Source organism: Arthrobotrys flagrans, assembly GCF_004000055.1.
Source record: "Arthrobotrys flagrans strain CBS H-5679 chromosome Unknown unitig_15, whole genome shotgun sequence".
Classification (NCBI taxonomy): domain Eukaryota; kingdom Fungi; phylum Ascomycota; class Orbiliomycetes; order Orbiliales; family Orbiliaceae; genus Arthrobotrys; species Arthrobotrys flagrans.
Genome location: NW_027137545.1, coordinates 115,156 through 369,593, shown reverse-complemented (window position 1 = coordinate 369,593; position 254,438 = coordinate 115,156). Strand labels below are relative to the sequence as shown.

The 254,438-nt window shown below is 45.7% G+C and overlaps 66 protein-coding genes and 1 further gene across 69 annotated transcripts in view; 26 read left to right on the top strand and 41 right to left on the bottom strand.

Annotated features, from left to right (window-relative positions):
- Positions 1 to 16,470: 16,470 nt before the first annotated feature.
- DFL_000092 (uncharacterized protein) lies at positions 16,471 to 18,023 on the top strand (the record flags this gene model as incomplete). The annotated part of the gene is made up of 4 exons (XM_067639050.1): positions 16,471 to 16,650; positions 16,732 to 17,221; positions 17,318 to 17,564; positions 17,639 to 18,023. The coding sequence occupies 4 exons, from the start codon at positions 16,471 to 16,473 to the stop codon at positions 18,021 to 18,023; spliced, it is 1,302 nt and encodes a 433-aa protein (XP_067494614.1).
- Positions 18,024 to 20,266: 2,243 nt separating this feature from the next.
- On the top strand, positions 20,267 to 21,290 carry DFL_000091 (uncharacterized protein; the record flags this gene model as incomplete). Its single annotated transcript, XM_067638930.1, has 2 exons — positions 20,267 to 20,485; positions 20,556 to 21,290. The coding sequence occupies 2 exons, from the start codon at positions 20,267 to 20,269 to the stop codon at positions 21,288 to 21,290; spliced, it is 954 nt and encodes a 317-aa protein (XP_067494613.1).
- A 1,068-nt stretch (positions 21,291 to 22,358) lies between these two features.
- On the bottom strand, positions 22,359 to 23,123 carry DFL_000090 (uncharacterized protein; the record flags this gene model as incomplete). Its single annotated transcript, XM_067638816.1, has 1 exon — positions 22,359 to 23,123. One exon carries the CDS (start codon positions 23,121 to 23,123, stop codon positions 22,359 to 22,361), a length of 765 nt encoding a protein of 254 aa, XP_067494612.1.
- A 4,479-nt stretch (positions 23,124 to 27,602) lies between these two features.
- DFL_000089 (uncharacterized protein) lies at positions 27,603 to 27,972 on the bottom strand (the record flags this gene model as incomplete). The annotated part of the gene is made up of 2 exons (XM_067638702.1): positions 27,603 to 27,690; positions 27,761 to 27,972. The coding sequence occupies 2 exons, from the start codon at positions 27,970 to 27,972 to the stop codon at positions 27,603 to 27,605; spliced, it is 300 nt and encodes a 99-aa protein (XP_067494611.1).
- A 919-nt stretch (positions 27,973 to 28,891) lies between these two features.
- DFL_000088 (uncharacterized protein) lies at positions 28,892 to 29,454 on the bottom strand (the record flags this gene model as incomplete). The annotated part of the gene is made up of 2 exons (XM_067638585.1): positions 28,892 to 28,987; positions 29,059 to 29,454. The coding sequence occupies 2 exons, from the start codon at positions 29,452 to 29,454 to the stop codon at positions 28,892 to 28,894; spliced, it is 492 nt and encodes a 163-aa protein (XP_067494610.1).
- Positions 29,455 to 31,500: 2,046 nt separating this feature from the next.
- Positions 31,501 to 32,910, bottom strand: DFL_000087 (uncharacterized protein; the record flags this gene model as incomplete). Its single annotated transcript, XM_067638467.1, has 3 exons — positions 31,501 to 32,453; positions 32,521 to 32,539; positions 32,893 to 32,910. 3 exons carry the CDS (start codon positions 32,908 to 32,910, stop codon positions 31,501 to 31,503), a joined length of 990 nt encoding a protein of 329 aa, XP_067494609.1.
- A 795-nt stretch (positions 32,911 to 33,705) lies between these two features.
- On the bottom strand, positions 33,706 to 34,287 carry DFL_000086 (uncharacterized protein; the record flags this gene model as incomplete). The annotated part of the gene is made up of 3 exons (XM_067638353.1): positions 33,706 to 33,838; positions 33,902 to 33,972; positions 34,042 to 34,287. The coding sequence occupies 3 exons, from the start codon at positions 34,285 to 34,287 to the stop codon at positions 33,706 to 33,708; spliced, it is 450 nt and encodes a 149-aa protein (XP_067494608.1).
- Positions 34,288 to 36,554: 2,267 nt separating this feature from the next.
- DFL_000085 (uncharacterized protein) lies at positions 36,555 to 37,541 on the top strand (the record flags this gene model as incomplete). Its single annotated transcript, XM_067638242.1, has 1 exon — positions 36,555 to 37,541. One exon carries the CDS (start codon positions 36,555 to 36,557, stop codon positions 37,539 to 37,541), a length of 987 nt encoding a protein of 328 aa, XP_067494607.1.
- Positions 37,542 to 37,600: 59 nt separating this feature from the next.
- DFL_000084 (uncharacterized protein) lies at positions 37,601 to 38,588 on the bottom strand (the record flags this gene model as incomplete). Of its 2 annotated transcripts, none has more annotated exons than XM_067638126.1 (2): positions 37,601 to 38,052; positions 38,234 to 38,588. In XM_067638126.1, the coding sequence occupies 2 exons, from the start codon at positions 38,586 to 38,588 to the stop codon at positions 37,601 to 37,603; spliced, it is 807 nt and encodes a 268-aa protein (XP_067494606.1). The 2 variants fall into 2 exon arrangements, with proteins under 2 accessions (XP_067494606.1, XP_067494605.1); XM_067638125.1 differs by lacking the exon at positions 37,601 to 38,052 and adding an exon at positions 38,136 to 38,158.
- Positions 38,589 to 39,048: 460 nt separating this feature from the next.
- Positions 39,049 to 41,159, top strand: DFL_000083 (uncharacterized protein; the record flags this gene model as incomplete). The annotated part of the gene is made up of 7 exons (XM_067638014.1): positions 39,049 to 39,385; positions 39,447 to 39,487; positions 39,544 to 40,045; positions 40,106 to 40,150; positions 40,208 to 40,317; positions 40,370 to 40,516; positions 40,578 to 41,159. The coding sequence occupies 7 exons, from the start codon at positions 39,049 to 39,051 to the stop codon at positions 41,157 to 41,159; spliced, it is 1,764 nt and encodes a 587-aa protein (XP_067494604.1).
- A 2,070-nt stretch (positions 41,160 to 43,229) lies between these two features.
- Positions 43,230 to 44,664, bottom strand: DFL_000082 (uncharacterized protein; the record flags this gene model as incomplete). Its single annotated transcript, XM_067637899.1, has 3 exons — positions 43,230 to 44,114; positions 44,191 to 44,402; positions 44,637 to 44,664. The coding sequence occupies 3 exons, from the start codon at positions 44,662 to 44,664 to the stop codon at positions 43,230 to 43,232; spliced, it is 1,125 nt and encodes a 374-aa protein (XP_067494603.1).
- Positions 44,665 to 45,905: 1,241 nt separating this feature from the next.
- Positions 45,906 to 46,772, bottom strand: DFL_000081.
- Positions 46,773 to 46,991: 219 nt separating this feature from the next.
- On the bottom strand, positions 46,992 to 47,345 carry DFL_000080 (uncharacterized protein; the record flags this gene model as incomplete). Its single annotated transcript, XM_067637669.1, has 1 exon — positions 46,992 to 47,345. The coding sequence occupies one exon, from the start codon at positions 47,343 to 47,345 to the stop codon at positions 46,992 to 46,994; it is 354 nt and encodes a 117-aa protein (XP_067494602.1).
- A 1,070-nt stretch (positions 47,346 to 48,415) lies between these two features.
- DFL_000079 (uncharacterized protein) lies at positions 48,416 to 51,222 on the top strand (the record flags this gene model as incomplete). Its single annotated transcript, XM_067637551.1, has 20 exons — positions 48,416 to 48,460; positions 48,526 to 48,673; positions 48,731 to 48,763; positions 48,821 to 48,860; positions 48,915 to 49,072; positions 49,148 to 49,261; positions 49,322 to 49,485; positions 49,540 to 49,636; positions 49,703 to 49,858; positions 49,909 to 49,939; positions 50,004 to 50,074; positions 50,133 to 50,183; positions 50,241 to 50,284; positions 50,337 to 50,374; positions 50,427 to 50,619; positions 50,671 to 50,707; positions 50,802 to 50,993; positions 51,055 to 51,070; positions 51,130 to 51,148; positions 51,214 to 51,222. The coding sequence occupies 20 exons, from the start codon at positions 48,416 to 48,418 to the stop codon at positions 51,220 to 51,222; spliced, it is 1,656 nt and encodes a 551-aa protein (XP_067494601.1).
- Positions 51,223 to 55,469: 4,247 nt separating this feature from the next.
- On the top strand, positions 55,470 to 55,955 carry DFL_000078 (uncharacterized protein; the record flags this gene model as incomplete). Its single annotated transcript, XM_067637439.1, has 1 exon — positions 55,470 to 55,955. The coding sequence occupies one exon, from the start codon at positions 55,470 to 55,472 to the stop codon at positions 55,953 to 55,955; it is 486 nt and encodes a 161-aa protein (XP_067494600.1).
- Positions 55,956 to 58,966: 3,011 nt separating this feature from the next.
- DFL_000077 (uncharacterized protein) lies at positions 58,967 to 66,271 on the top strand (the record flags this gene model as incomplete). Of its 2 annotated transcripts, XM_067637321.1 has the most annotated exons (6): positions 58,967 to 59,085; positions 59,199 to 59,730; positions 59,804 to 60,347; positions 60,436 to 63,521; positions 63,612 to 65,102; positions 65,165 to 66,271. In XM_067637321.1, 6 exons carry the CDS (start codon positions 58,967 to 58,969, stop codon positions 66,269 to 66,271), a joined length of 6,879 nt encoding a protein of 2,292 aa, XP_067494599.1. The 2 variants fall into 2 exon arrangements, with proteins under 2 accessions (XP_067494599.1, XP_067494598.1); XM_067637320.1 differs by lacking the exons at positions 58,967 to 59,085; positions 59,199 to 59,730; positions 59,804 to 60,347; positions 60,436 to 63,521 and having other exon boundaries at positions 64,575 to 65,102.
- A 2,721-nt stretch (positions 66,272 to 68,992) lies between these two features.
- On the top strand, positions 68,993 to 70,192 carry DFL_000076 (uncharacterized protein; the record flags this gene model as incomplete). The annotated part of the gene is made up of 1 exon (XM_067637207.1): positions 68,993 to 70,192. The coding sequence occupies one exon, from the start codon at positions 68,993 to 68,995 to the stop codon at positions 70,190 to 70,192; it is 1,200 nt and encodes a 399-aa protein (XP_067494597.1).
- A 241-nt stretch (positions 70,193 to 70,433) lies between these two features.
- DFL_000075 (uncharacterized protein) lies at positions 70,434 to 71,327 on the top strand (the record flags this gene model as incomplete). The annotated part of the gene is made up of 1 exon (XM_067637091.1): positions 70,434 to 71,327. One exon carries the CDS (start codon positions 70,434 to 70,436, stop codon positions 71,325 to 71,327), a length of 894 nt encoding a protein of 297 aa, XP_067494596.1.
- Positions 71,328 to 71,352: 25 nt separating this feature from the next.
- DFL_000074 (uncharacterized protein) lies at positions 71,353 to 72,515 on the bottom strand (the record flags this gene model as incomplete). The annotated part of the gene is made up of 3 exons (XM_067636976.1): positions 71,353 to 71,823; positions 71,881 to 72,276; positions 72,351 to 72,515. The coding sequence occupies 3 exons, from the start codon at positions 72,513 to 72,515 to the stop codon at positions 71,353 to 71,355; spliced, it is 1,032 nt and encodes a 343-aa protein (XP_067494595.1).
- Positions 72,516 to 73,668: 1,153 nt separating this feature from the next.
- DFL_000073 (uncharacterized protein) lies at positions 73,669 to 75,192 on the bottom strand (the record flags this gene model as incomplete). Its single annotated transcript, XM_067636860.1, has 1 exon — positions 73,669 to 75,192. One exon carries the CDS (start codon positions 75,190 to 75,192, stop codon positions 73,669 to 73,671), a length of 1,524 nt encoding a protein of 507 aa, XP_067494594.1.
- Positions 75,193 to 78,799: 3,607 nt separating this feature from the next.
- On the top strand, positions 78,800 to 79,352 carry DFL_000072 (uncharacterized protein; the record flags this gene model as incomplete). The annotated part of the gene is made up of 2 exons (XM_067636745.1): positions 78,800 to 78,964; positions 79,026 to 79,352. The coding sequence occupies 2 exons, from the start codon at positions 78,800 to 78,802 to the stop codon at positions 79,350 to 79,352; spliced, it is 492 nt and encodes a 163-aa protein (XP_067494593.1).
- Positions 79,353 to 81,372: 2,020 nt separating this feature from the next.
- On the bottom strand, positions 81,373 to 83,109 carry DFL_000071 (uncharacterized protein; the record flags this gene model as incomplete). Its single annotated transcript, XM_067636628.1, has 3 exons — positions 81,373 to 82,486; positions 82,553 to 82,688; positions 82,746 to 83,109. The coding sequence occupies 3 exons, from the start codon at positions 83,107 to 83,109 to the stop codon at positions 81,373 to 81,375; spliced, it is 1,614 nt and encodes a 537-aa protein (XP_067494592.1).
- A 605-nt stretch (positions 83,110 to 83,714) lies between these two features.
- DFL_000070 (uncharacterized protein) lies at positions 83,715 to 85,097 on the bottom strand (the record flags this gene model as incomplete). The annotated part of the gene is made up of 1 exon (XM_067636513.1): positions 83,715 to 85,097. One exon carries the CDS (start codon positions 85,095 to 85,097, stop codon positions 83,715 to 83,717), a length of 1,383 nt encoding a protein of 460 aa, XP_067494591.1.
- Positions 85,098 to 88,004: 2,907 nt separating this feature from the next.
- On the bottom strand, positions 88,005 to 91,715 carry DFL_000069 (uncharacterized protein; the record flags this gene model as incomplete). The annotated part of the gene is made up of 1 exon (XM_067636395.1): positions 88,005 to 91,715. The coding sequence occupies one exon, from the start codon at positions 91,713 to 91,715 to the stop codon at positions 88,005 to 88,007; it is 3,711 nt and encodes a 1,236-aa protein (XP_067494590.1).
- Positions 91,716 to 93,164: 1,449 nt separating this feature from the next.
- Positions 93,165 to 94,570, top strand: DFL_000068 (uncharacterized protein; the record flags this gene model as incomplete). The annotated part of the gene is made up of 2 exons (XM_067636284.1): positions 93,165 to 93,975; positions 94,047 to 94,570. 2 exons carry the CDS (start codon positions 93,165 to 93,167, stop codon positions 94,568 to 94,570), a joined length of 1,335 nt encoding a protein of 444 aa, XP_067494589.1.
- Positions 94,571 to 96,301: 1,731 nt separating this feature from the next.
- DFL_000067 (uncharacterized protein) lies at positions 96,302 to 98,328 on the bottom strand (the record flags this gene model as incomplete). Its single annotated transcript, XM_067636167.1, has 5 exons — positions 96,302 to 96,323; positions 96,387 to 96,733; positions 96,801 to 97,644; positions 97,709 to 98,052; positions 98,122 to 98,328. The coding sequence occupies 5 exons, from the start codon at positions 98,326 to 98,328 to the stop codon at positions 96,302 to 96,304; spliced, it is 1,764 nt and encodes a 587-aa protein (XP_067494588.1).
- Positions 98,329 to 103,856: 5,528 nt separating this feature from the next.
- DFL_000066 (uncharacterized protein) lies at positions 103,857 to 106,005 on the bottom strand (the record flags this gene model as incomplete). Its single annotated transcript, XM_067636053.1, has 6 exons — positions 103,857 to 104,246; positions 104,315 to 104,834; positions 104,901 to 105,031; positions 105,092 to 105,399; positions 105,465 to 105,795; positions 105,853 to 106,005. The coding sequence occupies 6 exons, from the start codon at positions 106,003 to 106,005 to the stop codon at positions 103,857 to 103,859; spliced, it is 1,833 nt and encodes a 610-aa protein (XP_067494587.1).
- A 3,004-nt stretch (positions 106,006 to 109,009) lies between these two features.
- Positions 109,010 to 109,759, bottom strand: DFL_000065 (uncharacterized protein; the record flags this gene model as incomplete). Its single annotated transcript, XM_067635939.1, has 1 exon — positions 109,010 to 109,759. One exon carries the CDS (start codon positions 109,757 to 109,759, stop codon positions 109,010 to 109,012), a length of 750 nt encoding a protein of 249 aa, XP_067494586.1.
- Positions 109,760 to 113,574: 3,815 nt separating this feature from the next.
- Positions 113,575 to 114,983, top strand: DFL_000064 (uncharacterized protein; the record flags this gene model as incomplete). Its single annotated transcript, XM_067635817.1, has 5 exons — positions 113,575 to 113,658; positions 113,721 to 114,074; positions 114,139 to 114,504; positions 114,568 to 114,816; positions 114,882 to 114,983. The coding sequence occupies 5 exons, from the start codon at positions 113,575 to 113,577 to the stop codon at positions 114,981 to 114,983; spliced, it is 1,155 nt and encodes a 384-aa protein (XP_067494585.1).
- A 4,265-nt stretch (positions 114,984 to 119,248) lies between these two features.
- Positions 119,249 to 119,702, top strand: DFL_000063 (uncharacterized protein; the record flags this gene model as incomplete). Its single annotated transcript, XM_067635695.1, has 2 exons — positions 119,249 to 119,407; positions 119,616 to 119,702. The coding sequence occupies 2 exons, from the start codon at positions 119,249 to 119,251 to the stop codon at positions 119,700 to 119,702; spliced, it is 246 nt and encodes an 81-aa protein (XP_067494584.1).
- A 2,195-nt stretch (positions 119,703 to 121,897) lies between these two features.
- DFL_000062 (uncharacterized protein) lies at positions 121,898 to 122,508 on the top strand (the record flags this gene model as incomplete). Its single annotated transcript, XM_067635580.1, has 2 exons — positions 121,898 to 122,391; positions 122,448 to 122,508. 2 exons carry the CDS (start codon positions 121,898 to 121,900, stop codon positions 122,506 to 122,508), a joined length of 555 nt encoding a protein of 184 aa, XP_067494583.1.
- A 1,994-nt stretch (positions 122,509 to 124,502) lies between these two features.
- DFL_000061 (uncharacterized protein) lies at positions 124,503 to 125,204 on the bottom strand (the record flags this gene model as incomplete). The annotated part of the gene is made up of 2 exons (XM_067635464.1): positions 124,503 to 124,758; positions 124,861 to 125,204. The coding sequence occupies 2 exons, from the start codon at positions 125,202 to 125,204 to the stop codon at positions 124,503 to 124,505; spliced, it is 600 nt and encodes a 199-aa protein (XP_067494582.1).
- Positions 125,205 to 126,203: 999 nt separating this feature from the next.
- On the bottom strand, positions 126,204 to 127,169 carry DFL_000060 (uncharacterized protein; the record flags this gene model as incomplete). Its single annotated transcript, XM_067635343.1, has 1 exon — positions 126,204 to 127,169. The coding sequence occupies one exon, from the start codon at positions 127,167 to 127,169 to the stop codon at positions 126,204 to 126,206; it is 966 nt and encodes a 321-aa protein (XP_067494581.1).
- A 2,070-nt stretch (positions 127,170 to 129,239) lies between these two features.
- DFL_000059 (uncharacterized protein) lies at positions 129,240 to 130,442 on the bottom strand (the record flags this gene model as incomplete). The annotated part of the gene is made up of 1 exon (XM_067635227.1): positions 129,240 to 130,442. One exon carries the CDS (start codon positions 130,440 to 130,442, stop codon positions 129,240 to 129,242), a length of 1,203 nt encoding a protein of 400 aa, XP_067494580.1.
- Positions 130,443 to 133,402: 2,960 nt separating this feature from the next.
- DFL_000058 (uncharacterized protein) lies at positions 133,403 to 135,402 on the top strand (the record flags this gene model as incomplete). Of its 2 annotated transcripts, XM_067635113.1 has the most annotated exons (4): positions 133,403 to 133,468; positions 133,529 to 134,052; positions 134,308 to 134,761; positions 134,815 to 135,402. In XM_067635113.1, the coding sequence occupies 4 exons, from the start codon at positions 133,403 to 133,405 to the stop codon at positions 135,400 to 135,402; spliced, it is 1,632 nt and encodes a 543-aa protein (XP_067494579.1). The 2 variants fall into 2 exon arrangements, with proteins under 2 accessions (XP_067494579.1, XP_067494578.1); XM_067635112.1 differs by lacking the exons at positions 133,403 to 133,468; positions 133,529 to 134,052 and having other exon boundaries at positions 134,752 to 134,761; positions 134,825 to 135,402.
- Positions 135,403 to 136,099: 697 nt separating this feature from the next.
- On the top strand, positions 136,100 to 137,176 carry DFL_000057 (uncharacterized protein; the record flags this gene model as incomplete). The annotated part of the gene is made up of 2 exons (XM_067634996.1): positions 136,100 to 136,546; positions 136,610 to 137,176. The coding sequence occupies 2 exons, from the start codon at positions 136,100 to 136,102 to the stop codon at positions 137,174 to 137,176; spliced, it is 1,014 nt and encodes a 337-aa protein (XP_067494577.1).
- A 475-nt stretch (positions 137,177 to 137,651) lies between these two features.
- Positions 137,652 to 139,073, top strand: DFL_000056 (uncharacterized protein; the record flags this gene model as incomplete). Its single annotated transcript, XM_067634883.1, has 4 exons — positions 137,652 to 137,949; positions 138,013 to 138,481; positions 138,554 to 138,838; positions 138,911 to 139,073. 4 exons carry the CDS (start codon positions 137,652 to 137,654, stop codon positions 139,071 to 139,073), a joined length of 1,215 nt encoding a protein of 404 aa, XP_067494576.1.
- Positions 139,074 to 139,121: 48 nt separating this feature from the next.
- Positions 139,122 to 140,609, bottom strand: DFL_000055 (uncharacterized protein; the record flags this gene model as incomplete). Its single annotated transcript, XM_067634767.1, has 4 exons — positions 139,122 to 139,904; positions 139,982 to 140,098; positions 140,154 to 140,202; positions 140,278 to 140,609. The coding sequence occupies 4 exons, from the start codon at positions 140,607 to 140,609 to the stop codon at positions 139,122 to 139,124; spliced, it is 1,281 nt and encodes a 426-aa protein (XP_067494575.1).
- A 277-nt stretch (positions 140,610 to 140,886) lies between these two features.
- DFL_000054 (uncharacterized protein) lies at positions 140,887 to 141,954 on the top strand (the record flags this gene model as incomplete). Its single annotated transcript, XM_067634653.1, has 1 exon — positions 140,887 to 141,954. One exon carries the CDS (start codon positions 140,887 to 140,889, stop codon positions 141,952 to 141,954), a length of 1,068 nt encoding a protein of 355 aa, XP_067494574.1.
- A 1,340-nt stretch (positions 141,955 to 143,294) lies between these two features.
- On the bottom strand, positions 143,295 to 144,623 carry DFL_000053 (uncharacterized protein; the record flags this gene model as incomplete). The annotated part of the gene is made up of 3 exons (XM_067634536.1): positions 143,295 to 143,690; positions 143,747 to 144,508; positions 144,561 to 144,623. The coding sequence occupies 3 exons, from the start codon at positions 144,621 to 144,623 to the stop codon at positions 143,295 to 143,297; spliced, it is 1,221 nt and encodes a 406-aa protein (XP_067494573.1).
- Positions 144,624 to 146,477: 1,854 nt separating this feature from the next.
- DFL_000052 (uncharacterized protein) lies at positions 146,478 to 146,794 on the bottom strand (the record flags this gene model as incomplete). Its single annotated transcript, XM_067634424.1, has 2 exons — positions 146,478 to 146,615; positions 146,678 to 146,794. 2 exons carry the CDS (start codon positions 146,792 to 146,794, stop codon positions 146,478 to 146,480), a joined length of 255 nt encoding a protein of 84 aa, XP_067494572.1.
- A 1,047-nt stretch (positions 146,795 to 147,841) lies between these two features.
- DFL_000051 (uncharacterized protein) lies at positions 147,842 to 148,746 on the bottom strand (the record flags this gene model as incomplete). Its single annotated transcript, XM_067634307.1, has 4 exons — positions 147,842 to 148,155; positions 148,262 to 148,397; positions 148,460 to 148,630; positions 148,714 to 148,746. The coding sequence occupies 4 exons, from the start codon at positions 148,744 to 148,746 to the stop codon at positions 147,842 to 147,844; spliced, it is 654 nt and encodes a 217-aa protein (XP_067494571.1).
- Positions 148,747 to 156,313: 7,567 nt separating this feature from the next.
- On the bottom strand, positions 156,314 to 165,287 carry DFL_000050 (uncharacterized protein; the record flags this gene model as incomplete). Its single annotated transcript, XM_067634190.1, has 8 exons — positions 156,314 to 156,318; positions 156,384 to 158,349; positions 158,401 to 158,803; positions 158,872 to 163,213; positions 163,275 to 163,615; positions 163,680 to 164,951; positions 165,006 to 165,042; positions 165,224 to 165,287. 8 exons carry the CDS (start codon positions 165,285 to 165,287, stop codon positions 156,314 to 156,316), a joined length of 8,430 nt encoding a protein of 2,809 aa, XP_067494570.1.
- A 5,447-nt stretch (positions 165,288 to 170,734) lies between these two features.
- Positions 170,735 to 171,570, bottom strand: DFL_000049 (uncharacterized protein; the record flags this gene model as incomplete). Its single annotated transcript, XM_067634072.1, has 2 exons — positions 170,735 to 171,226; positions 171,316 to 171,570. The coding sequence occupies 2 exons, from the start codon at positions 171,568 to 171,570 to the stop codon at positions 170,735 to 170,737; spliced, it is 747 nt and encodes a 248-aa protein (XP_067494569.1).
- Positions 171,571 to 174,235: 2,665 nt separating this feature from the next.
- Positions 174,236 to 175,219, bottom strand: DFL_000048 (uncharacterized protein; the record flags this gene model as incomplete). The annotated part of the gene is made up of 1 exon (XM_067633954.1): positions 174,236 to 175,219. The coding sequence occupies one exon, from the start codon at positions 175,217 to 175,219 to the stop codon at positions 174,236 to 174,238; it is 984 nt and encodes a 327-aa protein (XP_067494568.1).
- A 713-nt stretch (positions 175,220 to 175,932) lies between these two features.
- DFL_000047 (uncharacterized protein) lies at positions 175,933 to 176,928 on the bottom strand (the record flags this gene model as incomplete). The annotated part of the gene is made up of 1 exon (XM_067633838.1): positions 175,933 to 176,928. One exon carries the CDS (start codon positions 176,926 to 176,928, stop codon positions 175,933 to 175,935), a length of 996 nt encoding a protein of 331 aa, XP_067494567.1.
- A 5,316-nt stretch (positions 176,929 to 182,244) lies between these two features.
- On the bottom strand, positions 182,245 to 184,956 carry DFL_000046 (uncharacterized protein; the record flags this gene model as incomplete). The annotated part of the gene is made up of 3 exons (XM_067633720.1): positions 182,245 to 183,684; positions 183,739 to 184,297; positions 184,367 to 184,956. The coding sequence occupies 3 exons, from the start codon at positions 184,954 to 184,956 to the stop codon at positions 182,245 to 182,247; spliced, it is 2,589 nt and encodes an 862-aa protein (XP_067494566.1).
- Positions 184,957 to 186,621: 1,665 nt separating this feature from the next.
- DFL_000045 (uncharacterized protein) lies at positions 186,622 to 187,208 on the bottom strand (the record flags this gene model as incomplete). The annotated part of the gene is made up of 2 exons (XM_067633603.1): positions 186,622 to 186,684; positions 186,738 to 187,208. 2 exons carry the CDS (start codon positions 187,206 to 187,208, stop codon positions 186,622 to 186,624), a joined length of 534 nt encoding a protein of 177 aa, XP_067494565.1.
- A 1,365-nt stretch (positions 187,209 to 188,573) lies between these two features.
- On the bottom strand, positions 188,574 to 188,906 carry DFL_000044 (uncharacterized protein; the record flags this gene model as incomplete). Its single annotated transcript, XM_067633486.1, has 1 exon — positions 188,574 to 188,906. The coding sequence occupies one exon, from the start codon at positions 188,904 to 188,906 to the stop codon at positions 188,574 to 188,576; it is 333 nt and encodes a 110-aa protein (XP_067494564.1).
- Positions 188,907 to 190,136: 1,230 nt separating this feature from the next.
- On the bottom strand, positions 190,137 to 190,867 carry DFL_000043 (uncharacterized protein; the record flags this gene model as incomplete). The annotated part of the gene is made up of 3 exons (XM_067633371.1): positions 190,137 to 190,297; positions 190,358 to 190,624; positions 190,681 to 190,867. 3 exons carry the CDS (start codon positions 190,865 to 190,867, stop codon positions 190,137 to 190,139), a joined length of 615 nt encoding a protein of 204 aa, XP_067494563.1.
- A 2,878-nt stretch (positions 190,868 to 193,745) lies between these two features.
- On the bottom strand, positions 193,746 to 194,957 carry DFL_000042 (uncharacterized protein; the record flags this gene model as incomplete). Its single annotated transcript, XM_067633254.1, has 1 exon — positions 193,746 to 194,957. One exon carries the CDS (start codon positions 194,955 to 194,957, stop codon positions 193,746 to 193,748), a length of 1,212 nt encoding a protein of 403 aa, XP_067494562.1.
- Positions 194,958 to 196,038: 1,081 nt separating this feature from the next.
- On the bottom strand, positions 196,039 to 199,483 carry DFL_000041 (uncharacterized protein; the record flags this gene model as incomplete). Its single annotated transcript, XM_067633137.1, has 3 exons — positions 196,039 to 197,310; positions 197,400 to 198,353; positions 198,425 to 199,483. 3 exons carry the CDS (start codon positions 199,481 to 199,483, stop codon positions 196,039 to 196,041), a joined length of 3,285 nt encoding a protein of 1,094 aa, XP_067494561.1.
- A 3,156-nt stretch (positions 199,484 to 202,639) lies between these two features.
- On the top strand, positions 202,640 to 203,161 carry DFL_000040 (uncharacterized protein; the record flags this gene model as incomplete). Its single annotated transcript, XM_067633022.1, has 1 exon — positions 202,640 to 203,161. The coding sequence occupies one exon, from the start codon at positions 202,640 to 202,642 to the stop codon at positions 203,159 to 203,161; it is 522 nt and encodes a 173-aa protein (XP_067494560.1).
- A 1,761-nt stretch (positions 203,162 to 204,922) lies between these two features.
- Positions 204,923 to 205,675, top strand: DFL_000039 (uncharacterized protein; the record flags this gene model as incomplete). Its single annotated transcript, XM_067632903.1, has 1 exon — positions 204,923 to 205,675. One exon carries the CDS (start codon positions 204,923 to 204,925, stop codon positions 205,673 to 205,675), a length of 753 nt encoding a protein of 250 aa, XP_067494559.1.
- Positions 205,676 to 206,819: 1,144 nt separating this feature from the next.
- Positions 206,820 to 208,739, bottom strand: DFL_000038 (uncharacterized protein; the record flags this gene model as incomplete). Its single annotated transcript, XM_067632788.1, has 1 exon — positions 206,820 to 208,739. One exon carries the CDS (start codon positions 208,737 to 208,739, stop codon positions 206,820 to 206,822), a length of 1,920 nt encoding a protein of 639 aa, XP_067494558.1.
- A 5,433-nt stretch (positions 208,740 to 214,172) lies between these two features.
- DFL_000037 (uncharacterized protein) lies at positions 214,173 to 214,984 on the top strand (the record flags this gene model as incomplete). The annotated part of the gene is made up of 2 exons (XM_067632673.1): positions 214,173 to 214,587; positions 214,653 to 214,984. The coding sequence occupies 2 exons, from the start codon at positions 214,173 to 214,175 to the stop codon at positions 214,982 to 214,984; spliced, it is 747 nt and encodes a 248-aa protein (XP_067494557.1).
- Positions 214,985 to 215,821: 837 nt separating this feature from the next.
- On the top strand, positions 215,822 to 216,334 carry DFL_000036 (uncharacterized protein; the record flags this gene model as incomplete). Its single annotated transcript, XM_067632560.1, has 2 exons — positions 215,822 to 215,957; positions 216,018 to 216,334. 2 exons carry the CDS (start codon positions 215,822 to 215,824, stop codon positions 216,332 to 216,334), a joined length of 453 nt encoding a protein of 150 aa, XP_067494556.1.
- A 342-nt stretch (positions 216,335 to 216,676) lies between these two features.
- On the bottom strand, positions 216,677 to 218,665 carry DFL_000035 (uncharacterized protein; the record flags this gene model as incomplete). The annotated part of the gene is made up of 6 exons (XM_067632444.1): positions 216,677 to 216,869; positions 216,975 to 217,695; positions 217,777 to 217,930; positions 217,990 to 218,274; positions 218,344 to 218,480; positions 218,566 to 218,665. The coding sequence occupies 6 exons, from the start codon at positions 218,663 to 218,665 to the stop codon at positions 216,677 to 216,679; spliced, it is 1,590 nt and encodes a 529-aa protein (XP_067494555.1).
- Positions 218,666 to 221,768: 3,103 nt separating this feature from the next.
- Positions 221,769 to 225,312, top strand: DFL_000034 (uncharacterized protein; the record flags this gene model as incomplete). The annotated part of the gene is made up of 7 exons (XM_067632333.1): positions 221,769 to 221,840; positions 221,902 to 223,078; positions 223,140 to 223,220; positions 223,272 to 223,408; positions 223,460 to 223,877; positions 223,930 to 225,057; positions 225,125 to 225,312. 7 exons carry the CDS (start codon positions 221,769 to 221,771, stop codon positions 225,310 to 225,312), a joined length of 3,201 nt encoding a protein of 1,066 aa, XP_067494554.1.
- Positions 225,313 to 225,498: 186 nt separating this feature from the next.
- DFL_000033 (uncharacterized protein) lies at positions 225,499 to 227,311 on the bottom strand (the record flags this gene model as incomplete). The annotated part of the gene is made up of 2 exons (XM_067632217.1): positions 225,499 to 227,029; positions 227,097 to 227,311. 2 exons carry the CDS (start codon positions 227,309 to 227,311, stop codon positions 225,499 to 225,501), a joined length of 1,746 nt encoding a protein of 581 aa, XP_067494553.1.
- A 1,415-nt stretch (positions 227,312 to 228,726) lies between these two features.
- On the bottom strand, positions 228,727 to 230,244 carry DFL_000032 (uncharacterized protein; the record flags this gene model as incomplete). The annotated part of the gene is made up of 5 exons (XM_067632104.1): positions 228,727 to 228,821; positions 228,919 to 228,972; positions 229,071 to 229,552; positions 229,617 to 230,095; positions 230,152 to 230,244. 5 exons carry the CDS (start codon positions 230,242 to 230,244, stop codon positions 228,727 to 228,729), a joined length of 1,203 nt encoding a protein of 400 aa, XP_067494552.1.
- Positions 230,245 to 233,298: 3,054 nt separating this feature from the next.
- DFL_000031 (uncharacterized protein) lies at positions 233,299 to 233,538 on the bottom strand (the record flags this gene model as incomplete). The annotated part of the gene is made up of 1 exon (XM_067631988.1): positions 233,299 to 233,538. One exon carries the CDS (start codon positions 233,536 to 233,538, stop codon positions 233,299 to 233,301), a length of 240 nt encoding a protein of 79 aa, XP_067494551.1.
- Positions 233,539 to 235,411: 1,873 nt separating this feature from the next.
- Positions 235,412 to 237,497, bottom strand: DFL_000030 (uncharacterized protein; the record flags this gene model as incomplete). Its single annotated transcript, XM_067631868.1, has 7 exons — positions 235,412 to 235,586; positions 235,647 to 236,179; positions 236,243 to 236,571; positions 236,627 to 236,856; positions 236,912 to 237,049; positions 237,110 to 237,117; positions 237,285 to 237,497. The coding sequence occupies 7 exons, from the start codon at positions 237,495 to 237,497 to the stop codon at positions 235,412 to 235,414; spliced, it is 1,626 nt and encodes a 541-aa protein (XP_067494550.1).
- A 4,452-nt stretch (positions 237,498 to 241,949) lies between these two features.
- On the top strand, positions 241,950 to 243,852 carry DFL_000029 (uncharacterized protein; the record flags this gene model as incomplete). Its single annotated transcript, XM_067631753.1, has 3 exons — positions 241,950 to 242,055; positions 242,119 to 242,203; positions 242,253 to 243,852. 3 exons carry the CDS (start codon positions 241,950 to 241,952, stop codon positions 243,850 to 243,852), a joined length of 1,791 nt encoding a protein of 596 aa, XP_067494549.1.
- A 3,282-nt stretch (positions 243,853 to 247,134) lies between these two features.
- On the top strand, positions 247,135 to 249,600 carry DFL_000028 (uncharacterized protein; the record flags this gene model as incomplete). The annotated part of the gene is made up of 5 exons (XM_067631639.1): positions 247,135 to 247,561; positions 247,654 to 247,688; positions 247,746 to 248,743; positions 248,803 to 249,286; positions 249,352 to 249,600. 5 exons carry the CDS (start codon positions 247,135 to 247,137, stop codon positions 249,598 to 249,600), a joined length of 2,193 nt encoding a protein of 730 aa, XP_067494548.1.
- A 407-nt stretch (positions 249,601 to 250,007) lies between these two features.
- On the top strand, positions 250,008 to 250,296 carry DFL_000027 (uncharacterized protein; the record flags this gene model as incomplete). Its single annotated transcript, XM_067631524.1, has 2 exons — positions 250,008 to 250,166; positions 250,240 to 250,296. The coding sequence occupies 2 exons, from the start codon at positions 250,008 to 250,010 to the stop codon at positions 250,294 to 250,296; spliced, it is 216 nt and encodes a 71-aa protein (XP_067494547.1).
- Positions 250,297 to 253,062: 2,766 nt separating this feature from the next.
- The window catches only part of DFL_000026 (uncharacterized protein), a gene marked incomplete at both ends in the record, with an annotated part of 1,522 nt that continues 146 nt past the window's right edge, over positions 253,063 to 254,438 (bottom strand). Inside the window, 2 exons of the mRNA XM_067631409.1 lie at positions 253,063 to 254,182; positions 254,302 to 254,438. The exon at positions 254,302 to 254,438 is cut by the window's right edge and continues 33 nt beyond it. Of these exons, the coding sequence (XP_067494546.1) occupies positions 253,063 to 254,182; positions 254,302 to 254,438 (1,257 nt within the window). The remainder of the gene's footprint in view (positions 254,183 to 254,301) is intronic.

Genomic DNA, 254,438 nt, shown 5'->3' with positions numbered 1-254,438 from the left:
ACATATATCCCACCAAACTCATGTGCTACGAGCTTATCTAGAGGCTCGAATCCAGCTGACTTCCCCTTCTTTCCTTCTCTTCTAGGGTCACAAGGTACTATTTCTGGAATGGTGTCGTTGCTGCAAGTGCCTGTCATAGTTCCCGCCTCTCTAAGCGCTCTCTATGGGATTCGGCAAGCTGAACGAGGGGAAACACCAGCTTTGGCAGCCATCCGTTGGTCAACGAATAACTTATTTTTCCGGTTCAGGCCAACGACCAATGCAGTAATTTTCAAATATGGGGAAAGGGTTGTCCCAAACTTGTCCCTAAAGCGACGGGGCCCCCGCGCTTACGGGAGAGAATTCAAATAGTAGTGATGCATCGATATTGATGTGATGTGATGCGATGCGATGGTCTTCGGGATGATGATTAGGAAAGGGTCCTCATTATTTAAAGAAAGATTCTTTTATTGTTCTTTAATATTGTGAATTTAAAAATGGTACAGAAAAGGAGCAACATTATATTGATCTTTTAAAACCAGAGTAATAGCACAGATTAGAACCGTTAGAATGCATCAATCGATCCATAGACCGAATCCAACCCGCAACCGTACAGGACTAAATCGGACTATTGTTTCACACAAGAGACGAGGTTTGCAGTCTCGCTTACTCGCCCCAGAACACGCTATCTATTTAGGCCTGGGGCTACCGGTATATCTACTGCAGTATACTAGTATCGAGGAAACTATTTAGAATCCACTTACCAAACCCCAGCCTTTTAACGTATGTATACTGATTTAACTCCAATTTCATGATCACGCAATAGGTCATTTTAAAACGTCTTAGACACCAAACCTCAAGGGAAGAGTTTCTGCCCGACCTCTCCCGAGCGCGAGCCTGCCATACACTTTACTTCGATTTGGAGCTGGCTTCAAGATTTAAGGTCTTCCCAATTGAATTGCAGTCAGGTAATCCAGCGTCTTGTATCTCAAAATTTACTATAAGTCTTCTCTTCTTTTTAAAACAAGCTATAGTATTTGTTGAGGTTTTAAATTTGCGCTAGGTCCCATGGGTGGCGCGATCGCGAGGGACCTAACATCATAATTTTTAAACCTCTTTCTTAAGATCTTGTATGTAGGTATACATTTATAGACTTTGGTTTCTCTCGGATGCTCCCTTCTCTTGATAGTTTATCGAGCCTTCTTAATTAAGAGCCGACTCCTTGCCGTATATCCTATCTCGAAGCTTGCATTTTTTAGGGACTACCACGGGTATGTGCATCCATTAATACGAAGAACGGCAACTAACTTATCTCCAGAGCAGGATAGGCTCCCGAGTTGAGTTAGAGATTGATCTGGTTTCGAACGATGGATATCGATCAGGAAAACGCAAATATACGATGCCCTACTTGCTTCACGTTCCTGACGACGAGACCATGCTGCGCCAAGTATCTCTTTCAAGCTTGCGGCCTGGGATCCGTACCACCTACTCCAATTCCAGACAGCCGGGAAGCGAGGGTCGTTGGACAGGGGTGGAGAGCCATGGTACCACATCCTGTGGAACAACCTCCCAAAAGACACAAACTACCGGTTCAAAAGCACTTGAATTCCCACGTTAGTCTCAACAATAATGCACTCGATGCCGCGGCAGGGTCTCTGCAGCTGCAGCATTCGTATATCGCCTCAGGGCAGAGTAAACTCGGTGGATACTAGAATATATGTAAGTAGCCGTAGCTATCCTAGATGCGATACTTTTTACATTAAAACGAAATGCAGACCCCAGTACACGGCTTATTCGGGGAATATCGACTGAATAGGCAGCCACTGTTTGGATGGGATATCGATAGCAACCCATACATTGACCGCCGATCACGCCCTAGCGAGGGAAATCGTATCTCTCCCCACGACTAGTACGCAATGCCACATGGCTCACCTGCAATTGATCCTCGGCTAGTGCAGAGCGAGTATCCTTTGTTTGAAAATTGGATGAGCGGAGTCACATACAAAACAATGATATGGCAGTCCCCAGACGGATTCTCCAACTTTGTTTCACCCTATGAACGGGAACGAATCGCCGTATATATTGTGGTAGGGGGTTAGAAAAATGGCGGGGGAATACTCGCCAGACCCACCTAGAAACCCATACCAGCCGTCCTCAAAAGACAAAAGTGTCGATTCGCACGCACATTGTATGCATTCCCTGACCAATTACATCCGTGCTGCCCTCGGGCCCGACGAGCGATAACTAACATCCGAACGTCCATGACAGCTTCAGAGGTTGACAGCATGCCCAGCTATGACACCTCAGAATATACGAATCCGAAACCACCAGGAGATAGACCCCTCCGAAATTACCCTAGCGCCCGCAAACGCGGAGACAACAATGCTGGAGGGGAAGGATTAAGATGTGGTATTGAGGGTTGTAACGCACATTTCAGCAATCGAGCTACCCTCCGCCGACATAAACACGATAGACACGACTCCCAATACATATTCTTTACAACTTGTCTCTTTGATGGATGCAAAAGCGTATACAGCTCTGGGACAGAAGCAACAGCGCAAAGCAATGTCATCATTCAGAAGAAAAAAGCACCCTAATGCTTTCAATATGGGCTCCAGTGTGGGACCTATAGGATTACCAGCATGCCAAAGGCATCATCTGATTCAGTTTAGCTAACTTCAAACTAACTAATATCTCTTAATTGCAAAACAGCACCGTACATGCATTCCACTACCCACGATCTCAGAAAGAAGGAAAAAAGGACCACTCTTAAATATAGAAAGGCCTAAATATTTAGGAGCGTCATATGTGTACCTAATTCATGCTGTTATGGAGTGAAGGTTTAATGTTCAGCTTGAAAGTCTTTGTATTCGAATTTGAGGAAGGCTAGAAGTGACCTAAAAACTTAAAAAAGTGGGGTTGCGGTCGCGAATATGACTCCCAGGCGGCGATGGATTCGGACAGGATTTTGGGGCGAAAATAGTTAAATGGCAAGCTTAAATAACTTTTAGGTATAGAGAGATATGTAGATTCCTCACCTGTCTATCTTCATCAAGGATATGAACGAGATGCTCCTAGTCTCGAATGTGTTGCCAACGTGTTATTCTCCAATCCTTTCGGCCATCATGCAGCTGAATCGGAATTTAATCCAGTATGATAGCTAATCAGCTAGATATAATCTCATATGACGTCAGCTCGCAATAGCTAGATATTTCGCAGTGAAAACTCGCCGTCCGGCCCGGCCCGAAGTACTAGCCCATCATGGTGCTGCTCTCGAGGCCGCGAGGCTATGTAGCCTTGTTTCACTTACCTAAATAACAATTGCAAGGTGTGCGAGGTTTTTGTAAATTTCGTAACTGCAAGGCTGTTACAGTGGAGCTTCAGTGCAGTGTACCAAATTCAAAACCGAATCCGTTTCTAGAACTGGTATAAACGTCGTTCGCGTTCCTATTCGCTTTGGGACATAAACGGTTCCTCGTGATCAGTATTGCCACCGTGAAAGGAAATAATCTACTGATAAGATATTAAATTTGGGAGTAGCACTTTTGCAAACGCATAGTAAACTGCCAACCGCTGCCCCTGCGAGCTTAATATATATTAAGCCATATGGCTGATGACTGGAAGATGGTTTTGATCCCAGCTGGCCGGGAAGTCCATTCTGCTTTTGCACGCAACATGCTACAGTTATATTGGATCTAAAGCTAGGGTGGCCTCGCGAGGCTGGGACTTGTGTTATGTAGACCGAGTAACTAGGCAATTGGGCCTTGGTCCTGATTTCAGGATGTACCAGGAACAATAATTTTACGAGACATACGATCGGGTTCCCGATATAGAAAAGACCCATTCCGATAATCCCTGAGATTCCATTTGCTCCGTATAGCACATCCGAGTCCTAGACAAAAGCCGGAGCATATTCTGCGACTCGCGGCATAGCAAAAGGCGCATACCATTTGGGCCCCTCGGCTTGTGCTTATATAGCTTAATCCGATGTATGATCGTGTATTTTATGTCGGTTGAAAAGCCTTTTGTTTTAATTTGAAGTTAACTCCGAGTGAATGGAGGCCTGATCCATATGGCTCCAAGCCACTCGAGGTTTGGTAATGATATAACGCTAGGAACGTCAACAGTGAAACAGACGTCCCATTAATGATATCATCGGTAATCCTTTTCTGGGGCTTGGCCTCGACATCGGCTGTGGGAGCCTATATCCCAAGAATCACCGCATTAAAGCACTCAGCCTTGTCGAACCTACCACGAAACCTGCGGAGTGAGAATACTAACATATCCGGCTGCTAGTTGAGATGTGATTCGCGGGACTGTCGCCCATACTAGGCCTAAAAGTATCCAGCCCGAGATATGTATGTGAGTGCCTATGTGTTCTTGGCAGGCATGAACAAAGCAAACACGCTTTTGAGGAGTTCTTTAATGCTGAGGCATATTCCCCGGATTAATCAATTCAGAGTTATATTGTGCAATACGTCTAAGCTAGCGTCTGAGCTGGTGAGGAAGCTCTCAAGAGACTCTCGAATTTAGGCATTTAGCCTTGTCGACCCTGACGTAGAGCCGCGATAACAACATGTATTCTTACGATGACTCAGGAGATAACCCGCTTAGAGTTGTCCAATAGAACACATTTGAAGTTTAAAATGGCCTAAATTTCTGGCGATGCTAATTGTGGGTCATGGTTTCATACACCTGAGCCTAGCTCTAAAATTCCGTAGGTGTCATTAGGACCAACCGGCCTAAGCATACATGTACACTTATGTGCAGAGGAGTAGTGCAATCGCATAATATAATTTCCCTTGGAATTTGGATCTTTGCCCCGCTGATGGACTTGTTTTCGTTTAACGTAAGGAGTGTCGCACAGCCCAACGGATTACCTAGTAGGTCTTATGGGATGTGTGCTCAGCCAATGCACAACCTGCGTGCCTACGTAATGAGGGCTCATCTATCTGGCGCGATATGCTTTGTTACCATCCACTTTGCATGGCCAACAGACTGATTACTAGCCTCGACTGATTCTCGGGAGGAAATGTATGATTGCAGGCACTGGCGTAGACCTGCTAGCAGCTGCGCCGACTCTGGCATTTAGGTAATTATTAGGAAGCACCAGCCAGGTCCATTTTGTATTAGGAAAGGCTCTAGGGTGGCGTGATTAAGTCTTCGAGATTCTGCCCTTGAATAAATATGTGCAGATAATTCGGACGCGATGTCTTTGGGTATATAACTTCTATCGTGGGGCCTCCACATGCACATTGCCACAAACAACACAAGAAGAGCGACCGAAACAGGATCACCCGCTGGCAGCACAAAATCTCTTTTATCAAATAACCCGAGCAATCAAAATCTCAAACTCGGCAGCCTCAGACCAAGTAAGCTGGCAGGGTTTCAAATTAACGTTCTACCGAGTCTTTCGTCTCCTGCGTCATATGATATGACCGGTGACAAAGCGAATGTTCATATGTTTCCTTTGTGGAAAAGTCGGCGAGTGACGTTCTCCTTGTAGCTTGATATATGTGAGCGGACTTGAGAACAATTTTCGTATGAGACATTGGACTTAATAAGCATAGTCTGGAGCTTAAACGCTATTGCACTGTGTCTATCTTCATAAAATGACATGCACGCGCGCATGTGTGTTCGTTGTTCACACCTAGTGGCACGATTGTGTTAGGATTGATGTAAACTGCTGTTACACAAGGCTGCACTAGTCCCGACATCGGCTGTGAATAGCTAGGCTAGGTCAAGGGCTGAAGCGAAACTGGATTAAATCTCGGGCCATATGCCATGCACCCCGGGAATTAATTTGGTTGCTAAGTATTGTTTATGCTAGATCCACATGAAATGCCTGACCCTGAAGCCATTGCTAACGTCAAATAACATCAGTTGCATTTGTGGAGCTCTAGGAACGTTTAGCAGAATGAATTCCACCGACGGTCCGTCAACACCAAAATTCCCTACATCCTCTCCAACGACATATCCTCTACAGGCCTTTGCGCCTGGGCACCTCGGCACATACTCGGAGAATTTGGGTGCAGAGGCGTTTACACCCAATCAGAAAGCTCTCGTGCAATCATTACCTACCGAAGTTTTGTTGACGTTATCCCAACCTCGATCGTCAATGAACTCGGTTCCCGCGCGTTGGACTTTTCCGCCCACGGAAACAGTTTTGAAACATTTTGTGCAACCAACTACCAATGACAGGGCACACGTGTTGGGTACTGGTACTAATATAGATGCAAGTAGACTGAGACTTAACAATACAAGGTTTAAATTCCTGATCGCTAACAAAGCGGTAACTTCATAGAGCAATTCCGACAACTATCAATTGAACGAGAAGCAACCACCTCAGTGGGATGATGAACCTTGGGTTCGCACTCCGCCCTCTAATAAATGCTGCTCTTCATTTCCTAGCTGGTATACCCTCGACCCTAATGGTTTCAGTCAAATTGCAGTTGGTCCTGAAGTCCTGGGCATCCCGCACAGACAGCTCCCACTCAGTGACTGGCCCCAACTCGCCGGCCCAGATGGCCCTATCTCCCCTAATCTCAATGTGGACCTGCTCAGTAAAGTTGTAGAGTCATTTCGGGAACCTCGAGAATTTGACTCGGATCTAGACTTCCCAATCACTTGCACCAACCCACAGGAGCCAAATGGGACAGACACCCGACAACCTGATTGTACCCTAAATACACAATTGGGATGGCCAACCACGACAGGATTCTCGATCACCGAAATTTTACGCAACAGACGTCCCCGAAAATACCCCAAATGCCGCAAATCTCGAGTTCGTAGTATGGGGGGAGAATATTTCGCGTGTGATACTCCGGGATGCACTTCAGGGCCGTATAAAAAACGAGATAGCCTTCGCAGACATCAGCACAGCAGTCATATTTCCCCTTATGAATACTTGGCCGTCTGTTGTTTCCCTGGGTGCCGTAGCATACTTAAATCTGGCACGGAGAAAATTGCTCTGAGTAATTTAACTACTCACCAAAGAGCAAAGCATCCGAAAGAGTTTAATGACAAAAGCCAAGATGAGAAATGTCAAGTTGTTGCGATTTTGAAAGTGCTCTCGATTTAGTTAAGCCGATTTTATCTGATCTTTTTTGTATCTGTGCTTCGCAATATGTTTCTTGTCCTACCGTTGTTTCGAGCATGATGTAATGTATGTACTTCAATTCCATATCTTTGCTAGCCTCGAGTCCTATCTTCATTTCCTATATTCAATTGCAAATTCATACAGCATATACAGCATAGTACAAATATGTGATCCTAGCCATTTCCCGTGCCGATAATAACAATTTCGTATTTCACACAAACAGTTAAACATATTCTGTGCGAGTGAGTGGTACAATACAATCGATAGACACTTAAGCTTTGCAGCTTTGTGTAACCCTGTTTTATAAATTTTATGAAGTAGCGACTTTGTAAAGTTAACTAGGGCTAATCTAAAATACGGATATCGTCGGACGAAGGTTAGGTAGCTTTTTTGTTTGAGAAGACGGCGCCAGTGAAACTCGAATCTCCGTTGGGACTTAACTTTGAACTCTCCAGACTCCCTTCGACAATTCCCCAGACAGCTTGTCCATGAAAAATCTGGGACACAAAGTTCTCGCGTTTGCCCAATTAGGTAATTTACATCTTCAAACTAATCCAGAAGTGATTTAAATACTGATGAACTTGACAAATAACTTCCTGATTCGTATGTAAGAGACCGCAAGAACACACTTTCGATCTGGTCAGTTTCCAACCTGACAACATAATATATATTGCTCCAAATGCTAGTTACACCGGTGCTTCGCAGGAGGCATTCGGTTTCTGAGATAAGTTGGAACCTCACCTTGTCTAGCCTGACGTGCCGTGAGGCCAATTTTACGGTGGTTGGACATTCCATATTTGAGATGTCGTTGAAAAGTCGAGCTTGAGTGTTGAACTTACAATTAGGCGCAGTCTAGATTAGGCCTGTAGGGATTGGTAATAGGCCCAAGACTGGAGCCGGCAGCCAGCCTAAGAACTCTATTCCATCTAATATAAAAAACACATAAACTAGGCTTTATGGAGAGACTAGAGGCCAGGGCTTAATATGCAAGATGGGCACCGAACAGTATCAATCTTTAAAATCTTAGACATGCGTTGTGGGAATGAGCATACATGTGATCAAGCCTCGTATTGCTTGGACTGTATATCCACCCTTCAGCTATTTAGGCGCCTTATATTGTGAGGAAGTGAACATGTAGGCTCTGGGAGCCAAGCAGCAATCTAGCTGCCCCGTCAGCTATACGTAGGAAGTATGCAGAGAATAGTATGATTTGGGCGATAGAAACTGGTTGCATTGTGAATAATATAGACGATAGGATAGCATATGTAAAGTAGCATGAACAAGATAAAAAGAACTGAATGCCTAAGTGCCAGACTCCTTGCTTATATACAAGAGAGAGACCTCTAAAAGAATGACTACGGTGAGAACGATTTATAGAAACCAGAACGCCAAGAAGTGTTGAGAACAAAAATACAACAGGTCACGTGTAACCATACTCCAACCTATACTTCCACCTGGGCTTCCATTCGCTGAACCACCTATATCCACCACAATATTACATCGGTTGCCCAAAGTGAGGCACATACTCCTATTTCGGAATATGTTGTAATGCAAAAGACGAGCAGTGATCCGATTTCCCCCGCTCATTTAAGACGTTGGGTGCGTGGTATCTAGTTCTGGATAGTAGTGGTCTGGGGCTAGGGCCGCGGCATAATCCTACAAAAGAGGGTACTGGAGGCTAGCATCGGAAGAAGGTTTTTCCGCGCTTTTGATTGTTCTCTGCGTCTGCTCCAGACCTCTATATACTGCGTCTGGCGGCGTTTACGAGATAAGGAATTTCCGGCTGGCCGATGAACGCACCATAATTCTACCTAGATTTGTCGATTTGCAATGCCTTCAAAATAGAATCCTAGCCCCCAGAAGCTTTTCCGGATCAAAAGAGACCTAAAGACATACTGATAGACCTCGCAACACCATTAATGACCTAAACGATACTTCGGCTGATTTTTTTACCGTCATTGGATTGGCCTCATCGAGCTTGCGCGGTAATAATTTTGGCTTTAGGTGCATGGTCACTGGATACTGTGGAAACCGGATCTCTGAAACTTGCATATCTGTATACGTTGTGGTGTCATAAAATCAAAAAGAAAGAAGCAACAAATTAGGTCGCGCTATTGGATTAGGAACCATGAGGTATGACCACAACAATCGTATAAAGCATTCACAAACAGTCCTAGAATTCCCTCCTCGGCATCTGCAAAGCTTAATTAAGGGAGCCTAGAATCCGTGCAAGCCTAACAGCTGAAACGCCGTTAGCGACATGCATGCAAGGTGGAGACCAGGTTAGGTAACATGCATATATACCTTTTAGGACGTGTGGATATGCGAAAATTCAACGGACCTAGGAGATTTCGGCTCTCATCCTGGTTACCAAAACTTCTTTGTACATAGTGGGAATGTACCGTCTAGATCTGAGAGCACTTTGTTATAGTCTGAAATAGTAGAAAATCATACTAGCTAATGTACAATTGTAGAAAATCACATGAATGAACATCTACGAGGATTATCACTGCGTATCGATATCTACATATGTCCAATTCTCTCTTTCATATAGCCAACTTCATACCTTCAGTCGATTCCCGTGAATACTAATAGCCTTGTTATTGACACCTGTTCCAAAGCTTTTCAGCTGCGTCAACATGGAAAACTATGTCTATACACATACATACCGCATCTATTAGGATAATTTTAGGCCTATAGAGCAATATACCGACGTGAAGTATGACTTTATGTTAAAACACGAATGGTATAAAGAGCCAGGGGAGGACTCCTTTGTTTGCCTCCACCCTTCTCATAGGCAACATGCAGGATGCAGTTAATGGGAAGCCGGTTTGTGAGTGTAGATAGGATCCCGATATTGATTTGACAGTTGGTTCTAACCATTATGTATAAAAGGCAGGGGCCACCGATATAGATATGGATTCTCAAAGTAATCCTCGCAGGTCAAGCAGCCGACCGGATGGTATTGAACTATCCAGCTTCACACACACACACCACGAGCGCAACCTGGCTGATCCGTTGCAGCCATTTGCGCCAGAACGCTCTATTGACACACACAGGGATGGCTACGCAAGTATCCAGAGCCCTAGCCAGCCGCCTTTGTACTCTGATTATAATCAGCATGGGGGCTTCATGTCCTCTCCAGGCGGCTATTGGGAATTTCTTCTCAGCGGTGACCCTGTGGGCTCAACGCTATCAACCCAGCCACATTACCAGACCTATAACGAGGAAAATAGCCACAATGCAACGATGAACGAACCCCCATATCCTTCTCCGGTGTCAATGGGGGCTCATCACATGGATAACATATCAACTCCATGGGTTAGCAACTACCTTCCCAGAACTAACATCCCGAAGTTTTTAAATGAAGCGATTAAATATACTACTTAATAGCTGACTAGAAAAATGCTGTTACAGCAGTCGACCCGAGCCCTAGATGCAAATGCACACCTAAGACAAAAAGTGGGTACTCGGCAGGAACCAAGCCGCAAAGTAGGCGGTCGGCGATACAAGCAAAACCGCCAACGGGTCGAGCTAGCAGATGGGCGTCAGCGGATTGAGTGTGGCATTGACGGTTGCCAGCAGATGTACGCTGATATCAATACCAGACGCCGCCACCGACAAAATAAACATTGGTCAAAATGCAGATATTGCGCCTGTTGCTTATATCCAGGCTGTGAGAGTGAGTCCTGGGCTGGTACGGAGAAACAGGCTTTGAGTAATATCAAAACACATCAGACTGAAGCCTGCAAAAAGGGAAAGCATGAGCGCTGGATTCTCGAAATGAATGAAGAGCATAGATGTGGAATCACCACACACTTTAGTCAGCCATGCTCATAGAAGGTCAATACTATACCCCCAAAAATAAAAAAGATCTGGGTCTACATTCTACTGTCATATTTCTCTTTACAGTCCAGCTAGCTAATTTTTTTATATGTAACTACCTGCTTGCAATTGACGGTTTGTTAGTGTACGGGGTAACCCGTCTGTGATTCTGTAATCTATATAACTAATTATAATTGCTCTTTGTCATATATTTTTTTCATTATCGAACGAAGTACACTTTCCTATATAAAAACATACAGTCTCCTAATTTGAATAGCCTGTACAGTTATAATTAATTACGGAATCTTGCTCTGGACTTGGCGCGATGGCGTAAATAGGGGCTGTATACTAGTACTGTATTCGATTAGTATGCGCATAATTTGTGTGGCTACGTGCATAGTTATAATCGTACTTTTCTTATCCTATATATCATCGTTTTATTTTTCATTGCGAACTCCAGAATACGGCGATGGCTAGGGCCAACCCAAAATCTGGAATAGCATTCGTCTGGTCATTATATCAGAACTCTGTGGTCTGGTGCGCAAGAGGAGGTTAGGCTTGAATCCTGGCGCTCTAGGCGGAGAGGAAGTACATACTGTTAGGATGGTAGCATAGTCTGTAGTCTGTTGCTTGGCGGATAGCGTTGTCCTGCAATTATTATTAGATGGTCTGAGCCAATAGTTATAGTTTAGCTTCATCAATCAACAATATCATCAACATTAGCTATCTCTTGCTTACACATACCGGTATGTAGTTGAGAGTTCTAGAGTTGACAATGCACCATAGGTTCTCGAACCGAATGGGTTTTAAGTTTGGTCAACCGAAGGAAATGCTCAAACATCGATATCGTTTATAGAGGCACGAATTGGGTTGATAATTAGGACGTTTCTGTAAAGAGAAAGTTCGTCGTGGGTGCTTTATTGGCTTGGCATCCTCATGTTGTTCCAATCATGAAAATTGGAGGACTAGCCCGTTTGTCGCGATTCGTTCTCGGAGATCTTATAGCCAGCTATGCATGTCGATAGTGTTGCTTTAGGTTGTGCTAAAAGTGCAAAAATAATGAAAGCTTCCTAATCCTCCAAGATTTGACAGAACTGGCAAAACTTGGTGAGACCAGAGAATGGAATAAAGGTAAGGATAACTGGGATAGAATAAGACCTAAAAGCTGCAACGCTGTGGGGGCACAGTTCTTTTATGAATCCGATTTCTTAATAATGTTGGGCCGAGGCTGATCCTATTAGGGCCTCTTGGCTCTATATTAGGACTGTTTTTAGGTCTGGACACAATCTAAATCTTCAAAAAGATTAAGCCGGCCCTTATTACTTACCTCCGGTATCCTAATTTAAATTTAAAATTTGTTTGGGACGCCTAATTCGACGAGGCAGTGACGTCACAGATCCCTAATTCTAAATGCAATGCACGGCAATAGGATTTTTTTCGGTTCACGTTTTCTCTTGAGCTCGAGGAGGGTCTTGTTGCCCCACTTGCAAGCTAAAATTTTCTTTGCACGGTTGCGTTCAGCCGCCAGCCCTTAGGCAACATACGAGGCAAACAAAAGGCGAGCACAAGGCAAATATAAAGTTGACGTGCGAATGTGGCACCGTGGCCAACTGGCATCGGAAAGTTAACGTGTGAAACTGAATTTTTACTATTCGAAATTCGAACGCAAAGATTTTGTGAGATCTAAGTACCCGGTGAAACAGAGATAGTAATCTGATCATGGTGCGATACTATAGTGATATCCATGGATCGACTGCTTCATTCCCACCATCTTATATATAACCATAGTGTTCACTTACCCGACCGTTCAAATTTCCCGTACCTACCAACGAGACATCAAAACCACTTGTTTTTGCTTGCTCAGACGCAGGATACCTTCATTTTCAAAACCTAGAGAAAGAATTAACTTCAATCAGATCTATAGTAATATACGATATTTTGTTCCTACTTGCACGACCAATACTAGATCTCGGGCTCTCGGGTATCCTATTTATTCTATAAACGATCCATATCTTGCTTCAGATGCATTTGGATGCTGGGCTTGGGTATCCGTTTCATGCGGATGACTATTGCTATTCTAATGGAGAACTGTCAGAAATCACGGAAATATTGTCAGCAGCGAGTTTACTAGCTCCGACAATTACTCGTTGCCAATTTAGCTCCGGTCCTGAAGGATTCTGGACGGAGGAGTTATCATTGAATAATGAAACCCCCGTGGAGCCCATCGTCAACAAGAATTCATTTTTCTCGATATCTCAGGTATATCATGTTTGTTCCGAAGATTTATTTGCCGATATTTAACAAAGAATCCAATAATAATAATGCTAATTTCAAATTTAGACGGACGGATTGTTAGGGGTAGGGCCGACAAGGCTAGAAGATTCTAGTTTTTCCACACTTGGTTTCGGCTCATCGAGTGTACAGAGCGAATCTAGCCTCTCAATGCCTATTGGGGAACTCGCATTGAGTGCTACAACAGAATTGCCATTATCTTACGATACCCGTTTTACGGGGCAAATCACTGAACAAGACTTGTGGTATCGACCCCGAGCTAATGAAACCATATTTGGAAACGGAATGCATGTACAAGAGTTCAATCTCTATGAAAATATTAAACAGATTGCCGATTGCCAATTGGTTCTTTCTATGAGCGGCTTCGAGGACGAAAAAACGCACCTACAGGGGTTTAATATGACGGAGCGGGCACAGGGTTATTCAACTAATCAGTGTGAATTCCACGTTGTCTCCTTGCAACCGCGCGGGCAGACACCCACGCGGGATGTAACCACAAAGTTTTTGAGCCCTAATTCACACCATAGATCCTTACGGGCCTCTCTTGGAGCACATGGGTGGAAGTCAAGCCCTTCATTAACAAAAGGGAGAAATTACCGGACTCCCTATATAAACGACGGACATCGATATAAAACAGTACGAAACGGAATACAGGATGTCGATAGATCACGGTCACGGAATTGACAATCGGCTGTGCGTAATATTGCTTGTGCTTTGCATTCTTATTGAAAGCTGTTCTCTTGAATGTCAAATTTTGTCGATGGGCGAATTTATAAATTGAGGGGAGCGGGAATATTGACAGGCAAATTGGATATACTCGACGGAAGGCCAAGTCTTAATTAGCTAGAGATATATATCCACAAGCGCATGCAGTAAGATTGGCTATTCTCAAATTATGTATTGCTTCTCATCGACAATTTTTCAAGAATCTGTATAGTCACAACCGGCTAATATAATGGAGGGAGCACCCATCATGTAGCTAAAAGTAATTAAAATTGAGTTTTACGTCATTTGTTTCTAGAATTCTACGCAACCAACAACTTCTAGCTAATTTGCGGTGGGTTCACCCTGTCCCTTCGATAACAGCTCCAGTGTTAATACTTCGAGAACATAATACTAGAAAAGCACCATGGTACCAAAGGATCGTCAGACTCAGTCCCTGTTAGCATTTTCAAAGATTAGTCCAAGAGGCCAACCCCGAGCCACTTTGTATTAAATGGGTATAGATACGTGTAGGACTGTATTTGGCGTTAGGTATAATATTATAAGAATCTGTTGGCTTCTAGGTCACGTACGTTCATTGTGATTCACCTAGACAGCAAATGGTCAGTCGCAAGGCTGCACCGAAAATGATTTCCCTCCTGCAATTAATTGCCAAGTATATAGTCATTATATCCATCTCCTTGCCGGAAAGATTTCTGAAGTACTGATAAAACTTTGCCTAGTATGGGTATTGGCGCCTGCTTTATGAGATCTCTGTAGCTAGTCCCGCAAGTCAGGGCTTTAGATTCATATTCTCTGTTTCGGATCCTTTAGCAAATCCAGGTCCTGTTCACGAGGCAAGCTACGAAGCTAAGCAAACTTAAGACGCCTTGACGAAATTACGAAAACGTGGCGGAAAAGCAGCAAACTGACTAAGTACATGGGAAATAACCGCCGAAGTCAAATCCTGTCGGCTGTAAAGTAGTTAGGCGTTCTGAGTTCACTGAAGCGGCTCTACAAACTCCAATTTCGGAAAATCATTCCCAAAAATGTCCATGCATATGCGTATTTGCGACACTTGTTCAACGCCGAATCTTCCATATGCATCTCGTTTTCCATCTTTCGCATAACAAATGAATATACTATAGCGGTAACCAAATTCGGGTATCGGAACTAAATTTTACCCTGTGCGCAGGTCCTTTCGCCGAAACCAGACATTTATTCAGATGAATTCTAATGGAATATATATACGTGACACGTCGAGAAACAATATCATGTCAACCAACATAATATATCATGATATCAAGAGGCCAAGAATCCCATCGATTGGCGACTTAGTGATATCTGGGAGCTAAATGCAACGGCTCTGCGCCCACATATGTAGGCACCTACGGTGGAAGGTAGGATATTGGATCAAAGTTTTCATATGATCGATGTATACCGGATGATCAATGATTAGATTGACACTAACGCGGCGTCTGGGTACGAAACTAATATCACTCATTTCGGCGATTTCACTGATGCTCTTGTGAAAGTTTGTGAGGGATATGTTTTCATTGACGATCCCGTACTATCATAGGCCCAAAGCAGGTGCACCATTCTTCTCTGGAGAGTTACGCCTGAACAGGCTCTTCTTCGGAGCACGTGTTCCCAGCTACGGCTAGAATTTGGCTATAGCTAGTTTTCTAGCTCCGAGATGACAAGTGGACTTGTGATAGATAAAGATGTTTTCGAAAAAGCAGAGAAATGGGGTGGCTAATAGGTCATATATCTCAAATGTACGGCGCTTGACGATGCGAGCTTTACCAACCGCGCAGCTAGCACCATGCTTTGTTATTCTTTTACTTAATCCCATTCAGTATATGTCAACTAGCAACGAGACCTTATTGTCTCAACCTAGTTACCAGGTATCCTAACAGCTTTAGTAACCTTGAGAAATTCTGTTATTTTCGTGGATGCGTGATTATTCAAGTCTTTGATTAGTCGAATTTCAAATATGGTTATAAAAGAGTTACTAGTACTTCTGAGATGCTAACGGTAAAACGAAACAAAAGGCAGGATAAGTAGGAGGAGGGTAACACCACCGATGAAATATCGGAGATTAAGGAGAATTACAAAATTGCTCCCCGTTATAGAGTGTTACCACGAATGCTTATTTATATATCGGGCCGGCAAAGGCACGACAATGCTTAACTATCTACCGTATGAGCGCAACCATTTCCACAGCTAGTTACGCGATTTGATCTAATATTGATATTAAGTCTTGGATGAGCTCGATGATGAGGCCTAGTTAACGAAGTAGTGAGGAGACTAGCCACGCGAAGTTTGATCGTCCTGGCATCAACTGTCAATAATATATTCCTGTCACGTTGCGCGTTGATCAAATATGACTGTATTTTTCATGTTGAGTTTAAATCACCCACTTCCCACTTCCCACCAACAATCAACCACTTCTCCTGCATTATCACTTCGCAATCTACCAACCCATAGGTTTTACCGGAAATCGCTCGAGGAATTGCCCTCATACCTTTTCGTCGCTCTCTTGCACGATAAGAGCGCCAGTTTTGTCTATAATGAAGCTGTCCGCGTTCTTCGAAGCAGTCGCTGCTCCAGAGCTCAGACAGTATGACCAAGTTACGACCAAGAAAACGACGAACCCAGCCTACCCCCGGGAATATCTTGCAGATCTTACGGAATGGCCTGAGATCAGAAAGGATATTAAAAGCCTACTAGATCCCTATCTGGATATCGACGTATGTCATACTACTCTAGCTTGTCTCTCTTGTGTCGAACCCCCTCCAGAATGTCTGAACTAGCCAAGAGCCGAAATTTAGTCAGAAAGGTTCGACCGCTTTTCAGGCCAATTCAACGAGGATATAGAAGCATGGTCATGGTGCGGAGATGAGAACAATGTCGTTCGACTCGGAGGTCTTGCGTATGAGGGCCCAGTTAAGATGATCTTGCGTTCCTGCTTTCAAATAAGAGGAGACTTTGACAGCCATCGGGCCGCTTTTAATATCGGCGATCCTGACCGTGTCTTTTTCACCCTTGATAAATCAGGCCAGCGCGACCCATTGAAATTCCTCGTAGAGTGGAAAACCCCGTGGGCCCTCCCAACACCGACAAATCTGATTAAACAGTTCAATGAAACTAGAGATAATCCGAAAAGCAAGATTGCAAAAGCCATTAGTCAAGTATACGGTTATATGACTTTTAACGATTTGATGTTTGGGGCTTTGTGCAACTACGAGGCTCTGTATTTGCTTCGTCGGGCGGGGGATTTAGGATTACAGGTGTCGCCACCGTTCCGATTCTCAGATAGGGGTACTGAAAGTCCTATCGCTGCTTTAGTCTACATTTGTCACCATGTAGTCACAAAGGAATCGTTTCACTACTCGCCTGTTAACTAAGGACCACTAGGAACTCACACTTTTACGATAGAGAAGTTCGATGTCAAAGGCACCTGGGATGACGACATTGAGGTCCCTTGGAGCAAAATGAATCTACACCTGCGCGGGTCTGGGAGAAAAAATATTGCTTCCGTGGTGTCAGGAGATATTACCCCTAAGCGAGGAGTGAAGTTTTCGTGCAATGTTGAGGCTGTGTTCAAAGTTTATGATATAACTACTTCTGAAGGGTTGGAAGCTGCTGATTCTGAAATTGAAGCGTAAGCGTCTTCCACATCCCTACAGACCTCTTTACCCTTGATCCTCAGCTCTCACACTGACTTTTCAATATCAGTTATAAGTACCTCGAACCCCTTTACGGAAAATACATACCGAGACTGTACGCAGCAGGGACGGCACGAAAATTACTTAAGATTCTTGTTCTTGAAGATTGTGGGAAAGCGGCATGTCAGGATAACATTGACAAATATTTCTGGACAAAGGCGAAGCGGTGTATTCAGGCTATTCATAAGTCTGGCGCTATCCACGGGGATATTAAACTCGATAACTTCGCAATTTCGCAGTCTGGTGTACGAGTTATTGATTTAGGCCGCTGTCGTGAGGGAAATTCCGTAGAACGCGCAAGCGAATTTGCAGAGCTTGAAAGCTTGGAAGAAGAGTGGGATACGGCCCAGCTAGTTGCTGAAGACGAGGAAGACCATGGTGAGCTCAAAGATTGATGGTGTGATTGGTTGTGGAAAAAATAATATGTGTGCTTTCTAGAAGTTTTCTGAGCCAGGCAATAGAAATGAATTGGTTTCTTGGGCAGAAGCACTGAACTAACTTACAGCTGGGAACTAAATTGCCGACATGCCTATGTATTTAGTCCAGGAACTAATAGCTTGCATGTATGGATAGGGAATGTTAGACTTGGGGAGGGTTCCTGTTCATTTGAGGCAGAAATATACTGTAACGCCCAATGAAAATATTTGAAAGGTAGTTTAGAGGGCGCATAGCATCTCGAATCGAGTTAGGGTCAATCCAAATCCCTGAAATTTCATGAAAAACAGACCAGCAGTACATTAAGTATTCTGACCGCCGTCCCATCTTGGCAAAAGCAAGTAATACATACCATTACTTCTTTCTATTTAGGTACTTTGGATCCTGGCGATAAGGCAGCATAGCAGCTTTAGGTGCACCTCTATTTAAAACGCAATATTGGTCGCGCTTTGCCAGGCTCAACACTACACGGCGTATTCTCTATAATTACATACATCTCCGGTTCCGCTATTTTCTGTCAATTTAAATCATCTATATAACAGCAATATCCTACAAATGACGGCTGTACCTGAAATACGGATTCGCACTCGCCTATAAACACAAGCGGCATATCGCCCGCCACAAACTAGTTAATGATCCGTATATTTCCCTCGGAAAGGCATCAGGATAGATGGATTAGTACCATAACAAAGGACAAACTTACGAACTAAGATTAAATGAACGCCAGCCAGCCTGTATAGCTACTAAAATAGGTGCATATACTAGTCGCAACTAGCGGAAAGACTGTGGTATTAAAAGGCTACAATGCTAACACTCCTTCCCCTTCCGAAGCCTCTATACGTAAAAGTCCCGACCTCGAAATAGATTATTTATTCTGTTTTTCGACGGGAGGTTAATTGGAATTGCATTGGGGGACGGGCACAGTTGAGAAGGCTGGCGACGAGACGAGAGAATGGGCTACAATGTGTCGGCGGTATACATACGTGGGTAGGTAGAAGTTTAAAATAAGCCTAACTACCCACAATAATTAAGGCATGCCTAACTGAGTGCGCTCATGATCATATGAGAAAGAGCACACCCCTCGACTTTTCATACCCCAACAAAAGAATAGCGCGGCCGGGTGCATGGAGATTGGTCTATTGGAGTATCTATAAGTGTTAAGCTCCCCTTACAGTGGGGTTAGCTGCTTGTGCTATTATCTTGGAAACCCTTATTCTAAATGTCTTATAGCTAACCAAACTGTGTTGCAGGCTAGTGGTAAATGAAAATCGGCCCTGACAGCAAGCCGCTAAGTACTTAGTCGGGAGAGGTATTTGTATCAGCAGCAGCGGCACAGGTGCTAACTACGGGCAATAAATCAACTAGAATACTTTCTCATGATCATGCGCCATGATGGCTACGAACTGTCCGATTAAATTAACGACCGGTCGACTATCAACTGGTAACCTCCCAAAGAATACTAACCAGGCCAGAACGAGGCCTAAAACAGGATTGTGTGGCAATTAAATTAAGTTAACCCAGGCCTGCCAACCTAATATTTAGCCCTCCGCCATGTGCCACATGATCATGCAGATACGACAATTGTGCAAATACAGATATTAGGATGTGGTAAGAGGCGATTTTAGGCCCCTGATAGGCTAAAGCCATTTCGACACCGCTTTTTTCCCCAGAAATCCTAATCTAGCGACCCTGTCATACGCCATGGCGCATCCTTAGACTCCATCCTGAGATCAAATGAGCGCCGATAGATGCCGGGTGCGTTGTTGGTATTACGAGATATTGCGACCGGCATAAATTAACTAGACACCTCGCAAGAACAGCCACAAAGACTAGGCGTCCCGTCATGTTTCCATGCAACATTGGCGAGTATAGCTCCAACCTAAACCGAAGTGTCTGAAATTATTTGAATTCTTCAGGTGCCATTGCGATATTTTCTCCGGCTTGTACTCGGGTTTTACCACATTGCATTGTGACACCACTACATAGAGGCTGGTATACGAGGCCAAATTCTACTAAGCCAGTTCGAAAAATTCTCCTTTCTTCTTTCTCTTAAGTATATAATAGAGCGGAGGAATTCAGCATTCACAGTAACTTTATGCTGCCAAGCTGCATAGAAAAGGCCAACCATATCCTTAAATCTATCCCAAATCTCTGTTCTCTAAAAGTCATTTAATAACTACCTCGAAATTCTATCCTTGATTATATGAGCTCGCCGAATCAATATTACCAGTGGGAATCTTTTAATCCCGAAGGAATTACACTCTTTATGGATATCAACGACTGCCATAATGAGAGCGTACCGACATTCCGACAGAGTGCACATACACTGTGCAGCTCTGATTCCCAAGATCCTTGGGTACTCAACGAATTATCGGACAATAATGAACCTTTCATCTATGAAACTAGTACACCAAATTCACGAGTATGTCGAGCCAGCCTAGGGATTTAACATCCCGCTATACGGCGACAAACCGCTAACTCTATTCTCCTAGGCCACCCAATTCTTGGTTGATACGATACCAGAATTAGATAACAGCCGCTATTCCGGCTTTAATTGTGGCATGGAGAGTTCATATGGCAGACCCGGGGACTCAGCGCTAGTTGGTCGTTTTACACCAGGCAGTGCAACAGACACTACTCTACCCACCAAAGATCTAAATGTTTTCGGAACGCTGCCTGAAACCCAAGGCCAAGACTGCTATTCCGCAGATGCCAGTATACATATTATGGCCGACCGGACCCAGGAAGTCAGGCCGTGCCAACTGATGGAACATGCTGAATATTGCCAACCTAATCTGGACGCAGGCGATAATTCTGAGGGCGTTTCGATCTATCCGCTAGGCTACTCTTCGGCAGAATCTATGCAGAATCTCTCAAATGGGATATCTACGCTACATGATGGATTTTCAGGAATGGATGGGGAGACCTTTGATAGATATGATGATTTCGCAGACCAATTGAGCGAGCCAACCTTGGGAAGAGCGCAGCAGGGATTGGTGCGAATGGTGCCAAGTAGTAGTAATTATCAAAAATATCATAGCAGTATGGCATCCTTAGCACCAGACAGAGGTGCCGTGCGCCAAGTTAAAACAACAAGAGAAGAGGTTTGGGACTTCAGTGAGGGCTTGGTAGAAAAGACTACTTTGACATTCTTCTCTATCTATGCTCCAACTATTCTGTGGCCTGCAGCCCACCCTACAATTCACAACTACTCAGCACCGCATTAACCAGAGAGCTCAAAACGTTCCTATAAATAGTGGCCAAGTACTTTTCTCGAAAGATTAATGGGTTTTAGTTTCAGAGCTAGGATATTCTACGATGATTATTGCTTTTGACCATTGTTTTTTGATGGGATATTTTCCCTTCAGGACAGGAGATAACGGCCACCCACTTAGTAATGTGCTAGCATTTACTAGCTAGGAAATAATTGTGTCTCAAAATGTACACTCAAGTACTTCGGTTCCGTTCTAAATTTCGTTTCGGTCGGATTTCGCTAGTTCAGTCTTCCAATTTTGCTGCTCCAATCCCTCTCAATCGCAACAAAGTAATGTCAAAAAATAGTATCTAGTGCATATCGGAATAAATTAAATTCTAGGAAATCGATAACTTTTAACCTGCATAGCTGGTCTACAGAGTATTTGTTAAAATTTTGAGGACAGTTCATAGCCCTCCAAATTATGTGCCTGACTCTAAATTAAAATGTATAAACTTCTAAGGATACGTTCTACAATCAGGATAGACAATTATGAGAATAAAGAAATAAGCAGGGTTTTCAATTAATTGACAAGTTAATTCATGGAATCAAGAAAGCACCTCCCAGAGGCAAAATAAAGAGGCCGCAGTAAGATATGTCATTTTATTGGCACTAGAGCTTCGAGATTGAGTAACAAAAACGAGAGGAAGGGAGCAACCCCATTAAAAGCTCTTGGTATTGATAAAGGCGCTAGGTCCTGCAAACGAAACCGCTCGGACTTAAGGTAGCGGGTCCTTTCGCACCCTGACTGCGTGGTACCTCTCATTATCCGGGGTTTCGTGCCACCATTCGGGATGCCTGTTTTTTTGGTGGCACTTGATGCGAGATCGGGCTTGTGCCTCTTGCGAAGACGTCCCCACATCCAGGGGACTCGCATTGGAATGATCCTTCTCTGGTGTCATCGCTGTCTCATTTCTTCGTAATAGTGTACCTGTCATCTTCATATGTTTTCTCGAACCATTCGATGTGATTGCCTTTTTGATGTGACTTCATATGGCTCCGCGCGATCGACTCTACTATACTCTTGCATCTTGTTAGGGAACTAAGACGCTATATAAACATGCTGTTCATCAGTAATTGGTATACGGCCTTCGTTTCTGCTCTCGTTTCCGCTCTGCCGTTTCCACAACCTAGTGTCGAGGCTCCCAGGGCTCGGATTCTGGCGTACAAAAACAGTGCATCTCTGCTCCACCGTTAGACCTTCAACCCAGGCAGCATGTTTAACCTTCTGGTGCTTTTCGAAAATATTGCTTTTCGCCTTCCTTTCGCCCTCTTCGTAATACACTAGACACCCTTCGTAGTTGCATCTTACTCGTACACGTTCCTGGTGAACCGTATTCATGTGACTGCGAAGGCTCCTTGGGTTGGCTAACGTCATCGGACACTCATTGCAGGGTATCCTGGCGTCGGCGCTCGGAATATTGGCGGAGTCTGGGAGTCCATTGCTGTTAGAAGGTGGTTTGCGGTTAGGAGGGTAATTCTTCCGGCGACTTTGGGCACTGACTGAGGTAGCAGCAGTTGTATGAGAGGTAGTAATTGTATGGGCTCGCAACGAGAAAGGAGTTCCACTCGACGAGGAAACAGAATCGTAAGGTTTGACTTCATTGAGGCGGTGGAGAACTTGTTTGTGAACGCCGACATCTCCCAGTAATTCTCCAAATGGGGCGTTTCGCACCCCGCCGGCAGCCTCCGGTACACGAGATAACTCAGCAATCTTGCGGGGGTATTTGCTGGCCGAAGATCTTCCTACACTATGTTCATGTAGTTCATGAGCATTGATAGTATCCTGGTCGTTATCACGCCCCATCCTAGAAGCCTCTCTTATCCGACTAGTTTGATCTATCGTCCATTCGTTATCTCGGAATGAAGTATACTGCGTTGGGGGGTTTTCTTGCTGGCTAGACGAGAAAGGGTTCGAGAAATATCGCTATCGAGGCTTGAATAACCCTGGATAATAGCATTCTGTGCCCGAGGACGAGAGGGTACAGTCCAGGTATCCATTTGCTCATCTAACGATTGAGGGTCGAATATAGTATCGTCTCGTATCCATGGCTCGTCCCGCGCACTCAGACGCGCTGCTACTACGCCCGGAGTGTATAAAAGCAAAATATTGATATAGCCAGCCCAAATACATTCCGGACACGGATGGGGGGCGTCCATATGCCATAGTGAGCACCCTGGACAGACGAAGTGCATCGAAATTCGAAATGTCGCTAGCGCTCGTATGTGAGGTGTTGGAATTTGTGCGTTGCGCAACCGGGTCGGATTGGCCTCGTTTAGTCGGAGATCATGGAGGAAAGTGCCCACAGAGCACCGCTCTACGGAAATAAACCCCTTGACTTCGGCAGGGGAGGGAAATAGGGAAGCAGAGTCGGCGTTGTAAAGCGGTTTCGACGTCTCGACGGTGAAGAATACACTAGGACATCACTTAATAGTTTGTGAAGGAGAATTGCAGTGACGTTTCGAGTAAATACTTTGGTATTCATCGACAGTTTAAATCAGTATTTCGGTATTTCACCTTGCCCAACAATTAATTGCTGATGAAGGCCCAAGTTTACAAGGGGTTCCCTGAAGGTGACCTAAATAATCCCTGTTGGAAATCGTCATACAAAACATTGGCGACATCGCTCGTCGATATTTTGAACTCAGCGCAGGCATTAGTCGACACGTATACAGGCATCAGTAACTTAAGCTAACTCGTGCCCACCTGATTTCTTTTAGCAGAACAGAATGAAAGATGCAATGCGCATTTGTCTGCGAGTAGGTAAGCGATTACTCCCAGAAATTTATTGACTGCAAATCTTGAGATCCCAAGAAATCAACACTTTGGCTGCAGCGCAGCTCTCTAGACTACTCAATCATCCCGACCTGGCTCCCGGTTCTTAGTCTCTGACAAACAGTCGGGTCAATGTGTGGTGCGGGGCACGTTGACACCGTGCCTCGTATACCCTTATCAAACCGGCGCCAGCACTTATGGGTTCCCACCTCTTGCGACAGCCCAAAATGTGATCTGGGATCTGAAATGGGTAGAGGTACAAGAAATCAGCCCCGAGGATGTTCGGCCTGAGAGTGACTTGGGTGCGTACCACAGCACTGGTACAAATTTAAGAAATCGCGAACGAGTCTAAGACGAAACCTGTGGTTGTGACCTATTCGCCGGGATGGGTTTAATTGGTTCGCTATTATCGCGCCATACTGTGGCGGAAACTGAAGGCTTTGTGGGAGGAAGCCTGGGTTTAAGGCAGCTTTGAAAGCGATTAATACGCCCTCGACGGGTTTATAAGATGACACGCGCCTTGTACAGAGTTAATTCGATCGGAAATAGGTCCCAGAACCCCTTCGGAATCATGTACGGAAACGGTCGGCGGACGCACTGAGCACTCGAGTATTTCATGGCGCGGCGGGTGCAAATCAACTGAATCGTCAAACAAACGACAATGTCGGCGGGTCTCATTTTGAGAAACGTACGGAATGGTATTGTGCGCACATACCAATTAAACTAGGACGTGCGGATAGCCCTAAATCAGGAGAGGGTTCGGATTTTATGCTAGATATAGCATCGAGTCTAATTATCGGACATATCACCACGATTAACGATACGGAATAGAAAATGGGAAAATTTAGAAAATGCATATCAGAATCAAGACAAGGAAGAAGATATCGAAGGATAGAGGTTATGATTTACCTGTTTCACCTCTGGGATAACGTGACAGGGACGAAGAAAAGCAAATGAGTAATACTGAATCACTCGAAGGATAAAGAACAGCCTGGGGATGAAGGAAAGCGAAATATTGAAGGTTTGTGAAGCTCGCGCACGAGGGTGAGCTCGTATTGTGTTGTAGGTGCGTTACAAAATAACTAGCTAGATGTTCGTACAAGCACTATTGTAGGAGTTCTGAAGCCGGATCTAAAAGGATTGGAAAATTCGAAGATGCGGTGCCCTCTAAATATGGCCCGGATAGCTGGCAACGTTTACTTTTCGATCTACTCTTATCTTTCGCCCATCCAGGATGAAATTTTCTTTGATGGTGCTGGTAGAGGTTGTCTTGAGCCTTTTTCGGGTCCTTGCTCCACATGACGTTTGTGCATCCAGAGCACAGGCAATGTGCACAATATAACCGCGAATTGCTTAGCATCTGGCAGCGGGTTCCCGGCTGGTCCCATACCAAAGCCCGCTAGCCGAGTGCGGTTAAGAGTGTTTCTTCTACGCGACCGTCGTCTGATAGGTGACAAAGGCAGCGCCACTAAGCTCTCGGGTGCATGGTGCCCTGGTTCTTGTTCCTGGCCTTGATTTGGACCATCTGAGGCGACACCGATCGCTCCAGAATACCCTGACCCAATAGCGGCCTGCGTCGGCGAAGCCCCAAACTCAGGACTTGCAAAATTATGGGAATTTTCTGGACTAGCTCCTTGGGTAGGAAGAAAGCTATGAGGGTATCGGTATGTATCGGGCGATTGCACTTCGACACTTTGGCTGAAGGCATCAAAGGCTGGGTAAGAGAGCTGGGATGGAGAAGGGAATGTATCCAAGTTTGTTGGGGCGATATCTCCACTGCTCGTAGGGTGCGGCGCCCACCGCGGATTCCTGGCTGAAAGTACGTCGAGAGTAAACAGATAATCAGCAGTGTGTGTGCTATCTGATCTGGTAGACTGGGATGCTACCACCCAGTCGCCGCCGATGTCAAACTTCTCCCAGTAGGGCTGTTCTGAGTATATAGATCTCGGAGCAGAGAAGGCTTCCGAAACCGTGCTAGAGTGGCTGGCTGACTCTTGGAACGGCGAAAGAGTCCCGTCACGGCCATCTATGAAATTTTTGATGCGTCGGCCTTGGTGCTCGGATTGCCATGTGGGTTCCCACCCCAGCAACAACAGGCGGCTTTGTCCATTGGTTTGCAACACAAGACAATTAACTAATCGAATTGGCGCGGTTTCGTACCAGAATTGGCAATGGCTCTTTGTACAGTGCAATGTCAGGCAAAATAAAGAACAAGAATAGCTACGAATTGAATAATGAAATAGCCGTTGTGATGAGGCCGGGGATGGGACAAAACTGATGACAACCTAGAGTTAACTCAACAACGAGACCATGAAAATCTTCTTCAGAAACATGTCGAGAAGAAGATGTTACCTGCTTTATATCCACCATTGCTCGTAGTATGGCACCAAGTCGCACCGGTGAAAGTTTATCTCCCCGAACAATTCGCCTTTTTTTAGGATATCCTCGAACCGCAATCTGATTGATTATCAAATCTATATACCGTCCCGAGCAATCGACGCTAAACCAAAGGAAGTAATAATTTCCCATTTGGCGGGCCCCAAGCATGCGGCATTCTAGAAAATCTCATAAATCTCATAAAGTCCTACACCTCACACGTCGACAATTCAACAGCCCGTATCTCAACCACTACTTATCCAAACGTCCTGAAACCTTCAAATATACCTCGAAGCCACGTCTACTAACCCTCAGTCACTTTCAATTCAACAGCCCGTCGATTAGTATCGTCTTGGCGCAAAATCAATTCTCTCATACAAACAAGTCAGCCAGGTTTACTATGGTGGCGGAGGGCGCTTGTCGCAGCACGCTTCGCATAATATGTGCGATCGGAGTGCATAATTTGTCTGTGACGCTGGTAGTTATTGTCTGTCCTAAAGATCCGTTGGCAAACGTTGCGGTTTTTCGGCAACTTCAAAGAACTACACACCGGCGCTCGTTTGATAAAACCCAGAGTCGGGCTGGTGTGGTTATAGACTCGTAGCAAGGCTTTAGGCTCAGGGTCTGCGGTAGCTTTCGACGGAGAGGGCGTACGTGACAACACTGGCCTGCGAGTCACACCAGGCATTCGAGCCATTTTCTCCCATACAAAACGTAGGCAAGTTATAACATAGAAAACCACCAGTTTCCTATAAAGAAAATTGAAAAAAAATTAATTCTTATTATTTACTCTATTGTAAATCAAATAAAAGAACTAATATCAAATTTTATTAAATTTTAATAAAATTGATTTTTTTTTTTTTTTTTTTTTTTTTTTTGGTCAGTTATATGTATTCTGGCTAAGGAATTTATGATGAAAACTGGAATTAAATTTTTAAATTTTATTTAACAAATAAATTGCAATACGATATCATTCATTATAAATATATATGATTTAAAAACTATTTTCAAACTTTTAAATCATTTTAATTAATATTGGTTGAGTTATTCATAAATCAATTACACAGAATTGACTGTCAGAAAACCACGGAATCAACTTGAAAGGGTCCCCTCTTTGAATGTGTGTGGTGTTTGTCAATTTCGGGTGGCTCGAATGCCTAGTGTGGCTCGCAGGCTAGTGTTGTCACGTAGCTGAGACATCATCGGGATGTTGGTCCTGATTCTTCGGAAAGATACAATGCAGGTTAGCTACCTGCCATAGAGCACAAGCTATCGCGTCCACGACGTCATACCCAAGCATCTGACTAGCATCAACAATGCTGACGCCATCTGACAAAGTGTTCATATCTGCAACTTCTGCCAACTCGCCTGGTCGCGGATTTTGTAGATTTCCATCCTGGACTGTCTCTTCATTCTTCGAGCAGAACAGAGAGTGCATATCGGTGCATTTTTTGCAGAGATGGATACCGGCCGTAAGGGAGCAGTCGGAGCAAAGGAACGACATTGTTGGATATAATTTTATCTGCAATTCTCTGCTCTTTTAGGCCATTCGATGTCAGTAGGATTGTTGGCTGGTAGGGAAAGTTGCCATTGCAGGTTTCAGCTGACTGAGGCTCGGGGTATCTCAGGGCAGAACGCCCTGCTCTGGTGGTAACTTTCGAGCGGTTCTAAATGCGGGGCAAGGTAACTTTTTGTAGAGATGAGGATGGTGATGATTGTGAAATGATGGTAAGTTAACGGATAAGGTCGTGGGGAACTGGCGTGTAGACTAGGCTCGCTCTAACAAGAAACAGAAAAAGAAAAAAAAAAGAAAATTTCAAAAGGAACCCATAGCGTAGATTTCGAGCATTGACCACCAGTACAGTCTCGCAGCCAGATACAAACTCTAGTCCACTGCCACCTGGACGTGAGCCTAGGACAAGGCCACATATTTCGACTGATTCTATCGCAAGAGGGATTCGGCTAAACTATGATTCTATGGCGAGGTAATTGTCTCGTACCCAAAGCGAGGTAAGGAGATCTCAAGTAATGACATTGAACCAAGGCATCGTCACGTCTAACTGACGACTTGAATATCTACAATAGCAAGAAACTAAAGCCATTAATACAAAAACTAGTTCTAAACTTATACTTCAATTAAACCCTACATGTACTTCCCTAGCCTTGATACATCCCAAGCAAATGTTTCCTGGTTTGAGGTTACAACACAACACACATGTTGCATTTTCATCTTAAGGTTTCACAAAGTAAATGAACTAAGGCCTGGCGACCGCGGCAGCCGTTTCATGCGCATACCCGCTTCCCAAACTAACTAGGCCTCATTGTCGCTAGTAACGTCTTCTTCGGACTCTTGGCTTTTATGGTTAACCTTAGAGCCTCCTCCCCAGTTCTTCAATTGCATTGCCATAAACGTTTGTGTAAATTTAATAACACCCTCCTTCTTCTTTGACATAAATATCGAGGACTGCCGCCGCGTTGTTGTTCTCAACGGTGTGGATTGCACGTTTGAGTATTTCTTCCTAAATTCAGAATATGGGACAAGATATGTTGGTTAAGTCCAGTCATTGGAGGATGGATTCCCAAGACTTACCTCCTTCGGCGATAGCACTAGAGAATCCTGCTTCAATTTTTCCCAACGTAATTTTAGACTGTTAGGACTTTTCCCAAGGACTAAATTCCGTTTCGAATTCCTCATAAATGCCCTTAATTGCAGTAGTTCGTTGACAAAGCTACCTGAGATATGCATCTTGTCCTCGTTGTTTTCGCCGCTGTTGGATTTACTCGGCCGACATCGTTTTCTCACTGGTTTGTTAGGCTCTGTGCTAGCTTCTTCTACTCCATCATCCTCAACAGTTGGTTCCTGTTTCATAAGAATATCTTGAGCATCACCAGTAGGGTTTAGTTCTTCGCCTTTTGGGTTCTCATCATCGGGAATGGAAGGGATAGCTGCCGCCGCCAGCTCCCCGGTTTGTGGCTGATCAGTCATATTGATACTAGTGTAATTCACGCTACGCGGGCGGATAGTTTGGTTTGGGAGCTAGTATCGAGATAATCGAGGCGGTTTTCCACAAAAATTAACATAAATATCTAAATTCGAAACCAAATGCATCTACAAAATAAAAATACAAAAATAAATTTGAGCTACAGGGGAATTGTTATTCCAGATGGATAAAATCTGAAAAGTATCTACAGGTAGTTGATAGGTATTGATAGCGCCATCTAGAAATGTAAGTATATGTGCGTATTTATATGCGGCTGACGTCTAGAAAGCCCTATTAGTTAACGGTGTTCTAGCCTCTTCCGCCAATAATGGAATAAGCGATTTAAAGCACATCTAAATGAATATCGTCGGTTTTTGTGTTCTAAATAAATCTTCCGTTTGATCAATTCCAAGCAGGATCTGCACCCGCATGTTTAAATGCCTTGATTCGTGTTGTGAGTGAACTAATTTGAAGCTTCGAAGACATCTATTCTTTGAGAATTGAACACTATGGCGGTTGAAATAAATTCTATATATTTTTTGTGATTGATTTGATTGTGCAAAGCTACAGAGCCCTGATTTGCTAAGCCTAGCATCCTAATAGATAGATCGTTCCAAAAAACCCCGCACAGAATAACCCTAACCGAAGAATGATCGACGTTGCTATCGATGTCAATTTTGTGTCCAAACTCGAGCTCAACGTTACCACAACCGGATATTCGGGGATCCAAGTCATTTGAAGCTACGCATAGAGCCCTCGCGATCAACGAGATATTGGTGCCTATTCTTTCTTTCGTCAATCCGGTACATACTGTAACGGAAGCGGAAGAAACACATCGCTGCGAGGACTCAGATGGGTTTCGGGATCTGATGGGATCCTGTCGACGAGTAAATCAACGTTGGAGAGAGTTAATTGATAATTCCTAGATTCTACAAAAGCAGATGTGGCAACACAAGCACTATAAAATTCACAAAGCGGATGATGCATTGGAAGCCTTAGCATTGGACTCTAGAAGACTTGTTAAAAGCCTCACGTTAGAGGAAAAGAGACCGAAAATAACACTCCGCTATCCCTTTTTCTCACGATTAGCTCGGAGTATACGAGACATGAAAAAAATCGAAGGAGAAAGGCCTGTCCATGAGATTCCGTATGATTGGACAACCGACTCCACAAAGATTATATTGGATTCCAGCAAAGTAAAGGAACGCTTTGTCAACGAAAACTTCCCAGATGTCTTCTTTTCCGATCCTCCAGTCCCCGAAGCTAGAATTCACTTCACGGCAAACAATTCCGTCGGGTGGTTCACACCGGGCCCTGAGTTCGAGCGCAACTCACTGCTGCTTGGGGATACCGACAATACTTTGGGTGTTCCCCTCCGCAAGGTGCACTGCACACGAAGATCCCAAACAGACGGGAGTACTAGCGGTTAGAACGGAGTTCTCATTCCGAACAAAAATGGCGTGACCCTGGCAGACAGCATATACGCGTTTGACGAGTATATCAGGCCATGGCAGCCACAAATTGCTCAGTGTTGGAGCTGTGATTATGCACCCGAAGAGCAAGGAATCGACGACGATCGGCAGTTGTGAGGTCTATGGAGATTTAAACGTGGATGAAATTAAAGCTTATGAGTGGGAGCGGTTTAAAATTGTCGATAAAACCGTGGTCAAGAGTTCGGACGAGACTGATTCCAACAATGCTACATAACCCATCGATAATATTCTATATTTGTTATTTGAAATAGGTTATACGGATTGAAATAGTTCAGAATTTGCTACGAGTTTGCGGAGTTTGAAGCATGTAACCGCGGTTAATTGTGAGAATGAGTACGGCCATAGGGTAGCGCCCGTCTTGATCCTAAACTTACATGTAGGTAAAAGGAGAGATCTCCGTGTAGGGTTAAAATGGCTTAGGCCGTTAATCATCGTTTAAACGCGTCTAGTGCCCGATTTGATTGCATTCTAGCCTCGTACCCAATTGCATTCCAAATCCACCGGTACTTCACTATTCGAGATGCCTACACTACAGCCTCTTAATGAATAATCTCACCATCAGCTTCGCTTCATCTCTGCAAAAAGTTTGAATTGATTCGAAATCTCATATGTCCGTAGTCCTTCAACCAGCTCCGACGTCACAAACGAACCACACCGGGTTAGTGACGACCAACGGTTCACTCCATTCTTGCATTCTTGTTCTGTCCGCTTGAAAATTCCGACTTTTAATTCGGAGAATGTGTTACTCGGGTGAAACGGACTGGTATCATCGAAAAATTCTCCTCTTCGGTGATCCATCAACGCACATATAGCTTGGATAATATCTTCTACCGTCACGCCCTGTTCGTTCTTGATAGTAAATGCCTGGGATGGATGCTCATAATGGCCTATGCGATTGATGTATATGGCAGAAATATGCGGTGCCGACTCGCACTTGTCGGTAACAATGCCGAATTTCAATTTTGCGAAGTGGATCAGGATCTTAGTAGCTGGAGGTTTTGAAAAATAGGATGGCGGAAAATTGTCCTTCGTGTATTGATCGTGCAGGTCTCGTATATCATACGTGCTGCCATCACGAAAGCATCGGGGAACACGCCAAGCGAGCCAAGAAATGAATGGGTAGTTGATTGTCGGATATAGCTCGCCATCACGGGTAAAAGTTGGAACCCGGCAACCGAACGGACTTTGGTGGTAGTTAATTGGAGCTATCGATTGCTTTCCATCAACTTTCCAAAGATTTCTGGAGATGGACGGCGAGGTATCGATGATACTCTTCCAGAACTTGCAAACAAGGCTGCAGTGGTACAAGTCGATGAGGCTATCAGTATTCTTGATAGATCTGATATTTTTCAATTTGAAGAACGGCCAATCGGTGACATGGCAGAGAACCAGCTCTAGGAGTTCTGGAATGTTTAAAACTGCGGAGGCGTTTCTGGCGACTTCAATGGTTTCTTTCGTATGAGAGGTCATCATCTCTCCCATGGCGCGCTCTGGTGCCATCCAAAACTTTCCTATGCACGCTTGCGGTTAACTATCGGCTATCCAGTCGTTCTCAGGCGTCATAGGTGAGGTGCATACCTACATAGTAGTCGAGATACTAACGGGATATGTTGGTAATAGAAGTATCGTTAGCTACTTAGAGCTAGAGCGCAGATGGTTCTGCACGTTTGGTACTGTGTATTCTGCACTAACACAGCTTGGTTGCGAGACTGCTGTGTATTCGTTAGATTGGGAGATTGAATTAGGGGAACACGCGACAACCCTCAACACAGTTGAAGAATCTAAGGCTGTCCATCGGATAGGATCTCGGTTACATTATAACACATCAACGCATCTTGATCATTGCTCCTCAAGCGGCCTGCCTTGGTGAAACAACTAGTTACTACAATCTCGTGGCGTTATATACCCACCGGCAAGCATATGCATAGCTTAACCTCGGGTGAAACTTACTTTCTTGCCGTGATTCATCTAGTGGATGAGGAAGACGGGTCGGAACTGCGTCTTGCCATAATCAGCCCGGTTACTGTGCCCTGCAATATATCGATTATGATTTGCGCGGAGTTTCTGCCTCCGTTCTGACTAATTGGCGAATACTAATATTGCAATAACACGTTTAATATGATCTAAAGATCGATTATTTACGAACGTATATATAGGTAGTCTAGAGGCAACATGTATAGGCTACATTATACAGTATGGAGGAATTGCTTTCTGGGTCGCCCTATTCTGAAGATCAATATCTTCGATTTTCCCGCCGCTATAAGGCGAGACACACTAAATGCGGGAAGATGTTACATTATAAATATATTACACTGGCCTCAACTTGAGGCTGAATTACCCTGAGGTAGTCGCTCTGGCTCAGGCTTTGTTGAATGTTGTAGATTCCGAATAGGCTTGGTGGGTTCTTTTTCGATTGGCTCTAAATGCCAAGGCTAGTGATCATCTAACTAGAAACAGAAGTTTATATCATCGTGACGATGCATGTGAAGGAAGCTATGGTCGCTAGGAGTTTTATAGTTTTGGTTCTTGCCTGCGTAGGAGGATTTAGTTAACGAGGTGACTTCTTACGGCCCTTTCATTAATTTCGTTACAGCAAGTGAATTGCTTCAGCCTTCTCCCACAGCCAAGGCAGTGGAGAGTGCAACCTGAGATCCAGTATATATACAATTTCCGTCGCGAGCACTGCGTACTAGCCTATCCAAAAAAAAAAAAAAAAAAAGAGAACAAAAAGAAAAGACAAGAGAGAAGCATTGTAAAGAGCTTTTAAGCATTCAAAGCAACGGTAGATCGCCACAAGAGGTTGGAAATAGCGGCGATGCCGACACTCCATACCAGCGACCTCAGGGCGGAGAGCTTGAGAGTCGAGATATTGATGTACAAGATACTATATAGCACTCTGTCATTTGGGCGCATGTCAGTTGAGAATCCAAACAATGGAGCACGAAGATAAGGAATGTACCTCGATCCAAGGAATACTAGAGCATGGTCATTGAGCGACTTGGTAGGTAGCTGGGCCAAGTTCCCCGCGAGCTATTCCTCAAATTCAACGATAAGACATTTGCGCAATCTAGCGGATTGGGTGAAACAGAAAACACTAACCACGGCAAGTCCCCAAAATCCCAAAATCTCTAACCCATTCGCTGAAGCGGCTTGTGCCCTCTGAGAGCGAGCAAATAGATCAGGCGGTAACCGAGCCCTTAGACCCTCCCATTGGTTTCTGGGATTCGCATTGTCAAAGGCAACATTTTTTCCAGAGGTATTGACAGCCGCGACAGCATACATGTGGGACCCCATGGCGATACCCCACGTGCCAAGGATGGAGAGAAGAGAGTAGTTGTAAGGCATTTTATGCACAACCGGAATTAATAGATGTAACTATTGAATTGTGGAGAGGTTATGAGGTGATTGAATGTGATGATATGTATCTTGAGAATTGCGTCAGTGAGGAGGTACCTTCCTTAAAAACTATCCACTTGAGGACGCTGTTGGAGGTGGTTGTGTTGAGTGAAGTTAAATCGGCCAGATTGTTGCACCGCCAGCCGTGGCAACGATATCTTCTTCGCCTAGCATTGGCGGCTAGGCATTCTACAAACAGAATTGACGGACAGTCTCTTTCATGAAGTTCCAGTGGTAGAGCCGCGGTTAGGTATATTGATGACAAGTTTCGAAATATTAACGTTATGTATCGGGGTTTCAAGTTTCAAATGTATATGTTAGGCTGAGATTCGAGCTGACGTATCCATGCATTTTCGAGGCTACCAACGACTCAAGTCGCACGGCGTACAGCATATTAAAGCTTGAAAGAAAATTGCTTTCAGTCATCATCGTCGCGAACTCGATGGCCGCCTTGTGGAAAGGTTCCAAAGCCGCTTGTGTATGATAAACCAAATATCCCCTAAGATTCCCTTGTCAAAAATTTGTTATGCATCATCATGCGAGATCGATCTTGGTCGCATGTTCGGAATCTGACTATTGACATAGCGAAAGCTTGGCCAGCGATCGACGGTTGTGGGGAATTGTTTCGCAGGGTGGAAGTTTTTCTTTTGTTTCGTTAGCCTTTCAAGCCTTTCAAGCCGCCAAACTTGCAAACTGATCTCAGTAACCGTCTTTAATTGGAATACACTATCGCCTGGAATTACTACCACGAACAAACCATCACGACACCATGATATCACCCGATTCTAAGTATTTTGGTCACAAAATCTATGGAAAAGGCAGTCCCAACCATGCAGGTTTATGCAGTTCAACTCGAGCCCAATTTCCGAAGCCGCTTGACTGGATCGGTCTTAGCGTGCCGAAATGTGATGTTGAAGCCGACGAAACCAAAAGTCAGGTCTGGATGGTAACGACAACTGGACAAACCACTACTATCAATAGCTCAACTATGATAAAAATGCTTCTTAGGTAGATGGCCAATAGCTGTATGCCTTGTAAACTACATGACCATAGAAACCGGCGATTTCCGGGAGGCGATATGGGCTGTGCTTCTCCATCCTCTCATTGCATCCACCAGCACCCTCGAAACAAACCGAGAATTTCAGCGACGGTCCCAACGCAAGCTCGACAACATGCGATTATTCAAGTATCCTCAAAAAACTTCTAAAAAAGGTCTAACGCGCAGGAGTCTTGAAAGACTAGCTCTCTCGGTATGCGATACTAACTCGAGATATCTTGAGGAAGCCGTATATCCGTTGTTGCCAGGTTTCTTATACCGCTCAGTCTTTTGCTTATTTATACCGTGAACGAGGAACGAGGAGCGCGGTTTCCTTTTATTTGGATGAGCTAGACCACTACAAGCTACCGAAGAAGAAAAATGACGAGGAAACTAGCTAGTCCGAAGCTAGAGCATGGCAGCCACCGCGAGGAGAAGTTTCTTGAAATTGGGAACTAGAAAGTTGAGTATCTGTATGCGCGTGTGCGTGGCTGCTAACGGCTACAAGCACCTTGTCGGCAGACATATCAAAAGCGGAATAGCCGATCCTAACGACGTCGATTTGAAAAGCATTAAAAATCACTAATTTCCTAGTTTTATATCTCCATTGCGATTTTGAAATCTGAAACCAGTTCTGGGTCAGCGGCTACATCTCCAACTGGAAAAGCCAAGCCTGTCTTTGACGAGGATGCGTTGGTTGGTGTCGTTGAAGCCATTTTATACCCCGAAGAGGAAATATCCTAAAGAGGCGATGCAAAGCTCCATTCGTCGCAACTCTCATGCCATCCCACCTTGCATGGCCCCTCCCAATCAAAAACTAGCTAATCGCTACCCAGCACTAGTATCCACATCCTATACGACCATAGATTCCAGTTATCACATCCGAACTAACAGCGCGCTCCGTCAGAAAACGGCGTAGTTCATACTATGCGAGTTAAAGGTACTGTACATTGGCAATAAAAGATGTGTAGCTCCCCTCCGGATCCCCAGAGGGAATCCCCTCTTCCTTTCTAGCTAGGTTTCTTCTCTCACTGTATTTGCTCTGTGGCAGTCGCTCCTTCGCCATTCAGCCATCCAGAGGAGCCCAAATTCTCTACTCACACTCGTTTGAACAAATTTATCGGCCTGATGCGTACCTAACCAATCCGACTAGTATTCACTCCCAAAAAATATTACAGTAATGGCCCGCCGTAAGAACCGGGGCTGTTGCTTCGGTCTCTTCGACTGCTTTTCATTTCTATTTCGCAAACCTCCTGTCGGTGGAGAGAAGCTATTGGATCACCCCGAGATTATTGCAGGCATCCTCTCCCATCTTCCACCGAAGGACTTGTTGATGAATATCCGCTTGGTCCATCCGGTCTTCTATGATATTGCGACAACTTCATCTCATCCGATCGTACAATGGAAAACCTGGATGTACGCCCACCCCGATATCCCTCGCGGCCTGGATTACTCGCGAATGTATTCTCCCAACATTGGGCATGAGTTTGCTTACAACCCACCCCGACCATCCCGTGAGATTTCCATCCTCTTATTACCTATAATCAACAAACTCTGGCTTCGTATTATCGAGGACGTCAAACGTGCGCACGACGAGTTGGGATTTAAGCCTGGGAAGGAAAAGGATTATACCCCATTGTTGGATAACGGCAACTATTCTGGTTTGGACGACTTGGTTGGCGACCCCCCTCACGACGTGGACTGGTATATCGAAAAACAGTTGTTGGTGGATATGCCGCACACAATCAGCCAAATGCAAGTTACTCGACCGGCATTAACCGAAGCGGTCAACATTAGCATGAGATGTTTTAGGTGTTGTAGCCGGACGTGCACTTATACAGTCTCGTTTGCGTCGCCGACAGATGGGTTGAGGATTAAAGATTTTGTGACGATGTTGGTGCATGGATTGTTCGATTGGGATCATGGGGCTTGCTCGCAGTGTCTTTGGAATCATAACAGCGTACATTGCGCAGTTGCTATGGAGGTTTCTGGAGTCGCGGACGAAATCGGCGAAGGAAGAGTGTGGTACGACTATGTTGGTGGAAGACAAGTTGGAGAGGAGGGTAGGGGGATGTTTAATATTTTAGGCTTGAGCCTTTTGGCGGATGGCGGGGGGAAGACTTGGGGGAGAGGCGGGGAGTTTCAGAACAAACAACAAATAGTATAAGGAGGATGACAAGGAGTGCGCCTGGTGGTATCGGGAAGAAGATAAGAAAAAACCAGGAATTATTGGGAATGAAGAGAAGGGGGTTCAAATATCATAAAACTGCCGACACCGAATTGACAACCTTCCTCGCGGCAGTGCATGCCTTCTTGCCAAGGCCTTTCCGGAGTCGGATGCAGCCCATCACAGGTCTGGATTTCTTCGAAACCGCATTTGGTGTATACTCTTTTTCCAGCCCGGGAAGCTTCGAGGGCGCATGGAAGGCCTTCCTTCGTCGACTTGTTAACGCCCCACCGTACCAACGCTTCACCGATACCCCGATGCTGGTATGCAGGATCAACGACCAATATATTAAGATGCAAGTGATTTTCAAACCGTGGCATTTGCTTGACAAGGTTTTCGGTTTCTTCGAAGACTTTAGCCATAAGGTCTATGGCTGGCTTATACGCCGACGGGTTCGGGAAAAGAAAGTTATTCAAACGTTCGTGAAGAGCGAAAAGGTTGCGTTCGGATTCTGTATATATCATTTTGGGAGTTTTTATTTTCTTAGTCATCATTTTGTCTAGCGTTTCCCCCCCTTTTCGAATACTGATGGCTTTATAGTATGATTATGATAGATGCTTGATGATGATATGAATATGAACACATAAATCACAGCTTCTATTACTATGTAGGAATATTCAAATGATACTTACTCTGCAGCCAACTATCTCGCCCTTTGACAGCTTCAGGTGTTTCAGGGCCCCTCCTCTGCCATGTCGAGTATCCCACAGGAACTTCCACACCATTTTCTGTCAAATATGCAACAACAACCCACACTGTCGGATCCAGCAGCTCATTCCCGAGATACCGCCAAAACATATGTCGGTGATGTGTTGGGTATTCATGACGAGTCGGATATCGCCAACCAAAAGTCTGGTCGTCCCAGAATGCAGCTGTTGCGACCTCCAACAGCCGGTTGGTGAGCTTCGGATTTGCGTTGCGTTGGGTAATTATTTTTAGAGCGATGTCGCTCTTGCCGGATACCAGCGTTGATGTCGACGATGCCATCTGGATGTTGTAAATAAGTATAGTATATGACTTGAGTCAATCGGAGAATTCGAGCTACAAGAAACTTTGTGCGTCCAGCCAAGAGTTCTTATATCCCCAGCCCGAGCTCCCTGACTCACGACCTCCCCTGCACCTCAGGCCAGGCACCCGCAAAGTTTTACTCGATCTGTACTACGCATGCAACGTCACAGAAACCCGAATTTGAAATAGTCGCTTATCGGCGGTTCCAAAACTTTCGCAGTTCTTGAGAAACTAAAGTTCCATTTCGTTAGCCCCAGGAAACTTCCGGCTTTTCAAACCAAACCGCCCCACGCACGAACGAAAAGAGCAGCTGACGGACGACCTTCTAGAAGGTTACCAGATTCGGTCAGTTACCAGATCCAGCTCAACTACTGGGACAGGGATCCTGTGTCACCATCAGCGCCCCACCTTTTTAGCCTATACTTTCGACGACGCGACAATGTTGGGCATTCGCAACCACATTCTACCCGCTGTTTTTGCGGCTACGGTCTACGGCGCTTTCAAGACGGTTAATAGTTATGATGACTACTTCGGATCTTTATCTTCGTCCAAGGGGCCCAGTGGGCCCGGGCTGTATTGTACTGAACCAAACAGGGTTTATACGGGGTTTGAAGATGCGATTTGGACTTTCCCGGAGATGGCGATGTGCTTTGAAGTGCTTGCAGACGGATCGTTCGGTGAGATTTGGGAAAATCGGGATGAAATCTCTTGGTGGCGGAAGTGGTGGATTCGTGACGTTGAAGGATGGGTGTTTCCGGGATTTTGGGACGGGCATGGTATGTATTCTCTACCAGTATGCTCAAATTCACTTACTATTTAAGCTAATCTTTTGGGAAGCGCATCTTACGCAATATGGCATGATGGAAGTTGGAGTGAAGGTGTTTATCATCCCGTCATCAGTTGGAAAACTGAGCCGACGCTAATAACAGAATAGGCATACAATCAAACAGTCCCACAGATCATATCTTCAATCCTCGCCTACCTCGAAAAGAACCCAACCCATGGTACCCGCTCAAAATGGGTTCTTGGAACCGGATGGGACCAAGCGTATTTTGGTGGTAACATGCCAACAACTGAAGATCTCGTTTCAAATCCACTGTTAACCGATCTATACATCGGCTTATACCGCGTTGACGTCCATTGCATGTGGGTCTCACCCGCTGTGTTGCGATTACTTCCGGATCCGTTACCGCCTACCCCGCTGGGAGGGTCGGTTCCTTCTAGTGGCGTATTCTGCGACAATGCAATGGACGAATGGATTATCCCATTGATACCTGAGATTACGGAGGAAGATATCGAAAATTTTATCACAACAGCTGTGTCCTCTCTTCATTCCGTTGGACTTGTTGGAATAATCGATGCCGCGACGGCGATGAAGGAAGTACCGGTCTATAAGCGCCTTGCAAAATCAGGTAGCCTGGACTTCAGAATCTATGGTATGCTTGAATGTAAAAAGCGGAACACATTTTGTAATGTGGATAAATATCATTTCGCAGACAAGTCTGGGCAGTTCACGCTGACTTCGGCTAAGATATTTGCCGGTAAGCTTTATCTCCTTGCTACTTGATATATCGAGAGTGTTGCTAATGGCACTGTAGATGGAGCTTTGGGATCCTGGGGCGCTGCGCTTCTTGAACCCTATAGCGACAAACCGACTCGAGGGTCAATGTTGATTAATGAGACGGAGTTAGTGAAAGTTGTTTCCCAGGTACTTCCTCTGTATCCCATTTGTTCAGTGGAAAACTCTAACTGTAAGATAGTGGTACGCCGCGGACTGGCAAGTGGGCGTCCATGCTATCGGTGACGCAGCTAATCGAGCGGCTCTGAATGCTTTTGAAGTTGCAATGAAACTTCATCCGGAGATCGATAACGGAAAGAAATTCAAGATCGAGCACGCACAGATTATTGTCCGATACCTTTTCTCTATCCATGCTAGATCCAAGGGCTGACAAGAATATTTATATGCAGCACCCCGATGACCAGATTCGACGCATTGACATCTGCAACAACGCAGGCGTCGAACTAGAAGGCTGCATAGTACCCTCGATCCAACCGACCCACGCAACCTCGGACATGGCATACGCCCTCTCCCGTCTCGGTCCACAGCGTCTACAAGACTCAGCATATAGAATGCAGTCCCTCTTCCCCAAAGTGGAAGTTGGGGTTCCTTTCCCGCCGCACCCAGTCCTTGGCTCCGATTTCCCAGTTGAACCGGCCTCGCCGATTGAGGGGATGTATGCTGCAGTTACAAGGTGCAGTCCAAAGCTTGCAACATGCGAACGTGATGCCGTATGGGATGGAGAAAGGCTTAACAGGCTACAAGCAGTCCAGGGGTTTTCGAGAAATGTAGGGTGGACCGGAATGTTGGAGGGCTGGCGGCAGGTGGGGCAAATGGGCGGCTGGGCTGACTGGGTCGTTCTTGATGGGAATTTGTTCGATGAAACGGTTGATCTGAGGAAGGTGAAGGTTAAAGAGACGTGGGTTGGAGGAAAGAGAGTTTTCAAGAGAGAGGAAGAGCCGGTATTGGAGGGAATTAAGGTGCAGGAGTAGCATAGACAATATTTCCCCGTGAAATCGATGATCGAACCTGCGAGAATACATAGATTAAAATACAGAGATACGTTAGCTGAGTCCCCAAACATATAAAGAACATTATTAAGTTTCATCGAGAATATGACCATGTAGAATATCCCGAGCCAATATCATCGAATTCGAAAGTACTTTCTTTTAGCAGGATCAATGTCATTTTAGTATATATCTTCTTATTTGTTCGAATACAAAACCCCTCCAATAAATACGGGGCCTAGCCTATAGGTTTACTGGAAATACCGGTCGAGGAAGGAAGTTTTATGTAAAGTTTCTATAAGTAAGACAATCAATGCTCGCCTTGAACCTGGATGAATCGATGCCACATAATTTCAATGTTTCAGGTACAATACAACCCCAAGTTTCGCTGGAGAGGGAATTTACTCGGCCCTTCCACCACAACGACAAGAATTTATATCATAGGGCGTCGGTAAGGATATAACTATTTATTGTGCCCCTCCTATTTCAAATATACCACAAGGTCCAGAGATACAACTTATGCCGCCAAATATTCCAGAGATTTCGGGCATACAGCTCGAGCCCATGTCGCCAAATAGTTATGAACCCGAGAGCTCTGAAATGCCAAGCTCTAATGATACCAAGGCTCCGAATATTGCTACGGATAGTCCAACTCCACATGTTCAGGTTTTTATTTCTGCCCTAACAGTGGTCCAGAATAACCAACATGAACAAGGTTTCCCTCTTCTTCGTGACTTCGATGCTGGATATATAGTGCTCACAAACTATGAAATACTTGTAAATGTGCTAAAATATGCGGCGCCACAAGAACTACATAAGCTGCGAGGTGTCAGCACGGCATTCAATGAATTGATCACAACGTCTAAGAGTGACTAGATATATCACATTCAGAGAGGAGGAAACTCCTCGTAGCTCGCAAGAAGAACCAGGATTCCTCAAATTTCATATGCCATCTCGAGGCTCCAAGGTACAGTTACACCCATTTATGGACCGACTCCTGCGAAAGCTGTGGGAGTTCGCATTAGCATCGGACCCCGGGGGCCGCTTAGCTCATTGGTACCCTCAGATACCAAATGATATTTATGTAACAAGGCCATCGGTAAAGAGCATGAGTTCGATGTCCAATCATCCAAATAACATCTGCCACATAATTATCATTTCACAAGCAGCTAGTGTAACTTTAAGGGAGTTCTTTCAAACCTTGGGCCGTCCCCTTATCAAATGCTACGGGGACTTGATCGCCTTCTACCAGAGAGAGAGGTTTCCATTCCGTGATATTTGCGTATCGTCAGGTTTAAATATCTAGTGTCGGGTGCGAGAAACTTTGATAACCAACAAAAGGATGAAAACTTCAGCATCCAACAATATCGCCAGGACTATGGGGTCTATTTTGTCACGAGAAATCAAACCACGAGATGGCTCTAGCAGGTCGGTGCCGGGGTGGCTATTTCGGGTATTGGGGAGCTCCGAACGGCGGTTTGGAACTTACCTCCGCATGAGAGGAGAAGGGAAGATATCACCTGTATATGGAATCCAGTGCTTAAATTGAGCTTCTGGAGACGGGACCCGACGAACAAGAAATGTACGGTCTTTGCTGAGCATAGAAGCGCGGTTCATTTGACAAGAGGGTGGGATGTTAGATGGGACAGCTGACGGAGGAGATTCGCAGCCGCATGAATAATTTAAGGCAGGGTGTTAGGGGCTTTAAAAGCTTCCGTTTGAACATTGGGATATGGGTATTAATCTTGGTGGATTGCTTCATACACTTCTGTTTCTTTCGAACGGATTGTATTTTTCTCTTTAATATTATAACATCGTGCAGGGCGCGATTTCTCTTGCGTTAAATAACTACTTAGGCTGTATATTTGCAAAATTTCCACGCTTTCGCTCATAATCTTGATTTCTGAATTTCCTCACTTGCATTAGAATAGGATTAGAGTTTAGTATTAATGGAAAGCTCTATTCCCAATGAGTTCATATGTTACGACTATTCACAACGGTTCTCCATATATCTTCTCTGATATATACAACTGCTCTGGCTTCTGAAGCTCGCTTCTAACAAGAAATGCCTGCTGGAACATTTATACACTTTGTACTCTTCTTTCCTCCCGTAACACTAACATTCGTCCACTTGAAACCAGTACAAGTAGTCGTCCCGCATTGGATCTGAATATTGACCGCATCACTAGGCACGGTTCCGTAAACATTCTCCAACACGAAGTTCGTGATATTAACACCGTTTGTAGGTGAATTCTTGGTTCCACCGTAAGACTGGTCGACAATAATACCATAGTCAACGACGTCGATGAGGTTTCCTCCGTTGATTTTAATATTTCGGTACGTGATGTCTGAGACTGAAGCGACAGCGCCAGATACGGTCTTTATCCGAATGGCTTGTTGCGATTTCTCGACAACGATGTTTTCGAATGTGACGTTCGAGACGACAGCGCCGTCTGCCACGGAGCCAATTGAGAGACCGTGGCTACCGGAACAGAAACTGTTCGTCATTAGAATATTTTTCCCGGTATTGACGTTCATACAATCGTCTTGATTGTAGACTCTGACATTAGTGATGAACACCCCATCAGCATTGTTAATGTTGAAACCGTCGGTGTTATGCCCACCGAGGGTATCACCATCTCGGTCATCAATCAAGACGTTCTTGACGACGAGGTTGTTAACACGATTTAGACTGAAAGAGTTCTTGGGTGCGTTGAGAATGGTGATTCCGTCGATAACAGAGTCGTTCAGGTTGTTCGCCTTGAAAAACTTTGGCTTAATCTTTCCGCCACCGCCGCCGAGGCCATCCCACCAAAGAGCGCCTTGGCCATCAAGAACACTTCCTGGATCTCCTTTGATTGTGATCTTGTTTCCGCTAATGGAAACCAATGATCCTTCCCATTCGGAATATCCGAATGTTGTGCGACCCCTGAAAATGACCTGTTATAACATCGTATAATCAGCTTAGTTACTTCCAAAGATCTCAATCCAATGAGGAATCTCGTAAAGCACTTACACTGGTTCCTTCCTTCAGCTTTTCTAAATTCAGTGTGACACCAGAAGGCACCGCAAGATCTGAAATGACGATAGTCGAACAAGATGTCTTTGATGCGCTTGCGGAGAGATGGCCATCCGTCCCGCTGAAAGTACATGTGGTTGCCCTTTTGGCGACCGCATTCTCTAGACTTGGGCCAGCCGTCGGTTCTGGAGCCGGGGCCGCTAGTGCGCCTGCGCAAACCAACAGAGCCGTTAGAAATCTAGATAAAATAGCCATTGTTCCGAATTTTTCACAAGGCCACAGGAGCACAGTTCTCCGCTAAGAAACAAAGTGATTTCTTGTCGCGCTAAGCTTTTGCCAATGTATGCCATGAAGTTCACAAGACTTGAGTAGCCAAGCACCTATTTATACAAAATAGTGTGGCATATTCCAACCACGGGACCATCCGACCATTGTTAACGTACCGAACCGTGGGTCGATGGCGGCGGGCATGTCTTAATTTTTGCGCCAAACCTTGTCGCTGCTTACGTCGCTTAGGGGGTTCCATAGATTACCCCGGATTTTTCCACGAATAGGGGTGTGGCTTTTAGCCGGCCCGGAAAATTATATGTCCCGCGCAAAATACACTCTTTGGAGATCTCAACTGTTCCAGCTTAGTGAATGTTTTAAATATAGTCAAATGGTCTCAGGCCACGCGGGCCGCTGATACCACGTTGGTGTAGGATCTTCTCCGTCCGATGTTTTCGTTGTCGCAAAGGGAATGGCACTTGCGATGAAATCCATAGCTCCAGTGCTTATATTCATTACTTTGTACTCAGACCGGGTGATGCTCTCGCAATCGATATCATTATGTAATTATATGATTCTAGAACTCGACTAGAGTACATGTATATACAAATTATTTTATAATTTCGCTATTCCATATCCCTATGCGAATATATCCCGTTGCATGGCTCCCATTGTCATACAATGCCCTGTTTTCTAGGTGAAGTATGGATCAGAGCTAGCCGGTCCAGACCTGGTTACAAACCGGCAGGTAGACAAAGCACATGAGCGCGAAAAGCGCCACCGTCGGTATTTGTAGAGTTATGTCGCAATCGAGCTCCCCAACCTTTTCAACAGGCCCTTGAGATTACGAACATCTAACTCGATATCCCTGTGTTTGGTTGCCCTCATGAGTGAGTCCTCCCCCCACTCCTCTCCCCGAACACAAAATCATCAATACTTCTCACCGATCTATACTTCATATTGATAGCCGAAATCCTACAGAAAAACGCATGGGTTGCTAACAATTCAGGAGAAGGACAATTGCTATTTTGTAGGATTCTTATTTCATTTCCAGGTGTCACTAGATATTCGAGTTGATTTGCGGCATGATCGTTCAGGACTTCAACGGTGTAGACGTCATAGCGACGGAAGTATGTGAATTCAAACGATAACCGTGCATATTTATAGCTCAACCAAAGCTCGCGGGACTGGAAGTGCCCGGCTGCTATAAGGTCTACAGTCAGCAAGCTCTAGGGAGAGTGCCACAGTTGGTGTGAAGATGGACCTCTCAAGGCCGCTAAGAGTGCGGGGAAGTGCTTGTTCACAATTCGTACAATATTGTCCTAACCGGAGGTTATCTCGTTAGCGTTATTCCGAATTGACGCCGGAGAGGATGGTGTTCCGTTTGTTAACTCCCAGGTCAAACTAGCGTCTTCGATTTTCTTCTTATCGTCTTCGGTCCATTGCTAGTATTTTGCCAAAGTCTTCCATCGATCCACGTCTCTACGATGCCAATGAACTGAAATTTTGGATATTATTTCTCCAAGCGCATTGTCGGCGAGAATGGAGCGTATTGGCTTCCAGGCAGTTTGGCTTGGAGAGTCGACGTAAAACCGGATATTCAAGTTCGTGGCCAGTTTGCCGACAGTTTTTAAGTGCTTGCGCACGCACTCAGCCCGCGCTAGGTCCTTGAGAGGCAGATTATCGAGGATTTTGAGGAGGATCTCGCTAGGAAGGGCGATGAGGAGAGACATGGTGCTGGTCCTGGAGCCGAGGTTAGATAGAACCGAAAACCCCAAACATGCAATACTCGTGCACGAAGATTGAAAACGACAGGTTACTCTCCTATTAGAAGTACCTACTTTTTTTTTAATATAGTGGCGTATGTAAGGAAGACTGCCTCGTATCTATAAACACTTTCAAAATATAGCCGACGTTAATGCACTATGACTGTGATAATGCCTGAATCAACCCCGTATCGCTAGCGCGATGCTACCGACCAACCAATTCCTGTCTATGATTGCAGATATGAGGTATATTACCGACCATATAGACTTTAACCCGTGAACGATGCATTGCAACCAAACCCAAACGAAGTGACTCCTATTTTTGTGGCGGCTGTAGTGAGTACAGACCAGACCCGGATCCTCCCCTTTCGCGAATGCTTCCTGCCACATCAACTCGTAGTGGCGAATCTTCCTAACGACGGTGGCATTGACCAATTTGCCATCTGTTGCACAGTGGGGCTTGTGAATTGATGGGAGCAAGACACCCTTCAGAGATTTCTCACGAGACAGCCCATCTCTTTCCACCTCTTGCAGCCATGCTCGCATGGCACTGGGCCTGGGATAGTAGTCGGGAATAGGCGCTGTCTATTGTCGATGGCGTCATCCTCAGAGTACTGGTACGAGTTGGGCACCTCAAAACCAGACTTATCGCGTTCGAGCGCGGCGAATGTGCGCCCGGGGATGGCTGGATTTCGTATTTCGTAGGGAATGCCAAGTTCGCGCTGAATAGCACGAACCTAGAGCGAGAGGACGTTTGTTTCTGCTTCAGCAAGTCGAGTCTCTTGGACCGGCGCCTAGATCGGTGGCGGCAAGAGAAAGCTCCGGACACTGTCGAGGGCCATGAGGCCGCAAACCCAAGCCGCTGTCCTCCACAGCAATAGCAATCTCCCAATGGTTGACAAAGTGGAATGGTATCACTGTCATAGGAGAAGTGAGCAGTTCGGTGTTGGTTTCCCATTGGGACGGGCCAAACATGGTGCTTAACGGGGTCGTGACGATGTGCACATCGTTATGCTGTCCAATGGCCAGATTCAACTCAGCCACAAGCGCCATTTCGTCCAAATGTTCTTCTTTTCGGACGAAGCCGCCGAGCCCGGCGAGGTACTGGCCGACAGCCATTCCCCCAACGTTGGAGGGTTCCGAAACCTTGACATGTGGGAACCATCTGGCGTGGACCACTTCCCAATTCCCTCTTTGTAGAGGGAATATACGCTGGCCGACCGTTCCGGATGCTGAGGTATTCCTCGGTCTTGGGGTGCTCGCGAGAGAACCAGTAATCGAAGTCGCATATTTCTCGTGATAGCTGTCACGCAAGAGGAAGGTCTGGTTGTACTGATTCTCGCTGCCGTTGTGATTTCGAGGAATTTTCTCGGAGCTTGGTCGAGAGCCCGTGATTATCAATTGCCAAGTCCACCCGCCATCGATGCAACTCCAAAAAGCGCGCGCTTCATGTGCGGCTAGTGATTGTATTACCGCGGCGTCCACTCTCGCCACAAATGAGCAATACTGTGTCTTTCAAGGTCGGTCCGTCAGCAAAAAGAAGCTCCTTCCGTTCTCTTAATGCTAAATCCATTCTCCTTTGCGAAACCTTGAAGGAATTTGAGGAGTCCGTCGATGTTTGTCACCGCTTGGAAGTCACCGCTGGGGAGAGGGATGCCCCTGCAGCATCTACCAGCCATTCCGGTTGGAAGAAAGTACTGTGATCGGTCTGATTGGTGGACGGGCCGCGTGGGTAGTCTGTTGGCGGTAGGATGTTGACATGAGTCCAAGATGAGCGGAGTTTAAAGAAAGAAGCGCAGACGAGGCCAACTTCAAACTAGCTTGGTAGGCTGTAGGACAATGCCTTTATACTTAGAATGCCTAAAGGGATCCACGTGTTAACAAAATGAGTATAATACCGTATTAATACCTTTGGTATGGTATTCATTATAATTGTATTGTCAACAAAACAACCGTAGTAATCTACCCCGATGTTCCGGCACAGTAGCTAAATTACTAGCCTCGACAGATGTTTTTAATTCGGACCCTTCTTGTGTTGGTGTGGCGCGAATAAAAAGGGCTGGTGCCCCGATTCGCAACTCAAAAAAATCTATTTCCTGGAGGTCATCGGTCATTTGCGCCCAACTTGCCTGCGCCTGCTTACCTTTAGACCTTCTCGCGAAACCCTCTGATGAAATAGTTCTTTTACGATGAGCGACATCACGGAAGCGGCTGCGCCGCATAGCACCTTTGACGTATGTACGCTGAAGTCCTCATGGTTCGCCTTTCAATCGGGTTGTCACTGACGTACAATGCCTAGACTATCTTGGTGCTCGATTTCGGATCTCAGACCAGTCATCTCATCCTCCGTCGTCTGAGGTCGCTCAAAGTGTATGCGGAAATGCTCAGTTGCACCACCAAACTTGCGGATCTTACCTGGAAGCCTGTTGGCATCATTCTTAGCGGAGGTATGTGCTCTTTCTGTCTAAGGTACGATGCAAGCCCAGCCTTCTAACACCTATTAGGTCCATCCTCTGTTTACGATGAAGGAGCTCCCCGTGAGTGGTTTGCATTATTACGGTCCAGTCGATTGTTTAATAGCTAATGGCGACCAGATGTCGACCCTGCAGTCTTCGATCTCGGGGTGCCCATCCTGTAAGTTGCCATATGGGCCACTGATACGGATGTAACATCCGCTGATAAGCCAAGGGGTATCTGCTATGGCTGCCAGGAACTCGCCTGGCGTATTGACGAACGGAATGTCGCTCGCGGTACTACGCGGGAGTATGGCGAGACGGACCTTGTCATCCACAAGGTTAACCACCACGCCGACCGGCTGTTCGAGGGCCTTGGGGTCTCCCTACGTGGTTCGTCTACCTCTGCATGAAAACGACTCTCTTCTGTCTAGGGCTTATGTGTATCTGACATTTACTACTCGCTAGTTTTCATGAGCCATTTCGACAAGCTTGTTCGTCTTCCTGAGGGCTTCGTGACCATCGCTAGCACGAAGAATGCTGAGTTCGCTGGCATCGCCCATCAGTCGAAGCCCATCTTTGGTTTGTACTTCCCGCCCGTGTCAGAACGGTTAAGAACGAGCTGATAAGTATCGGTGACAGGGATCCAGCTCCACCCCGAGATCTCCCACACGGTGCGAGGGACCGACATCCTCGGTAATTTCGCTCTCGGGGTTTGTGGCGCTCGTGCGGATTGGGAGATGGGGAACTTTACCGAGAAGGAGATCATTCGGATCCGGAAGCTTGTCGGAGACACCGCCCAAATTGTATGCGTTTCTTCCTACTCCTGCCTGTGAGGTGACTTACTCACTAGCCTACAGATCGGGGCCGTCTCCGGCGGTGTCGATAGTACGGTAGCCGCTAAACTGATGCAAGAAGCCATCGGCGACAGATTCCACGCTATTCTTGTGGACACCGGTAAGCGACAGGATCAATAGGACATACTCACAAGCATAAGACTAGTTCTCTAATTCTCCCCTATAGGTCTGATGCGTCTGAACGAATGCGCGCAAGTTAAGGAAACTCTGGAGCAGCATCTCGGTATCAACCTTACCATTGTGGATGGGTCCGAGCTCTTTCTTAGCCGTCTCGCCGGAGTTCTGGAACCTGAGGCCAAGCGGAAGATTATCGGCGCGACTTGTGAGTTATCGTCAGGAAAGCCTGCTGGCTTGTCATACTGACTCGGATAGTCATCGACCTCTTCGAGATTGAGGCACTCCGGTAAGCTCGCACTCTATCGAACTCGGCTAGAGAGGCGCGGGGGATTAAGAAAAAACACTTCTAGGATTGAAAAAGAAGCAGAGAACACACCTCTTGCCGGTAAGGTTGAATGGTTTCTCCAGGGCACTCTCTACGGTTAGTTATCGAATCTATCTGCTCGCTTATAGGGTCAGGGTAGCTAATCTTCGCGCAGCCGATCTCATAGAGAGCCTCAGCTTCAAGGGGCCTTCGGCTACGATCAAGTGTATGTCCAACCGCTTATCCCGTGCGCCCTAGAGAATCATGACTAACACCCTTATAGCCCACCATAACGCCGGGGGTCTCCCGGCGCGAATGCAGAACGGCGTAAGTCGGACTACGTGAGGCTCGTGGAGATGGAAGCTAACGTGAAAAACAGGAGGCGCAACTTAAGCTGCTCGAGCCCCTTCGGGAGCTGTAGGTCTATCGCCGAAGCCCCTTGTCGCGGTTGCTAACATTTGTTTCAAAGGTTCAAGGACGAGGTGAGGAGTTTTGGTCGCCAGTTGGGAATCCACGAGGATCTCATAATGAGGCATCCGTTCCCGGGTCCGGGCCTCGGAGTGCGGATCATAGGGGAGATTACACCCGAAAGAGTCGAGATCGTAAGGAAGGCCGATTTCATCTTCATCTCGATGATCAAAGAGGCTGGTATTTACGATGAGGTTCGTGTAAACACCCCGCCGTTCCCGAGATGAGTTGCTAATAGAAGACAGATCACCCAAGCCTACGCTGCGCTTGATACGAACAGAGGTGTGTCTTTCATCTCGCCCTTAAACTTGAGCACGGCTGCCATATCAAGCACATCTGTACGTGGGACGTTTGCCGACTGACGTTTGTGCCGTAGCCGTGGGTGTGCAGGGTGATTCCAGGGTTTACGGGTATATTTGCGTTCTGAGAGCTGTGACCAGCTTGGACATGATGAGCGCTGAGCCGTACGAATTTTCGTGGGATCTCCTCAAGGCTATCAGTCGGCGGATTATCAACGAAGTTGACGGCGTTGCGAGGGTTGTTTACGATACGACATCGAAGCCCCCCGGTAAGATGGCCCTCTTTTCCTCCTAAATGTCCCCGCGCGCATGTAATACTGACAACCGTAGGCACGATCGAACTGGAGTGATGGGTTACTCTTATCGTTTGGATAGACTGATTTCTCAGCTGCGGTGGGTGTGCAGCAAGCGCAGATCTGTTGCAGTACGTAAGGTCCGGCTCCTCCACAGCTGCCTGGCCATCTAGAGCGCGGTATTTAACCTTCGCAGGCATGTTAATCGTCGTAGCCTTTCTTCGAGCTCCGAAATCAGTCTAAGGCAACAGAAATTTGATTGAATGCATTTTTGTAATCCAACACCACAACATATTTGTTCAGGTTCGATTTGGGGCTGATTCGTTCCATGGTGATCCCGACCACCGATGGGCTTTGCGTGGTCCAATTTTGTGCTTTCCAACGTGTTTGCCTTCGGCGCTAATCAAATAGAGGTCACCCAAAGGGCTTATAATACAATTGCTATATTCCTGTGCTCCAAATCAGTAGGGTATTACGTCACGCACTTCCCGCATGGAACAAAATATTGAGAGTTCAATGTCGAAATCATTCGCATGATCACGAAATAGAGACATCAGTTATCAATGCATTGGAATATGAAACCGGTGCGGCTAATCCACGCTGAGCTCATAGGGCAACCAGGTAGACTCCCTGGATTCGACGCGAGGCGATATATCAAGCAACTGCACGGCCATACCTTCCGAAGTCTACGAATCGACAGCCTCAAGGTCGCGAGCTTCTAGTTTAATTGTACCATGATAATAAATATGCAACGCCGGTAGCTTGTCCCGTCGCCGGACGCCTTATTCGTGGCCGGCAGTTGTAGCTATGAAGCGCGAGCCATATAGAAAGTTCCACTGTTCTGCGCGCATATATACCAGAGTCCTCATTTTGAGTCTTTTTTAGGCGTCCACTTTTTTGGCTTATGGACAAACAAATTTGTCACACAACGGAACATTTTTATTGTAACTTGACAAACAGGTAATAAACGGTTCTGTGTTGCACCTGTGTTACGTGTTACGAGCTTGTTGGATGTCACGGACCGAGCGACCGTGGTCTGGGCTGAAACCGATATGGCGGAATGAAACCTAATATGTTATCCGTTTCTATACCATCTGGCTTATAGCGAGGAATTTGTACCGCACTCCGCCAGTGCACATATTACCTATACGCCTCCCATACATCACAGCCACGGGAGGAAATGCCGCAACAATAGTAAGGCAAATAGTGGACCCGAGCGCCGGGCTGCAAAACGAACTTGATGGCAGGCATCGTATTATGGCTGCGCATGTTAATAGCAGGGCAATCCATCGATCTTGGCGCCAAGCCTAATGTCGAAGCGGCAATAGATCGGAAAGAGAACAAAAAAAAAAGGAATTAATGAAAAGTAGACGCTTATTCAGTATCGCATCGATGCATCTCAACAGGACTTTAAACCTGTTGCCTTTCCGTGTATGACAATATTTTCTGTCTCGACCATTGGGAAAAGCTATATCATTGAGAAATATAACCCTCTTGGCCTCAGAAAGATCCTAATATAATCCCCATTGTCGACGCACTGGATCGGAAGGTTTAAAGAATAGCGGCAGCAACGTTACATTGTTCGCTGTTTGTTCACCTAAATACTGCGCACGGACGTCATTAAAGCGCAAGATTTTGTTATTTTGAGGCTTAGAACTACAAGACTACACCGTGCCGAAGCTTATATTTTAGTTACAAATTAAAATAACTAATTTTGGTAGGTTGGTTGGTATTGTGGTGGTAGTCGCAGTCTGATGAGCAAGTTCACAGGCAGGTTCTACGGGGTCATAGGGACACCTTCGTTCCACTCGAAAACTCAAAAATCAAAAAATCTAATATTGCAACAGCTTTAATATAAAAAAGGGAATTCCCAGAGTGAGAAGAATTATATTATTTATTTATATATAAATAGATTATATTTCATAATTAAGGCCATATAATCGTAGTAAAAAGTAGACTAACAAATTGACTTGTGTGCAGACTGTCTATATTGTAAATTTTATTAAAATGGCGAACGATACTAGGTTGAGGAAAAGGAAGTATGGGGAACTATAGGGGCTTTGTGCTACCTGAAAACGAAATTTTTAATTATAATAATCTTAATAAGACTGCTGTAGCTAACTTAGAATCTACGCTGTAGTTATGATTTGACTCCAGGATTGGATATATTATTTTGAGAAGCTAGATCTTAGTGTATATAAGCATATATTTAGAATTGTCAGGAGACGCTCTCCTAGATGTTCGCCCTGGACCTACGGAGTGTGGTGTTAGGAGACTATCGCCCTAGACCTACAGAGTATAGTATCAGGAGACTATCATCCTAAACCTACGGAGTATGATATCAGGAAACCGTAACTATGATATAATATCCAAAATACCACACAACAACACACAACAACACACAGCTACCTTCAACAAGCCTCAAGCCAGGTGGATAAGATCACTGTGGAGTGATCACAGAAAGACCTCCTTCAAAAGTCCATCCTCATGTATATAGAATATGTATATATAGCCACCCTTTAGTGGCGACTTAAATTGGCACTAAATAATCTAAGTCTAAGTTTGAGTACCAAGTTAACCTTACCATCTGAGATACATCGCATCACGCTTCGAGCACCCTCGACAAGTTTCGATACACGTCGTAGCTTTACAAGAATTTAAATTTTGGTAGAGTTATAAGGCTGGTCGGCCGACCGGCTGGTAGACGGTGAACAACACAATTTTGTTCCAGGCAGGCTGTTGATCGTGTTGTGCACACCCAAATTACAACACCTAAATCACACAGTCTGCTCACCGACCTGCAACCTCGCCATTCTCATGAAATTTATAATATAAATAGTTTGTATATAAGTTAATCTGTTAGTCCACCTCCTGCTACGATTACGTAGTTTTAATTATGAAATGTAATTTATTTGTATACGAATAAATAATATAATTCTTCTCACTTTGAGAATTCCCTTTTTTGTGTTGAAGCTGTTGCAACATTAGATTTTTCGATTTTTGAGTTTTTCAAGTGGAACAAAGGTATGTCCCTATGACCCCTCGTAGCTTTGAACAGCACCAGGGCATTTGCTTTGTTTGCTATATGAACTTAAGGGATGTCGTGAGGTTATGAGCTGAAGACCCGTTGGTGCATGCATCTATATTACAGGTAGAGCAACCAATACAGACTTAGGACCCGAGCTAGCTTCGGAAATATGCTGTTTTTTCTTTTTGAATGAGATTGAATCTTTGTTATACGAGGCTCAATACTTCAATCAAGCAGCAATGGCCTGTGCATCCCGGAGAGCACGCCAAATCGTCTTCAAGGCCTCTCGCAAAGTTTCAGGGGATCCTGTACAGGCACAGCGCGGCCTTCATGATGAACATAAACATGCTGTAGGTGAGGGGACAAAGTTGTTCTAAGACCCCACTTATTAATCGCGCCAGCTCGTCATTGAGCGCTCAAATATGGGCTGTCGGGATACGTATTTGCGAGAGGTTTTAATCTCGATCAAGCCAGACTGTCCGGTTCTTGTGCAGAGCATCCCAGCTCAAAGGTCCACCCCCCGCTGAGAAAAATCAGTTCGCCAAACTTAGTATTGATAGGCCTCTGATGTGGCCTGCAGGGTAGTGATGCAGTCCATATACCCTGTTCCTCGTGTCCAAAATCACAAGAAAAATATTGTTTACAGAATTTAACTGTGATTTAATTGTATTGTTTGATTAGGCAAGGAATCTGATATGACAGGGCCTCGCTGCATAACCAGCACAGACTTTTGCCGTAGCTTACAAACTTGGTGCCAGCGGCTGGTTAGCGTTCCGGTATAGGCCGTTGTTTTCACACCAACGTATACTAAAGAGAGGTGTCAGATTGTGGTTCGTCACTAGATCAAGAGGAAACTTACTCCACCGTCAACAACAAGCTTTGTTTCAGTTGTAAAAGTTGAAGGGTCACTCGCAAGATAGAGATAAGCCGTTTTAAACTCATCAATCGTTTCTTTACGTCTATAATTCCACAGTTAGCCTTTCGTTCCTTTGAAACTGCAATTAGGGCGGTCAAACATACTCTATAGGTGTTTTCTTGCTCCAGGGCACCCTGGCTGAGTCTGGCACCAGATCCAGCATTGAAGCGGAAACATAACCAGGGCGGAGTTAACGCGAGCAAATTCTATCCACCCAATCGCCAGCCCTTTAGCGAAGTGAGTCAATGCCAATTTTGCCCTGCAATACAGTGTAGAGGTCTATGGTAATAACTGGATGACGTCCGCCATGCTCGAAGTTATAATAAACGAGTCACCGTAATAATCCTCAAATATTTCTCTGGTCTCTGCTTCCTTCTTGTTAGCCGCCAAACTCACATTAAACAACAAGATATTAGGAATAATCTTCTTAAGAATTTGGAAATAATGTTAGATCGATACCCCCCAATTGCGCCTGAGGATCTCACGCCCAATCAAAAGATGATTCATGATGAAGCAAATCGGATCATTGAGAAATATTTTGGAAATCGGTATGCTCAAGAGCCATGGTGCTCTTCTCGCTGACCTCGCTGGCACTAAGGAGTTCTCTCCAAGGTGCCGAGAGATAGCCACCCTAGCCGTTGGAGAATATTACGGAGCCCCATATGAGTTGTACAGTCATGTTCGCCTTGCAAAGGCGGCCGGATTATCGGATCTTCAAATTGAGGATATCTTGGAAGGACGCGCACCCTCTGGGGGAACTGAGCACGATCTTACCTCATGGGAAGTAGCGCGTGCCTTAGTCGGTGCTGGCAATCTTACTAAAAAGGGTCTTCTTTCAGAAGCTTTGTGGAAGAGGGCAGAGGACGCCTTTGGGAAAAGTGGAGCTGGTGCTCTTATTCACTTTACAGGTTATTATGCCTACATATGTATGATATTAAATGCTGGAGCGGTGACTATTCCTGAGGGGGAGGCTATTTGGCCTATATCAGGATAATAGTTTGATCGATCGATCGATCGATCGAGAAAGGATCAGAAGTGACGGAAGTCGAAGGACAAGCTTTGTAGTAATAGTACCTTGTCATGATACTGAACTTTAGTTCATGGTATAGTCTCCACCCTGCGTATGATAGCAGTGCAAAAATGAGTGGTGTATCGATAGACTTGTGGGATGAAATTTTTAGAATGTCTAACCGAATAACGTCGGTGCATTTTGTCCGGATACCATAGAGCTTTGACATTATTGCCACTTACCAACGATATAGGGGTTGGTCTTAATCGTGCAAGAGGTTGATATAACTGCCGATAAAGGTTGTTCGGTCCACTTCTATATATTGCCAAGCGCATTTTCCGGATATCGGGATGCACATATTATCAGGCCCTATTCTGTAGAACTTTTACTAAGAGTTAGACTCCGATAAATACGGATCCAAGCGCTAATGCATTGCCTATAAGCTATATTTACCGCGAAAGACGGATATTGAATTTAAGTCATATTAGTTTTGAACAACGGACGTATATTTTATTTCATGGCTGTCTCGAAATAAATCTATGTCTGCCCGATCAAAAGCACTATATTGCTTTGTGCGGCTCTTGGCCCATGAGCGGGCAGGTGGGAGAGGGACAAGGCATGGTATGTATACCCGATATACGGCTAGACGATATGGATAATAGTCAAACACTATGCCCCCACTTCAGAAGATCTTCTGAATGCAGGTGCCCGTCTAAATTTTTTAGTAGACTTTCCCTAGTTCCTCTGTCTTCCGTCGCAATTATCCTAACACGGCTTAAAGTTCTCTAGCTCCAGCCTGTCAGCTTACAACGAACCCTTCCCAATATTCTTGGAAATAGGCACACGCATACTTAGACTAGCTCCACGGAACCTACTGCTAGTATGTGAAAGGGTCCAAGATACTAAGCACCAGCTGAACAATTATGCCATTCTTGATGTAGGCCGTTGGCGAAACAGGAACTAAGGGTGCGGCGGGAGTTATGCACGTTGGCATTACTCAATAGGCAAGCTATTAGTAGGATCGAATCGGCACTTTGCTAGTTCCGGTGTCTGACTAGAAGAGGTCGGGAAGACTTCATTACGCGGGAACTGTTTTCTAGGCACTTAAATTAAACGATAGATACGAAGCTACGGAAGTACAAAAAGTAAAATAGGGAGTCAGAACCGAGCCTGTAAAGGCCACATCCCCACAGCCATGCAAGAAGCCTAAATACACTCCAGCCAAGATTCTTCAACTAAATGCGACAATTCTAACTAACTTTTATAGATGGCAAAGTGAACTACAGCCCATTACTTCACAAGCTATCATCAAATGAGTAGATCCGACATCACCAGTACGGACCAATCATAGTGTATTATTTGAAATGAAACAGTTCCATACGTGTCAACCCCGATCTATCTTAAGAATTCTGATTCAGGCTCTTGTTGCCAAAACAAAACAAAATAACATAGATTTGTCGCAATATTTAGGCGCTTACGCATCTAATATATAATCTAAGGTCTAACAAGTGCTGTTTCTTTCTTTCTTTCTTTTCTTTCTTTTTTTTTTCTTTCTTTCTTTTCTTCCTTTTTTTCTTTCGTTCTTCCTTTTTTCTTTTCATTTCTTTTTCTTTTTCTTCCTTTTTTCTTTTTCTCTTTTTCCTTTTTTTTATTTTTTCGTTTTTTCTAAAACGTAATAATAATAATAATAAACTAAAGACCGACACTTCAGGACATTCTAGCCATATGGTCTAGTTTTTTGGCGGTCTTCGACTTTATGAAGCTACCTTGATCTATCAACCTGAATATAAAAGTTAAAACAATGGCGGGGTAATTTGACAGGTAGAAGTTAAAAAAGTGGGTCACAGACCCGCAGTTCGGCACCTCTCTTCTGAATTCGCCTGGCATCGGATTCGCTCCGTAGTACAGACCATCACATCTCTTACTCCAACTAGTGAAAACGGTCTAACCACATTTGTTGCGTAATGCTGCTAATTCGCGAGGTTGTAGTTTAAAGCTTCCACATATCTTATCGTGATACCGTTGATGCATGGGCATACCCAGCAAGGTAACCGCGCATGCTGAACCCCAAAGTTGCAATTGTCGGCTCTCATTTCCTAGGTCCTACACCCATACAAGAACTCCTCTATTATATCGTATAATATATATCAAAAAATTCGAGATATAAAAGGCACGAACGACTACCACAGGACTTTTCGATGTAATAGCAATACCCACCAAGCTTGATAATTTTATCAAGAAATCGAATCTTTCCTCTGAAAAATGTCGACTTCTAAGCCAAGGACTATGCCCATCGCCATCATTGGCATGGCATGCCGCTTTCCTGAAGATGCCCAAGACTTGGACAATTTTTGGAATATATGCGCATCTGCTCGTAATACTTGGTCCAAGTGGCCAAAGGATAGGTTAAATGAGTCTGCGTTTTATCATCCTCGACCGGAACATCTGGGGACTGTGAGCCTATTCAATTTTTGCATGGATTATGTCTTCAAGTGGTTTTCTAAGTAAAATTTCCCGTCTTTAAGGTGCATACTCCGGGAGCCCATTTTCTTAATGAAAATCCTGCTTTCTGTGATACATCATTCTTTAACTTTACTTCTGATCTAGCCAAGGTTTGTTCAACTACGACGATATATCTAGGCTATTCTAACCGAAATTTTCCATTAGTCGATGGATCCGCAGCTGCGTATGCTACTTGAAACGACCTTTGAGGCCTTTGATACTGGTACGTTAGAAGATTTTATTCCACTGAAGGTGTTAGATTATACTGACGACTCCTAGCTGGTCTCTCTTTGGAGGCTATGGCCGGAAGTTCTACCTCAGTTTTTACGGGAACTATGTTTCACGATTATGAAGATATGCTCTTATCAGATATAGAGAACCTGCCTCGAAATTCTGTAACAGGAACCGGACAATGCATGATTGCGAACCGGATTTCTCATTTCTTCGATCTTCGCGGACCAAGTGTTTCTGTTGATACGGCATGCTCCTCAGCCATGACCGCGTTGCACTTAGCTTGTCAAAGTATTCGAACAGGAGACGCAGAAATGGCAGTCGTTGGTGGTGCTAATTTGATTCTTTACCCAACGTCTAGTATTGCCCTTTCAAGTCTTGGGTAGGTGAAAGCCCTTAAAACCGGTTTAAGAAACATTTATCTTTACACTTTGCGCATGTGCCTTTCCCGCAAAGCAGAATAACTAATTCTTTCCTTCTTCTTCATACTCTTAGACTTACTGGAAAAACGGGGAAATCTTGTGGTTTTGATGACCGCGCCGGAGGATATGGTAGAGGTGAAGGGATAGCAAGTATTATTTTAAAACCTTTGGGCGCAGCCCTTCGTGACAATGATCCTATTCGTGCTGTGATCCGAGAGACTGGGGTGAACCAGGATGGGAAAACATCCACCATCACTTCTCCATCTCGAAAAGCTCAAGAGGATTTAATAAGGGCTGTCTACGAGAAGGCAGGACTCGAATTGCAGGACACCACGTATGTCGAGTGTCATGGTACAGGGACTCTCGTAGGCGACAAAATCGAGACTAGTGCCATGGGCAATACCCTTGGCCATGGGTCGGGCCGCTTGCCTACGGAGCCTTTGTTTGTTGGGTCTGTTAAGGCAAACTTCGGGCATACCGGAGCAACAAGTGGTCTTGCAGCTGTCATTAAAACGGTCCTGATGCTGGAGAAGGGTATGATCCCTCCTCAGGCATTGTTTGCAAGACCTAATCCCGAGATAGATTTTGCAGGTTTGAATATAAAGGTACTTCACACAACTTTATCTCCATTGAAGAGACATGTCTCCTTCTATAATCCAAGTTTTTAATATTCAATAGGTCCCGACTGAGTTGATGCCATGGCCGAAAAATAGGCTTCGAAGAGCATCTTTGAACAATTTTGGAGCTGGAGGTGCAAACAGCCATGCCATTATCGAAGCCGCTGACTATCATTTGCCCTCGGAAAAGAGTCCTGCTTCCCAAAGCCAAGATGGAGTCTTCCTCGTGGCTATTAGCGCCAAAGAGGAAAAAAGCATTCGAGCGTTCACACGGCAGACAGCAGAGTACTTGAAGACTGTTGGTGCTTCTGAACAGATTTCAAATCTTGCGTATACTTTGAACGAGAGGAGATCGAGAATGCCATGGAGAACTACTGTTTCGGCTCGTTCTGTTGAAGAACTTTGCCAGAAACTTGAAGATCCTGCACTTCTTCCGATACAGACATTGGCTAAAGTACCTCGTCTTGGCTTTGTATTTACAGGCCAAGGAGCACAGTGGTATGCTATGGGTCGAGAACTTATTTCCGCCTATCCGGTTTTCCATAATACATTGGAGCGGGCAGGCAAGCATTTGGCTTCATTAGGAGCTAGCTGGAGCGTCTTTGGTAAGCGACCCCTTAAAACGGGTTCAGTTTTAAAAACCCAGTGAATGTTCGCTATGGAAGCTAATGGCTATTATCTATGGTTGTTAAGAGGAACTACTTCGAGACGAGAAATCCAGCCTTGTCAATCGACCATTATTGAGCTTCCCACTTAGTGTTATACTCCAGATATCACTAGTTCAGCTTTTGCGATCGTGGGGTATAACTCCAACAGCTGCTACTGGCCATTCTAGTGGTGAAATATCCGCGGCATACGCAGCTGGGATCATTAATTTCGAAGACGCAGTTACAATCGCATACGTGCGTGGAGAAATTACCTCTAAATATGTTGAAGCTAGCGATGGGGAACAACAGAGTCTTGGAGCTATGAGCGCTTTGGGAGTGGGGAAAGAAGCAGCAAACGATTATATTGCAAATGCCAAAGTTGGCACTGCTGTCATTGCATGTGTCAATAGTCCTACAAGCGTTACGATCGCCGGAGAGATCACCGCTTTGAAAGAGATCGAAGCCCGAGCAGATTCCGAAGGTGTATTTTGTCGCCGATTGAAGGTTCCGGCGGCTTACCATTCTCCGTATATGAAGCCTCTAGCTCCAGAGTATCATAACCGAATCAAAGATACTTGCTTCCAGCGTGAGGTAGACGCTCTGGATTCTGGAGTTATCTTCGCATCCCCAGTCAGTGGCAAACGAACCATAGACGCCCAAGAGCTTCGTCGGCCTGAACACTGGGTTAAGAATATGGCCCAATGTGTCGAATTTGAAGATGCCGTGAAGTCAATGTTGCTCACCGAGACTTCGGAGGATGCAATGGCGTCCTCATTCTCTGTTGATGCGATCGTTGAACTCGGGCCTCATGGAGCTCTACAAGGCCCTATTCGCCAAATACTTTCACATCCAGCACTCAAAGGCAATAAAATAACAATCGACACTTGCCTGAAGAGAAACGAAAACGCAGTTGTTACTCTGCAAGACCTTGCGGGTAGACTTTTTAGTCAAGGCTATCCTATTCTGTTCCACCCTATCAACTTCCCACATGCGATTGATAATTCTTTATCACGAGTGATTACAAATTTGCCACGATATCAATGGAATCATTCCGCGCGATATTGGCCGGAGTCTATCACTACATTTCAGTTCATGCAACGTCAGCACCCGCGCCATGATCTATTGGGAGTTAAAATTGAGGGATTGAATCCCGAACAACATATCTGGCGGAATACTATTCGCTTGAGTGATGTGCCATGGTTACAAGATCATTCATTGCAGGGGGAAACCATCTTCCCTGGAGCAGGGTGGACTGCAATTGTGATTGAAGCTACGGGCCAAATTTATCCGCCCAATGCCGATGTCACCTTTGTCTATGCGGTGACTGATATCGAATTGTACAGTGCCTGTGTCATTCCGGATGATGATAGAGGAATTGAACTACAATTGATACTTCGAGACCAGAGCTCTAAGATACTCGACCGGTCCAACCGTAAGGACTTCCATATCTATTCCAGAGGAAAGGATGGCAATTGGATAGGTCACTGCAGAGGCCTAGTAGGCCAGATCCCCGCAATGCCTGAAGTTCAGCTAGGCGTTGTAGATGAATCTGAGCTTCAACCTATCAAAATAGAAGATTTCTACGTCCAAATTCAAAGTGGAGGCCCAACATTTGGACCTAGTTTCCAGAACATCACGGAGCTTGCATGCAAGCCTGGTCTTGCAGTAGCAACGGTCACAATTCCAAATACTCTATCCATTATGCCCTATCCTCATGAATCGCCTGAATTTATTCACCCAGCAACACTAGATGCTTGCTTCCAGCTCGCATGGGCTACAATGGCGAAAGAAGCTCTGGATGCTCTCGGTCTATGTCTTCCAACAAACGCTGAAGGCTTCTATATTAGGCCAAATATCAAGCTGAGACCGGGATCGAGATTGAAGGCAATTGCGAGACTTGTTGAAGCCGACAAGCAAGGCTTTGTGGTCTCTCTAGCCGTTTACAGTTTCGATGATGCAACCCAAAGGTTGCTCGTAACGACGAACAACCTTCGTGTCAAATCCCTCACCTTGAAGCAAGCCCCTAAGCATACTGTTGACAATACTCAAATTCTGGAAACTATTTGGAAGCCAGACTTGTCTATGCTGGTTACTGAAGAGGTTCAACGCGAAATCAAAGCTGATCCGCCAATCTCGGAGGCTAATGTTTCCTCCGAGACATTGGAGAAGGTAGTGGTCAACATTATAGATGAGGCGTTAAGTCAACTCGACGCGCAGGGAGAGCATAACTTAGCATGGTATTATATCAAGCTCATCGCTTGGATGAAGGATTGCCACAACACTCTATCTCAAAAGACTACATTCCTAGACGCTCAAGAAAAAGATTTGTCATACCGAGATATCCTAGATACACCCATCGGTGATATGCTCGATTACATATCAAAAAATTTCCTGAAGATTCTTCGAGGCGAAGTGGATCCGATGGAACCACTATTTCAGGATAAACTTCGTCGTTTCGAAAATGCCTTGCCCCAATATACCCCTTCTTCGAAACAATTGGAGAATTATATGGCTCTGTATGGACACAAATATCCCAGAGCAAATATTTTGGAGATTGGCGCCGGGAACGGTGCTGCCTCCTCCGCCATTTTCAAGGCCTTGTGTCAAGGGGTGAATAAAGATCGTTTGTCAGTACAAACTTATGACTATACGAATAACTCAACAGACCCCTTTTTGGATGCCCGACGAAAATTTAGCCAATTCTCTGACCAAGTACGATTTCAGAAACTTGATATCCAAAAGAATCCATCTGAGCAAGGGTTCGTGGCCAGTAGCTACGATTTGATCATTACAAGCAATATACTCCATACTGTTGACTCCTTTCAAAGCATCCAGAACATCAGGCAACTTCTGAAGCCTGGTGGGAAAGTCTTGCTTGTCGAAACAACGACACTGTTTTTAGCCCAGTTTTTCATATATGGACTGCTTCCCGAAACCTGGCTTGCAGAGAATCGTCAGGATGCACTATTCCTGAATGCCAAATCTTGGGAATCACTTCTGACAGACAGTGGATTTGGAAATCTAGATGTCCTAGTCCGTGATACCAATGATATCAATCAATCCAGATACTCGTTGATGGTAGCAACAGCTGTGGCTGATCAAAAACTTCAATATCTCGAATTCCCCGATCAAGTTGCTATAATTGAACTTCCAAACTCTCATCCAAGCACGAAATCGAGACTGAATGTGCTCACTCGATCAATTCTTTAAATGACTGCCAAGTCCGTTGTGGTCAGTGAACTCGGACACTCGTCTTTGAAAGGCAAGACCTGCATGATCTATGAAACAGTTCATGAAAATTTCCTAGCCTCAATGAGCGAGAGAAGCTTCCAAGACTTCAAGAAGGCCATATTGGATGCTGAAAATGTGGTGTGGATCTCAGAAGTCACTTCAACAAACAAGGAAGATAACCTTGGGGCTACAATGCATCTTGGTCTTCTAAGAACGCTTAGGATGGAAGAGCCGTCTAAAAAGTTTGTTTCACTACTCCTAGAACGAACAGAAGGGGATGGGGATGTTCCAGTAATCCGTTCCATCTGTGAAGTGTTCCGTCACTCAATTGGCTATCGAGGGAGCTATGATTATGAGTTCTCTAGCAAATCTGGCCGAATATACATTCCACGACATGTTGGCAATGCCAATATCAATCGCCAACTGGAGAATATTCGTGGTAATCAGATTCCAGAAGAAAAGCAGTTCTCGTTCGAGAGTCCGTATACCCGGGCAGAAGTGACAGCCCCTGGGTTCTTGGATAGTCTAGTGTTCCGAGAGGACGATAACGTCTGGAATTCATTGGAGTGGTCGGAAAATATGATCGAAATCGCGCCACATTCTTTCGGTCTTAACTTCAGAGATGTTCTCGTCGCAATGGGAATGCTCAATGAGAAGTGGATGGCATACGAATGCGCTGGATATGTTACTAGGGTTGGGTCGAAAGTCCCTGGCGATAAATTGAGAGTTGGAGATAGAATCTGCACCATATTGCATGCCGGCCACTGGGCAAATAAGGTCCGCGTCCCATGGACTAGTGCTATTGCTATTCCAGATAACATGTCCTTCGAAAAGGCGGCTTCGATTCCAGTCATTTTTTCTACGGCCCACCATGGTCTGCATCTAGCACAAATTTCAGACCAAGATACAGTGTTGATACATGCTGCGGCCGGCGGGGTCGGACAACCAGCCATTATGATTGCTAAAGACGTCGGAGCAAAGATATTTGCCACTGTCAGTTCAGAGGAGAAGAGAAACTTTTTGATCACCACGTACGGTATTCCTCCGGAACAGATCTTCTCGAGCCGAGACACATCTTTCTACGACGGTGTTATGAAAACTACACAAGGAAAAGGTGTGGATATTGTTCTCAACTCCTTGGCTGGACCTCTCTTGCAAGCTGGCTTAGACTGTCTTGCTCCATTCGGACGTTTTATCGAACTTGGAAAGCGAGACTCACAGCTCGGACATACGTTGAATATGAGCCAATTTACAAACGTTGCGTCGTATATCTCGATTGATATCGTTCAATTGGCGATCAAAAAGAGTAGAGTTTTCCAGGATTCGCTCTGTGAAGTGATGAAGTTACTCAACCGTATTCAATACGATATCCCAATCTTATCATTTGGAATCAGCGAGCTTTCCAAAGCATTCCGCAAGCTACAAGGTGGTACGCATATTGGAAAAATCGTTGTAAATGCAAAAGAGGGTGATAATATAAAGGTATACTCAAAATCCTGGTCCTGATACTTATCCAGAACCTATTTATACTGACTTATTTCAAGGCAATCACTGCATTAAAGCCGATTCGGCTCACCGCAAATGGAGCTTATCTCATTGTAGGCGGATTGAAAGGCATCGGGCTTGAAATGGCTCGTTGGATGGCTCGCCAAGGCGCCAAAACCCTGATTCTGATATCCCGGAGTGCAGAAACAGATGAAAACCACGAATCAATCATTGCGGAATTTGCCGGGTATGGCGTCCAAGCAATTCTACGTAGTTGCGACGTGACAGACAAATCAAATCTTGAGAACATAGTTCAAGATTACGCTGCAAATACTCCAATTCGAGGCGTTATTCAATCAGCCGTGGTCCTCCAGGATTCCATATTTGAGAATATGTCTCTAGAACAATGGAACAAAGTGATAGGGCCAAAAGTGAAAGGTACCAAGAATTTACATGAGATTTTCCAAAACAATTTGGACTTTTTCATAATCCTTTCCTCTGCTACGGCAGTTCTCGGGAACTCGGGTCAGACAAACTATACTACAGCTGGTGTATACCAAGATGCCCTTGCCCGTTACAGAGTTCAAAATGGACTACCTGCGGTGTCCATGAATCTCGGTGTAGTTTCGGGTGTTGGTATAGCAGCTCGATCCACTGCCGACATTGAGGGTCGTTTGAACTCAATCGGTTATCGTATCCAAGATCCATCTGAGCTCTTCAAAATGCTCGAGACCGCCATTCGAAATCCGTACCTAGGACAGTTAATAACTGGGGTGAAGCCTTGGGCCGAGCCTGGCGATATCAGCTGGCGTCGAGAGCCTCGGTTTGCTAGTCTATGGCAAGCAGGGGGTTCGGATGAGGACGTGAAAAAGGCTTCCAAGCAGCTATCATTTAAAGCTCAATTGCTCGAAAGTACGAAAGAAGAGGGCCACGAATTACTGGTAGAGGCTTTGGTGATGTGGATGGCCAACATTTTTGGACTATCATCCTCAGAAATCAACAAAGAGCTTCCACTTACCGCCTTTGGAGTGGATTCTTTGGTAGCAGGGGAACTACGGAATTGGTTGGTGAAGAATGTTACTACCGGAATCACGATATTTGACATAGTTCAAAGTCAATCAACCGGTGAATTGGCAACTAGAATACAGGAAAAGTTTGCCAAGTAGACGGGATTTAAATCCCACAGGATGATACGGAGCAATCTGAATAGTCGCCTAACTATTATTCCCAACTCTAACAAAAAGTTTAGCGAGTTTACGACGACGAGATGAACTACCCGGCAGCTATTGGCCTGCTATTATTATGTTGTATAGTACTATATATTGCAACAGCCTGCACACCAGCCTGCGACTACCACCACAATACCAACCAGTCTACCAAAGTTAGTTATTTTAATCTGTAGCTAAAATATAAGTTTCAGTACTGTAGTCTTGCTTGTAGTTCCAGGCCTCAAAATAATAAAATCTTGCGCTTTAATGACGTCCGTGCGCAGAATTTAGGTGAAAAATCTTAAACGGTTTGTGGCACAAATCTCGTTCGTTGTACCACCTGCGCCCACAATGACCTAGCTACATATACTACTTACTTTTCCTTGTTCCCGACCTTCCTCTTCATTTTTACGATCCAAGGATTCAACAGTCTTGAGTTTTCTAAGTTAGGACGGCATGGAGCTGGGTATTGATAGCTTACATATAGAGGCAAGCTGAAATCATCTCAGAAAATATGCGGTTCAGCTGTCGAGCTCGGTCAGCACCACTGCCAATTCTAGACTAGTCGATGGAAATTACCGGATGGACATGAAGCGATGGTAGTTTAGCCTTTGTATTTGCGAATTGAAAAATTGATGAACTCGCATCATAGGGATCTTGATCACAAAGGGATTGCCGACTAAATAATTTTCGATGATATCTATACTTACATGTACAAGTCCTGTTGCATTGGAGTCGGTCCTAGACCATAACAAGGCGGAAGATGTCCAACACATTGAATTGTTTAACAAATCATTCGTCCTGTTGTCATTAAAGCCTGGAATTGATATCTAGCATAAGCTGCCAATCCCGCGAACGAGCCGCTGGTGATGAAGCTTTGGAATGGGATAATACACCCTAGAAGTCCGAAGTTATGGATTATCAACGTCGTGGGAGGATTATCTCCACGAAACATCTCCGTGCTGGCCTAGCTTAGCTGTTAGATACTCCCTTCTTGTTATTTCTCTACTTTCTCTTTTGCAAAATTTACCCTGGAGATCTTTTGTGATTAATCGATTTGCGGTTTGTTAGCTCGGTCGGGTTTGAAGTTAATCTCAATATTGAGTATGCATATCTTGAATTCAAGAATTCGCTGATTACCAGTCTGATCAGTACAGTGGGACTGGTGGGCCATAAGGCTCGGGCGGGTCCTCAACGAAACAAGAACATGGGTCTCCATAGATAATGAAGACATCGATGCCGAAGAAGCAAAAGTATCCACAGCCTGCAGCCTATCCATCACCCTATACCAACACTCGCACATCCGTCTTGGCACTAATTATTGATCGCGTTGTCGCAAATGTCAGATAGACGGCTGACTCTGGCAAAGCGCAGCGAGCTCGATCGAGCACAGGGCAGAAGAAATAGACTAGTTAAATCAGGACCGAACGATCCCGCTCCATCAGCTCAATGCCACGTCGCTTTACTGCGATCCGATCGATCGCTGGCATTGAGGCGTGATTATGGTAATATTGATGGGTTGTGGATGCATTAATTTGCAATTGAGCGGTCGGAGATCCACTTGCAGTACTTGTCATCCAGGTTGAACCCCTACGCAAGGTTGTTTATTCACCATGTCAGTTCGACCAGAAAACGCAATGCAGTTCTCCAGATAGTTCCCCATATCAAGAAATCTGTTTATGTCGCCATAGATGTCTTGTGCAGATAATAAGACCGTCTTTCTTTGGTTTTTGAGGCAAAACGAACGGGATCGAGCTGCCAATCCCGTACTTGGCATGCCAGTCGCAATAATTAATCTTCGGATCATGTCACCCGACCACAAAAGCATGAACCACTTCATTCAGCCTGTGAGAGATCCATCCCAGATCTCAACCTCGCACCAATCACCACGCCTCATAGCCTCTGATGCCCTTGTACAATCTCCTGCAGGGGCCTTCGAAGCAATGCAAAAAAATAAAAATTATTGATGCCAAAGAATTAGGCTCATGTAATGTGTCTAATAGGAAGAATGCATATTCGTCTAATCGGATAGGCGAGCTGCTTCGAGCCAAGGGGCAGCACACAAGCGAAAAACCTGTTCGTTCGGTACCACTCGGATCGAGCTGCCAGGCCCGGAAACCAGCATACATATGTACACAGCGGGCATGTATGCATGAAATTTTAAGTTTTCCCTCTGCATCTTGCTACACTTCAAAGCTGTGGATCAGATCATGAGGTATGTATGGTATGTATGGGCAAGGGGAAGCTTTAAGAGCTAAGGGTTTGAAACATGGGCTCCTCCATTTTTTTTTCCCTCTGCAGCTCTGACCTCGAATTTTCGATATGATTTGAGCGAGAGGAGGATAGGCTTGTGCTTTCCGATTAGAGAGGTATGGATATTGTTCAGTTTGATATCGGAGGGTTTTGGCTATACTTAGGATCATACCTTACTTTTCAATCTTGGAAGATGACCTGGCATTGCAGGATATAATATCTCCCGTATGTCCAAACTGTTTTAATCAGGGAATTAAAAGGTCTCTCCTTTGCCTCTCGCGAGCTTGTTTCCTTCTTTTTGAGCTAATAAAATCGATCCCACCTGCCATTCTTTTTATTCATCGCATCGTCTCATCCTTTTCTCCGCACTGACCCCCTCCTGCCAGTCATTACGCTGCATCGGTAGACGTACATTAAACTGCAGCAATGGCTCGATACACCGTAGCCCCATTCGCGCCCCCAAATCCCACAGTAAAACTTCCATCAAAGACCAAAAGACTGGAAGAAAAAGCCCTCAGCGCCGTTCGGAGAATCAAACGAATCCGCGTCATCCCTTCTCCATCGTCACCTCAAACCGCCAATGTCGCCAAGAAGACAACTCTTCAAAATCCCACACTCTCAACAACAAAACCAAAACCACCACTAAACCTCAAAACCCTCGTTCACCGTTGTCGAAAGTCTTCTGCTTCTACAAATCTTATTAAGAATAATACAGCGGCGCATAAAGTCCTCTTCGTACCCGAACTGCTAGAAGTAATCTTAACATACGTCCCATCCCTCCAGGTCCTAACCAGCATCCGCCAAGTCCATCCATTCTTCAAAGACCTCGTCCACACCTCCCCGGTCCTAGCATGGCAAACCTGGACTTCCAAATCCCCGGTCCCTCCCCGTCGAATCTTAAATACCGCATCTACATCCACCACCGGTCTAGGACTCTACACAATCTCCAACTCCGTCGAAAAACCCCCAACCTCTCCTCGTAACCCAATTCCCCGTCCCGGCGGCAGTAATCCCAGCGATTTGGAGATCTGCGCCCTCCTCCACCCCATCCTCTCAAAATGGTGGAAAACGATAGCACGAAATACAACAAACTACCGATTCTTCCAAGTTGATTCATGCGTTTATAACCGTTTCTTCCCACCGGATTTATTAAGTACCATCAATTTCACCAGGCCGGCGATACATATCGATGATTTAATCCTCTCGTTCACGAGTACCTACGCCTTCCTCTCCTACGGCTGTACCCACAATATAACACTAGAAGATCAATCCCAAAATCGAGATCGCGATCATCCCTCCTCCCCCTCGTCACCGGATCTAGACGACGACGATATTCCCCCTTCCTGCGCCCAAAACTGTTCAAATGCGGAATTGATACTACAACATCAACGAGATATGTCCGTCACCATCGAGAAACTGTTAAGAATGATGTGGATTCCACTATCAGAGACTTTGAGAAGGAGTAGGGATGAGAAATTCTTGAAATTGAGTGGGTTGAAGTATACGAGGACTATGACGGTGACGGTTAAAGCTAGAGATGGGGTGAAAGGGGAGGAGAGAGGGGTTATGGAGTTGAATTTGGAGTGTATGGAGCCTTACGATGTTAGCATCGAACGACTATTTTGATTTGTTTGACCTGCATGCGATTTTGGGGAGGATGCTTACGAAGTTACGAATATTTGATTTTTGAGTATTTGTTTAGCTGGTTGCATAGCATGATATAGAGATTATAGAGAGCGATTCTGGGATTATAGTAGTTTATACATGTATATTATTTAGTGAAATGGTAATACTTACTTCTCTTCATTCCTCCCTCCCCCATAACTACCCACTATTAACAAGAAACCAAAGGTGTTGTCCCAGCGGCATGCTTAGTCAGCACTCCTCTCCTTCCGACGTCGTTGACGACATCCCGGTAACCACTCCCCTCCTCAATACCATGTCCTCCTCACCAGCCCTCCGCTCCACCCCCTCAACCACCACCAAAAAGAGAAACGATATCTCCAATCCCCTCCTAATCCCCGAACTTTTGGAGCTGGTCTTGATCTTCCTACCGCCTTTGGAAGTGCTCACGAGCTGTCGAAGGGTGTGTGGACTCTGGAGGGAGTTGATTGATACTTCTCCGATTGTTGAGTATTCGACATGGAGGGCCGAATCGATACCCGGTCGGAACGGTGGAAGGATTACACCGAGGACGTATAGGAGGAATCCGTTGGTTTTGGAGATTCTATCGAACTTTTGGGTTAGGTTGAATAACATTACCTCCAACCCGGAGCTACCAGGCGAAGGCTCACCAACACCCAAGAAAAAACCCAAAAAGCCCAAAACCCCACCCCCCATCGATATCCCCACCTTCCTCCTCCCCTACCACCCCATCTGCTCCGCCCTGATCTTCTCCAACTCCCCGCCCATAGATATAACAATCCGCATAACCCTCCAAAAACACACAACAAAACACATAATCGCCCGTTCCTACCGTTCCATATCAACAGACATCGGCACCGGCTGGATAACGGACCTAGCCGTGCTGCTAAACCTCATGGAAGAGATAATAAAACTAAGGAATGAGGGAATTTATGTGGAGGGCAAGAGGAATAGTTTGCAGGCCGAGATGGGGTGTTGTGTTTTTTTATATGCTGATGGGGAGGGGGAAGGGGGGAAGAGGAGGGAGTGTGAAGTTGTCGAGAAGGTTGATTTCATGTGCGTGGAGCCGTGGGGAGTGGCGATTTTGGAGGGGAGGGTTAGGGAGGTATCATCATAATATATATTCCATTCTATAATACAATCTATGAATTCCAAAACACCTTATATATACGGACAATGAAACGGTCTTCATACCCTCCCCCCCTTCCCCTTCCCCTCCCACAAACGCCCCAACTCTCATACCCCCACCCCTCCGTCCACTCCGTCATCCTCTCCAGCACCTCAGGCGCATTATCCCTGTTCGCCTTCACAAACATACTTTCATACATATGCATCGTAATCCCATAATACAACCCATCATACAACAAATCTCCATGTTCGCATTCCTTTTCATACCCCTTATACGACGAAAACGCTGTCATCAACGCGAATACGCTATACCCGGCCTTGTGGATCGAGGAGGTGATCGAGAGTTCGCCGGTTACAGCGGAAGGAAGGGTTTGGAAACAGTGGGATATGACGGGGAGGAAGGTTGCCAGGCCGGTGCGGTCGGTGGCGAGGAGCATGGATTGGATGTGCCGGGTGGGGAGGCAGTTGTAGGATATGCCTACTAACTATAATATAATCAGCCCGGGCGTTCGGTTTCACAGAGGGGGGTATGGATAAGTTACCTTGTTGGTATCGGTAACCTTCGCAAGCAGCACATCACTCCAACACTCTCCGCTCCACGTCGGTAAAAACGGTCCTCTGATCGACGCATTAAGTAGTATAAATTTCTTATACTTCTTCACCAACTCTCCACCATTATTATTTAATATTTCGGCGTGGGCGCCTAGGTCGAAACAAGTGTTATTCCTCTGGATAACTTTTATATTTGGGTGGTGAGAAGGGATCGAGGAGGATAGGTTTGTTTCGCCGTTTAAGATAAATATAAAGTCGGCGGAGGAGTGGAGGGCGTGGTTTATGAAGAATAGGGCGTTTTGACGGGCATTATCTGTTTCGTGATAGGCGTAGAGGATTAGCGGACGGTCTTCCTCCTCCTCCCCTGTAGCCGTGATACCTTGCTGCTATAGATACAATGTTAGAATATATACAATAACCTCACGAATCTATATTTAAAAGGGGGTGGTAGATATCGTACCGATTGATCATGAGCTTTTGAGATCTTTGTAATTGAGCGGAAGAGGTTTAAACCACCCTCCGGCCTCGATAAGACGCAAAATATCGAAATGAATGCGGCGAGCGAACAGATTGTCGCGCAGGCCCATACTGCCAGCGGTATTCTTCGTATTGTGTTCGTTTTCATTTTTGGAAAGAGTGGAGGGTATGTAGTTAGAGAATGGGGACAATATAATCCGCACGGGTATAGGGGGGTCGTATGGGTTTTTATATCATTCCGTGCATCTACCGGGTATGTGAGGACTCGACTAAGCGGTAGGTATTTCTAGGAAATGATAGTCGAGTTGTGTAATCCGCAGAAGATCTTCAGAGTCTGTGCAACTGCGCCTGGTCAGAAATTCTTGAAAGTTAAAGAAATTCTTGAAACCCAGGTTTTAAATCCTCTGCGTAGATTAAAGCTGTGCGCTGCGCAATGGCCGTGCAAGTGATCTTGCATTTGGCAATTGTAATACAGAGCCAGGCACCGATGCATCTTATCCGCGACCGGGCGAGTGAAGCTATCATGTAGCGGGTCGAGCAGCTGTGCATGCTCATGCTCTCGAGTTACTACGCCTACTGGTTATACACTCCAAACTATGCTGCAACGGTATATCCCCCAATCCCGACCTCGAAACCCTTCAAAACGAGGTATAATCCAGAGCCCGCAAACCCTATATTTGGCGTTCGAACCATGTTCCTTCCACCTTCGATCGGCGGTGGTGTCGTAATCCCTGCAACTCTATCGAAATCCGAACATGAATCCCGTTCGTTCGTTCGGCGGCGTATCCCAAAACGACTAAGCAAAAAAAATACAACAGTTCCTTGCATTGCGTGTATGCACAGGACACTGGCACCCGCATCCACTACCCACGATTCACGTTCCGGAAGTGACATGGAAATAATTAGAGCCAGGGAAAAACGCTTCCAAGTGGAGAAACCTTGTAGTGCGTTCGTCACCGGCTTACGTCAATTCCAGAAGCCAAGGGATTCGAACTACAGCACGCGCGAAGCGAATATTAAACTTTTTTCTTTTTAACATGCTGTCCCACAGCTTTGGGACCATCTGAAACTTGGGGAACTTATTCAACCCCATACTGAACCTGCAATCGGGGACAAGTTTTAAAAGGTAAATGTTGCTTATGCTATTGGAAAAAGGGTAGCCAAGCCGGTTGGTTATCATCCGATACGGGTGTGTTTGACGGAATATCTATGGAACGTTGGTGATAATTGCCCTATTTTTTTCCATTAATACCTTCTTCGTGAGGTTAAAATATAGTTCCATCATAGGAATGTTATTACTATCAATCTACCCAAAGGTAAGTAGTAACGACAGCAGCGTGATCCGACGTCCACTCGTTATCCCTATGACTCCCATACGCCTTTGGTTCCCCCACAACCACCGCCTTAGAATCAAGGACTTGTAGTTTCCCCGTGTGGTAAACAAAATCAATCCTATCCTGCGGCTCCAACTTCGCACTCCCCTCCTCATGGTAAGGATAAATTGGCGACCACGTAACTCCCGGCACTTTGACCGGATCCGGATTCGCAACTCTAAAACTATCGATCAATCCTGCTTCTAGGGGTTTTATAGATGTTGGCCAGGGAATATTTGCGTATCCGCAGTTTTTTGAGCGAAGTTTTTCGGTCCAGTCGAGGTGCGACGGGGCGTTTGTGTCGCCGACCAGAAGGACAGGGGTAGACCAGGAGGATTCTATGTGTGGCGTCATGGCTTTTAGGGTATCGATTATCTGGGGGGTGCGGCCCGATTGTGCCTCTCTTTGTAAAACTTTTTCGGTGGACATTTTGTCGAAGCAGAAGTCATAGGGGCCGTAGGGTGTATATCCCAGATGCATATTCCAGAAATTAATTTGTGAAGCCGTTCCATCCAATGAAATCCTAACGCCGCCGGAGGCGTTGATGATGCCGTAGTCTTCTACTATTGGGTAGCGGGAAATGATCCCCAGATCCCCAGACTCCGACTGCCAAAAGTACCATCCCAATGCGTCGGCAAGACGCTGTACATGCCCACCGCGTGCTTCTTGTAAACCGATGATATCGACGTTTGAGGAGACGATGAAGCGGATTTGTTTGGAGTGGTAGCTGTTGACGTAGGTGCCGCCCCACCAGAGGTTGAAGGTCATTACTTTGAGTTCGGGGACGAGACTTGAGCCGGATCTTTTTACCGGGATAGAAGCTTTTAGAACGCTACTTTGTCCTGTGGGGATGGTGGCGCGGATTGTAACAACCGCATCTCTGGCTCTATCCGGAACGCCGGAGATAATTCCATCGGCGGCGACAGAAACCCATCCATCGCCTGATAGTTTTTCAAAAGTGGGTTTGTAGCCTGCGGTAACCAATCCACTTATCCTGGCTTCATATCCATCCCCCTGCCGTCCATTCTGCAACGTCACCTTGTCAACTAAAAACTCAAATGCCGCAGACTCTTTCCCTTCGATAGATACATAAACCGGCTTAGCCAGCCATTTATACCCATCTTTCGCCAGGAAGAAGGCAACATATTCCCCCGCTGCTAGACTGCTAACATCAACCTTTACAGTACCCGTAGAGTCGGGAACGTACTTCCACGCTGGTGAATACGAAACATATTTTTCTTCAACAGGACCACCGCCGGACGCGAGGTATATTCCTATCCAATTGTTTTTGGCGGGATCGGGCGTGAAGTAGGAGAATGTAAGTTCTTCACTACCGACAACAGCAAGAGTTCCTTCGACCGCTGCGGGAGGAGCCATGGGAACGGCGGAGATGAGGGAGGGGGTAAGGAGGAGGATCGGCAGGGCCGTAGAGAGGACGGAGGAGAATAGCATCAAAACGGTTGGTTAAGAAGTTATATTCCCGAGGTTGAATAGCTTGGTTCGTTAAGGAATGAAACGAAACGGAGAAGGGAATGGGATATTTATATTGATCATCGGGATGGTTAATGCGCATATCGACCCCTCACGAAGAATATACACAACATCGAAGCATCGTTACAAATCTGGAAGGTGAGGTTAACACCCACCTCATGCGGTAATGGTGGTATTGAACCATCCCAAGTTTACACTCCCAACAATGGAAGCTTCATAGCCACCCGTTTGATATACCTGACCGTCTACTTATGCGTGCATATATCTCTTTTGCATCGTCATTTGCGTAACAATGCAGTGGTTGAGTGTAACCTGATCATGGTTAAATGGATATGCGAGCTGGGGTGCCGAACGGTTGGCTTGCCCGATTTGGAGGTTGGAAGCAGGGGTTGGGATGTTGGTCGATTATTGTTATCGGCAGGAGGATTTTGATGATGGAAAAGAGATATCAGTGATACTTAGCGTGTTTTTTTTTTTTTTGTGTAGTGGACCTTTAAGCTTTCTATTGTTGGACCACGTGGGGTGTCTATAACTCGTCGTTGTATTGATATTGTGTTGCGAATGCGTGATCCTAGTTGCAGCCGTTTGGTAGATCAGTACTAACATCTATAAGAGCACCGGCTGGCATAGCCTTACGATCGGAGAATATTTGCTAAGTACTTGCTATCACAAAGGCAGTGTAATTTCCTAAAATCCAGGCCTTTAACAATGTCGTTCTACGACTCGTCCGGAATAGTCGCATATTTGGAGATTTTGTAACGCTTGGGATTGGTTGTGTTGCCTGCACTTTTATTATGGGTTAATGAGAATGTGGGATCGGGATTCAGAAGATAGTATTGGGATTGTGGATATTAAGTGTGAGATGGGGGGTGGTATTTTGGAGTTTTGTTTGGTTTGGAGTCGGTGGTGGTGTGGCGAGGTGTAGACGAGACGACACATGCCTCTGCGGCTCCGTAAGCTCGATGTTTCGTTCGGATTGACAATTATATAAAAGGGCTTTCTAGAAGTTAAGAGAACTATAATGAAATTGATTTGAGAACGGTCGGGCCTCTGAAAGGTTTCAGTGCTGAATTTTGTGATTTTGTGATAATGACTAAGGTCTGGACCGGATAACATATATGTAGACTCCTCAGTGTTCGTTCAAAAAGTTTGACTAACCCAAATCTTCCCTTTTTGAATTTCGATTCCCGCGCCTCTATCCACTTCGTCTAAACCTCTCAATCCTCCTACCAATCCATTCCCATGCGGTCCTCGGAATAGACATAACCCCATGATCCCTCCGATCTGCATCACCCCCCGCACTTACTATCGGTTTAGGCCCTCTTATCTCTCGCATTAACGCTAACACCGGTTCTTTGACGCTAGCCTCGGATATTGCTGATGCTTCAAAGAATCGACATCCTAGAGAGTCTGCTAACTCACGTCCTTCTTTATATTCATATAAAAAAGGTTGACATGGAGAGCTCAAATCAGTGATAGCAAGGCGTTAAAATGGATGGAATTTCTAACCTTGACTCGACACTGCCCTCTCCCAAACCCGATCACTCTTCCCCTCCACTAAAACCACCGGCAAAAAATCCCCCAACCTTTCTAACAAACCCCTCCAAAATAGGTATCTGTTCAAAATATTCCCTATCCGTTATAAAATACAAAAATAGAATACCCTGTATTGAATTGATCGTCTGTGTCGCGAGGGTGGTACCTTCGTATGCATTAGGTGATTGGAATGATGATCCGCAGTCGAAGATATCGATACACGATGCTTCGTTGTCGAGGAGGAGTTGTTTATGGTAGGAGTCTAAAGAATAGAAGAGTGGTTCGAGATGATGGTTGGGGTAGTATGGGGAGGTGGTGGCTGACCTTCTGTTTGACAGACCTCTTCGGTATCTAGGAGACATGAGCAGTAGTTTATTAGGGTTGCTACAAAGCTAGATTTCCCGCAGCCTTTGTGGCCGAGGATTAGGAGCTTGTATATTCGGAACGGGGGATTTTGGACCTAAAACGCCGGACTGATTATTATTACGAAAGGGGTTTCTTATACAACCACCATGTTCTCTATGAAGATTGTAGAAGGGTAAATTATATTTAGGTTCGCGATAGCGCGGAAAGTTGATTGTAGGTTTTGAAGTATTGAATTATAGGGTCTTCATCATAACGTTAACTCGCGAATTTATAGTACCCACATCTTTCTTCAACAGTCCTCAATTTGTTGGATTTCTCAAGACGGATCCTGTCGCCATAGACAAAGATGTTTGTTGCTTCAGTTCCAATTCAGGAAGTTCCTAGCGAGCGAATATAGTATTTTAGTACCTTTGACCAATTGAGGCCACGGCTTTTCATCAGAGGCAGACCGGAGGGTGAACTTATACGGCAGATTCACAAAGTGGTGCATAACGTAATTATAATGTAAAAATCACGAGAGCATATTCGCTCAGTTCAGCGATAGTTTTGACAACCATGATAGTGACTACTATTGCTCTTAAAGTCCAACCATAAAAATTCCACCAGTTTAAGTGGTATGGTATAATAATCATGATCTCGTCTGCACGTGTTAGTAAAGGAAGCCTATGAAACCCAGCATCCCAACCACGCATCAACATACCACATCAAGACCACGCGGCAACCCGATTATATTCAGCTCTCTCAGTCGCCGCTAATGAGGAAATAGAAGGAGGTTAAAATTAATATCGGCATGTCCCTTGTCTTTTGTACAATTGTCTTAGTTAATGAGTCGTGTGTAACCTTAGAAATGGATATTTTTTCATTCCAGCACATAAGTGCACATCCGCATGCACATTCAGAGCCAAAAAATTTTTGAATTTTGCTGCCCTGTTCTCTTATAGGTACTAGATGTGTTCCTGCAGAAATCTGGAAAATTCAGGTACAAATTGAGAGAATGTATACGATTAATTGAAGAATCGAGTAGGTGGGTATCGGTAGGTACCGGGCGCGCGGTGTCAAACATACCGGTATTTCGACTCTTAAAATTTCTAGAGCTTTAGAGCCTAGATCTGAATAACTACTAGCATATAGAATGAACACAACCGTATCAACCAGCAAGATTTGCTTGACACATACTAAATATATAGTCCAAAATACACAACGTTAACCGTCAGTTCTGGATTTCACGATAGCATCTCGTCACTCCGGAATTACGGTCTAATTTTCCTAATGCAATCTTGATTAAAGAGCTTGTACTCACCCAAGAGCATCCACTCTCTAGACCTTACCCCAGGAACTTCAAAATGTTAGGCCCCTGTCCCTACCTGTCTCACCACAAAAATCCAACAATACCGACCTCCTTCCTCGCTAGTCATTATATCCCATACCCGCCTGCCTTGATTTTCAGCTCTACACCCCGGGTTTATCACCCTAGAACTTCAGCTAAAGTTCCATACCATCGTATTATCAAGATCTTGCTAGACAAGCATCTCAAGATAATAGAATATAAAACGACCGATCCCTTCCATTCTGAAATCTCATAATCCATAGCTTCAAACCCCAAGCTTCCTTAAAATCGCGGCCACGGAACTACTCTCTATCTAATTATTTTTTTTTTTTTACAAAAATGCAACTGCAATACCTCACCTTCACCCTCTTCACCGCCCTCGCAGCAGCAGGCGTAATCCCCCCACCGCAGCAAACTACACGACCCACAATCCCTTCTACCCCTACAACCCGTACCACCATAAAATGGACACCAACGACCAGATGGACTCAAATTACTAAACCCGTATGTCTTACGTAACCCCACAATCCCCCTAACTATTAAAAACCAAAAGCTAACCCCCCAGTCAACCCCCCGCACCACCCCCAAAACCTCCAAAAAACCCTGCACAATCTCCCTCTGCTATGACGGCGTCAATGAATGCGGCATGATGTACGGCGGCTGCTTCCCCGCCTGTCCCGACTCTCCAACGCCCACATTCTCCCCCCCACCTTGTCCGAAGCCGACTACGACACAATGCGATATCCATTTATGCGTCGATAGTGTAAACGAATGTGGAATGATGTACGGTGGTTGTTTCCCGGCTTGTCCTGGTATGAGTACGCCGACGTTTACACCGCCGCCGTGCCCGACAGGATTGGGTGGGCCGCCGGTTGTTACGAGGGTGAGTTAGGGGCAGTGGGAATTTGTTAGTGTGCGTTAAGCAAAGCCTGTATTATGAATCTATTCTGTGGTAATAGTGTAATAGACTGTCCAACCTATAAAAGACATTAAAGATTGAACTACCTAATTAATCCGGACAGAATTTGAAAAGGTAATGTAGTATTCAAATACCAATCCAGTATTCCTGATTCCACCTGATAAACAGAATTTGTGAGGAAAACCCGTATAGCGAACGCCAAATGTAGCAATACCGCACCCGGGCTCTGGTATGAGACAAGCAATACTATAAGTACATAAATTTATGAATAGTTCAACATAGAATAGAAAAGGAAGAGGTACTCATGACGAAACAGAATCCAAGTCAGTACTCAAGGTCAAAGCTGGCCTCGCGTGTCAGGCTCCACAAAGTCATCACGCCTCAGCCAATCCTTCTTATCCCACGGCACAGCCTGCAGCTCCAATTCCTCCAACCGCTTCATAATCACTCAACACAACCTTTCACTGCTAACACTAACCTCCACCTTATGAACGTCAAATGGCGGAAACATCTTAAGATTAATGTCGGCTGTGGTGTCTGCCTATACTTCGTAAATTTCCTGGGCGAAATAAAAATGAGGAAATACCTTCTTCGCCTTCCGAAATTCTGAAGCGTCCACTCTGGACAACGTTTTTGATGGGCAGATATGACGGCATGCACAAGGCAAGCCATGATTCCCTGCATACAAGTGCTTGAACCATCGTGGACGGAGAATAGTCCAAACCCCGGTAGATCTTGAGGTGTATTCCGTGTCACGGCACCAAAAGTCGACGAACCGGTGTCTTCGGGTGCGCTGTAAATGTAGATATCATCGGGGTGGGTTAAACGAGGTCGTAATATATCCCTAGAGGGCCTGTATAAACTTGCAGGGTCATCGACAAGTACCTGTCGAAGACGCCGAAGCCTTAAATATATACCGTATGGTAGTCCGTGCGCGTGTATCTGTCGATCGATTTTATCATCTGGTGAACGGCCTACAGGTATACGGTCGCTCGGCATGATATCGTTCTAACATCGTTGATATCGTTGGTTCAGGCGTATCAGGAGGGGTCTAAGTTTGTCCGAGTTTTGTGTAACTTTACGCATTCCTTCCATAACATCTCGATGCAATTGAGTGCGATAGGGTTGATTTCAAGCTCCGCACTAGGTTGGGAAGAGGAGGAGTGGGGGAGTGGGTTGGGCTAGTATCAGGAGAATCTGTGAGAAAAGTCGAACTTCGGTTTTCGGAACTGGTAAGACTTTTTTGGTTCCATGTCTTCCATTTGAATTCTAGTGTAGTTTCTATGACTTCTTCCCATTGAGGCGAGACGCCTCGGAGGATAAGAGGTTCGATGGAGAGAAATGAAGGAATATTATGGTTAAAATATCTGGAAGTTCGAGATGTCCGGTGGGGATATCTGGTAGTTTTGAAGCCGTGTTGTGTGTTTCTGATTGTTCCATGGTGTCGAGTAGTGATAAACTTTTGGCCGCCTATACCGTTTCCATGCGCGATGTGTGGGTAAGGGTTGCCACGGAGATTTAAGTTGGGATTTATGATTATAGTCGTCGTAACCCCTAGTTTGTATAGGTTTGGTGTTCTATATGTTCGGGGTATCTTGATATTCCCTCACTTGATTGATTCGTTATATCAACCCTCTCACTACGTATACACTACACTATACGATATACTGCACCGAAGGCGAATAATGCTTGCTTGATTTCTGGTGCCATGGATATTTAATCATAGTCATTCCAATTAAGTACAGGCAGGCGGGTACAGCTCTAAATCCGGAGTTGGGACGTGGGATCCTTGCTATAACAATATTGTTCCACGCCCTCGGTATCGGAAGGTCAAGCTTCAAGGGTTCTTCGTACAATGTCATGGGGCATAAAGAGTACTGTAGTACTAGTATGTTTGTAGACGATCAATTGATGCATCCTATCATATTTTATTCAGTATCATTACTCATATACCCCATATGCACCCCCTATACGCCTTAAAACTATATACTATTCATTGACACCCCCAACTCTCCTTTGCATTTGGATCGCCTCCCAAATACACATTCTTCTTCGGCCACTTGCAATGTTCTTTAATACTACTCTGAACCCCAGTCTGAGCATTTATATTCCTGCCCACAATCCTCTCTGGCGCAATCCCCTGCTCAACCCATTTCACCATACTCATCAACACCCCTTCTTCAGTTGGAATATTCGTCGCTCCCAAGACTCTTCCAACCTGTGAAGTCGCACCGATGTACCAATTCCCCGTTCCACTGTGGCAGTGAGATGCACCGGGAATTGGGAAGAATCTATAGAATGAATCGAGCTCTGTAGAAGTTAACGCCATACTTCTGGAAACGTATTCGTAGTATCTATACGAATTCTCGGAGTTGATGACTCCATCTTGAAGACCATGGTATGTGAGTAGCTTATGACCCGATTGTTTCAATTTCGTCAAATCCTTCCAAGTGGAGGCACCAAAAGGATCAAGAGCCTGCACGTCCATCACCATCTGAAGATTAAACTGTGTGTGAAAATCCCAATTTGGATCATTGAAAATAGCGTACTTCCACCATTGCGTTCCATAACGAGGTGGTTGTCCGCCGTAGACATCGCTGCTTACGTCTGCGCCTGGGTCGAACCGTGGCATTAGGAGATTCCCATCCGTACCGTAGAATGGTTCGAAGAATTTCCGAGCAGTACCGACTTGGGTTGCCGTTAAACAACCGTGAGAAGCCCACGTTTGACCGGCGGCACACATTAATGCTTCAAACCGCGGGTTACAACCCCTAGGCTCTTCAATAACACCGTCGACAACACCATCAAGGGCGTCACATTGTGACAAGGTCATGTCACGCATTGCAATCCACTGTGCTTGGCTCAAATAGCTTGCATCCCCTGGATTACCATTAATCTTATAATAGTGTCCCGAAACAGACATGAGGTTGTTCAAGTGATTAGCCGGAGCGCCAGCGATGATTCCGTCGAATTCCTCGGGGAAGTCCTGTGCGGCTTTTAAACCTTGACGGCCACCGCTGGAACAGCCCATGTAGTAGGATTTCTTGAGGGACGAGTTGTAGAAGTGCTTGACGGCCTTTTTTCCAGTTTTAGTGGCGGTTTTGATGCTATGTTTGAAGAGGAAGCATTAATTTTTGAGCGAAAGGAGGGGTTTAATTGGGTTTTGGACGTACGCTCTATAGGCAAAATCTTCGACGACGCCGGGGTTATTTAAGAATGGTTCACCGGTATCACCGAGATGGCCGTTATTATGGGCGATAGTGGCGAACCCTAGCCATGTAGTGAATCCCATATCCGGGTATGCGATGCCTAAACTTGCAATCAGTATAAAACCTTAAGTTTCTGCTAATATGAAATAAAACTTACATCCACCAAGTCCACCATTTCCAAGCACCAAATACCTCTTCTTCTTCCAATCCAACGGCATCCAAGCCTCCATCTCCAACTCAGAGGTACTACTAGTCTTCACCTTAAGCCTCAGGCGACACATATCCGCCAAAGTAATAGTATATGGTTTAGTTTGACATGTCGGATGATTATCCGGGTTTGTGAAGTTTGTTCCTGCGGGAACGAACTGGGAGACTAGGACTTGGGTGTTGGCGTCTGGATGGAAAGTTTGGGCGAGACGAGAACATCGTTGTTGGAATTTGAAGTGGGGATTGTGGCCGGGTGAGGCGGCGGCGAGGGAGATGAGGAGGGAGGAGGTGAAAGTTAGGATTGTGGACTTCATTGTTACGATTAGATTAGATTATCTATATTATAAATATGAAAAAGCCTGACCGCAGTGGTAACGGGATATCTCGTAAACCAAATGCCTATTGCGAAGGTAATGGGTGCGCACGAGGTGATCACACGAGCAATCTCTCTTTTGATCTGGGGGATTTGGCAGCGAATTTTATAGCCTAGCACAGGTAGAAAAGATCTCTACCATTATGTCTTGTTCTTTCAATGTAATTGAGAAAATAGGATAGCGCTCTGGACTAATGTATCTCGATGAAGCTAAATGATATCAGATGGTGATATGAAACACCCGATGTTATTGTTCGGTTAGGAAGCTGGGCGTGCGACGCTAGTAGCTATACGGACGGTGGACCCACCTTTCCGTGTGAGCCCGGGACGAAGAATTTTCCCCAAAGATCACGCATAAAACCCAAGACTGCGGTTGGGAAAGGAACCCTAAATTTCAATTTTCTAATTAATTTCCTAAAAAGAATCCTTCGCTCCATTCCTTCTCGTTTTATCGAATAACAATTAGTGATGGCCTTCTAAATCTCTCCATTTCAAGATGGGACGAATCACTAGGCTAAGCAGAGTTCCGTATATGCATGATCCGCCTCAAGTCCCCACTCCAAGTGGCAACAGCATATTCTCTGTTCTCTGCTCCTGATAATAATCGTAGACGGTAGAGTAATCCGGAAGTTGTTCGCCTTTCTTTGGTCGTTTATCTCTTGCCCAGACCCTCCACGGCGTTTTTCGAGGAATGAATGGCTTATTCCAAGACCTTGGCTCCAAAGTGGAGGAATATCGAGGTATAGACCTAGATTTAACAGCTGCCGTGCTTTCCGCCATTTTCCTAGTTTCGATGTTGATGATGTCGTATGGTTCGTAAAGAGCCAATGTGATCTCGACTTCTGTGTCCTGCATACCGCCGTAAGCGTTCGATCCCTTATCTTCTTTGCCTTCTATTTGTATGATAGCGCTGTAATGATCTGGGAAATACGAGTCACGACTCTTTGTCAGTTCTCTTCTCTTTCTAACCTCATTTAGGTCTACATCGCCAAATAACGAGCGATGCATAACATTATACACTAAATCCTTAACCGAGAGCATTCTCCTCCTACTCGTCCTCGAACTCTGGCAAAATGGCGCCGTAGTAGTAGTCCCATTATCATACAACTTCGTCTCAATCAAACTCTCGTACTGAACGCCACAATATAAACTAACAATCGACGAAAGGTTTTCAGGGCGGATAAGTCTGTTAGAAGTATTCAACCGAATCCCCGAGGGTGGTTCGACTAGTACTGCAGTTTCGAATTCCTTAAGTTTTGGTTTTATGAGGGCGACGAGCTCGTCCATTAATGCGTCTCGTGAATCAGTTGCCGTGATCTCTTGGGCTTTGGATAGTGGGAGTCGCATGAATCGACGCCAGAAAAGTTGGAGGAAGTGGATTGCTACTGGGTGGACTTCGAAGAGGTCGGTGTAGGTGTGTGTCGTACATGTTGTCGGTGATGAGGGTGAACTGCTGCATTTACAGGCCGCGTTCGTGTATTGTGATCTGATGCTTGGTGGTGGTAATGAGATTCCGTCGAGGACTCTTAATCGCTTCGGTATTGTAGGCGTTTGTTGTTGGTGTTGGTGTTGGTGTTGGTGTGGCTCCTCGGAGTTAACCACACTGTCCGGCTTTGAGACGATCTCGGAGTTATCGTCACTGCTGCTTCTGCCCTCAGACTTTGTACTCTCGGCCGGCGTAGGGGTACTCGGAACGCTCTTCGGCCGACTAGGAACCCAACATCGCCAACGAAGGATAGGATCTGTTTCAATCTCATCTTTCCACGCTTTACACACCAAACGTGCACCTGTAATAAGTTGTACCGGCGGGACGTGAGAGAGGATATGTGCTAGGATCTCGGGTATTCGGAAGATATCGCTTGTTGTCGTCGGAAAGGTGTTACAAGTCGAATATTCGTGTTCGGCTTCGGGTTCTTTTGGTTCGGCCATGGTTACGTCTGTCGGTGAAATGGTTGATATGAGATAGGATGAGGGGGGTTTGGAGGGGTTTGAGAGGTTTTAGATTGATTGATTGTGATAGTGAGGTGGGAGGTATCATCATGACTATGGAGCTTTGGAGCCTCAAGCTTGCCAGCTGTTGTGCAGGAGAACTAAACAGGAAATACAACAGTCACAACACGGTATACATGACGAGCTATTCCCATCATTTAGCCCTATCGAGCATGATGATGGAGTAGAAATTCTGGCTACATCGTTGATTGCAGAGTTAACGACGCGTTTTTAGTCAGTAGTTTCAACAGACTGGGAGTTGTATCAGCTAAACTGGCGACATCTGTGATTCTACGTTCCTTTCCTACTCGGGAAGCCACATATATGCACATACCCGCTGTACCCCCTACCATCACCTAGCCTACAGCAGTTGAAGAGTCTGGCGACGAGACAAGCCTATATGCCGCAACATTAGCTAAATTTGGCTCTACCCTCTAGACTTTTCACCTATTAACTTCTCTTTCATTAACAATATATTTATCCGCCTAGGATCGAGTTTATCAAATCCACCTATTACCACAACGCATTGCACACATGTAGAAGTTCACAAGGCCAATAAATGCACCATAGCGTCCAACTATTTTTCAAAAACACCATGATATCATTATCCCCCGGAGAGCAATACGCCGGAAAGGCCAGCGTCCAATTCGCAACCAACCCATGCCCTTCAAGCATCACACCATTCATATCCGATATCGTACTCAAAAGAGGCTGAACTTGACGCTTAGGTAGTTCAATACCAGTTCAGGCTCAGATCGGGCTCTCCTTGTGAAAAAAAATTAAATTTTGGCGGGAACTAACCTCCGTTGTCTGGTTGCTGAGACCAGGATTAACATCTATTAAAGAGTTTTGCAGATACGCGGCTTCTCAATCTCGAGGGTTTGGCACTGAGCTTCGGTTATATAGTTCATGGGCATAAAATAACTATGAACGTGTAGACGAGTGGAGGATTCGTATCGAAAGAATTTAATCTTCTTGTTGGGTTCCGTATACGGATACGTGATAATCTATATATAAACTGGTAGCCTCCCTAGTGGTGATTTAATTCGCGAGGCCTTTGAATCGAGAGGATAGTGCGGAGTGGGTAGCTTGCGATTCTTGCATGCATACCATGCATGAGTGCATCTTAGCTTATCTGAAAACATATGCTTCGTGGACTCTGAAATAGTTAGTGTTTGAGCAGAGTAACCAGATAAGAAATTCATATTTATGATAGTATATTCGTCGAGTGGGATGACTCAAATCCATTGCTTTTCTCACGTGGGCCACGCGTGGGGTGTGCGACGTTATCAATCGATCGATGCATACGCTTGCGAAATATATCCGGAGTTTGGGATTAGTGATTAGCTTCTAATATACTACAAGGTTGTGACAAAAACTTAGAGTCAGAAAATTTAACCGAGATTGCTTACTCAATTTCACTACTGGTATACACATTGATAACGATATTTTGAAGGAATATAATAGACAACACACAAAATACCACACGTCCCCAAATCGGAGTAGTAGCGGAGTAGACCCCTCAAATAGCACTATGCTACTACTTGGCACAGAGACCCAACATCCACGAGATATGACAACGTTATTCTGATACTAGTGCATCTGGCTAGCGAGTGGTCAGTTCGACTGGGAAAGGCGAGTTCACACGCCCGCCGGAGCATCAAGGTCGTCGAAGAATCCATCATCCGGCCTAAGGAATTCTAGTACCATCCTAAGTCCTCTTCGCTATCATCTGGGTCCTGGTCCATCTCTTCCTCCTTGAATTTTTCTTCGTAAAGATTTCTTACTACACCGCTAAGACGTGGATCTCTCGCTTTTTCTTCTTCGTAACTTTCGAGATTTCGTGCCCGTCTTCCGTTTCCCCAAATTCTGGCCCCGATACCTTGGATACCGCCTCCGGCTAACCGGTCAGCATACATAGCTGGAACACCAAAGCCTGGATCTGAAATTATCGTGTAGAATTCATCGTCATCTTCTAAGATTTCGCCAATCTCGGGTGGTGTGCTAAATAGATTCAAGTCAGTTTCTACTACTTGTGCGATAGCTTCAGCTTATTTTTCTTCTTTGGTCGCAGTTTCTAGGATTGTCTTGGTGCCACCGAGGCCGTAGACACCATTTTCTTTGATAAGTTTTAGAGCTGTCGAAATATCTAAAAGCATGCACATTACTGAAGCCACGTTAGCAGGGTTACCACTCAAAATCAACCACGTGTGCTCGATTTCGTGATTCAATTTCACTTTGTGGGAAATCCTCCGTAAGATTTCTGACAAAGTGAAAGTATTTCACAGCTTTGACTACCAGACCAAAATGGAGGTATTTCATCACCCCCATCAGTTGCTATTGCTACCTCTAACTCCTCGGTTTAGTTGATTAACTGTTGAATGTAGCTATCCGTAAGATCGGATCGGATCTTTTGTGTCTGGATATCCGTGCGTAGGGTGTAAAGATCATCCAAGAAATTTGTGAAGTTGTCGAACAGTAGAAAGAGAAGACTGGCGGGATGGCAACTGTAAGGAATGGAAAGGATAGCCCTAAAAGGGTTCAAAGGTGCATTTTGACTGCCTGATTTGCTACGTTACGCCGACGCATCCCGAGAGACGCATGTAGCAATCCCGTACCTTGTCGACTTATTATCAAAGGTATCGCGATATCGTTCTCGCTGAAAATTGCAACTTCATGAACTAGGGCTGGTGTAATTACATACTCTAAGCGAGACGTTAGAAACACAAGCAGGATGATAAAAACCTTGTATTAGTATAACTAACGGATCTACTGATTTGAAAGCTCCAAATATTTATGTCAGCGGTCTAGCAGGTTTATGTTAGGATTCTTTATATCGCGCCCATTCTATGGTCCCCCCTTATCTAAATCTTGACGGTCTCGTCCAGGAAGTCTGCGCTCCATCATTACGATTAGTTTGAAACCACCACGTTTCCGAATTATCCCAATATTATCTATCGTGTTAGACAACGTTGTTAGCGGATAATCTTCCATCATTTTCGAGACAATGCAAATTTCTTTTAATCTAGACAATCTAACTATGGCTTCACGGCCTTTCGCTACACTTATAGGCCCAACGCCATCTTGCAGTATGTGAACGTTTAATCCTCCAATGTAGGCGAATAAATTATCTGGTAATGTGTTCGAAGGCCCCGACCATTCAGAAAGCATGCCTAGTATCTGCTCTTCCGATTCAGGATATAATTTTAGAAAGGTAACTACACGTAACATGCTGCGCTGTTCATATATTTTGATCGTTGTCGACTTATATTGCAGTCTCTGCATTGATGCCACAGAGAGAGGTGGACGTTTCAGCATCCAGACTTTAGCGGATAATTGCCCTAGCCGTTCACAGAGTTCCGGCAGGTCTAGCCCTGCTTCAGGAAGCTGCCCTGGAATTATTAAGTGACGATCTTGCGATGATACAATGAAGTTGTATGTGATACTTTCGGTTCGGCTAGCGACCGCGTATTCGAAATATGATTCCTTCTTTGGCCCTTGCATCTTAAGAATCAGACGCGGCACATTCTTCACGTGTAAAAATTTAGCCCGGAAGTCCTCTATAGCTTGGTAGGCACGCATAGAGGCTTTGCCAGTGATGGGACCTTCCTGGAAAGAATACTCGACATTCGTAATATCGGGCTCATTCTCCGCTTGCCCAATATAGAGCATATGTCTTTGCATATACAAATTTTTACACGCCATAACGGTTGTCACTTGTACCTCTGTTGACGGGTCGGTCAAGAATTTTCTGAGGAACCCTATTTCGTGCTCTGCTGTCGATCTGACTGCTGCAGATATATCCCGCCCGATGATCAAAATCTCTGGATTCTCTTCACTAGCTCTCCCACTCCATCTTAGACAAATTTCATCTATGCCAAGGCCACTGCTCGATTGATAACGATATTTATCAAAGATTCTCGCTGCGCTTCTGACTTCCGGTGTTCCGAGTAAGATCAACCAGGAGAGCCTCAGCATATACGGGCCTCGGCCGGTGTGCAGTTGTTTCCTAAGCTCTCTTCTAAAATCTTTTCGGGCCGAGGTCTCCCCGTGCAGATATTCAAAGACGCCATTATATATACAGAGAGGAGAGGAGATTTTAGTACCCAACCGCAGAAATATCGACATTATCGTGTGCCGAGTTTTCTGGGAAACTTTGAGGAACGAGATAAACCTAATTGGCGATCCGTTTCGCCTAGATGTACTCATATGCTGAGGTTGTGGGCGACGATCGGCTAAGTGATTTCCATAAACTGCCACCCAGGCTGCGAACAGAATATCTTCAAGCGGGGGGTGGTTTTCCTCAATTTCTTCCTTTGGAAGTTTGAGGACAGCAATGTGCATATGAGACCAGTAAACCGCCACTGTATAACCATTTGTTCTATCTGTTCGTCCTTTCGGGCCAATTACGACGCCATAATATGTTTTGTCCTTAAAGATAATTGGGTCGGGTACGACTAATTGTCTATTCTGTGTGTACCAGAGTACAGCTGGGAAAACACTGGGAAATGAGGCCGAAAAGGCTATTAAGTGTTCCTCAGCTGGGCTATTAAATTTTAGCTCTTCCCTTTGGTTTGATGTCTTGTACCTATTGGCCTCAAAATGTTTTAGCAGGGTTTGAGGATTAGGATATTTAACCGGCTTCTCGTTCGCGATAACCGTCAGCCCCTGGCGCCGGTTTTGAGTCAAGTAGTTCGTATATTCAAGGGTCGACTGCAGACTATGAGCGGCTTGGTCTATTCCAAGTTTGAGCAAGCGTTTCTCAGTTGCAAACTTAGAAGCGCCATCGAGTCGAACGGCAAGACTAGAGCCTGACCCCAATGTAACGTAAATGAAGAATCCCTCTTGTTCAGCGTACTTCCCATACTGTATTGAGCGAAGGTTGAGGTTCCCCATACCTCCCCCGTACTTCTTGATAAATACTCTGACAGCCTTCCCTTCTCTTATCTGGAAAAATTTCTGTGCTATTTTAGAAAATTCGCCGTCAAAATGATTGGTGGTGCGAATATCATTAATACTCTCGATTTTAGATTCTTGAAAGGCTCTATCGAGAACTTCCTCACTCTTTGGGGGTAGATTACTGAATGCAATACCGTTTATGCGTGCTTCCGGTCTGGTTTCATGAAACCAGGCCGCGAAAAGTATATCTGCAAGCACAATATTCGCCTGTGCGTAATTGGCGCCCGTGTCATAGTCTCCATTTCCGAAGCCGAGAAAAGCCAATTCGCCTTCCTGCGGGGAGCATGCCACAAGATAAAGATTTGTTTCGCTACCAGTAGCACTATATTTACTCTGGATGATTTTGAATGTTGGTCTCTGAGAAGTTTGGTATGTTGTTCGGTCGATATCGGGTAGGAGGGGGTGCACTACCGGCCCTGATCCCGCAAAGTATCCCTCAGGTTCTATTATCAACACATTCCGGTCGGGGACCAGGATTTCTGGCGCTTGGGGATTTTCTTCCCTTATGCTACCTCTATCTGACTCTTCCTCCTCCATCATCCAGTCAAGCGTATTCCTACTTACTGTTGTATCTATTGGCCATTCGAACTCGAGAAATACGTCGACGGAAATGGGTTCATGAAGCTTGTCAAATCGAAGGTAAATTGTAGAAAGTTTCACTGCATGAAACCGATTTGGGTACTTATGAATCATTTTGATAATCGCATTGATTTCGGTTGTACCGCGAAGAGCCGACCAAACATTCCTGCTATCCTGGTCTTCAAGGGGTATTGAATCACTCTCGACTTTGAAACCCTGGGTGATGCTGCCTCTTTCGCCTGATTGGAACCATTTCTTCCTTGCTATTACCATTTGACTGATGGTTGTTGGGTCGCTAATCTTCTCGATCGATACGTAATCCAATTTAGCTGCGCGTGCATAGGCTTCCTCTTCTTCTTCTTCTTGAGCACGAGCCCAACAACCGGCCAGAAAGTCCCAACTGGGTGCGCCGTACATCATGCTTTGATGGTCTTTGGTGATTATCATATGATTGTCCTCAAGCGAGACCATTGTCGTAACGAAGGTGTCCTTATCAGTTTTGTCGTAGGCCTGGATAGCGGTATAAGAATTCCGGTTTATGATATGGATGCGCTTGATAATTTCCCAAAATCTTTCCAATCCTACTTCTTCAAAAAGCTCAAACTCTCCTTTATTCAATTTGAAATCCATCCGACCTAGTTCATCAATTTCGGGGTCCTGAAAAGGTCTGTTTACTGGATCCGTGTTATCTAGTTCCATATCTTGATTAATTTCTCCTTCCTGGATTGCCCGTGTATACCAAGGATCTTCGCCGTCGAGAAATTCTTCGCCGTCGTAGTCATACATTTTCTCGTCGTCATCAACGCCGCCCATTTCCACGTCATTGTCGTCGCCGGAGCCTGAGCCTGCTCTTTTGATGTGTGCGTATCTATTCTCACTCGAGGGGTTTTCCTGAGAGGGTGCATAATTCGATACCGTTGTATAGGTAGTAGATTCGGGTGTTCCATTATTACTAGAGCATGATTTTCCAATGCATGGCTCTCTCGGTGATTGGCCTTGTGACCTAGTCCCGGGGTGCATTTTACAATTGACACCCCATAATGGTGTCTGTCCCCAATGCCCTAGCAAGAGGAGGAATAATAGTACAAAATCCAATGTTGGCATTTATTACTTTTCTTTGTTCCCAATGATAGTACTTCGTAGCATCGTCAGTTTAAGACAGACCCTGCGCTATAACTGTAACTAATTAAATACGATGCCAGGAACTTACAGAATCGACTCTGTGAGTTAGAAGACGACGATAGTGAGCTAATACCAATGAAGCAACTTCAAAATGCTAAAAAGTATATTTCTTTGATAGCGTATGGTGAATGATTTCTGCACCTGATGGCTTCCAAGGTTTTGGCCGAATATATGTATACGAAAGAGAAATGCAGATGCTAAGGATATCAAAACTCCGCGGGAAGGAGACGGAAACTTTGGGGGCCTATATACCTGACTATTTTCCGAACTACACGCATGTTTAGAGCGGTCACATAATTAAGGCGACGAAAACCCGCTTTTGGGGAATGTTGTTTGGCGTCGAGACTAGATACGACGGGGGGATTTAGATATAATTTCTGTTGATTTCCTGGATCGTTATCTCCATTCACTTTTTCTCTTGATATAACGTTGGACCTTAGGCAGTGCGTTTTAAGTTTCATTTGGCTCGTTTTATTGCATGTTGGCTGTCTCGCGCACAGACCTGGATCTGCGCCTGATCTCAAGGTTAGGGCATGCTAGTGATGTTCTAATGGTGCATTGGCTACCAATCGTACTTATTTAAGTCGTGAACACTACATTGGGCAGGAAAGAAGCAGTTTATTGATACGGAATTACGGAGTAATAAAGGCTTCTTGTGATTATGACCGTTATTGCAGCCTTCAATGCATATGAGGACGTTAAGGTGATCGGAGGTGGAGTTTTTCTTGCATAGTCTATAATTCGGATTGTGTCCTTATGGATCTATGTTGTCTCGCACCCAGAACTAGTCGGGATCCATGGAACGATCGTCTTCAAATCGAAAAAATAACTCCCTGTCACAGAAGTAATATTCCTATAAGACTTCGAGGCTACAGGCTTGGTGCCCGGTAAAGCTACCTAGCATAGCTATTGATAAGCCCGCTGTAGTTTAGACACAAGATAGGTTAGACCCGGCCAAAACATAGGCTGTTCAACAGCATGCTGTTTTCTCTTGCACAGTCCACCTAGTTGTGTAGCCTCGAGACCAGGCTACTAGTTGTGTTGTTATACATAATACCACAGGGATGCTGAATCTCGTGCGTGATCGCATCGTGCACACCGCGTGCCGCGAGGTTAGGTCTCCAATTAGAGTCCGTGGTTCGCCCCCCATTAATTAAATCCATCGCAGAGGTTCCATCGCAGTCCCAGAGTTGGATCGAGACACAGATATATCGAGGTCTTTGAGACGGTACCGCATCTTACCGCGCAGCAGATCTCGGTGCCGGCCGCTGTGCCAACCCAAACCCCATGGCCAACACGACGCCACATCACGATCTATCGTCCAAACTCGAAAACTTACCATACGACATAAAATACCTTATTTTAGAGAGTATTTCTGATTATGATACCCTCGTCAGATTCTCGAAACTCTCGCGGGCGTTCTACAACATCTTCCGAGAACACCGCCGCGCTCTATTCCAACATTTCATGTTCGATGAGGCGTCCGAATATATGGAAGAGAGCTATTTGCTCGCCTGCCTAGGCGGCCGGCTGACTAGCGGTACCATGACTGTTGCAGAGTTGGATAATTTGTATCAATGCTATGCAGACAGCCTATCGCTAACAGCGTTTGAGCGTCCCTGGTACTACACGGAAGTTCTACGCGGCGGTGCAAAGATGAGGGCGAAAATCTCTGAAAGTCACAAGGGGATTAAAGAGCACTGCGAGCAATTCCTGCGGAAGGAGTTGAAACCGAAGATGAAGCTCCGCCCGATAAAAGAGGATGGAACAGATTACGATGAGCTACCACCAACAGACTCTGAGAGGCGCAGAGTGATGCAAGGACTTTACAAAATATGGCTGTTGCTTAAGTTTCACCATGTTAGGGTGGCTGACCCAACTGAGTTTGCCCCTGCGAATCGGAATGTTGGAACACCGAGTTATCCATTGAGGGCAGATGTTGCGCGATACTTGAAACTGTGGGACTACTGGGATCTAAAGGTCGTGCAAGTATTATTGCCCATATTTTGGAATGATATGAAAGCCAAATATGACAAACGAGGGGAAAATCTTATTCGAGAAGCTCTCTGCAATCACGAAGGGGACCGCCAAGACGATTGTAGGTCGAGTCCATTCTTAATTTCCGTGGGTGTTCAGCTTTATCTTCGAGCGCTTACACTTTAGGTGCAGATACATATTTCACCTTGTTTTTGAATACCACTCTTCATCTATACTTCCCGCATACTGGGCTCAGATGGATCAACACCTCGTCGAATGAAATAGAAATCCAACAACATATCCGGAGTATATCCGAGTACCTCTCTGATAAGAAAAACAGGGCGCACTTCGAATCGCTCGGGGACTTCACGGGAATAGCATACATATACTTCCAACAAGTTCACGGTTCTCCCTTTGACGAGAACGGATTTCCCGGACCAGAGGCGTTTGACGATGTTCCACTGAAGCGACTTTGTCGACCTGGACGCGCTATGGATGAGTACCGCAGCCAAGGATTAGAAGGCAAACGGCGTTTTCTAAAATCTCTAAACCATGCAAGTCTAGCGCAGGCGGATCTTCAAAGTTGTATGTGGGATGATTGGAGATTAGAGTCTTGGGGGTACCTGATCCCGAACTTCACATCTTCATTGACTGGAGACCCTACTGGTCCATCAACGGCAGCGATTGAATACCAGCTTGAGTCATTTGAGTTGTAGATAACGGATTCGCAGGGCTTATGATCTTAATCATATCCTGGGAATGTGGGTCATTGCTATCACTAAAGAACGTCAAACCACCACCTTCTTATGTCGCCTGTATTATATCAAGCGGTTATGCCAAGCAGTTAGAAGCTGTGTCTTCTTGACCACCTCCAAGACAACCACTTTCCTCCCTAGATACCTAAGCAAAAATGCCAACAACATCCCTCCCAATCGATATCTTACACCTCCTTTTATTAGAAATATCAGATCTTGACTCCCTCTATTCCCTGATCTTGACCTATAAGTGCTTCTACTTTGTTTTCATTCACACCAAAAGCGCAATTCTCTCCGTGGTGCTGGAGAATGAAATCCTGCAACACAGGCACGACGCCTACTTTTTGGCTCGATACCACGACGATTTACTATATTCGGCGATTCCTTCCGAAGCCAACTTTTATGAAATTATTGGGAAATATGTAAGCCTTCGAGGTGGCAATGAAAACACACCTGATTTGGTATTACCCTCAGTGGATGATCACGGTTTACGGGACAAGGCAAGAATTCATCATGGGTGTATTCGATCCACATGTTGACTTTTATTAGACAAAGAACTTGAGGCTCGTCAAAGGAGTGAAAGTGGGAGTTCGCCGCAGGATAGCCAACACATCGCTGCGACACCATCCGAAAAGCAAAGAGCAATATCCGCACTGTATAACCTCTGAGTTCTAATTTTAATCATGGGAGAGCGAGCGAGCATGCTATAGGGATACAAAAGGTTCCAACCAGACAGAAAAAGCATAGCTGCGATCTTTGATCAATGCGATTCTGGGACTTTATGGCTGTTAAGACCTTCAAGAATCTTTATTGGAACATTTGGCGCTGTACGCGGAGGCTTGGGAAAACGCATGTGGCATACCATCTTACATTTATTCCGCGCGCGATTTTAATCAAAAACGTAAAGGTTGGTTAAAAATTCATCTTTTCAGAGTTAAATTAGGAGGCTGATCTTCATAGCGGGGATAAAAATGTATCTATGTCAATTCTCCTGCACCATGCAAGATTATCCCGATGAGATAAATCAGTGGATAGAACAGCGATTAAACCCAGAAAAACTCTTGAACCGGTCAAGGAAAATTCTTACAAGATCCAGGCCCGTTAACGGAAAATACCGGGCGAGGCCAATTTGGAATTGGGCAGCGATATTTGGGGAATACTTGAATGGAAAACTTTGGGGTGTGGATGTTAGTACGCGGGATGCGTTTAAGGACCCGAGATATGGGGGGCTTTGGCCAAGGGCACCGCCTAAAAGACTGTGCCGAGTTGGTCATGTACCATTTGGATTTGATAAAAGAGATGGGATTAAAAGTTGGGTGAGGCCGTTTAGTTGGCGCGATAGGATTGACTTTGGACTGTGCTCGTGGGACGATTGGGGGTTGGAAAGGTAGGGTTATGTATTACCAGAATTTAAGTCTGAGCCTGAGCCGGGGACGCAGGACACAGATATTTTCATCAATTAGAGGTAGAGTGGGTGTTTGAGTTAGTAGGGGATGTTTGGGGCGTGTAATAGTTGTATCAATTGATCAATGGAGAACCAGGAAGTCATAACTTGGCGCTAGGAGACGCTAGGTTATTGCGGCACAGACATTCAACAACTGTAGAAGAGAAATGCACCCGAAGACATAGTCCCCGAATGTATAGTAGCGTCTCCGTAATAAATTTCCTGGATTATTTTATCCTCACAATTCCTCAATACCAGAATGACCCGTGCCTATGAAAATCTGAAGTTAGAATCAAGGTTGCGGAGAATTATGATTGTGGGCTCAAGTAATACTTATCCGACCACGGCCTATCCGTTCTCTCAAACCATAAAATATGACTATCTGGGACCCTTTTCATTGCCTCATCAATCGACAGTAGCTTCCAAGATGATACCGGTTGTCCATTCTGGTCCAACTCGGAAGTAACGTTGTAAAAGAATGGATGGCGAAGAACCCTTCCAGTATCTGGATGGTCCAGGGTGCCTATCGCCGAAACCTTAACATTGAGTATATTTCCTTCTTCATTCCGGAAACCTATAATCTTCTCCACATTTTTGGCTAAAGGCTGATCACGCATCACAATTTTCTGCGCCCGCGGGCCGACAATGCGACAGACTTTGACGGTTTCAGGAAGGACTATCTACGAAAAGATAAAATCCGATGGTTAGTATATGATACATCTTCCAAAAGTTGATGGTTGTACCAACCGCATTTCCTTCCAGATAATTTGGGTCTATAGCAACTTCCTCCAGCTTGGGCCATCCATGCGGGAAAAAAGCACCTTCGTACGGAGCGGTATGATTTGTCATATCCAAAAGCGTATGTGGCCCATGGTAAGGGGACAAATGTTGAATCCACAGTCGCTTCAGCGATCCCGCGAGGTGCTCTTTGATTAGATTCCACTTTATCCCCCCTTCCCAGGGATGGAGCGCAATTACTAACGTTTCTAGCTCCATCGTTCCAATGTAAGGTATGAATCCACCAAAAGCTAGATTACTGCCCGTTTCAAACAACTGCAGTGATTTTAACTTCGGCGTAGAATAAACGCCAAGCGAGGTCAAGAGGAAAGCATCGGCACGTTCGCACCGCTCTAGACGAAGCATGCGAAGGTTTGAAAAATTGATAAGATTGGGCGCGCATTCAAGCACTTTGTCAAGGTATGGGAAACCTTCGATATGGAGGTCCTGAATCCGGCGAAGGGAGAGTTCAGTCGAAGGGAGACCTGCAGTTAGTCCTTGGTATCCTCGGTGCATGAGATATCTCTCCAGCTCCGATTCAGCCGGAGACTTGATTGCCAACGATTTTAAAGTGTCTCTAGAATTATGCAGTAGAGTCCAGGTGTCGGCGATATGCCTTGGATATTGTAAGTCCGTTAAAATAAGAGACTGGAAACTGGGTATGGTAACCGATCCCAATTCTTCCGAAGTGTTAACCCCATGCTGGAAGAGAAGTGTTATAGGAATACATAGTTGATGCAAATTTGAGTGTTTTCCAAACAGAAGGGCAATAGGAATTTTGTCGATGCGCTCCAGGATATGGCGTCCGGTAATTCTATTTTTGAAATTAGCTTAACCTTTCTCATCTAGTTCCCTCTTTAGTTCAAGTATAAACATACGAGAAACATGTTAATTGATCCGGATGTAATAACTCGAGGAGGGTCTTTAGATCATCCCTCGAAGTCTCGCGGGTATCAAAACTATACTTCCCAGGGCGTTTCAAAGAAATAAACCCTAGTCGTCTAGGCCCTGCGGGGAAACCGGTTACGTGCAGTCTGGATATACGAGATATAATATCTTTGTTATGTTTGATGAGTTTCTGTATAGTCCCACTATCAGAACCGCCCTCGTTGAGAGAAACAGTGACATCTGTATATATGTATTCGAGGGCTATCCGGTTGAATAGTTTGCATGCTTGACGGAAGTTCTGGATATCCGTACTAGGAGGTTCGGATTCCCAAAGCTGTATATATTGTTAGATATTCTATTGATTGCATTCATAAGCTTTAATGATGTGTCTTCGGTGGAATACCAATTCGAATATGAAATGTAGGGTTTCCGTTGGCAATAACGGAGGCCCTATGACCCGAGGGGCTGTGGCGGATCTGGAACTGGATTCGGCATCGGAGACTCCTGTACCCGTCTTTCCCCACAACACTTTTCCAATAGCCTTCGATGACTCGAAAGCATGCTGGAAGCCGGATGAGAACCGCTTTTTATCAATTGGCCTTCCAAACATAGCGAATTCTGTGAATGCGACGTTAGAATATTGGGAAATGAATACAATTTCTTGACTTTAGAAAGGGCTGTCACACCTAATATATATGGTTGGTTTGTTCGGCCATGTCAAAGTAGCTCGCCTAAACTTGCCATTGCTCTTTGGGCTAACTACTGCACAGAAATTGCAACATACAACTTGTATTTTGTATGTACTAAGTAGTTGGCTACTTCATGTCCAGATACCCACTTTCGAGTCTATTAATGTTATATTAAGAGCTGTGCAAATTTGCAAAATTTTTAGTGTGCTCCTTTGACCTACTTGATCTTAGCTACAAGGAACCCTACAAAGTCTAGAATTATGTAAGTATGGTTTATAGACCGATTTCTACGGCCCGCGAGCAGCGAAGTTGTAAGTAATTAGCTAAGTATAGTATAAGCCAAGTGATTGTTGCTCGAGAAAGGAAAGGAATATTCCATATTGTGACGTTGGTGTCTTCAGTGGATGATGTGGCTAGAATTCTATAAAATTGACCCATGTATCTTCCTTCGGCATCGGTCTATATGGGGTGACTAGCTACATAGCGAAATGGGCCGGTTGCAGAATCAAGGTATCGATTGAAAGAAGTTTGGGCTTAGGCGTATCAATACGAATATGCAACCTAGACGCCTACTGGTTGGATCATCGACCCTATGGCATAAAGTGTTAGGTCTGCTCGCGATGCATATAATATCAACTCAGGTCTTATATATTTTGGATGGCCTGATCTTCCAAACCCATGTAATGCATTTCTAGATTATAGATGCGAAAAATGTGTCAAATGCCTGCAATGCTATACTATAAAAATCCGAGGCAGGATATGGTGGTCAGTTGCTACTTGGCCACCGAAATCAAAGCTGAGAAAGGATGCATGAACTCATTTCGGAAAGAATAGCCGACCGATTGAGCCAAGACCTTAGCATCTCGGTGCACTTTTGTCCCACCCAACATCATGGAGATGTCAAGGAACAGAAATCTCCTGGGTCAACTTGCTAATATCATAAGCTCCGTACTTCAATGATTCCAGCGACAATTGCGCTCGGTGCGTGGAAGCCAGAATGGCTGCGACGAGCCATTCGCCCCTAATACTCTCTTTGCCTCGCTGAAACCGTAAATGGCTCTCCCACCGAAAACTCTACAGATATATATCTCTCCCAAGGTTGAGGATTTCTTCCAAGAGAACGTACCAGACTCCATGATGCGTCGCCGCCCGATGCAATTAATGCTACGCTGCCCTCATCTGCTGTTTTCGCTGTCGTCTGAGGAATGCGAACTTTTAACCGAACGGACTTTTGCTTGAAGTAGTCGGTATCTCCATAAGTAGCGTTAAAATCTCCATTGTACCCCAAGCTCAAGAAAGATGAGGCTCTAGATAATGCGCCCTTTCACAGAGCATATACGCGATGTTCCGTAGTGGATAACCTGCTTGCAGTTCCTCGTATCCATCATTTTGTGCAAATAGGGCTTCGAAGGCGAGCCTGCGATGACCCTCTGCATCGCCATCATGGCACCGTAAAATCGGGGGCGGGATTGTTTGGTAGAAGTTTAAGTTCTGCTGGTGCTCTGGAGGGGGTTGGAGAACGACGATAGTTTGAAGCGGATGTTGAAATGAAGTATATAATTTGTAAAGTTTGGGAGGAAACTCGGGGCCTTTGGGTCTTGTCCTGATAAGGAGGGCGTGGAGTTTCTTCCAAAACAAAGGTAGAGTATTGCTGCTGTCAACTGAAGGAGGGAGATAATGGGAAGTGGGTGAGCGAGGATGGAGGCCTGTAATCGAGTGATATTTGAGAAGCTAGGATGCAGAGATAACCTCGTTCTAAGTGCAACAAGAAGCACAGCACGAACCAAGTAGCTCGAGAGGTGGGATACGGCGGAGGACTAGCCGACAATCTCGGAGATTAAAATGAGACGCGAAGAAGATGTATCTGGCATTCTATCCAGCAGCTCCTTTCAATAATCTCGATATGGATATCGATGGTATGTTTTGAATCAGGGGGTACCTAGGTGGTTATCAGTTTGAAGAAGAATTCAGCGCGTCGATACATGAATTGATCATGGCGGTCTCGAAACTAGAGGGCCATGTTCCTTTGATTGGCCCTGTGTTATTTTGGTTGCACAACACATAATATTTTGCTATTTGAGGATACTATCCTCAAACCTCGTGAATACAAAAGTACTTATATACTGTAGGGAATTTGATGGGGGTTTCAAGAATTTCGTGTATATCGAAGGCGTCTTAATAGTCCTCGAAAATGGCTTGATTACTGTGAAGCCCAATTCAAGATCGACTATTTTCTAATAGCCGGCCTAGAAGCTTCGAAGACAGACACTTTCCCCCTACAGAGGTAATATACCTTGGAGTAGTTTCGTCGCAAGGCCCTGGATTCGGGTGATGTAATGTATTGATGCTGGATGTACACTTCATTGAGTACACAGCAACGGGTATTTTAGTACCGCACGATAGGTAACATTAAAAATACAAATCACTGTGGTATACCTAGCCAAGCAAGAACGCCCGTATACCGTATAAATCCAACCGTACCCTAGATGCTATCGGAGTTTAATGAAGCCGACTAATGTTTCATTTGCCTAGGATGTGAGAATCACCGCGCCACTGGCTCATATTTAAGCCGGCCAGCGTCAGTATTGAGTTGCCAAACTAGCTCACACAATTGAATGTTTCTTGTATCTATCCGTTCCGTTATATTGCTCCAACAATGCCTTCATGGCCGTTGCTGCAGTCGTAACTGTGAAGTTCTGCCACTTTTCATTTTTATGGCAGTTAGCGTAATCGCAGATACCTGTGACGATTATGCATGGGAGAGTATTCCAGGTTCCTGCCCCTTCCAATTCGAAAGCGATGACGCCTTGTTGCCTGGCAATATCATCACGATCGGTCCCTGATTTCACCGCAGTGTCGCCAGATTCCATTCGGCCAAAATGCATGACTGGCTGGAACTGACCGATTGAATCCGGTAACTCAACCCCTTTATTCCATGCTAGCCTCTTTCTCGGCACAACCCGCTATATACACCAAGAGGGTAAACCTTTGTAGCTCCTGCGTAGGCTCGCCGATGCTTTTGCAGCATCAACTTTGCTGATACCGGGGAGAAGCGTAACCATTACGTTGTTCTCTCCAATCCTACCGTTCTTGTAAGTATTTTCATCGCCCGGGGCGCTCCTATATGGTTCCTCGCTCTCGTTGTCATCCCAAAAATGGTCGATAAGGAACTCTACCGCTTCGTATTCTGTTTTAAGAGCGCGTATTACCGCGATTTCGAATTCATTACGACTGAAGGGGTGTGGATGTAACCTCGGGGTATGTGGTCTGCTTAAGATACTACTAGGTCTTGGGTAGGCATTGCGAAGATTTGAAGAGTTAATAAAGGGCAGCCGAATCTACGGTTTATAGGAACATTGCCATGTAGGGCAGGGCTGAAATATTGTTGACATATGATGGGAGTGGACTCCGGTGCTATTGTCTTTGGAGTGGACTTTCTAGTGGAATGCAAGGGGCGTTCCTCGTGGCTGGTGGATGGATCGAGGGCCACATTCGGTATCGCTAGTAGATACTTCAACGGGCCGACAATTTCTTTCTATATAATTGATTGTCGGGTTTCCAATTCTTTCTGTGGCTCCATGGGATCAAATTGTGTGCTTCCGCGTTCAAAGAGTTCCCTATCAAGGCATTTGTCTATAACTGTTTTGTAGAGGACATCGCAATCTAATCCTTTGTTGGCTATTGATGCAAACGTATAGCAGTCTCTGGTTTTCTGATATGTATATGGTTCGTTGCCTTGAAATTCGGGCGACAGTTGTCCCCCAGTGATGTTGTGGTGAAAGTGGTATAGGAGTGGTGGACTTAACTTGTTGTATTTTTTATTGTTCAACACAGCTTGGCGACGGCGCACCCATTCGTTTTGTCTATAAATTGTAATCTGCTATGCTGGGTCCTGTCGGGGGACATCTTACTTACATACGACATATACATACACACATACAGACGAACATTCACCAGTTTACAGTATTCTATGTTTTATCCACAAGCGCGAGCTCTTGTTATTTAGGCCTTTCTTCCAATAGACACTTGTGTTCCCTCAGGCTTATAGGCGGGCCTACCGCCCACCGCTCTATACCGTCCATTTACCTATGTATAGCTGGTAGTCTCCTAGAGACCATATCACTACCTCACAATGTCAATTAACATCATAGCCAAAGCTAGAATGCCAGGATAGCGGTGAAATAGAAGCCCTTTCGATTAGGAGTAGTACTCACCGATATACTCGTCGGCGGCCGTGAACTGTGGTACGAGGCAGGAGGTATATGTAGCTAAAACGTAGTTTCGTTGGTTTTCGGTGGCCCTTTCTTCTTCCAAAAACTGAATATCGTTATATGTCCACGGATTTCTCATCCAGTCTGACTCATAATATATTAATATTGTCAAACAGACTTTGCCAGGATATACGCAAAGCGGAATTTGTCCGCTTTTGACATTTCGCCTCGAAACCTTTCCAGAAACTCGGCGAAAGGGACACCTTGTGCTGACTTGATGTTACGGAAGGGTATTGCAGAAGATATATTCGCTCTCAAGGTCGAGTAGGAGTCCGAGCCCTCTAGTGCTAAATTAAATCTAAGGCAGACGTTTATTCTGCTTTGCGAATGCTTACATAGATCTCCCGGGAACAATTCTTCACCTTCAGGATGTTCTAGCCGAGCATATAGTCTTTGAGCGATCTGGTTTACCCGCTTCTTTCCAGCTTTCTTCCTGTAAATCTCAAATCAGGACCAGTTCTCAAGAAAGGAGCATCTTGGTTACGCATACTTTACAAACATCATTGTTTCGTGCCAGCTCTCGCATAGTGGGGAGTATTTTCGGAAACGAGTTGGAGAAGTAGAGAACGCCAACTCGAAGGGAACGTCCTCTTCTTGGTAGTTGCGAATATGAATGAGGGAAAAACAGGAGACTGTTTTGTCGTCAGGGAGGGCAAGGGGAAGAGAAAGTTGTTCGGACAGGGTTTTCAGGGAAGGATGAGGGCGTGAAAATAAGGGTGCGAGAGGAATAAATAGTTAGTAAATAGCTATAGTCGACACTGGTGTCAAGGACCTCAAAAGGATTGGGCGCGCAAAAGTGCCTAAAGTAGAAGCAGTTTGGTTCAATAGGGAGAGAAGTTTATATTCCTAGGTATTTTGAACCATTGTACAAATCATTTCGGATCATATTTTGTGAGGGAAACCTCTGATATCCCAGCGTACCCGCACACTGCAGGCTTTTCGGAGTGTGCGAGATCGTATAGCTATTGGGGTTTCCCTAGATACAACAGAGTATATTACTGAAATGGGGATAAAATATCAAATTATATGTACTGTACCAAAATATATACAACATTATAACCCTGTGGTATCAAATTACTATATCGAGAAGGGAACCTCCACACGAGTAGGCTAGCTCGCTGCTATTTTATGAATAGCCTAGACTCTGGTGCTACCAATTAAAATGACTACCTATCTACCTAGAGCATATTTCTAGCGATGATAGCCTCCAAGACAGACTCATAGCTCCAAGTAAGATCTCGGGCACCCTGGTTGAATCCAGTGTAACGGTTGAACTGCTCGCTCATGTTACCTTCAGCGAAAGCATGTCGCCGAATAACAGCCATGAATTCATCACCAAGGCTCTTGAAGCTGCTGACGATGTTGTTGAACTCCTGGCTTCCGGCCTTGTAGCTTCCAGGAGTGGCAGATGGGTAGGCACGCTTGAAGAGGCTAAGAGCGGTAGGGGTAATGTTGACGGATTGAGCGGCCTTGAAGTCTGAGGCGGCGGTGTAGAGAACATGGGCAACGGTGGCAGTGCAGATGAACCATGGGTTGCCTTCACCAGTTGTGGCGTGGCCATCGTAAGCCTAGTTATCGTGATAAATTAGCATACTGCTACTCATCTTACAATTCTCATCGGTGTATTAAAACTTACGTCCTCGGGATAACGTCCAATACCGAACCCAGGACCGTGGGCATTTCTGTTAATCATGTACAATCCCTGGAAGGCAGAGATAAGGGCATCGGTAGTGGCCAAGACCTCCTCACCACTTGGCTTGAAGATGTATGGGGCCTTCAAAGCGCCGAGGAGAACACCACAATCTAGTCCAGATCTGCCGTGGATGTTGTGGGTCTCGACAATGTATCCCTTATCAGCCTTCCAGAAACCCTTGATGGTGCTAACCATGCTTTCTGCAGTCTTCTTGTACTTCTCAGCGGCACTATTGTCGCCTATAAGCTTGGCGAACTCGGCTCCCTCGATCATGGAGCGGTAGGCGACAATGATGGTGAAGTAATGCTGACCCTGGATCTCTTCCCAAAGGTCAAAGGAAGAGTGAGACCAGTAAGATACAACGTATTCAAGGTCGGCCTTGATGATAGGCTGGAGCTTGTTGCGGACGTAATCATCGTCGGCCTTGATATAGGCGGCGGCGAACTTCATGAGGGTGTTGGCTCTAAGAGACAGTTAGCATCCACGAAGATACGCATTGCTGACAAGTTTAAAGCAGGTTGATAGTTACCTGAGTGGTGGGCCATCACGCTGAGGGCGTCCCCATGGCTCTGTAAAAGCAGTGCCATCAACGTGGAACTTTGGCTCTCCGAGACCTCCACTGCTGAATCCACCGCTCGGATTGTCAACTTTTTGCAATTTCTATGCCAAATTAGTATATCTCGCGGTATCATATGGTGCTCAGCGACCGTGACAACTTACGGCTTGAGACTCGATCCAGTCTTTAATGTAGTCAAGATCAGATCCGTCTCTGAGATAGTTTCCAACAATGTGCTCCATAACAGTAGAGGCATCACGGATCCACTGGTACCAGTAGTTGGGGTCATGGGTAGATGGGGAGGCAACAACGACTCCCTTGGGGATATTGGTGTTCTTGCTAGACCCAATGTTGCGCTTCAAGGCAGCTTCAGCAAAAGTATATTCGCTGGCAAGCCAGTCCTCGAGAGTAGGAGCCTTCTTGACAGAGATTCTGATCTTGGCACGGCCAGGACCGGTGACAATTGGTGGCACTATCCGTTTTATTAGGGGAAAGTTTCCACCTCGAATTGAAAATAGAGGAACCATATACACTTACAAACGGCAGTACGAGTGGTAATAACTGGGTCCACAGTAGGAGTGCGGGTGGTAACTGGTGGTTGAGGAATAGGAGTACGAGTTGTAATGGGTGGCTCGCCAACGCTGATGGTGTAGAATTGACCAAATGGTGGGTCATAGAAGTACCGGCCATTGGTAGTGTATCTGATGTAGAATCTCGTAGCTCGTGGTGCCCATCCATTGAAAACCCAGTCTTCCCAGCCACTGTTGTCTGGGCCAGCAATGCGACTGGCAGCAATTGGCTGGGTTTGCCATCTTTCGCCTGCAGCGTAAAAGATTTCAACGTGCTTATACCATCCGAGGTCCAAAATCTGTATCAAGCTGTTAGCTATTCTGCGCCGATAACCTTGAGATGCAAGATAGCCTACCCTCAGAGAACCGGAGAGCAACTCGTCCCGTCCATACTGCCACCTGTTCAGGAAGATCTCTCGACCTCGCTTCTCAATGACACCAGCATTGGCGCATGTTAAGAAGATACACAGAGCCCCGATTAGGGTTGATAGTTTGAAGTTGAACCTCATGATGGCAGAATCTAAGGTTGTCGAGCAATTGACTAACAATCTCTCATACAGCCAAAAGAAAAATCTTTCACAACTGTGCGCTCCTCGGAGCTTATATATCCTGACAACTTACCCCAGAGTTCTTACCCCAAAGCTGGCTCGTCCATTATTGGCAGACATGTGCTTCGTTAAATTGCGCCCAGGAAAACGCCAAATCTGGGCAGTAAATCGAACTAGGCCATGGGCCGTTGCATAGATAGCACATTATCCGTGGGTTAGTGCGGGGAAAAAAGATTGGATCGGCCAACCCGCACCCTTGTAGCTTGGGAGCTTATACACAAGGCCCTAGGTGGAGGATTGGGAACTTAATAAATTTCCCCGAACAGGAGCATGAGTATTCGAATAGGTACAGGGCATGAATATCTATGTGCGCAAGGTATGTCTGTAGAGTTTGCAGATTGAGCGGCATGTGAGCGCCATTTTTGGCCCATGTATTAGGAAAGATGAACTCCGGTTAAAAAGGGAGGCAGAATAGCCCTTGTGGTTGCATTTTCTCCGGCGGGACGTCGCATGATATATCATCATACCGAATGTCCATATAATTTCCAAGAACCAATGCTACATGTTGCTTGTAGTTCAGTTCTTTTTGAGCGATGTGGGGAATCTCCAGACGATATGCAAGGAGGACTCCAAGCACCCAAGCGACGGGAAGAGAAGGCACATAAACTTGGTTCATGCCGGTTGCCTTTCGGGCCCTAGTATATTTGAGTTGGTACCTATTCTCAGACTGTGGGGTTACTAACTTAAAACATCCCTGTAAGCCACTTGGAAAGTTTGTACAGGGGGTGTGCTGCAAGACGGTTGACATGTGCATCTACCACAACGAGATACTAGATTTGGATAACTATCAGGGAATCATGGTTGTTGATCTATCGTCAATGGCCTTGATTGTACCCCCTCATAGATTAGCCAAAGATATGACGCCGTATACCTTCGCTCTTGCGACCGTAGATCCCGTGTCGACATAAACCGATCTGACGTCAAGATGGCGAGGCCGACGTCGTGACGACACTATACTAGCCGTCGTAGGTAAAAATAAACGACCGCATAAACGGAAGACGAATGTGCGCGTTTTTCTAGCAACCCTTCTACTTTAAATTGGGAGCATTCGGGCAATACCCAATTTCCTGGCTGGATGAAGGCTCCAAGTTGGGGTTTTCTGCGATCTTGTGATGAAAAATTTGAGTAGTATTCTTCACGTGATGCATAAAAACAAAATCTTTGAGCTTCTCACCTGGGAATCTGTTTCTTCAATCTGTTTCAGAATGATCTGACCTTTTAACTTCCGAGATGCCGTGCTCGCCGCTAACGCAACCCATATAAGAAACGCTGAAGCAGAGGTGTACATCTGTGTGGCCCCAAAGGCATGGTCTATGATTACTGTCTTTCCTCGAATTTTTCGGTGGCCTGCCAGATGTAAGAACAACTTTAAACGTGGGATCCTCACATGCCGAATCTAGAGCCCACGCAAAAACTTAATCCCTGCTCGCCTTCCTCTTCGGGAACATCAATACAGACGCACAGAAATCTGCAAATTCTGTGGTCTGGCTTTCACCAACGCTTCGCTGTCGCTCATTGCTGCCTTCAATAGGCCCTGAAGTTTCCTTCGAAGAGTAAAGTCTACGGTTCCACGGGGCCCTCAAGGTGCGAAAACTTCTTCGAATGTGGCGGCCTTCGCTTCCGTACGTCTATGCAATGTAATGCAATGCAAGTTTCTTATTCCACTCATACATCTTTCAGGCACTCTGTAGTCTTGTGATAGTTCCCCTCTTATGATTCTCCTCAACCATAGTGCACGATTCGTAAAAACCCGCTCGAAGGGACGACAGCCGTGACCGAAAATTTTCCCCGATCCCTGTTCTTTGGCCGGGCGGAGTTATTCTGTGATTCTTCCTTGGAACATAACCGCCTTCCAGCCACGTATTAGGGCCGAGGGATGTCGGGGTTCGGTCAGCAGTAGAATGCTAGGTACCTTGGATCGATTGACAATGAGAGCGCTAGTCGAAAAGAAGCTTCACGAACAAAAACGGTTTGGTCTTGTCTTTTTGGGTGGAGAAACCAGAATCCAACAAACTTGGCAAAAGAATGTGTTGTTTAACTCGCTTTAAACGGTTGGACCACTCTCGGCCGATAAAACCGCTGCATGTGTATACTGTGGCTCATGCGATTGCTGGTGGCAGCCGCCAGCAGATATAACGTACAAATTCGTCAGAAGGGTACTACTATTTCTTTTCAACTACTACACATGGTTTGAATGTTTTTCCCTTTCAAATTAACTTACCCCAAAGCCTCTTAACTCACCAGTTACTAGTTTAATCACCAGCCTATTCACCAGCCTGTTCACTACTAGCCTACTCATCAGTTTGTTTGTTAATTTGTTTATGGGTGGGAAGATTACTAATTTACACATATTAGCTGATTTGGGAATTTGTTTGGGATTTGATTTGAAAACTGGCTTACCTACCTACTTGCCAACTTAATAAATATTAAATAAAATGAAAAATTGTATTAGTTATGCGTGTATAAACAAGCTTATCAGTAATAAAATATTCATAAACAACCAATTCACAAACGAACTACCACAGCATATCACACATTGGGGTGAAGTAGTAAGTGGGTTAAAAAGCAGAAAGTTTTAGGTAAGCCAATAGCAGGCCTGCAAAAAGGTTGGAAAGCAAGGGGTTTGAAATGAAAAAATGTTTAAATCATGTGTAGTAGTTAAAAAAAAAATTACTAGTAGCATACTTTTGACGGATTTTGTACGTTATAACAGGTACAGACCGCGATTCTTCGAATTGGTACATGGTACCAGTTGAATTACAACCAAACTTCCAACAAATAGGTTTGATAGCATCCAACTACAACTTTTTATACTACATATGGTCTGAATAAGGATCGCTCGTACACCACCTAATATACAAATTGTGATCACGAATCCCTTACACAATCGCATCTCCAATCCTGCTTAATCTTTATATCCAGGGCAATTACCCTCTCGACACCCTTCACAAAGCTCATCAATATGCGGCGGCATCTCTCTCTTCTCCTTTGGCCGCCTTATCGGTTCTAATTCTCCTTTCCAAATTAACAACCTCCTAGCAACTCTTTCAACATAGACATCCACATCTAAGTTCATACGTCCCAAACTGTCACACTTTATACACCGTTGGCTGTACACCTGTGCGCTGTAGCCGAGTTGGCCCCCTTGTTGCTTATACCCTCGAATAACTGTGGCCATTATACCAGTTGCCCATCGTTTTTTGCAGTTCGGGTTGGAGCATTTGAAGGAGCCGGTTAGGTTTGTTGTGTATTCGTGGGCGCCCGTTCCGATACTTGATTTGAAAACGATGTTTTCTACCTGTTCAGCAACCATGGAATGATGCTCTGGGAACAGATACCAACGCTCAGGGGCTCCTGCCGAACTTCCAGAAGATCGACTACCGCCAGAACCGGTTCCGCCGGAATTGCCGCCGGAATTAAAACCACTCTGATTAGCAGGACGACTACTCGAGTCCGAGTCCATCTGCAACGCTGACATCGAGCTCGCTAGAGCCGCCACAGACGGGTCCTCAGTTTCCGCTCTCCTCCGCCTAACTCTTTCTTGGTCAATCATTCGCCTTTGATCCCGTGAATAATTCAGCATGTCGAGTTTATTCAACTCTTGTCGATCCATGGCCCGAAGCTTTGTGCGGAATTGCTTATTGGTGCTCGGCATAGTGGGCGGTATGGCCTCTTGTCTGTAGCTATTGTGACTCAGATGTTTTTGGAGATGTTGGGCGTATATGGGAAGTATCGAAGGTATATAGGTGGTATGTGATGCTAGAGTAAGTACTCTACATCTGGATGATATAATTCCGGGCCGATAGACCTTTAATTTGTTAATATTGGCTCCTACGCTCTGCCGCATATATCTCAAGTGACTATTAATTATATTGATGAGGAGCTGCCCGGGCACCAAAAATAGGGTAGGTATAGACAAACAAACCTTAAAAAAAAGACAATGAAGAGCTGATTACGAATACTTGGTCAGGTAATACTCTTCATTGACTCTATTCCAACGAATAGCTTTTAAGAGGATTTAGATATCAAGGCGAAGACGGCAAATTTGATTAAATTGCAACGGTCGAACGAGTGGCACAAGACGCCCGGAATGTCATATTCCAAAGCCACGTGACACGACCGCGCGGTCACATCAAATGTTGCCTGAAGTTATTTTGGCGGGTGTATAAGCTACAGTCAATGTGGAGATTTAAACTCTAGCTCGTTCAGCCGAGAAATACGTCAGCGCATTCCTTATATGCATTACTATACGACCCATATCATGACTCCACTTGCATCATTAATCCTTAACCGGGATCCGGTTAGCTGTTATCGAATTATCCCTAACTGAAACTGCCTTCAACGCTGGTAATTCTGACCCTATTCGCCAGTCGAGTAGGTATAGTCATACACCCTACACTACTAACGTTGAACAGTATATAGGGATCCAACAAAGCACCTCTCATGGCCCCAGGTACTTCCTAGTATACGACGTAAATATACCACTCCTCGCTGCCCTCGCTACAAGCCCTTCTATCAAAATAATCGCAGTCGAAAACATGCCAATATTGATAATGCAACCGGAAACAAGCATATAGCCTCTCCACATACAGATCCGTCTCGGCTAAGGCAAATATCCTCTTGACTGATACTGCAAATACGCGGCGCTCGCGAAAAAACGGACAATCATCCCAAACCCTGAAAGTACCAGAACCGCAATGAAATACACGAATATACAGCTCGCCTCCTCAGGTTTGGAAGATGGTGGTTCAGCGCTCACGTGGCTTGGATCTTTTTTATGAACCAGTATAAGCTTTTTGCGTCCTGGTGGCCGTCTGCGACGATATCGTAATGTCCGTACATATAAGTTAACGGTATGAGAGAACAAAATGCGCCGACACCGAGAGCGAACGAAAGGAGCTGCACCAGGTCTACAGCATCATCCGGGTTGCGCTTGAATAGACAACATAAGGTATTATGGATGACGAGCCGACCTGGTGCCCAGCGCATGATGAACATAAAGGGACCGTACCTGAACCTGAGGAGTTCATGGAAAGCTCGAATAATCCTAAATCAATCTCGCCACCACTCTGAGCCGACTGTTTTAAGAAACGGCCAATGCCCATTAGGGGACGGTTTAGGCTCTGGCGCAAGGTACCCGGGGAGTTGCTCCTCTTCATTTATCGTGCTGACTTTATCAAGTGCCTCTTGCATGATATCTTTAGGTATCCATGCCAATGGCATCGACAATTATGGCCGTGCTCCTGTTGGAGGGGCTGAAGGTGTTACGTGTGGCCCGCTTGGAGGTGGTCATTCCTCAGGCGATAAGTTGTATGATGAGACGGTGCCTAAGGCCGGGAGCTCCGGCATCGTTGCTGGACGGCTAGGCCCGGCCTTAGACTCAAACATGTACATGTACACTCCTCGAAACTCATCGTTGGGTCGTAGTTCTAGTATGCTGTCATGTTTTGGGTTTGGCTCGGTGACGGGTGAATATATTGTCTCGGCTTCAGGCTCTGGTGTCGTCTCAGTCGCAGCCTGTCATTGGCGCAATATCCGCATGTCTTATCGGCTCAACATCCGTGTTTCTTGCCCACTCAGCCGGTGTAGGCGTTCCTTCGGATCTTACTCGATGTTCTCGATACGGTGGTGGCGCACCATCCCTACTCCCCCGAATTAGCTCCATACTGTCGATTTGATATTAACGACTGGATTATATATCTAATTTACCTTGTATTAGAAGAGCCTGCATCTATGTCGGGTGATTGCTGCCTGTGTAGACTGCGACTAAGAGAAAGTAGGGAAGCTGTTCGCCAATTTTGACGTCGTGATATATCTACGGTCGAACTTTGTATAGCAAGAGGTTTAAGTTGAGATGCATGGAGCATGAAAGTTCGTCGCTCCACCAGCCCGTCCTATTTCAACCGATCGAATTCCCCTTCTTCGTAGTGTATTTATCGTTTCCTTTCCTATAATACACAATGACATTTATGGTCTTGCGTCAATCACTCTTATTAAAGAATTCTGATTTATATTGAATAAGTAAGTACAATGCACTCACTGTATTACAAAACCACTGGCTACCCCCTATCAACCATCCAAACACCCCAAAACGCCACTGCCATAACAATCCCGACTCCCAAATCTACCAAAAATGCCCCTCCCCTCTTCGGAAACCTCCAAGTCCCCAATATCCCCAACCCATGCACTCTATCCACAATTTCATACACCATATTCATCCAACTAGTCACCAATATCCCCGGTACCATAACATATGCAACTATCAAAAATGCATACGCCACATCCCTTCTCGTCTTTGCCATTTCCTTATTTTTGAAAGTAAGGTATTGAGAGTAGAATAGTAGTCCCAAAAAGAAGGTTACTCGACCTACTCAATTCCACTAGTCTAATAACCGAACGCAAAACTAATTAATATCGTTTCTCGAAATATTTAGGCCAATCCACATCCCGAGAAGTATCGTCGACGCAATTGCCCTTTCGCCAAGACATTAACATATATTCTGCCGCAATTGCTATTTCCGGAGCATCGAGGCCAACGCAAAACGCAGTGTCGGGGGAGACTCAGTTGTTCGTCGTCAGGCCATTGAAGACCTGTCTAGTCCCGCCACGGCTAAACGGCGTAGAAATAAATACCCCCCTCCCCGAAAATATCGTTTCTATTGTCGTACCATCCTTTTGCTGCTCCATGAAGAATCTAGATCGGAGTTCGACGTTCACCATCCTCTGGTTGACTAGCCAAAATGCAAGGTCTAGGGTCAATACAATCTCAACTGCGGAATACAAACCCGACCCAACGGAAGTATACCTTCCCGATCCTACAACCCTCCGCAAAACCACCTAACAGGATATATCCTAGCATTACAACCCCTCCAAGCGTTTTCTGCCTTGCCAAACTCTCCACTGCAAGACTTAAAGCCTATAACTCAAAAAAACAAACATTAAACAAACGTCAAATATATTAATGCTACCCAAAAACAAGGGTATATATAAGCGACAGAATTAATCCCGGCGACCAAGCCCGACTTTATCCAGCCACGCGGAAAATTCGGCGATGTCTGCCGGCTACCACAATTTTAACGGGGTCGCTTGTTACGCCCTGCCCCGGAATATACATATCCAGAGTACCACTAGCTAGCTAGATAGGTATTTTGCCAGTTGGTTAAACGGGTTTAATATCAAACCTGGGGACGTTACCATATTATGATATGAAGCGATTGAAGAACAGGATCAACCATGGATAAATTGGGCATATGATGTGAATTTGAAGAAAAATATAATTTGGAGTTCGGATGAAAGGAGACAAGCTAGTTGGAGAAGTTGGAGATTGGATTCCGGTTATGGACCGGGGTTGAGGGATTCCTATATAAAGGCGGAGGTTTTGGTCGGTCTATTTATGATGTAAATGTCAATTGATTTGATTCTAGATCTTAGAGGACGTCGAAATTGATATATTGATAGAGTATTGTCGCAATGAAACTCTCGTTTCTTACCGCTGCTCTCGCCTGTACGGCTGAAGTCTTCGGACTTACTAGCTCTCTTCAAAGAGTTACTGAGGTACCCCCCACAACCCTATCCATAATCCTTTCTACGGCCGCTAATAAGAATGAAAAATCCAGAACTGGGGCAACAACCCAACCAACATTGAATTCTGGATCTACGTCCCCACAACCCTCAAAACCCGTCCAGCAATCGTAGTAGCAGCCCACTACTGCGGTGGTTCCGCATCCGCCTTCTTCAGCGGCACTCAATGGGCAAACCTCGCCGATCAATACGGATACATTGTCATCTATCCCAGTGTTACAAGAAGTAGTAAATGCTGGGATGTAGCTAGTACCGCTAGTTTGACGCATAATGGTGGTAGCGATAGTTTGGCCATTGTCACTATGGTTAAATGGGCTTTGAATAAGTATTCTGGTGATGCGGGACGGGTTTATCATACGGGATTGAGTTCGGGGGCTATGTTGACTGAGGTATATTCCACCTTCATACCGCCCCTCTTTCGTGCAAATAAGTTAATGAGGAATGGATTAATAGTTAATGATGGGCGCCTACCCCGACGTCTTCGCCGGTGGCTGTGGCTTCGCCGGTGTCCCCTACGGTTGTTTCGCCGGCAGCAGCGAATGGAACTCCCAATGTGCCAACGGTCAACTCATCAAAACCGCCCAACAATGGGGTGACCAAGTCCGCGCGGCGTACCCAGGGTACACAGGCCCACGTCCAAAACTTGCAATATACCATGGAACAGCAGATACAACACTATACTACAATAACTTCTTGGAATCGAATAAACAGTGGCCTAATGTGCTTGGTATTAGCTTTACGAGGAACGAGACGAATAATCCATTGAGTGGGTGGACTAAGATAATTTTTGGGGATGGTACGCAGTATGTTGCTTATTCTGTAAGTCCCCCCCCTTCCCTCATATAATTATGCGAAAATGGTGGTTTCTGACAGTATAAAAAGGCGGGAGGAGTCGGCCATAACATCCCATTACGAGAAGCAGACTGCATGTCCTTCTGGGGGCTAAACACAAGCGGTCCAACGAGTTCGACAACTACAAGTGTAACTACTACTATCACCACGCGCATAGTTACAACATCCGGAACCAGGACTACAGTAGCCGCTACTACTACGCCTATTACTACTACCACCCCTGCAGGTACTGGACCGACGGTGTCGAAGTGGGGACAATGTGGCGGCATTGGCTGGACAGTAAGTTGTTAACTTTAGTGTTTATGAGAGAGAGAGAGAGAGTAATGCTAATTGGTGGGGATCAGGGCGGTACCACTTGCGCTTCCGGCTCGACTTGTCAGGTTCTTAATCCTTACTATTCTCAAGTTAGTATTCTCGGAATCCCGCGTGGCGTGGAGATGAGCTAACAGTTGTGTCCAGTGTTTGTAAGAATACTGAATCCTTGACTATTGCGGAATCGTATGATCCCCCTTCGGCTAGCCTTTGGCTGAGTATTCTGTTCATATACTCAATATACAATGTATATATCCCCTCAACTATCAATATCTTACCACATACCCGTACCTCATAGACCATACTTTCATATCTACATCTGTAACCGCTTAAGCCGTCTAATAACTCCGAGGAGCTCCCGAGTCGCATGACAACTTTCGCTGCCAAAACTTGAGGCACACCCCCCGCTCATTCACAATCCAAAGTTATCATGTGACTTATCTCACCACCCAGAGATCTACCGACGGTCGTTGGGGCCATCGTTGAGGACATTACTTAAAATGGTACCGATTGACAGTTGCAGTCTCGTAACCATGACAGTCGATCGGAAATCGTTCGTGCTGTGACCGATGGTAGTAATCAAGCGTGGGAGGGGCGTTGTGACGTGAAGTTGCGCTTGTCAACGGGGGGTACTGGAACCGAACAGTTGCCTGTCAATGGAGGGGTACTATAATCAACAGGAATAAAGCGCAGAAGGAGGGTGATTACATGCAAGTCACATGTCAATTTTGGATGTTAAAAGCGGGGATTCCAGGGAGGAGGGGGGACTGTGCAGGTCCCGACAGTAGAAATCCAGTCGTCTCGTTAATTCCGTGTGGCGATCGAACGCGAGGAGGGATGACAGACAGGCATAAAGTCAGATATGATAATTCTTAGCTTTAATACTACAAGAACCAGACGGGCCAAATCTATATATCATCCAAAACTCTAAACTACCGTCGAACCCAGGAAGCATGCATTCACCGAGTTGAAGCTGTCGAATCCAGACGAACATGCATTCACGGAGTCGAAATGCCGTTCAACTCAGGTGCGTGTTTATCTGGATCCGCAGCATCTGACCCGGGGACCATACATTTACTGAATCAAACTGTCGTCTCAGGGAAACAAGCATTCTCTGAGTCGAGGCCGTCGAACCCAAGAAAACATGCATTCACGGAGTCAATCTGTCGCTCGACCCGGGTGCGTGTTTTCCTGGGCCCGTAGCTTTCGAACTCGGTAAACACATTTCCCACGCCCCGCCCCCAACCCATGCTTCCCACTCGGATATATGATCGGTTCACAGTGCCAACGGAGAAGTGTCCGGACACCACGATCCGACCATGTATACCCTCCTAATGGCTCCCAGCGCAGGCCTATTACTAGGCTATGCGTTCAGCAGACTGTGTTTTGGCCACGGAGGCCGAGCACAACCATGTTTGGGAGTTGGGTGATTGGACTTTCAGAACCCCGCCGAATACTGTCTTCAACACAGGCCTATTTCCAGGCCATGCGTTCGCTGGACTAGTTCTGGCCACGGCGGCCCACCGTCATTTTCTCCCACCAGCGCTCTGACGGAATATTCCCATGCCATCCCACAAATTGGGGTTATGGCGCAGTGGTAGCGCGTCCGCTTTGCATGCGGAAGGGCAAGGGTTCGATCCCCTTTGACTCCAATCGTTTTGCTGCTGAAGCGCTTGAGAAGACAAGCAACTCAAACATTGTTTGACGTTGATATGGGGATTCTCTCTGACTTTTTCTTGCGCCCGGAGGCTGGTAAAAGGTGGTATTTCCGGTGGGAATGTGGGGTTAAATGGCTGGCGCATGGGATCTCGGGTGATTCCTAATCCGGTAATCGTCTCGATTCGGTAGTATGTTTATCGGCTGGGCTAAAATGCCACTCCATCCAACTAAGGGGAAGCCCATATTAGTCAGTAGATATTTAACAAACAAGTACTTTTTAGAGTAAGAGGCCGTACTTGCCAAATCAATAGCCCAGAAGCCCTTCAGGTCGTCTTTTGGCGGCACATGGTTAGCCCAAAAGGACACCATCTTCCACCAACAAATAACACTCAAATCCCGGCGGCTAAGTAAAAGAAAGTCCATATAAGCATGTACTCCAACGCCATAAGCAAGTATTTCCTAGATATGAACCTTGCTTACCATATCGCAAACCCGGAGACCCTTCAGGTCATTTTTTGGCATGACATGGTCAATTCCTAAAGACCTTATCCCCCACCTCCATATATGTCCCCTAAACGTCTACCATGGTCATCGATAATATGACCCAGCAATATAATAACGATGAAGAACCTGTATCATCCGGTGTTCCTCGCCCAACTTGCATCGAGACCCTTGAACTTCTAATAAAAACTATACCCCAACGTAAACGTGGATGTTCGTGCTTGCCCACACCTCTAACCCCGACAACCGATTCCTCACAAACCAAACACCGGGTAGCTCATGAAACTGTTGTCGGTCCGCTGTGCTTCCACCATTGATGTGTGTAGTAAACGACGAAACACGTTTTGTCGCTGGGCTTTGCTTTTGCAAAACTAAATATTATAATCGGCACGGAGCCGAGTGGTATACTCGCCGTCTATTCAAACGCCGTAATGTTGCAAACGGGTACACAGCCCTATGAAGAGACTCGTAATTGAGTTCGGACTCATGATTTCGGGGTTGACTCGCCGACGAGTCTAACCCCATCGGGACGGCTTCGAGGTCATTTGGTGGTACTATGTCTCTGATCTCCGGAATGCTTTGTTGTATTAGCAATGAGAATAAAATAATCATCGACCTACTGGAGGTATGCCACATATGTCATTAAGAATGGCTGTGGCATCTCTCGGTCGTATGTCTTGGCGAACTATTGCATATCGCTTGTCAGCTAGCTCATTTTATATTAGTATCGAGATATAAGAAGCTATACCTTGAAGTGACTGGTTATCATCTTGAATCGGACATCTTTACTTCCAAAAAGAAATACAGTAAGCTGGTGCACACGTCGCAACTTCTAAAATATTCCCTAGCATTAACAGTCTAATCCAGATACAAGGAAACCGGTTGGCACACCATAGGGTAGTCTTGCGCTGAGAGGGGATGGTACACGCCCACCATTCTACACAACGTACTAAATTGCAACGAGATGACTATAATAGTGCAGGAGGGTGTCCTCGTGCTTGATACGTGTATAATAGTTGGCTCCGAAGATTTTGAAGCCGGTATCATGGTGCAAATGCACCATGCCTCACTCCAATCCCTTCCTCGTACACATCGATGCCCAAAATCACAGCCCAGAGGACTTGAAAGATGGCCCTAAGACCTCTCCTCGTATACTCTCCGCTGTATCCCCGCAAATCATTCTGAGCACCGCAATGGTCTGCAAGGTGGCCGAATTTATCTTCTTCGGGACCATTAACGGCGCACCCTAATCCGGCTACCATTGAATCGTTGCTCTCGAGCACCCTTTTAATATTGGTACGTCGAACGTATATGAAAACGTGACAACAGTCGAGAGGCCGGAGCCGTAGATAACAAAAATGCGCTGAGAAGCATCTCTGCAGCTAACAATAACGGCTAGAATGCTCCCAATGCCTGATATGTCAGTTGCATGGATCTGTGGACAAAATAATAACAGGCTGCTTGGTGAAGGTGTGAAGAGGAGATGTGGCGAGAGCGTGAAGTATTATGTTGCTGAGGAAAGAATGTTTTGATGAAAAGTGAACCTGAACGGGAGGAAGCGTTGCGTGCTGAGGGGGGCTCTGTTTAAATACCGTGCACAAGGGAAAGAAGGAAAAGAAAAAAAGACGCTAGCTAGCTAGAGAGCGCCGAGCATATAGAAGATTCTAGTTGAGACTCTACAGTCTGTTAAACAGGGCAACACAGGGTGAATGGCCATTCAGAGGCGGCACTTATGTTTACACACAGGACTGCTGCTAGGCATAAAATATGTTGCGACGCCGCGTCTAGCCTCGAGACTAGAATAATTCTACAAGCTTGTATACACTGTAAGGCTCTACGACTTGTTCAACAGGGCAACGCAGATTGAATAGTGTTGCGCACACAAGACTAACTAATGTTGAGCACAGAATAACGCTGTGCTTGAAAAGGGAATTATAAGATACGGGAGAGACGGTTGTAAAATCCCCCTTCTGCTCTTCCTCCCTCTACCTCTTCCTTCCCTTCCTTCTTCTCTTCAGCCCAGTCTCGTTACCAAACATTGACTACTGCTACCATTCACAAGCTTCCTCACAAAAACCTTTACATACCTACCAAACCAACAGCTAACAACCCCACAAGCATCTTGTACGGTATAACATCCTCTATCAGATGATACCTCTCCAGTCTACCCTCTTCCTAAGAACAAGGTTTGTACTCGAAACATTGTCTAATTATTTAAGTATCTTCTCAATAGCCCAAAATGTCTGCTACCACCACCACCACCAACCCCCAATTCCCCACCTTCCATCCGTCCAAGTTCTCTTGGGCGGATGACGTCGAAGAATGGGAGGAAGCGCACCAAAAAGCCAAGGCCAAGGCCACCAGTGACGACTATTTAGCATTATCGCTTCAAGCTGTGGTAGGTTCACGGAGGCTCATATACGGCACCAGTTAAAGCTGAAGATACTTTCTTCCCCGTCAGGTAATTTTATACAGACTTCTTAGAACTGCTATACCTTCGGTCCTGCTTTCAATAAACCATCTACTACTAGCTACTACTGCAAGGCGCCTATAAAACAAGGGGCTGATACAAATACGGCTACAAGTGCTAGTGGAAAAACGACTAGAACAGAGTCGGTTTGCACAATGAAGCCCTCGAATTCTGCACGCTTCGATACCTCTTCGGCAAAGCCAGGCAGTTAAGCGAAAAGTAAGGCAATAGGGCAGCTCAAATGCCCTAGTAATTACCAGGGCAGCTCTGATACAATCATGGACATCAGCGTAACGATGTGAGAGGGCATAATGCCAATGACCACCACAACGGTTCAATTTTCGAATGTCGGGCCGCCTCAATATATGATTACCTCTATATTAAGTTCTTCTGGAACGCTTAGTACCGCAATGTCCAGAACGGCTTCTTACTACCCTAAACACCTTACTGCTCTCCGAATTCATTCATAAGATTCAAATACATTGCAACACTCCTTAGAAACGCCCTCTGATGCAACTTTATTGAACATACAAAAGCTACCTACACATTACCCTCGTGCTCTTCGGATAAACCAAGACGAGACGCCCCTCAACAGGGGGATTACTCTCAGCCCCAGCAGTATCACCGACTTCAACATTTGCGCCGTTAGTATTATTCTCTTCAACATTTGCCCCAGTATTCTTGTCATTTTCAATCTGTGCCCCATCGGTCGCTATTTTTTTTTTCAATTTTTGCCTCAGAAGTATTACTCTCTTCAACTTTTGTCCAAGCAGCGCTACTCTCTTCGACTTTTGCCCCGGTGGTATCATCATCTTCAACTTTATCCCTAAAACAAACCCAGGCGTTACAAACTCAATGTATAAATAGCAACCCACGATTAGCATCTCATACATCTCGACAATCGGGAGTCGCAAGACAATGCCTCTACTAACCTCAGTCCCCCTCGCCCCAATCCACCAAATAGTATTCGGCATCCCCTCCCCCCCAGGCACCGAAACCAACATAAAATTCCTCATCATCGGAATCTTAAAATATTACAACCCCTGAATCCCCGTTTCAACCACAATCTCCTCCACCGGAATTTCATTAATCGTAGCAAATTTCCGATCGTCGGTCAACCCAAACAGCACAAGCCGTTGAACCTCAATCGCCGCCGTTCGAGAAGTAATGTGCCATCGAGATCTATCGAATTGAAGCTTGGTTTTTGTTAAAGGTTCTACAGCTCGTAAGTACGCTGGAAAGTATGTAGGTCTGTGTATGTATGATTGATGATCGATCGTCTAGATCCCAACACATCGTAGATCCGCCTGTATTTATAGAGCGGTACGTATAGACCCGGCACTACGCCTTATACGGTATATCGCAACACCCCAGCTCGTATATGGGGCGTAGACGGTAAGAATCGCTGTATCACGATGTGTCTTGTAACTTCGCATAATTACAATCCAGCAGGATCTACGGCATAAACCGTAGTGACCTCAATGCCCCGTTGTATCCAACCTGTTGTAGTTTCATCTAATCGTAGTGCTTGCGCAGCTCGTAGTATGAAGCCACTTAGTTGTAAAAGGCGCGTAATCTCTCAGTTATAGAGTATAGAATCGTTGCGTTTACAGCGGTACGCTTCAACGTCTTATAATGGCATAACTGCCATAGTGGCCTATAGAACCAACTGTTCCGTACGGATGTTGGATTAGGCTGTGCGCTTACTGGCGCTTGTTATATTAATGCAGATTCATGCTTTGCAGCGAACAGTTGTAAATCACCGTGCATGCTGTTGCATATGGGAATCTTTATGGCTCTAGAATCATTATCTAGAACGTACGTAGCTCTGGAGCTGTAGGGGCGTCTGTTGCAGTTATGCAATTTACCAGATTTCATGCCACATCCCCAGCTTAGAGCCATGCTGTACGGCTCTAAAATTAGTGTAGACATCTGGAGCTGTTCTGGAGAAAGAGAAGTACTTAACTGGCTGTCATTCGCCTTGTTTGCTTTCCATTCTTTCATATCCCCAGCTTCGTTCATAGCCCCAGCTTACTTCATTATTACTATTATATTATTTTATATCTTTACAGCCTTATAACATCATTATGTCTGCTGCTGTTGCCAGTCACCTTGCTCGTGCGAACGCTATTCTCGCCAATCCGGCATCATATATTTGTGCCGTACCTTGTCAGCGGTGCTTCGATGACGGTTATCTGTGTATTGTATCTCCGGATACCCGCAGTAATAAGTGCAGTTCCTGTACAAAGGTAAACTCTTTGTGCACGTGGTGTAAGTTCTGTAATCCTATGCGTTTGAGAGGTAGATGCTAATTTGTATTAAGCACGGAGCGTTAGGGCTCCTCGCGCTTCTGGGCCGGGACGCAGTTTTGTCGTCTGTAATCCGCCAGCGCTTATAATCGTTCCCGGAGATCCTGTCATGTATCAGACTGCGGCTCCACAGGCGCACAGGCATAGCGCTAATACGCCAAATGCCCTCCATGGCGTAGCTCTTGGTGGCCCTCCACCGTTATCAAATGACTGTATTGTCGCTGGAGCGGTATGGGGGCCAACATTGGCAGACGGCACGCCTATGCCCCAGCTTACCCACCTTCCTGCCAACCTAGACGTACGGGACCTGCAGAACCAGCTGGCTGCAGCCAACGCAGCTTTGACTACAGCTAATGCAGCCTTAACTGCTTCTAATACAGCACTGGCAGCTGCCAATGCGGCTCTAGCAGCGCACGGAGGAGGTGCAGGTGGTGGAGCTGGTGGAGCTAGTGGCGCTGGAGGAGCAGTAGGTGGGGGTGCTACCCATGCTCAGGTCATCGCTGCGGTTGACGCGGCACGAGGTATTCCGGGCGGTGCAGCTCCCCTGCCTACTTTGCAGGATGTGATGGCGGAATTGGCCCATTTACGCGGCCGTGCGGATGCGTAAGTTATAGCTCTAGTTCCTAGACGGTACGTCAGCTAATTTAAAATAAATTTAGGATGCAAAATTATGTGCAAGCGAAAGACGCTGCCGCTGGAGGCGTAGCCTTTCCGCCTTAGTGCCTTGAGGGCCTTATCCTTTGTTTGTTTATTCTGCGCGGCTGTTCGTTTTATCTGAGATTTTATGCAATATAAAGCAAAATAATATTCTCATTCTTTTAATCGAGTAAGCCCATGCGCGTAAAATGATAGTTGTGCGAGCTGGCCAGTAGGGACTTAGTCAACGCATCCGCCAGTAACTCCTTGGAGCCACGATGCTCTAATCTGAAAGTGCCATTCCTTATCTTTTCTCTAATCCAGAAGTATTGCAGATCGTAATACTTTGTCTTCTGTTGGTTGCCACCTGTTGTGTTTACGGTTATAGCGGCAGTATTGTCCATGTACAGAACCGTAGGGGGTAAAGGGAGCGTTGTCTGCGGTTAAAGCGATACAAGGATTGAGGATAACAGCTTCCGAAGCCAAATTCCTTCAGTTCCTGCATAATTAGAAGCTATTACTTCTGCTTCAATTAAGGATTTCGCAATAACCGATTGCAGTTTACTGCTCCATGAAATAATGCTACCTCCCAGTAGATACACGTAGCCAAACGTTAACTTTCGTGCAATATCCTCTAGCCCATAGGTTTGTGCCCAATCTAAATCACTATACCCCTCTAGCAGTAGAGGTAGATCCTTCTCATCGACCATTTTGCTATTATAATGGAGTAACTGCCTGTAAGTAGCAGACAGGTACTGGTAAGCCCATATTACTACTTTCCAATGTTCCTCCGTAGGCGCATGGGCATACTGCCCTAACTTTGCAACCGTATATGCTAAGTCAGGTCGGCTACCTTGTACGGCGTAATTTAACGAGCCAACCATACTTCGGTAGATTTCGTGATCTTCTTCGTTAAGTGCGAGCCAGGAAGCATCCTTCGATAATCGTACGCCAGAATCCATAGGAGTCTATCTTGACTTACTGTTAAGCATGCTAAAACGATCCAGAATGCTTTTACAGTATTCTTCTTGGTCTATTTGTAACGTCCTAGAAGTACGATTCCTTCGTATTCGTAGGCCCAAAAACCGTTTAGCTTCACCCATATCCTTGATTTCGTACATTTTCATCAGGTACGCTTTCGTCTGCTGTATCATAGTTATATCTTTTGAGAAGATTAGGAAGTCATCAACGTATGTGACTATAATCATGCCTTTGCAAAAGTACAGGCATTCATCTACTTCACTTCTTGTCATTTTATATGGAAACTCTTCGCCTGTAAGCGTATTGTTCAAGTCTTCGTTCCACAGGTATGGAGCCTGTTTCAGGCCATACAATGACTTTAGCAGAAGCAGTGCCACAACTCCAGTTGGCGCTTTATAACCTGCCGGTAGAGCGATAGGTGTTCTCTCCTGTAAAGGTAGAGAAGCATTCAGAAACGCTGTTTTAACATCTAGCTAATGAACCTCTAAGTCCAGAATCGCAGTAATCACCAGTAAAGCTCGTACGGTACGTAAGTTGACAACTAGCGCATACGTTTCTGTATAATAAATGCCATAGCGCTGTTCGTAGCCTTTTACCACCAATCTGGCTTTATATAATATTCCCGAATCTGTGCGCTTCCTAGTGAAGACCCAGCGCGTATTCATTGGTTTAATACCATGCGGTACCTCTGAAAGCGCAGTCCATGTCTTGTTATCGGTAAGCGATTCCATTTCTCTTTAAATTACAGCTAGCCAGCCTTCTTTCTCTTTACTGGCTATAGCTTCATTATAAGATTGTAGCAGATCGAGGTCAATTGAGGCATCTTCTGCGGTCACAAAAGTAGTAACCTCGATAGCCCTTGTGTGCTGTAAGTATCTGACCTTAGAGGATTAAGTAATCGTAGTACGTAACATGCGTGCCTTCTCTATCTCTCTTAATCTTTCACTGCGTCGCAGCGCGGCCTGCTCTTCTACCTGTCCAACCTTAGCAGTTTCATCGTCGATTGTTTTGTCTACGATTATTGGGTTATCTGGCTTTCTTTGCTGTTGAGCAGGTAAAATATTAACCACTACCATAAAATTTAGCTTTCTAGCAGGTTAGCCTTCCAGTAACATGGTGCCGATATGCCGTCGGTTGTCGTCGTATATCTCTCTAACATTAAGCTTGTCCTGTAGCTCTATATCCTGCGGATCAGGAAGTATAGGTACTAATAAGGCTAAGGCAACGTATGGCTTCTTCCAGTAGCTGGAATCTGGGAAGCATGCTTTATAGCTTTCCCATGCGGGAGCAGAGTTATCGACGAATACCACATCTCTAACTATAGAGACGTACTTCTTTGAGATATTCCAGACTCTATACTGTTTTAAGGTACGAGTGTATCCCAGAAATATGTCTTTCTATGCTCTGTGCTGGCTGAGGATCTTCTTGCGTTTCTCCTTAGGCACTGTAACGTACACTAGATAGCCAAATGGGTGCATACGGGTATAATCGACAGGGTTTCCATTGAGCTGTTCTTTTGAGGATTTAGGCGTCTGTTCTCCTTTCCGCTTGGGAGGTACTAGCCTGTTGCTTGTGAAGCAGGCCGTAGATAGAGCTTCTTGCCAGAATACTTCTGGTAAGCCAGATTCTATTAGAATTGCGGTAGCAAGTTCTCGTAGCGTCTGTATTGCTCTCTCAGCTGTACCGTTTTGCTCGTGTGCGTATGGGGCGGAAGATTTAATTTCGATGCCGTATTCTGCGCAGAAGGTTTGTACTTTCTTCTGTATGAACTCCTTTGCATTATTGAGGTGTATAGCCATTACTTTGGATTGTCGACTGTATTTGTGTTCTATTATCGTTACGAATTGAATAAAATGTACTTGGTATTCTGAATGATTTGTAAAGAACCTTATCTATTTATAGTGGGTAGCCTCGTTTACGATTATAAGCGCATACTTTGCTTGTTGATGTAGCTTAGCTGTAGGATCCAAATGACGTTTATGCAGTGAAGCTGTTGCAAATGGCCCCACTATGTCTATGTGTATACGCTCTAAGGAATGTGACTTCTTGGAGGTAGCAGGATCTGGATTTGGGCGTATATTAGCTTTAGATAAGAGGCATGGCTCGTAAGTTGGATTCTTCTGCTTTTTAGAGGATATTTCAACCCCAGCTCGAGCCATACTTCTGCGAATTGTTCTCTAACTGGCATGACTTAGTTTCCTGTGCCATTTTAATAATTCCGTAACTTTGGTTGGGAAGGTATGATCTGTGGTTACTCGATGCGCTGATAGCGTTATAGCCTCTGAAATGAAGGATCTGTCTTGTGCCCTCTCAGGCACGCAGTATTCATTATTACTTTTTAGTACGTAGAGGCCTATTTCTTCATCGAAAATTGGTTGTGCTATAATAAAACCGTCTTTCTTAAGGATATTGCTCTGAGGCGTAAAATGTACGCCTATTCCTCTTTCCTGCAGTTTCCTGATAGAACATAGGTTGAGAGCTATCTGGGGCGCGTACAGCACATCGTGTACCTTTAGGATAGTAGTATCGGTTTCTATAATAAGAGTTCCGTATCCTTGAGCGGGTATAATTAAATCATTCTCTAACCTTATCTTTCTTTCTATATCGAAAGAGACGTAAGTTTTAGGTATAAATAAATCATAATCCTTACAGATCCAGTCGCTTGCGCCTGAGTCTATATGCCATGATTCTCCAGAAGCACCTTTACAGGCATTTCTTTTGATATTGGCTCTGTATATCGTTGTTACGTCACGAGGTTTAGGAACTGTGGGATAAGAGGAAACGTTCTTCTTGATTCTCTAGTTTAGAGGTCTAAGTTCTGGATGCTTAACAAAGCAGCGTTCTTCTGGGTGGCTTGTGCCTCCACAGGTGCCGCATGGAGGGTAGGTTATCTTATTCTTCTTCTGAGAGGTCATACTCCCAGCGCCAGAGCCAGAACCTGCGTTTCCCTCGGTATCAAAGCGAACTCTCTTCTCCGCACCACCCTCCTCAGTTCTATTATCCTGACTAACTGTGCGTTTAAACTTTCGTTTATTTCCCTTATGTGCTGCCAAGCCGGTAGCGTCCGTAGCTGGTGGTGGCGTAGACGCAGAAGGGGCTTGAGGTTTAGCACCCTTCTTTTCTGACTTTCCACGTCTACGGGCATTACGCCCATGGTGAAACAAGGTTATTTGCTTGAGAATGTGATCTCTCAAACGTTCGATTGTATATGCCGTCTTATTAGTAGCATTCGTCGTATAAAACCATATAACCGTATAGATGTTGAGGTGCTGATCTCTGGTTTCGTCTAATGCCCCTTTGGCAGCATTAATGAGATTTGACTGTGGGAAGGTAGAAGGTGAGATATCGCTTCTTTCCTTTTGTATCTGTATAACTGCTTCGAAGTAACGCGAAATAGCCGTATACATGTCGTATTTCTCCAGCTGTATAGTAAGAGAGAAAAGACGGTTCTCAAGCACGTTTATAACGCCTTCGATGTCAAGCCTATACCTCTCCTTAAGTAGATCCATCATAACTTTGGGTGACAAGCCGGTGAGGATATTATATATATCATCATGAACCGATTTTTGTATAATGCCGCCAGCGAATAACTTAGCTGCTTCGTACTTGTCTAACGGTTCAGCGTCTGCAACGTCTACTGTTTCAGCAGTAGACGGGGAAGCCCCAGCTTGTTCCCTGGCATCTTGTAAAGGTCCTGAGGTACTGGCTGATAGCACTATAGAAGTATCGGCAATAAACTTTGACAGCCTATAGCCATACTTCATGTGCGATCCCAGCACCTGCTTAATTTTATTGAGCCAGACCTGGTAGTTACAGCCATTTGCAGCCAAAGTAAATCTGCTTAGAAAGGTAACAGATGTAGACATTACATTCTAAGAAATATATTATGCAGCGTTGTATCGAGAATTTAAAAAGCAAAGTAATCTTTGCGATTCTAAGATTACGATCAGTAAAAGTCTGCAGATACTACAATAAAGCGTGAAAACAGTTGAAGCACATTATACTTAGTTGGTAGATACTCTTCTTAGGATCAGGAAGTCGTGCTAATAACATGTTAAAGGTTCTACAGCTCGTAAGTACGCTGGAAAGTATGTAGGTCTGTGTATGTATAATTGATGATCGATCGTCTAGATCCCAACACATCGTAGATCCGCCTGTATTTATAGAGCGGTACGTATAGACCCGGCACTACGCCTTATACGGTATATCGCAACAGTTTTGACGATAAGCGGTATTTTCTTGGGTTTCGCTTCAGCGGTCTTCTCGTCATCTTCATCATCCGGTTTATCGAGTGGTTTGAGAATCCTGGCTACCGAATTTGGATCTCCCTAAGTTCCATTTTTCTTTTGCGGCGCCAGGCCGACTCTCTGGTTTCCAATGTACCATGATTCGTCATCATCGTTTTGGGGATCAACAGCCTTGGAACCGCTTTTCTTCTTCTTCTTCTTCTTCTTCTTTTTACTCGACCCGGCCCCTACGTTCTGGGAGTTTCTTTGGCATCTTTGGGATCCATTTCATGTGGCTCTTTGTCTGTATTATCCTTAGAGTCCTCAATTTCTCCCTCGTCTAGAGCTGTTTCTTGAGGTGTTTCTTCGGCTCTTTGTCCTTGGGTGTTTCTTCGGGTTGTTCTTCGACTGCGTTTGAAGTGCTTCTTCGGTAGCTTCTCGAGGAAGTATCTCCGAGGCTACTCGGGTTTCCTTTGTGACCGTTTTCCATGGATCCTCTCGAGGTGTTCGGGTCTTTCCCAAATTGCAGCTGAGCTTCCTCGCTTGGTGCCTCCCAAAAATAGTCTTGAGGTAGATCACCCGGTACCTCTTGAGCCATTTCTTTCAGCGTTTCTCGTGTCGCTTCAGCTTGAACCCTTTCTTCGGCACCCTGTTGGATTTCTTCCTGGCCTCTCTGTCGGCGGCTTTTTTGGAGTGGTTACTCAGTCGTTCCGGGCACCTCACAGGGCAATGCTTTGGGTATTCAGCCAGTGGCCTTGTAGGGCGGTCGCAGTCCCAGGATCTTTTCTTGCGGCGGCCCTCGTGGGGCCTTTTTGGGCTACTCTTGAGCTGACACTCTAGGTACTTCTCGTGGTGTTCCTTCGGACTCTCGCCGCGTCGCCTCTGGAGGCGCTTGTTGGCCTACTTCTGGGGGAGCACTTCGGGGTCCTTGCCCGGGTCTCGTCCAATCGGCTCCTCTAGAGGGTGTTTGAGCCGCTTCTTGAGGTATGCCTTGAGTTCTTTTGCTCTGAGGGCAGCTTGGGGACATTCTGGGGCGGTTATATTCCCGAGCCTTGTTTCTAGTTTATAACAACAACCATGCTGGAGGGAACCGATGGACTACGAATTTTTATTTGCTCAGGATATTGATATTAAGCGTAAGAATTTGGCACTTGCTCTTGCATTCGGATTTTCTAACTAGCTGATTTAAAGAGGGTGCTCTTGATCGGAACAGTCAAAATAATGCAGCACATGAACGGAGGGCAGAGTGGAGAGTAATGTTGGATCATAAGAGTTCTTGAAGTTAGCAAAGGGCCCCCCCCAGCAAATAGCGATCTTGTGGAAGACAATAAAGCTTTTATAAGCAAGCATGAAAAAAGTTTGACAAAAAAGAGGTGGTAGCACAAAAAAAGTCTACCAGAGATATATCAAGAAACGTTGAGGACAAAGTACTCAAAGCCCGTTACCCTGATCAAACATAGAAAGGTCTGCAAAAATAGAGGGGTTTGCGGTATCGGTCTTTTTGTTCTTGCTCCGCAGGTTAAAGCGGCCCAAAATTCTCATGATAGGTCTTTGCTCCTTCTCGGTTTTCGACTTCTCGGCGACGGCGATTTCTGCACCGCTTGGATTCTATCCGGCTGTGGGAATTGCTGCGCCTTCGGTGTCGTCACTGTTGATACAAGTGTCCAGGAGGTTTCGAGAGTATAGATTCTCGTGAAAGACGTCAAGTTTGCATAGCCCACTTTGTTCTAATCTGTAAAGAACATGCAAGTTGGAATACGGGACCGTCAGAAAGACAATTGTTGAATTTATGTCGTTAACGCCCATAACGTCGATTTTAAAATTTTTGTTCAATTGGTGAAGCCATTTGATCATCGTTAGGGTAGATTTGTCGTTTATATCGGTTGAAATGTGAACTTTCAAGGCTACGGAATGCTCCTTGGGCCGCCAGGAGTCCAACAGTAGTGGATTGAGTGTATCGGTGCTTGGAGTCGGTGGGAGTTGTAGTGATACGACTGGGAGTAGAATTGGGGTATCTCCGTGTAACATTCTATACGCTGGTGGTGACTTGGATGGATCTCGGGGGCGAACTTGCAATCGCTTGAAAAGCTCTGGAAAAGTAACTGGTGGCTTGTCCTTGTCGTAGACCATCAATTTCATTTCATAAATTAACCTTTGTGTAAAGGTAATTTCGATATCCCGATGCCTCCTTCCGGTAGTTTTCGATCTCGCGTCCGTTGCCGCCAATACTTCGACTGTTTTATCGGATGGTACATTCGGTCCGACAAAGGCCCCTGAATAACAACAATCCAAGATACATGCGGCATCCACTTCACCAAAGGGCTGTGGCCTGCTGAGAGAGAATAAGTAACTTCTGACGCTATCCCAAGAAATCTCTTGTGCGTACCCGGTTGGGTTTCCTTGGAGCAGAAACTGGTTGGAGCCGCCAACAGCACCGTGGCAGGCGAAGTGTAGGAGCAGCAGCTTTCTTCCCATGCAAGAACGCCAGACCCGGTTGACCTTCCTCATAGCCACCCCCCAGTAGACGTCAGAATCCTGATCCTTTGGGAGAACCAATCTGAATATATTGACATCCGCGAGATTAAACATCTCTTTCATGGCATCGACAAAGTGTTTAGAATCCTCCTCGGCACCAGTATCATCGCTTTCAAATGACACAGCAACCAAGAACATTAGTTTGTAATTGAAATCTCGTTGTCGGATTGCTTGCTCCAGCTTCTTGCGTAGCTCGGCTTCTACTTCCGTCGGTTGGCGTGGCATGGCAGGTTCGGCTTGAGATTCCATACTTTCGGGTTGAACACTTGGAATCATGAGTCAGCAAGAGTATTAAACCTTGCATATCAATGATACCTTGAGCAGGAAACACGAGGTCGCTTACGAGGGTGGTTTGAAATCTAGCTAGTGATGACGGCTGCGTACCTATGCTCCCAGATAACCGTCGGCGCGTCCAGTCTAGTATCCGTCGGTACGGAAGGAGGAATGAGGTTGGTGTTGACAAACAGGATTAGATATAGGAGGCTAAGACCTGCGTGATTGATTACGAAGGGTGAGAGCTAGAGCTGTATGGGAGTGAATTGTAACTTGGATGGATACCAACTGCGTATTGAGGTCTGCCTTAAACAAACAGACTATGAGACGATGAGGAAAAAATTTAGAGCGAGAGAACCGCTTGATGTAGGTGCATCCCGTGGCACCACGTTGGAGAGTGTTTGCTGTGCAGGAGCCTGATTGCTCCTTGATGATTTTGTGAAGTTATTGGAATAGAGAAAATTTCTTATTGGGAAATGTATTTTGGAGAAGGTTGATTGATTGATGTCTTGATGTCGATGGATACTAGTCGACACGAAGTGGGTGGTCCCTTAAATAGGCACCTATACAGGATGAGGGAAAGAATGTGACTGTTGCCAGGGCTGCTGCAACATACTGTAGAATCCCACAACACAGGATGGGAATACTCTTTTGAAATAAACATCTCTCATCAATCTATAAATCGGCAATCCGAGGATAGTACAACTTGTCGAAATTAGCATACCGAAACCTGAGGGTTTTCTCGGACATGTTCAGCAGAAGCCGTCTTGAACATTTGAATAAACATGTTGAAATTTGAACTATCCCTAAAATCATCCGGCTCCCGCACGGTATCTATCGGAAATTTACAAACACGTAAAAGGACGGTGAAAGCTCAAGGAGTGTCGAACTCTACACAATCAACCATCACCCCTCATGATCACTTCTCTTCCACGGTGATGCGTCCGACCATTTTCGAAGGGGGCTAACAGGATCACAATATCACAACGGCTTCACCGGAGGGTGCAAAACCCGGTCAGGATCGACAGATGGTTAGGTATAGATGAGATTTGAAGAAGTCGGGCATTTACTGTTTGCTTCTGGCATGATCTCTATTATCAAAATGTACGATAAAATTATTCTCCAAAGCCTCCTGATAAAACAACTTCGTGGACTACCTATGACCATATATATAATCTATTGGGCTTTGATATTTTCGTTGGTAAACTAAAAATGTTTGCAAAAATTAAACTCAGGGGGCGTCACAAGAATCGATGATGGGGTGCTTACAAATAGAATTGTGTCTGCTATGCCTAAACAATTTACCGCAATCATTGACGGCTACTATGGCGCTCACGAAAGGATCAATGTCAACGTTTTCGTAAACGCCCTACAGCCCAAGAGGGTTGGCCTTTGCAGTCAATACAAACAACCGAGGGCAAAATAATCCCGGCCCCAGAAAAACAACAATGACAACATACCCGCCAGCAAAACTCGTGTCGGAGGCTTCGATGCACGCTATTCATCGGAGGAGGCAACCACGCATATGCACGCGGACAAATTCTCAGACACGCGGATAGTTTATCGCATCGCGCTACGCCCTAGGAATTGAAGACCGCCTCATATACGATAGCCAAGAAACACGGCAGTCCAATGTGCCTTTCATTATATGCCTGCGTACGTAGCTAGCGTCATTAAGTTTTATCACTGTTTAACTTATGCAACATCGGGCGACTGTTCACGAACTAACGACTCGGTGACAACGCCTATTTCGGCCTACGTAGTTACCTGTATCGAAATAGCGGATTCTGGATGCCTTTTAACTATATCAGAGACATTCCTATTGGTGATGGGGACTAATATAGGGGGTTTTGAGACTAGCTGTCGTATTCCTCAAAGCATACGACCGCTCGAGATCCAGAGACAACTATGATCTTGAGAGAGTATATAAAAGTTAATAGATGGGAGGAAGCCTCAAGATGGAGGCTAAAATGGAAATGCTATTTCCAGATACGGGCATCGGCAACCGAAGGCCACCCACAACATGACCGAGAATTATTTCACCCATCTTGAAAAGGATTCCATGTTGGTATCGCTACGGAGCCATTTCGATGACTAATTTTTGTTCCCTATTGTCATAAAGATGAAGCTGCATGTATATATTGGTATTTATCTACAAGTTCGTCTCGTGGCTATAATAGTAATTGTATCGAAGCGTGCGATGAAAGGAAGGTTGGGATATTTGTAACTAAAACGCTCCTGATTGCCTGAATAAACGGGAACTCATGGAATGGATATTTACCGGTTGTACCGTTATCCGATAGCCTTCCAAACTAGTACTAGGTATATAGATAGCTTTAAGTTTGTGAACCCCATTCATCGTGTTCGTTGGACAGAAACTTTTACATCCAAAACCTGGAAGTGGATTTTAGACACGATCGATTCAAAGTCCAACGCGCCATGTTATTCCAGCGTAAGTTCGTATCTACGATCTAAAAATGCCCCTGTCGATCGTCGATATACATTTCGTTGAAGCCATCCAGCTGTAGCATGCAGGCTGACCGAAGCCAAGCACTCACAGCCTCAAAACGGTCAGTCCAAAATCCAACACCCCGGCCGTAACCGCCCACGCCATTCCTGATATCGAATCATATGCGGACAGCTGACTTCAGCCCGACCAACGAAAGGAGCAATCAGCGATGCCTAAAGGAGAAGAAGCAATGAGGCTACGGTATTTATAACATCAGAGGCGGGTTGGAGATGTTACAATGGTTGCGATGGTGGGGTCGTTATTGCCGGGTGGCAGAGGACTCGCTGGTACCTAGGATAACCCCCCTTCGACTCTTTCACCATCAAGCGACTTGAATCTTCTTTTCATTCTATTCATCAACTTCAAAATCGACGACTTCGCCGACTGCGACAGCGTTGTCGTTGTTCCGGGTACGAAGTGCGGTTGCTGACGCGGCTAGGCGAGGTACGCAAGGATGGCGAACAATCCATGGTCTCTCGGAACGCTCCCGCTTGATGTGCTAACCTATCTGGTCAATGATGTAAAGTGTCTTCATTGACGATTGCGCCGATGGGGCCGAACTGATGAAGGGATTCTACAGTGTATCGACGACCATAATAGTCTTCGTGCTCTCAGTTTGACTTGTCGCTTTCTCCGAAACCTCGCCTTCCGACGGATATGTTCGGAAAAGGTCACGTTGAACCTCAACCTACCCGGATATACGGAGTTACGCGAACGGGATGTTGGATCGGACTTTTTGAGCTCTGACACTTATCGTTCGATCGGTTTGACCAAGCAGCTCCATGTTAATATCAACACTCTCGAATGCCAAGACTATATTCTGGTTGAGGAGTACAACAACCTCGTAACCGACGCCGAACGAATAATGGAAAGATGCCCTGCCGTGGAAATAGTCACCGTGAGGGAGCCCTCCGGTATGGATAAGCGCGACATCTTAAACGTCATGCAGTGGTCGAGCAAGGTGGTGAAGCTCCCGAGGTTAAAAATTTTATTTATCGACCCGGTCGACCGGCGTCGGTTCAGATCACAACCGGATGACCAATATATAGCTCGCATAGAGAACTTGTATTGCGAGAAGGGGCGCCAGAAGGGTCTAGAATGTCTGTCAGTCCAGAATTGTGATACCAGGATGTCTAATGAAGACTTCTCGCTTCAGGGCCCATTCCTGCAAAAGACTCTCGTCGACAATATCAACTCTTTAAACCGGCTATGGTTCTACGGCAGTGAACTTCAAGCAACTCTCAGAGGGATGCCAACCGCTTCCTTGGCTGATATGCGCTTGAAATCGCTTAGTATCCGCTACCTCCCGACGACCGACGACTTTATACGAGTTTTTGGATTATGACCAAGAGCGGATAGGCATCAGGCTGATACCATTTCCAAGGAAGATGCAATGACGGGCCTACAGTATTTATATTTACCCGATGGAAGTACTTCTGACGAAGGAGAATACGAACTATTGAAGTACCTCCATACACCGAACTTGAAGTCTCTTCAAGTGAGCGTCGGTGTGTTTGTCCGTTGGGAGAACCTTGACAGACGACCGATGCTATTTCATGACTATTTGGGGTCACTCTCATCGCTGGAGAGGTTTGGGACAACCGGAGTCCAGGAAAGGTATAAGATGCCGTACTTAGCACTACTCAATGAAGTCCTGGCATCGCAGCCAAATCTCAGAACCTTGGCTGTGTGGAGCAGCTGGTATGCGTTCAGCCAACTGTTTCCCGGCAAGCCCGTAACATCCAGGTTGTACCAGCCCTTAGAAAGGATAGAGGCGAACTTTGAGCCCTACGATGGGTCAACATGGTTATTCGTACGTATGCCTCACAAAAGCGAACGGTCTAGCCACTGATATGATTGATCTAGCGAGCGTTAGGATCAGTCGTCCGCACACAGTCAGGCTCCAAGTCCTCCGTCGCAACATTATCGATTGGGCAAACCTTTTCGGAACGGCAGTATTTCGACCCTAGCGAGATTTGTACCATCGTATCAACCATTCTTTACGTTCATCAGAAACGCCTTCGCCCCGAGACGCCATTCACAATCGCCGATAATGAATCGCAGACCTCGCCTTTAGTGGAGACACCGGCTAGGCGAGCTCTCTTTGATTCCATATTGGTGAAAAGGAGTTGGTTTAGGCCTTTCGGTTCCAGCTCAGGACAACGAAATGCTGTCGAGAGGTATCTTCATACGCTAGTGTCTTCGTTGCCCCTAGGGAGACAGAAATGGATTGCGAAGGTGTCGGAATGGGATAGCTCCGGCCTCAGAAACAAGCAGCGAGCTATCAACGGAATATGCGAGACTGTGATTCGTGACCCGCATGAGGGATTTAAGAGATTGGAATTGGAGTGGAAGGCGAGTCATGTGGGCAGAAGATGGCCGAAGGACACGAGGGACTGCAGATTTGTATGGGAAAAGACGGAGGCGGGGTGGGAACTTTTGGAATCTACTTGAACGCATGTATGATATTTTGCCTTTACGCTGTGGTTCCGGGAAGCAGGCCAAAGATGGTTTGCAATATTTGTGCTAAAGACTTTTCATTTTTTCGGGAGTATATTCGGGATTGGAGTCGATGGGCTTTCAGAATGATGCGCATGGGGGAAATGGGGATTTTTAAAATAACCTTTGTGGAACCTCTCCACATTGAGATACCCTGAACCGTGACAGACCCTTGCCATCGCGTCTACTTCTGTCCTTCGTCCCGAACCGTCCATGCCATTCCGAAAATGCGTTGTCGACGTTACCTTTACCCTGCAATGCTCTCGAATACCAAAACCCGCCTCGCTCAAAGGTTGTCGTCTCGATATGGTTAAAAGCTTTGGAAAAAAAATAAAAAATTGGATCTTTACCCAAAGCGGCGCACGACACGAAAGGCCCGAGACCCGAGCCCACGACACGACACGACGGATCCTGCCGAAGCATGTTACCGAGAGCACACAACGCGGAAGCGAACCCGAGCTCGGCTCCACAGCATCGAAAGTGGACACCCCCTCCCGTTGACATTTATCCCGCAGAACAGGATATAATATCAGTCGGATAGCTGCTTTTCTTTCACATTCATTGATCGTGGAAATTTCCGTGGGTCCTTCTTTTTTGTAAAGGACTCCGAGTACCTTTTTTATTTCTATTTTAAACCAGACAGCTCGTTGAGATGGCGACCCCGCCTCCAGACGGTATCTACGTCCCCGTCCCCACTTTCTTCCAGCCCTTCGACAAGTCGGCATACAAACAACCACTCGACTTCACTGCCCAAACCGAGCATACTCTTTTCCTTGCCAATGCCGGAATCACAGGTCTAGTGCTCTGCGGGTCGACCGGCGAAGCCGTCCACCTGACCCTTGGAGAGCGGGCTGAGCTCATTAGATCCCAAAAGGCGGCGTTGGTGGAGAGGGGGTTTAGCAATGTAGTCATTATGGCCGGGACAGCTAGTCAGAATATCGATGAGACTATCGGAATTATCGCGGAGAGTAAGGAGGCTGGGGCGGACTACGCGCTTGTTTTGACGCCTAGTTATTTTGCGACTGCCGGCGGGTATAGTGAGGAGGGATTGAGGAGCTGGTACAATGCCGTGGCGGATAACAGCGAATTGCCCGTCTTGGTGCGTATATACTGTCGAGAGTACATCGCGCTGGCGGAGAGAGTGCTAACGGTCGTTGAGTAGGTGTATAACTACCCCGCTGTCACTAATAACCTACAACTTTCGCTACCGCTGATGAAGCACCTCGCGAGTCATCCGAATATAGTAGGTTGCAAGCTATCGCATGGGAACATGTCGCACCACTTGATCCTGTCGTTCAGCAAGGAAATCAAACACGAAAAGTTCAGGGTGTACACCGGTCTCGGGCAGCAACTCCTACCACTTCTCCTATCCGGCCCCGGCGCCGCAGGCGCGATCGATGGAACAGCCGCATATTTCCCCAAGACCCTCTTGAGGATTTGGAATCTATCGAAGAAAATATCCGCGGCGAATGGGAACGTGACGAAGGAGGAGTGGGAGGAGGTTCATGCTTTGCAGTGTGCTTATAGTGAAGTTGAGGAGTGGGTTGTTAAGTTTGGAACTATTGGGATTAAGGAAGCGGTTAGGAAGGTACTTGGGATTTCGGTCGGACAGGACGGGGGGAGGCTGCCGTTTTGTGAAGGGGCGAGTGGTGGTGGTGGACCGGCGAAGCAGTGGGAGAGCTTTAGAGGGGCGTTTGAAACGGTGCAAGATTTTGAGGGGAAGCTGTGAGGGAGGTCGATAGGCGGAGAGTATATATGTCCACAAGTGTATATACTAGCTTTGAGAAATGGTACTTTTGGAAATATCCGAATGACAATCCGGGAGCACACTTCTGTCGTCTCGAAATGCAACCGCAGTCAAGGGATACAATCTGATACGTACAGTAAGATGGGATCAATACCCATGCATGACACACCCACAAACTGCATTCCAGTTGTCTATGCAGATAAGATATGCGCCTCGTAACGATACCGATCGGGATCCTTGTAGATTCCACGTTTTGGGTGTATACCCCAGCATTATGCATGTTTGTGCGACCCAACTTTCCTATCTCATGCATGTGATTTTGGGCCGTGGTAGAATTGATGTTGGGATATTTTCCTTGTGGATGCACGCCAGGGCAGCGGGGGTGCAATATCATGGACATTTAATCTTGGCTTCTTAGAAGGGTGTATAGAAATAGATGATATCGGATTTTTACAGAATGTCTAAAGCAATATCCAGTTCAGACGACATAGTCGCGGGGTTTAAGCTTGTCGGATCTGGGGAACAGCCGGATATCGAGTACCACCCTGACCCCCCAAAATACCATGCCCGTATGGAATTACGTCTAAAAGATAATCCGAGCCTACCCAAGACGCCGCTTCCGTCCGTGTTTCCGACTAAAGTCGAGGGGCCGATTGTATGGGAAGGCAAAGATTGGACGGACGAGAAGCAATGGGTTTATGAACTAAGCGAAGCGGAGCTGAAGGAAATCAATGATGCCGTTGAATACTTCAAAGGTATTGGCGATACATTGGTTCCAAAGATATGAGATTCGATTAAATCCAACTTTCTAAATCTAGGTCTAAATATCCCACTCGGCCATATAAACCCCACGACCTTCCCCCTCCCGACCCTTTCCCCGACCCTCCGCACCCTCTCCCGAGAACTCTACTCGGGCCGTGGTTTCTTCGTCCTCCGCACCCTTCCCGTCGACGCCTCCTCCAAACTCTCAACTGCCATAGCCTTCGCCGGCATATCATCCCACGTCGGCCCCCTCCGCGGCCGTCAATCCGGCAATGGCGCTGTATTCGCACATATCAAAGATTTAAGGGCAACACATAATCTCAAAGAAATTGGAAATGCAGCGTATACGACCGACGCACAGGTTTTTCATACTGATGCGGGGGATCTGATCGCGCTTTTAGCATTGGAGGTTGCGGCAGAAGGTGGGACGAGTAGGATCGCGAGTAGTTGGAGGGTTTATAATGAGATTGCGGAGACGCGACCAGATTTGGTGAGGACGTTGGCGGAAGAGTGGGTGCTTGATAGGTATGTAGACTTAAACATTGATATTATATACATGGTAATATAGATTGGGAGATATTGATATATACGATATAGCTTCGGCGGAGACCCCCCATATTCTAGACGACCGCTGCTATTCTATGAAGACGGCAAGATAGTGCTTCAATACTCCCGCCGACATTTCACGGGGTATCTTTCGCAAAAGAGAAATCCAGAGATTCCACCGATTACCGAAGCTCAAGCGGAAGCTTTGGATGCTATTCATTATACGGCGGAGAAGTATTCCCTTGCGTTGAATTTTCAAAAGGGGGATATGCAGTTTATCAATAGTTTGGGGTTGGTGCATGCGAGGGATGGGTTTAGAGATGACGAGACGAAAACGTGAGTTGTTGTCCCTCTGAGTGGTAATTTCGGTTTGAAAAAAGTTGGTGGCTGATCATACGCGGGGTATAGGAGGCATTTGATACGGTTGTGGTTGAGAAATGAGGAGTTGGCGTGGAAAACGCCAGGGCCTTTGCAGCATATTTGGGATAGGTTGTATAAGCTGAAGCCGGAGGAGCAGAATTTTCCGTTGGAACCGGAGATAAGAAAGAAGGCTGGTGGAGTTGCGAAGTGATATGGTCGCGATTGACCTTCGGCGGAGGGTGGATCTAGAAGTGAGGTTCTAATGGCATCTGTAATCCCAGTATGGTTCCAAATATTCTGGATTCTCTCGCCCAAACGTATGGTCAGGCGCCCAATTCCCATCTTCCTCCTTCTGGACTCTTAATACTTCCGTCACCTCCCCTTCCTCCAAATCTGCAAGCAAAGGGGTGTCATAGCTCAAAGTTTCGTGCTGCCCGCCGGCTTTAGCAAAATCGACTCGTCGTAGATCATTCATGTAAAATGTGTTCGACATAAAGCCAGTCCAGTGCCTAACGTTATGACATAGCATCACCCCTGCGACCCATTTACTGCCATGTCGGATGTTGGGATCTGATTTATACGGCCACGGGATTCTCGCGGTTTGAAGGTACTCGAACTTTCGTATTGGGAGGTAGTAGACAAGTGTTAGTCCCAGGCGCTCGGAGCGATCTGTCCCAGCGTGCCGGCCTCCGAGGTAAAGGTGTTCGACGGCAGGACACATTTCGGATATGATATCGATCATTTTGCTGTTAATCCCGTACCTAACGCTCATATGAAGAAACCGAACTCGGGGGAATACAACTGGAGGGTCGTGACGACCGAATTCACGTTTCATCTTCAGGGTCAAAGATTTGAGCGTTGATGCAGAGGCGAAATAGAAAGTCCAAGGGTAATAAAAATTTCGTGTAAAGGAGTTTTTGAACGGTTTCCTAAAGAGGCTATGGTCGAAAGAGTGTCCCGATGCGACTTCGAGAGTCCTGGGGAAGTAATCTCCGTCCTTGCTCATCGCGAATGTGTAATGTTGATTATCTCCCAAGAACTGCTTTTCCTCGCTCGAGAGACGATTTTTAGAGACATCCCAATATTTGAATTTTGGATCTTTGTGGCCGATGGGTATACCTTCAAAACATAGTTTGCGAAGGTTCTTATAAGAAGGGTATGAAGATATCTTTTGAACAATTGCACGCGGGATTCGGCGTTCGTAATCGGTTGTAGCTGAGAAGGGGATATGTACCCCTATGAGGTTTGGAAATATCTCTAAGGAGGCACAGTAGAGACTACAAAGACGAACAGTCTCATGAACCGACCAGCCCTCTTGCAGATCCTCAAAGGTGACTTCACTATATTTATATCCATTAGCGAAATTCATGTAGTCTACTTGTATTATGGTAAGACAAGACCGGGAGATTCCATACCGAACTAAAGCCCTTCGATGCTTATAAGCACCACTCTCAAAGCCTTTGATAGAAGTCTCCGATAGGCGTATGTGCGCATAGACCAATGGTATTGCACGCTCATGGTGGGCTTTCGAGCATGACGACACTGCTTTGAGGTCTCTGGTGGAGAGATAACCATATATCATGAACCATAGTTCGTACGGAACCGCGTTTATTGACGTTGCCACCCTCGATTCTTTGGGTAACTCCCCGCCCAGGGTGCTAGCGCTAGTTGTTGGATCCCTAACAGTACCTAACGATTGCAGACCGTTCACGGCCCGAAAGAACCATGGCACATAAAAGGACGCCATGAGGACGAAATTTTGAAATTCGAGTGGATATTGTTGATTTCGAGAAGTTATTCAACTACAGCCAGAAGTTACCGGTAATTCGAACGTGGTAGGACTTCACATTATATACGTTGATTTCCTGAGGATTCAGGTGTCACGTGACCAACTGAGGCTTTTCATGCCTGTCTCTCTTTGACTCATCCATAACGTGATTGCATCTCAGCCTCAATCGAGCTCAACTTCTGATCGAGGTTTCACGATTCCGAGATACTTTGGAATATCACCTAATTAAAGCGCTATGGCTGACTCTGCCTTCCGCCTCCTCGACTTTCCCCCGGAAATCCGAGAAACAATATACTTCCATCTAGCCGATATCAGCCGCGGGCCTTTGGAACCCGATCTCAAAACCCAACTGCTACCTCCAGAGCCATCTGTCATTTTCGATTGTAGCTATCGGCCACGAGGTAGGGCGTTCGTCTCCCCTATAGCACTATCTGTATACTACCCCACCACACTAAAGTATTCGCTTCTCCCGATCCTCCAAACATGCCGGCAAATCAGATCTGAATTTCAGAGGTTCATAACCCTCCTGCAGCGGAAACCTGGTGGGGACCTTAATCCGTTGGGCTACACACTCGACGTGGAAGCATACCATTCGGAGATATTCCTTAAATGGACCAGACTCCAATTACCCCCGGAAATACCCTACAACATTATCCCGGAGTTGCGGATAAACTACAATGTCATGCATTTACGGCGAAAACATAATAATAGTCTTCGTTTCTTCGGCGACGGGGGATTGTGGGATGAAGGACTGGGATTGTTCACCCTCCTAAGCGACTTTTTCCACCATGGACCTCAAGGGGTTTATAACCCAGCTGTAAACGCTGGAGATGACGGCGGAAGGTGTGGTGCCATGTTTGTCCAAAAGCTGGTGTTCAATGTCAAATTAGTATATGCACCGGACTTGAACAAGTGGTTTGATGAGATCATTGCAGATGCACTGGAGGACGGACCCGATAGTGTGGCGGAGTCTCAGTTGAACATGTTCACCACGGGAATGAAGGACTTGAAATGCAGTATTTTGAAGGGATTCGCGGATTGGATTTCTACATTCTTGAATGTTGGACATCTTGATGGGGTAGTAGGCACAGTTCAAGTTCTATGGGATGGTGCAGAGGAGTGGGATAAACCGCTTAATCCCGAGGATCTGGAGACTCCCCCCGGTAATATGAAGGCCTTTTTTGACATAACGGGAACTGAGAGGAGAGCAGAAATAACGGAGCCATGGGGATGGGAGAAGTATGTATGGGGTAGGAGAGAGGAGTTATGGGCTGATCGTTGGGTTCATTGGGATGGGGTTTGAGTCCCTCCGGATGAAGTGCCCCTGAACATATTACCGCCTTCCAAACTACCTACAGCGGTGCTTAGTTCTTCGGGTCAGGAGTGATCCTGTCCTTCGGCTTCGGGAGGAGGTTGATGAGGCGCTGGAGCACTATGAAGGTCGCCAGGATGGCCCCGCCGCGGAATAATTTTGCAATACTAGATGTAGAATGCCATTGTTTCCTTCAAATTCAGCGTCGCAGTTTTCTTTTGCGAATGAAACGCCCGGAAATGAGGAACTCGGCCCGAGCGACGCGCGGGGAGGGGTACCACGGAATCAACACAAAATTAATGGAGCACGATCCAGCCTTGAAAACTTCGAATGATGATGAAAGGCCTTCAGGGGTGCCCTTATTTACATGTTATCCGAATATCATATTATCTACCATGTCACAATCTATAGTACTCGGTGTACGTTGTCTCGTAATACTACGTGTAAGAGACCGCCCAGCGATTTAATCGTTAACGGCTATATACCGCTCACAAATCGTATTCAAGCATCACCCATCATAAGAAATATTAGTAGACCCGCAAAATGGACATTCAAATATTGGCCATTTATATAAAACGGGGATTCGAGTCAGCGAACCATGCTATTTGCGTTACAAAATTTAGATACAGGGGTTACTTAGTGCAGATCTAGAACGAACGGCTGGTTGAAGCTTAAGAATTCTCAAGTCTAGTGGTTCCTTGCGTTCCAGGCGACTCCGTCCCCAGTGGTCGGTGTGGAGGTGGGGTTGTGGGTACCATTACGGTTGGGACTAGATCTAGGGAGAGGGTCTACGGTTAAGGGGCCTTTGAGAGTTATCGGGGTTTGGAGTTATGAATTTGGGAATGGTAGCTTGTGCAGCGACAGTTCAGTAGGTAAAGCAGCAATATTCATTTTGTCTCGAATACCGTGATAAATATTTGAAGAGTCAGGGTGTTAGGAAAAAAGATTTCAAGATGTGAATTCGCGAAGTGGTACATCTAATTCTTCGTTAGAAGGCTTATAAAACAAATTCCAAAAAATCTTGGCAGGTCGGGTTTTGCGCATAGAGCCATAGGAATTTAGCCTGCAAACCTAGATCCGAAGCCAAAGATCAAAGAATTTCTATTTTGTTTCGTCTTTCAATTTGGTTAATACGTTGGGACTGGGCAGCCGTTTGATTATTGCCCGAATAGCTATCGGCGAAAATATAAAACGCGTTTGTCGCAGCGAACATATCACTAGTGAATATGATAATTGTGTAGTCGGCACAATGTATTCTTTTTCGATTACTCTCAGCTCATTTACAAACAAAAGGGTATTCAGTGCCCTAAACTCCACTTATCTACAATCGCTTAATTAATAGCGTTCCAAGAACCCCGTCCGCTAACCAACTTAACAGAAGGATCCAACTCCAATCCAAAACCAGGCTTATCCAAAGTCTCCACCGACATCTTTCCATTTTCCGGTAGCGGTTCGTCCTTAAACAAACCCCCGAACACGGGCAACACACTTTCTCCATCTGGGGAGTTGGCAAGGTATTCCTGGAATGGGGTGTTATTCTGGGAAATTACGAAGTGGTAGGAGTAAGGGCCAGAAGCGTGTGGAACGACGGGAATGTCGTAAGCGGCTGCTTGGGCTGAGATCTTGAGGATTTCGGTTAGACCACCGACCCACATGATATCTGGTTGGAGGATGTCGATATTGCGGCCCTTGATTAGTTCGCGGAAGCCGTATTTCGTGTATTCGTGCTAAATTTTTGTTAGTATTGCGTTTTTAGATTGGAAAGGAAGGAGGAATTGTGTACCTCTCCGGTAGTGAACTTCATAGTAGGATGCGCTCTCTTCAGTAGTGCGTAGCCTTCAGTGTCATCAGGGTGCAACACCTCCTCCCACCAGTTTAGATTCAAGTCCTTTGTCTTCTCCACAATCTCGATTGTGTATTGAACATTCAAGCTCATATAGCAATCAACCATGATGGGGAAGTCAGGTCCGACAGCTTCTCGCTGCTTCCGGAGGTACTCAATATTCTTTTGAAGGCCTTCCTGACCATCATCAGGGCAGTATGGAAGTGGGACCTTAGCACCCCAGAATCCCATCTCCTTTGTAGCAGCCGACGATGGACCAGTACAATAGAAGTCGATGTGTGGGCGTGTAGCACCTCCGATCATCTTGTATACTGGCTCACCTCGGACTTTACCAATAAGATCCCAAAGCGCCAAGTCCACGACCGAGATAACGGCAATTGGGAGACCCTTTCGGCCGTAGAACATCGAAGCACGGAACATCTGTTCCCATAGGAGGTTGGTATTCCTTGGATCGGCTCCTAGCAAGAAACGTTCGAAGTGGCTGTGAACTAACCAACAGGCCGGGGGACCTCCGAAACCAGTGGCGAAGCCCTTGGTGCCGTCTGAAGCGATGATTTCGACACAGAACGAACCGAGAACATTGATTCCCCAGGATGTACGGGTCTTTTTGTATTCGGCATAGCGCGACATGGGGGTCGAGATAGGAGAGGAGACTAGCCAATGCTCCGCCTTGACGTTGTGGTAGTCTCCGCCGGTACCGACCTAGGGAGCCAATTAGTCCGGGCATAACAATTCGTGGGTATAGAAAGCTTACACCGGCAGTGAGGTAGGTGTTAACTTCCTTGATTGTTGGAAAGGACTTGAGAGTTGAAGCCATTGTGGAATCTTTGAAATGAAGTTCCATATAATGCAATTGCGGTGTGTTTCTTGGGGGGTGGTTTCAACTGGAGTTCAATTGGGAGCTGTGCGACAGATTATACTGCAGAAGCGCGATATATATCCAAGAACGCCCAAAGCGGGAGCCAAGTTGGGTGAATTTATGTAATTTCCAGAACGCGAAACGGATAGTCGTATATCTATTCGATATCGATAAGATGTCCATGTTAGACCGGAGTAGATTTCGGACGTTCCCTTTTACTCGCCCCCGCCCGCACCTCCACTATGGGTCACGCTATAACTAACGGTGGCCCCACTTCCGACTCTAATTTCCCGTCCATTGAGAGCCAGCTGCCTCCTCTTTCGCCCCCTCATCGGTCTTCGAGACGATCAGAAAGGAAGAAAGTGGGTTCTTTTTCGATCAAGGGGAATATTGACATTCGAAGCTAGAGCTAAAACGAAACCCCGAGAATGCAGGTCAGCGGAAGTTCTAAAAGAGAATGGAAAGTCTGGCCGCCGGATTTGGACTCGTAACGGGTGTTTGGGATGGGCATTTACCCTGGAATCGGGTATTCTGGAAGCCAGTGGTTACGCATGTTGAAGCTTTACCTGATATTGATATCGAGACGAAATCTCGAGACGAGATATCGAGACGATGGTTGTGTCTGGGGCTGACTCTGACAGGGCTGCGGCCCTTGCCGAAGTGGAGAAGGCGTAACGATGCCTCGGCTATCCCGCGCTTAAACTCGCCGATCACTTGATCGAACTGGTGGCTATTTAAAGCCTGGGATTCCCGGTCAGAAACAGATTATGGAATTCATTTCGACTTTGGAATAGTACTATGGAATCGGAACTGCACTTTTCGGGGGTTAGAGGGCTTTTGTTGTGTGAAGTTGGGGGAGCACGGACTTTGTGTTACTTGTTGTATTTTGAATGTCAACACGTTTTAGGACTGGGAAATGGGACGTCGGTGCTGGCAAGATGGGTTTGGAACTGGTAATCGTGTATATCTTTTATTTATTTATTTTTGTGCTGATTTTTGCGGCCGGAACTATTCCGTTGGGCTTCGAACCGGAGGTGGAGGTTGTCGTGAATGATATCCTGCTGGTAGTACCTGTCCTCTCAAGGTTCTGCAGTATCGTGGCCGGGAACCGTAGATCTACAAACTTCGTTAGCGCGGTAAATTGAAGTAACTAGAAATTTCCCGCATCTATGCGGTTATATCAAATTCCAAAGAGACAAGATCAAGACAAACGGCAAAAAAAAACCATTAGACAACTTTGGAATCAGAAAGCGGAAAATATAGATTTCTTGGAAACGAAAACATATTGTATGTGGGCTTGGGCTTTAGAGCCCACACGAGACGTAATAGCGAGTGGCTCACAGGCAAACAAAACGATACGACGAGGAGAGGAGCGAGAGATAAAGATGAGATGAGAGCTAACGGGTCTTAGAAGACCTAGGGACTACCATAGGCAACTTGGAAGGTCAGCAAGAGAGAACGAGTGGCCCTTTTCATCACATGTCGTTGATTTCTGCCGCTGCTGCGGACAATCCAGTGTCGGTATCCGAAACCGACACTTTTGGCAGTAAGCTTTACGGACCACTCGCCATCCCCTCCTCGCTCGTGGGGTTACAACGAGCGCTGAGCCCATGTTCCCGGAGGAAAGTGACAAATGGTATGTACCCTTAGCGATAGGCGTGACGGTGGCAGGCTCCATCCTGTCGGCGACGACGGAGCCGCGATGGCCCCTGGAATATCGGTGATATTTAAAACCGTCTCACATACCGCCGCGTCTACAACCAAACGGAGCACAGACTTAATCTGGGTTCGATGGTTGTATAGCCCCGCAGTCTAGAGAAGGTTTATGATATCGCCCATATCCAGGGGCATATCGACAGTCTCTACGTCGATCCTAGTCAGCCCGGAAAGATCAAAGGTGGCTGCAAAGGCTGAGATTTGGCTCTGGGTTGAGAGTCGGGCCGCAAACCCCTGTATACTGTCAACATTATGCATAGGTGGACCAAAAATACCATCAAAAGATTTTCGCCTACCTTGATATGGGCCTTGGGGATTCCTCGGCCGCCGAGACGTGTCTTGACTTCTTGGACCACGTAGGCAGCGATATCCTCGCTGCCTTTCCGGACTCTCTGAGTTGTGGTCCTCCGCATTGTCAGGCTCTCTGGAAAGAGAAGCACGACGCGGAAGTTCCCCAGCACAGAGATTTCACCCTCGTCTGAGAGCGTGAACTGGTATTTTGAGGTATCAGGATAATAGATATTACCCTTCGACTTTCTTCCAGTGATGGTAAATAATTCTTGGACTTGCTGATGGTAGGCGGATGCGGAAGACGGGAGGAGTTTGATGCTGGAAGATGGGAGTCTGGAGTGGTGGTTTGAGGCATAAAAAAAATGGTAAGCGTTGGGAAATAAATTGGGTTTTGCGGGAACGAACAAGACTCGCGACGAGAGAACGTAACAACACTAGACTTAATCATATACACACACCATAACACCGAAGTAGTGAAACCAGTCTGGGTGCGGATGCTTCTATCTGTCTAGATTAACTATTCACCTCGCAGCTAATCGTCTCCCGTGCGATATGATTAAGAATGGGATATCTACAAGAATGTTTATATAAATATCATAGGATACCTTAGCCTCAAGTCCAGGCGCTGCACTAAGGATACTTTAAAGTCTGACGGATAGTTTGCACGCACTTTCAGTTAACTATACAAAATAAATTAATCTTAGATATCCGATCGAGGGCCTAATTTTCTAACTGTAGCGAGAAGTCCCTGAGCAAAAGATGGATATAAATGCTATCCTTTGGAGGTAGCGAGTCTCCTGTATACACCTGGTTGAATACTGGTATCTAGAGACTGTCGTTCGGAGCTGATGAGCCTAGCAAATTTAACCTTGAGTAGTCAGCGATTCTCCCAGAACTTACTTGAACTTACTATTATAAGGGATCGCAGGGCAAAGACTGTCAACGGGAACAGATCTCTAATTTGCGTCCGAAGGTTAATTGTTATTATGGTAATTCAATTGTTGATGTTATGCACGCGTGAAACAAATTTTTTTTTTTTAGGCAGAGTCTACCCTCCTTAGAAACAGATTTCGCAATTGTAAACGCCCGAGATGGCAACGGCCCACAAGAAACAAGGAACCGCTCTGCAAGGTCGGCAGAAGTCAAAGTAGACCACAATAATGGGGATCTTAGAAGACGCTAGGAGCAAAATAGGTACCCTGAAGGGTGGCTAGAGCGGCAAGACGGGCTTTCATCTTCCACTCGGCTTTGTTCGCACCAAACTCAGAGATTTTCCACTTGCGTAACCCTTTCCTGGTGCTCTCAATTTCCAAACCTGTGATCCAAGCACAGCCAGGATCCGCGTATTCCTCTTTAGTACATGTAATCTCAGCCTTAAGTCCGCGGAATTGCAAGAAATGGACCAAGTGGGGGCAAAACTGCCAGGTGTCGTCTGGGACATCATGAACGGTTCGGTCAATGAGGGGGGTAATGCCATTACCGTCTTTGAACTCGTCAGAGCCATTGATATCGCAATCCTAGACGGTCTCATCCATGGCGATCTTAACAAGCGAACCGGTGTCCGTAGTAACTCATGGTCTACAACAAACCAAGAATATCCCTAGCGTCTAATGGCATCGCGTATTCACCAACGTCAATCCCAATAAGTCCTTCGAGTCTAAAGGCCGTGGCGAACGCAGAAATTTGCCCTCGGGTCGAGAGTCTGCTAGCAATTTCTAGGTCAATCTCGTATCAAGGGTTAGTATTATGTCTTTAGACTTTATATGGAGTGGAAATATCTTATATACCGTGACTTGGTCGTCGGCAAGATTGCTGCTTAAGAGGGCCGTAACTTTAGAGTTCAAAAACTCCGCGATATTCTTAAGTCGTTCTCTGACACGCTGTGAGTCGTTCCTTGCATTGTGGGACGCATTGGCTTGATGCGAGTGAGTCTGAAGTTCGGCAAACCGGTGTCTCCGCTACGCTCTCCGAGGCTAAGCCTGATAGTAGAGGACGGTTAGTAGATATTGCGTTACAACTTTCTTTCATGGGCCGTAAAGACCTCAGTCGAAGGAATATTAATTAATTCGGACATTTTGAGTAGTATCAGACGAAAGTAGCGAAGTGAAAAGCACAACAGATCGTAATCATAAACGGTATTGATGTTGATGATGGAATGGTGGATGACTCGAGGCTTGTAGAATGATGGTGATGATGACTATGATCATTACACAACATGGCTGACACCCCGCTCAATGTGAGAATACATCTTTAAAGACAGTCCTAGGGAGGCTCGGTTATGCATAGAGATACCTAGGACAAGAAGTGTCACCGAGATTACAGAGATAAATGCTCTAGGCCTAGGTACGAGACCACCCTAGGTCAGATTTTATGGGCTCACTAGAAGTACCTCTAATCCAAATGCTTCTCGATGTACCATGGACCCCTGCGCCTGGTCTTAAGGGTAACCATGGGCAAGTCTTTCAACACTCTAGGAGCATATAGATACGATTGCTCGAAATATCTAAACCTCAAGATGGAAATTATGTACTGAATTGCCCCCTAGTTCCGGAGAAATGATTTGGAGGATTCTCATTCTTTTCTAGGTCTTCTTGATGCTTACTGGCTTGCTTCAGCATGGCCGTTTATCGAATGTTGATCCTTGTCGTCGATGGCTGATGGTGGTTATGTCGCACACTGCACGCGTGCACGCAGGACTTTCCTGGATCAATCTTCTGTAACTATCACCGCCTACCGCGTAATGTTTTCAGTATACGTTGATATGGTCTTTCATTTGAATTTCTGAATGTTCTAGGCTAGTACCGAGACCGGTAAGCGGTTGGATGGAAGAAATCGAAAGCTCCTGGTCTCTCTTCTCAGCAATCTATCAGTTCGAATAGTTCAAAACCCCCCCTTTCAGGGGAGGTACTTCTGATTGATTCCCCACTTATGCTCCACTCAGGTCTCGGCTGGTCGTAGGTAGGATTTCTGGTTTGGCTAACCCGGGCTTTCAAATTTCGAAGTGGGCAATGTATCACTTTATATGTCCTAGTCTTCGATAGTATACAGTCTCGAGAACAGCCTTGATCAATGCATATATAACTCTTGTCTCTCCCGCTCAAAAAAATAGTCCAACTCAGTACCCGCTCACAATCGAGTCTTCTTTCAAATATCTAGATTACTGTATATACAGAGTATCCTGCATCTTCTTTTATATATATGCACGATGGCGAAAATATAAATTGCCTAGTCGAGGCCTTCGCGCAGCCACAAGACAAAAACTATTCTCCGAGACCTAATGATTAGTGTCGGAATGATTACAGAGCATCGTCTAGGAACAATTCTTTGTAGAGCATGCTACAGTATGGTCTATAGGCAATCCCGACCCGACCCTCTCAATCCAGCAGAATGGCTTTATACTCCAAAGCTCTAGCACTTCATCGAAAAGCAGCAAATAAATTGCAATTTGAGGAAACCGAATGTCGCGAGCTGGTTGGGCCACTGTTTCTGTAGAAGTGATGTTGATGTGTGATATTATGCATTGGAAGAGGTACTTAATTGAGGTCACGTGACTAGCTTTGAGGGCTCACTATAAAATTTACCACCCTCGATCAAACCAAGCTTTTTAAAGGCATGATACGCAACATCAGTTGGGAAAGGCGAGCTTTCAAGTTGGCCTAGCTATTGAGGCGGAGGCAAAGCTAAGAATAGCCATTGAGTTACAAGGTAAATTTGATCTGCTAAAGAGCTATGAAGCTTTCGTAATGAGTAGGTTACTGTTAGGCCGGGAGGGTTTCTGGTGTGAACAGTAGATTGGAGACAAAGATAGGCCCGTGAAACACTCACGTTTTGTAAAGGTTTCTCAGATATGTATATTCGAATAAGCTCTCTAAGCCGCCGGAAGGCAAAGTCTTGAGAATAATTAAGAGACCGCGGTAGCCATTGGGCGAAGTACGTCTATCTTGAATGAGAACGTAGCAGATCGATGTTTAAATCATCAATCAGGCTGAAAGTGGCGGAGGCGGGATAAGCATCAGCATAAATGTGGAAGTTAGACCCTAAACGCTGCATTTAGACGCGGATTTAGCTGATAAGTTACAGTATGCCGTTCAGAAAGTAATTCTGGAGTCATTATAGAAACGACTGTCACCCATGAATTCGGCCAGGACAAGATGACCACCACCAACTTAGGCCGACTAACACCGCGGCTACCAACCGGGCACCAATAACCTCTGGTCCACGAATACTTCAACATGGGGTCATCTACTATTGGATTCGTGGGTTAATGTATACGTATGGGAAGCTTTACGGCACAACCGGTGACCAGAGTGGAGCGGTTTCCTAATTACGATTAGCCCACCTAGAGTGAAGACGCAAAGCCTCCAAACTATTTTGCCCGCTCAAACCTCTAGGCGAAGAACTTTAAAAAATCAAGTTCCTCTTTTACGCTTGACTCCCATTATTTCACAACGAATTTAGAGTATCTTAACGTCTTGGGCCACGATTATTTCAAGACGTTAGCTTGGAAGCTACACAATTCAGCTATCCCAGCAACCTTCCGGCCATCTACATGTGGCTTCTAATATGTTTCTAGCACAGCAACGGCTGAAGTGTTTAGGTTTATCTATGCAATGACGAACGAGTTAGCAGATGGCTTTAAAAGCTTCTCAGATGAAAATTAGCATAATAATTCCAGTAGACAAAATTACAAGTACTGCTAAACAATCAGCGATATCGTTATGATAACTAACCGTTGGCGGGTGCTTTTCGCTCGCCAAATCATCATCGTCTAAGATATCCTAAATACGTTGTGATCCACGAAACCAACTTGCAAAAGTAATGCGACGATTGGTCACAAAAGAAAAATAGGCTCGCTCAGCATTATCTGCGCGAGTTTCCGCTCGAGCGAGGGCATGGTATCTTTTCACCGGCCTTAGACGAAGACAACGAGCGGTGATCGAAAGTCGCGATTTGATGATACTTGGAAACCCACTTCGCGATGATGAAATTTTGATGGTCCAGAAACATTTCCCGTATCCGGTTTGTAGTATGGATCAGTTGCCAAATATCGTTTGCCCTTGAGCATATAGCTATGAGTAAAAATTAGCTTCGTTGGCAACTTGTTCATTGGAATGCTAGAATGTAATATTCAACGCTATGGATAGAGTAATCATGTAAAAAATAAGTATTTGGTGGTTGATGGTATTTGAGAGTATGGAGAATTTTATAGGCACTAACCTCTGTTTTTTTTTTTTACAAAAAGGGCAAAATATGGCGCGCCAAAAGGGTCAAAACTACGGCAACAGTTGGGAATAATGGTTAGTATTGCGAGGCGAAGATGACCACCATCTGAGGATGCATCTCGATAGACTCGAATTAATTCGAAAACGCAAGTTTTTGCAAATAGCTATTAACACCAATTTTCAGAAAATAATAAAGGTAGTAAGTTTCTCGGAGGGAAGATAATAGGCGTGGTGTCCTGCGGATGAAAATATCGTATTTCTTTCTTGATTAAAATTACATGATGTTCAAGTCTCTCTTCAACTATAGAGAATTAAAAACGCGCATGACAAACCAACTACACAAGACACTAATATATTGCTCTCTAGTGCAGCTCATTCGCATAGGGAAGTACATGCATAGTTAATCTAGCGACGAGATAGGGATAGCGTTAATCAAACTAAAGGCTACTAGTCACTAAAAGATATTTATTAGTGCTCATCGATATCCACTCCAGGTACTGCTCCTTTGACCGCTTAACGAGGTGTAAATTCGTCATCATAATGATTGCTGGATTCCCCTCACGATGCACCGTAGATTTTTAGAATACCATCTCCGGGTAATTATCTGCGTGATCCCCTAACCTCTAATGCTAACATCGATGAAGTCCTGAACTGTTGTGGTTTCTGTGCACTCAAATTCCAGTGGCCAAGATTCGGGTGGCGAAACTTTCATTACCGCAAGCTTGCAAGGCGGCTTGTCGTTGGATCCAGTGGCCTGTTTTATTAAACGTGCATCGAGAAAATAGCATATTGAAATATCCCGGGTATCTTGCGAATTCGGATCTTCCCACCAATGGCGCTTCCCGATTCGAAGTCTGTAACTTTTTACAGTTTCACTACTGACTACACAGCTGACCTGATGAGCGCGGCTCAAGATCATTTTATGGATGAGAGGGAAGCCTGGATTACTGGGCTGATCGGAATAGTATCTGGTTGCTTGTAAAGATTTCCGTTCAAGTAAACTGCTCCTTACCGGGAGAGTCGTGCCGGCAGAGATTTGGTAACAAAATCGTCGAGATAAGAAAGGATTTCGCAATGTATTTCAACGGAAAGGTCGAGAGGACATATGTTTAGCTCAGTCGGAGCCGAAACGTGCAAAATAGGTGTTTTAGATAAAATTTTGGTGTGCAGGAAGTGTGAATTTGTACGTGACGTAGCTTGTCCAAAACTTCGATTAGTGGTGCCAAGGTTCTTGATCTAGTCGTATCACTAGTTAGACCCGTAGTCAGATACGCAAGCAAACTCTGCATAGGAAGACAAGGCAAAGCATGTTTATCATGCCAAGCCATACCAAATGGCCTTGAATTTCGGATGTCACAACTTGTGAGCTGGAAATTCAGGAACATCATGTTGAAATAAAGTTAAAGCGTAGACCCTGTTGTGTGACCATGCCGAGACTGCGACCTGACATTCTAGCAATTTTATTGGATATCTAGAGACGGACAAGGATTAAAGACGGGAAGCATTAAGCGAGACTAATGCATGAGAGATGCCAAGGCAGCGGCAAACCTGGTGATAGCACAGAGTAGCCTGACGACAACAGCGATAACTCAGTGGACCAGTGATTAGTTAAACACAGTAGTTAGTTAAACATAAAATATAATTTTAACGTCTGTAACCTTGAAACCTTATCCCCATGCAAGTGTAATACCGTATTAATTCAAATATAAGATACGTCGGAATTATAATATAGCAACTACGTGTAATTGTGATATACGTAAAGTAGTAATTACCGAAAGTAGTAGGAGCAACTCAGGATGTAATGTCCTGCAATTGCAGCAGAATCCACGGAATCCGACGTCTACTTTCACGACCTCAATGACGGTCCCGACACAGAACTTGAGGCTTATTTCTCCACTAAAATTATTAAAGTTAGTAACAATGGAGAGAAGAAGATATTGGCATCGTTATTCCCTGAGTTGCATGGTCACGTGGTGTCTTTAATATTAGTACTATCCGTTTATATGATACGCTTCGTCCGACGAAAAAATCCGTCATGAAATCATAATACACGGGGGACGGTTTGATGCTGGTTTGCTTCTTCTATTTAATTTATTTTTCCGTTTCCGTACCCTAATCCCCAGCAATCGCACTGATCCTTTTGTCTTGTTATTCACGCCCCAATATCGGTATACCTCTCTCACATTTCCCCTTTCGTTCATAACCCTCAAAGGCTGCGCGGGGGCATGTACTCTGTAAATTTAGTGCAAACCGTAATTAGACACATCCTGGGCTGCCCAGGCCGCCCGGAGGTACCTGCCCAGCCATTAGTGTTTTGCGCTAGTTAATAAAGTGAATACAACAGCATACAACAGCATACAACAGCATACAAATTTGTTAAATTTCGTGTTCAGCCCGGGCTTTGCGTACAAACGTTCAAGTCTTTAACAGCATATAACGCTTTCAACACACCCGACCCCGTTTGACGTGTGGGTGGGTCTTTGGCGAACCTGGTAGCGGAGACGTCCCGTTATTAGCTATAGTATGATAACTGGCCATAACCGGGGCGTAAAAAGTTTAAGATTAGGCTTGTACTTAAAATCCGAGAGTGAAGGTGTAAATGCTGTACAGTGATCGGAGCGTATATTTATCGACAGAGCGTCGGGGTAGGATAGGGCACCTGAAAGACACAAAGAACTATCAAGTCGGTCGGATTCAAGTGCTGCAGCGCGGCCCTTTCGCCAGAAAACCGCCCTGCCAGACGAGGAGGCAATAACAAGCGATTTTATTGGCTCGATCAAACTCGCGTCGCTAGGCGCGACCGTGCTATTTGAATTCCGTTCTAGGATTTTGTTTTCGCCCTATATGGAGTACTTGGTAGTGGTGAGAAATAACCTGAATAAAGGAGACCATTATGGGATGAAGACGTTGATATAGCGTGAGATTTTGAGGCTGGTATAAAGAAGATATTCGGAATATAGTTATGATAATGTTTTGCAGCGTATTATTCAGCAGGACGTTTGTGCAGATTTAAAGGGAATTCTGGACCTGCGAATCACATCCGCTCGGTCAATTTTCAACACGCCCAAAATTTGTAACCAACGATGGCGAAACTTGGTCTTGCCAATTGGTCTCGCAAAAAAAATTGCAAAAACATATTTATCCTTTGTTGTTAGATTCAGGGGGTCTTGGGCCAGCGGTTGTTGAATACGAAGGCAATAGCGTCGGTGGGTACTATAGGCACGCCGGTGATTAATTACAGATCAGTGTCGACTTTGGGCGGTTTACCGGGTCTGCGAACGGGATGGACAAATACGACGCGATATTTAGGCCCTGCTAATGTTCAGAGTCTGATGAATCGGCGAGGTTTTATTGTTATTTAGATACCTTATTTACAAGACACGCGGGGCGCAGCCCCAGAATGAACGGGCACTTTCACCTTGTATCGCTTCCAGCTGGGTACCTACATTCGTTCGCCAACTGCAGAAATAGTTGACATGCTAGCGTGTGATCTCGCGTGCCTTCCTTTGACCTGTTTTCTTGATGCCTAGGCTAAATAATGAGTACTAAACAACCCCGATCCGTAAATCTTAGATGTATGTTTTGAGTACTGCTTAAATATCACTGGACGTCGGTTAGGTGTCCTATATGGCGGGTGATTTGTTTCAATGTTTGTGATGATTTAGTGATTTCTAATGCTATATCCGACCCCGTCAGCAATCGTACCTAGTTGGCGCAGCTTAACATCGATATCTCTCCGCTGTTGCCTTGCATTCAATCTTTCTTTGCATGAACTGTTGGGGTATCGCTTTTGGATACAGTGCGAAAGGGAAAAGTCTGCATCATTCCCCCCTATGTAACGCGACCGGCCCAGCAAGGTCTCACTACCATGGCTCCTTGTAACCGCATATCTAATACCGGTTCTAATTGTTTCACTTTGAACTTTCTGCTTAGCTCTTTTTATAATTCATCTAATACAGCCTCAACTCTGGCCATCTCTGTACCAAAGTACATTGTCTGCTGATAGCCTTTCGAAGCTGGTTTCTCTTAAAGCTTTATTCGGGTCTCCGTTTTGATAAAATTTTTGGATTCAACGGGTATTATAGACAAAATTTCTTGACGCCGGCGTAGACTAGTTTACAAAGGAGTAGAGACAGATGCCCTTGCACCATTCACTTTCGCTTTACATACACGCATGAACTTCATCAAAACCCAACCTTTCACTAGAGCCCCTCGTACCCCGTAAGTACCAATCGCTGGCACAAAGGGGAGATTAACTATTGAAACCTCACAGCAACCGCATCAAAATTTAACAAAAACGACCTACGATAATGTCAGAATGAGCTGATGATATTCAGTTTTTTCTGAAAGAAAAGAAATCTACTTACTTTTGATATTTTCATGGCAATCGTAGAAACGAAGATATCACAAGAAAGCGCTCTAACCTATACCAACTGTTAGCAAGAAAGCTCAACCTAAATCAAGCATTCAATGAGATTCTCGCACCTACCTGCATACATAACCGCCAATTTCTTCTCATCAGTTGCCTCCGTAATCAGATTATTCACCTCCGCCTGCACACTCAAAGGATTTTTCAACTTCTTCGCGACTATAGTTAGCGCTCTATCAGCCTCGGCAGTGATAGTTGTCTTCTTATCGCCTTTTGGTTGGATATCCTTTGCCCTTCCCGGGGAAATCGTCCATGAGTATAAAGGGTCGTAGCGAAGGACGTTTAAAATCGCCATAACACTGGACGCCTCAGCACGAAGCATTGACGATATTAATTCACAGCAGCGTTGAAAAACACCTTTCGTATTCGTGATACCCATTCCATCCACTATATCCCTTGTTAAGCGGAAAGGGACAATCTCCGGAATGGGTATAACACGCCCTTGTTCGAACGCTATACCAAAGTCGATATGCACTACCTCCCCGCTTCGTTTGTCGAATAGGATATTTTCAGGATGACGATCTCCGAGTCCTAATATATGCCCTACAATTGATATTGCCGCTGTACTTCGTGCATATGTGATCCGTTTACTGAACCACTCATCTGGTCCGATAAATTCGTGAAAGAAGAAGAACCGCATGATGGGTTGAAAGTGGTTCATTACTGCTTCAAAGGCTTTCACCTTGTCTTCGTACGATTTTTGTCTCGCTCCGTGTATTTTGCGCTGACATTCAGAGAACGTCCAGTCTTTCGGTCGGTAACTTGCATGCGCCGGAACGAGGGAGTTGCGTAACGAAACTGTACCACCCACAAATTCTATAAGACCGCAGTTCGTGGACAATGGGACGACTTTGTAAGTTCTGATGCCAAGTTTTCTTTGACGGGTTGTTCTGCTCTTTTGAAATAGTGCGTTGACTTGTTCGAAGACCTGTTCCATGATTGCGTCTTGGCGGAGATCGTCCGTTCCGCCTTTGACAAGCATTCTGTGAGATTTCCCGTCGGACGTTCTGTAGGTTAAGATCTTGGGTGCGCTGAGACCGGACGCAATACCAATCTGTGGTTCGAAGGTTTGAATAACCGGGGTTTTGACGTATGAGCAATCTGAGCGGACTTCCACGTGCATTGTGGGAGGAGCTACCCGGCATTCCGGGATCATTTGATCAAAAATTCTCCAGTATGCTGGGAATATTTCTTTGAATAATGATTTTCTGTGGGGATTCTGATGTATTTTCTCGTTGGCGAAAAGCGTGAAGTAATGTGCGAGTTGATGGATACTTTCGGCTAGTGTACAACAGGCGGGGTCACTGTAGAGCTCACGGAATATACGGGTTGCAACTTTCCGACGGCTATTAACGGAGGGATCTTCCTTGTGTGGTACGAATTCACATCTCTTAAGGGCGATGATCTGGTACATGCCGTGGTATGGATGATCTCTACAGATTCGGAATATGAGATCGGAGAGAAGTGCTTGAAATTTAGATTCGTCATCGAGGAGGCGTGAAGAAAGCTGGTTCATCATTGGGATGAACTTTCTGGATTCGACCTTTGCGAGAGAGCCGGCTTCCACTGCTGCGTTTGCATCTTCGTCGGTGGAGTGTTCGAGCCACAGGGCGCAGAAGCGGGCGGCGCTGTCATAGCCGTCGCAAATTATTAAACATTTCAAGTAGCTCTCTAGGCCCTTGGCTAGGAGCAATTGACGATTAGTATAAAGGCGCTCGTATTCAATTCTGTCATTTGCGAGGTGGGTCCTGGCGATGTAACGGCGCTTGGGGTCTTTGGCGTGCTTCGGGTTCTCGAGTTCGAGATACTCTTGCTCCTTCTTTTCCATGAGCTCTTTGGTTACTCGGAACTCTTCAAGGTTTTCTCGATCTTGGAGTTGGCGGTCGCAGAACAGGGCGAATTCATAATATACTTTTCCATCTGCGGGGAATACTGGGCCATTTTTAAGTTCTCTGACTGCTTTGGTGAAGTATTCTTGCATGATGTGGTCCGGATTTTCTAGCCGGGCCTCGGCAGTCCAAGCTCCCTGAGGAAATATTAGTATATATATCTAGACGGTAATGGAAGGAGCCCCTACAATTTTCACTAAAAGCTCGGGGACTTTAATCGAAATGGCTTGCTCTGAGCGATTGCCGGCCTGCTCCAACATCCCTGGTAACGGCTGTAACATTCGAACAGCCGGCGCCGATTTTCCCATATCCCATAAAACGCTAGCATTTTCTAGTTTCGCCGCGGCTTCAATTTCAACATCAGTAATTCTACCGGAATCAATCATTTCAAACAAAGACACCGATGCCACCAGTGACTTCTGCAACATTTTATGGCTGCGTGTCATTCGACACATCCTTATGAGATTGTTTGCCTCTAGTAGCCGAGCAGACTCGATTTCGACTTTTGAGTTAGCTCTGAGGGGCGCCCGTTTACTCAGAGAGCGGCACGTGGCCATTCGAGCGGCATATATATTGTCGACGTCGTCGGAGCTGCAAAAAAATTAGCTGATGAAATTTCTCTCGGAGGCGGCTAGGTAATTCTAGAATTTGCGACTCACTTTCCGGTTTCCATCCATTTATCACGCGCGTACAAATTTTCATATATTCTGTGCAGAGATGTATCATCCGTAGCGCTTAGGACCTCCTCTGTTTCCCAGAGCATTGCTAGTGTCCGCATGCAAGGTGAAAACATTGAGCGTTTGCTTATTGGTGAAAGGATATGTTGTAGGCATGCGCGGTAGGGCTCATTCAAATATGTTGCAACTAGTTTGATCTCTGGTTGGGTGTTTATAGATTGTAGAGCCTTGTATATCCCAATAGAATTGATGCTGTAGCTGTTAGTACACGGAATATCCCATTGTTCAAGTTTCCATGCAGTTTGGAAATCCGTCGTGCCTTGAAAGTGCGAATTGTTGAAAGATAGAGCGTTTAAACCAATCACGTTCAAGGCGTTTCGGGTTCCGACGCCTGGGTCGGCGCCGGAAGTTGGATTTCCCGCGGTAGGATTCAACATATGATTTTCTAGGAAGGCAGCCTCGAGGTATAAACTGTTCCACCCATCATTCTCGAACGAAGAACTTTCCATGACGGATCTTAAGGTTGGAGGCCTCTCAATTCCATAGTATGAGTCCGGGTCCCCTATGTTTTCATAGATCTTTAGGAGGAAATCGGTATCTTCGAAATCGCATCCAGTACGTGAAACGTGTATTTCAACGAACATCAAAGCAACTTTGAACAAACCGCAAGCTGCCGCCCCTCGAGCAACATTTTGATAGTCCAGCTTGATCCAATCATCGCGTTCGCATGGCGTGGCCTCTCCGGGTACCATTTGCGTTCGCAAGTATAGAACAGCTTCTAGCAGGATGGAGATGTGTGCAGTGTTGCATTGTGAGGGATTCGAAAAACAATCCGCAAAGAATTGAGATATCCGCGTCTTCAGTTGCTTTTGGTTGCTGGAAAACTGTTCCAAGAGGGCGATATGGAGTAGATAAGGTAGGGCTTTCTCTGGAAAGCCGTCTGCGGCCGATAGTAGTGGTGGCAGACTGGCAGATATACCATCATCGTTGATATTCCTAGACAGCCATATAGCAAGCTTCCTAACCCATGTCTTGAAATCCATCCTAAGCTCTGGCAATCTAGGCGGTATATCCGACACAGAGTTTGGAGATAAGGGCGGCTGCACTGTTGTCCACCGCATAGCAGCTCTAATTCGATCCGAAGTGTATTCTTCGACAATGTTGTTCGAACCACTGCCTTCAGTGTCTCGAGAAATTATATTGCGGATAGTGGACTCCGCCGTTCTAACCTCGTCCTTTGCTCTGCTGGTTAGGCAGGCCTCGACAAGTCTCAGGAGGGAGATTTCGGATGCAGCTCCCTCGCGGAGAGCGTTGGAGTTCTCGGTTAGCAAGTCCTTCACACCACTTTCTCGGGTCCATTCGTCGTAAATCACCCCGCTAGCTGCAAAACCGCGTCCGAGAATTCGAGCTGACAAGAGAAGAAATTCATCGCTAACCGGGGAGCTTCGGCAGACCCGGAAAAATGTCCTCCCAAGAGCAAGCGCTTCCTGATCGGTTTCCGCACACTGCTCTGCGGTGAGAAGAGATAGACGGGGGGAATTCGCAAGGGTAGCATAGGCCGTCCGCCTCGCCGCTTCGTCCAGCAGTCTCTTAGGCCCACTGTTTTCGTCGTGCAGCAAACTTTGGAGAAGGGCCTTGTCCGAGTCGGGATTTTGAAAATCAACAATGGCGTTCGATATGGATCGGAAAACGGAAATTTGATCCTCCTTGATGGTGGACGGCTCGTAGGACTGCAGGTATTCGGCGAACCACTTTGTAAATTTAACGGCTCTCTTGGGATCCGCAATCGGTGCTTTTTTGGCCGAACTGAGTACTTCGGGAGGAAGGAAGGTGTTCGTTGGCGCGAAGATGGCAAAGCTGGAGGATAAAACAAAATTCGGCACTGTGGTAAGATACTGTCTGCCAGAGGTGAATAGGTACACGAGAACACCAATCGCATCTGGGGCGCACACCGGATCTGCAAGGTATGGTATAAGGCCGTGGATGGCGAGTTCTAGTGGGTAACCTTCGACAGCCACTCTACCTGCAAACGACACGATGAACCGAATGGTGCGAATGATGATACAGAATTGCACGCTTCCCAATGCCTCTTGCATCATATCGAGTTGTCGCCTGACGATGAAGGTATAAAGGGCGGGATCCCACATCGTATTAATGTTTCCCAGACCCATTTCGTGGCAGACGTGGTTTACCGAATTGACGATAATCGGGGCCTCGAACGCCGGTTCGGTGATGTGTCCGAACTTTGTGGGTAAATGACAGACCTCGAAGATCGATGTCATAACACCCCAGGCGGGATTTTCTTCGCTCTTTTGGACCAGCTCTTTAATATCATCTTCGGAGCAAATCTCGAAAAATGTCGACAATATTAACGCCAGTTTCTCCCTTGTGAGCTCATCGTAATCCGCAGCCCCGAAATAGCCCCGGAGTCTCTCACCCGCGGTACCCTTGCCGACATTTCGGCTCAACTCCCAAGCCACGCTGTACGCCACAACTTTATGGAAACTTTTCCGCATCAAGGAATTGTAAGAAATTCCGAGGATTTCCGAAATCCTCTTTGCGTCTTCGTTTCTATTGAACAGGAAAAGTTGTGCGACAAGTTCATCCCCGGCATCAACATATAGCTCGGCGAGGGTTTCGTATCCGAAGATCGAATACGGGAACTCCTCATCGAGGTTCGCGGACTGTTGAAGGAAGGGATGAATGAGATGGGTCCTAAAGAGTTTGAACACCTCCTTAGGACCGCGGCCGCCACTCTTAAGAATTTTTGCCACATTCGATATCGCACGAGCGGCGCATTCTTTTGAGCGTGGGGCCTTCCAAGCGGTTTCAAAGATATGAAACACCGCTTTTCTCATTACGTGGAAGGGAGCTGACGCCAATTTCGACAAGCCGTGTACTCTCACGGCAAGGCCTTCCAGATCGTCGGTACCAGCTTCAAGATGCTTTACCGCGTCACCGTAAAAACCAGAATCCTGGTCGGTGTTGGAACGTGATAACAGCTTTGGCAGGTAGCTGGTTATCACGTCCCGCACGCGGATGTCTTCATCTTGAAGCAGCTCGAGGAGGTGTGCCTTGGGGTACCTCTCTGCCTCGTTGACGGAGCACATCTCACCGAGCAGTCTCGCGACTGCCATACATTCTCTGTACGACCGTGCGTATTCGTTCGATGTGCTTCGCAACCAGCCGTATATCGATTTGCAGCATCGATATAATCCATCCCTCGTTCGACCTACCCACAGCCCAGCCAACTTCTCCAGAATCTCGATGCAGACCAATACTCCAACTTCACACCTTTCGTGGTCGTACTCCGACCAAAGGAGTTTGTTGGAGATTGTTTTAACTAGGGCTCCAAGTCTGTCCCTAGAGAGGTCTGCATGTCGACCTAGAGCCAAGCAATCATTTATGATTGCTCGGGACGATATTAGCTGGGCCGGAGATAGGTCTTCCAAGGAAGTTGCGAGTTCCTCGCGGGTTCCCTTGAGGTCCTTGGATTTGGCGGCCGACGCGTGAAGCCGAAGAGCGGCACGGAGAGTCGTCCTCGCAGCGTCCGGGGAGCTCATAGCTTCGTATGGCTCCCCGGGTACGCTCTCGACGGCCTCTCCGAGTTGTCGCTTTGACGATACGACGGCTTCTAGCGTCGAGAGGAGGCGGGTGAAAGCATTGTCCTCAGTTAGGCTCAGCAGGTGAACTCCTGCGTCATTACCATAACTGCTAAGACGTGGCACGAATCCATTGATCCTTGCCAGGATGTCATCGACGACATCCACGCCAACTTCCTCCTGGTCGAAATATTCCCCCAATATCGACTGGAGTCTAGCTAGCTTTTCGAAGAATGGGTCCGTGATCTCCGGTTTGGATTGACGAAGAGAGGCGCCGAAGATCGAGATGATAGCAAAGTAATCGACTATGCTCGCTGCACCGGCTCGGCTAACGCGCCCGATGCATTGCTGGCCCATGGCGAGCCACTCGAGGTAAAGATCGTCGAGTTGTCGACTTACGAATGCGATCATTCGTGTTTCAATTTCCGTCAATCCGTCCGTGGTGGCGGGTGTAGTCCAGTATTTGCTGACCGAATAACCTTCCAGTTTTGAGTCGCCTTCCGCCAGCGTATTTTCGGGGAACAAGCACGAAAGGGGATTTAAGGACACAGTGCTTATTTGAACTGCTCGCCCGATAGTCCCGCTCGTAGGATGAGGGTATGTGAGATAGGGATAATACTCTTGTCCGCAGCAGAGCGATATGATAGAGCTGACCTCCGGAACGGATGCGCCGAAGCTATGGGCTTTAGATGATATATATTCGGCCTCCTTCAACTGAAATCCTACACCTTGAGATCATCTGAATTAGTATAGCGTTCGACCAAGAAAAGAGGTGCAACATACTGGATTGCCACTTCATCAAAAACCATTGGAAGAGTCTTGTTTCGAGGGGGGTTTTCAAAAATGCAGAGTGCTCTCTACAATGAGCAGCAATTTCATGCCAGAACGCTATGCTGGAGTCTACTATCAACGCAGGGCCCTGAACTTCGATATTCAAGATTAGGTCGTTGATAGATTCCCCGACTTCGGTGACTTTCAACACTTTCTCCGAAAGCATGATCCGAAGTAAATGGCATGCTGAGGAGCATTTGAAAGAAGACATTATATTCTTCATCGCAGTCTTCCACACATCCAAGTTGTTCAATGATCCGACAACCCCTCCCGAATTTGGGTTCGAGTATATGCTGTATTAGTCGGTTGTTAACAAAGATCCTGCAACTAGGGTTGTCAATATGAGGGTATACTTACACTGCGAGAACGATCATCGCCCATGATGCGGACTGGGGATCCTCGTCCGAGCATAGCTTTGCCACTGTCTCAATTCCGGTTTCCATCGTTGGACTATCAGGGAACGATCTACCGAAATAAAAACTGAGGATTTGCATAGCTAAGATCCGAGACGGTATTTCCTTGGATCTCAGATCACGGATTATATCGTCGAGAGCAGACTCAACCCTGAGCCGTTTGATACCGCGACCAACGGTTTGAGCGCTATCCTTGGCGCTTTGTTGGAGGGCATAGATGATGGACGCCAACAATTGTGGGATCATCCAACATTGTTCGTTTTTCGACGTACACGAGCGGAGAGCAAAGGTAGATGTCCGTAATGGACTCCTCTGACCGGAGCCCGAGGGCAACGGACACCCAAATGAAATATCGTCGATCTTCAGAAACCTTTCCCGATGATCAACTCGATGCTCTTTGGCGATTATTTCCAATAGGTCCGTTAGGTTACCGCGGAATCTTTTCTGCAAGGGAGATTTCAGTAAAGTGTGCATGTGCGGGAGCCCGAAAATAAGATGCACTATGAGGTGCTCTTTCATTTCGGATGATGCATCTTCCCAAGTTCTCGCGAGAGACGCCATTGTCTTTACTACAATTTTCGTAGCATACTCCAGGTTAATGGCCGCAAACAATTCTAACCATGAATTCAAGATAAGTATGACGTCGATTTCAGTAGGAAAAAGCTCGTAGACGGTCAAAACGACGTCTAACGATTCGTTGGGCTGCTTGTCGCGACCAAAGTAGACTTGCGGCGTTGAGCTTATTTTCCGAAGGAGTTTCAGACTGTTGAACCCAATCTGACCAAACCCAGCGTTTCGGGGGTTTTGGGCTTCAGGAGTTGGTTTATATTCGGACTGTCTGTTAATACGAGCTGTAATTAATCGGCAGCAAAGTTCGACTAGGTCGGTCCAGCCGTCTTTTCGGAGGTGCTCTCTATGAGGGCGGTACCCGAACAGTATGTCTAGAGTTCGGATATTTTCCTCGACGATCGCATTATACTTATCATCGAGCTCGTGGAACTCTTCTAGCATCCGTGCACAATGTTTTGCCAGTCGCATGACGACCTTGTGATGCAAACGGGTAACGCATATCTCGACCACCCTCCTGATTGCTCCAGTGGGGCGTTCAAGCTCGCCGATCTCCCCATCGGCATTGGCCTTCAGGGTTTCCAATTTATTAAATGCAATCGTGAAAAGGCGTTGAAGTATTGCATCTCGGTTTTGTGTGATATTGCGTCTGTGTTCAACGTTTAGCGTCCGGGTTTCTTTTTGGAAAGCATGTGGTACTTACACGAAAGTGGTGTCAGAGCCGGAATAATCACGGGGTTCTGGACATCGTTGGCATTAGCAGTATTTCGTGGTGGTATAGCTAAAATATATAGAAGGGGTAGATACCATTTGCACCCTCCTGCCCTGATGGTGCCAATGTGTCGGATTGTAGTATTTCTTCAAACCCAGACCTGATTAGCATTGGGCTTCCAGTTCGACGTATAAAGGGAAGATACTTACCAAACAATTGGTTTATCAGGAGGTCTTCCGGAGTATTGGCCATCTTGGTCTGTTCCTCTTCCATGTTGAGCTTCACTCACGTTCTTAAATTGCATTAATGCCGGTATCGAAAAATTACTTTCCTAGTCTTCCGATTTCCGCAAAGAAAGGAGATCGGTAGCACAGAATCAATAACGATTAATATGTTCGACGAAGAGGAATGATGGGAAATGGTAAAACGATGGAGTTGGAAGGATTGAAAACTTTGTAAAGTTATTGTGAGAGATGGAGAAGAAGGCAATTATTTATAACAACGCCCACAAATCAACCCACTGCCACATGAATCCTTCGCAACAACCCTAGGGTTCCAAGGGATTCCATTGACGACCGACATATCACCCAATGTAACCCTAATCGAGCGAATATCGAAATCCTTTACTCACAAGCGAACACCGGCAACCAAGGATGAACCAAAGAACACGCTCAGACAGAGCATCCGGACGGCCCATCTCTGCAGATCCTGAAAATCTATCCAGGCACCAACGAATCGGATCGATCTCACATACGGGATCTCCCAGCGGTTTACGACAAAATATACCTTCTACGAAACCTTGCCAGAGAAGGTGTCACGCCTCTTGAATCCAAAGAGGTTGCACTCGAGCTCGGCGAGCATAGGAAATCTATGACAAAAAATTTTCATAGTATCCTTGGGAAAGATCTCCGTTTTGGCTCAGAACGTATGCATGTGTCTCTAAATAAACGCGAATTCAAAAGACTCTTCAGAGGTCAGCCATAGGCTCGGCGAAACGAGGACTGAATTCTTGATAAGATATTTGTTGGAGATTAGATCACACCATTGGAAACTGAGCTCCTCACCCCTGCAAATAATCAAACGATAAAGTCATCCCCAGTCCAGAGGATCGAGAAATCGAAATCTTCTTTTTCGATCAGGTTCATGGGGATGTTTGTTATATCTCATCCTCACCATCTATCTAGCCAAGGAATTTAGCACTGTATTAATTAGCGCGAGACACTAATGGCTAGGCAGGTACCTCCGCGAACTAGACCTGCTCCTACACCGAGGATATAGAAATTAAGCGCCAAATTCTCTTTTGATAAGCTCTCAAACCCGGAGCCGTTAACGGTCCACGACTTAATCCGGGTGTTTAGGGTTACATTCTTGTTGGAGCTCTCTAGAATGGTAAAGTTTTCCGGCAAGACTGGAAGCCATTGGTTGGGGATCTCGTTGCTTTTCCGGCCTATTATCTCAGAGTTCTGACCAGGGATTGGAGCGGTATCAAGTTTTCCAATAAGTAATTATTATGACGCATAGCCCGGCCGTCTCGATCTCCAGTTCCTACGAACACTTTTTCCAAAAGAGGAGTTGCAATTTTCAGATCCGAAAAGCCATCGTGGAAGTCCTGGTCCATCTTCCGTACCTAGACGTGACCTAGCCTACGAACCAGCATACAGTGTTGTATGCTGTTGAACACTTGAACGTTTGCACGCAAAGCCTAGGCTGAACACAAAGTTGAACAAATTTGGATGCTGCTGGATGCTGTTGCATTCGCTGTATTAACTAGCGCAAAACACTAGTGGCTAGGCAGGTACCTCCGGGAGGCCTGGGCAGCCCAGGGTGTGTCTAATCAACATTACATAATTTGGTATTTACGATTTGCACTAAATTTACAGAGCACATGCCCCTGCGTACCACTATTAAATAAACAAACACGTGCCCACCTGCCTGCCTGCTTGAAGGTACAAATTTTCAAAGGCTTGCAGGGGTGCAACGATTGAGCCGCAGGGGCCTACCCCGGTCACCAGTTTTAAATTTTAATTGAATGCTTTGTATGAAGGCCTAGATTTTCGAATTCGATCATCGCAGTCGACACTGTTGGGCGTGATGTTGCCGGAAAGTTTTATCATTCCAGATAGCCCCAACAAAAATGTAACCGTAAATGCCCGGATTAGGTCGTGCTTATCGGAAGAGAATTTGGCGCTAATGTCTATATTTCCGGGGTAGGAGATATGATCGCAGGAGCAGCAAAGCAGGTTAACATTCAAGAAGCCAAACTTACAAGGAAACGCCATCTGTATTCCAAATGCTCTAATGTTGTACCAAGTATCGTAACGTATGAATATTAGCTGGTTATCCGTGTCACAAATCTATACTGGTGGACATAGGTATCTTCTAATTAGTATGTGTAGTTTGAATAACAATACATATCATTACATCGATCTTTACTCAATACTACGAGCGTACCCTGTTGCGGTCTGAAATGGCCCTGGCCGCTTCGCACTTCATCCAGTGTATCTCGTATCTAGAAACCGTACAGTTCCACGCAACCACCGCAGTTAATTTCATGAAAACTCGATAGCATTCACATCGATCTCGGTTTTCCGCGCACCCTTGGAAGAGATGGTGGTATCGACCAATAGATCGAGAACAGTGGTAATTAATGATATAATAGCCCGTAGCCAGACAATCCGGGCGTTGATTCGGGCGATGGCAAACTCGGTACAGAGATATGGCCAACGTTTTGTGCCATACAGCTGCTGATGAGAATAGAGATGCGTATATCCTCGCGGAATCATAGTTTTCACCTTCGAGCCTCCTCAGTCATTAGTCCCTTTGCGATATCGTTGAAACCCGGTTCGTGTCGGGATCATTTATTGGAGAATATTTTGATGATATCGAAGTGAGGCCGGAAGATTGTTCAATCTCAGCGCTCGGCAACGTCATAATAGAACACATTTGATGGGTTGTGAAATATTGCTGCTGCGTCATCCTTCTAACAACCGCATCCAACTTTCCGTCTTGAACTTCTCATAGCTCACCACCTGCTATCATCCTCCTGGCTCGCAGCCTCTCATCTCTTCCTTCACACACACTTCCTAAACATATCTCACGTTCGAAATGGTGACCAGCGAAGAGACTTATCAGGCGACGAACCAGAGGTCACCCGGATTTACCAGTTCACCAAGAAACTCCATGGTTTCCTCCCATTGGAGGAAGATGAGAAGGAGACGATGATCCGCCTGTTCTACAATTTCGTCTATTCTGGTGTTGTTTGCGACGGGAAAATCTTTGAGGCCACTTAAGGGAAGCAATTGCTAATGACTATTGGGTATTCTACGTACAGGCCCTCATCACCATTCTCACTTCTACACCACAGCTGAACCTTTAGTGCGAGGACCATCTTGATATCCGCAGCACCTTTGAGTTCAAGCCCGACCTCGGATACCTGAACGGCGACCAGGTCTTTTATCTGTTCTACGGACTGGCTGCGCGGAATCGGGTCCTCTCTAACGCCCTGAAGGGCTTTCTTCCACTGGGCAGTTAGCGCCTACCTAGGAGCGATGGAAGGCAGAGAAACCGTCCTTCGTGTGGGTACCGGCGTTGTACCGGAGGAACTACGGCCAGTCCGTGACTGAAGGGTGTGGCGATGAAGGGATTCCCCCCATGGAACCAACTTGCGGGCTAGAAATTGGGTCTGCAAGATGCAGGCCGAGAAGAACGGCGAAGTGGAGGCTTGCACCGGTTATGGTGCAACTCCAGAGGAGGTCCGCGAGAATGCCGCTGTGATCATGCTGGCCAGAATGTAGATTCTGTTTTTTCATTACTGTTGAGCCTCCAATATCACACATTAGTATCCTGTGTAACTTACCTTCTAGTGGCAGTAGTTGAAACCAACCTCGTAATTCTGGCTACGGGAAACGCTCTCTCACATCCCGTCACTCTCATGCTCCGATTTCGCCATTACGTATAACAAACTGAAAGGAGTAGATCTATAGTGTGGGGATGTGCCTGAGACCTAATCTCTGTGTGAGATCGTAGGCTTCTGGGAAGGAGTGAGGGCCCGTTCCCGGTTGGGAGCAGATTATTCCGTAGGCATATCTAACAGCTAGAAGGCATCAAAGGCGGCCAATAGACGGAAGAGCACAACAGGCAACAGGCAGCCTCGCTAGTTGCTTTAGTATATTTGCTAGATACGTACCGGTTTCTGCTACTTTTCTACTGAGCAGCAAGATGGCCCTCGTTCTGTAATCAATACTGGGTTAGTAGCTTGCCTTCGAGGAAACCTAAAAGGGGATCGTCCGGATTGAATCTATCAGGGACACGAACTTGTGGAGGCATCTATAATTGTGATAGCCTCGATGAAGAGGCCATGGTACGCGTTCTCCGAATTCCAAAATGGCGCTGTAACTCTGGAAAACTTTTCGATTCGAAAGGCTGGAAGAGAGTGTGATAAATATAATACATGATGATACATACATGTAGAACTTTGCTTGGCCAGTTGATAGAACGAGGGCCGGCACTAGTTGGATTTGTGGCATCATCGACAGTTTGACGGCGATGGTCCTATCTGAGCGGGCTTGGTTCTCATGTTTCGATGCAGTCTGAGTGGTGCCTAGTAACAAAGAGCGGCATGGAGATCATGTTCAAGTATAAGAGCTGTTGGTGGTGCACACCTAAGAACTTAGTTTGGGTAACTTGGCGGAGTGGTAATGAGCTCAACCGATTTAACAAGCTCCAAGTTCGATTCTTAGAGGATGCATTGCACCTAGGCCTAGGATGGGAGTCCCCAGCTCTGTTTTTTTTTTTTTTTGTTGTTCTTTTTTTCCAAGTTGCCATTTCTTTCTTTGTCGTTTCCCATTCTTGACATTCGGGCCACGGTCATCATTTGTATATTATAATGTAAATGGTGATAGCGATTGCGATCTACTAACACCGTTTATAAGAATTCCCTAGAGTGCAGGGACCAATCCGAACCGTAATATAACATTTATTGCGGACGACCTCCATGTACGTATATATATACACTACATTCAGCAATGTCATGATTAATTGACGTTGAACTATGGATTATAGCAGGATATCGTCAAAATTCAACAGGGTCGTATTCTTATTTGAAATCTTCCATGGATGCATCATCAGTACAGTTGAGGTGCCTTGGAATATTGGAAAGATGTTGTCGACCGCCTCGGCGATTCGTGGTCGGACCGTGGATTCTGAATATAATATCTCAGGGGGATAAAGCTTCAGCAAGACGAATAATAACCTCCTGATATAAGATCGTGATAACGATAAGCCAGATACAGGTCATCAGCCTGTGCGGGTACTATTGCGGATCTTATAAGATATTGTAAGCCGTTTACTCTAAAAGGCTAATCACAATGCCTTGTAAGGAGATTTCAGTGCATGAATGCTTTGCACTTTGAATGCTATGTTTACAGGCTCTGCATACTCGTCGCTTCGATTCCACATCTACCGACAGAAGCTGTTAGGGGAAATACATGCATTCCTCCTGCAAAGCACCACCCAAAGTGCACGCATCGGAATACAGAGACTTTCTTCCAGAGATATGTCGCGCTAATTTAACTCAAGGACTAGTCTTTCGCTATCTGTATCTAGAATCATGAACAATACCAATGGTTTTCAGCAAACGTGGGATAACCGGCTCACAATCCGCTCTGCCGCATGCTGACGGGCCACAGTCAAGGCTTTCCCAACCCCACGAGTTGTCTCCATCAGAATCTTGGTGGTACCCTCCGACTCCTCTCCGTGGCGACTAGGTGCATATACATAGCCACCTTGCAAGTCCATTTTATTCCCTTATATTTACGAAATACAGGGGCATCGACTTCCATTCCTCCATCCCGGGCGATTATTAGGAGGCGGGCGTAATGGTCCTGACTAGCTGGGACACAGCCGCCCTCGCTCTCTGTCGTCGCCAGAGGCTTGTTCTTCCACGTCTCCTGCATAATCAAATGTTTTGGCGGAGGTCTATGTGGGTGCTTGAAATATCTAGGAATTGACCTCAACAAGGCGGATTTGAAAAAATCGTCGATTTGTTCGGCAGCGGGGCCGTCGCTGCAGACAGCATAGATCAACTTGAAGACATCGATTCTATCCAGTATAACATCTTCAAGATCGACTTCTTCGCCAATGGTCGTTACGATGTCGAACCGGTCATGGTATAGGGATTTTTGGCGGGCGGAAGTAAAGAATCTCTTGCATTCCTAGGATAAACATTTAACAAATTAGCGCTGACTTCTTTCGCTCCTTCGTGTTTCTTTCATAATCTCAAGGCTTTCATTGAACGACTTACATCTAGCTCCTCTCTCGAAATCTCGAGGATATCACAAACCTCTCCGATAGTACGAGTAAGGGACTCGTTGAGAACCTCGTCTCCGGTTTCTAGCGTATTGCTTCTACGCCACCAGTATGGGATCGTCTCGGGACTCGTTGGACCGGCGACCAAAGTAGCTAATCTGTCGGAGAGCCGTTGATTCAATGTAACGCCCGAATTCTGTGCATGAGTTTGCGGCTGTGAAGGGCGGACGTAGTGAGCGGGCCTGACCATCGTGAGTTCGTCGTCCGAAGGGTAATGCGTCATCCCATATTCGGTGTCGAGTATCTTCGATATCTAGCTACGGCGAGGTTCTGGTGACATGGCTGCCATGGTTGATTTGATTTGGGTGTAGTGGTCGATGGGTCTTATCGGATACGGGAATCTCGAGAATAGGATCACCTATCGATGCTTCGAGTCGAGGGCATCCTACAACGGGAGTTACAGCTATATAACCTGCTGTAGAAACTGAATTAATGAAATACAAATATTGTTTTTGAATCTATTAACAAAACGGCTATTTAGCATAATAGTGAGCCATAGTACTCCCAACAATAAACAATAAAATTATTCAGGCCAATTATTATTACTTTTTCCTTATTCAAGTCAAGTTTAAATAATCTTTAAATATAATTTAAGGATACTAGATAACGGCGAAGATGAAAGAGAGTAGCTTGGTTTGCAGCTCGATGGATTTTTAGAACATGGGATACGTTCGATAGTGGATCAAAGTTTCAGATATAGAGCTGAATGCGCCCCCCGAGACCTTAATACGGCTCCCGGAAGGCGCTATTAATGTAGCACGTATTAACTACTCTAGACTAGTGTCTATTCTGCGGGGTGAATCAAGATATGCCACTCCAAAGGGCTCTTTGCTAAGCGCAGCCATCCGTTTGACCAATGCAGCATGTCTTTCTGTAGTGGAAACGCTAAAGTACTCCAAACCCCTTCGAAATGCAACGCTTAGCGATCGTATTAGAAAACATCGGCACCCTCTTGTCTGATAGCCCACTAGATCTTTTCAGCCATCTAGTCCAGGGTTCAACGCCAACGTCGTCCATGCCGCCTTCCCTGTTGCATATGTTAACGCGAGTGTAAAGAAGCTCTTTTGGACCCATCGGTATCAAAAACAACATTCTCACCACATTGAGAGCACCTTTGATAGATACACCTCTACCATTCCCTTCTAAAGCAGATATTCTTATTGGGCGTAACTGACAAGAGGGCCGACATGAAAACCTGTCAATAATGATAATCGTAACGATTCTCGGCGGCGCTGAAACAGCATTCGCATCTTCTAAACCAATCTTGTCATAAGTATTCTGCAGATCGGTAAACTAACGCCAGCCTGGCCTTTTGTCGAAGAAGAAATCTATACTGTATCCCATTCAAATATGGATAAAGTTTCCAGTTCGGTAGTTTATGGGAGGAGTCTGCCGTTCGTGTGGGATCGCCGTTTTTGCTTGATCCTAGAGAGGAACAGAGACCATTGGCAATTTTTTCGCGAAACATTACACGAAGAATCTCGGGGGTTTCGGAGGTCTCGATGGGTTAGCGGAAAGACTTGCATGTGGCAACCATTCCGAGGATGGAAATAGTCACAAAACGATAGTATTCGCGTCCGGAGACTGATAGGGAGGTCATAGAGATGTCCATCGCGGTGTAGAAGGTCCGAAGCATTTGGTCTACTGAAGATTAGTTGAAGTCGAAGTCCTCGGATGTTTATAGGAGTACATACTGGTGCTGGTGAAGCTACAGCCAAGTACTAGAATCCTATCTGAGTGTCGATATATCGATGAAATTGTGTAGCTGTAGCGATGCAGAGAGGTTGTCTTGTGATGTGGATGGTCTAGATCTATTTTGATTGCGGAATACAAGTAAATTTGTGATGGATGCTGAATGGATGCCATAATAACGCCACCTAAGTTCAAATTCATTAACAATACAGGAAGCCAGATGTGCCAAAACCCATTTCGTGGAGTCTAGATACAAGACCACCAAAATCATACCTCCCAGCGGGAAAGTAAATACGGAAGGAGGTAGTTGACGAGGTGCCCTTTCATACTTCTCGTCACCAGATCCCTGACTAGCCTTCAACCTCGATTGCTTCATGATCTTCGACCTCGGCCGTTTCAGGTTGCTTCTCGAAGCCCGATTCAAATCCAGAATTTTTTTTAGCTCGGTGTCTCCTTCGATCGTATTCCAACCGGTGTCAGGTAATAGTTGTTTTCGTTTTCTCGATGCTAAATTTTCACCTTTCTTTCCCTTTTGATTCCCGGCCTGATACCTTGGCCCCTTTATTGTTTCTTTCGAAGGTACCTTATCCAAAAGATCATGAATGTGCCTAAGGACCTAGGAACACAATGGGTGGAAATGCCATACATCTAGGCTAGCCCTATTTCATGTCCAGTCTTGTAGACATAGCCTACGGGCAAGCTCGCAAGACTGGAGCTTAGACACAATTTTTAGGTCCTACCGATAGGTACAAGACAAATTTGTGATTACTTGATGGACAGTTAGATAACTCTGGCTATAACCGGCCGGTAATCTACGCCTTTAAAAGGATTGTAAATTAGACATTTACACGGATATATAAGGCCAAGTAAAAATCACTTTTCGGCATTTCAACATGTGATTTACAGGCTGTAAGTGTATAATTTCTATCCGCCGAACTAATTACCTGTTCTCGAGGCCTGACGCCGCCTGAATACCTACCTGTTTGCATATTTTACTTTGAGGTCTATTGTTATAGCAGTAGGTCGCACTTTGCTAAGAATAATTAGCTAACCGGCCGAATCGTGTCCCAGCCGGATCATTTACACGCAAAAGTAGCGTTATTGGTGGGATAGTATCATTTAAACTGGACTATTATCGTATCGTACAATAGCGTCGAGACTGATCATATGATCGACGAACACACCCTCCTAACGTACAACAACAACCAAACATCCCCTCGCCTCCACTCCCCCTCCCTCCGATCAAAACCCCAATACTCCGCGATCGTAGTATCAAAAACCTCTCTATTCGCCCCCGTCAACCCCAAGAAACCCTCCTTCCAAATCAGATCATCAACAAACTCAATCTCCTCATCCACACCACCGAGATATACCTTCCCCACATGTCTCCCAAATTCCTCGGGTGTTCTGGAAATACATAAGATCCCGTCTCGAACTTGGGCATATACTTCATTCATTCCTTGTCCAAGCATTTGATCTACTGCTACCAAAATATCTAGATTCGTGAGAATCTTAGGGTGATGCCGTTTTCGTAATACCATTTTTTCGAAGCCTCTGGTATCGGTGTTTAGGAACTGTTGGTAATATATGCCAATAACCATCCGATCAACAGGTAGAGGACTCGGCGACTCGAACAATAAATTCGGAGCCAGAGTAATCGATTTCCTCCCTCCAAACCTTCGCCAGTGTTTATACCAAAACTGTACTTGCTGGAAAAAAGGATGCATCTTTATTTCGTTCTTCGAGGTACGATTTATTGTATCCGTGCTGACGGGGGTTCGGCCGTAGTAAGAATGTGATAAACGTTCCAGTTCGATCAGGAAATTTATGAGATTATTGAAGCAATGGCATGACTTTTTGAGTTGAGATATTTCAATGGAACCTATTGTTGGGACCGTGTGCGTACTGGGGTAGCGGGGGAGGTTGTAGATGATTTTTATCCAGATGGCCACGGGGAGGCCATGCATGGTTGGGTAGACGGCATCGCTGAGGAGGCGAAGGCGGCGGGAGAGGCGGCGGAAGGTGTGGAGTGCGGTGAAAGCGTCGAGGTGGGAGAGGATTTGGAAGATTATTTCGGTAGGGAGGAGGAGGAGTGGCGACATGGAGGATGCATTCGTATAAGGTATCGTAGGACCGTATTGTTGCATTTTGGTGGGGTTTGTTCGACTTTGGGAAGATCCTGTGTTGACTTGGCGATTTGGTGTCGAGACTGCTTGGCGATAAGGTGTCTACCATGGGATCTTAGGACGTTACATTGAGGCCAAATGTGAAGTAGGAAACGAAGTCGATAGAGATTCGGGGATCAATTGTATACGTAGTACTTGACTAACGTTAACAGAGATCGCATGTGGTTTATAAACCTGATATTGATGGTGACCTTGCAAACATCCTGGCCAGGGTCACTGGAATTATAGACGTAGAGAGCGAAGCCGGTCAACTTCCAGCAGACTTTATAGTATCTGGACATTGAAACACTGACATAATATGATGGAGTTTCATTGCTTCTTACTTACTAACGTAGTCGCAGCCCCGGTAGTATACAGGGCTATTGAGAATCAAGATCGTAGAATTAAAATTATTGCTGCCGCTTCATCCAGAAAAGAGATGCAGTAGCCAGTGGTAGGGGATACAGAAAAGAGAGAAAACAAACAAGAGGAAACACCCCGTGGGTAAAACATATTAATACGAGCCATCCGATCAATTTAGTTATTATCGGTAATGCACCCGCATCGTCATAATCACGACCACGCAATGCGAAACCCCCGTCAACATGGAAAACAAGAAAATAGAAATAGAACACGAACGCCCGCCCGACAGCATCAAAACCCGAATTCTAACACCGAAAACGCCCCTGATACCCCTAGTGATATGTAAGATTGAAAATCTGAACACTGTTGACGACAGCCCCAACGTGCACCGATGCATAAACATATGGAAAATCGTGCAAAAACTCCCGTTGTCGTCTGACAGTATTATGAGTGTGCGGAAGAGCATCCGCTTCGAAAGGATAATCCAAGTAGATTATCGCATCGTCGTGTTCGATGACGGGCTCCTTCTCAGGCCCTTGCTCTGGAGAGGGCCCACGGGCCGGGGTCGTGGGGGATGTCGTAGCAGTACGGACACCGATGGCGCCGAGTTGTTCTATTCTAGCTAGTGACTGCTTGGCTGCCTCATGCTTTCGAGCCTCCCAATCTCGAATCTGCTTCATGGCAACGATTTGCTTTTGGCTCAATGGTTCGGCGAAGAGTCGTTGTATAGCTTTGTATACATCGCCGACTGTGACGCCTCCTTCGCTCTCACGTCTTGGTCTGTCGATAAGAACTGGTCGTAGGGAAACTCCATATTTAGAGGAGAACTTAACTAGTATCTTGCTGACAGGAGGATTTGTGGCGTTTTCCTCAGCCACGGGGAAAGAAAGAACATCGTTGGGACAGCAGTTTCCGGATTTGTGGTAGATCAAGCTACCGGTTTCTATCCGGCAGCAGATACTCTCAAAGGCTAGGTGCTGTACGACTTTGGTTGTCATTGCCGGGCAAACGGGAGCAGCCAATGCTGGAAGTCGGTATGCAGAGTCTTGAACTCGAGAAATCCGAGAGGTCTTCGTGAGAGAGCGTAGGGAGCTACAGGTCTGAGAAATTGCATGGAATGTTCTATAGTCCATGTTGTAGCTGAGTATTTTCTCCCATAGCGCTGGCGGGAGGCCTGCCATCGTACCCGTAGGGATCTTTATTTCTGTCGCATAGCACCAGGAACGACACACTGGACGCAGGGTGCTCAAGATGATATAGTCATCAAAGTATTTGCAACATTGAAGGATGATTTCGGAAGGAAGGTGGTCTAGTGTGAAAGGACCCATTGTGGGGGAGATATACGGCTCAAATCAATGGCCAACCACCTTGTAGCGGCAAACGAGGGAAGCAACGCCGGGATATTGGCGAGCGACCCAGCAGCCGGTAGAACGCTAGAAGGATAACAGAACAGAATATCGGTCAGAGAACCGTGAGAGAAGGAAGGGAAAGGGTAGAGATATCCGATGAGAGCGATAAACTGGGGGTGGGTGGAAGGTGGAGTGGAGCAGGTGGGGTGGTGTGAGGTGATGTGGAGGTGATGTCGTGCGGCGAGATAACACCGTCGACAACACATCCTGCATCCAACAATCCCACACAGCCTCACAACATCTAGGAGTCGGCTCGACGACAGCGAAGTGTCTTACAGTTTCACTGCACACCTGGCTAATTTATTGGCCAGGGGCTCTTCGGGAAATTGGAAATATCCAGACTTTTGATTTTCCAGGCTAGGAAAATTTATACGTCTTCGTTGCTACAAAGAGACAAATTGGGCTGTTACTTATATGTACCTGTATGGTTACACCACTGCATTGCTAGGCAGCATGCGACATGTTACAGTTTTATATGAGATTCATGACTATTCCTATTCGACTTTTAATATATAGTTTAGGCCAGACTAAACGTGATTGTTTGTCATGTTGGGCGTGATGTTAGTGGATATTATATTGGCTACTGGAATACAGCTTGATATAAGAGCCTCCCTTCCATACACTTCCACTACCCTCCAATCGATATACAATCCACCATCAACCAACCATCTACAAACCTCACGGCGCACCAAATTCCCTCCCTTTCTTTCACGGACTTTCTCAATTTCCTTCCAGACCTACGAACTATCATCTCTACCTTCGTAGAAACCTTTATTCCACAAATACAAACCTCTCCACCCTCACTTGGCCACCAGAGGGCATGACCCACCTACCTTCAAGATATACAGCCTCTCTATGTTTGTCCTCGCTACTGTTATATATATGAAACAGCTGATGCTGTAGCTTCTTCCTAACCATTCTTTTGATGCCCAAGATACTCACCGTTTCTAGGGCATCAAAGCTAGGCACAATTCAATATATATTAGGCCACTTGTCGAGCAGGGCAGAAACCTGATGAACTGAAAGACCATGTGCGTTGCTGCCGAAATCTGTGAAGGCTCTTGGTAAGCCGCGATTTCTATACAGGGTGGTCGGTTGGAAACATCTCATGGGGATCTCAAAACTATACGGCAGATGGGATGTGACGCTCCTGTTGGAGGCCGTGCATGTCTCACAATCAATCTTCTTCTTACGACACTATCTATTTAGGTAGGTACACTACAATATATACAGATATATTATATACGAACTAAATTTGTTAGATAAGTCTAGATAGATTCCGCGAGACACAGGCGCTAGATTTTATGTTGGGTGTAGATCATCCTTTACTCGTCTTATCGTCTCATAGATTAGTTGAATATTTTACAGCTGGTTGATCTTTCTGCCGACGATAGCAGATAGGAGCATAAAATATATCGATATTCTAAGCGAAAAGCGTCATAAAGCCCGCGACCGAATGGTACGAGCTGTCTTCTCGCCCACATTTTAATCCTTCATGAATTTGAATTGCCAGGAATTCTCCTGGAGACATTTCGAATATGTTGTATAGGTGGAAGAATTCCTAAATCAATCTCCGTTTAGGCCATTTGCTTCGCGTTTAGATGGCCAAGGGAGCCTGCCCTCCACGGCTCACCTCGGAGCAGTGTACATTCGAATCTGGGATTCTTCAATTTTTTCATGGCAGAAATGTGTGTCCCACTTCTCGTGATGGGCACATCCGACATGCGGGTCAAATGAAGTAGATCCCAAACCGCTTTGCCGAAGACATTTGTAGTAGCAATGGCACCAAAAGTTGCGACAGCGCACGAAGTGATAATGATAACAGTTTTATTATTCTCCACTAGAAGGGTGTCATTATATCCCAAGAGACCCGCGTGGATCTAGTAACCATGAGACTGTATCTAACAATATCACTTGGAGACTACGCACAAAACTCGGTCCCTGATACTGTCTAGCCTTGAGAGAAGTCTCGGATATACAAGTTGTTTAACAACCCCACTTCCAGAAATATATATATACAAAAGCCTCTCTCATTATCTCTTGCCATGTCGAGCCGGCGAGTTTCCGACCTAAAGGGGTTAGATGTCGAAGTTGACTACATTCTAGGGCTCCCGAAACCAAGCATTCTGGTTCTAATAAAGACATGCGAACAGAAACTCTAGAAAAAACTTCGAAATTTTTGGAATTCCTATGATATGGGATAAATACTGACTGGATGGATTATTCCTGGTATGTCGGGTTTTGATTTGAAATTTTCGGGATTGGCATTTATAGTCTAAAGATCGAGGATCAGGTCCAACATCTAGAAACATTTTATTCCTCATCACATCTAGAAGTGGAAAAAAGGTACCCAAGACCTCATCAACAGCAACCATTTATTCCGACGTGTTGCGCACACTAAATCCTTCGGAACTATACCCTCCAAAAAACGCAATGGAGGATCAGCAGTTACATTGCAAAAAGACGGGTCTGTATAACCATCATCACCGCGATCGGAAGCTAGGGGAAAGACAATCGATCCCAATGATCCCCTAGACTTGTTAGAATCCCGGCTCGGTACGATGTCGATATGGCCAATGCTACAAGATTTTCTCAATAGCGATTTGAACTACGACTATAGAAAGCCAAAGTTCATGCCATAATATATGGTAGGTTAGGGACTATAACAACGCCAATAACGTACTCACTGTTAAAGCCCTGGTTTCAAATTTCCGGGATTATGACATGGGGAACGGGGTCGTCCACTCAGTATGTGCGTATTTATACCACCAAAAGAAGGCAGAGAGACGGATCCCACCAGTTTACATTAAACATGCACGGCTTACGTCGGCCCAACTCCATCGTGATGGTTTTGGGGATATGTCAAGATGCTACTGGAATATTTCAACCTCCAGGACCTCCGGGTCTACACTCCCACAAAGCGAAAGAAAAAGGCTAGAAATAGAGGCAAAGATTGGCGGCGCTTACTGAAGATATCCGAAACTATGGAAAGTCCTCAATTTCGCCAGCATATGCGGGAATATAGTTTATGGATGCGAACATAAATAAGTCGTTATGCCATCTTTCACCAACCCTAGAAAGAAGGTCAAGAGCCGAAGCAGTACGAGCTAGTTGGGTATGACAACTACGATATGCGATGAAAATCCGCATATACTAAGTTTTGTTCTCCCACCCTTCTTTTCCATTTAGCGCGAAGAGGTAGAGGGATTGTAACATAAGGCTAGCAAAATGCCATATGTTGAAATACCGGCTTATCGGCCAATATAGCAACTACTTCTATACCGCTAGAGTTCATGCGAGGAGCTTTCCAGTCAACTACATGCCCGACAGCCTCGATGATACGTTGAAAGAAGCCTGTCTGCGGTACCGATACCGTCTCTTAATCCTCATTATACAACTTCTGTCACCATCGACATGAGTCGAGCTCCAGGTTGGGGCCGTGGCTCTATGTACAACAGCCGGGCACACCTCCCGCGGAGGGAATTACTGTGTACGATATGACGCGTATGATGAGGGCCAGATTTGAAGCACTCGAGGCCCCCGTTGGCGTTCAAACCGCTGGCATGTTGACATGTGGTTGGGAAACAAAGATGCATCAGATTCTGAAGCTGCGGTGCTGGATAGTACTTTCGAAATGCTAACCAATTGGCATTTTCGACGGTTGCGTTCTCACATTTTGACAAATAATATATACCAACCCTCCGATATCGAATTCACGAAATATGTATACTGAATAAAAACGACAGTATATTCTTTGCGGTTGAAGCATGCTTACACCGAATAAACCATAAAACTCTGGTAATATGATACCTCTACTAGTAACGCGGTCGGCAACCTTTCCCAGATTACTTTCAAGGGCCCCAGAGCAACCAATGGTGGATGTATATACCACTGTTTTATTACCCCAGAGTATTTGGGGTCACTATGATGGATTATTTACGCTAGTTTCACTCTTTGTCATAATGGCATCGGATGCAGCAAATATATATAAGTCCGACCTTTGAATGATACCCAAATGACCTGCTAAGCTATCGGATTCATGAATAGAAACTATGATCACCGCTGCTACAAATACGGTCCCATAATAATACTACAACTAGTGAAGCTACTACGGATACCGCCACATGCTCCTATGCGTACGCCCATAATGATCCAAGATTAGGGGTAATCAGCTATTTTCCTCCTCCGACCTACGAAAATACAGCAATTCAAAATATGAAAAGGTCGAGGAATCCAGTCCGATATCGTGAATCAGAAAGAGAAATATCATGGGAGAACAACTTGACTAGGGCATCTCACTTTCGGCTTTATATACCCTAACTTCTAAAGCAATATATTATTTCCTTTCCTCCGTCACACCACTAGTGATGAGATTCAAGGAATCCTCCTCAACGAACGTGGATTACCGTGCCGAACTCCACCATCTCCCTTCCCAAAAACCATCGTGGAAGGTATCTCTCTGATGGAAAGGCCATGGCTAGAAACGATGGAGGGCAGCCGGGAATCTGAATCCTCCAAGCATGCTAGCCCCCAATTTACTAGAAGGAAAAAAGAGTTTTCAGTCTGTGTCGATTTTGTCTTCAGCTATGCTCTACAAACGATTCTACGCTTTCACTGGCTCTTGAATATATAGAATAATATCTTAATCTATTTTCTCTTGATATTTTTAAGGTAGAAGCGGATGTATATAGCCGGATATCAGCAGTAGGACCGCCAGAAATGCAGAAGTGAATATCAATCAGCCAAGAAATGCCAGAGACCTTGAGGTCGTTACTTACTGTCGTCCCATACTCTCTCGTTATCCGCCCGTAACCTTTACATGCCGTAGGGGAAAGAGTGCGCTTCTAGGCCGGCTATCAGACAAAGCCGGTCTCAAATAGGACTTGACAGCAATAAAGCCGTCTTAAAGGGCTTCTAAGGCATCTTCGAGACACAAGAGGGCCCTTGAGAACGCACAAAACTCCCTACGTTAGTTCCTAAAACTGGCTTTAACCCATCAGGCTGTAATTCCCATAGCAAACCCCTATCGGTCTCTGTCATAGAATAGCACTTTATATGGATATGATGCTATATATGATATAGTATCGAACCGTTAATACAAAAGTCTCTCCCTGACGATGCGATATATCCAATGAAAAGACCTTGCATAGTAATATTACTTTACTAACCAATAACTTGGAATTCCCATTGCCACAAATTAAACGTTAATATACCTTTCAGTTCTCACCAAACTGTCTAAAGTTCATCCCTCTCCCCAAAAACCACACTCTTCCCCGCCCCATCCTTCAAACCCTTCACGACCACTCTCCCCCCCTCAACGCTTACGCCCTCATCCTTCCTCCCAACCCTCAAGCCCCTCCTCACCACCTCAGCAACTTCAACCACAACCTCCAAACCATTCCTATGCTCCGGATCTGAAACCGACAAACACCACTCCCCATTCCACCTTCCCCAAATCAATTGACAGCCTTTATCAACTTTTATCCCATTAACCTCCCCTCCACTCCAGAGTGTAGCGAATAGAAGTTCCCCTTCGGGATATGTATACTCCACCGCTTGAACATTTCCATCGTTTCGCAAAATGTTCCAGGGTGGGTTTGCCTGTGCTTCCCCGGTTTGTTCCCTAGTCGCCAGTGGCAATATCGCGTAGGCGTATTTTCCGTCTTTGGGGTTGACGCCGTGGTTAATTATAACACTCACATACTCCCTACAAATCTCATCCGCCTTTCCATCACCAGTTACATCCCTCCAGCATCCGCATTTCTTTTCCCGTTTAAACACCTTTTCGGTCGGCTTAGGGTCTTTAGCGTCGAGGAAGATATAACCACCGGTGTTTTCAAGCCACGTCCAGTGGACTCTACCGCTCCTTTTAACCCATCCTGGTGTATCTGTATACTCTTGACCGTTGATTACCACTAGACGGCCCGGTTGGTCGAGGTTTCGAGATTCGATGGTGGTATGTACCTCCGCCGCGGGTGAAATATCCGAAGCTACACAGGCACCCAACGCAATTATCCCCTTTTCCGTCAAAAACCACGATTTCTTCGCACTAGAGTGCCTATCCAGTGCTAGATGATCCATACTTATGGCTGCAAACCGTGCGCCAACGGAATTAGACCCGTAAGCAACGCCATTCCCCCATCCGCCGCTGTTCCAGCAGACGCCGCCGGACCAGGGTTTGTAACCCATAGATTTATATGGCATCGGTGATGGAATTGGAGACTGGTGATTTGTGGTGCCTGGACAGTGGAGAGGGTCCATTGTTGGCCAGTAGTCATCTGCGAAGTGAGTTTTGTGGGTTGAGGTGTACAGGTATGTCATTCCGTCGCCTTGGTACCAGCTTCTTAGGTTTTCGTTGTTGAGGGTTTCCGAGCGACCGATTCGGGTGGAAGACATAGATAAGGTAAAGCACCAATCGTCGGTTTCGGAGTGGTAGGCGAAATGTTCTTGTATCGGGGTAGCGAAGCACCCTTTTGGATTTGGAGCGATGGGGAGGGATGGGTTTGAGAGGATGGTTTGTAGGGTTGAAATTTGCGGGATTTCGGCTTTTAGGAAGATATCTCTTGGGTTGGAGGTATGCCAGAGATGGACGTAGGAGGAGAGGTGGGGGGTTAGAGTGGCGGGGGAGCCGAGGGTTAGGAGAGCGGTGGCGTGGATTAGAGCGTGGCCGTTATCCTACATTTATTATTAGTATAGATTTGGTTATGAGGGGTAAAGGGGAATACATACCCATCCTGACCCCTCCCTCCTTGCTATTCCTCTCCCTCTAACATGTTCAAATATAATACCTTGCCAAACCACCGGTAGGAAGTTACGTTCAACACTATGGTAAATAATCCCCACATGCTCATCTTTCACTCTAAACTCCTCTGGACTCTCCTCCGAATTCAACAAATTCAAAAGTCTTGCAATAGACCCTAGCATAATCAACCCATACCCCCCCGCATAGCGATAAACGTCATGAGAAATCAAACTCCCGTCTTTATATAACCCCTCCCCATCACCAGGTTGTATATACCCAAACAATGTGTTCTTACGAACATTGGCGCTACCGCCGTCAGCAGAGAGACAACGGATACCGGTGTTTATGGTTGTGGCATTGTCGGTGAAGATACCGGTTACGATTAGAATTCTGGCAACCCAAGAGCGATTCCCGCCTTTTAGGGAAGGTAGGAAGGGATTCCCAGCGAGTTCAATTATTTTGGAACCGAGTTGTTCGCGGCGGGTGGGCGTTAGGTGGGCGTATAAGATGACGCCGAGGTCGGCGAGGTTTTGGGGGGCTCCTATTCTATATTATTTCATCGTAATATTAGACATGCCTGTAGATTGGTAGAAAGGGGAAAATTGGATTAAGTACTGAATATTCCACCAATTCTGCCTCGTCTGAATACATTTCTTTATATCCTCCGCCATCTTTATGAAGAAATTCTCATAAACGACATCAATCCCATGAAGTAACTTCTGAAGAACGTCTGGATCTTGGTACTGCCTCGTCCCCGGCGTAGTCCACGCAATCGCAAGTCCCAAAAGCCTTCCACAGGTATTCTTAAAATGCACAGTAGTGGCACAAAATGGTCCACAATTATTAAACACCTGCGTTGGACCGGGATTATACGTCTCCAATAACTTCCCCGTACGCCATGACATTTTGGCAATATGATCATGGATCTGTTTATTTGATGTGTCTATATGGGTGAAATCTCCAACGATGATGTTCATCCATCGTTTTCTTAATATAGCATATGCTTCCGCTGATACCGGCTTTGGAGGAATCCGCGGTGGTTTGTGTTGTTGGTGTGGTTTTTCCGGAATAGGTGGGGCTTGATGGTGTTGACCAGGGTATGCCGATGATGACGAAGGGCCGCCATCGTTGGTATGCAGTTTATCATGAACTTCGTCGGCGAGGGAGTGGACTTTATCTTTGAATTTTGAGAGACGGGAAAACATTGTAGCAGCTGTATATGATATGGTGGAATAATTTGTGTAAATGATTGCAAGGAAGAGAGTTATGAATGCGAGAGCGAAGAGGGGCGATGGACGAGGCATTGATATCGGCTTTTGGGGTGGAGGGGGTGTTAGATTACGTGCATCTGTGTGATGACGTTTGTGGTTGTGGCTGTGGGCTAGCGATGGTGGGCTGTTGGGGACCGGAAAAACCTCCGGCAGATGCTTCGGAGGATCGAGGATCGGGTATTTGACTAATTTGGAATAGTGGTGATATGTAGCCAGGTCCGATCTGGGTTAAATGGACTTTTCTTGTTCATTTCTTTCGCTCGATTCAAAGCTGCTGATGACGAGTCTGCATTTTAACAGCTAAGGAGAGAACTATCTAGCTATACCATGCGCTACAGCTTCAAACCTGGATAGTCGGCCTATATAAAATATTTAAATGTACATACAACCTTGTAACCTTTTTCTATCCTGCTATAGTCTTGCTGGTACTCGTCCTGGCTGCTTATGTTTCCAAGATGACCATCTTAAGCTCATTGTAAGGCAACACAATGTTCTAGTTAAAATTTATGTTACATACACTGTAGATCTAGAGGTAAATGGCATTAGGAGATATATCGATTGATATATTTATAATGATATGGACCTGTGAATGAGTCTATTTCTACTTCGTATATATCGTCCTGTCGCAGTGCAAAAGTTAGCTGAATTTTGGAATTTTTTGAAGGAAAAAACGAAGGGGGGGAAGGCGGGGCCACGTACTCTTACACATAATGTTGGCACGACGAGCGAAAATTTTCGAAAATTTGGTGGGTTGTTAAGTATTTCGCGGATATTGGGTAGATATGGTAAGGTTGATATGTATCTTGTAAGATTTTCACAGTAAAAGTGCCGATTTACCGGCTGAACATTTTGAGGAAGTGAGGCTATCGCAAGAGACCAGAGAGGTTGATACTCCGGTAACGCGTCTGACGGGACTTTAAGACGAGAGTTGTTTGTAATGGCTTTGGAAGGGTCAGCTCGGACTCTCTTCCGCATCTTAGCTTCAAGCACGAGAATGAAATAAGGATATGGGATGGATGAACAAGATTGCTCGTCAAAAGAAGTGGAGACTGGAAGGAAAATAAGATGTAAGAATGCAAGAGAATGCTGTCTGCAAGCAAGATAGATCGGGGGGGTTTAAGATAGACAAAGAAGTGAAGAGTTAAAGCTGCGGAGAGAAGGTTGGAGCTGATCTCGTTGCTCGGAGCCAAAGGAGTTGGAAAGTTAAGAGTTACCTCTCGGTATGTAAAATTTACACACAAGAAAGCTATGAATGTTCAATACTCTTCAAATAGGCTGTATTCTAAGCTAATAAATTATAAGGAGCCTTTAGTTCAGAAACTACCAAAAAAATTCTTATTGCTATAGCATATATCTACTATCGTGAAGATCTAGAGCTGGCAATCCAATGACTCTGAATCCGAATGGAAAAATACAATCGCTTCATGCCATCCCTTATCTCTTGCCTGCCCTTCCCCACCAACTCCCCGCAAAACTAACCGATGGGGGAGATCATTATCATACGCCGCGCTAGTACAATAATCTTCGTCGACGTATGCCAAAGTGTGATGGAAATCAGAAAAAAAGGTATCAAATGTCGAAATCATGGAAAGGAACTCCCTAATCGTGGTCTTCCGTGGCAAAGCTCGTGGAAACCTTTTGCTGCGGCTGAATATCCCATGTCTACAAATACACCGGCCGACCACAATCAGTGCATCATCAGGGTTATCTTTTACCTCTTCGACAAATGGGGAGGACATTGGCTCGTCGAGAAGCTTGCATTTTGCAATGTCCAGCCGGGGTGCGGTAAGTATCTTCGAATTATAGTTAGTGTAGTCGATGGGGAAGTCAACGTCGTCGCCATCTAGTGGGAAACAGTAGCCCTCGACCCTTCCGGATTGTACGAGACATAAAAGGCCGCCGGGGTGCGTTAGAAGCTTGTGTCGATTTTGGTAACCATTTTCGTCTGGTCCGTGATATCGAGCCTTTGTGAAGGAGCGACTATTGACGATTATGTCTTCCCAGAGTCTGCATACCATGCCGGCAAAGATTTGACCAGCGATTGGAAGATGGGATAGAATACAGATTTGAAGTTCGTGGGGGAGATTCAAGATGTTAAGTGGGGGGCCGGGTAATTTGTCAGTGACAACTGTGAGAATTGGCCGCTCATGCCTTCCGGTCGGATCTATCACTTGAATATCCTCCATTTTGGGGTGAGAGACAGACTTTTCGCCTTTTGTATACTCTTGATCAGGCTCCTATGTGGTCTCGACTTTTCTGGCAGTATAAAGAAGTATTTATTGTATGCAAGATTATATTGTTGGCTATATAAAGTCTCTCAAAATTTTGTGATACATACGCATTTTTACGCCATGCCTAGACGGCTAGCTTCGGACTTTCGTTTCCCATAGATTGAATAGTATTTGGATAGAAATATGTTCCACGTTCTAATTTCAAGTTCCGTGGGGCCAATATTTACGGATCCTCATTATGAAACGATTTTGGGTTGCGAATGAGACACCAAATTTTTTGACATTTCGTGGGCGGTAGTTCACGATACAAATTATTGATATTATTGGATGACTCAAGTTTACAATTTCGTTCGTTCTTTGGTATGCCGAAATGCCAGACAGATCTGGAAAATTTTCAATCAATTTGTTTGCTGTGATGCTGGGATTTTCGTCATATAAATTCACTACACTTCTATAAGTACGCTACAAGTATATTATGTTTTGTGAAAGGTTCTTTGAGGTCGTGTGAGCGTGTACCCAATTTTCATGCAATATATATTCTACTGGGGCGGAGTGCGAAACAATTTATATAGAGGCTGTGTGAACCTAGAGACATGTTAACAAAGGGGTTATAGAGCATGATTTTGAAACCGTTGTGGTTAAGATATACGCTTCTTCCGAATACGTATCAGTTCTTCACATGATAAATAATGAGTTTATACCAGTTTTTACGGCCACTTTCTTGTCAAAAGCCCGCTTAGTAGGGATGGCAGTAGCTCCCTAAGGTCGCATAGTTCTCGAAAATCGCGCTTTACTTGCTTATCATGCTCCACTTTCATAGTGACATTAAGGGTTTGGCTAATTTGTACCACATGGCCTCTTTATGTGATCCTGGAATTTTGTAGACTGGTTTGGAAGAAAATTCATCGTTTGATTATTGGGATGCGAGACATAGTTAAGATATAAACGAATTCCCCTGACGTACCATCACTATTTAGTGGTATCCCCAAGTATAAATACGGTCGCTATCTTGTGGCTGGAAGGGATTCCCGCGGACCCATTCCCAATGGTTTCAGCCTGTAGCGAGATCACCACTTTAATTCGGTGCCCTGGGTCAGCTATGCGGTCCCTCCTTTGATGGGACCAGTACCCGGGGTTCTCCACCCCGCCCTTGATCTCCATCGCAAAAGTGATCCTTCCCGCTCATTCCTTTTGGTGTCTGCTCTTGGTGGTGCGAAGCTGAGATTTTGTTGCTTGATGCGCGCAGTTGGCGATGATGTCTAGAAATTGTTGGATGGTGTATTCTCTTTCAAGGATCATAATGAAACTATACTTGCGGAATCAGGCAGGATATGAGGCGAATTGGAGTTCAAGAGCTACCATGTTGGTTGACCTTGCTGGGTGGAACGTCAATTCTTGGAGTAGCTTGGTGTCGTAGCTAGGTAGGACGATTGGGACTGGGGCTGAGTTCGGGCATAGCTGTTTTCCGGGTCCACTGTTATTTGACTTGTAGCCCTGTTCCCTGACGCCCTTGATAAGACCCAGCCTTTTTAGCCTTTCGAACAGGCTGACGAATCTAGCCCGTTTCCCATTCGCTCCGAGCAGAGCACTGTCATCCTCGCTCTTATTGATATCCTCAGGGTGCAAAATGACTCTTATGACTCTTCCCCTCATCGCTGCGTAGGTAATCCCAATCTGTGGGACTAACAGTTTCGATATATTCGTGACTCCCTCTTCCTCTTCTTCAACGGGGCGGACTTTCCCCAAAGATTCCGTTTTTAAAATTATTTCTTCCCATAGTCTGCAGGTTTTGCTGGCGGAAACTTGGTCTAGTGGAGCGAGGTATGACAGGATTTCAACCTACAGCTCTGTTGCCAGCGTGGCAATCCGATTTATGGACGCGGCTTCAGTCCTTTCAACAAAGTCCTGGTTGGCAAGATGGTTCGGATTTTGTGTGTTTGGTTGGCAGGACTTCTCGGCCTTATCGCGGCCTCAGACGACATTGTGGATGTTTTGTAGGATAGATCTGGGTATCACGCAACCAATCGTTAGCATTAAGTAAGTTTCGAGAGTTGGGTGGATGAACCATATATGCTTACATTTTGGCAAGGTTCGTCTCAATAGTAATTAGTCGATTTGTAATACGTCGTTAGATTTGTGTATTCGAGTGGGAGGAGCTCGGGGTGAGTTGACGATAGTGTTTGCTCAAGAGCGGCATAGCTTGGCAACGAAGTCGGTGGAGGTAGCAGGAGCAATTAACGGAGTTTTTGGCAAAGTGTAGATATATCTATCAGGTTACAGTTGGTCGCCTCTAAAACTATAGCATATACTGTGAGGGATGCTATCCTTGATATGCCAAAAATCGCCCACGAACGAGGTCCGAGGATTGATCTAATGGGAGCCGATGGGGAAAGCATGGAAACCATCGAAAGAGATTCGGATCGTGAGTTTGCAACTCTTGATCGCCGGAAAATCGTGAAAGTTGTAGAACGTGGGGCGGTAGTGCTTAAACTTGAGCCGATGCATGAAGTATTGCATAAAACCGCGTATGTTAGCGACTGAGTCGACAAGGAAGAGGCTGAACGAAATGCAGAGTTATTGTTGCTGAGTATGATTGGAGCTTGTCTTTATGATGACCTCTAGCCCTCGAAAGCATACCTAATCTCCCAGATTAAGATATTTCCTTGTGGGAATTGATGAACTTTTAAAAGATGCAATACTCCATTTGACAAATAACTATCTTACATGTATACATTCAGAAAGGCTGTTTTAAAACTGAATCGTATATCCGAAGGTAGACTTCAAGGACAACTAGAACGAAAAGTATCCCACACGATTAAATGATTTTAACCACAACATGAATGCTTATATATACGTACTCTTCTGGTACATTAAAAACTCGATTTAGATAATCAACCCAGCAAGAGCAGTGCTAAGCCCGACGAGAAGGCCATCCAAGAGTCGATGGACCGACTCAAGGAGGTTATCATCAACCGGAACAAGGGCAAGGAGAAGACCAGATAGAGCAGCAACAAGTCCACCAAGAGTACTAGCAAGGAGTGCTTCTAAGAGTTAATGTTAACTCTAAGCCTTCCACATGACGCTGCAGTGATATTGTAACTTACTAAGTCCCAAAGCAGTAATGACACCATTCAAAGTCCCAGAAATCTCGAGCAAGAGAAGGGTAATAAGGTCGGCAAGTTTAAGATCGGTTGGAACAACCGGTGGAACAGGTAGGGCACTGCCGACAGCATCCGGAGCAGCACCGTTGATTTCGGCAATACCACTAGTCAGAATAACAGTGATTTCGGTAAAGGCGGCGTTGATTTCGAGGGAAGCGGCGGTACGCTCAACGGTGGTAACGGGGTCGTGTAGACCAGCGACAGTCGCATCTATCGTTTCGGTTAGTATTCTAACTTAACGTCTATTCAGGGAGGTTGTGACATACTGATATTGCCGGTAACGACCTGGACTTTAGCAAAGATGATCTGGATGATGCCGACTACAATGCTAAGATCCACAGCTCGCCTTTCTACAGGAACAAGCGCGGCCTTCTCAGCGGGAATAACAGCGGCGGAGGTGAAAAGGGAGCCGAGAAGGCCCAAAGCGAGGACAGAGGAACTGAAGAACTTCATTTTGAATTTAGGAAGAATTAAATTAAGTTGTTATAATGAGATACCAAAGATTATGAGGTGTAATAGCAAGTGAAATGCCGAATAAGGCGGATAGGTTGATTAAGGTATTAATATAGATAGTTGATGAATGTTACTGCTGGGTGCTAGAGAGAGGGAGTAGACATTCCGTGGCTCTCGAAGCCCTACTTATGCTTTCGAGACTCTCTTAGTTTTGCACTCTCGACGGGTCTCCTCTAAGTGACACCCACGGATCATGTAGATACCCCTCCTGCAATGCCATTCAGGTAGGTACGTTACCCCATCAATCTAGGCAGCTTCTTCCCACACCACCTATCTGTGATGGAAGCTTCATTTTACCGCGCTGATCGCGAATAACCTCCAGACTATAGATGGGCGTGAATAAAAGCGCCACATCAGTGAATGTTAACTTATGAGCGGCCGAGCAATCATATAAGTCGGTGCCAATTACCAATCAGAATATATCCTAGTCAAAGCTTTGAAGCAGCAAATGGGGCCGTAGAAATTCAATCCATCGATGAATCGCCTCTACTAGGGGAAGAAAGGATACTCATTCCCATCGAAGCTGAGAAGTCGAATGCGTGCTTCAGGACCTATAGAAGAGGTCATAAGTAGAACTCAAAACCAAGATTGCAGAAGATCACATTAGAATACAAAATCTCTTAACTATTTTGGAAACGGATAATAGGGGCGTCGTCGTCTCCTTAGTGCATCGTCGGTTATAGAGTTTCGGGGGACTGCGCGATCGACGGTTACTAAAATTTCGGCAACGTATTTCGGCGGAATAGATTCCAGACTAAAGCCCGGTAGCCACAGACCACAACCCTCATAGCTGTGGACAATGGGATATCATGGCAAACTCCAATACATCATGGAAATCTCTTGTTTTCCCATGCAAGAAAAGTAGGTGACAGGAAACCTCTAACCACACCACCCCTCCCCAAACTAATCCACTCCAAAATTACTTCTCACGATCATCGCCCGACATTTAACGGTGCTGTCAATCACATTCCGACGATTGCGCTATTTCCGTACTAGGATCTCCAGGTCCCCCAGTCTTAGCGACAACCCCCCTTTTCGTTGCCTGTACGTCACTTCATTTCCCCGGTTCTTGATGGACGTGGAGAAGCTTTTTGAGTCGCGATCTTTCGGGGTTTATTTTCGATGTGGAGTCGGAAGGCGTATGTCGGGAATCCATTGGATATATATTATGTCTGCAAGTGGACCAAACCTCTATACGTGCCGCCATTGGGCGGAGTGATAACAGGGATTACCCCCGTCACAAACACCAACCACCTGCGCCATAATTTGACGCCACCAACATTGTTCGCCACCAAATAATTGTTGATGTTGGTAGGATAGGGATCAAAGTTGGTGGCATATTGGTTGGTAAAACCGGTTCCTGGAGGTATCGTCATTTTCGACAAGAATGTCGAAGTTGTTATATCCCCGCAGCGGGAGTGGGGTCTGTTGGTTTATTTTCTTTTGCAGATTTAAAGTTATCAGCTTATTTATAACTCCCAACATTGTAAACATTTTCTCAAATACATCACCAATTGCAAAGTTGCAAATCTAACATACATAAATAGGTATCCTCGGATTGTGGTACCTCTTTTCCCGACATCCAACCGCAATACCCATGCCTCCGAAGCGTGGATACTGACGTCCAATGACATCTCCTACCTTCCCAAACTGGTATCATCGCCTTTTCGGCCAAACCGGCCTTGTGCGACCATCACCAACCTCACTCCCAGCACAATGTGTTGTGGAGGAATTGCCACTTAAGATGGGTGATATATCCGGGGTTGTACCAGGAAAAGGGTCGGGGATTGACCTATAATAGTGTGCGTAATTTAGATGATTTATTGGATAGGGTCGGATTGGGTAATGGGGTGGCGTGGATGATGGGTCGTAGGTAGTGGCGTTCAGCTGGAAGGGATGAGGTAAATGACGGGTGGTGATTGTAGCTGTTCAGCTGGAAGGTTTTTTCGGGATGGAGTTAGCAAGTTGAGATCGAATTTGTGGAAGGTTTGATACGCGTACGACATCATGGCAAGATCTTAGAGCTTTCCCGCTTCCGCGCGACGGTAAAAACATTGAATACTAGCAGCCTACGGTGTCCGACATATATGGTGCTGTGAGTACTAATGGAAATCTACGGTCACGATTATGTAATTACATTCAAAAAAAATTCATAGGGAAGAGACCAGCATGCATTGTCTGCTATCTAAGTATTACCCTAGGCCATCTTAACAGCAACAGGATTATAATACACGATAACAATCCCTTCTCTCTTTTCTTTATCTGATATCTTTTTTTTTTTTTTTTTCATTAAACTAAATCAAAACAAAATACATTGCTCTTGATGCCCTCATAGCTCATCATAAAGGCCCATAGAAATTACCCGTAATACAATGCTCATCACCACTCACCATCTCGTTTTTACTTTTCCTGTTGAAAGAAAAGATATATTCATAACATCATGGCCAAAAGAAAAGTCATTAGTCATAGGAATCGTCCGGAAGGTCGGGTTATATGGGGTATTTCTTTTAGCGATACGGTGGTAAATACGTGGGGTTACCAAACGTTCCATAGCAGAGGGGATGAGAGGGAGGTCATAGGATGTAAAGGAGTAGTCGATGATAGCAGATGGTGAGAGTTTTGATATCTTTTTTTTTTTTGTGTTTTGTCGGTGTTAGGCATACGTCGTAACCATCATAAAGGCATTTAACGGGTATTGAATAAAAAAAACCATGAAGCACGTACATCTCCCCACTCATTGATGAAAAAAAAAAGATAAAAGTGTTAAATCGTATCACCAACATTTCATCTCAGAATAGGCACCACCGAAAACCAGATGTTAAATCCAGCGAGTGATCTCCCCGTCCCGACCGCGCCGACCCTTGGCCACAGTAATGTGTTGATCAGACAGCGTGCCAGAAGTACGTGGACGAATACCATTCCGACGAGTCGTGCTGATAGAATGTCCCAGACTCCTCAGAGCCACAGTAGTAGAGTTAAGAGGATATCCCGTCTGCCCAGATAGCTCAGCAAGATCGATAGTGTTATCATCCGTCACAATAGAAGACGACTCTTGTGAATGCTTTCTTCCCCTGAAAGTAGCACCAGACGGTGGCGGAATTGCGTTCGGTCTAGACCTAGATCTTGAAGAACCTCTATGAACAACAGCCATAAATTCGTCTGCAGTAAGTCCATTGGAAGATATGGATCTCGGTCCGAATCGAGAGGCAGAATGACCGTGTTGGTGTCGAGAAAGTAGAAAGTTAGATGGTTTGCTCGAGCCTGAAACCGTGCGACTGACGTTAAGGTCATCGGCTCTGTGCTTCAATTGACCTTCGTTTGGGGACAAAGCACCTGGAGCTGGCAGATTCGTGAGCATATTGGTGTTATCAATACCTTGTCTCAATTGGCTGACGCGACTGCGAGCAACAGGCACAAAGGGGATCTGATCAACTTTGTCGAATAACTGTGGCGAAGTCTTTGGTGATGCTAGTAATCGACGAGCTTCGGCTTCATGGTCATGAAGTAGGAGTCCCTGCTTTGGTTCTGGGAACCGTAAGCCTGAAAATTCTTGTTCTGAGCGGCGAACCAAAGACTCTAGACTGAGCATGGCTTCTCGAACTTGGTCTGGTGTCCCTTCAGGGATATCTTCACCCGGTGGAACCCACTTCCGCATCGTAGTTCTCCTGGACGGAACAAGCAAGTTCTGGGCAGCTTGGTATGTGGTAGTAGACGTAACTGGGCATGCCCCGTTAGCTTCAGCGGAAGAAATCTTCTTCGTGCCGTGGTTCTCGAAATGATCGCTCTTCATACTGGACCTCTTGATGATATTCAAAGGCTTTATCGTCTTCTTGACTTCAAGGTACTCATGAAAGGCTTCCCGATTCATACCATCCCCTTCGTTTTGATAGGCTTCTTCAATATCTGGATCTGCAAATCTGACTTCGCGTTCTCCATTCTCATCAACCTTCATCTCATTGGTTAACCATGCCGAAGACGAATTTTGAGCAACAACTGGGATATTCGAACGATCGAACGCGCTTCTAGACATCTTGTGATTCGCTTGTCGGGATTCTTGGGTAGCTTTCTGGGTTGGTTGCTTACAACAACGTCGTGATTTCTAGGAGGTTGGATGTGTTTGGTGATGGAAGAAAAGATGTGATGGTAAGGCCAGCCAAAAAAATGCATTCTCGCAAAAAAATTTTGGAACACTCGACGCTTAGAGCTGCTTGAGATGTGAAGGATTCCTGAACTTCGCCGACCCCATTCCACTCGCCAATTCTCACATTTCTTAATATTCACAGACAAGTTACTAGGTCATCGATGTCACAATTAGCAATCTCTAATCCCGTTTGCAACAAAGATACCAGGCTCGGAGTAGCCAGTTCGACGAACGGGCACTGCCACCACTTTCGGAATTGTTGAATGCCCCCCCGACCACCTCACTTCACCTCACCTAGGGAAATTGAAGCACCATGCTAAAACACAGTAAGAACACCATTGTCGTAAAGTGACTAAGTCGACTTTCCTGCAATACAAACTGGTGTCCTACATTCTCAGTTTTGTCTCAAACTCGCTTCATCCAAGGAGGGGCGGCGGCATGACAGGGCCCTCGCCTCTACTTTTGCTCCCCCGCCAAAACAGCCACTCTAAACTTTCCGTCAAGTCCACAACTTCCCAAAAATTCCTTCCTACCTTTTTGAGATTGGTCCCTAGAAGTTCCTGATGGAAACTTGTGGATCTTCCCGTTCTACGTATGGCTCAAAAATTCAAGGTTACCCAGGGCCTCGATCCGGTCCCGCGAGGAACAGGAGAGACACCCGGTACGTTACTTCCTCTTCATCAGAATGTTGTAATTATTAAATTTTTTTTTAAACAATAGTGGATCTAACCCTCCACCACCATTGAGAGAGCGCAATCACTCGAAGTGATTAACTCGCTTTCTTCCAGTCGCTGCGAACCAAAAAAGCATAGCTCGTCCAGAAGCGGACTAAAAAGAAAGCAAATCAATCCCTCCGAGGGGCCTTGCTTTCCCCGCCGACCTTTGGAAGGATTGGGCTCAAGAGCCCCTTGACAACGGACCTCTTCCGTCGGTGTTTCTTCTGGTTCCCTAGGTCAGAAGCCTCATCAATCTAGGTAAGGGGATTCCGTGGCGCAATGATGGGACTTTCCCCCCTTCGAAACCGTTGTAGTCCCCTCTCCGCCCGGACTACCTCCCATCTCCCCCTCTCCACCACCTTCTCCTTCTTCGGCTTTGGTTGGCTCGAAAGCGCAACCGCAGTACGAAAGAACCCCTGTACCGCCTCCCCGCACCTCGTCCACAAACTCCTCTTCTCCTTCTGGGGACGCCCAACGGCTATCCCCAACACCGGCGGAGCGTTCTTGTGGTTCTCCCGCCTCCTCCTCGCCTCGAACATCACGAACGTCTCCGAACTCCTTCTCCCCTTATACCTCCTCTCCCCACCTCTCACCGCCGCCGCCAATTCCATCCTATCCTTCAAGCCTGTGAGATTGAACTTGACGAACTGCCGTTTCGCGAGGGGACTCATTCTGAGCCACCTCGACGAACCAACAGTCGTCGCGTCCAGTTTAACCCTCCGCATAACATCCCCTTCGGCACTCCTCTGGGTCTCACGGACTATCAGGTCTACCTCCTCCACACTCAACTCCGTCACACTCCTCAACTTCCCCTTCCCCTGATCCCACAGTCTCCTCAACGACTCCTCCGGTATCTCCAAAATGGAGACATCACTCTTCTCCCACCTCTTCAACAACGCTCTCCTCTCCCTCTCCAACTCCTCCGCGGCAACCTTCTTATAACGCAATGGCAAAAGGTGCCGCTCCATATCTTCCTCTTCCTTCTTCCCCCACCTCATCACCGCATTCCCAACTCCGAACCCCCTTCCACCACCACACTTCTTCTTCAGCCTCTCAAACTCCTCCAAAACCTCAAACTCCTTTTCTTTAAAAACAGGTGGGACCCAAACTCTACTCCTATCGTCCAAAATCGCAGTGCTAAGTAACCACTCTGACATGGTTTCTTGGCACTGGATTATCCCGCTCGCTAGGCTAGAACGTGTCGACTGCTTGGAGTCTCGGCCGCTACTGTCTTGTCCTTCTTCCGCTGGCTCTTCGGAGATCGTGCTCAGAATTGTTGGTCGCATGTTCAGCTTATGCATGGCCTCGGTTCGACGGGTCTTACGGGCAACCGAATGTCTTTGCGAGTGACTCGAGGAAGAACGTGATGTTGACGACGACGATGACAATCGAGAACGAGATGCAGGTTCTGAAGCCTCGGGAACAACTTTAACCACAGTATTTCCCAATGACTGCGGCGCCGAAATCAACGTAACGGACTGTTTTTGCTCCTCTTTGGTTTCTTCAACTTTCTTCTTCTCTTCTTCCTGATCAACCACTTTGTAGCAATTCTCAACATCAACCCCCCGTGTCTGGCGATGGGAATTTGCCGTCCATCTGACCAATATGCTTGAACATTAAGATATCCATCTGCAGTGGTCGGCGGAGGGATTGTAATAACCGAGCCGCCGAATTCTTCTTCTGTGCCTGGGAAATGTGGGTTCCAGGGGTATACTGCTGCGATTAACGGATGAAGTCCGGAAGACTGATCTTGATTTTTGCAGAACGGAACGTCCGCGACGGTAGAATCTTGGCGAACTGGTATGTTTTGTTCGGGTATAACTTCTACTTCTTCTAGGGAGGCTGGGGCCAAGGACATTGATGTGTCGATGGGGACCTTTGTTTCCTCGTATGTGCTAGTGCTAGCTCGGTAATCAATAGTAGCAACATCGATATCAAAGTCCCCTAGAGAATCTCCGTGAGGCGGCGAAAGATATCGTTCATCCGACGGAACGGCTTGTATCGAAAGACCTCCCTCACTATCCACTTTACCCTCAAACATCATCTCATCTTCAATACGACCTTCTTCTTCACCAGAAAAGTAACTCTCAAGTGACCCCATTCTAACGAAAGAATTAACAACGGGCTTAATAGCCTCCAGAACCCTCGCAGGAATCTCTTCATCAAAGTCCTCATCCGTGACACGTAGCATGGCAGTCATGGTCTCAGGGGCTCGAAGATTATAGTAGCTCGCCTTTTTGCGAAGGCGCCTGATGACTGGGACGGGAACGGAAGCCGCCACATTGGAGCGAGCGATAGAGGTATCTGATTCACTGGTGTTGGTCAAGGTTGAGATGTTGGTGATGTCTGATGCGATTGCTTCGACTGGTTCGAAAGTGGATTGCTTGATACCACTTTCTGAAGGTGTGGATTCGGGTGAATGGTGGGTTTGATCATAAAAATTTGGGACTGAAGGCTTGCGTGTTGGTGTAACAGAGGTATTCTCTTCCTTTACGATAGGAACTACCTTCTCAGGCGTCTGCTTGATGACCTTTTCACTCTGTTGAACTCCTTGAGGCCTTTCGTTATCCTGTTTCCCGAGACCATTAGTAAAAGCTTCATATAATCTAAATTAAAAAGAATGTTAAAGGGAATCTTTACCTCATCCGTAACTCCACCATTCTCAGCAACCCAATCCCTAACAGCGTCAAGCCCAGACCTTGCCTGTCTCAAAACAGGATTCATACGATCATATACAGCTTGGTTCGCAGTATGTCTAGATCTTCGTTGCTCTGGCGTTTCGGACGCAAAATCTGGATTCCCTTTACCACCACCACGGGAAGGCGTAGAAGGCCTTGTACCACCACCACGGGAAGGCGTAGAAGGCCTTGTACCACCCCCACCACTAACACTAACACTCGGAGAAGGTCTTCGTGAAATTCCGGAATGTGGAACATTCAAATTCAGTTTGCTCGACGCATCCCTGGTAGTATGAGTTGGTAGAACGGGGGAGACCTCAAGTACATTATCGAGTTTTGAAACTCCTCCAGGTGAAGGTTCGATGGGGGACATTGGTGTGTCGATAACTGCTGGTGGGTTTGTAAGGAACCTTGGGGAACCCTCTGGAACGCTGGTGGGTATGAAAGGAAGCTCAGCAGTAGCGTGGAGAGATTGTGATAATATATGGATTTCTCGGGGAGAAATCTCGGCCGCAGTAGGGGGATCCGAAGCGCGTGAATAAACAACGCCTTCGAATGCAAGAGATGAGGCAAAACCATCACTTACCGGTGAAGCCGGTGTGTTTTCCTCAACCTGTGGTTTTCGAACAGGTGTAACAGCTCTAGTAGGTATATTTGAACGCGGAGAAGCGACACTATCCATTGCTCTCGGAAGGGATACGGAATAAGATACCCGTTGTTGTTGAATAGGATGCTTAGAACTTACAGGACTAGAAATAACCCTCTCTGAATGTCGAACTACAGAAGGAGAAGTATCTGGTTTGCAAATAAGTACTTCGCTTCCAGCTCCAGGAACTCCAGAACCTCTAGTAGGAGGAACTTGAATCTCCGCAGTAGGGGGAATATAATTACCTCGACGGGAAGAAGGAGAAACAGCAGGTACCGGTTTAATCGGCGGTGTAGAGCCAGGTGATGCGTAATCCCGAATAGGACGGCCACCATACGTAAGAAGCCTAGACCTTTGAGGCGTCGTGGAATCCATCCTCGAAAGCGGGCTCGGAGCAGGTCTCGCAGCAACACAATGTTCCGGAGGATAAAGAAATTCCTCCTCTTGACTTTCAATCGGAGAAGAATGATTTTTGCGATTGGAAGGAAATTGTCTAGCTCTTAGCAATGGAACTGGAAGATTTATCTGACCCCTAAGAGTTTGTTCGAGTGTTTGCTGTCTTTGACGCGTCGTGTGTGAACCGTTAAGTCGTTGACCCGGTGCAGGAGCTGCTGGTGGACTTGAAGAAAGAAAAGTTCGTGAGAACCATGAAGAAACGGGGCTAGATCGATGCTCGTTTCTAGCAGGAGAACTAGATGGAGGAGATGAACTCTCTGGTCGTGGTGTATTATCACGACTTGAAGACATCTTGATAATGTGAAAGGAAGACTTATAAAACCTTTGCTAGAAGCGAAGGAAGCTACGGGTTGGTAGGGAGAGAGGGAAGATAATGATCCTTTTGAAGAATCTCGTGAGAAAGTTGGAATGGATAGAGACAATGAATTACTTGCAGAAGCAGAAGGTAGCTAAAGAAGGTAGGTCGAGAGTAAAGAGTAGTGTATACGAGATTGTGAGCAAAATGAAGCTGAAGCTAGGTAGCTGCAATTGATAGAGGCCGAAAGGTAGTTTGTGGTAAAGATAGAGAAGAAATGAAGAAGGTAGTCTTCATGGGAGCTTCGTAAGTGCATAAGAAAATGAAAAAATTTTAAAAATTTTTGAAAGAATGCAACTCATAGGGTGGGTACGAGGAGCATGAAGTGTTGACCTCCTCAACAGAGCCATCGGGTTATTAAGCCCTAGGGCCTGCGAAGAAACTCAATATTTGCTTTTTGAAGTAACGCTCAGCGAGGGTTGTGGCAAATAAATTGTATAATTGTGGCTTCAATAGCTTCGGTGGTAGGGACAGTGGTGACGTAGTATATTCAATCCGTGTCTTCGCTTTTCCAGTTCTCCCAGTGCTGATATCAGTTCTCGTACTATCGTCAACGTCGAATATAAAATTCCGTTGCGGGGAAAACTTAGAAACAGGTTAACTAACCGAGGCCCCTAACTGCTGAAAACCGACAGGCTTGCTGTATAGGGTGAATGAAGTCGTATTCGTACACATGAGAGGCCCGAAAGAGTATCCCTGAAGATTGATATCAATGTTGGGAGTGCGCGGGGAAGAATCGCTAGCAAACGTCGCGTATATCCTTCGATACCACAAGTCGCGATGGCATCACAGAAAAACAGAGAATAGGAAATTCAATAGAACTCATTGAAACGTGAAGACACAGAGAATAGATAGCGATGTAAGACAGAAAGGATATATAGAAATAAGGAAAGGATACTGAGGATTGAAAGAATGCATCGTGTAAATAGGGAAGATATTGAACTTGAAGCATCGCGACTTCACAAATTTCAACCACAAAGGGGATATAGAACTGAAATGATAGAAAGCACACACGGACAGAACACAAAAACCATCACATGAAATTCCAGGACACTCACCGTGCTAGATAAACTTAAAGTGGTTAGTAATATAACCCTGATTAGCTATCCCAAGTTAGTACCTATCACAACTCCTCCTCGGAAAACTTTCACAAAAACCACAAAGCAGAAATCAAAATGAACAACTCAGGATAGAAAGACAAAACAAAAAAACATCAAGTGAACGGAACCTCAAAGTAAAATAAAAGAAACAGCATGTCTTCATTAGTTTACGATACATAACAAAGAGTTGATATTCCTCTTCTTTCAAAAAATATAAAAGAATAAATATTATTATCCTTTTTTCTCGGGTTTTTCGGTTTTTTGTGGGTGTAAAAAAGAAAACGGGACACCAGTAGTAGATCGTAAAAAAAGAACAAGCTAAACGTGATAGTAATGGTGGGAAAACTTTGGTTAAAAATACGTGAGATTCCAAAGTTTTCCCCAACACGGGGGTAATGATGGAGAGAGGGAGAGAGAATGGGTGGCCTAGTAATCAATACCAGGCCACCGGAAAGAAACATCTTGGTTCCTGGAAATCTTCTCTTGTGGTACTGAGGGGTCCCTCGAACGTTAGTTCGTATGGGCGACGAGGACGTACTCTCCTCTGGTTCGGCTACAGTATCCTCGCTAGCCGTCGACCAGGCGGCAGGCGCCATTTCTGGCAACCTCTGCTCAGGCACTGCAGGGGTGGTTAGACCAGATGACTGGGTCTCAGATTGCTCGGACCAGGGGGGTTGGCGGCCGGTTATAACCCCTCGCAGACTTCTTGATAACTCTTCCGCACGCAGCTCATCCACCCACCTTACCCCCGCCTCGATCGGAGCCAAAGCCGTTATACCCCATAATTATACTTGTGACTATTATAAAACCCGAACGCCCAGGATCAACATCCCTCGTGCAAAATCCCTGTAGTATCCAAAACCGTTCATTGGCTGAATCTTCTGTACGACTTTCCTACTCCAGAAGTCCAACAACCTCTCACAAAGCGTTGTGTTGAGAAATACATTACCACCCACGACTACCCCAGATAAAAACCCATAAACGAACTATATTAATCCGCAAAAAACTTAACATCTTCCAAATAACCATAAGCCTTGTACCCTTTAACCCCTTTGAACGTTTTAAAAAGATATTTTATCGTGGTTCGGAAGGTGCTGGGTAGGGTTGCAGCTCTAAAGGCAGGCTTCGCTGCGATTACGTGATCGCAACACAATATGATGGCCGTCATATTCTTTCCCTCATCCTGTACCGTGTCTATTTAAGGACCACCTATTTCGTGTAGACTAGCATCGATCAAAACTTGATATTCACCAATTCTTGATTCCCAGCAAGGAAATTCTCTATTTTAATAACTTTAGAAAACAATCGCGAGGTTATGAGCACTTGAGATTCCACGAGTCACGAAGCTAGGACATTACTGGACATTTCCAGAAGCATACCAGTTACGATAGCAACGAATCCACCCGTCGGACAACCTGGATTCTAACCAAGCCCCAGCTCTTCATCAACAGTCAACTACTTCCTGGACTCCAAGGAAGGGAAAGGCATCTAGAACGGTATCTGAAGCTCCTACCTTGCCGGAGATATCTAAAGTTTTTGAAGTTTCTGAATCAAGTACAAGAACAGACGCCAACACAAGAACTGAAACAAACGTCACCGGACGAATCATTCCAGTCCGCAATGAGTGACGCTGACGTCGTCGAAATAGTCAACAATAATAGCGATGGAGGCCTACTTATCCCACCCAGGCCTGTCAGGCTCGCTGTTCATTCCGCCTGGCCCCTTCAAGGTAACAGCCCGCTCTGTACCACGACCATTAAGCCACTTGAGGAAGGCAATTGGAAGGGGTGGTCAGTCATCATTAAAGGACTACTAGAGGGAGAAGGCCTTGGCCACCTACTCGAGGAAACTAAGGATGAAACCGTCGACGCTGTCACCCTTGCACGTCAGAAGGCAGCAGTCATAACACTCATTTGGAGATCACTCAGTGCGGCGCAGACCAACCATCTTACGGGACAAGAAATAGAACCTTCGGAAATCTGGACCATCCTGAAGAACGCCCATATTTCCTCGTCGGCATCCACGAAACTGTCAGTTGAGGTCCAGCTCGACAACCTAACCAAAAGGAAGGATACAATGCAGCAGTACCTACTGAAGGCCAAAGGGCTTAAGATAAATATGAAGCAGCTGGAGGAACCCTAGGGTTCTGGGAATACGCGTCTATGGTCTGCAATGGCCTACCCAGCGAATTCGACGGCGCTGCGACAATTATTATGGCTAGCGTCGCTAACGGCACTGGTTGTAAGAATCATGATGAATTGTCCAAAGAACTTGCCATGATTGAGACCCACATTATTAACCGCAATGAACGCCGTGGCGGCGGGAATTCCAATTCCAGCCAGAATAACGCTTTCGCCACTCAGAACAGCTCAAGCCGTCGCGGCCGTGGTGGTAAACGGAGCAACAACAACAGTTCTAATTCCGGCGGTCGAAACACAGGCCAGAATCACGAAAGCTGCAGGCTCTGCGGTAAGCCTGGCCACAACTTTAATGGAACACAACGCACACAAACGCCCACCTGGCTGGCAGCCTCGTGGTGGCGGTAATAGGCAATGCAAGTGAAATTCGTGGTAACCGCCATGTTGCCGGCTACGCCGGATCTAAATTGTCTTCTCTGTAAATAACTAGTTATAACCTACAACTCTGTGATTACCATATATTTATATCCTTTCTAAGATCTTCAGACTTGAAGTATTACCCTATGTTACATAGAAACATATACCCCCAAAAAGGTGTGCACCCATAGAGTAGGAACTAGCAGCCTTGATGCATTCGTATTTTGTAAACTGGAAGAATTAAAATCTCGATCCCGGTACGATCCATCATGAATGAATTTCTTGTAGAGGAGAATGCCTCGATAAAACATGATCTTGTACAGTCATCTTTGGTATCGTAGGATATCGCAATAGTCGACCCCCGTAGAACCAGATCCCAAAATAACCCTTCCAGCCCCAGCACTCACTATAGCGCAATATCCCGCGAAGAGGGCTCTAACCCCAATATACCGCTTCGCCCTCCTTGACCCTCCCATATTCACCCGTGCTCGGCCCTCATGAATTCGTCTCCAGCGTAGATATTGTGTATAGTTGAGTATAGCCCTGACAAAAAATGTCCCCAACATCCCACAAATCAATTCAGTTCGCGCGATAACCACCAATCTTGCCCACAAATCTAAATAACGAGTTCCGAGAACTCCTATTTCTCTTTTGTCCCCACTTCTCTTCACAGACAACCCTCAAGATCACCATCCAAACCTTCCCCTTTCTCTTTTTCTATCCTCGAACTCTCGCTACGAGAACGGTCATTACCCGTCTTATTCGGGACTTCGGGTTGATTTGTAAGTTTGTGCTCCTCTTTGAATACCTCCGGGCCGTTCGCCGCGTCGGTGTTCGTGGTGCCATGCTATTGAGAGTTGGTTGGAGGTGTGGAGTGATGGAACGCGAGCTAACTTTTCGACAGTCTTTGAAGACCAACGATCGGAACACCAGATTTTTCGCGATTCAAACCTTTAGGTATTTGCGCTCCTTGTGGGTATTATCCTCTTCCTAAATAGCTCCTTAAGACCCCCTGGAATGGTTCATGGCGCCTGAGAACCTCGTTGTTGTAATCGAGAGTCTTGCTGACTGTTGTTGTTTTTTCGTCTCGAAGCCCGGGTCTGAAAAATTCAGATATACTTCGTAGTATCCGAGATTTGTGTCTCTTGGTAAGGAATATCTCCATCCAAATGTCTCCTTCAGGGCCTTGTAGTATCCCATTTGAAGTATCTAGCATTCCTCTGCTCCATAGGTCCTATCTCGGAAATAATACGGCCCTCTCTAACCTTCTAATTCCTGTGGTACCACAGCTTCAAACCTAACGAATCTATCGTCAGATATTTATCGATAAAAAGTCAGATAAACCACAATGGCCAACTTACTCCGTAAACTCTCAACCTGCTGTCTCTGCAGCCTTGGCCACGATTCAGACTCCTCGGAGTCCGAAATCGACAACACCACTATCCTACCACACCGCAGGCCCTACGAAGCTCCCAAGAGCATTTTGAAAAAGGGAGGGGCGGTGGCCACGGAGGCCGCTGGAAACGATGACAACACTGCTGTCACCTCTGCTCAAGGGGTCCCAAAATGGCAGCCCTTGAACAACCAAATTACCAGTTGCCACCCCCCAGGCTCCAAAGTCTTCAGACCAGATCTTGACAACCCGCGCAAAGATCCCTATCACCAGCCTAGCGGCAACGATGAGTCAACTTTGATCATCGAACAGGGCTCCAACTTCCCTGCTGTCGCGTCTGCTCCAGATCCCGAAGACTCAGAGAATCAGTCGTCGTTGGGAAATATCCTCCCCGAGGATCTGGTCACCGATCAACCGCGCTCTGCCTCCCCAAGAAATGCTCCGAGCTGCCCTCCCCCGCCGCCGAAGAGCATACCTTCCAAACCCCACCAGGGCACCAACTTGCCGTTGCCTGCTCAAGCACTCCAGTCGGCCCAGACACCACCGACGGCCTTGCCGCAGTGGAGCTTTCAACTCCATCCGGGGTCAGCCACGACTGCAGCCGCCTATGCTGCCCCCAAAGCCTCCACCACCGCGCCCCCTACACCATCGATGACGGTGAGAGAGGTGGGCGCCCCTATCCCCGATATACCAGAAGAGACGGTCTAATCCTTTTATCACGCGTCCAGGCCGCTGAACAAACTCTACCCGGGGTAAATCTCGTCACCTCCGATGATCTGGTGGAGTACCTTCAGATGTCCGGAGTCAATGTGGGTCCTGGAATGGAGAGGAGGGTAAAGCCGAAATGATGTGTTGCTGCTACTTACAACGTTTTTACTCCGGGGGTAAGTGGGGTGCATAGAGGAGGAGAAGAATCGACTGATTCTTCTTGTCTTCGGAAGCTCTTTCTTCCTCTCTCACCAATCTCTGTTGTTTGTCTGTCCCATTCGTCTGTTTGCTCTTTTGCTTGCTTTCTTGCCTTTTCTCTTCTCGAAGAGCTCAAAGGATTGCTGATCTAATTTGTGTGTCCCCTTCACTTTGTCAGCCATCGAGTTCACGAGAAGAAGGTCTACTTGTCTTTCGAAGTACATATCCACTTACATGCTTGCCTGGTTAGCTATGGCGGTGGTGAAGGGGGTGGGGGTGTTGATGGAAGAGTGGGGTAGAGGAGTTTCAATGACTAACCTGTGGGTGCGAGGGGGAAAAAAACCCCTTTTGTCCCTTCCGAATTGATTTCCGCACGCACCTGAATTGTGTACTGCACGCGCCGCCTACCTGAGGACTATGGCACACCTCTCTATCACGGGGCCTGGCGACCGGCCCCAAGACTGCCCCCTTCTCTAATATCAAGGCTGAGAAATACTAGAACCACTTGTTCCAGAGGTTTTTAAGATTCGTTCCTAATGTATTTGGCGAATTTTTGAGTCAATTAGTGGGTTACACAGGACTCCGTTATAGCCCCACAGCTGCAGTCAATTACTAGCTATCGAAGCTATTCCCAGTGCACGTCCTTACACATGAACGCTTCGAAGATATAGTGAATTCGTATTATTGCATTAAATATTCTAACAGATCATAAACCTGCAAAGGAAACAGAAAACAAGATGCAAAAAAATAGACAGTCTATATGCTTTGTGAACATAACAGAAAAGCAGATTATTGATACAAAAAGAGCAAAACTCCGATCCTATACAGTCAAATATGATTATTAAATCCCAAAACATTTTCAAGTCCAGCTCTTTTTTCGTTGAGGTCGTATCGCATTTCGATTAACTTTCATCTCCAGACACCCTCGAGGATTGTAAGAAACAACTTAAGCACCAAAGTTACCCTTTGGAACATCAACGACATCAAACTGAACTTCGTACTCGCCATACTTTGGCAATTCTTCCTTCGAAGCTGGGAGGGTGACAGGGGCGACAGCGATTCGAACAGTGAGCTTATCAACGCTCTTGATCTCAGAAGATTCTCCATCCGGCAAGGAGATTCGGACCTTGAGGTTCTTCTTGAGGTATGGGACAACAGTTTCCTTTTCAAGATCCTTGATCTCACCGGCGACAACCTTGTTAAGAAGGCAGGAAGTAAGAGGAACGATACCGCTGACAATGGATTCCATATGGCCGCCATCGACAGTGGTGATGATAGAGTGAGTACCAACGAGATTCTTATCAGAAGCCCAGGTCTTCGAGTCACTTGGAACGGTTCCAAGGAAGATATGAACGTTAAAGCTGCTCTTCAAGGCGGCGTTGTTGACGGTGATTTCAGACTCCCAGTCTTGGTACTTCTCGTTTTCAACGACCTTGTCTTGAACTGTGGTGAGTGCATCTGAAGAAGGTGAAGTATTCAAGTTATCGGCAGGCTTGACATCTTGGCGTTTCTTCAACGAGCGCTTGTGCTTGGCGGCACGAACAGCAGGGCCTAGATTTCCGGATGGTGTTCCGGTAGCGTAGAGTCTGTTGACAGCAGCGATAACATTACCCCGATTTTGGTTCAAGGTCTCAACATAAGAGTATCCGAAGCTTTCAGGGCGGGTGACACCAGTAGGGGTGTGGAATGTGTTCGCAGAAGAACGGAAAGGTGGCATCTGAAGGTTCATATGTTCTTGGGTACCACGAGGGATAGCATACGTTCCCGGCGAAGTTCCGGAAAGAGAATATCTGCCAGGATTAACAGCTTGCCAGATCGCGAAGAGGCGATCCATGTTAGCGTGATGGAGCCAGAAGATTGGGTCGAACGCAGCATTATCGACGAAGCTCATGTGTCCACCAGAGCCAGTGGTTCCGTGAATGGTGTCATGAATACCTTCAAGGGAGTCTCGAACCGGTTGACCAGGAGGAGCCACTCTAGTGCCAACGGTATTGAAGTCGGCATAGCTGATAAGTCGGTATGCTCTGTTCCTTAGATCACCAGCAAGTCTTGCCATGGCGTTGTTGAGAGCAGCACCTTGCGAAACGTATCCATCAGGAGTGTTGACACGATTGGGCCAACGGTAGGTCTCGCGCATGCGACCGAAGGGTTGGGTGGCGAATTCGGCAAGATTGGTTTGGAATCTATAAGTGTAGAGTGGATTGGGAATAGTCTGCATACCCGTTTGGGTCTCGACTTGGATGGTTGGCATTTCGCCAACTTCGCGTGGTACCCTAGCATCGGCTGCCCAATCCCAATAGGGAAGTCGGATCGAAGGAAGAACATTATTATATCTCCTATGCAGGCCGGTGTTACCAGACTGTCTGATTTCTTCAACGACGGCAGCGGCATTGCTCCAAAGACTTTGCTCGAAGAGAGAGAGGTAAGGACGATGCCATGGGAGGAAGATGACGTCCGCATGTGTACAATATCCGGTGTTAGTATTGGCTCCTCGTGGAGCATTTACGCCGGCCCATGGCATGTATGGTCTACCGTGAATACCAGCGATCTGGTAATAAGACATCGGGTCGGTAGTTGGCATATTTTGCATCCTTCGGAGAGCAAGGAGGAGAAGATGGAACTCGCTCCGATCTTGGTTGTTGATCAACGTTCTGATTTCTTTGCGGACGGCGACCTGTCTAGCGGAGGGATTTGCGCCTTGAGGACCAGTGACAATGATAGTGTCCTGCTGGCGGGCGAATAGACTATGTCTATCAGCCACACCCCATTCTGTCATACCGGCAGAAGCGGGGGCGGCCTCAACCTGGGTGAGGCCGATGGCGCAGGACGCCACAACGGCGTATTTTAGGGAAGACCAAACAGCCATTGCGTTATGTTAGATCTTTTGCCGAGTTGTAAACTTAGGAGAAGCTTTCTTTTTTAATGGATGATCGAGGACTTAAGCAAGATGGATATCAAATGATCGGGGTAGCTTAAAGGATATCTAATATATATGCAGAAAATGGAAACTTTTGTTGTCTAAAGATGAGACTCTAAAGATTGTATCGAAAGAAAACGAAACTGTTGTTGGGAGAAGCCGTCTACGGCTCTTAAATAAAATGATAAATTTTGGAATTGATCGAATGGATTACTGTTTGAAGATGTGCTCGAAGCTTGTAATTGTTGTAGTGTGATGAGGATATTTCGACCTAAGAGCGAGGAGGATGTGCACCTTTATAGACCTCGAAGTTCGAAGCACTGCAGACCTTTCGCAATAGGGAATATCGAAACATTAGCCGTCATGCTAGAGAAGATTCTGCGCATGGCTCGTACGGTCCCTGGCAGCTTGGGGATTACCCCAGATCATCTCAGCTTTGCTAGCAGCAGCATCATACTGCTGTCATGACGCACAGAACGATATCCGTAAGTAGAACTTGCTAAAAAGGAAAGTATCTGGCCTCCCCTGTCGCGGTGACCAGGGTGTATGTTTAGCTCCTGTAAGCCTTTTCTGCAGACGGGGGGTCCAACTCAGTCAGGCCATGAGGCCCTGTGATAACTTTTCTTTTTTTCAGTACTACCTGATAACAAGACTTACCGACACAAGCTAGAACCCGAGATTACGAGACTGCCAATTCCGCGTGCACGCTTGAACAAAGCGGATTGCGTTTCATTTCCACACTGATCGTTAGAACCCTCTGAGCACATTCTTCTGGTTCTGGTAGCTCAATTATCGATAGGGCGCGAAAGAGAGTGACCTGAGGGAGGCAGGAGGTTGAAGCAGGTACATGTTAATACAGTGATGGAACGATAGGCTGAAATGTTTCCCACCCACCCCCTCATGCAAGCCGTAGGTACAGGTGTGCACATGTCTCTGGGAATGCAAGAGATGCGGTTCCTGACATGACTGCTGACGGCCGCTTGTCATGTCACAAGCGAAGGCCGCAGACCCACTCTCTGCTCTTCGCAGGGTTCGAAACCGTGGATGGAAGTCTTCCTTGGTCGACTTGGTGGGGGAAAGGGGGTCCCTTGACCTGTCGGCGGCGTATCAGTTAAGATGTGGAAAACCCCCTTCCCCAAACTGGCAGCTGTTGGTGCCGCACTACGTTTCCGGATATGCGCCCCGAACGACCACAACCTCAACACAGTTTTTGTTTGCCAGGGCGCATAAACAAAAGTCTCCGATGGCGGCTGGGCAATGTCCATAGCATTTCTTCCGCCAAATTAATAAACATTCTTCTCTTCATGCGAACCTTAAGCCGTCACTGCTTTCCTTTCTTATGGTTCGACTATCCACGAACTGATCCGGTCCTCGTGGCTCTCATCTGTCGAAAATTATTTTTCTCAAAGGCGTCTTTTTCATGTGTGGCGTTGTGGATGAAACCCTTAGTGGTTCGGGATCACAGCTTTCCTCAAACGTTACCAAATAGAGACAATAGCCAATCACGAAGCTCGAAAAACTTACTGTTGAAGAATTCTTTCATAATCAAAGTGAGGATCTTATTATTCTTAATCCTCTTATTTTTATGCGCTTGCTTAGGTATCAAAAACGCCGAAGTAGGTTTTCAAGGATATTCCATTGACATTATACATTGAAGATGGTTTTTTTCAAGATCAAGCCGTTGTGGTAACTGCAGGTAACGATATGGTTGTTCATTCTCAGAGCTCCCTAGTGCATCCAAGAGTTCCGGCAAAGTGGTTTGCGCTTGTAATCGGATCCCAGGTGGCCTTACCACTTCAAGATCTTAACATGAAAAATTTCTTCCTTGGGGATTCGCTATGATCCCTCGGCAAGCTACGCTGCTGCCCACGGCATCGAAGGCGGTGCAGTAACTCCCTCTTAAGATGTCTCAGCCCTTGTGATATCGAAAAACATTTCGGATCTGAACACACCCGCAACAATTGACAAAGAAGGTAGTGTTACAGTAACCGACCCTAGCTTGGTTGTATTTCCCCAGTCTTTTCTCCTATCGGTACCCTTTCATAACCTTCGGGTCCAATCGCACGAGTAGAAAAATTCTAGAAAATCTGGTCTTGGATCTGGTCACCCCATCCAAGATATTCTTGTCTCTTCGTTTAAACGCTTGGCGTCAGTCTTCCGACACCCCTGTCGCTGCCCCAACATCATCAGCAACACGAAAAGGGAAGTTGTATATTTCGCAAATGAAGCTATATCGGGAATGCGGGAATGCTTTAGTGTGATCTCTGATTTCAGCCACAAAGTTCTAAATGTTTTATTCCTCTTGCTTCGAGGGATACGTAATTCTACTGATGGGATTGGTCCCCACGATCTCAACAAAAGGAATAAAAAAATAATTAAAGGATACACCCTGACGTCGGAGACCTTCGAACCCACGTACATACGCTCGATTGTTTAACATTCCACATGCCAGTATCCCATGATGGTAGGGATATAAAGTTTCATGCTTTTGCCTATTGTTCTACAGGGGTAAGCGAAAACCAAGCCAATAATAAATTCAAATCCCAGACTCTTGGAGGGTAGCTATGCTGTCGATCAATTGATCAAGGCAGCCCCAATCCATGGCTAAGAGACCTCATGATCTCATGGTGGGCAAGGCCTCGCGATAAAGAAGCCGGCAACCGATTATGGGTGAAAAAAACGAGATGCCGGTAATTTTACACCCACATGCGTGATGTTATCTCCGGCTAGCAGGGGGAGAATGTATGCACTTAGGCGACTTTCGGGGAATATGCATTAACGGTTTTAATTGACTGTAGGGTTTCAACGACGATCAGTTTGTTGAATAGGGCTCGCTACCGGAAGTTTTGATGCGGTGCTACGTTCATAAGACAATTGATTGAAGACAATTGATTGTGAATTAATAGATGCTATCAGCTCGACCCTGACAAGGCTGCAACCTTCTCCGTGTAAACTTTGTATCATAAATTCGGCTATAATTACTAGATATAATCGCAATATATATTTTATCACTATGCCTTGGAAAACATTCAACCTTGAGCTGCGGTAGACATAGATCAGGTGATATCATACCTAGAAGAGGTGCCTAGGCACCAGTATCGAGACTTTAACTACCGTGTATTAGCAGGGATGCATGGACCCATCGACGCACGGATCATGTCATCAAAGCTCAAGGTCGCCGGTATGAATTAAAACATGTACTCATAATGATGTTTCCGCAAGAGAGCTCCACTGCACTACTAAAAGACCCACTTTGTTCCGATCCGTGGCTGCCGTCCCGTTCCATGTGGCATTCTGACTAGAGTGAAAAGACTTTCAACACCGCTAAGATGGAGCCGAGGACACGGCTTAAAGAGCTCTGGTCTATAGCTAACTTAATCAAAACCTAAATCTTGGGGCCTTGAATTTTTTTTTTTAAAGAATTTCCAGACAAAGGTAGCAAATCCGATAGTATCTGTTCTCGTGAGACAACGTCATCTGAAGGTGTTAATATCTCCCCGAGAAACCTATGACTAAAGCATTAATCCGATGAGTATTCTCGCTAGTTTTTCAGCTTTTGCATTGCTCCCTTTTATTCTTAGCCAGATCTAAGACCGCGTTGTTGTCAAATGGTAATCTTATAATTATGTCCAATGACATGTTGTCTATGTAACCCATCACAGCTGAAAGGTACCACAAGGAGCGCCTGGTATAACAAGACGTGCCTAGATTTAGGTATATATGAACCTGCCAACTGGGATAGTAACTCGAGAACTGCGTATGTAAGTCACAAGCCGAGTCCTCCGCCTCTGCGGGTTAGTTATTTCACCCAGACCCTTTAATTAACCATACTTCTAGCACGTGGTATTGTTAAGGAAGGTGGTACACCACGCTGCGATTATTTTTGGCAACAAATCCGCAACAAGTTCCAGGTACCACTGTAGCTGAAGGGAAAAAAAATCCTTTCATAAAATCCGAATGCGAATAGAATGTTAAGACAACAATCCGATACAGAAATCGAATTCACATGTAAGGGTTTTTGATAAACTAACTCGAAAAGTCTGGGGATAAGCGAACTTTGGCAGCTGCCAGGCCCTCCCCAGGTGCTTGGAAAAATTTTGAGCACTGGATGCGCGTGTAACCGATGCCAACCCAGGTTGTCGGATTTCTTCTTCATTAATGGGAGTTCTTCTACCCGTTTCCTGGATTTTGAGAACGAAAAATATTACGGGTATGCCGATGGCCTCTGAGGAACGTGTGTACTCCAGGTGGTAAGGGGAGGGATTTCAGCCTCAAGGCGCTCACGATCATGGGTATTACCTGCTTTATTGTGCTGGATATCTTCTGGGGTTTATCTCGGTAGCTTGGTCCGAGGGACACCCATTCAATCGACCGAGCGAAAATTTTTATGAATAGAAAACTTTTCATAAACGTTTCTTTTGGAGGGCACATTGTCAACCGGCGGGCGCATTTGTAACGAAAAGAGTTTTACACTGAAAATACCGCTGGCTCATGCATACAAGGTTCTTTGCCTCAGACGTGTACCATGCAGGATCCGCCGCATCAAAATTTCAAAATATGCGGGAGGGAAGATCGATGCGGGTAGGAGAAGTTTGGATAGCCTAGCCGAAGTTAGGCATTGTTTTAATTTCAGGTGAGAACGTAGACTCAGGGCGTCTATTGTTGCACGGTTACACAGTAGAAATGAATGTCAGGTTTTGAATGAGACTATATCTCAATCATTAAGTTTCGAAGTTCTTCAAAAGTTAAAGTTGTAGAGTCGTAGAATATCACCCGGGCATGGCGTCAGGTCAACTACGTTTACAGTTTTTGTAGCCTTGAGGCCACAGTTTTCGAGGCATTGACGGTTGTAATATAATGCAATATCCCCGACGAACGATTTAGCAAGCAAAACGGGTGCGAGGCTGCGTCCGGTATTCAGATATCGCGGGCATTTAAATATTTCAACTAATATGCCACAGCGTGCATGTTTTATAACACCTAGCTGCAAATTTTATTTTTTTTTTGCATTCAGCGATGCATGGTCTGGTATGGAAATATAGTCTCGAATCTATTTATGAATTACTTTCAATGAATGAGTCAATATGAAATTGTGACTTATGCGAAATCTATGGATAGAGGGATGGAATATTCCAGCAGATCAATTTACTTCAAAATGAAATGCCCAAGCTATTGAATGAGGCCTATCCTACCATTGTGATCAAATAGCCTCAGCCTCAAAGTTCAGCCGCAGAATGTACCGTCGATGATGTTGTGTTGTCCGAAAAATGCGTTGACGTCGTATTGTTCAACTCAGTAGCGATCGACGGGCACGCGTTTCTCCCAGACTTCACGGCCCACAGCTCCATCCCACATCCAGACCCCTTCCATCCGCCTCCAAACATGCCCAAAGAACGCTCGATAAACCCCGCCGCTGCCCACTTAAAGTCCGAAAAGGCGAAGGCACTCGCAAAGTCTCGAGGACAGCGACAACAGCAACGACAAGAGAAACTCGCGCGTCGCAATCCGGACCGGCTACAGCGACAGATCGATGAGTTAAGAGATAAGGAAACTAAGGGATTGGCGTTATCTGCACATGAAAGGAAGACTTTGGAGGAATTGGAGAGAGATGTCAAGGCTGTGAAGAAGGCTAGGGAGGCCCTTGGGGTTCCTCAGGAACAGGAACGAGGGCAGCGGGGGGATAGAGGGAGCGGCGATCGAGGGAGAGGTGGTTTTCGAGGTCGAGGCGGCGGCAGGGGTGGTTTTGATGGGAGACAGAGACGTGAAGGAAGGGTTGGTGATGATGGAGAGGATTCAGGTAAGACTGCAGTCTCTTGTCCTTGTGCGAGGGTCTTCGCTAATATTTGTAAAATCGCGGTTCAGATTCATCTACTGCTTCTTCGGTTGCCGATATACCACTGCCGACCGGTCCACCTCCGTTAAAACAGCTGCAAATCGGAAGGAAGGATGTTGAGCCGCTGCCTGCGCACCTTACAGGGCTACCATCGAAGCCGGGTACGGCAGGAACAGAAACGGGAGCACCAAAGGTTACCCAGCCGGTGGTAACAACCTACTCCTCCGCTCCGGTCATGAGGGACTTGAGGAAAGAGGCGACGGTGTTCATGCCTGCCGCCGTCCAGAGACAGAAGAAGGTTGCCGACGCGATCGAAAAGATTAAGAAGGATGCAGAAGACTTGAATATCGAGGACGAATGAGACTCCAAGTCTACTACGCAATATTCGGATGTTTATCGCAAGCTTTGGAGTCGATCGGCATAAAAGTTTCAAAGCGCCGATGTTTGGGAGACCGGCAAGCCTAAGGAATCGTCATCTCAGTGGTCTCTGCACATGTGCTTGGATATACTTTTTCTGGGTAGTGTCTTTGGGAAGCATCTCAGGCGTTTATAGGCCGGGAAAACTGTACATTATACGGCGTTTGGAATTTTCTGTACGATATATCAATGGTTGGAGGGCATCTTTGAAGTTATCCCGCTGGATTCAAAAGGGCCTAGCGTTGGGTATTGAAACTATGGAATCGATTTCCCTGAGACCCCAAATCCAATTATCGAATCACAGATGACTTCAAGAAGCGGTAGAACATAAGCGCCCGACCCGAATACCTTACATTGGTCATAAAAATCCGACAAATCCAGGCCTACGACGAACAAAATCTCATCTGACTCACATTCCGATCAAATCGCGTACGACCTTGCCACACTTGGAATAGCTTCATGATGCTGTATAACGTTACGCAGGAAAGTGGGGCAACAGATGTGCCGGCGCCGAACCTTGCATTTGTCGACGTCACCGATATTTGTCTCTACTAGGGAGAGGGTTATCCCGTGAATACGTGAAGATGGTGTAGCAAAAACGTGTTTAGAAAGGAGAATTATCCAGTCTATAAATTGGGGCTCGATATCACCTCTTCTATCTTTCCTCTCCACTATTCATATCAATTACCTGCGTCTTTTACATTCAACAATATTAACGCTACGGCCTTATTCACATTCCATACTACAGTGCTTCATCGGCCAATCTTTATTTCTCCTCAACATGCCTCGATTCATCCTCTTCATTCGTGCTGACGAAGACAGCGAGTCCGGCAAGATGCCGCCCCAAGAGGCAATCGAAGCCATGACGAATTTCTGGAAGGAACTCGTCGCCGCCAACGTCCTTGTCTACGGTGACGGTACGTATCCACCCACCTATTAGTTTAAATAATCACTAACCCCATTGCTAATGTTAACAGGCATGCACGCCTCCTCCAAATCCACCCGCATAATCTTCCCAGGCAATGGTGCAACCCCCCAACTTCGAAAAGGACCATTCCCCGTCAACGAACTAGTAGCCGGATTCTGGATCCTCGAAGTCAAAGATCATGACGAAGCTCTCATGTGGGCTAAAAAATGTCCTGTCGTTAATTCTCCAAAGGGGTGTACGTTGGAACTTCGTCCGTTTATTACGATGGAAGATGCGAAGGATAGTTTCACGGATGAAATGCGGAAGGAATATGAAAAAGGAAGGAAGGTTATTGATGCCAAAGTTGGGTTTAAGAAGTCTGAATGATAAGATGGTTATTTTTGTTTTGGTGTTCTATTTGATATCTGGATTATTTCTAGAGAACACTCGGGTTGTCTTGTGCCCAGACCTGGTCGGGAGAACCGCCTGTACGAAGATTTGGATGAAGGGATCAAGCATGTCCGTTCCAGTGATATACTGAATCTAACCCCGCAATCATATATGTATTAAGAAACTCCATGATTCAGTCTAACTTAGTGATCAAGTATCCCAAGATGTTAACTTAACAAACCCCAACATGAACAGATTAATATCTATATCTCATACCTGAAAATATAACCGACTCCCTAAAATTAGCCCTATCCAATGCGCCAAAATGTCTTGAGTTGACTACCGTAAATCATTCAACCGAACGTCCCCAGACATCCGCAAACCATCTCCACCCTCTACACCCACCCGCGGCCTCAACCCCCTCTCAGACCCAAAACTCCCGTTATCCTCCCTCCCACCATCCATACTCCCACCACCCTCATACATCTCCCACTCGTTATTGACCTTCTTTGTCTGTAACCGCATAACATCTCTAACAACCTCCACAAAAACATGCTTTATACTCTCCCAACTCTCATACAACGGATATACACTCACACAAAGTGTACTAAGCACTAACCACGCTATAGAAACATACACCCAAACCGTAAAAAACCCTTCAGAAAAGATATACCCGCTTCCAAAAAGCGGCATCGGTAACACGATTAATAATACCAAACTCATTATTACCGTGATCTTCTTTGATCTTCCAAGGACTTTTTCAAGGTGGTCGTAGGCGTGTATATCCGTCATTATTCCCCCAGGATGACCGTTTATGGCCTCTGCCCGCTGGCGGTGATCGTCGGATGCCAAATCTGCTGCTTTATCCGGATTCCCTTCTCCAACGAGCTGGATTTGTCGCATACTCAACCAATCGTAGTTATCCGGCCCCGTAATGAAGGTTATCACGGGTACAAAAATAGCAGGGCTACAAAGCGCCACCACATTCCCACACAGCATCGGTAAATTCTGTCCCGTGCTGGCCACGGTTATCTCATTATATTTGAATTTCGCGACTAAGAGCCAAGTAATAAGGGAACAGGTGAGTCCCAAGACGGGGCTAAGCGTAGCAGCCCACATACTCTGTCGCTTCGATAAGAGCGTTAAAGCGGCAGGAAGAACGGCGGGGGAGATTATAATACCGTTGAGGAGATAGAGATATCCCATTGAAACTCCGACGTAGTATAATCCTGTGGAGAACGCGGCGGAAAGGAAACCGAAGAGGATGACGACTGCGTGGGCGAACCAGATGAGTTGTCGGTCGGTGGCGAGGGGTTTGAAGTAAAATTGGTAGATGTCGAAGGTGCATATAGAAGATACTTTCGAAAAATCGTGAGCAAATTTGCAGTGGGTTAGGGTCCGTGTGCAAAGCATGAATGCAATTGTAATAAATAGCTTACCGGAGATGAGTTCTGCGGATGTAGCGGATGTTAGAACCATGAATATCAAGAGTATGGCACAGACCGCGCCGCCTTTCCCCATAAGAGCGGTAGCGGCCATTGGCAAGACGAGCCCAGCATTAATTTCAGTAACTGTAAGTTGCTCCGGATATATCTAAAGGCAAGATATTAGCAATGAGAAATTGAAAGTAGTGAACGGAAGACCTATCCTACCGGGAACGCAGGGCTCTTGCTCAAAGCCAGCCCAGCAAGTCCCATAGTTGTCGCCGCTAGCCACGGAATCCCAAACCATGACAGTCCCCCCAGTACATAGCCTGGAAATGCCGAGACTGGCGAAGCCGCAATGGCTTTATTATAATACCCGTTGTCGCAAAATACAGCGCCAAAGTTGCCGACAAGGTTGATGATGAAAAACATAGCTCCCTCCCGGCTTCTCATCGTAAGATAACTACCGCCTTGGTTGCCGTCGACGGGGTTTGCGATAGACATGGCGACAAGCTATAGGGATGTATCAGCGATAGGATTTATGACATTGGTTAGGGAGGGCTTGCGTGTGTATCGACTTACAGCATCATAAACTGCTTTTGGAGACCCGAGAAGTGGGCTCGTCATATACGCCTTCACCGCGAATATCAAGAGGATAATCATTAGTATGCAGGTATGGATATAATCCGCCATGAATGTTGCCTTGAGACCACCGAAAACTAGATAAATCCGACAAGATCGTACCCGTAATCAGTTCCTGAAGCATAGAAAGGGGTCGTAAGCCGTGGCTTGATTTGAACGTACGGGTATAGAGGACAACACCTATGGGTAGCATGAAGCAAGCTACGGGTGTCGGCATCCCTGTAATCGATTCTACAACCGCGCTGCCACCAGTTAGGAGCATAGCGGTAACCCTTTAAATCTCGCCCATCAGCATCCCATTGCGATTCTCTATATCCCCGGAGTTCGAGATTATGTGCGAGTGCCATGTACCCACAGAATATTCGTGAAAAGTCCAAAGAAAATGAAAACAATATGGGCATAGAACCCATATCTCGCCCGAATAGCCTCTAGAAATGTATGCGCATTTGGCGCCCGACGTTTAAGCTCGATAGCCAGTGTAGCGAATAATAGAATCTGGATTGTCGCTCCGGATGCGTACCAAAATGGCCCGCTGACTCCATATCGATATGCGACGCCCGAAGAATGTAATAGGGTTGCGGACCATGTCCACGAAGATACAACGCTGCATGCGACCAGACCTGTTTTGACAACACGTCTATGAGGTTGTTAATTCGATGTTTGTGTTCGGTGTACACCGATATGGAAAGTGATGTGGAGGTAATAAGGATTGTATATATATACCCTGCGGTTGTGACTTAAAGCCAAACATGAATGTTGGAAATTAATTCAACTTGCAATAAAGTGTCGCGAGCGGGCGAAGTTCCGAGATGAATCCAGTTAGACTTACATTGTTCAACAGTCTGCTTTTCATTATGATATCTCTTCAACAGCCACGTAATACATATCATAACAAGAGCGAAAGTGAATCCGAGTCCTAGCACGATTCCATATCCGTATGCTGGCGTCAAAGGATGGTTGACATTGCTGAAAGTCTCGGTCCCACTGGTGTGTTTGTCCACATATGGACTCTCAGAGCCTCGATCCATCGCTTAGGTATAGTTAACGGTCCCGAGATTTCGGTTATCGGTAGCGACTGTAACTGTGTAAACTTTGCATGCGATGCGGACATGGTAAAAGAATCGAATGACAAAAATGAAAAAGCCAGTGTCTTCTTCTGCTTTCTTTAATTACTAGCCCCGCCTTATCGGTGTTATCTCTTGGAAATGCGAACGGCATCGCTTTGGGAATGTCTTTTGAATTCATGGAGATGGATATAAAGCCCGAAGCCTGGATCACATTACATAAGTTAAAATTCTTTATCTCCCAAGTTGGGCTTATCGCAGCTTCGGCATCGGCCGAGGTGCTGCGCCAGGTACCGAGGCTCTTCGTCGTACCCCTATTAGGAAGCTGATTCGAACTCCAGTTCTATATATACCACTTCACAAGACTTTCAATGCCTTTATGTCTGGAAAAATTCATAAGCAGTATATCGAGCCGAACAAACTATGTACATACCATCGTAATCACATCGATTCCGAAAATTCTGGTCTTTCGACCCTTCACACTGAAATAATGCGAGGTACCATTCGCTAATCAGCGTAGTTGCTTGGCAGACTGGTGGGTCCTTGTGTACCCCCACATATCCGCCAAGACTAAGCCTCAGGCCCACCGAATTCGAACCTGATATCAAAACACTAACGTCAAATGGAAACCTCACCCGACCCAAAAAATAATAGGTATATGAGAAGATGGGAGATACAGGCCCCTTATACTCTAGGCAGGCCGTACATATATCCACGAAGGGAGAGATCTTCTCAGCAGAATCACCGATATATCAATAAGGACATTAGATAACTGGACCGGAGGCTGGCCATGACAGGGTGAGTTTTGACTGACGGTATGATATTATCACCCTAAAAGCAATGTCTATCTATCTATATACATCAAATAAAATTTCCAGAGAAGTTTCAAAAACCCACAAATTAGCTAAAATCAAAGGAAGATCCAAACACTAGGGTAATGCAGTATGAAGAAAACAAACATGATTATGAAATCAAAAGATCAAGAAATAACGCCTAGAAATGTGAAGTAAGAGTGTGTAGAATTCGAACGATGCATCCTGTATTCGTCTTCGAATCAGTAGAGGTGCATACGTATAGTGTATAGGCAGGTGCAAAAACTACCAGTATCGATAGCCATTGGTATACATCAAAGCGCCGCCGTTCAGCGACACAATCATGTTTACGCTGACAATGATCCTTTCGATTGGGTAGTGTGTTTTGCATGGCTAACAGCCGAAGTTGGTCGCGCTATCGGTAGAAGTTGGACTGCTATTTAAAGAGGTAATAGTACTCGAAGGACTCGAAGTGATAGTATTCGAAGAACTCGCAAAGGATGAAGTGCTGAAAGAACCGGAAGTCAATGATGCAATCATACTTGATAAGGATTCTTAGGCGCTCAAGCCAGTAGTCGAAACTGAGGTGGCCGAGATCGTAGCAGTAATACTGGGGGTTAGTGTATGCGAAAACCCATTCATGGAACCCGGCGAAATAGTATGGAACGTAGGTGTGTTCCATTACCTCGTGGGTCGCCGATGCTGGTGATCCTCTAGTCGGAGTATGACACAGTGGCTATCGGACAATGAGTGCAGAAGTAGAATCGCAAAGAATGTCGGTCGTGCACTTAGAATGTACTAGGAGGCAGCATGAGTATTATTGTGAGAGTGTAAAGATGGTTCGATATGACAGGGTAGCAGGGCGTGAAGAGGTAAAGAGGCGAAAATTTTTCATCATTTTCCAATATCGAACCTTATGGTGCCAAAGTTTACCGGAACCGGAGTGGAGCCGCGAAGCTTCGCTGGGAATGATACTTTGAAGGTTACTTTCTCTCGTCGGCTGGCACCCATAAAGCCCGTACCGAGCTTAGAATTACCCTCCATCCAAAGTTTGTATTTGCCCATGGGAATGGTTGTAAGAGTCTGCATGAGTCTAAGTTTTCCATGAAAGGTCGAGACCTGAAGTTTATTAGCATCGAAGCTCAGTGTCCTGAAGCAACGTGGGTATTATACCAGTGATGAAATGCTTCGTGCCCAATTCGCCCAAAATAACATCGTATCGATATAGTAGACTTGATTCAAACACTGCGTCCATCTAGATGCTACTTTATGGGGAGTTCCGGCCCTGGAGCTCTCTGAATCGTTTCTGGAATGAGTTGAGGGAACTGTTGCATTTTGTTTAGCTTTGTGTTGTCGCATTGCTCCCGTCATCACGTGGTGGCGCGGATTCTAATCAAGTCGCGGCGTAGATGCGACACCGCCGACTCCCACACCATGAGACCCCAACGTGGTTGATAAACGTAATATCTCCATCTTTTTATTACACGACATGTCGGCAGCCGAAGTTCCATCTACTAAGAAACGGAAGCGGCGGCCCGAGAAAAAGGTACTTAACAGCACAGTAAGACCCTTGTTCATATGTCTACAGATGTATCGCCAGGCCTTACTAATACCTTTCTTAGAACCAAGGGACATCAACCACACCCCCTATAAACACCCTCTCCTGGCCATCCCACTTCCAAAAGCTATATACAACCCATAAGGCTCTAAACCTCGTCTACACATTTTGCTCTACTCGCAAACAACTCGCCACAACCTTTGAAAATCTAAAATCAGCGGTGGAAGACCACATCAAACGTCCATTATCCATCGATGATATCGCCCAGATAAAGTTTTTAATCCCCGGCGCTGTGACTCTTGAGTATGTGGATGAAGAAACGCTACAACTGCAGGTATATGGTGGCGATGGACCCTCCAAGGATAAGGGTGTCGCGGAGAATGCAGATTTATATCGGCCACCGGAGCATAAGGGCAAAAGAGTCTTGCTCTTTGAATATACAGACGGTGATTTCAGACAAGCCCCCAAAACGAGGTCATCGGACCAACAAAGAAGGCGGAAGGGTGGAGACCGTATCAAACTACCGGAGTTCTCCCAAGCAGAGGTGTTAAGGGTTATTGCAAAAAGAAATTCAAGATTCGAACTTGCAGTCGACAAGTTCATGAAGGACTGTTTAGAGAAATCGCTAGATCCAGTTGAACAGATTGGGCTTCGACAACGAGGTTATATCCCTTTGAATGGTGAAGAGGAAGAGGATAATCCAAGTCCCGAGTCCTCATTACCCAATATTCCCAAATCCCGAGCATCAATACCACAAATAGTCAAAGAAATAGCCTCAACCTCGGAGTTCTATAAAAACCAAATAGTCCCCAACGGTCATTTGATTTTTCCCGCCCAGGATCCTCACTTCGGTAACCTCGACTTCCCACTCTCACAAATCCTCGTTGACGCCCTCTATAATGTGAAAAACATCACCCGTCTCTACTCCCACCAAGCTGCCGCTCTAAACGACGTTTTCCATGGAGAAAATGTGGTGGTTTCCACGTCTACCTCCTCCGGGAAATCTATAATATACCAAATACCTTTTCTGCATAAACTACAGCACAACCCGGATTGTCGCGCCCTTCTCATATTCCCTACAAAAGCTCTAGCTCAAGATCAAAAGGCCTCATTGGCAAAAATGTTAGAGTTCATGAAAGACGAGCTAGGCGAGGTTTTGGTGGAGACGTATGATGGAGATACACCGAAAGGCGAAAGGAGAAGGATCAGAGAGGAAGCTAGAGTGGTGCTTACCAATCCCGGTATGTAATACTGATGGCCTAAATTTAGTCAGTGCATAGAACTAACGAAACTTTGGAATAGATATGCTCCACCTTAACATTTTGCCGAACGAAGAGCAATGGAGGAGGTTCTTACAGAATCTTAAGTTTGTGGTTATTGATGGTATGCCCCTCCCTTCCCTATCATTGTGATGGAAGTTGACGATATCTGTAGAACTCCACGTTTACAATGGATTATTCGGCAGCCATGTAGCCCTCGTAATGCGTCGGCTACGGCGAATATGCTCAGCGGTTGGGAATAACAACGTTATATTCATAGCTTGTTCCGCCACCGTTGAGAATCCCGAAAAGGTAAAATACTCCCAGAAATCCAAAAATTCTTGAACTAAGCTTGTTGCGCAGCATATGAAAGACCTCCTCGGCCTCTCCTCCGTAAAACTCACTTCGATCGATGGTTCACCTACTGGGGAAAAGACCTTCCTCTGTTGGAACTGCCCTTACAAAGACCCCACTGATCTAAAAGCGGGCCGTGTAGACCCTGTACAAGAAGCGGCTAACCTATTCGTAGAGTTAATACTCCGAGGTGTACGGACTATAGCATTCTGTCGGGTTAGAAAAGTATGCGAATTGACGGTTTCTGCGATTAAACAAGTTCTTATCGATCGAGGGCTACCGCAGCTTTCCAGTCGTGTGATGAGTTATCGAGGTGGGTATGCAGCGCAGGATAGGAGGGAGATTGAAAGTCAGATGTTTAATGGTCATTTATTGGGGATTGTGGCTACCACGGCCTTAGAGCTGGGGATTGACGTCGGAACCCTAGGTACAGTTACCCTATTACTACCTCTAGAACTTGTGTCCTAAGAATTCGATAGATGCGGTTATCATGGTCGGTTTCCCATACTCGATTTCCAACCTCCGGCAGCAAAGCGGTCGAGCCGGCCGTCGAAAACGCGATTCCCTCTCCGTCCTTATCGGGGACAGATTCGCGCTAGACCAGCACTACATGGCCAATCCCGAACTGATCAAGACGGCACCAAATCCCAGTCTTCACATAGATCTAGAGAACATTCTAGTACTCGAAGGCCACGTCCAATGCGCGGCATTCGAAATGCCTATCAATCCAGGACAAGACGAAAAGTACCTCGGCCCAACTCTCAAAGCGCTAGCTGAAGAGCGGTTGGTTAAGGACTCAAAGGGGTTTTATCACTGTCATGATAGGTTTAGACCGTACCCTTCCTCCCACGTGTCAATCCGAGATGCAGAGGACGATCACTTCGCCGTTGTGGATGTAACGCAGAGTAGAAATATGGTGTTGGAGACTGTGGAGCCCTCACGCGCGCCATTTACGATTTATGAGGGGGCGATATTTTTACATCAGGGGCTTAAGTACCTTGTTCGGGAGTTTAATGTTGATAGGAGACTCGCGAAGGTGGAGTTGGTGAAGGTGGAGTGGATTACACAGCAGCGGGACTTTACGGACGTTGATCCTGTTGAGACTGAAGCTACGAGGAGGATTCCGGGATCGACGTGTAAAGCGTATTTTGGGAGTATAAAAATCACGAGTGTGGTATTCGGGTACTTTAAAGTTGATAGGAAGGGGAGGAAAATCGATGCGGTAGACGTGGAAACCCCGCCGCTTGAGATACTTTCAAAGGGGATGTGGCTGGACGTGCCGAAAATTGCATTCGAGATTCTCAAAGAGAAGAAATATAATATCGCGGCGAGTATACACGCAGCGGAACATGCTATTTTGGCATTGCTTCCGAACTTTGTGGTCAGTGGACCTAGGGAGGTTAGGACGGAATGCAAAGCTCCACAGAAGGAATTTGCGAAAAAGGAAACGAGGAGGAAAAGACCCGGACGGTTAACGTTTTATGATGCGAAGGGTGCGGGGGGTGGGAGTGGGATTACAAGTAAGGCATTTGAGTTTGTGGAGAAACTTTTGAAGATGGCAGTGGAGAGGGTTGAAGGGTGTGGGTGTGCTGGGGGGTGTCCGGAGTGTAAGTACCTCCCCTTCTAGATTCCTTGGGTTTTAGAGAATGTGATGGCTAAGTTTGGGGGATTTAGGCGTGGCATCGGAGAATTGTAAGGAGGCGAATGCGGTAATTTCGAAGATTGGGGGGATGGTGGTGATGAAGACGCTATTGGGGGATAAAATCGATTTAGATTCTGTACCAGAGGCGGATGATGAGTCGGCGCCAGTGGGGGTTGAGACGGTTGTGCTCGCTGAGGAGGTTCGCTCCCGGTCGGGATAATCGCTGAGGAGGTTCGCTCCCGGTCGGGATAATCGACACACTTATTTAGTTAAGCTTTATAGAATATATGCCACGCAGGTTATTGGTTATATTATAATGATAATGATTCCATCAGTTTAAAACGTTAGTATACATACAGTTATGCAGGCTTGTATCCAAAACTCCTACTACAATAAATCTGAAGTATTATAACTCCCCAAAAATCTCCATCTCCCTCCTCAAATGACAATCCGCAACTTCTCCAATCCCCCCCGCATCCATCACCCCTTCTTCGGTTAGATAACAATCAATCAATTCCGCGGGTACAGTTTCAAAATACATATTCCTAACCCTAACATCTTCCTTCCCTTCTTCGTCAGTATCCGAAATCTCGGCAGAAGAATCAGCGTCGTCACAAAGACCAGGCCAAGATTTTCTTATTTCTCCTCCGTCGTTTTCTTCGTAACTATAGTCCCATCCTCGGTCGCGTTCGTCTTTGCCGCAGATTTTGTCTGTTGCGCCGATTACTATTATACTTTTGCTATTCCCTCCGTTATTAGATGTCGAGGGAACACCGTTTCTCCTTCGCTCATTAAATCTCATCCCCAACGCTGCTGTTAGGCAGCCGATTTTGTTGGATACGTCGCCGTTAGGATAAATCCTATCTGCCGCCAGCACATATAAATCCGCCACTTTTGTATAATTCCCTACCGCGGCGTCGACAGCTACTTCAACCGTTACTGCCGGTACACCGCCTAACTTTAAATTACCAGCATTATGCGGTATCTGGCTGCGTAGATACCGCGCCAAGGTGACGCCTTCGAATAACGGACGGGATTCAAGGACGAATACTCTTATGCGAGGGCGATTTGTGGTGTTGAAGAGGGAGATGAGACTCGACGCCATAACCGAGGAGTTTGAATGCACTAGAATATTGAACAGACGTTTTTGTTCAAAGGCGGAGGTGAATGAGGGGAGGGAGTGGATCAAGGAGACGAATGATTGCGGGATGGTGTATGACTTTGAACGCGTGGATTTTAGGGATGTTAGGATTAGATTCGAGACTTTTGAACCCCGCTCGTGCGAGTTTGTGGGAAGCGAAGGAAGGATGGTGGCGATGGATTGGAGGATTCGTATAACGCAGTTTTGAATACTACTTGACATTGACGGCCGGGAGTGGAAAAGGTGCCAGCCGTAAAGTCGTAGTGAAGTCCACCATTCTTGCGGGGATTGAAGGGAGAGGAGATATGGATCTGTAGAGCATAATGACGCAAATTCTCGAACTGCCAAAGTGGCTAGACGACCAGCGCCGGAGAGGTGGTCGGTGCGAAGACGTTCAATTGAAGCTTCCAGTGCAGGAGAGATTGTGCAGCGTTGGAGTGCGGTGGAGAGAAAATCGTGGGACGAGAGGTCGATTAGGTTTGTGGTTATGCTTCCGGTGGAGGAGAGGGATTGGATGTTTGGAGAGATATTGATTTTGTGGGATATGGCGAGGGTGCGGTTTATTGATAATAGGAAGGGGTGGATTTTCGTGATGTTGTTAGCATCGTTATCACTTCCTGGAGTTGAAGTTGAGGTTGAATTTGGGATCGAGAAGGGAGTGCCGATTAGAACGCGCAAGAAGCCGGAGGAGTAGGTTACTGTTGTTAGGTCTTCAAACTGTTGGATTGCAGTTTTGAGCGGGGAGACGGTGGGGGGGATTGGGAAGGCCATGCAGAAGGAGGTGCTGCCATTTGTTCTGTAATTTATTATATTAATATACTAATCTCGAGGCTGGGCACGGTAGTGACTGTGGAGTAGCTTACTCCTCAACCTCCAATGGACTGAAACATTTACTATTCGGCCCAAACACTGTCATGTTCTTCAGCGCACCCCAATTTGCGGTTGTAGAGGTGGTTTCATCGTTGGTATTGTGGAGGAGGAAAGTTACGAGAACGATATTGTTGCATTCTAGTAATGAGGGCTGCCGGGTCACAGATGGGTGTGAATGGGAATATGGATTCGAGTGAGGGTTTCTCATCGCGACAATTCAAATGAAGGTTCTTCTAGAAGGGCAAGAAGGCTATGTTTTTCTTATTGTTTAGGTTTTTCCCTTTCCCTTGACTCCTCAATGCGGCTTTGAGTTTTTGATATTGAAGCTTTGAGATATATTCACAAGACTGGATGTCTTGATATTGTGTTGTGTGTTGTAGTTGGGTTGTTGATGTCGTGACGGGACCGATATCTTATGAATACATCGCGTAAATTTAATATGGGGAATGAGATCTTGAAAAGGAAGCCAGAAACTAAGGCTGGGATGGCCCGAGCCTGTTTATATATATACCCATTTCACAGACCACCCTCCAGGGGGGATCTAGAGGGTGATACAAGTTAACTGTCCAGAACGGCTGGAACGAATCTGGGATCGAAATGTGATAGCTGTGGCCAATATGCATGCGTAGGATCGATGTGCTTGTTGTCAACGGAAACTGCCATGGCCAACTGTTGGATTGTCGAGCTGCTAACCCCCTGATGCGAAAAAATCCTAATTGGAACATCGAACTCGGAGAATTCATCAGATTTTGATTCGGCCCGCAGATCTGATCATACATCCTGGCTGTTTAAACACCCCTCATTCGCTAGCTTCAACTAAACTACTGCGTTAACCTTGAAAATCGTCTTCTCATGAGCTGGCATGCTAGCTAATATACATATGCAAAGGTCGATCTATCATGCAAGCTGTCTAGCTCTTCAGCTGATGTTCGGTCACGGAAGGGCACTACCTGTTGAGTGCCGTGCATAACCCGCATGTGCATTCTCAGCTAGACTGTATAGGTTAGGCCGACCTTTTTGGCATGCATAAAGTGATATCATGGCGATCGATTCGAGACTTAAATTTGTGGAACCTGGGTGTCTTGTTGGGGTTCTTGGGGTGTTATTATTGGAGCATTCTAGGTTGTATCTTGTGTGATGAGGCGTGGACCTGCATGTGGGATGAAGCGCATTCCTTATTAACGAATTAAACCCCTTCGAAATAGTAAATCTGTAGGCTTATCGAGATACTTAATGCTGCATGAAGCTGAAATATCTTAAAAGAATGTACTTTGTTGGCCATGCCATGCAATGTACATGTAGGGGACGATCTGTGGGTGGCTGGGATGCCGTTGCCAGCCGGCCGTCGACCAGGATCATGCCCATGCATCTCCATACCATGGACTAGCCTGGAATTGATATTCCAGATGGTCTATAACGATTCTAACATTATTTTACACGGACGAAATTCCTCATTCGATTGTTTGGGTTTATATTAGGTGTGACTATATTTACTATTGAAGAGTTCGGGAAGTGCTGTGTTTGGGCTGGTAACATCAATCGTTGTATGACGATAATGAGATCGCGCTAGCGAAAATACAACGTCAACGCAGAGTGCTTCGAAAAAGGCCTCATTCTAGAATTCTAGATTTTGAGCAATCTCGTCACCAGACTTTTTGTGAAATCTTGAGATGGAGCAGAGGTATCGCCTGCAAAGGTCGAGTCATAGTATTTGGTGCCTTATTACGAGTAAAATATTTCAATATAATGTTGGCAACGTACAAGACGTAATATTAGAAGAGAGAGGAGAAATCAATCTGTAGAATTCAAAAATACCTACTGCTACTGCCAAGTATTCCACCGATTTCACACCATTCAAATGTACGCGATCTACTCATGATCCGTAATGCTAATCGGCTTCTCCCACACCGGCCAATCCAACCACGCCACACTATCAAGCCCCAGATTCCCCCTCTCCATCCTCTTACCCCCCAAAAAGTCATGCGGAAATCCCAAAGAAAACTCATACGCCCCTTCAATCTCCTCGATCTCCTGTTGTGTCAAAACAACCCCAATAGCCTTAATATTATCTTCCAAATGCGCCACCTTTCTCCCACCAGCAATAGGAATAACATAAGGCGTCTTAGAACAAACATACGCCAACGCAACGCCTGTAATACTCAACCCCCTCTCCTTCCCGATCTTTGCAAGAATAGGAGTAACGGCTTTTTGAGCGGGGGACCCTTCGAAGCCGCTCCATGAACGGCCTTTATCGCCGGATTTTTCCATTTCGGCGCGTTCTTCGGGGAGGCGGAAGTTACCGCCGCCCAAGGCGCCCCATGGGCAGATTCCCATGCCTTCGGCGCGACACATGGGGATTATGTCCCTTTCGAACTCACGGTTTGCGGCAGACCATTGGCCTTGGTAGACGCTGAAGGGGCGGAGGCCGTGGGAGCGGGCGTATTCGTTTCTTTATATATATACCATATTAGTTTGGAAATTGGGGCGAGGGAGAAAGGGGGGGGGGGACAAACGCTTTAGAAACAATCCAAGCGGGAGTATCTGAAATTCCCAAATACAAGACTTTTCCTTGTTTAACAAGGATGTTGAGAGTCTGCATCAACTCCTCGATGCTGGTGGTATAATCCCACCAATGTATCCAAAGCAAATCAATATAATCCGTCTTCAACCTCTCCAAACTCACGCGTACACTCTCATGAATATTCTTTGTAGAGTTACCAACAGTATTAACATACACCCCACCATTCTTCAAATCCGGATACCGCCACCCGGTAGTAGCTTTAGTAGCAATAACCATTTCAGTACGATTTTTACGAGCTTCCATCCATTCACCGATCCAGGTCTCGGATTCACCGTCTTGGTAGTTTATGGCTGTGTCGATGAAGTTCCCGCCGGCAGTGTAGAACGCGTCGAGGAGCGAGAAGCTGGTGGGTTTGTCCATTGTGCCCATGAAGGAGTTCCAGGCTGTGCCGATATTCATGCCGCCGAAACACTATATATCAATTATATTAGAAGGTTTTTATAAGGGGGTTTGGGAGGGGGACATACGATCGGGGAGACGCGGACGGAGGCTGTAGGTGCCAGGAGGCGGTAACGCGCCAGCTTGGACTTTGGCTTTTCGACGGGGACGAAGATTGACATGTTGAAGTTCGTGGAAAGTTAAGTAGAAGCGGTTGGTATGGTAGTAATGGTTACGATGCAATTGGTCAGTCGATTGCTGCTGAGGAGTAGGATGAATATCGACGTTCCTGCCGACCTTTATATAGACTTTGCGTCCTTCAATTGACGTCAAGGAAGCTAACCCCTTCTTGAGTCATGCCGATACTAACTTCCCGTTTCCGAGCTATACGCATATTGCTGACGACTGGTTTGCAAGACTGCGATAGTCCTATGTCATCGCCTTAACCCAAATTATTCAAATCAATAGTCTTGAAGTCTAACAGGTGAAAATCATGATGGTTGACAAATTGTGCCCAATCCTAATCTCCATTAATTCCTAACCGCTTGATTAGCCAAGTACCCCTCATTCGATTTAAGGAAAATAATAAAATAGCCGGATTAAGAGTAGCCGATATGCGGATATCGAGGCTTTGCTATTTTGAGGTAATGGTAAGGTTTGGAGTGTAAATTGGCGAGATACTGTTTGTGGTGATGGTATACATCCGTTATGGAGATAATGGCGTTTAAACTCCGAAAGGACCTATGGCCGGGGATTATTCAGCTTGTTTGCGACAACAGCAAAAGGAATGTGGGTGTTTCGCATGCTCGAGCGGTCCCTTGCATCCGATCCGATATCGATAAGACTGTTTAACTAGCGATATATACCGCTATTACAGGGGGTATACATGCGAAGAAGAATTTTTATTTTTATTTTTTATTTTTTATTTTTTGTAATTTTGCGTTTGGCAGGCTACAACAACTAAGCATGGGCACTTATTGGGCGCCAAAAATGGCCAAAACATGTACTTACGTTTGGGAGAAATATCGGTGTTTTTTGAGGAGAATTTTGTGGTCTTGTTTGAACCGTATTTAAACTAATTTATGTAATTAATTGTTGGGGTAAAGAGAGTGTCTTGCAGCGATACCTGTTTAATTACACACCGTAGCGATAATGCGGCGTTACGGCCTATAACGACACTACACCGACGTTGAACTGGCGCTCCAACCGTATTATATTAAGTAATCTGTAAAGTTCCTACCGGCCTACTAGCCTAATAGTAGACAGGCCGATAGTAGGTGGGTAGACACCTAAGTCGTCCGAAACTTGACTATTTCGGACAAAAATATGATTTTTTCTCTTAAAAGTAAGGTTTGGGCTACTTTCGACCCCCATGACACTAAAAGTTAAAAAAGATTTCGGCTGCTAGACATTGCAAAGGGTATTATGTATATACATAGAGACATACAGCCTTCCTGGGATGACATTATACCGGGGGGTTGCCTAACAGTCAAAAAAATCCCAAGTTAGTACACAATTCCTGTGAAATTGTCAGCAGGAGGGTATTTTGGGCAAGGATTTTAAAACGTCAGTGCATGCCGGCGGTTTTATCGAACATACTTGGTCCTATTCCACCACTGTAACTATTCCCGCTTATTTTCGAATTCTGGCGCCTGCAGTATCTAAAACACAACCACATTTTCACATATGTCAACACCGTGATTGCCATTGAAACGACTGACACCAATCCCGCTGTGATTTCCAATATCAAATTGAGAGTTTCGGCGTTTGCACGAGCGCCCGTAACTCCCATAGCTCCCGGCTGAAGCAGGCGCGGAAACTGTACAACCTCGTCGGATGTCATTGGACAAAACATGAAAAACTAAGCTTCGATTTATTTAAATCAAGTCATGTTCCTTCCAAGAGCTCTACATATCCTGAACTCCCGTGTGATCATTATATTTCCTTCTATAGAAAACTCGCCATGATATTCTCAACGGTGCGGGTATTGGGCCTTTCGCGCTCGAGATCTTTGCTACTATACTCTACATTTATTTTATTTTTCTTGCTTGCTTGCTACGCCCCCCGCCTCGGTGTCCCTCGTAATACTTCGCCAAGCACCCGCAAATCCCAAGTCTCCCGTTGATCTATCCAAGGTCGCCAAATGCGCCGTCCCCAACTGCGTAACCTCAAAAGCATGGGCACTCTAACCCACGAATGTCTTTGCCAGACAGCTGTAGCGCCGTTAACCTGTTCACCAACAGCTCCAAATGACGATGATAACTGTTTCTACAAACTTCAAACCTAGTTCGCGGGTATCTACGGTTCGACTGGTTTTAAGAAGGTGAATTTAGAAGCCATCCCTCTCCGTAGAAGGAATTGTACGGATGCGATGATAAAGAAGGGTGTCCGGACGAGTCATTGAACTGCGTCTCCCAGAAAGAAATTGTTTATAATAGAACCGTATCGTGTTTACGAGAGGGGTGTCCTGGGGATGTGTTTGATTACCTAGATGATACGCCGGAAGGGTTTGCGTATTCTTAGTATACAATTTTATGTTCGACCGAAGGACAGGATGGATTTGATCAGAACGCGTACCAGGCTTATACACAAACCCGTCAGGATGCCAAGGACAGGGATCGTAAGATAGGACTATGGGTCGGGCTGGGGATTGGATTACCGTTTGTGGCTGTAATACTCGTGGTTTTTTGTCTTTATCGCTGTTGCTGTTGTCGATAAGTATCTAGGGAATTATATAGTTCTCTGGATCCAGATTCATCTGCGAGTATTTTTCTGCTTCTAGATTATATCTATATAGCTTATTGCCTTGTGATATGCATGTAATAAGGTCACTAAGCCTCTGACTTCCTTTCATCCGCCACTATGGGTATGGCTGCACGCCAAAATGTGAACTATCCGCCAGTGCGCATTTTTCAGAGCACCAATGTCAATAGCGTATACGCGTATACCGGAACATAAGTTAGAATATTCTCCTATGAACTCTTGTGTATTGAGGCTGTTGTAAATGATAGGGATGTAGTGCCTACACCCGACGGAGAAATAACGGTCTAAACTCTGATCCTATGGCCGGGGATTATTCAGCTTTTGTAGCTGCTAGTATCAACTCCGGTGGCGCAATCTATACCCAACCACACCCTCCCATCCGACCCTCCAGTCAAAACCTAAAAGAGTGATTTCTAAAATATTTCATTCAATAATTCCAATAACCCTCCTCCTACTCCTGCTCCTCGGGATAGTCATATCTTCTTCTTCTTGGAGAACCACTTCCACCCCTTCCAAACCACAAACCCAATGCTCCCAAATACAGCCCACCGCCGTAACTCTCGTACTAGTTTCAGAACGTTATCGGATACGTGGATGTTGACTTCGTGGATGTGGATGTGGCGGAAGGAATCGTTTTCGAGGAGGAGGGTGTGGTGGAGGGGGATGGATTGAGGCCAGTTTGCAGGGTTGAGGGAGACGAGGAACTCCGCCATTGTGTTTGGGACTGGAATTTAGGGGTTATAGAGAGATCGTTGGAGATGTCATGATAATGTTTGGGGATGATGGAGGTGATGGTAGTGGGACGTGGGATGAAGGCCGGATATGTGAGAGAACTTTGGTGTTGGAGTTTGTGAGACAACGCATTCTGGGGGAGCGACGTCGACGCGACGAAGATGTGACCGAGACTATGAAGCTGTCACCTGGTCTCATACCCAGACAAAATAAAATGTTACCGGTTTGCAAGTATTGGCAGTCAAGTACCATACGTGGAATTTGAACAGATTTTAGGATCTTCATATTTCGGCTTTAAGGCGTTTTGTAAAGCGTTTAAGGCACCTCAGTTGTTGCGAATACGAGATGAACACACCTCTATGCCACAAAACGGTTAAGACTTTTCACCTAAATCCTGCGCACGGACGTCACTGAAACAGAAGATTGTATTATTTTGAGACCTGGAACTACAAGACTACAGCGTACTGAAGCCTATATTTTACAAATTAAAATAATCAATTTTCATGAAGTTATGAGCTTGTAGTCAAGTCGACCAGACAATTTTTGTGTTGCGTCAAAAACGGTGCAAATCCATTTATATAACGCAACGCAACTGCGAGCGAGTGACCAGCCTGGGCATGTGAACCCGCCATTATTGTGTTGTGGTACTATATATTGCAACAGCCTAGCTATCTACCACAATACCAACCAGTCTACCAAAATTAATTTGTAACTAAAATATAAGCTTCAGTACATTGTAGTCTTGTAGTTCCAGGTCTCAAATAATAAAATCTTGTGTTTTAGTGACATCCGTGCGCAGGATTTAGGTGAAAAGTCTTAACCGTTTTGTGGCACAAAGATATCTAGATGTGTCCATATCGTTCGTCGTATCGAAGCTTCGTTCATGTAATATTCCAAGGTCCGGCTTACACGACAAGCCGTTGAAGAAGATAAAATCTATAAAAATTTAAATTGACAAACTCGAGATAATGTATATCTTGACTCGTAGCTTTCCTAGACCGGCTCTTCTAGCTTGCGTCGGAACAAGATTGGGACTGTCTCGAAGCTAAGACTGGAACGCACTGTCTAAATTCGAACCTGCATGCAGCTGGGCAAGACCAACGGGGCCAGGTGGACTAGTCCCGTACATTATGCGAGCCATGGCCTATATACCTAGCTATACACAGTCGCTACGAGACTATTAATCACACACCTGGTTCGTGGCAATTCTCTGCAACACTCCCTTGATACCTTACTAGGAAGACTTTGACATTAATTTCGCGGCCTGACCATGAGATAGGTGATCACCCTGACTGGCCCGAGAATAAGTTTACACTGACGTACTCCCGTCCGTCATGCGATACCCAATCATTATTTTCTTTAACCCTATAACTGCACTGGGTGAATTGCCTACACGCACATTATATATCTTTCTCACCGCGGGAAGATCTTAGTCTTAGTTGCATGAAAAGAGATGGATTCATTCGATTGAAATTGAAAAGAAAGAAGAAAAAAAACTCCATTTTGATGCCTTTGGTATCGATTTTTTTGCCGTTGAATAGGTAATAATAAAAGGGGAGGTGAAGTATTCCTCCTAAGGGTGTAGATAATAAAACCCTCGGATCCATCAGTATGAAAAAAACAAAGTATTGCCCCGGACCCCCTCCAAAGTAAACCATAAGTCCCATGCACAAGATCATCGACGCCACGCATAACAATTCATAATACAAAACCAACAACCAAGCTTCAAAAAGAAAGAAAGAAAAAGAAAGACATCCCTCGATTCCCATCCAAGGAAGAGGTACAGAAACTTTCGCAACGGAATACAAAAATCAAAGAACGAAAATTAATAATAGCGATGTGGTGAAACGAGTGTTAGGGACTCATGGTATACCTAGCATCTTGCTCATCCTTCAGGTCTTGCCAGTTTATATCATCAAAATTGGGATTTTGAACCACTATCCTTGGTTCCAGTGATTTTTTCTTTGGATTGGGGGCGTCGAAGATTTCGTTGATTTCTTCGAGGGTTAGATCTTTTGTTTCGACGAAGCTATAAAATAGTGTTAGTGCTGGTCATATGTAAAGGAAGAAGGTAAGCCGGGGGACTTACAAGGAATAGATGAAAAGCACCTCCAAACAATCCCACCCAATATACAAATAAAACAACTTAAACCCAATCTTCGCCAACGCCACAGGCGTAGTATACATACTCAACAACAGACTCAAGTTAACGCTAAGATTATACATCGCCATCCCCTTCGCCCTAGTCTCATACTGCAAGCATTCCACAGGATACAATATTTGCAACGGCGTATACCCAAACGAATACGTAACTCCAAACACATACATAAACGATATAGCAGCTATGCTGAAGATCTTGTGTTTTTCCGTGTCTTCCGGGTATTTGGAGCGGAAGTTGTGCATGATGATTATTATGGTCCACCAGAAGACGAAGGAGGAGGTTACGGTTAGGAGTAATTTGCGGCGGCCGATGCGGTCGGTGAACCTGGCGCCTACCATTGCGGCTACCCAGTTTGCCATTGCCCAAATTGCGGAGCAGAGGAGTTGGGTGCGTTCGGATTTTATGCCGAGTTCGCCGAGGAGGATGGGCATGAAGTAGGAGAGGGCGGCGTTGCCGGACCACTATTTTGTTTTATAAACATTAGTATTTGTTTAAATAAGGGAGTTGAGGCGGTGAGATCATACCTGACCAAAAATACCCATTCCTAGAACGCAAGCCATCCTCCACCAAGCATTCTTAGTCCTAAACAGATCTCTATAATCCCACCACCGTTTATCGGAACCGGACATTTCGATCTCTTCCATCATTTCGTACATTTCTAAAATAACAACCGGGGAATCACGGTTTCCCTCTCCATGGTATTTTGCAAGTACGGAACGAGCTTCTGCGGGTCTTCCGTTAGCGAATAGCCACCGTGGAGTTTCGGGGCAGAAGAGACAGCCGATTAGGACGCCGCCGGAGGCGACGCTTTGTAGCCAGATTGGGATGCGCCAGGAAGCGGAGGATTGGATTACTATAGCATTGATTGTTAGAGAGGTTTATGTTAGGGATAAAGGGGGGGGTGTTACCTTCTGTGCCATAAAGTGTCCAGAAGGCGGGAATAGCACCGAGATAGAAGAATCCATTGTAAACACCGGTGAGAGTACCTCTCCAAGCGGGATGGGCGATCTCGGCGGCATAAGACGGACCAGCAGTTTGACAAGTTGCTACTCCGAAGCCTAGAACGAACCGGCCGCCGATGAACATGGCGCGGGTGGTGGAGCTGGCTTGAACTCCGGTGCCTAGCAGTATTATCGATCTAGTAAAATGTTAGCAGCTGAATAAATATAATATTGGTGAATAGGAGAACTCACGCTCCGATAAACATTCCCCATCTCCTGCCATATTTATCCGAAAAGGGCCCAGAAAAGAACGATCCGATAACATTCCCCAACGTATAAGTTGCAAAAATTAAACCGGCAATATGACCTTCCTTTTGAACGACAAAATAACTATCACCAACCCCCATCAGCATAACAAACCAACCTAATCAGATCCAAAGAGACACATACTCATGATACTGCGTCATAGCATTAATCCCCCCATTAAACTCCCATCATACCCATTAATCGCAGAATTCAAACACGCCACAAACATATAAATATACAACTTAAACATCGTCGGCGTCCATGGATTCGGTTTACATTCTGCCAACGCCGTGACCAGGTTAACCTGTTGGAAAGGTACTGACTCGTCGGCTTCCCATTTTTCGGGCGAGTCGGAGCCTGTGAATACTTTTGTTGCATCGTAGTATATTTCCGTGGGGGATTGTTGTATTGTACTCGCTTTTGCGTCGGAGTTTGAGCGGGCGGTGTTTGCTGGATGTGAAGGGGAGGTTGTGGGGAGTGTTGAGATTGTGGTTTCGCCGTGCGGCGACGGGGTGTTATGGCCTAGAGACATGTTGGATCGGTTGGATTATAGTATGTCGGAAGGCGAGGTTTTGAAGTCGGGAGGATGGAATATTGCTGGATAAGGAAAGTCTTAGCAGACGAAAAGGCCTGGTCGGGCGTCCGCGAAGCCAGGCATCGAATGCGAGGGCATACGATGCTCTGCGACGATAATATTAAAATATCGATACAAAAAAAGGATTTCCCTCCCCAAACTTCCTCCACCGAAGAACCCAAATTCTTCAACTGTTCACTCCCAGTTTCCTTCTATTGACAGGTCGGAAAGGTGTCAGGTTTTTGTAGGTTGACAATTTGATTTTTGCCCCCCAGTCGGTGAAGGGGATAAGCTCGTATATATTATTTCGCTCGAACCGTTTTTTAAAAATGGCGGGCTGCTCCGCTTCCCACTCCGATTATGAGTGCTGGCGCCAACAAGCGAAAAATTCCCCTCGGAATCTAGATAGCTATCCGGGGTTTTCAATAATTTGACAAAAGATTGAAATTTCTCGATTTCCAAATGTTTGAGTTAAGAAAGGGTGAGAAAGATGTCAGCCTGGGTGCTGGCGTAATTTTAGCAGGTATCGTGGTTTTGTCAAGGGAGTGAGCAAGGGCTTGGGGTATTCAATCTATCGTATGCTGAACAAAAACGAGTGTCCTGGGTCAGCAAAAAGCGAACAGAAGAATGAAAAACTTTGCCTGCAGCATAACGAGCGCCGTTTTTCTTGGAGTTCTTGGTCTCCATAGCCCAGACTTTGCATTTGCATTTGGTGGGCGAACGGCTCGCAGGGTAAATTGCGGAGCCACCTCCACCGGGTAAAATGAAGATGGTCAGCCCCCATGGAGTCGTGGAGATGTTATTTGAGCACACAAAAACTGGCTTTGAGGACGCTTTGAGGCCCAGCAACATGGGCAAGCAAAGGACCAGCGTTAAGACTAATACAAAACGGTATAAGCGTGCTAGGGTCGGGATGGGGTTCGACATCTTTTGGGCGAATCACAAACTGGGGTTTCTGCCTCGCTTGCCACCCGTGCACGGTTCTTGCCTTGTCATGTTGAGTTTGACTGGGGGGTTCGTATTCGGTAAAGATTCTTTTTGAGCACTGACAGGGGCGACCAACGTTTTTTTACCACTGGTTTCTGATGGATGTGGTCAGTTCATTTCGCTCAAAGGCGAGAATCGAACGATTGTCGAGGAGGCTCACGTGGTGAGCTCTAGCTAATCAGTTCGAGCGGCGACTCGTGGTTTCTTTGACACACAGGTATAATAGGGTCTTATATAGCCCACACGAAATTGCCAACGGTTTGGGATTTGATCGATGGAATTGGATTTTGTAATGCAAAGTTGAGGGATGCGCTATTGATGGTAATCAGGATATCACGATCACGACTTCAAAGAACAAAAAGCATGCAGCAAAATCAATTGCAAGATATGTCGAACGTATAGACAGAAGAAGAGAATGATCTCATGATCCATCACGCCAGCTTCAACCGGGTTTAAACGTACATTTCTGAACTGCAGTGTGGTTGTAGCCGTTTCACGATTTCCCGCACCAAACTGCACCGCTTCGAAAGTTTTGGCAAAAAAAGAATTGAGGTTCGTAAAAATCCCCACCCGACGCACCAAAACTTTAATTCGATGGTTCGTATCGACGTACCGCACAGAAATCATGAAATTCGCTGTAATAATTTGTACAGAATGCATACTTTTTTGCTGCGTCCTCGTATTTTTTTATGTGTTCTACCGGAACTTCTAGAAGGTAGTACCGTCGAAGATTGTGGGTCCCCTTTCTTTCCATCCTATTCGGCATCATTACTATTGTGGGGAAAGAGACTCCGTTTCTAACTTTTTAGTCGTCATAATCAGAGTGTGGAGAATGAATGCGGAGGTCCTGTGGCCGCGCCAGCCACCCTTTCTTTCGGAGCACTCATGATCATGAAGTTCTATGGAATTACTTATACAGCAGTCGTCTCTTTAGTTTTTTAGTTTTTTTTTTTTTTGCTTTTACCGCGGATAAACTACCCCGAAGAATACGTAGTCAAAGATTCGGGATGTGACCATGTGCTCCCCACACTCCACATTTATTTGAAAACATGAAGATGGTGCAGCGGATAAATCATCTCGTTGAAACCGCATCGCCAGCTTCAGTATTTGTTTCCTCGAGCAAATGTACTGAAGTAGCTTCGATTGATACTTTGTGGGGGAGCTATGATCCCCAGCTCGATGCACCAGCTAAGCTCAGACGTCTTCATGAAACAAACACTTCCTACTAATACGCCATTATTGTCTTGTGTTCCTGGATCTAGATCCAATTGGGAGAGATCGTTGATGCGGCTGTCCGCTATGACCTCGGTACCTTCTTATGTAAGTGGTAAGGGGAACTAAACACTCTCACATAATCGATATCGATATTTTCTTGGCTTTAAATATGGTTTTATAGGGAAGGGCGTTTACTTCCCTTGGATTCCACATACCAAGATTTCAAGAACCATTAGATCCGGTGGTTTACCTAACGGATGAGATCTTAGATAGGATATGGGGTCGTTTGGACCCGCTGCTAATTGGCATCATATGTGCATGCTTAAGGTATAAGTATGCCGGCGGAGCCAGCTGCATGAAAAAGTGTCGATATTTTACCCGGATTGGCGGTTTAAGATGCTGGACGGGCTAGGTCTGTTCTATCACACACTGTAAGAAATGGGTCAGGTCAGCTGGCGGCAATACGGGCTTGAGAAGTAGTTTTGGTAGACGGATTAGATGATGGACGAGATGAACTATGGCTCATTAATGCATGCGCTTGTTTATTCATAAACCCCTTCGAGCCTGGTCCTCGGAGTCAACTGGTTTTAAATTCAACATGAGTTGTAGAAAACGTAGATTCGAGTTAACCCAGGAAGACACCAAGTATCCCGTATTCACCTCCACCACCCAATAACATACCACCTTCATACCACGCATCAAGCCCCATCCGCAGCTGAAAAGGGAAAATCAGGCTAAACCCTTCTCAAAAGGTTCTCGGATGTACCACTGGTCGCAGAAATAGTGTCGTACCTGCATGAATTATAAAGTGGTACATCGGTATACCCTGCCTCTGATCATTGAAACGAGCGTCGCTTCTTTTATTTCTTTCGGCTCGTTTACGGAGGACTCCGGTTATGGGATTTGAGGCTGTAAGCTGGTGCACTTTTCTGGGAATATCACTTACGTACGCTTTACATATATTATATGTTGGGTGATTAATGTTTGGACGGTGGTTGATATGAGAGACGGCCCGGGCCAATTAATATTGGTCGGAGTGTTTGTTGGTACAAACCGGAAAGACTTGGGGTGGAGCTATTGGAAGCTTAAAATCACGTGATGGGTTTTGAATTCCGGCCGTGAGGTGAAGCCATTTTGGACAGCCTGGTTACCTGATATGTTCGTAGATAAATCGATTCGGATTGATCTGTGATAAGTCCGGCTAGAGTGTAATCAGAATTTGCATAGACTCGCATATGATACACTAGAAACTCTTTATAAGATCATAGGTACCCGGTAGAACAAGAAGGGTCACCGAGACTATATATTAATCACATGGCGAGTTCAGGTTTCAAAATCGACCATCTAATATTTGCACAACACGACGGGGAGACATCCTCCATAAACTACTATCAGAACAGGATTGCTTGCCTGCTGCCGCCCGGTTTCGAACTCAAACGTCACGTGACCACAACACATTTTTATTCACCCAATCCAGAATCTTTCTTGACGGGACATTAACATTCCCCCCTTCTGTAGCAGTAGAACATGTAGGTCTGTCACGTCATAATTCTTATATATATACCTCTCTCTATATATATACAGTTATTCGGCGAAGGCCGTGTCACTAAATTTATAATATATAACTCAAAGCCTCAACTTTTACAAACCAATTAACTGTCTAGATCAATCTAGACTAACCCAATCCACCATCATCGTTAAACGCCTTCTCCCCGATAACCATAAAGATAAATGGCAAATGCACGCCGACTTGTCGCTATTTCTATATTTACATGTTCTGTTGTGTCATTCCGTCATAGGGCTTGATAAATATCCAAAACAGGTTAGATTCCGCGAGCAAATACAGCTTAGTGCCCAGACGGGTTAGATTTCGCGAGCTGTACTGCGTCGCTCTTCAGCCTAGCTCGGTTGGAAGAAAAAAAGCGTGAATTCAGGGTCGCTTAGAAGATTCCATATGTTCGATTGCATGGTCTTTTCTGGGAGGGTACCATGCAGGGTTACATTTTTGGCGTCCTTTTGTTATTGTTCTCTCTTTTTGAGGTTCGGTTACATGGAATATATGATCGAGTGATATATTGAATTAGTGAGAGTGATAGAGGGATTGTGTATATATTAGGGCTTCAACGGCCGGTTTTGGATTTGGCCAAGATGGTATCGTTTAATACAATCGGATACAAATCGTTGGTTGATTGATAGATATTGATCAAGATGGTTCCCAAGTTCGTTTTTATAACATCCTGCTTGACAGCATTGACGGCAGTAGCCTCGGGGCAGACGACTCTGTCCTCGTGCGTGGCCAATAACTGTCTCAGAGGTATATAACATATCAGCAGCATCTTGATTATATATACCTAAGTTAATTCTTATAATTGGATAGCCATCCGCGGGTCGGCCTTCCCCACTCGCTCGGGAACCGAAGACTGTTCTTCTTTCTTCAAAGCGACTGTTACTCCTGCTACTGTGTAAGTATTATCTTTTAATCTACTGATACAATATGTTAATGATATATAGTACTTTGACTGCCACCACCCCGATCCCCTACACCGCCTCCACAAGCGTCCACATCACCGTCTCCACCACCCTCCCCTCCTCAGTCACAGACATCATAGGCACCGTCGAAACCAGCATCATCGACAGAACCGCCTCCACCACCATCGAAGAAACCGCTTCCGCGACTATCTACGAAACTTCCACTAGTACCATCTATGTCACCGCCACCGCACGTAGCGATGTCACCGCCACCGCCACCGCGCACACCACCTTCACAACCGACGTCTACACGATCGATAAAACCGCCGTGACTTCAACTCAAACCATTGTCGACCATCAGACTGACACCAAAGTCGTCTTTGATACTGAAACTGATACTGCGTATAATACTGAAACTGTGGTTACTGTTCTTGTACAAACGCAGACTACGTCTTATACGTCTACTCAGACAGTCTATAAAACTGCTTATACTACTACGACAGTCTATACTACTTTTAAAAAGAGAGATCTGGAAGTTAGGCAGGAGACTGTATTCCCATCTGTCGTACCGGCGTATGCTAGTCCTTGCCCCAATGTTGCGCAGTATATCAGTGCTTGCTCCTGCGTGGGTGTAACTCGCACGACTCTCACGCTGCCAACTCCAACTGTTACTGTTACCATCGGTGAGTCGTCGGCTGTTAGTACTTTCACCAGTACTATCATCGATACCACGAATACAGAATACTCTACTATTATCATCCCTTCGACATCAACATCTACATTAACGGTATATACCACCGTCACCACAAATACCTTCACTGACATCGACGCCACCGTGACAACATACATCACCGACGCCACTCAAACAACCTACTTGACCGTCTCAACAACAACCGAAACAATTACCATCGCCACAAAAACGCTTACTATAACTGACAGTGTAGCTACAAATATCATCCCAACAGCTACACAAACGGCTACCATTCCCGTAACAACAACGGTCATAACAACCGATGGAACGATAATAGAAACAGTCATAACCGCTACGATCACGAATACTCTGACTAATACAGTCACAACACCGTCTTATACAACAACGATAAAAACCCTTACCTACCCACCAGTAGAATCACAAGTTACGGTCGCGACAATCACAAACACCGTACCTGTAACCGTCACCACCGCCTGCGCTAACGCCGTCCCCACATTCGCACTCCAAGTCACCGGCGGCGGTCCATATAACAACCAGTATATAAGCACCTACACCGGCAACAACGGCTTATTCGACGTTCACACTCTAATCACCGTTCCATCCTTCACAGACTCCTTACGGTTTACCCTCCGTGGTACATCACTATATGATCAATCCGGATGGGTGATGGCGGGATTAGCGAGTAATTTTCCGTTCTACTTCCAATTTGCGGCGGAGAGTAATGTGCCGGGGACTAATAACGGGTGGATTAAGTATTCTTGTGCGATTACAGGGGGGCTGTTGAAGTGTGGGTGGGGACAGAGGGATACGTATTATGTTTGTCCGAATGTGAGGAATTTTATTGATTTGGCGACGTTGGGGTATCCGGCGTTTAGTTCGTGTGATGGGACGGTGGTTAATTTGGCGGTTATCATGACGTGTAAGTTGTAAGTAGTTAGAATACGAGACTGGAGAGAGGTAATCGGGAATCATTAGGTAATAGGTAATTGGAGTTGGTGGATATTAAAATATTATTTTTTCATTTGTCTTTTATGTTTTCTACAGTCTCTGTAATATAATATAATATAATATAATATAATATACAAAATTTTTTAAAATGTGCTATTCTTTTTTAATAACTACTCATAACTATTATAAACGTTCCTCTAACATATATTCCCCGTTAACTACCTAGCTTATTTAACAGCCTAGCCTGCTATTATAATAGTCTAGTCTAAACCATAAATAGCTTCTTACTCTGCCAGCCCATTCGGTTCATCCACCTACACACACATATATATAACTCAAATACTAGTCTACTAGTTTACATATGGTAACCAGCCAACCTAGGAATGGAAGTGCTAACCTGAGAATTAGACTAGTTAGCCTGAAATCTGGCCGAACTACCTACGTAGGTACTTGTCAACCACCCTCCCGTTACAGCTTGGCAGTAGCATATTAAAATCGGTTTGGTCGGTTGGGAGATGTATGTTTAGGTTAGTTAGATGCGTGAAGGGTGGTGTAGTTGTGATGGGGAAGGAGTGGGGGGTGTGGAGATAGTGTTAAAAGTATGGGTGGTGGGGTTTTAATTAGTTCTGAGATAATATTAATATCCCGAGACTAAGTACTTAATTAAGTACCTTTAACGGCTTTTGTCAGTCCTGTAACTAAACTGTGGGCTTTTGTATGGAATATCCTTCGAAAGTTCGGACACATTTCATTTCTGTGGATGCTTTCTACAACACAAAAAGACGTTGGAATTTTTGAACTGGGGCTGCAGATTTAGCTTTTGTCTAAGTAGTCGACGGGACTAGTCGAGGCTGGTGAGCTACAAGACCAGCTGAATTGCTTTAGTAGAAAAGGGTTAGCTGAAGAATGTGCTCTTTTCCCTTTGTGGGACTTAGCGTAAAGGTTTTGGGGGATATTCAATCTGCCCTTGACAAAACATTCAAGCTTCAAAGCTCATGCTACCTAAGTTCTTACCGTCATAAACATATCATCAGAATATATATCATCAAAAAACACCAACAAACCTATCGCGCCGTGGAGTGGGTGCGCAATGACAAAGGGGTCATGTGATTTTATGGAAATCAAAGGGATAAGTCGTCATTGATTTCTAACTGCCGACAGCTTTCTGCGGGTATGGCATCTAGGTGGTGATAGATAATTACTTTTATGCCCATAGAATCGCAGTTTCCGTTTTCGTTACGCACTCACTCTGCATTTGGTAGATTCGTTGGTGGGATTTGGAGTATGGGGTATGGAAGGATTGTATCTTGATGATATTTTTGTGGGGAAGGAGGTGCTTGGGTGGTGCTTGACACTAGGTAGTGTCGATGTTATTGATGAAACGCCCGATCTTAGGATATAACTTCCGCCTTTTTGTCGGGGCTTGCTGGTCTTTTTATTCGGGTCCCGTGCTGTGGCTTTGGGAGGAGTTGGTGGGAGGAATCGTGGTGTCGTGGTGTAAGATGCGACGCCCTCTGGTTCTGAACAGTACTTTCTACTGTACGACCGTTTTGAAGTGTTGAGAGGGGTTGTAAATCAATTAAACGGCGGAGAAGAATTACTTTTTTTGGTTTTATTTTGTTGCTGGGTTATGAAAGGAAGAGAGGGAGGGAGGGAGGGAGGCTTTTTATGGATAATATATATGGCTATTGTGAGGTATACGCAAGTACCTAGGTATGTACATTAACAAGACTGTGAGGCTACCATTCTGATTTAAACTGGATTCCGGTTTAAGTTAATTTGAATTTTGGTGTCCGAAATTATCACGTGACTCGCAACAGTAGTACTGAGGCCGGTGACAAGTCTTAAGAAGTCGATGTTGGTGGATTGTCAACAGTCAGTTATTGGAAGTGTTAAGGTATTTTGAGGGGTCATGATGTTTTCTCCTTTAATTAATCTAGTTTTATTTGCATGGCTTATGGAGTTATAGGAAATGGAGATGGGTGTTTGAATTCTCCTCCGTTTTCTTCTCTTCTTGAGCATCGAACTTAACTTCCTACTCTTGATAGACCTATTTCTAAGTCTTCTAAAACAAATATTACATACCCCACATGGAATATAGCTGAAACTTGAATACATTGAAACATAATCTATTTGAAGTTATTATATTTACATGTAAGCATCAACCCGCCTAGGCAAATATGATAAAGACTGAGTGTCTGTGTCAACAACCATTAACTTTCCATGGTTCTAATTTGTTGCTACTTAAGTCTACAGGCACTAGATGGGAGCTTCGTACCCATCATTACTTTCAGATTCGAGGTCCTAATTAATAGTATCATCGTGATATTGATAGATGCTAATACTGTGTTGATTGTTGGGGATTATGTAATCCACATCCATAATCTGTGTCACCTACACCGTTTGGGGTCGGGCCAATGAGGATGGGATGGTTTCGCACGCGCGCTGTCAGTCTTGCATGATTCATGATCCTGGCCGATCCTAGCTTCGATATTGAAGTGGATGCCTAACATTGCCGGTATTGCAGGGACTTAATTCTTTGATTGAGCGAAGATCTTTGCTGTATGTGGTATTGGTAGAATATTCAGGGTTATGGGGTGAAGGGATGGTGGTGTACATAGGCGATCGATGTTGTGGTGCAATCCAATCAGTTTCGTGGTTAGGGGCATGCACCTGCATTTGACGTTGAAGTTTATATTCCCTGCTCGTTTGGCGCCTGCGGGTGTAGTCGATTAAGGCTGGGTTCCTTGTCGGCCTTATATTATAGCACGTGGGTACGGGTTTTCTTTCTAGGATTTATTGAAATGTATGATTATAATTTGATTCACGGAATATTTGCAAGTTCGGAAGCTACGTTGGCTTTATAACGTCGGGTTGTAAAAGCGTGGGGCTGCACAATGCATGGGGAGGTAAACCCATGGGTTTGCTAATCTTTTTATCTTACGGCTGAGTTCCATGCTTTGGAATGCTTGTAGGCCTCGATTGAGCGGGTCGGATCGGATGATACCGACAAGGAATCTGAAGATAATGGGGATTATGCAGGTACCCTGTCCACCATCTCTTCTAGGTAGGTACTTTTTATCTGGGCGAGTTTTGCATTCTGGAAAAATAGGCCGACAATATGCATGTTCGTCGTTAATTTTGTTGTATATAAACTCTTTAAATGCCACAATATGGATATCCACCATAATTACTAAGTAGTTAAAGTAATGTTATGCTAACTACCTCTCTCTAAACTCCATCTACATTCAACAACCCGTTAAGATGAAATCCTTACGAAGTCTTTCGGGCATACTTCTCTTCTCCCTGATGGGGATTACAAGAGTATCTAGTGCCGAGAAATTCAAAGTTACACTGTCGGTCGATGGTCGAACGTCGTTTGTTGAATCCGATACTGCGGCGGTATATTACCCCAAGAAAGACAAATACTCACCATACTTCATCGGAAACGACGGATCTGCTGAAACCGGTGGATTCCATATCTGGGAAATATATGCCAAACCCAATACTTCATTAAAAGAACTTGGAGCCTACAAAACTGGACGGTCAAAATTGGTGGAGGTATTATACGATGTTGGAGAGAAAGAGAGGGATTTGGTGATTACGTTGTCCATGTCGGATTCTTTACTAAGAGTTTTTGAAGTCGATGAGAAGGGGGTTGGGGGCGTTAGGGGGGAGAAGTTTGTTCAAGGTGATTTTTCGGCGATTTGTGGGGGAGAGGGGGGATAGGACATTATATATATGTTTTGGGGAAGAGGTGGGGATATAAATTTTTAATTCGAGAGAAGAGGGGAAGGAGGGGGGTGGAAGTTGTTGAGGTAAGTAATTTTATATACTTTTTGAGGAGTAGTGCTAATGTTTTTGGGGATATTTAGACGCAGGAGTTTGGAATCCCTATCGAACCGAATGCGTGTACTGTATCTCCTGACGGGAAGGTATTCTTTGCAGGTGATAATGGGAAGGTATTTTTCTTTAATTCAGTTGATGAAACCGCCGCTCCAAAGATTATAGAACTTGGGGAACTTGGGGGTGGGGATGAGGTTAAAGGTCTTAACATTTATTACGGGAAGAAAGAGAGTTATTTATTCGTGGGGTTGGAAGATGGGATAGAGGTTTTTGGTATGAAAAAATTGGAGGCATCGAAATCTTTGGGGAGGATTAAATTTGAGGATGAAGAATTGGAGATTGGAGATTTTGGGATATATCAACGAAGTAGGAGGGGGCATGAGGACGGAGTTACTGTGTTTGCCGGGGAAGATGGGGATGGCGGGTTTTTTGGGGTTAGTGGGTTAACGCCGGTTTTTAAAGCGCTGGGAAAGAAGGCGAATACGAAGTACGATCCACGGGAGTGTACTGACGAACATACGAAACCGAAGAAGTGTGGTAATCTTGATGATTGTAATGGGTATGGATATTGCCCGACTAACCCTCGGGATAAGAAGGCTACGTGCGACTGCTTCCCGGGGTTTACAGGAAAGACATGTAATAAGATTACTTGTCCCTCAAACTGCACCTCACCCTCTCAAGGAACTTGTACCGGTCCAAATACCTGTACTTGTATCCCACCCTTCACTGGCGGAAAATGTTCTACTCTAGCCGTTCCGGCAAGATACGAAACGGAGGAAAGTGGTGGAGCGGATGGAGATGATCCAGCTATATGGATTCATCCGACTAATACATCAGACTCAAGGATTATTACGACCGTAAAAAGTGAGGTTGGGAGTGGACTTGGTGTGTATGACTTACAAGGGAAGAGGACGGGTGGTGTGAGTGGTGGAGAACCGAATAATGTGGATGTTTTGTATGGGGTTGATGTGGGGGGGAAGAAAGTGGATTTGGCGGTGGCGGGGTGCAGAGTTGATGATACTATTTGGTATGCTTTAACCCATCCTAACAATATTGCAGAATTGGGAGCTGATAGGTAGAGGATAGTATGTACGAAATTACCTCTAACGGCGATTTAACCACCATCCCTGGCGGCATACAACCTCTCCCCCCGGCCGTCAAAGAACTAGAGAAGAAATTTAAGGTCTACGGTTCCTGCGTCTATCACTCCCCCAAAACAGGGGAATACTACGTCTTCATCAACTCGAAGTCCTCGCTTTACCTACAATTCCAGTTATCGGCTACTCAGGAGGGGAAGCTGAATACTACTCTGGTACGACACTTTTATGTGGGGAATAGAGGACAAGTAGAAGGTTGTGTCGTCGATGACCAGAATTCTAAGTTGTTTTTGGGGGAAGAACCGTATGGGCTTTGGAGTTATCCTGCCGAACCGGATGAACCCGCCATTGGAACACTCGTGGATAATACGGTTGTCGATGGGGGAAGTTACACGCTGATGTTGAGGGGGTTACACTTGTCTACGGAAAAACGAAAGAAGAGGGGTACCTTATTGTCTCCTGTCAAGGATACAGTGAATATAATATCTACCAACGATATCCACCGCATGAATTTGTGATGAGCTTTACGATACCCGAGAATAAAGAGAGAGGGGTAGATGGAGTTACGAATACGGATGGGATTACGGCTGTTGGGGCAAATCTTGGGGGGGAGTGGGAGTATGGAATGGTTGTGGTGCATGATGATGTTAACCAGGCGGCGGATGGGACGGTGAGGACAGACGCGACGTTTAAGATTGTGAGTTTGAAGGATGTGTTGGGGGATAAAGCGGGGGAGGGGCTGGGGCTGTTGAAGGGGGTGGATGGGGGGTGGGATCCTAGAAAGTAGATACCTATATAAAGATGATCAGGCCTTCTTTAAGGCCACCTAGAGGGACTGCCTAATTATCCGGTAGATATGGAATCTACGCCGATCCCGTTCGTTGATCGGCGGGAAGAGACAGGGTGGCTGTTTTTGAGGTGTAAATTTAGAAAGATAAATAGAAAGGTATTTATAGACGGATTTTTGGATATGTTCACGTCATTGAGACTATAAAAGCCCCGCTGTTTATTTTCAATCTACTTTGCACGCTACTCGAACCAAACTACTTACATCTACCTACATCCATATTTTTACTGTCTACGCACACATTTATCTACGTACTTATCTCTTTACCTTTTACTATCTACTCGCATACCTACGTATGCGTATCTACGTATTTGCCGACTTAGATACCTATACCACCATTACACACCATGGCATCCCCGAATCATGATAATGAGGTTATTGATACCTCATTCCCGGGTATTAAAGTCTGGAGGGATATACTCTTCCAAACTCATAGACCGGAGCCAAGTTATTGGGTTTCCAAAGTAAATCGGGATACCATGAAGTTCCCGTCGAGGAAGATCAATGTAATTTGTTTAATATATATTCATTTATCATGTTGGAAGGGTAGAGTGCTGACTATGGAATGGGAAATAGCAGATAGAATCTTCTGCATTCGGTGGGCCGACGTATGACGTCAGGAGTCAAGGTTACTAGTTTTGTAAAGGGAATCGGGAGCTAAGACCTTTGAAGTCTACTTCTAATATATTAAAAATAGACGTAAGTAATTCAATATACTCTTTTAATAAAGATGTAATCCTAACCATACCTGGCATTCGGTGGACCAACGTACGATTTTAAAAAGAACGATTAGGCAATATATTATCGGGTCACCCAGACAGGACAACCAGTAATCGCAGATGGCTTGGAGCATACGGTTTTCCTGCGGGACCCAGCCTTAAGAAGATGCTTTCTCTCTGCTGGGAAGCTGTGGAACGTCGACTCGGACTATGTCGAGTCGGGCTTCTAGGTCGGCCAGAGGTTTTTCATACCACCCTTCACTTCTGGAAATGAAATTCTGAAAATCCATCATCGAAAGAAGTGGATCATTATGGTAACAACCGGGAATATAAATTTCATGTCAATAATGGATGTCTTTTCGGCGATGAGGATTCTGATCCGGAGGCTGTACAGGTGTATCTATACTCATACGATATCCTTCAAGATCTCGCAGTCTTCCGGCCAGTAGATAAAGAATATCGGACCTAACTCGATTCCTCTAGACCACTTTTTAAAGAAATGTCCGGTGGAGGGACTCCCGGAACCCATCATATCATATAGCGTCTTCATAGCAGGATTTAATGGAGAACTTGCGTTGCCGGTCGTGGAGGAATATAAAGATGCGTATATTAACGCTGTTGAAGTTGAGGATGACGTGGAGAGGCTTCGTTCCGTAGATCGTCCTTTGGTACTACTACTATTGATCCTAGGGATGCTAACTATTTCGTTTCTTAAAAGACGGATTTCCGACAGATGTTGCTGCCGAATATCAGAAGCGTGGCATATGGTCACGCGGAGTTATACCCGGGCCGCAATAACTTAAACTCCCTTTTGCGGGCTACGGCTGCTCGAACGGAAATAGGGACAACCTGTCCAGCCTGTGAGGGGTATGGGGGATCTTTCATTGCTTTATACAATCCGGAGTGTCAGAGAGGGAGCAAGATGAGATGGGATAGTCTTATTACGTCTTTGGAAGGAGTAAGTCGTTGTACTGACTGTATTGGAAGTGAATGGAAGCTAATAGATAACATAGTTACTGGGAGGGATGTGAATAGGGCGTATAATAAGGGGAGCTCATCCCCGATGGATTTGTCGCAAAAGTCGAGAGGTGCTTGATGGATTGGAGTGAGAGTTTGGAGCGGGGTTTGAGCCGAAGAATTGTTCGGGAACTCATAACCACTAGGGTCTAAGCAGCTTAAATAGCATTCCGAACTCGCAGGAATTTGGAATTCGCAATTGCATTACCAGGGGCCTGAGTAAGAGCTGTAGATGCTTAGAACCATTATCATAGAATGTAAACCCTGGAAACTCAGAGAACGTCCGCCTCTATTGCTTTAGTCACTCTAACATTGCTTTCCTCGTCCTCTTTAGTCGTCGACGTAGCTATTCGACTGTTCAATTAACGCTTCGCATAGGGCGGTTGTCATTTTGTGTCTCCTTTGAGTCGCTGCCAATGCTTGATATACCGCAAATTAAAACGCTCATTGACTGCCGGTGTATCGTCAACTTCTATCTTACCGGGTGTCAGCTCTACTTTGCCGCATACGTCTCCCAATGCGTAGATGTTCTCGATGTTAGTATTCTGGTAGTCATCGACTCGGACAAAACCAGTATCGCCATCCGACTCGACGCCAATTTGGTCAAGGCCCAAGCCGTTGAGGTATGGTAGCAGAATGGGAAGAGCTTTCTCGCCAGCTGACCACACCGCCACATGAGGCGACGCCTTCAAAGCAAAATATATTTGAACCGTCAGGGAATACCCACTATCATGAGATACTCTGCTTGTAAACCCTGAATGTCGTTCGCCTGCATTGTTTAAACGATTTTGATGGGCAGATCTGTTCTGTATTTTATTAATAGTTTAATAGGGATAGAGGTGCAACACGTCGAGTTGTCAAACTGTAGTCTCACAGCGTCCGCCTGTGTTGGCGAAGGTATTGGTCGGGTCAGCCATTCCAATATATTGATTATCCATTACCTCAGTAGTAGAGGCTTCGGAAGAAGTCGTGTTCCCCATGGTAATGCGAGCTTCTTGATGAGGTTTATCGTGGTTCGAGGTTGACATGGTCAGAATGATGAAGCTTCAGGGAATGGGGTTGCATTTCAGAGTACCCGGAAGACATGGTAGGTAAAAGAAATTGGTCTAGTTGGCAAGTGGGCCACGTTAAATGTGACGGTCTAACATATATACTGATGATGCTTGTGGTGTTTGTAGTGTCTAACTAGAATTGACGCTGTGTGGTGATGTCGTGGTTGATGTCGTGGGGTTTAGGAATATTGTCATATATGGTTGCATCTTCGCTTATATTCCTATAGTCCAGCTTTTTGACTAACTATCCTCCTACATACCTCCTACAGAAACTTTTGGACTTTACAATTCCATTCTCTCTACAAATACATTGGGGTAAGTAGTGGTGATGATACTAAGGGAAAGCAAGAACAAAGCTTCACGGAAGGCTGCGGGCTGAGTTCTATCACAAACTATCTGAAATGATTTGAGGCTAGTTTGAAACCTGCATTCGTTAAGGTAGATACAGGAAACAAGCGGTTATATTTAAGCTGGACTGAAAACAGGAAGAACTGAATATGAGAAACCAAGTTACACCAAACAAGTCATGACGGTCATCAGAGATGCTCGATTTTCCGAACACGAAAGGAATATGAACATGAACATGAAGAAACTATAACTTCAAAAACATACACCTAATACTCATAGGTACGACGGATGTGGGCTTGAGGAAGCAGTGGAACGGGAGCCGGTTCTAGAGTCCTCGGTGCGTAATGTGGTCTTGGAGGAACTGCCATCGCTGGAGCAGGAGCAAAAGTCTTGGTGTTAACGAATACGGGTTCTCCGTATTCGTTGTATGTGATTGTCTGCGGTGGGGGAAGCATCTTGTATTCCTTCTTCCTTCTCGGAGGGCTATAGCTTATATCTCTATCCAGTCGGATTTCTTTTATGGATCGAGCTCTAGAGCGGCTGCCTTGGCTGATGACGGTACTAGCTTCATCTATCTCGTGCGGTCTTTCGATAATAAGCTCACGAGGCCGCTCTACTATCACAGGTTTTTCGACGACTGTTTCCTTCGGTTTGGCTAAAACTTCCCTAGCCTCTTTAGGTCGTTCGACAATATATCTGTTTTCAGATGCTCGATGTCGTGACGGTACTCGGATGCGTTCGATGTCAACTTCTGGGCCGCTATTTGCATATCTGGCGACCTCGCTATAAGCTATTTCCTTTCGGCGAATGGGAATAATGATCTTTTCATCTTTGACGACAGGTACTTCAATAGTTCGACGTGGCTGGATTATGGTAACATCTTCCTCCACGACTTCACGTTCGGCGGTCGGTCGCACAATCTTGGCTGGGTCGTTGTTTACAGCGTCCCTGGGTCGGATAAGAATGACATCCTGGTCAATTTCCTGGTACCCAGTGCCTGTAACCTTATTACCGCGGTCTCGGACGATGACAGTATCGGTAGGATAAAAAAAACTACCCTTTCGTTCGGTTTCCTTTGGTAGTTCGACAAGAAGCTTCTCGCTGACTCTAGATTGACTAGCCGCTCGTCTTCCGGAAAGTTGCTCAACAGCTTTTGTGCTGGATACTTCCACTTCCTTAACGTACGCAATAGGGAATATTCCCTTCTTGCGAGTGGACAGATTCGTCCCCTTATACCACTTTTTATCAACATATCGCTTTACTTCAATCACATCCCCGATTTTCATAGCGAGGTCTCCCCTCTCACTCTTCTCGAACTCATGGACCGGTGTAACGAATTGTGGTGGACTCGCAAGCGTCAACGATGATAGACTGTCGCTTGAAGAACTGCTAGAAATGGAATCAGAGCGACGTCTGTGGTGTCGTTGATGATGCCTATCGCCATGGCGAGAGGAATGATGTCGCGACGAACACGCATGGGAATGGTGCGACCGTGAGCGAGATACCCTTGTTCTGGAGCTACTGCTGGATCTTGAACTGGATCTGGATCGGGAACGGTGGAATCGGTGTTCGGACTGTGATGCGTAACGACCTCGGCGCTCGCGCCCGTAGGGTCGGTATGAGGTAAGCGATAAGTCTGCAA